The sequence below is a fragment of the Danio rerio genome, chromosome 25 (assembly GCF_049306965.1).
Source record: "Danio rerio strain Tuebingen ecotype United States chromosome 25, GRCz12tu, whole genome shotgun sequence".
Taxonomy (NCBI): domain Eukaryota; kingdom Metazoa; phylum Chordata; class Actinopteri; order Cypriniformes; family Danionidae; genus Danio; species Danio rerio.
The window spans coordinates 33,685,001-33,935,000 of NC_133200.1; the positions used below are offsets into that span (position 1 = coordinate 33,685,001).

The 250,000-nt window shown below is 36.0% G+C and overlaps 6 protein-coding genes and 2 long non-coding RNA genes across 21 annotated transcripts in view; 5 read left to right on the top strand and 3 right to left on the bottom strand.

Annotated features, from left to right (window-relative positions):
- The window catches only part of tnni2a.4 (troponin I type 2a (skeletal, fast), tandem duplicate 4), an 11,311-nt gene extending 6,608 nt beyond the window's left edge, over positions 1-4,703 (top strand). The window contains exons 5-7 of one of the 2 annotated variants that reach the window (NM_001009901.2): positions 181-270; positions 363-539; positions 4,445-4,703. In NM_001009901.2, coding sequence (NP_001009901.2) covers positions 181-270; positions 363-539; positions 4,445-4,534 — 357 coding nt within the window. In that variant the 3' untranslated portion in view covers positions 4,535-4,703. The remainder of the gene's footprint in view (positions 1-180; positions 271-362; positions 540-4,444) is intronic. The other variant, XM_005163149.6, reaches the window with a different exon arrangement.
- Positions 4,704-34,995: 30,292 nt separating this feature from the next.
- LOC141381012 (uncharacterized) lies at positions 34,996-38,609 on the top strand. The gene is made up of 3 exons (XR_012400493.1): positions 34,996-37,978; positions 38,054-38,180; positions 38,521-38,609. It is a non-coding gene; the product is annotated as an uncharacterized lncRNA (long non-coding RNA).
- Positions 38,610-42,768: 4,159 nt separating this feature from the next.
- lsp1a (lymphocyte specific protein 1 a) lies at positions 42,769-113,366 on the top strand. Of its 5 annotated transcripts, none has more exons than XR_012400494.1 (14): positions 42,769-42,922; positions 62,285-62,431; positions 73,095-73,458; positions 73,547-73,686; positions 76,160-76,421; positions 80,851-80,991; positions 91,178-91,221; positions 93,854-93,935; positions 94,540-94,680; positions 100,494-100,592; positions 104,872-104,964; positions 105,074-105,182; positions 111,663-112,378; positions 113,027-113,366. XR_012400494.1 is itself a non-coding variant. In XM_003201460.7 (13 exons), the coding sequence occupies exons 1-13, from the start codon at positions 42,864-42,866 to the stop codon at positions 111,686-111,688; spliced, it is 1,707 nt and encodes a 568-aa protein (XP_003201508.2). In that variant the 5' UTR covers positions 42,769-42,863; the 3' UTR covers positions 111,689-113,366. The 5 variants fall into 5 exon arrangements, 3 of the variants coding, with proteins under 3 accessions (XP_003201508.2, XP_068073652.1, XP_073799387.1); XR_012400495.1 differs by having other exon boundaries at positions 76,163-76,421; XM_003201460.7 differs by having other exon boundaries at positions 111,663-113,366.
- Positions 107,756-115,182, bottom strand: prr33 (proline rich 33). The gene is made up of 3 exons (XM_005163153.5): positions 115,126-115,182; positions 114,813-114,857; positions 107,756-111,056 (listed from the first exon to the last, which is right to left on the bottom strand). The coding sequence occupies exon 3, from the start codon at positions 111,039-111,041 to the stop codon at positions 108,045-108,047; it is 2,997 nt and encodes a 998-aa protein (XP_005163210.1). The 5' UTR covers positions 111,042-111,056; positions 114,813-114,857; positions 115,126-115,182; the 3' UTR covers positions 107,756-108,044.
- A 6,572-nt stretch (positions 115,183-121,754) lies between these two features.
- Positions 121,755-137,306, top strand: tnnt3a (troponin T type 3a (skeletal, fast)). Of its 6 annotated transcripts, none has more exons than XM_073942290.1 (13): positions 121,755-121,889; positions 124,004-124,185; positions 128,302-128,341; positions 128,460-128,476; positions 131,488-131,506; positions 131,587-131,632; positions 131,729-131,845; positions 135,081-135,158; positions 135,244-135,357; positions 135,541-135,653; positions 135,729-135,819; positions 135,907-135,947; positions 136,914-137,306. In XM_073942290.1, exons 2-13 carry the CDS (start codon positions 124,050-124,052, stop codon positions 136,948-136,950), a joined length of 849 nt encoding a protein of 282 aa, XP_073798391.1. In that variant the 5' UTR covers positions 121,755-121,889; positions 124,004-124,049; the 3' UTR covers positions 136,951-137,306.
- Positions 137,307-140,101: 2,795 nt separating this feature from the next.
- Positions 140,102-142,308, bottom strand: myod1 (myogenic differentiation 1). Its single transcript, NM_131262.2, is given in 3 exon segments — positions 140,102-141,071; positions 141,254-141,332; positions 141,620-142,308. Coding segments are annotated over 3 exon segments (828 nt in total). The 5' UTR covers positions 142,130-142,308; the 3' UTR covers positions 140,102-140,832.
- Positions 142,309-143,698: 1,390 nt separating this feature from the next.
- zgc:172145 lies at positions 143,699-152,537 on the bottom strand. Of its 2 annotated transcripts, none has more exons than XM_021470499.3 (3): positions 152,154-152,537; positions 150,800-150,886; positions 143,699-146,056 (listed from the first exon to the last, which is right to left on the bottom strand). In XM_021470499.3, exons 1-3 carry the CDS (start codon positions 152,319-152,321, stop codon positions 145,763-145,765), a joined length of 549 nt encoding a protein of 182 aa, XP_021326174.1. In that variant the 5' UTR covers positions 152,322-152,537; the 3' UTR covers positions 143,699-145,762.
- LOC141381013 (uncharacterized) lies at positions 151,967-224,495 on the top strand. 3 transcript variants are annotated; one of them, XR_012400497.1, is made up of 5 exons: positions 151,967-152,285; positions 155,896-155,999; positions 216,701-216,741; positions 217,128-217,225; positions 221,574-222,714. It is a non-coding gene; the product is annotated as an uncharacterized lncRNA (long non-coding RNA). The 3 variants fall into 3 exon arrangements; XR_012400498.1 differs by lacking the exon at positions 217,128-217,225 and having other exon boundaries at positions 221,574-222,715; XR_012400496.1 differs by lacking the exons at positions 216,701-216,741; positions 217,128-217,225 and having other exon boundaries at positions 221,574-224,495.
- Positions 224,496-250,000: the final 25,505 nt, after the last annotated feature.

Consider the following 250,000-nt stretch of genomic DNA (forward strand, 5'->3'; position numbering starts at 1 on the left):
TAGTAGTACTTACAGGAGAAGTTTGAGAACAAACATCTGACAATGGTCTTGATCACAACATCTAATCAGTGTGTTTTTGTATGGTAACCAAATTATAAGCTGAATACTTTACTCTGGTCAATTAAATGATTTGAAGCAGTGCACGCCTGAGGTCTAATGTGTTTTGTGTTGTACTTCCAGGATTTGTGCAAAAAGCTGCACCAACAGATTGACAAGGTTGATGAGGAGAGATATGACATGGAGGCCAAGGTTGCCAAGGCAGACAAGGAGGTGCAGTAGATCCATTTCTAGGTGTCCCCAGCCATGAATTATTATAAATGAATATCTCTGAGCTCCATTTTAATCGTGTAATATGTCTCTAGATTGAGGATCTGAAGATCAAGGTCATCGACCTGAAGGGCAAGTTCAAGAAGCCTGCACTGAAGAAAGTGCGCATGTCTGCTGACGCTATGCTTCAGGCTCTGCTGGGCTCCAAACACAAGGTCTCCATGGATCTGAGGGCCAACCTCAAACAAGTCAAGAAGGAGGTCAAGGAGGAGGTGAGATATCAGATGTTACTTGGCCATGTTTTCCCCTTGGCATCAAGATGCGGTTTTGATCTGTTCATAAGCAAACAGGGCTAAACTCACAATGCTTAATGGGTTAATTCACCCCAAAATGAAAATTCTTTAATTAATTATCCTAATAATCATCGTAATGTCTTTCTAATCCTCTGAGAGCTCATCTCAGTTCTTGTTCAGAAAACAAATGAAGATATTAGATGAAACCTGAGAGACCACTCATCCTCCACAGCAGAGATGCCCAAACTAGGGCCAAAGTTGGGCCATGGTAACCTTTGATTTGGCCCGCCATCCCATCTGAGTACAGAGGAGGAATGATGGGGATGGTTTAGAGATTGTCATTTCAAATATAATGTAACTGAAGCAAACTGAAATGAAAATTTGAATTAAATGTAATTTAATAAGATTTACTGTGAATGTACATACTGTCACCAACTGACTTTGGTCAAGGCGGATTCTGCTTGACTAGTGTATTCAGCATTGACCTCCACTGTGTTATAAATGTGACTGTTTATGTTATTATTGCAATAAGTTATCATTTTAAAAGTTATACTGCATTACTTAATATGATTTAAAGTAATGTTTTTATTTACTTGTAAATCTTATTAAATAAATTAAGAAATTGCCCATGGCAAATTTAATGTAATACAGTTTGGCATATTTACTTACGGCCTATGGCTCTCAGTGATTTTTGGCCCTTAATATGAAAAAGTTTGGGCACCCCTGCTCTATAGACAGGAATGGTCTCAGTCGATTGACAAGGAAGAGACAATGTCTTGGCGAACAAAAACGTTTTGCTATTTTTTTATCACACTATTTTTAATGTCCTTTTAGTGTTGTATAATTACGATTACTGTTATGACAATATTTTTGGTTCTTTTTCTAAATTTTGAATATCTCTGGGCTGTTGCTGTCTCTCAGCTCTCAGATTTCATTGAAAATGTCTTAATTTTTAATGTGAACAAAGGTGTCGATTGATTAGAAAGATTTTTGGTGGAGTAACTCTTTCAACTCCTTCCAAATGGTCACAAACAGATTTTTGAAATGTGTTCGACCTGTCAACCCTCGTTTTTTTTTTTTTTTTTTTTTGGGTATCCTCCTGTATTTTACAGTTCTATCTTGCTATCATCCAGTAAAGGTATTTACCTGTATTTCGCCATTCTTTCTCTGAAGGGTGGCAATAAACATTACAGAGCCGCTCCTCCCTATATGCAACCTATACCTCCGAACCACCAGGGGTTGCCCCTTTCTCTTAAATGTGAATCTGTTCTGCACTTTCATTGTATTTAGTCACGAAAACACTTTGAAATAAATATAAAAAAGGCAGGATTCCCTTTCCTTTTTATTACAGGTGCTACCCCCCCCCCTTATGCAATCCTCAAAACAGTCATACACTGAAAACCCCAATAAGTTGACTGAACGAAAGTAATTGAGTAACAAAGTCTCCCAAAACTTGCATATTTAAGTTTATTTAACTTGCCGGTTTGGTAGATTATACTCAAATTGTTCAGTTTAGTTAGTGTTTCTGTGTGTGTAAGTACATACCATGAATAAAATGTTTAAAAGAAAAATAAGTAGTCATTTATTTTCTATTATAGTGAATAATTATACATAAAGCCTTGTTTTCTGATAAAAAAAAATACCTCCAGTAAAAGGTTGCACATATAAAAATTTTACAGTCAAGAATACATTAAAAACAACCTATTTTTTTCACAGTATTATTTGTGATTTTGAGCTCACTACACTTGAAATCTCAAGTTTATGCACTTTCATTGTATATAAGTAAATTAAATGAACCAAAATGCTAAATTTTAAGTAATGTTCAGTCAACTTAACTTGATTGTTTAAGTAAAGACAACATTAGGGTTTACAGTGTATAGCAGTGCGTGACTGTCAGCTGATGCACTTCATAGTTATAAGTAGACGCTGTTTGCCAAACAGATTCTGTACACCCAATTTGAAGTGAAAGTCTGGGTTTTGAGTGCGTGTTTGAACAGACATATACACATAATTAATAATAGTAACATCTAAAGATATCGATCTTGGTGGGTTTTTTCAAACCCGACTAATTTTGTCCTAATAAAAAGTTAGGAAAGCTTTTATTATAACATCAGATCTGTACATTTTAAAAGTGACACCTCCGTTATTTAATGTAATCAAGTGAAAACTCCACATAAATGAGATTCATTCATTGCTCTTTAATCAGAATGTTTAAGTTATACAGTGAAGATTAATGAGATTTGATAACTTGATTCTATTTCTTTATAATAGCTATTAGTTTTAAAACGATTAACTGTTTGCTAATTTATTTGCTGCTTATGTGTACTATTTATTCTTTCTTTTGTTGATGATAATATGAGAACATATTACTGACCGTTTACCTGTTTATTTACAGCTCCACAAGAACATATTGGTCACACTTTACAATAAGGTTCATTAGTTAATGTTAATTAATGCATTTACTAACATGAACAAACAATGAACAATACATCTACTACAGTATTTATTCATGTTAGTTAACGTTAGTTAAAGAAAATACAGTAGTTCATTGTTAGTTCATGTTAACTCATGTTGCATTAACTAATGTTAACAAGCATGGACTTGGATGTTAATAATGCATAAGTAAATGTTCAATTATGATTAATAAAATGCTGTACATCTGTTAGTAAATGCATTAACTAATGAACCTTATTGTAAAGTGTTACCAACATATTTAGTAATTTGGGGATTTTTTTAGGGTGGGGGATATCTCTTATTATATTGGGCATATCCTTTATTTGTGCCTCCCAATGTTGACAGGTATGGTTCAAACAGCCACTAAAGACCATTTTGGGGTGCGATGTTGAAGCACACATGTGATTTACAATTTGCTGTGGGAAATAGTGTTTGGTTTGAAGGCTAACATACAAAACAAGACACAAAAGAATGAAAACAAAAGGTGAAGAGAATGCAGTTCTGATTCTAAGAGAAATCCTCAGCGTTTGGCATAGTTTTGTAGCTATCAAAGCAGAATTGACCATATATCCATCTATCTTTCTACTTTTTTACCTTCACATTCATACGTAAGCTGCATAAGCTTATTTCACATTATTGGATTGAAAGCCCAAACATACCATACCAGCCTGATCTCACGAGAAAACGTAAGTATTTTACGTTTTGGCAGTTAAGTGGCTAATTCGTACGAATTCGTACGAGTTCAGTCGTAAGAAATTGTACGATTTTAAAAAGGAGGCATGGCACCTAACCCCACCCCTAAACCCAACCGTCATTGGGGGATGAGCAAATCGTACTAAAATGTACGAATTAGATCGTACGAATTTGTACGAATTAGCCACTAAATGAAAAAGTTACGTGAGATTGTATTGACCATACCCATAAACCATCCACTCAAAGAAATGAACAAACCTACAATGAAAGTGTAAATAACGTCTCCCTCATCTACTTGTCATCCAACTGGCAAAAGAAAGCTCACCGAAAACTGAAAATTGTGTCATTATTTGACTCCAAACATTTGTTCCAAACCAGTTTTAGTTTTTTTTAGGAAGTCTTTTTGATGAATTTTGGAAACTACTGACCATTGACTACCATTATTTTTCCTACCATGGAAGACATTGTTTACCAGTTTCCAACATTCATCAATATAACTTCTTTAGTGTTAATAATGTAGTTCTTTAGTGTTCAACAGAATTAAAAAATCTCAAACTGATTTTAAACAAGTCAATGGTGAGTAAATGATTACAGAACTTTCACTTTTGGGTGAACTATCCCTTTAATATCAGGTGTCAACAGGGCTCTTGTGGCCCAAGTTGACTGTATTTGACCCTTAATTCATCTTCGTCAGTGCTCTGTACTCATGTGTGATATCTTTTTTCCTCTCTCCACAGTCTGTAGAACAGGTCGGCGACTGGCGTAAGAACATTGAGGATAAGGCTGGTATGGACGGCAGGAAGAAGATGTTTGAGTCCGAGGCTTAAGATGTTTTATGTATTTTTTCCTCACATATATGTCTTCAGATTTCTCTGCCAAACATCTTTCTGTCCTGTAAACCTCCCGTTCCAATAAAAAGTATTTTCCCTGGACCATTTTGCACATTGTACATTGTCTCAGTGTTAAACAGCATGGCATTAAAGATTAGTGTATACATATATATTTGCCTTTGTGTTTTTGCTAGAGCTCTAAAACTATTAGCAAGAACATTGTCATTCAAAAGGGCTTAAACTGATTTTTTGATGCTTTTAAAACAAATCTCTGCTGCTCACCAAGGCCGTTTTGATTTGATAAAAACGTAACATTCTGAAATATTATTACAATTAAAATGTCATTAATTTGTGACGTGGCAAAGCTGAATTTTATTTATCATCACTCAGGTTACAGCATAGCATTTTCACTCAGAAAGCATTCAGATACACTGTAAAAAGAAGACTTTATTTAAGAAAAAAGTACAATTTGCATAATTATAAAAATTATGTTGTCAACCTAAACCTTTTTAACTCAAACTTTTGCTTTTAAAGCATTGAGTTTACTTACTTTAAGTAACTATTTACTTTTTACAATGTATGCTGATGTGATACTTAATGAACATTTCTTCTTATTATTATTAAAAATAATTTTGCAGCTTCATATTTTGTTTAATCTTGAAAGATTCATTTGAAATCGTTAGCATTAAAAGGCTTCGTTGCTTTTAATTTTAATTATTAATGGCTGAACAAAAATGTATTTATTTAAAGATGTAAAAAAAAAAATCTGTAATTTTATGGTTTATTTCCAGCAGCTGCGGTGGCGGAAAAAATACAACGTAAAATAAGGGCTGTTAAATTACAAAAATTTACTGTAAAATAATAGACATTAAATTACAGAAATTTTATGTAAAATAACAGGCATTAATTACAGAAATTTACTGTAAAATAATGGACAATAAATTACAGAAATTTACTGTAAAATAACGGACATTAAATTACAGAAATTGACTGTAAAATAATGGACATTAAATTACAGAAATTGAGTGTTAAATAACAGCAATTAAATTACAGAAATTTACCTTAAAAAAGGACATTAAATTACAGACATTTACTGTAAAATAACAGACAATAAATTACAGAAATTTACTGTAAAATAACACAATAAATTACAGAAATTTACTGTAAAATAACGGACAAAAAATAAATTTCTTTAAACTTAAATTTACTTGAATTTAAATTTCTGGTAAATTTCTGTAATTCAACCTCTGTTATTTTACAGTATAATTCTGCAATTTAATGGCCGTTATTTTGCGTTTTTTTTCTATTCCCCAGCTGATGGAGGTAAACCATAAAACTACGGATTTTTTTTTACAGTGTACTTAAACAACTTTTGCGGGGTAAAGAAACTGTAAACAAACACTGACAAAACAGATTTAAAATAAGTTTTTGCAACATGTATATGCATTTGATGACAGTTCCTCAAAGACATAAAGGAACTTTTTTAATGTATTTTTATATACAGAAAAAATACGAAATTATTACAATTAGTAATGTATACTGAACAGTCATAATATCATACGGCAATACTGTTGTACACTTTATATGAAACTAAATGGTTTATTTATGTGTTATACAGTATTTCCGTGCTTGCTGTAGAGCACGGTAAGACTTGTATAATTTATTTGTAAGACTTGTAATAAGTTATTTTTAGTTTAGGTTTTGTAACCATATGTTGAGATAATACATACAAAAAATGTATGTCTAAAATGAATTATTACAGAATTATTAGCCCCCTGTTTATTTTATCCTCAATTCCTGTTTAATGGAGAGAATATTTGTCCAACACATTTCTTAACATAATAGTTTTAATAACTCATTTCTAATAAATGATTTATTTTACCTTTGCCATGATGACAGTAAATAATATTTGACTAGATATTTTTCAAGACACTTCTATACAGCTTAAAGTGACATTTAAAAGCTTAACTAGGTTATTTAGGTTAACTATAGGTTAGGGAAATTAGGCAGTTCTATGAAGGTGGTTTGTTCTGTAGACTTTTAAAAAATATATAGCTTAAAGGGGCTAATAATTTTGACTTTAAAATGATGTTTAAAAAATTAAAAAACAGCTTTTAATCTACCTGAAATAAAACAAATAAGACTTTCTCCAGAAGAAAAAATATTATCAGACATATTGTGAAAACTTCCTTGCTCTGTTAAACATCATTTGTGAAATATTTAAAAAAGAAAAAAAAATTCAAAGGGGGCAAAATATTCTTAATTCAACTGTATATGCACCTCAATTTTGCCTATATGTGGCATATACAGTATATATGTTTCATATATGCGCATGTATCCTCATATAGGTTCCTTCCATGTGGGTAATACACAACGTGACAAAAGTCTTGTCGTCGATCCCAATTGTAAGAGCAACAAATAACTTGACTTCTCGTTGATAATTTTGAAAAAGGTTGATTTTTTAGATGTATCATCTACTGAACTGCATCCCAATCATCACACATACTGCAGAAGACCTATTGGAACCCGCATGGACCCAAGACTTTTGTCAGGTATTGTAGATACTTTTGCATGTGCTGTGTTTTTGACACCATACAACATATTTTTGTTAACTTAAAACAAAAAGAATAACAGAGTCCTAAAACAAGTTTTGTTCCCTTACAGTAACCAAGAAAAGAGATCATATCTCCCCTGTCCTCCCCTCATTGCACTGGCTTCCTATAAAATTCAGAGGTAATTATACAATCCTTCTTTTCACTTATGAAGCATTTCACAATTCTGCCCCGGCCTATGTCAGTGAACTTATTAGGCCTTATCAGGGCCGGAGTGGAACTCCTTTTTAGCTCTGGAGTTTCAAGCCTTAGACCGGCCCACCTCAGTCGACGACTATATTAATATAACGTTAATTCCAATTCAGTTTCTAAAGGCTGATTTATACTTCTGCGTCAAACGCCGGCGTATGCTACGGCGCTGACGCATAGCCCTTCGCCGTGGCCGTCGGCGTCACTGACGTGCACCTCTTAAAAAATGTAACTACACGTCGCAACGACGCGTAGCGTAAGCTCTGTCATTGGTCGGCTTGGTAGCGTTGGCGAGTCTGGGCGGGACCGAGAGCCGCGCGAATGGCGCGAGCGATTGTTTACAAGTGTGGAGTCCCGTGAAGGAGCTCCGAATGGAAAGTTTTGTTTTGTGTTTACCTCATAGTTAAAGTTGTTGCTCGTCCGCCGGTTCCTGCCTCAAAATGAGCGAGTTTGAGCCACTTGTACATCCCGGAAGTGTTCAGGAAAAGCAAAAAAGCAGCGAAGAAACTCGACACAGAGGAACATTTACACCTCACTGCCAACTAGCGTTTCGGAAGTGTTAATGCAGACCAACAGAGACAGCGCGCAGAAGTAAAAATGCACAGCCACGCGCGTTGCATGCGCCGTGGGTTACACCGGTCATCTGACGCAGAAGAATAAGGGCTTAATGACACTAAAGCCTGATTTATACTTCTGCATCAGGTGACCGGCGTAAAAAAGTATAATGGTTTTCATAAATATGAGAACACTAATTCTTTATAGATATCCAGTCCTTTGTAACGGTCGTCACAAAAAAAAAAATAATAATAATAACAACATGTACCCCTACATGAGTAACCGAAACAGTATTATATGTCTTAACACTAAAAATGAAAAAATATATTTTACTCCGGAGTGATTCGAACTCGGATCGGCGGCGTGAAATGCAATGTGCTAACCACTAGACCAAGATTGCACTGTTAAGGTAATGAGTTCGGGATAAAGAATAAGTATTGCACTGTTATCTGCTGCTTTTGTTGCGTACTGTTTTTCTTCCCTTTTTAGATTTCTGATCAAGTTATGTCAGATTTATTAATGTTGTGAATCATCTGATTTTCATTGAGAAGGTGTAATATTTATTAATATTAATTAATATTCACTAAGGTGCCGCTGTTTGGGGTGGAATGATAGTAACATCATTATTAACCTGCGGGCTGCATTTTGCTCACGGGGCTGCGAGAAAATAAATAAAAAGAGCGGGGCTGCGGCAAAATAATGAATAAAAATAGTGTTGCTATGGTCAGTTTAATAAATAAATGAAAAAACTGCTGAGAGTGCAAGCAGCTAGGGACAAAAATACGCGGACCGGCCAAAAAACGGACCGGCCCACCGGGAATTCTCCTGATCAGCCAATCCGGTCCTGGGCCTATACAGCTTGTAGACTGTTAAGATCCCATGACTAGTTTCTTTTGTCTGTCCCTCGTTTTTGCTGCAAATCAAAAGGTGATCAGGCTTTTTTTTGCAGCCGCAAGGCTCTGGAACAGTCTCCCTCTGAATATTAGGATTTCTCCCTCATTGAATGCTTTTTAATCTAACTTCAAGACTTATTTTTACTCTCTTAGCTTTGAGTGACGCATGCGTGTTATTTTTTTATTTGTATTTTAGTAATACTTTTTATACTTGTATATTTCCTTATATTTTTCATACCAGTTTTTATTTTCGAGTTTATTTTATTGTATTTGGATCAACCACGGATGTGTAAACTTGTGCTCTATAAATAAAGTTCGCTTGCCTTACTGAATTAATCTCTCTTAATATTTGGCATGGCTTTTTATTTTTCATCCAAGCTGCTCTGACACAATCTACATCGTAAAGGTGTTATAGAAAGAAATATGACTTGCCTAAAAGCCTAATTACAAATACTTCATCTCAGTCACCACAGCTGTTCTTCCTAACAAACACACTTGGTCTGACCCTTTCATTTTTCAAAAAAGACAACGCAGAACTCTCACTGCGAGACCCTCAAGCATCTCAAGTTTGCACTTTCGCAGCCAGCCCACCAAACATCTCCTGTTTCTGGATCCAGAGCTCTCATCGCCTCCATGTAAGGTCAGGGCTTGTGTGGTCTCTCCATGTTCAGGGTCCCTCTTGGGTTTCTCCAAGGAGCTCAAGTGTTGAACTGACTCGCTAAATATATCTCCTGACCCCAACACAACACATGCAAGAAGATGCCGAACTATGTTGAGGGCACATAATTTCCACAGGCACTTAGACAGGCACCCTGAAACCCAATGCGAGGGTTATAACATTTGGGAAATCTGCCATCATGAGATCCGGTGTCCATTGGGAGCCGTTTAGGAGATTGAGTTGCAGTTAAAACAGGCTTTTCAACATGTTATTGGTAATGTCAACATTTATTTATTTTATCACATCAGGATAATGCATTAAGAGTTAAATGCAAACAGTATGAATGGTAAAAGTTTTAAAGCGGTCTTATGACATTATTAAGTCAGGTATGTCATGGTCTCAGTCACACAAAGTTATGAGAAACAGCTGCCTTTAAGACAACATGCCTGCAGCCAGGGGGGGTTCGGGTGGTTTGAACGAGCCACCCCCCACAGCCAAAAGGTCCAGAATTTGTCATTTTAATTATTTTATGTAATTTAAAAATATATAAAATATTTATTATATAATTAATATATTTATATTTAATATATATTGTACTAAAGTGTAATTTTAAATAACTCTGGCCACTAATTTGAATCCCATACAGCCTCAATGCCACAATAATGTGACGCGAGTCACTTAACATAACCCACTGACTGAGTGGTAACATTTGAATCTTTGATGCGACATCCATACTGAGTAACGCTGTGGGTTGAAAAGAGCAAGAAGGCAGAAAAGGCAGGCAGCGGCATCATTGTTGCAAAGTATTGAACACATGTTCAAAAAGACTGCCAAATGTTACTTACTTCCTAACAGATAAAAATCTGTCCCTATCCATGAGGTTCTAGACCAGGGTTCACCAATCTTGGTCCTGGAGGGGCAGTGTTTAACTCCAACTTGCCTCAACACACCTGCCTGGATGTTTCAAGTAGGGGAGACCGGGTATAGTTGAAACACAAGGAGAGTTGTAACACTACACTGTAAAAAAAAAAAACCTAATTTTACAGAAAATATCCCTACATTTTTTACAGTAATTTTTTGTCATTTAAAATTATATGTAGAACTTAGTAAAATGACAAACAATCTCTCTAAATTCACAGTTTGACTTTCATTTTAGGTACTTTATCATTAAAGACAAATTACTGACATTATTGTTTTTTAAACAGGGAAATACAATATTATTTATACAGTATTTTTTCTGTTATTTTAAATTATATTTAAAAATCCGTAAAAATTACAAACAATATCTGTAAATTAACAGCTTGACTGTTATATGTACTGACAAATTACAGCAATTTGTCTGTTTTATACAATAAAACTGCCGTATTATTTACACAGTGTTTTTTCCTGTTTTTTATGAAGTACATTTAAAGTTATTAAATTAAAGTAATAAATTGTAATTACTTGCTCTGTAAAAAAAAATTATATTAAAAAATCATTTTAAAAAAAAGTCAAATGACTGGCAGCTACGGCTGCCAAACAAAAACCATAAAATTATGGTAAAATTTCTTTGTTGAAATAAAGTGCAAAAAAAATAAATCTACAGATATTTTCATTCAAATGTTTACAGAAAAACACTGTTATTTTACAGACTTTTCCTAGATTATTGCGATCAAATTTGTTCAATAAAGTTACACACTAAGTGCGCTCACATCCACCTGTTCTGGATTCCGCTGATTGCACACACACACACAGTCGGAGGATTATGAACTGATTACATGCACTTTAAAAGCAGCATAGACCATTTGCTTAGTGTTATTATACTGCTACTGTGAACATTATGAAGCGTTTCTCTTCTTTTGCCTTGCTTTGTTTGTTAATTGTTTACGTTGCTGCTAGGACTGACCATTTGCCTGTTATTTCTCCATGACTCTGGATTCCCTGCATAATGTTACATCTGTTTGCCCCGTGTTGACTGTTGTTTGCCTGACCATCTCTGTGTAATAAACCTGCATATGGATCTGCACTCATTTGTCAACGCCCCCTTCACGTTACAGTTCCATTTCATTTAAGATCTGTAACTGAATCATTCCATAAAACTTAAACCTCTACATGTTTTACATAAACACTATTCAATAAAATGTAACAACTGTAATTTTAAAGTTGTGAGAATTTTAATCAGTTGTATCTCGTTTGTTTTTTCCAAATTTTTTTGATCCAAAATAAAACTGTTAAATTACGATCATGAGCATGTCTTGGCATTTTATTTAAGGTGTCTAATCGTAATGATTTAGGGAAAATTCTTTTAAATAACATTGTTTTCTCTTGAACTTTTAGTGCAGTCACTTTATTGATGGTGTTTGATCATAATAATCTAGGAGAAGTCTGTATAATAACAGTGTTTCTTTGTAAAACTCTTAGTGTGTAACTTGATTGAACGGATTTGATCGTAATAATCTAGGAAAAGTCTGTAAAATAACAGTGTTTTTCTGTAAACATTTGAATGAAAATATCTGTAGATCTATTATTTTTTGCACTTTATATCAACAAAGCCATTTTACCGTAATTTTATGGTTTTTGTTTGGCAGCCGTAGCTGCCAGTCATTTGACCTTTTTTTAAGATTTGTTTTTCTTACAGTGTACCAGTTTCACGAATCAGGCATAAGATAGGGGTCATGTAACATTTCCAGTTTCCTCAGGCATCCTTAACAATCACACATGGAGATTTTCCAGTCAGTCTTGCTGTAACGACGGGGAGATGACACTCTTAACAGAAGGTAGAATCCAAATGCAGGTTTTAATCGTTGTCAGGCAAGCAATGGTCAACAGGTATAAACTGATATATATATATAGGCAGTCCAGAATCATAATCATTACACAGGCGAGAGGTCAAAAAGGCAGGCGACAGGCAGGGAGAACAAGAGTAAAAAGCTAAGTCGAAAACACAGGAAAACAAGACAGGATAAACGCGTTGTAATGTCATTTATACAGTGAACAAGACTCTGCAACGTGTGTGGAAAAGAGGGGTTTAAATAATCATTGTTTAATAATAAAAAATAATCATTGTGTGAGTGGCTTCAGCTGTGAGAGTTTAATCAGTCTGGATCAATGACTGTAAAAAATATGGACGATGCGACAGCCCTTTTTCCCATTGAACGCCTTGAGGGCAAAATGCCTGCTTGACGGGCACAAACTGTCGCAAAAGACTGCTGAAATTGGAGCCAGACATGCGCAGAAGGATTGTCTGATGGAGCCAGAGGAGGAGCCGCGAAAATGAGCAGAGTCGAGCTTCCAATCAAACGCTTTATGTAAAATCAACTACGCCCCCCGAACTTCTCAGCATGCGTTTGCTGTCATATCAACACAAATGGATGTAATAACGTTAACAAATATGAGGGTTTTATATATTCAATCGCGCCAGCTCCAGGCCGCATCGCATAACTTACTCGCGGCGTCGCGGGCTGATTCCGGCTCGCATGCGGCAGCGCCTGCTCGCTCGGCCGCCGCATCTGGCTCGATTGACTCGGGCTGGAATTGGGTAGTGAGTCCAGGCATCCGGAGTAGGTCCAGCAGAGGTAACATTAGTCAGTCTGAGTTTTAAGAGATAAGTCTCCGGCAGGCGAGAATCTAACCGGAACTGTGTTTTGCTATCTGGGTGGCTAGGCGTGTATCAGCAAACTAATAAAGCCCGAAAAAAGCCCTGAACTTAGCGAATAAACAGTGTTCCACCAGGATCATGTATGTCAGAAACTATAGTTTACTGCTGAACTCATTTTGTCATGGTAAAATAACACAGAAATCGAATAATAACATTTCAGTCTACTTCAGTCTCCTGCCGAAGCTCAGACGCCGCGCTTTGAGAAACTGTCAATCACAGCTCTCAATCACGATGACACGCCCAGCATTAAATTACTGCTAAAAACAAACTGTTTACAAAAATGAAGATCTGCACCTATTTCAGCACAATAACCAGTGCCTTAATCGACCAGAACTATCTTTCGGGACATTTTATTGCAAGTGTAATATTTTTTTTTATTTGGGCTCAAGTCTCCTTCATTAACACGGAGGAGGCGGGCTTTATGACTTGTACTGCAGCCAGCCCCCAGGGGGCGATCTAACGGCCGAAACCTTCACTCAAACGTAGGCTTGCGGTACACTTGGTCTGGATCTTGAACCGGTGGTGTGTGTGTGTGGCCTGACTGGGTGTTGTAGTCCATAACATGGCAGATATGTAGTTCAAGGAGTGTGAATGTTTACCAGCGACCTCTGGGGGTTAGCGATCGCTGGTAATCATGACACTTGCAATCTCTCTAGAAGCTACAACAGAAAATCAAAATCTGAGGTAAGAAAGTAAAAATAAACAGCAAGATAATATTTAGTTTAGTACAGTACCTCTACCATTGTAGAAGATGTTATATGAGTTATATCAGGTCAAACTGTCGTTTCTGTAGAAAAGAATGGTGTATCAACCTCCTGCTAATTTCAAAGCGCCATGCTAATACAGCTACATAGCTAAACAATAGATGACAGTGGCGGAGTAGGTTGAAACACGCGTTTTGAAAGTATACAAACACACACACATACATATGAACTTGCACGTACGCACATGGACACACAAACGCACATGTGCATGCTTAAACACACACAAGATGCACGTACACTTGCAATATTCACATTTATTGTCGTTTATTTACAGTAAAACTGTTGTTGTGGCATATCACTTGTAGTACGCTTAGTTTTTGTGCATTTTGTTTACCAGTTACAACTTACCCCAGTATGTGTTACAACCAACCCAGTAGTGGGGTAGCTTGTAACAAACGACCACTTTGTATTTGTCATCATCTCACACAGTCTGTGATAGTTTAAGAAATTTAAATAGTTGACATGTGTAGGAGACAAATGTGGGTACTTTGCCTAAAAGTTTCAGTCATGTAGCAAAAAAAAGGTAGTTTTAGGTGCTAAAGAAAAATTGTTTTACAATCATCCCCGGTCTCCCCTATACGTAAGACCTTGATTAGCTTGCCCAGGTGTGTTTGATCAGGGTTGGAGCTAAAATCTGCAGGACATCGGCCCTCCAGGAACAAGTTTGGTGACCACTGTTCTAGGCTAACTGGCCACATTATTTTTTAAATAACTGTCGGACGAAGGCTTTAATGGCAAGCAGAGTCCTCAGCCGCACTTCACAGAAAAAGGCGTTAATCCTGTCACGTCGGTGTTTTTGAGGCTGTTTGGTCACTTCATTCGTTTTATTCTTACCCGAAATAAATCCGATCGCTCAAACCACTTCAGAAGGTGATCTGGGATGCATTCCAGATGAAACTGTACAGGTCTAATCAGTTTTTAGACACAATTAATATAAACAAACCAAATTATGACCTGGAGAAAATCTGACCTGCGCCTGAAACACCTGTAGGTGCGCTTTTACAGTCAAAATTCTATACAAAACATGTTTGCTATAAGCATAAAACATGTGCTCTAACTTTTCAGGCCTGTAGCCAGGGGGGTTCTGGTGGCTCGGAAGACCCACCCATCACTGACAAAGGTCAAGAATTTGTCCCCGACAAGAGCTCATTTGTCCTATTTTGACTGCTATGCCATCATAAATAATGAAAATAATCCCTCGAAAAAAGGCTTTAAGACCAAACGGATCCTCTGTCGGCTGTTGCTTCGACTATAATCTGATGTAGGAGAAGTCTTCTGTCACCACTGTATTGTTTATAAACAGATGAAACATTTTATAGGTAAGTTTTATTCTAAATCTTGGACTTTATTCCTAAAATAAAAATGAGCAATAAAAAGGTGTGAAGCACCAGATGCAGACCATGTTAAATTAATTTGAGTATATTGTGGGTATTGTCGATGTCCAGGAGTTTTTATAGTTTTTTTTTTTTTTACCAAAAAGACTAGAAAAATTCAGAAGAATTCATTATTATTGTATCATTATCATTATTATTATTATTATTATTATGTTTTAATTATTATTATTTTTTTATTATTATAATGGTGAAAAAGTGACTGAGAACAGTTAAATGTCCTGGCCAGTTTGTTTTTTGTTCTAATAAATGACAGTAGGCTACAGTTTTTTTTTTTTACTTTAAAACTTTAACAGATTGCCATTCGTCCTAATGATATATGATAAAATTAGTATGTAAAAAAAAAAAAACAGTCTTGTTTTAATTTTTCTTTACTGCACATTTTTAGGAAATAATTTTATTACATCAAAAAGTGTGGTTATCATGACATCTGACTTGCTAATCCAGCAAAAAAGAAAAAGAAAAGTACTGCTTAAAATGTCACTAATAGTATTTAAATCTCATAGTTAAATGGAAACTGAAGCGTGTAACTGCAAAAAGGTCCACTTTTTGAGAAAAAAAGAACCAGCCCCTTCAGCAGACTGGCTACGGGCCTGACTTGCTGAGGACAATAAGATATATACAGTACAATAATGGTAGATTTAATAATGATTCTTTTGAAGATATTCAGGCGAGGCAGTGGCGCAGTAGGTAGTGCTGTCACCTCACAGCTAGAAGGTTGCTAGGTCGCTGGTTCGAACCTCGGCTCAGTTGGAGTTTTTGTGTGGAGTTTGCATGTTCTCCCTGCCTTCGCATGGGTTTCCTCCGGGTACTCCGGTTTCCCCCACAGTCCAAAGACATAATAAATTCAAGTCATATAAATGAGAATAGGGCGTCATGTTGATGCAGTGGGCAGCACGATCGCCTCACAGCAAAAAGGTCACTGCTTCGAGCCTCTGCTGGGACAGTTGGCATTTTTGTGTGGAGTTTGCATGTTCTTCCCGTGTTCTTGTAGGTTTTCTTTGAGAGCTCTAGTTTCTCCCTCAAGTCCAAAGACATGTGCTTTAGGTGAGTTGGATAGGCTAAATTGTCCATACTATATGTGTGTGACTGAGAGTGTATGGGTGTTTCCCAGTGATGGGTTGCAGCTGGAAGGGCATTTACTGCGTAAAACATATTCTGGATAAGTTGGTGGTTCATTCCGCTGTGGCGACCCCAGATTAATAAAGGGACTAAGCTAAAAAGAAAATGAGTGAATAAATGAGGGTAAATGACACCTTGATGTTCAAAAGCATGTCAAAACGGCAAATCCATTTGACGTCAGTACCTTGAAATGTGAAGTCATTCTTATTCATTTTATTTGAATTGATTATATTTAGCAAGAGAGCAGATGAGCAGCAGCGCTGGTGTTGACTGAAGCTTTTACTGAACTGCTGTCTGTCTAATTCACTCTGCTGGTCAACTCTACCACCATCTGGTCATTCATAACACTTACAGTACATTAGATTAGAAAAAAATGAATGCATAATCATGTTCTACGGGTTTCACAAACAATTTAAACACCCCTGCCCTAGCCATTCTTCCAACAGCCGACATTAGTTCATTGCAATCCATTGTCATAAAAAATTAATCAGGCAAATGCATTTTTATCTGCAACCAAATCCAAAATATGTTTGTTCATTCCTGAATGTGCCATCACGCAGGGCATGAGAATGTCACCTTGTGTCTTGCTTTTGGATTCTGCACTCGCTGGGAATCAAAAAATGGATCTTGTGTTCCCAAGGAAAGCGGGATTGTGATTACATCAGCACGACAGGAATGTGCCTGGGTCTCGTCTGCTGTTTGTGTATTTGACCATTAGAGGGCAGATGAAGTCAAACATTTGTTTCTTACAGGAATAGAAAGCCTACACCAGAATAGAACAGACGACTTATTCTATACATTAGTAAAGTGATATGGTGAAAACTGGTGGCAGCGGCAATTGTTAGTAAATGGGATTGAAAAAAGTTCAGTATTTTGACATCCTTTCTATTTTTTTCTTTCGATTTTATTTGTTGCTGGTAGCTGTTGGTTGAAACAATTTGGAAACCCTTTTTGTCTTTGTTATATTAGCAATACACTGTTTAAGAAAAAAAAAAGTATAAATGCTAATATACAGTATAACTCTAAAGTTGTACTGTATGGCTGTGAGGTGAAATTAAGTATGAAATAAGAATTGACAAATAATTAAAAATAAAATAAAATAAATAAAATAATAATAAATAAACTACATTAACCATTTTATTAACAAATAAATAAGAGAGCTTCAAACATTTATTATACATTTTTCTTTCTTTCTTTTTTTGCACAGAAAAACAAATAGGCTTGTTTCCTCAGACTTAATCTCACACTATAAATATATGTACTGTATGGTTTAAACTGGGCCATCAAAGATTTATAAACACTTGAGGGCATTCAGAGAGGGTCTGAGAAAAGAATGATGGGATTGAGATGTCATGGGACATTTAAAAAAAGGTTTTTAGTTTTTTTATAGGAATATTAGGAAGTTGTATGGTGGGAATTCAAGTATTGTTTTTCTTGCCTAAAGTGGTCAAACACTTAGAACTGTCAACAGAATATAACCTTTTCAAAAGGTACACTTTGTAGATTTAAAAATGTACACTTAAAATTTCAATATGAACCTTTTAGAAATATGTACATTTTTAAACTTTGTTTCGGACATTGCATTTTTTTCAATGAGACCAGCAAATATTTATTTTAAATATGCTTTAAATTATGTTCTAGAACAAAATATACACTGTTAAAATGTCAAGACAACAAATATTTTTATGCCGTTACTTATTTTAATTGTTAATCAGGTTTCAACTAAATTTAACTTAATATTTTAGTCAGTTCAATTGATATACGTTGAAATGACTAGAAAAGTTATTTTGATTTAACTAAAAAATGTAAAGGCAATAATAATATTTTTTACAGTGTAAACAAGTGCACATATGCTACGTAGCAGCTTTGCAAAAATAAAACACATATTTTTCATGAAAACTTGTAGATCTTTCAATAAACATACACAGTCTCTTGAATTCACAAGCTCTCTTCTACTCATTGAATTCCGCAACGCAGGCTCATTCTGAAAATGTACCTCTATATACATTTCTGGAGTCCCAGAAGCTACATTTTTATTTTATTTTTTGTAGTTTTTGTTTTCGCAAATCCACCAGAGGCCGCTGTGTGTGCTTTTTCAGATCTCAAATTTCTCTTGCGAGTGCCATTCGTGTCTGCTGTTCTCACTTAAATCCACTAGAGGCCGCTGACGACTGACTGACTTACTGACTGACCGACTGACCAACTGACCATGCCTTTCCACCCACCCCTTCTCTAAACCCAATCAATAATATTCTAAAAAGCAACGATTGATCCCATGTCTGCCGACGTACACTGTAAAAAAATGCATAATGTTACGGTTAAACGTAAAATAACGGCTGGTTAATTATAAAAATATACTGTAAAATCCCAGATATTAAATTACAGAAATTTACCAGAAATTTTAATTTAAGGAAGTTTCTGTAATTTAATATCCGTTATTTTACAATGAATTTCTATAATTTACCGGCTGTTATTTTACGTGTTTTAAAATTACGGATATTTTTTACAGCCTATGCGTTGAGCTACCAGACAACAAAAGCCGACTATACGGAATTAAGCGATCAGCTAAGTAAGAAAAGGAATGGCATCACACCTATAGCGTTTGCTTTAAAGACGAAATGCAGCTATACGTACCTCTGGCTACATAATTCGTGATCCCCAAAAATGTATATAGCGTTACATTTTTAGAATAAGCTTATGTTGGAATTCTGTCAAGCTAAATTGGACTAAAATTCTCTTTCTGAATTACCTAATTTCCTAAACACACTCTAATATAATATATATATATATATATGTATTGTTCAAACTACTTATTTAAAATAAGCTGAATCAACATAATTCTTGAGATTTCATTGGGACAACTTAATTTTTTTACGTTCAATCCACATAAATTAGTCAAAAGTGTTAAGTTAACTTAATCGATTTGTGTTGGGCCAACATTAATGTATTGTGTGCAACCCTGCATTTTTTATAGTGCAGATTTGGCTTTGATCAGCAGGTTGTAAACATCCACCGACGTCAGCCCCGTTTGCACATTTGTAAGAATTGAACCACATGGCATGTGATTGCCCTATTAGAAACGAGGTCTCACCTCTGCGCTGTTATCTCAGTCTACAGGAATGTGCTGCGCGCTGTTCCTATTCCCAAAACACAGCGGGGTTAACAACCTCTGGAAAGTGAATTCCTCATACTGGGGACAGATTAATGGGGCATTAGTCTGTCAGTACATGATGCTTTGCTTTTGTGTTGCAGAGCTGCATGTTATAGAAGTGCTAGAAGTTACCATGTACTACAGCTGATGAGAAAGCAACCTAATGTAATCATAATACAACATTTTATTTTGTTTCTTGAGATAATTGAGAGGCAGGTAAGTTGAACTGAATCATAATAAAAGTAAAATAACCAATTTCATTTTTAATTAGTCCACTCCCACTTCAGGCCTCACTTTATATTAGGTGGCCTTAACTAATATGTACACTCAAAGAACATACATATATATATATATATATATATATATATATATATATATATATATATATATATATATATATATATATATATATATATATATATATATATAATTTTTTTTACTTGTTCAAACTACAGTTTTTGAGATTTCATTAGGACAACTTAATTTTTTTATGTTCTATCCACATAAATTTGTTTAAATTGTGAAGTTAACTTTTTAGTGTTGGGGCATCATTAATGAATTGTGTGGAACCCTGCCTTTTTTACAGTGTAATTAAACTAATAATAAAGTAATAATCCATTACAACGTGCTTAATGTGTAAATACATGTTTTTAAATTGTACTTCTGACTGATTGCCTGCATTTTATTACATCTGTATGTACTTACATACTTACGCAGTTGACCATCCCATACAGCTTAACCAACCCTTAAACCTACCCATACCACCAAGTGAAGTTTATTTATAAACTAATTTCGAGAGGGTCACGTGTCTATGATTGACACGGCTGGCCCTGAGTCAAGCTAATATACAAACCACCAATCAGACGATTCCAAACTCAGTATAAATAACCATAGCATCTTACCTTTAGTCATCTTCGTCTTGAAGAACCCCCCCTTCCACCCCCTCTCCTCCTCTTTTTCCTCTATAGGTCAGCAAGGTCTCCTGATGGCCTCCGGTTCGGGCATTTCTGTGTGGAGTTCATGTTCTCCCCGTGCACGCGTGGGCTTTCTCCGGGTCTTTCGGTTTCCTCGCACAATCCAAAACATGAGACATAAGTAAAATGACTAAACGAAACCAGCACCATGGTCAAATTCCACCAGCAACACACCCTCATAGCAATCCTTAAGCAGCAGGAGGGGAGTTTGAGCTCAGGTAGATCTCGAAAACTCCCCTCCTGCTGCTTAAGGATTGCTATGAGGGTGTGTTGCTGGTGGAATTTGACCATGGTGCTGGTTGCAAACGGGAGGGAGCCCCGGGCTCGAGGATCTCATGAGCTCAGGGCTCTCTCTTAGGACAGCATGCCAACTAGCTCATTACCAATCATCAGTTTGTGTGAACTCTTGAAACTTGTTTTTAACCTTACCCGAATCCCACCCCAAGAGCACCAGAAGTGTTCTGCAAAATATTATGAAGACATTAAATACATTTTATTTACATTTTGATGTAAGTACATAGTAGTTAAAGCCACTTAATATATAGTGGCACTGTAAAGTCTGTCCATTGTGGTTGGCTACCACTGTTACATAAATTAAAAGGCATGCAGCCCCACCCTTAATAAGTGTTAAAGCAGTCTTATAAGCATATTATTGTTCACTTTCAAAGGAATATTTGCTGTTAATTTACTCATACACATGCTACACAATAAGAAGGGGACTTTTTCCTCAGTAAAACATCAAAAAAGATTTATACATACATACATACATACATACACACACACACACACACACACACACACACACACACACATATGTGTATATATATATATATATATATATATATATATATATATATATATATTAGCTCTGTCAAAATTAACACGTTAACGCATGCAATTAATTTGAAATAATTAACGCGTTAAAAAAAATTAACGCAATTAACACAGTTTTTTTATTTTTTCTGTTGTGGCCAGGGGCAGACGCCGGGCAGTTTCCCGCTGTTTCGACGTACTTTTTGGGCCGGGCTGATCGTCTTCTTATGATCTGATCGGCCCATAAAACACTTAGCAGACTGTCATGTTTTTCTGCCTCAGTGATTGACGGTGCTGTGAGCTGTCTGTCACGCTCTGAAAGTAAGATGTTTCTTTTTTCGGAAAGAGCGGCCGTGTGACATAATCTGCAGCCCATTGGTTCTTTTCTTTATTGACATTGGGCTGACCCAATCACAAACTTCCACTGGAATAGCCAAAATTACCAGTTTCAGTCTTTTAAATGCGATTAATCACGATTTTTTAAAAGTGCGATTAATTAGTTAATTTTTTTTTATCGATTGACAGCACTAATATATATATATATAAATATATATATATATATATATATATATATATATATATATATATATATATATATACATATATATATATATATATATATAAATATATATATATATATATATATATATATATATATATATATATATATATATATATATATATATATTATAGGCAGTATATTAGGCAAGTGATTGTATAATGATGGTTTGTATTGTAAACTATCGAAAAAAATATATAGCTTAAAGGGGCTTTTAATTTTGAGCTTAAAATATATTAAAAAAAAAAATCTGCTTTTATTCTAGCCAAAATCAAACAAATAAGACTTTTTTTCCAGAAGAAAAAATATTATCAGACATACTGTGAAAATTTCCTTCCTCTGTTAAACATCATTTGGGAAATATTTAAAAGAAGAAAAAAAAAAAAATCAACAGAGGGCTAATAATTCTGACTTCAATTGTATGTATTTAAATGAAAGCAAAAATAATTCTAATGGAACAAATTCACGGTTTAAGATTTTCCTGTTACTCAATCAAAACTCACTTTTAGACATGTCTGATGGTCACTAACTTAAAACGAGCCAGTATATCAACATATGTGATTAGATGGTGAACACATGGCTTTTGACACCAAGCTGTGTTACGCTTGGAGTCTTTAATGAGATTGCAGCTCATGTTGATGGCGCAGTCTTTGGTTTTCACTCCATTTTAAAAGGCTATAAAATTGTCCTGTAGCTTTGTCTAAACAAGCTGGAATTTATGGAAAAAATAAAGAACAATTCTGTGAAATTTGTCATGATATTGGCTCACAAAATGTGAATATAAAGTCTGTGATACACTTTAGAAAGGACATATATATATATATATATATATATATATATATATATATATATATATATATATATATATATATATATATATATATATATATATATATATACACCACCTGGTTTTATTGGATTTTTTTGTTTTTGCTCTTAGATAATGTGTTTCTGTTAGTACAGCATATTATTTACAGTAAATAACTGAACTGAATTATTCTGCCTCATTTGTTTCATTAACAGTTTTATTGATCACTAAGATATGATTGACTTGGATTTAAGTTGCTTTGATTTAAAAATGAAAACTGCACAAATAGCTGCGATGTAGCTAAGCTTTTTTTGCCAAGTAGCTTTTAGCTTAGCTTAGTTGATGGAAACAGGTATAGCTTTTAGTGAAGTTAAGCTACATTTTAATTAGCATATAGCTTAGCTCTTCCTTTTTCACGTGGCTTGCCCAACACTGTTAATTTGTTTAGGTAGTTTTTTTTTTTTTTTGTTGTTTTTTTGTTAAACTGTAATTAAAGAAACCAAAACACACAGTTGTTTCTTTTAATGCCTTTTAATGATTTAAATTATGTTCTAGAACAAAACACACACTGTAAAAATGTCAAGACAACAAAACATTTTATGTCACTTTACCTTATTTTAATATGTTAATCAGATTTCAACTCATATGCTTGCAATTTTGCTAAATAAAATGCATATTTTTTCATAGACCACATAGATCTTTCAATGAACACATCGAATCTCCTGATTTTACACGCTCTCTTCTACTGATTGAATTATGTCAAGCTAAATTGGAGATATTTTTTAAAAAGCTTTTAGAGCTCTGAAAACTGGATTCCATTATAAGTATTTTGTATTTTAAAAATCATAATTGCACTTACATTAATCTATAGTATTTAATATAATTATTCAGTTGTTTAGGTCGTTTTTTGTTCATCTTCAATTAAAGAAACCACATCACACAGTTGTTTCTTTTAATGCCTGCTGCGAAACATGTATCTCAACAATGAATTTACCATTGATATGCATTCATTCATTTTCTTGTTGGCTTAGTCCCTTTATTAATCCGGGGTCGCCACAGTGGAATGAACCGCTAACTCATCCAGCACGTTTTTGCGCAGCAGATGCCCTTCCAGCTGCAACCCATCTCTGGGAAACACCCACACACACGCATTCACACACACACTCATACACTACCCACAATTAAGCTTACTCAATTTACCTGTACCTCATGTCTTTGGACTGTGGGGAAAACCACCCGAATGCAGGAAGAACATGCAAACTCCATACAGAAACGCCAACTGATGTTGTTTTTCTTATTAAAAAATGTACATTTAGAAACTATTGTAAATAAACTGACATTTTTGGTTAGCCACATTCATTAATAATGCACATTTAATCATGGCAATCATACCTAAACATGAAAAACCTGCATTAGAAACTGAACAGTTGTTGCTAGATCATCAACTTCAACACTTTGCAGGGCAGTGCCACAAATCTATCTGACCTTGGAATTTATGGCAGGACCTGGACCTGTGTGCAATGGAAAGCGTAATATACGCTTCAGAGTCAGCTGTTACCCTGAAGACCTCAATTCCCATCTCATCAGCCCAGAGAATATTTTCCTCCTGCTCTCAGGGTCTCATAAAAGCCATTTGTCAAACTCCAGGGGGGCTGCCATTAGCCTCTCTCAAAGAAACTTCCATCCAGCCGTGCTATCATTAAGACTGATAGCGTCCTGCTGAGATGTTTGCTCTTGCGTCAGGAAGTCTTATCTCAGTACTCAGTGATCTTAATCTGAATTTCTGCAATCTGTAAGGCTTGTTTCCCTTCTTGTATAAGTTTTCGGTGGTCCGATCTGTAGTGGTCAGCTATGTATTAACTTTTCCACTTGGTGTTTAAAGTAAATTAAATGTGTCTTGTGTGACTACTTGTGTTTGGATTTCAACCTTTCATGCTCTACATCAGATTTGCAATGCAAGTATTGAACAAACAAATGACTGAACACAAGTTCTGTTGAATGAATGAGCCCATGTTATGTGGCTTGAGTAAATGGAAAAGTAAGCGAATTACAAGACTATGGATGGCAGCTGCAATTAGGATTGTAACCGGTGTGTTTTTATACAATACATATAAGCATGAATACTTGTTTTGGTGCACTTTTCTTTCTTTTTACATTCTCGATTATGAGTTAGGATAGTTTCAGAAGAGTTTATAGTCTTTTGGAGCTGCTATAAATGCAACAAGGGCATTTATTCTATTAATGTAACACCTCTGGAAGTGATTGAAACTGATCAATCTCAAAATATATTAGGGTGCACTCACACTATGCTATCTGAACTGTGCCCAGTGTGAGTGTTCTGAATTGGGCCCAGGCGCAGTTTAGTTGGACGGCCCAAGAGGTGTGCCAAAGCTCTGTTCGGTTGGGCTTTGGCTCGGTGCGCTTGTAGTGTGAGTGCAAAACACGCCTGAGCCTGAAACTAAAGATGTGATGTCAATATTAAGGGACTGTTTCATGTGGATTTATTAATCATTCTTACTTTTCAATGAACGCGAACTGTCATAGTTTATTAAAGATGCAAACCCCTCAATGCACGTCAGCTGCACCTACAGCAAAATGATAATTTACGAGCGTCAAAAGTTGTGGATCTGTTCGGCAAAATATCTGACTGCGTGTCAAATGACTAAAACGATATAACTAAAGCAATCTCCACTGTCCTGAGCGAGAGCGCTTCTCTTCCTGTTGAACTGAACAGTCGCATCATCGATAACGTAAGCAAGCTCAGATTTAGAAGCTAAAAGCAGTGTGAGTGCAGGCCGTCGGGGAGAGGGGAGGGGTGCAATTGCTCTTCGGCATGGTTCAAGGCAACTGTACTTTTTCTCCTCTGTTTCATTTAATAACGATTGAGTGCAGGCCTTCCATATTATTGATTGAAGAGTTCACACTTAGCTAATGATTGATAATTAAGCTTGTTTGGCATGCTGTCCCGGGAGAGAGCCCTGAGCTTATGAGATCCTCGAGCACTGGGCTTCCCAGGTAGGTCATGATGAACTCCCTCCAGCTTATTTCTAGCTAAATGACGGATATGAATGACTGAGGAGATGTGCACTCGCTAAGAGCTTTGGTATTGTATCCATTTTGTGTGTTCACCCTGCTGAAAAATCCAGCTTAAACCAGCCTAGGATGGTTGGCTGGTTTTAGCTGGTCGACCAGCCTGGTTTTAGAAGGGTTTTGGCCACTTCCAGGCTGGTTTCCCAGCCTGATCTCACGAGAAAACGTAAGTAAACGGCTAATTCCTACGAATTCGTATGAGTTCAGTCGTACGAAATTGTGCGAATTTAAAAAGGAGGCGTGGCACCTAACCCCACCCCTAAACCCAACCGTCATTGGGGGATGAGCAAGTCGTACCTAATTGTACAAATTAGATCGTACGAATTCATACGAATTAGTCACTAAATCAAAAAGTTACGAATTGCCGTGAGATTGTGTTGGGTTTCCAGCTCTTTCCAGCCTGTTCTTAGCTAGTCAGGCTGGAAAGTGACCAGCTAAAACCATCTAAATCCAGCATGACCATCCTGGTTTAAGCTGGACATAGCTGGTTTTGGCTGGGCTCCCAGCCTGGATAGGCTGGTCAGGCTGGTTTTAGCTGGTCATCTCCCAGCCTGACCAGCTAAAACCAGGCAGGAAATGGCTGGAAACCAGCCTGGAAGTGGCCAAAACCCCTCTAAAACCAGCCAAGTTAACCAGCTAAAACCAGCCAACCATCCTAGGCTGGTTTAAACTGGATTTTTTCAGCAGGGCAATTTACCTAGATTGCATGTTTTTGGACTTTGGGAGGAAACCCGAGAACCCGGGGAAAACCCCTACAAGCATGGGGAGAATAAGCAAACTTCGCACAGAAATGTCGCTTATCTGGAAAGTAGGGGTAGTAGGGGTGGGTAGGAGGGGGTCTTCAGGATGAAGATATTGAGATAAGAAAACTCTGGTTATTTATTGAGAGTTAGGAACCGTCTGATTGGAGAATCAATCATAAGCTGAAGTGGGAACCGCTGAGAACAACCATAAGCATTGATGATCCTTTCGAAATTTATAAATAAACTTCACTTCGTTTTACAAAACAGCCTAATTCTTCAATGTTGTTCTTGGTGACTTTGGTTGGTGATCTTGGTTGTTCTGCTTGTGTCACGATCACCAGCGATTCACTCCTGGCAGATTGCTGGTGAACTCATATCTCACTAACAAACTACAATTCCCATCATGCCGTTTTACACACACAGGTTGCTGTTCACCACTGAATACTCACACACATCTGAATCCCATCACCACTAATCATCTGGTCTACTTTGCTGTCACTGTTTGTTGTATCAAGTGTTTCAAGTTCTTTGTTTTGCTTGCCGTATTTTGTACCAAAGCCTTGTCTTTTTGTTGAATGCTTTTTCGCCACCAGTACTCACCTTACGCCTATTTGATAACTACGTTTTGGATGACCTGTATGTTTCTGTTTTGCTCCCGTATTGACCACTGCCTGCCTGTACAACTAATCTCATTAAACTGCACTTGGATCTTTTCTCGCTTTGCACTCATGACAGCTTGTGCATAGCTATGTCGTTGCTAGGACAATCTTGGTGGTTGCTAGGTAGTTACTCATTGGCTGAAGTAAAAGTAACTACTTTATATGTGGTTTAGTGCGTTTGAGAGGGCAGAACTGTGCAAGTGGGAGACAACAGGAATGTGGGCAGTGTCTTGAAGCGCTCGCTGTGTGTGAGTGAGGGAGTGCTAGACTCTGCATTCCCATAGTGAGTCATAGGTCAGCCCATAGATGACAGAGCCTATTTTCTCTGATCATTAGCATTTTCTTTTCATCTGTGGGTCAAAACATAAAAGGAGCAAGTTTAAGAGAGATTTTTTTTTTTTGGTGCACCCTTCAAACCCAAACCACTACTTGTTCAAATATGCAATGCTCCATGTCAGTTCTATGTAATATTTTTTAAGACCACATGTGCGTTGTTGCACTGCTTGAATGATATTTTATTGCACTGCATCCAATTTGGATGCTCTCTACATTCTCCTAGGGATAGTTTGTGGATTAGACTCTGGCCGGTCTTCTGTTTGGAGTTATATGTTGGAGCTGGAGACAAATGACTGCAAGTGCTGAAGTCTCCAGCACCCCCTAGTAAGATTATAAGACAAAATGGTTTATAAGTGTCTGAGCACTGACATTCTTTAATGGCCCTACAATCAGTCATCATGCTAAAGATGGGCTTGTGAGAAAACATGCCCTTGTGCTGTTGCATCAACTTAAAGGGTCATGATACACCAAAACACATTTTTTGAAATGTTGACATATATATATACAGTATATATATATATATATATATACAGTATATATATATGATATATATATATATCATGCTGCTAAAAACACTGTTAGGACACGTATATTTCACAAAAAAAGTGAAAACTGGTTGTTTTTGCGTTATTTTGAGCAAATCCGTTCTTCCGGTTTGAAAAGAAATCCAGAAGCTACGTCATGACAATTAGATCCTTGTGTAAATTTCAGCGAGGAGACTGGATGTCTGTACCGGCGGGTACAACTTGACGTCTTTGAAATGTCATCATTTATTCAAGAGATAGACTTGTTTTGAACCTATCAGCACACTCTATTGTGTATGAGGTGCAAATTCATTGATATGCAGCTTCGAAGACTTGCCTGTTTCAATGTTCAGACTGCAGAGGGACGCCACGTTGTGTTGCCAACTGTTATTAAAACAAATGGTAGAAGAAGAATTGTTCGGAGACGTGGGTCGTCGGTGTTGCGTTTATAAATGTACCTTAACTAAGCTTTTTTTTCCATTTCCCCAATATGAGAGCACAGCTGGACTCACATTTGTGGATTACAGTGGTCTGCTAACATGCGACAACAATATGTTTGTAATATGTTTTTTACCCGAGATGTTTTTATGTTTTTTTTTCGCATCTGGAAATGGTGAAATCCGGATTTGCTACTCGTCTCTTTCTAAAAAAGATGCTGCTCCAGTTGGTGTTGATTGTCCTGTCTCTACGGATTTGGTAAGTGCGTGATCAGTGTTCTTTGTTTATGTTTATTCAGAGGCCAAGTTAGTTTGTGTTGTCAGCAGTACTCTTTCAGTTTTAAGAGACACCTTAGTCAAAATCATTTAGCTACCAAGTTTACAGTACGTTAATATCACTACAATATTATGGACATTAAAGGTCCGCGGCTCTCCAAATGTAAACATGTAAACACCTTACAACTATTACCGTCATGCAGGATTTTTGACACATTTTGTGAAAGAATAGACTATACACACAGCTTTTTGATGCTATTCTCTGCACGTACCGAGAAATGCAGAGGGTTTTTTCTTTCTTTCATATGGCATGCGGTCAGGGCCGGAGCAAGCTGAACTGCCGCTCTAGTCAGAGGACGATCACGCCGCCCTCAACCCCAATGTGAAAACGAAAGTGAATGGTTATAAAAATGAAGTGAGGTGTCGCGGACCTTTATTCTGCCGCCCTATGCGCGGATATAACTAAGGACGCATGGGTGCTGAGGGAGGGAGGGAGGTGTCGCTGACGCTGCCCTCTCTATTCTGCCGCCCTTTGCGCGGAAATAACTGAGGACGCGCGGGTGTCGCAGACCACTATTCTGCCGCTCTATGCGCGGATATAACTGAGGACGCGCGGGTGCTGAGGGAGAGAGGGAGGTGTCGCTGACGCTGCCCTCTCTATTCTGCCGCCCTATGCGCGGAAATAACTGAGGAAGCGCGGGTGCTGAGGGAGGGAGGGAGGTGTCGCAGACGCTGCTCTCTCTATTCTGCCACCCTATGCGCGGAAATAACAAAGGACTCGCGGGTGCTGAGGGAGAGAGGGAGGTGTGGCTGACGCTGCCCTCTCTATTCTGTCGCCTATGCGCGAATATATCTGAGGACGCGGGTAGTGAGGGAGGTGTCGCGGACCTCACATCCAATATCTCGTTTCTCACGGGGGGCATGCATGAAATGTTCCTGAATGAAAGTGTCAAACTGCAGTTAAAGTCAATAAATTAATAATTTGGCAAATAATTCAATAATTTGATGTCCATGTAAACGTAGTCACTGTCTATCTTACCTTTGTTTGTTTTGTCCCTGTGAAAATCAGCACGTGCTCGTAATAAAACTCCTATTTTCATGCAAACCCTTCCATCATTGGCCACCCAACACTCCCTCCTAAACAAAGCTGGACTCACCCACTTTCCTGACTTTCCTGGACTTCCTCTGTTTGAAACTAAGCATAGACACATCTGAGAATTATATCGGCAGTGAAACACTCATTAAGAGCACATCACTCTTGTGAACATGCACCCTATACTGACACTGAGGAGAATAAACTGTTACATAAAGTTATTTTTGTTTCTTGATATCTTGATTTGTATCTTGATATTTTGATTTAACTACTGAAAGCATATGGTCTGTTTAGAGGATTGTATTTTTCTGTCTGTGGAGAATGTTGAAGCTCTCATACTTTATTTCAAATATATTAATTTGTGTTCTAAAGATGAATAAAGATCTCAGGGAATTGGCATGAGATGAGGGTGAGTTAATTTTTACCATCACTTTTATTTTTGGGGGAATTAACCCTTTATACCCAATATCATGAGTCATTTTAGTTTCTGTTTTGGCTGAAATGCTAAATCAGAACTGCTGCAGCACACAGTAGTAATTATTCTCTAAATGAATCAGCATGTTTAATGAAAATTGCTGAATGAATGATTTTATGAATCACTCATACAGACAGTCACTTATTTCCTAAATGAATCAGCGTGTTTACATGTGTGAGTATGATTCAGGTGTCTCATTCATACAGACATGCACTTGTTGCAACATATTTGTGCTATGATGTAAGCTGCAGAAGGAGGAGACACCAATTTGAACTAAATACAAATGTCATATGTTGTTGAAAATGGTACGCTGTGTATACAGTACTACAGGAAATGCAAATTTGACCTCATGCACATGAGTGTTATGTTTAGTCTATAGGTATGTGTAAATTCTTGACAACTGTTGGACAAAAGAACAGTCACAAAGAGTTGCAAAGTGACAGAATACATGAACACAATGAACACAAATATTTTAATAATCAATTCTGAAATAGTTCATCAGCCAATCAGTAATCTGCCGATCATTCAATGCATTTAGGCATGTAGACATGGTCAAGGTGAACTGGTCATCAGAATGGGGAAGAAAGGTGCTTTAAGTGACTTTGAATGGGGCATGGTTGTCGGTGCCAGACGGGCTGGTCTGAGTAATTCAGTAACTGCTAATCTCCTGGGATTTTGACACACAATCATCTCTAAGGTTTATAGAGAATGGTCTGAAAAAGAGAAAATATGCAGTGAGCGGCAGCTCTGAGGGCACAAATGCCCAGTTGATGTCAGAGGTCTGAGGAGAATGGCCAGACTGGTTCAAGAGGATAGTAAGGCAACAGTAACTCAAATAACCACTCGTTACAACCAAGGTATGCAGAAGAGCATCTCTGAACACACAACATGTCCAACCTTGAGGCAGATGGGCTACAGCAGCAGAAGACCACACCGGGTGCCACTTCTGTCAGCTAAGAACAGGAAACTGAGGCTGCAATTCACACAGGCTCACCAAAATTGGACAATAGAAGATTGGAGAAACTTTGCCTGGTCTGATGAGTCTCGATTTCTGCTGCGACATTCGGATGGTAGGGTCAGATTATGGCGTCACAATATGAAAGCATGGGTTCATCCTACCTTTTATCAATGTTTCAGGCTGGTGGTGGTGGTGTAATGGTGTGGGGGATATTTTCTTGACACACTTTGGGTCCATTAGTTCCAGTTGAGCATCATGTCAACGCCACAGCCTACCTGAGTATTGTTGATGACCATGTCCATCTCTTTATGACCAGTGTACTCATCTTCTGATGGCTACTTACAGCAGGATAAAATGCATGTCATAAAGCGTGAATCTTCTCGGACTGGATCTTTGAACATGATCTCTAAGAAATATTTCCAGTACCTTGTTGATTCTATGCCACAAAGGATTAAGGCAGTTCTGAATGAAAAAGGGGTCCAACCTGGTGCTAGTAAGGTGTACCTAATAAAGAGACTGTTTTTATACTTTAGCTTTATTTACATATGAAACATTAAAGAATCCAAAAGTTTTCAGATTACTTTTATAGGTGGAACATGTTGCTGAACACTTTTTTCGAATCCCTCTCAACTCTTCTACAGGTCCATATGGGCACAGATTTACACTTTTCAATTGTATTATGGAACCTTTATCTCTATTTTGACAACTTTTGGTGTTTAACAAAGTGGCTTTTATTGACATTTTTTGTAATTCGAAATTTTTTATTTAATTTTTTGGTTTAATTTTTATACATATTGTTAATAATGTAATATTTTAAGATTTGAACTATACTAAAAACTTGAACTAAAATTATTGAGGCAGAAAAAAAAACATGAATAAATCATTCTAAAACAATTGTGAATCCCATAAAACGGGCAACTGTTAATAAACAATAAATTCCTTCCATTATTATATTTTTTACACCAACAAGCAAATTTAAGGACCGAGACTAACAGACTATAATTAACAGTAGTCATATTTTTCTAAACACTCTGACACAATCTCCAACATAATACTCTACTATCAAAAGTTTAAGAAACAGTACATGAAAAGTCTAGTATGTTCAAATTTACAGTATTTATAATACAGTGGGAAAAGCATGCACAGAGTTCCTGAAGTCTGCACAGATTGAACATTATCTCACAGGTGTGGAGTTGTGAATGACAGTGAAGCAATGAAACTGACACTGCAAGTCAAATGTAGTACATATTCAGACAGTTTTCTGGCCTTCTTTTATCAAAGTGATTTCATGTTTGGCATGACATGACTCATGTTTATGAGTCTGTGAGTTGTGCTGTCATTAGCACAGCTGTACTGCTTCGAGACAGTATTGACATGTTTGCCAAGATATGGGAAAATATCCTGGAACCTTTCGTAACTTTTGTTGAAGTCTTTTAGGTCTTTTAGTTTAAGCCACTACAGTAGAAGTGCAAATATAGTATATAATACTGACATAAAAACTAAAAATAACAGAAAAAAAGATGTTATCGTAAGTTCCAGATTGGTCTCATGTGCTTTTCAGACTTCTCAGACAAAAGTTTAATCATTGAAGCAATCCAAAATAAAGGTTTTCTTGCCAATGAGGAGTTCTCTCACAGTTTTAAACATGGATTCTTGTGACAGCATGTACTGTTTAAATGAAGATCGGTTAGTGATGATATGCTTTGACTTGCAGTCACTTTCTGGTATCAGATGATTCACACTGAACACTGACACTGTCATGGTCTAGACTGGAGTTTCCCAATCTGTTTTGTCTTATTGACACAAACTCCTTCTCTGGCACCAAACATGAAACTGTTTATTGTACTACTGATAAAGGAATAGTTCATTCAAAAATGAAAATTCTGCCATCGTTTACTCACTCTTTAATTTTTTTTTTTAGACCTATTTGAGTTGTTTTCTTTTAAACACAAAATAAGGAATAATGGTATCTGTCACCCATGGACTTCCACTTATTTATTTATTTTTCTTACTGTAAAGGCTGATGACCAACACAGCATTCTTCAGAATATCTTCGGTCCCACTTTATATTAAGTGGCCTTATCTAAAATGTACTTACATAGGAACTAATAGTTTGTTACAATGTACTTATTGTGTAAGTTTACTGTGTACTTATGCTTGATTAAATACATGTATGTAATTACATCTGTAACTAACTTTTGTAACTACACTTGTAAATAAACTGTTGACCATCCATTACACCTTAACCCACCCTTAAACCTACCCATGCCACCAAACCTGTCCATAACCCAACCTCTATCCCAACTCAAAAGCACCACAAGTGTTTTTAAATACATTATAAACACAGTAAGTACATTGCATTTATTTATTTATTTATGTAAGTACATAGTAGTTAAGGACACTTAATATAAAGTGGGACCATATCTTTTTTTGTGTTCAGCAGAAGAAACTCGTAAACGTCTAAAACCACATGAGGGAGACTGAATTATTTTTTGGGTGAACGATCGTTTTGACAAAACTGAAATAAACATGAATCAATATTAAAAAAATGTAAACTTGATTATTAAATTACTAACACTAAAAAGTAATGATAAATTGGACTGTAAAATTTCCTAAAAATGACAAGGAGTGAGAAAAAATACAATAAAAAATGTAATCACTATATTAGCAATATTAACATTAACACTAGAAATATAGATGAATGGATAGACCGACAGATGAACAGATCTGAAATAGTTTTGTAATTATTTCTTTGCAGGGATGGGAAATAATAAAGTACAAATACTTTGTTACTGTACTTAAGTTCTGTTATCAGTACTTTACTTCACTACTTATTTTTCTGACAACTCTTAACTTTTACTCCTTACATTTTTATGCAACTATCTGTACTTTCTTACATTTTTAAACCAGGCTTTCGCTTTCATGTGTTTGGTTTCGTAGTATATTTACAGTTGAAGTCAGAATTATATTTCCCAAATGATGTTTAACAGAGCAAGGAAATTTTCACAGTATGCCTAATAATATTTTTTTCTCTGAAGAAAGTCTTATTTGTTTTATTTCAGCTAGAATAAAAGCAGTTTTTCATTTTTAAACACCATTTTAAGGTCAAAATTATTAGCCCTTTTAAGCGATTTATTTTTTTGATAGTCTACAGAACAAATCCTTATATAATAACTTGCCTAATTACCCAAACCTGCCTAGTTAACCTCATTAACCTAGTTAAGCCTTTAAATGTCACTTTAAGCTGTATAGAAGTATCTTGAAAAATATCTAGCAAAATATTATTTACTGTCATCATGACAAAGATAAAACAAATCAGTTATTAGAAAGGAGTTATTAAAACTTTTATGTTTAGAAATGTGTAGAAAAAAAATCTTCTTTTCGTTAAGCAGAAATTGGGGGAAAAATAAACAGGGGGGTTAATTTATTTATTTTTTTATGGCGCAAAATGAACACCTTTTTGATTCAGTAAATCTTTTTTTTTTTTTTCATAATGAAGCAGCTTTAGCCAAATGCCTCAAATAGTAAAGTATATTAAGTATTTATTACAGCAAAAGAAAAACAAATGTTTTGGACAAAATTAAATGTTAATTGAATATGTTTATTATTTGTTTAATTATAAAGGCCTCAATTTTTTTTTCTAGTGTGTATGAACGGACATTAATGGCAGTTGTTGTTCTTCAACTACAAGCAGCAAAACTACATGCTGAACGCTGTGAGTTTGATGATACTCCGATTTTTGTGCGTTGTTGGTTTGCAATATTGCAGTGTCATGTTGCTTGGCTACTTTCCAGCTTGAAATTAGCATCAACTTTTACATCAAACTCAGAAACGTATGTTATTTTGTATAAATGTATTGAAGTGATGTGAGGTCTATAGTTATCAGCGTGAAACTAAAACAGGAAGAAGTAAAGGATACTTTTTACTTAAGTACATTTTTGAAGCTGCACTTCTTTACTTTTACGTGAGTACAAAAGTGTAGTCAGTGCTTCAACTTTTACACGAGTATCTGTACTTCTACTTGAGTAAAGCATGTGTGTACTTTTGCCATCTCTGTCCCTTTGGTACAAAATAGAAGCACAACCTTACCAAAAGTCCCAAACAGTCGACTACATACAGTATACTCCATGATACAAACTGAAACAGAAACTTCAGACAGTGTAACTGAGGGAGTTTAATTCTTCCAGAAATTCCCCTTCCTGTGTGTGGGCCTGTGGGACAGCATTCAAGTGAGAGCTGGACTTGTGAAACAAGGCTCAATAAAGTGCTGAGGACTGCAAGTGCTGAGTGTCGGTATTGTCCGGAAAGAGACCTAAACACGAGTTTACCATAGTAACCAGATTAACAAGGCTGATGCTTCAGTAGACTGAGACAGTGTTTACAAGTGTGAATGTGCCTGTGTGTGGCGTAAAGTAAGAGAGAGTGCAGTGATAGTCATATAAAAATCTGCTTTATGTTGTGACTTAAGGTGCGAGTTTCACATTTAAATGTTTACCGTATGATTTAAAAGTAATACAATGTCAGTTTAATATGTAGAGAAGACTGCAAATATGCAATTTGTAGGTTGATTTCCTGAAAAGTGCAAACACTGCGTCTCTGTAGTGGTTACAAAACAGTACTCTGTTTACTTGAGAGACCCAGAACAACACTGGAAAAACAAATCACCTTGGGAGATGTGCCATTTGTTGTCATGACATGACGGATCTAAATTTCTTAGATCTTTTGACACATAAAAGGTGGTATTTACTGCTGAAGCATGCTAAGTTTCGGGCCTTAAATATTTAAAAAGCAAAAACAAATCCTCGCAACTGTTTTACCTTATCAGCTTTACTTTCTCAAGCAACCAGCAGTGATAGTTCGGTCAGGCCACATAGGCATAGTGCTCATCTAACTATCAGCTCTCATCATTAGCTTTCTACTGTTATCGCAGATACATATACATATGTGGCATAAAAACTGCTGGCAACCTTCCCTCCACTTTTATAAGTTCAAATCTGTCTCTCAATTCAGACTACCAAGCCCTCAAGTTCTAGCTGTAGCTTTAACAGACCTCATGGCTGAAGGACAGATCCTCTCAGCAAGCAAAGCCATCCTAGGATTAATCACCAAGTCTCTAGTAAGTAAGTAATGTGTATTTATATAGTGCATTTATTGTGTCATACACTCAAAGTGCTTCACAATTATGAGGGCGGGGTCTCTCCACACCACCACCAGTGTGCAGCGTCCACTTGGATGATGTGACGGCAGCCACAAGACAACGACGCATATGCTAGCTATAGTTGGAGTGGAGAGACAGTGATAAAGCCAGTTTAGTGGATGGGGATGATTGGGAGGATATGATGGGTAAGGGCCAATGGAGAGAGTTTGGCCAGGACAGCAGGGTTACACCACTACTCTTTATATTCATTTTATTTTTAATGAGTCAGGACCTCTGTTTAATGTCTCATTCAATACACAGTGCTCCCTGACAGTATAGTGTCCCCTTCACTTTACTGGGGCATTAGGACTCACCCAAACCGCAGGTTAAGCTCCCCCCTGCTGGCTTCACTAACACCACTTCCAACAGCAACCTAGTTTTCCTCTGCGGTTTCCCATCCAAGTTCCAACCAGGCTCAGCCCTTCTTAGCTTCAGTGAGTAACCGGTCTTAGGCTGCAGAGTGATATAGCTGTAACAATATGATCGTATCATATGGATATGTGATAGAAAATATGATCATATCACCCCAATTTTATCCTCCCTACACTGGGTGCCTGTTAAGTTTCGTATGGATTTTAAAATATTACTTCTTACCTATAAAGCTTTAAATAATCTAGCTCCTGGTTATCTAACCAACCTTCTGTCTCCCTACTATTCAACGCGCTCTTTAAGATCTCAAAACTCAGGGCTTCTGGTAGTACCAAGAACAACAAAGTCCACTAAAAGAGGTTGAGCCTTCTCATTTATGGCTCCTGAACTCTGGAATAGCCTTCCTGATAATGTCCGAGGCTCAGACACACTCTCGCAGATCAAAACAAGATTAAAGACCTATCTTTTTAGTAAAGCATATACCCAATGCATCACAAAACGGTATGATGCATGAATGTATTTTACGCAGGTTTTTGCATCTCGTCTATATACACTACGAACAGCAGCATTGCTAATTATTCTCTTTATTTTCTATTTCCACCTGGGGATACTCATCCCGAGGCCCCCAGAGACTATGCAGTGCCATTGATGCGATCCAAGATCCACGACAAGATGATCCCAAGGTTCCCATAATCCTGGACCAGGCCGTATCCTGAGAAGCTTCTGTGGTGGTCATGGAGGAGTGGAGAGCATGAGACTGATTCCTGTGACGCTCCAGGGACAGACAAGTCTTGCTGAAGTCCAGCTTTTCCAGCCTCCGGCGCCTAGACTACAGCTCTGGACAAGACGTTTGGCCATAGGAGAAATGGTCGTACCCAACTGAGCCTGGTGTCTCTCAAGGTTTTTTAATTCTTCACTTTCCCCAATTGGTAAAGTTTTTTCCTCGCCGCTGTCGCCACTGGCATGGTTCGGGATCTGTAGAGCTGCGCATCAATGGATTTGCTCTTCAGTGTTCGGGCTCTCAGCAGTGAATATTAAACAACACTGAACTGAACTTAAACTCTGGAAACTGGACTGATACTGTTTCAATTTACTATGATCGTCTATCTGAAGCTGCTTTGACACAATCTACATTGTAAAAGCGCTTTAGAAATAAAGGTGAATTGAATTTAATTGAACTGACAATATGTATAATACAACCCAGTCTTATTCCTATCTCCTGTATTTGCCTAGCTTATGGTTCTGGGGGGTTAAACCAGAACTGTTGCTGAGATTCCGAAGTGCACCTCCAATGGACGCTACACTATCCCAGGATGCCACATGAGAGAATTCATGAATGGGAGTAAAGCAACCGACGCAGGTAGGTCATGTGATAATGACAAAGGATGGATGTAGTACATCCAAATTCCATTCACACTACTCACATTCATACTATATAGAACATGCTTTTCTAATGATCATGTAGTACATTCAAATACCTACTCGAGTAGTAGGCAATTTCAGATGCCAACTGTCTGAACCATGTGACCTTAGTGACATCCCACAGATGGTAGAGTGATAACTTTAGCTCATTCAATTAGCTAAATAACATGTCAGATAGCTGATTAAAGTAGATTAGTTCACAAAAAGATTAGAATTCTTTTATTAATTACTCACATTCTCGGCCCGTAGCACTCTGACAACTGTTGCTGTTTATGCAGGATGGGGGAGCACTCGGATTTCATCTCAAATACCTTAATTTGTGTTCAGAGGATGAACGAAGGTCTCAGGGGATTGGAACAACATGAGGGTGAGTAAATATTGACAGAATTTTTTGGGGGAACTAACCCCATAATATCAGATTATTGCTGTTGTTATGGTCAATGCTAAAACAAGAACTCAACCATTGTGGAGATGTCATGTTTCGCTTGAAATTGGAATTAAGATTTAGTTTGAACATGTGCAAAACAGGTTTTTTTTTTTTAAGGTTATTAGCTGCAGATAAAGGCAGTATCAGCATTTGCTCTGTTGTAACCATCAGGTAAGTGATCAGCCTTAAACTCACTCAACTGGTTTTCACCATGTGTGTTGAAAAAATAAAGAACGGGATCATAAACACAGATAGCCAACTATTCCATATCTCAGAAAGGAGCCAAAATGGAGGCACAGTAGAAGGCAAAATGATTAGCCTTCATGTGAAATTTTAATGAATATTAAAATATTTCCTATTTGCTGCTTGCAAATTTTCAAAAAAAGACAGTGGATATGTGTCCTGGGGGTTTGATGAGTCAACTGTACAATTCAGTTTGTTTCAGGACAAAAGGACATTGAGATCTCAGTCTCAAACACCAAAGGAAGCACCCAGACTTTCATGAGCGATAGATGCATCCCAGGCTCATTCTAAAAACGTACCGATATATACTTTTCTGGGGAGCACCGAATACATCCCATTTGACCGACTGACTGACTGACTGGCTGACTGACCGATCAACTAACCCACCCTCCTCCTTCAATATACCGAACCAATAGTGTATTCAAAAGCACCGACCCGACCACCTGTATCCCTAAACCCAACCAATAGTTTTAAAAAGCAATCGAGAAAAAACACATTCTCACCCTGTTATTTGCTTGTTTATTTTATTTTTTGGCTTCTGTTGTTGTCTTACCTGCTTTCTGGAACTGTTCTTCGCCAGACTCAAACCCCAGTGTTGTGGTCAACCCCTCTCTGCATCTCCAGTTCACCAATGAACATGGTGAGCAACTGGACAAACTGGTAAGAGCCGGAAAGCCGTCTATATGGAGGTAAGCGGTCAGCTGGTAAGCATGAAACGGAACTGCATCATACCACCCCGTAGCATTCATTTTAAAGATGAAGGGCAGCCATACATAGTTCTGGCTAAATAATTTGCACTTTCCAGAAATGTATATAGGGCTACATTTTCAGAACAACCCTACTGTATGTTAGACAGATCCAAAAGCAAATGTCTGTCAAAGAAATTATGTAATAGCATGAAACAGAACACATGAAGAAAGGGAGGTGTAAAAAGGTATGGAAAGCCCAGACTGCAGCTGTAATTTCTCACTAGTTAGAAAGTTTTAGGAAACCAAAATAAATCTGCTAGAATGGCCAATAGAAAATAAGAACTAAAGATGAGAATTCATAAATGAAACTGACCAACATAGACACATTCTGAAAACATAGCCCTATATACGTTTCTGGAGATTGCAAATTATGTAGCCAGAGCTATTTATGGCTGCATTTCATTTTTAAAATGAATGTTATAAAGCTGTTCCTTTTCACGCTTACCAGCTGACCACTTACAGTACCTCCTCATTGATGGTTTTCCCTCTGTAACCAGTTTGTCCCGTTAGCTCGCCATGTGCACCGTTGGACTTAAGACACAGAGCGGAGTTGACCACGACGACGGGGTTTGAGTCTGGTGAAGAACGGTTCCAGAAAGCAGGTAAGACAAAAACAAATGCCAAAATATATTTTAAAAAGCAAATAACAGGGTGAGAATGTGGTAAAATCTGAAAATGTGGTAAAAAAAATCTGATGAGTGCTTTTCTTTTTCTGAATTGCTTTTTAAATTGTTGGTTAGGCTTAGAGAAATGGGTGGGCGGGTCAATCAATACAATTGGTTGTGTTTAGGGAAGGAGGAGGGTGGGTCATTCGATTGGTCAGTCAGTTATTCAGTCAAACAGTCAGCTGACAGCAGCCTCTGGTGGATTTACTCAAGAACAGCAGGTGCGAATGGCACTCGTAAAAGAAATTTGACATCTCAAAAAGCGCACACAGCGGCTTCTGGTGGATAAGCGAAAACAAAAACTGCAAAAAAGACGTAGCTCCTGGGGTGTATTTGGCGGTCTCCAGAAATGTATATAGAGGTACGTTTTCAGAATAGTCCTGGGTTGAAACTGACAGAGCCACAAGATTAGAAGCAATGCATGTAACTCCATTGTCCATACAAGAGGCATCTTAAGCTGTGATTACAAAACTGCCTTTCATAAAAAAAAAGTAATTTTCAGTAGTTCAGTATGTTCTCCTTTAGTCTTTAAAACGCAATCTAATGGCAATTTGTAACTTTTTGATTTAGTGGCTTATACGTATAAACTCATACGTTCTAATTTGTACATTTTAGTACGATTAGCAAAGGGTGTCACGATTTCGATTTTTAATCGAAATCAATCGAAATTTATGCTCAATTTCGATTATCGAATCAAAAAATAGAATCGTCGATGCTGCCACGCCCCCATTTCACGTCAGCTTGGCTAGCCAAGTGGGAAAAAAACAGGCTTGTTGAAGTGCTTGTTAAACTGCAGAAGCAGGAGACCCGTCGACAGAACTTAAACCCTCTCCTCTTTCAATGAAGTCGCCGGTGTGTAAGCATTTTGGATTTCCAGTGAGTTATGTTGACAACGTTCGTGTTGTCGACAAAAAAAAAAAAACCCTGTTTTGCAAGCTCTGCTATGTACGTATTACGTACTGTTCGTTCGATAGAAAAGTACACACTCTGGCCCGGTTTACACTGTCTTTGTTTTTATATGGCATTTTAGAACGACAACAATTTGACATTCAAAGTGGCGTGTAGCATTTCTGAGCAGCTCTTCTTCCTCACTACCTCTGAAAATGCACATCACGTGACCACACAGACGCATACACAGCCATGCGCTCGAGACAGCAGGTCCAGGCAGTCAGAGGACAGCTTCAATCTTTAACTCACTTGTACTTAGTCATTTTAGCGCACACCTCAGATACTGTTGGCTGGTTCCTGTTGGTTGTGCGTCTTTTTTTACCGCCATTATAACGACACAGATCACTGCCTATTCACGAGTCCCGCAGAAAAAAGTGATTAACAGGTGGTCATTATGTGTGTGTCTTGCCTTTATTCATTTACTGTATGATTTGTTTATGGGTAAAACAAAGACCATGCAGGTCAGGTAGTTTAAACGGTAGGCTACAAATAATTAATTGGTCATTAATTAATTAATTATTCATAATCGAAAATCGAATCGAATCGTGCCTTTAGAATCGAAAATGTAATCGAATCGAGGATTTGGAGGATCGTGACACCATCACGATTAGCTCATCATCCAATGACGGTTAGGGTTAGGGGTGGGGTTGTGTGCCACGTCTCTTTTTAAAATCGTACATTTTCGTTTGACTGAACTGTACGAATTTATACGTATTAAGCATTCAACTGACAAAATGTAAAATACTTATGTTTTCTCGTGAGATCAGGCTGATCTTACCATTGTTATTACACATACCAAATTTTTTCAAAGTTTTTTTATTTTTTGTTTGTTTGTATGTTTGGATTTTTACCAAAATCTTGGTCAATTTTATGTCAGCGGCTTCTTTAGAAATATATTTACAATATATCTTAAATATAAAAAAACTTTCAGCATTTTGTGTGTTTGGAAGTTTGACACAACTCAATTTCCTGCAGCTGTTGAATCCATCCTTCATCTTTCTGAAATCGTGTGCTTAAGTACTTCTTATTATCAATGTTTAAACAATTGTGCTGTTATTATGTGGAAACTGTGATACATTCTTATTTGAGGTTTTGTTTTTAATATAATCAAAAGTTAAAGAGACTAACATTTATTTGAGATGGAAACTAAAAACCAAAGTTTATTTGTAAGCACATCAGAAAGCTTCTGCACTCATGTAAACAGAATAAAAGAAAGGCTCTGGGTTTTCTACGTCTTTAGGGGGTCTGGATTCATAGCATGGGGTGAGGGGTATCAGCTTACATTTTCCCCAGGGACGGCCACATGACCCTGGAAAAGAGGGAAAAGGAGGGGGAAATGATGTTAGGTTATGCTCTGAGCTCTTTCAATGAGAACCACATGCAGCAAAGAGAAAAAAAAAACACTCACACACACACCCAGAGGGAGGAGAGGAGAGGAGGAGGAGACAGTGTGTGTTTGTGAGAGCAGCCTGAGTGCCGCGTGGATCTCTCCTCAAAAGCTCAGCAGCACAGGAAAGAGCGGGAGTGTTTCTGAAACTGATTCACTGGATACAAAACTTGCCAGAATTCATCTCGGGGAAGAAAGAACAATGTCAAGTGCTATCATGAGACGAAGCTCTAGCAAGCAAGGTTTGCAGAATCTCCTGAGGTGAGGACTTTGTGTTTCAGACTTTCACATTGAATGCTTTGAGGTTTACAGCTGGGATCTCAGGTGTGCCCATCATAGGCACAATTGTTCTTGAGCAAGTGTTGATGTCAGTTTTGTGGGTGATGATGCAACATAGGTTGTTCCTTTAACAAATGAGCGAATAATGTTAATATTTTATGTGCTACATATGGGATTACAGCATATTTTTCAATATTGTGTTCTTCAGGAACCTATAATCCTTTGTTATAGTATGGGAAGACAATATCCATTTGTGTGGTGAATATACAGTTAAAAAGTCAGAAATTATTAATAAATATGGTCAAATCAAACTTTTATTTTCTAAAAATAAACTGCAATAATATTCAATAATTGATGATCACTATTTTTTGTGGTTGTATTTTAAATATACACAAGAACGAAACTTTATGACTTAGGTATTTTAACTAATAATCACATTATTATTATTATTGTTATTTTTATTACATATTTATGTTTATTTATTTTCCCAATTAATCAAATTGATCAATGTCTTTATTTTTTAATAATATCATAGTCTTGTTTAGTTTTTCAGCTTATTTTATAGGCATAAGTACTGCCTATATTAAACATGTTTATTAATTAATATGTTTGAAAATACAGTTGAAGTCAGAATTATTAGCCTCCTGAATTATTCACCCCCCTGTTTAATACTTTTCCCCAATGTCTGTTTATCATAGAGACAATTTTCTCAACACATTTCTAAACAAAATAGTTTTAATAACTAATTTCTAATAACTGATTTATTTTATCTTTGTCATGATGACAGTACGTAATATTTTACAATATTTTATAATACAGCTTAAAGTGACATTTAAAGGCTTAACTAGGGTAATTAGGTTTAATTGGCAGGTTAGGGTGATTAGGCAAGTTATTGTATAACGATGGTTTGTTCTGAAGACTATCGAAAAATATATAGCTTAAAGGGGCTAATAATTTTGTCCCTAAAATGGTGTTTAAAAAATTAAAAACTGCTTTTATTCTAGCCCAAATAAAATAAATAAGACTTTCTCCAGAAGAAATAAATATTATCAGACATACTGTGAAAATTCCCTTTCTCTGTTAAACATCATTTATGAAATAGAAAAAAAATAAATTCAAAGGGGGTTAATAATTCTGACTTTAACTATATGTAAATATTTTAATACTGTTGAACATATCTATTTATCAATCTATCTGTTTATGTAATAACATTCTAATAACATTGTGTTTTTTTTTTTAATAAATTGGCAAATAAACAAGTTAAGAACACTATAAAACGCTTTTTTTAGAGGTCTTGTCTTGTTTTTAGTCCAAATATCCAAATATTCTAAAACCAACCTGCATTTTCTAGTTGTCTTGAAGTGTTTTTCTTTAAAACAAGCTAAATAATCTGAAAATGGGTTAAGAAAAAGATTGTAATTTTAATTGCGAAAACAAGATTATTTAGCGTAGTCCATTGTGAGATTAATTTGCGTGTTTTAAAAAAAACACATTTAATTTTAGCATATCACTTCTGTAAACAGCTTGTCTAGAATATGCTTCATGATTTAAGACTTTACATAATTATTCCAGAAACAAGACACAAACACTGAATAAGAAAATAATTTTTGAAGTGAAGTAAATAGAACAAATACCTAAATACTTAAGCACGTTTATTACAGCGCACCAGTTTGTCATACCTTCACAGCCTGATGTCTCTATAGAGAAATGCGTGATGTGTAGTTTACTATGACTTTAATAAGCTGGAATGTTGTCAGGGCTCCAGATGAGGGTTTATTGTTTCTTCCAGAGGTGCTGCGGGTTTGTGGATGGATGAGAAGGGAGGAAGGGATGGTTGAGTCCACTGTAATTAAAGATGTGACCTGCTGACCTTCATTGGCATTGATATGAACGGTTATCTTCAAATCAACTGTAATTAAAAATGTTTACTGTAAACAGCCAGACTGCCATTTCACAATGTACCAATTCAAATATTATATTGCTACCTGTCTGTTTTTTCAACAAACATGTAGGTGTGCATTCGTTTTTGTTTTTCCTGAAACATTTTAACTCCTTATTTTGTAACACTCATTGTTTACAGCGTTACAAAACCCATTTCAAATAACGTGTGATAAGTAACAGATAACTTTTGTCAATTAACTAGTAAAGTTTAACGCATTACTGAGTTTCTTCCGTAAGCAGATAGATTTTTTAAATAAATAATGTGGTGAATTATATTATCTACACTGTAAAATACTGTTACAGTATATATATATATATATATATATATATATATATATATATATATATATATATATATATATATATATATATATATAGTTGAAGTCAAAATTATTAGCCCCCCTGTTTATTTTTTTCTCCAATTTCTTTTTAATGAAAAGAAGATTTTTTTTCAGCACATTTCTAAATATAATAATTTTAATAACTCATCTCTAATAACTGATTTATTTTATCTTTGCCATGATGACAGTAAATAATATTTGACTAGATATTTTTCAAGACACTTCAATACAGCTTCAAGTGACATTTAAAGGCTTAACTAGGTTAATTAGGTCAACTAGGCAGGTTAGGGTAATTAGGCAAGTTATTGTATAATGATGGTTTGTACTGCAGATTATTGAAAAAAAAATTAGCTTAAAGGGGCTAATAATTTCAACCCAGGCTCATTCTGGAAATGTAGTCCTGTGGACGTTTCTGGAGACCGCGAAATAAGTCCCGGAAGGTACGTATTTTTGCAGTTTTTGTTTTCGCGAATTCACGAGAGGCCGCTGTTTGCGCTTTGTCATATCTCAAATTTCTCTCACGAGTGCTGTTCGCACCTGCTGTTCTTGTGTGAACCCACCAGAGACTGCTGTCGAGTGACTCTCTATCTGACTGACTGAATGACAGAATGAATGACTGACTCACCGGCTGACCAATCGATTGACCCAACCTCCTTCTTCTCTAAACCCAACCAATTTTATCAATTGACCCGCCCACCCACTTACTTCCCTAAACCCAACCACTGATTTACAAAAGCTGTCTAGAAAAAGAAAAGTACCACGTTTACCACGATTTCGGATTTTACCACATTCTCACAATATTATTCAAATAAATTTTTTTTGGATTCTGTTTTTGTCTTACTTGATTTCTGGAAACGCCCTTCCTTGGACTTGAACCCCATCGTCGTCATTGTGGTCAACTCCTCTCTTCATCTCAAGTCCGCCGACGTACAACGAGCTAACAGGACAAACTGCTTGCGGCAGGAAAGTCCTCCACACGGAGGACTACGCCCTGTAGCATTCGTTTAAAAAATAAAATGTAGCCATACGTACGTCCGGCTACATAATTTACGATCTGCAGAAACATCCATAGGACTACATTTTCAGAATGTGCCTGTGTTGCAACGAATAATGTTGTCCTTGGTGTTTAAAAAACTGCTTATATCCTAGCCAAAATAAAACAAATAAGACTTTCTCCAGAAAAATCAGACATACTGTGGAAATTTCCTTGCTCTGTTCAACATCATTTGGGAAATATTTTAAAAAGAAAACCTAATTCAAAGGGGGGCGAATAATTCTGACTTCAACTGTATGTAAATTGACAGTTTTAGATATTTTGTGATTCATGTTTTTTCTTCACTTATTTAGGCTTTTGAGTTGCGTTATGGGATCTTGATCTTTCATTCAACACTTTTTAATCTTGAAAAGTTAAAAAAAAGTAACATTTATGAACATTTTTAATAGTTTGAAGTGATGTATTGTCTGGGTTGGTGGTGTATACTACACTGCAAAAACATGGTAATTAGCTGCCAGTGCAATGTAAAAGAAATCTGTAACTTTACAGTTTATTTCCAGCACCTGCGGGTGCCAGAAAAAAAAGTAAAATAATGGCCGTTAAATTACAGAAATGTACCCTAAAATAACAGATATGAAATTACATAAATTTCCTTCAATTTAAATTTCTGGTAAATTTCTGTAATTTAACATCCGTCATTTTACGGTAAAGTAAAATAGTATTGGGTTCTTAAAAGCAATGATTTAAGGTGAATCTGCTCTTCTTTGTCAAACACAAACAGGTTGGATTATTGTCTGACAGGATTTACTTCCCCTAAGCTTCTCACACTCAGCAAGGTGCTTTCTCCATTAACGGCTTACATTCTCCAAAAACCGATGTGTGGTTTTCTGAAACACGTTCCGGAAATGTCAGTTACAGCACTCTGCTTTGTATACACATGTCTCAATATTTTAGAAACCATTATAACCTTTACTGTTCACACATTATGTCAAACTGACAGTCGTTCCTCCTGAAGTCATTGCACCTAACTGTCTTAGAGATGTAGACATTCTAAAGATTTCTGGCTGTTGTTTTTAACTACCACAAAGCATTTTTCTCTTGTTGTGGGGAAAGCCATGACCCCCTAATCCATGGACTTTGCACGATCTGCTCTTCTATTTACGATAGTCTGATAAGGGCTGCTGGAATGCAGGGGTTTAGACATTTGACTGAAAGGGGGAATAAACTTTACCGGCTCTGTTTTTTGAAGGTTTCAGGCAGGAGTAGAATAAACACAGAGAGCACTGTGTTACGTTTAGTTAAGCATTAGGGTCTTACACAGGGGTGTGGGGTAAGATGTGCTACCGATGTTACCCTTTAGGCAATGAGAAATGAGAGAGATTTAAAATTAGAGTTAATCTGTGATATTAACAACTAAAAATAAACAACTACTAATAGACAATCACTTTACAACACAAATCCAGCTATTCTGTTGACCATTGTTAAGACGTTTTTTCATGGTTCCATTATTACACATATTGTTCTTTATAATGCCATTCTCTCATTCATTTTTTATTTTCGGCTTAGTCCCTTGATTAATTAAGGGCTGCCACAGCAGAATGAACCGCCAACTTATCCAGCATATGTTTTTACGCAATGGATGCCCTTCCAGCCGCAACCCAACACTGGGAAACACCAATATACTCACGAGAATGGGGAAACATGCAAACTCCAGACAGAAATGCCCAGCCAGGGCTCGAACCAGCAACCTTCTTGCTGTGAGACGATTATGCTATTCATATTTTCCAAAATAATTTTCCAAAATATATAAATCTTTTATAATAATACCCAAAGTAAATAGTTTTGCATTTAAGGGAAATGATCATGTAATTAAAAAAAACTATATAATAATTTATCACAAGTTGTTAGTAGGGTAGCACAGTGGCTCAGTGGTTCCCACAGAGGCCTTAAAGCCACGATGTCTCTCGTTCGAGTCCCAGCTGTGCCGGATGGCATTTCTGTGTGGAGTTTGCATGTTCCCCTCGTGTTGGCGTGGGTTTTTTCAGGGTTCTCCAGTTACCCACACAGTCCAAACACATGCACTACAGGTGAATTGAATAAACTAAATTGGCCATAGTGTACATGTGTGATTGTGAGAGTGTATGAGTGTTTCCCCGTACTGGGTTGTGGCTGGAAGGATATCCACTGCGTGAAACATGTGCTGGAATAGTTGGTGTTTCATTCCGCTGTGATAAATAAGGGACTAAGCAGGGGGAAAATTAATGATGAATGAGTAATTGTTGGTAGTTTAGCAGGTTATCTACATTTATGGAATATATTTTTAAACACTGGTTAATCTTTGACATTGAATATTGATATTTCACCAAGTTGTTAACAAAAAGGGAAGAATTAAAAGACACGACTCTGTAATAATAAAGAAAAGTTTTTTATTGATTGATTTTTTTTGTACATACAACAATTCTGACATCTCCACTCAGTCCATGAAAATAAAAACGTGAAATGGTGCATGCTACACATGTTGTATTTCACAAAAATTAGATTTTTTTGTTGTTGTTGTTTATACAGCAGTTTGAAATCTGCTTTCAAATGTGTATTTTTAGACTCTTAAATTTGTGAATGAATGGCCAAAATGCATTGAAATGCTAATTGTGTAGTAGTAGTTGTTGGGTTAAAGGAATAGCTCATACCAAAATAAAAGAATATGAAGTGTTTAGATGCAAAAACCTCTAAATGCCGTCTGAAATTTTGCTCTAAATTGTGCATTTTTATCAAGCTTCTGTGTGTATATGCAGTAACATCACTTTTATGGCAAAGAATAAGTCCTTTTCCTGGTCTTTAAAGTAAAACATCTTAACATAAATAAAGGGGGATGAAAATAATGTTCATTTTTGATAGAAAATTGCAGATGGCACTTACAGGTTTTTGCATCTGAACTCTTCATATACAGTTGAAACCTGAAGTTTACACACACTGTATAAAAAGGCACATGACCATTAAAAAAAAAAAGTCAGATGTTAATATGACTTAACTTTTTCTCTTTTAGGTAAGTTAGGATGATCAAATTTGTTTCTGTTACGCTTAATAGCAGAATAATAAGAGAGAGATTTTCTTGAACTTTTCTTGAAAGTCAAGTTTACAAACAATAAGATTATTCTGCCTCTGGAAAAGCTCAGATGATGGTGTCAAGGTTTTGGAAGTTTCTGATTGGCTAATTGACTGCATTTGAGTTAATTGGAGGCACAACTGTAGAATAGTAATTAAGGAAAACCTCAAACACACTGCTTCCTTGTGTGACAACATAGGGAAATTAAGAAGCCAGAATCAACAACAAAACAAGATTACAATTTGCTAAATTACACTGGGAAAAAGACTCATTTTTGGAGACATGTCCTGTGCTCTGATTAAACTAAGATTGAACTGTTTGGCCATAATGACCAGTGTTACTGTACATTTGGAGAACAAAGGGGAAAGCTTACAAGCCTACGAACACAATCCCAACTGTGAAGTATGGGGGCGGCAGCATCATGTTGTGGGGCTGTTTTGCTGCAGGAGGGACTGGTCCACTTCACAGCATAAATGGTATCATGAAGAAAGAACATCATGTAGAAATACTGAAGCAACATCTCAAGACATCAGCCAGGAAATTTAAATTTGGCCACTAATGGGTCTTTCAAACAGACCATGACCCTAAGCATGCTGCCGAATTAGTTAAAATGTGCTTTAAGGACAACAGAGGGAATGTTTTGGAGTGGCCATCACAAAGCCCTGATCTCAATCCTATAAAAAATCTACAAATCTGAATTAGTTACACCAATTATGTCAGGAGGAATGGGCCAACATTCCTTCAAACTATTCTGAGAAGCTTGTGGAAGAAAAACATTTGACCAAACTTATACAGTTTAAAAGCAAAGCTAAAATAATACCAAGGAAATGTATGTTAACCTTTGACTGTCTTAAAAATTAATAAACAAATCTAAAATAATTCTTAATAATTTCATTATTCTGTCATTTAGCAAATGTAAATCATTTAGGTAAGCCTAACGGACCTAAAATAGTAAACGATTGGTATCATTTACCATCAGACATTTAAAAAAAAAATGGTTATGTTTCTTTTTTAAAGTGTATGTAAACTGTTGATTTGAACTGTATACTTGCTATATTGTTGTGTGTTGAATTCAAAAGAAGAGATGCTAAAGAATATTGGAAATAGTCACTATTGACATCCATACTATAGGAAAAACAAATTTTGTATTCAACAGAAGAAAGAAACTCAAACATGTGACAAGACTGAGATAATGACAGAATTTACATTTTGGGTGAACTAATGAATTGAATGTACTGTATATCCTAGTCATTTGACAAAACCTTACCCCACTGTCCAGGGTAAAAAAAAACATTAGTTTTCCCAAGGTGTTTTGAGGAATGTTGGTTTATCTGGAACGTATGCGCACAGCAATTTAAGAAGCATTTCCTTTTGAAGTGTGCTAAGAAATAAATACCATCTTTCAAATGACATAATTACAGATGTCATAATTCATAACTGCGCACTTTCCACATCTCTGATTAGTGCTTTGAAATGACTTCAGTCATTCAGGGATCACTGGGGAAACATGTGTGAGGACCACACACTGACAGCAGGAAGATACTAACATGCCTGGGAAAATATCTCTTTAAATCTGTGCTGATGACATCATCTGACTCACAGAGTCAATAAAGCTCACAGCTGCCCATACACCCCTCAGTGCAAGATAGAAAATGAGAGGGGAGGAAATTACAGCATCTATCATTCAGATCCCAAACAGCAGGATTAGTTGTCCTGTAAACAAACAAAGCAGGGATTTGCTTCCTTGTAAATGAGAACAAAAGGGATCATTTAGATGGTTTCAATTAAGAACGAGTTGTTCTTTTGTTTAATAAAGAGGATCAGAAAACGGTAAAGTTGAGAACAATGTGGTACAGTACAGCAGGAACTTCTTGCTCTTGAGGTTTAAGCATGAGGTGGAAAAACTGAAGACATTTAAATGGACTTAGTCAGTTTGTCATTACAGCTGGCTTCAGCTAGTATTTTTCTTTATTATTTTAAATACTGGAAGTTTAAATCACATACCATTTCTCTTGACATCTTTCCATGATTTAGAAAATTTGTTAAATAGGATTCATTTCAGTAAATTGTGCTGACTTGCTCCCAAGGCTGTTTATATTGAAGTTGATATGTTGGTGTTTCCTAACATCTAATTTTTACCAAGTGGGTCATTAGCCCAATGCTCAACCCCCAACCTGTAGGACCAGGATATACGTACAAACACTACAGGCAATTTAGCTTACCCAATTCACCTACAGTGCATGTTCACCTACAGGGAAACAAACTCCACACAGAAATTCCAACCGAACCAGCTGGGGCTTAAACCAGTGACCTTTTTGCTGTGGGGTGACAGCGCTACCCACTGCGCCACCGTGCCGCCCCAGAAAATTGTACACATACTTTATAATTTAGCAATCCATTTAAGGTTTCTTCAGTGTTCTCATTTGTGATGTAACGTGAAGTAAAGAGGAAAGAGACGCACTCAAAAAAATATTTAGGCCTAACAAATAAGATTTATGTCTGAATTGCAAATATTCCATGCATTTGAATACGTCTAACATACTTGAACATAAAACACTTGATATTTGTTAGTTAAACATTTATGTGGTAGTATCAGTAAATCCAGTGTGTTTTAAATGCTTTTTATTCATTTATCTATTGTGCGGAGTATGGAGATGTCTAAATTTTGCCTCGCATATTGAGTAAACTGATGACTTATGGATTTTTATACAGCTAGATATATTTATACTACATTCATTTTTTAATTGATTAGATCTAAAAGTATTCGATTTAAACAGATTTAGATCGATTCTAAAGAATCTACATTTAAAAACAAGCTTACAAATTAAATAGAATCATATGATGATACATTTTTTTGTGATTCATTTTTTTTGAGTGTATCATGCTCAGTTTATAAAAGACACATCATGCACAATCCCATCTAACAGAGAACATTCAAACATTCATTCCTTAAAAGTGTAAATGTTAGCATGTAACATTATTAAAATAATTTTGAAACATTCTTGTAACGTTGATAAAACTTTTTGGAAAAAATTCAATTATATATATATATATATATATATATATATATATATATATATATATATATATATATATATATATATATATATATATATATATATATTCACAAAACACAATTTTGTAAATATTAATATAAAAATATAAAATGAATTAAATGTTATAAAGATGTTTTGAATAATGTTTTTATAACCAAATCAAAACATTGTTTAAAAAAACTGGACATTTAAAAATAAATAAAATAAAATAAAATAAAATAAAATGAATAAATAAATAAATTATTAAGAACATAACTTAATGGGAACATTAATAACAAGGAACATTTTACAGCCTAAAAAAAGCCTAAAAAGGGCATAAATAAATATAAAATTTGATTGTGTCAACATGTAATTTAGGTCAATGTTTCAACAAGCCCAGCAGCCAATACAATCACTGTATTTAAGATTAAATTTACATAAGCAACATAAGTATACATTGGGATATTGTGTACATACAAACATTAGATGCCATGTTTACTTATGAAAGATAACATGTATAATTACCGACATAAACATATGCAAGCATATGCCTTTCAAGAAAATCACCACCTCAAAAAGGTCAGACTTCATAAACTGCATGTCTAGGGTACAGTAAACAAACTAAAATAACGAAAAGCTGCCACTCTAACACAGACAAACCATGTGTGTTGGCATGATTGTAATATACACAATATAATATTAATTAATTTAGTTAATTACCTTACTTGCAAAACAACTAATTATTCATTTATTTTCCTTCCGCTTATTCTCTGTTTCAGAGGTCGCCACAGTGTAATAAACTGTCAGCTATTCCAGCATATGGTTTAGACAGTGGATGCCCTTCAACCCAGTACTGAGAAACACCCATACACTCTCATTCCCATACACAGACACACTCACACACTACAGCCAATTTAGTTTATTCAATTTACCTATAACATATCTCTTTTATTACATTCACATCGCCACAAATAATCAACGGCAACTAAAAAGTGAACAAATTCAAGTTGCTTTGTTGCTTGTGTAAACAGGCCTTAAAAATATAGTTCACCTAAAATCAAAACACGGTCCATCATTTACTCACCCTCATGCTGTTTCAAACCTGTATTACAGTCTTTTTTTTCTATACAGCATGAAATAGTCCTTCATTCAATACACAAAACACTCAAAAATACAACAATAACACTACAGAATATGCATCTGTTATGTCCTGCAGAAGAATGAAACCCATACACCCATATTTACATATAGGGCCCGTTTCCACTGAAAGGTACAACACGGTACAGTATGGGTCACCTTTATCAAGCTTGCGTTTCCACTGCCAAAAGGGTACCCTTTTGGTGGGTGTGGTGTACGAGAGAAAGTTTCAGACGACGTCATTTTTATTGAGGAAATGCCTTCAGTAAAGTCGTATGGGTTGTTCACACTTCTCACAAAACAGAGGCTTAAAATAAAAATGCAGTGCTTTATTGGAAACATAGCATTAATTTGGTCAGTTAGAGTCTATGGGTCCTATATCATACACCCGGCCAGCCTGATCTCACAAGGAAACCTAAGTATTTCACATTGTGTCCATTTAGTGGCTAATTCGTATGATTTTAAAAAGGGGGCATGGCACCCAACTACACCCCTAACCCCAACCATCATTAGGTGATGAGTAAATGGTACTAAATTGTACGAATTTGATCGTACAAATTCATATGAATTAGCCACTAAATTAAAAAGTTACGAATTGCCGAAATCACAAAACAGAGGCTTAATAAACATAAATACTTCATTACTAACTTTCTATGAACATGATCTGATTATAACAGATGAGCAATGATGCGAAATAGCCTACTGTTACATTTGGGAGTGTATAAAATAAATAATTAAATGCAACATATATGAACACGTTCAGACCCATATACAGTCTTCAAAATGTTACCAATTACAGAAAAAACTACACACAGCATACATTTAGGCCTTATTTGGGTTTAAAAACACCACAAAATATAGCCCACAGTCAGAGCAAACTGACTTCAATCTTCAGCAGCACATAGCCTCTTGTTAGAGAGTAAATCTGTCATTCCGAGTTCGTAATAGTCCAAAAGGTGATGATAATAGTTAAACAGGGATATTTGTTCATGTTTTAGGTTGCAGAAGCATCATTTGCTGCTTTTTTCCCCGACTTCCTTAATTTTTCACTTCTGACAGGATCGGGTGTCAGAAGCGCTTTATTTATTAATTTAACTAATTAATATTTATTAATTATGCGCACGTTATTAATATGAGCGCAAAAAGTGTGTTATTTCAAAATATAGATGCGCTGCAAGCTCTCTGGAGAACGCGAAACCGCTCGCGCTTTAGACGAGCTCGCAAAACAACAACAGGACACTGCAGATTTTGTTCTTCTTGGCTTTGTGGCTGTTCGTCAAGACGACGACAAGGTTCGTTTGAGCTTGGGTCGACCCTGGCTTGTTATAGGATGCATATAGTATTACGGTGTAATGTCTCGGCTGTGTTTTTAAAAATGGCACTTCCTTTGTTTTCATTTTTCTGCTTCTGCGTGTAACGTATCTCTGTAAACCAATAGCGTTCAGCTGCGCGTCTAGCTCCGTCTTATGGTACCCTTTGGGCCAGTTGGTACCCTTTGCAAAGGGTGACCAAAACGTGGTACAGTGTGGTTCACTTTAAGGTACCTTTTGAAAGTGGAAACGGCCATAAAAGCGGACCGAACCGTACCGTACTGTACCACTCAGTAGAAACAGGCAAATAAATATCGAATGCTCGAAGACAATTAATCTTTTTTGACCAGTTTCACTTATAATAATTATAATATATAATATATAATTATAATAATTATAATAATTAAAGGCATAATTCTCTCAAAAATGAAAATTCTTTCTTCCGTTGAACACAAAGTGAAGTTTATTTATAAACTAATTTCAAGATGATCACATGCTTTTGATTGAACACAGCTGGTCTTGAATTAGCCAATTCATGATTCATCAATCAGACGATTCCTAAGTCACTATAAATACCCTAAGTTCCATATAACAGCCATCTTCATTTTGAAGAATCCCCTCCTCCACCCCTACTCCTCCTCCTTTCCTAGTTAGCACTGTTGCCTCACAGCAAGAAAGTCACTGGTTCTAGTCATTACCAAGCTAGCCGAAGTTTCTGTGTGGAGTTACATGTTCTCCCCATGGTCACGTAGGTTTCCCCCGGGTCCCCCGGTTTCCTCCCACTGCCAAAAACATGCAACTTAAGTTATTGACTAATCCAAATTGGCACCATAGACATGCTCCTAGTAAGTAGTTATCTCTTAAGAGCATTACTATCTGTGTATTAGCTACTACAGCAGGGGAGTTTCGAGATCTACCTGAGCTCAAACTCCCCTCTTACCTTTCAAACGGGAAGGGCTCAAGGCTCTCTCCCGGGACAGCATGCCAATAAGCATAATCAATCATCAGCTAAGTGTGAACTCTTGAAACAAAATTTAAAAAACGGATAAATGCTGATGTCTAGCATAGATTGACTCCCACAGTATTTATTTTCTAATGTGGAAGTCAATGGATGACTATAACCAAAATTCTTCCAAATATCTTCATTTGTGTTTAAGAAAATAAAGAAAATCACACATAGGTTTAAATTTCACACAATGGAGAATAAATGATGAGGTCATTTTCGTTTTTGGGTGAATTATCCCTTTTAGGTTAAGAGCTAGAAAGGGAAACACCGGCCAGAGGTCAACTTCCATGTGACCCATTTGTGACTGACCCACATAGGTCAGACTGTGCTCTGCAAGTCCAGACTTGGCTGAGGTAATTTAGGACAAGCAACAATAGCGAAAAAAACATTTCCCAATCCGTCAAACCCTCCAAATCCTTTCTGCCCCAGGGCACCAGTCTGTGGAAGTTTAGTCAACACATTGTCAGGGGAGGTGATACACGCTGAACATAAGCCAGACATTTTTTTTTTCTCTCAGTCTCCCTCTTTATTATTTCCATTCAATTCAGAAATGGGTCTGAGAACCATTTTGTCAGTCTGCTTTTGAAAATCTGTTTTCACTTCTAAAATTCTTGGAAGACGGTATTTCCAGGCATGAGGAGGGAAAAAAAGAAAAGCAGGCTACACAATCAGAATGATAGTGGTAAATAAATCAGATCTTGAATGACATCATTGGCAGGACTGACATCATTCGAGTGGCTCCTGCCAAAAAAATGAAGTAATCCTGACTGAGTGATTAACAGCCTATAATAATCAGAGTCACGGGAACTGTGTGTGACACATCGGATTCTACCATGAGCTGTTCATGAAACTAGAGCTGGTCTGGTCTTTATACTGTATTTGGGTTATGAATACAAACCTGTTTGTTCATTAAAACCCCGGTGTTTCTGCATCTGGAGAACCGCAGATAGCTCCTGCCAAGATGTAATTCAAAACATGATGAGATGATATCGCTGTTCAATAACACTTTACAGTAAGGTTCCATTAGTTAAAGTTACTTACATGAACAAACAATGAACATTATATTTATTACAGTCTTTAGTCTTTCTTGTCAACAGTGCATTAACTAATGTCATCACACAGTTGTCTATAATACTCAATTCTGATTGCTTAGCCACAACATTCACAGGAAACTTCAAATCAGCTTGACTGGCAATGAATACGCTAACATGTATAAACTTACACCACATTCAAAAGTATCCGCTTGTCTGTCAAGTCGCTGTTTCTGACAGTTTGGCTCAGTCATGTGAATAAATAATATGTGAATGGGAATTATTTTCATAATGTTTTGATTTATAACCTTTAACATTTTTAGTGCAGTGCTTTATTGGAAACATAGCATTAATTTGGTTAGTTAGAGTCTATGGGTCCTATATCATACACCCGGCCAGCCTGATCTCACGAGGAAACCAAAGTATTTCACGTTGTGTCAGTTTAGTGGCTAATTCCTATAATTATAAAAAGGGGGCATGGCACCCAACTACACTCCAAACCATCATGAGGTGATGAGTAAATGGTACTAAATTGTACGAATTTGATCGTACAAATTCATACGAATTAGCCACTAAATTAAAAAGTTACGAATTGCCGTGAGATTGCATTGACCCGGCGCAATAAGGCGCAAGATGTGTTTTCAGACCAGCAATGCTGTAATTTTTACATTTTGCGCCACATTGTTTAAATAACAAATCCATTTGCGGCGTTTTTTAGAGTGATTATTGTGATGATTGTGTTTGGATATATTGCATTTTATTATTATTGTTAATTTATTCGTTTGCTGGAAATTAGAACTATAGTTATAGTTATAGTTTTGAAACAAATCTTTGCGCTTCACAAGCAAAATTAAATATGTATGGATGTCTTCAGTGAAGTGCGTACAACACCCTTTCCTTATTCACAAAAGTAAAGGAGTGAAGTGTAAAAGTAAAGTAAAGAGGCCGAATGTGGAAGGCTCATTCTTTATTCTCGCACTGCACATAATCTGTTTAACTGTTTTCTAGCTAGTAAAGCGTTCAGTTTTTTTCATATACCAAGTTTGCCATGTAAATAGCAAATGCACCACGGAAAGGAATGGGAGATAAGACTCTAAATGGTTTAATGCAGGTTATGCTCAAAACACATCCTTAACTCATTAAGAGAATAAGTACAACTGTTAGACCATGCGCTGCGGCAAAACAGAAATTTCCTCAAATTTAAATTTCTGGTAAATTTTTGTATTTTAATATCTTTTTTTTTACGGTATATTTCTGTAATTTAACAGACGCTATTTTACTTTTTTTTTTTTTTTTCAACACCCTAGCTGCCGGAAACCGTAAAATTACTGTTTTTTTTTTTTGTTTTGTTTTTTACAGTGCATTTACTTTATTCTTATCCCAGTTACTCAGCCACTAGCTTTCACGTGTTTTGGGAGAAGTTGATGAATTCAAAAGATGTTAATCCAGCAGCTGTAATCTCTCCAGTGCAGCACATACTATCACAGTGACATCCATCAGCTGTCATAGATAAAACTACTGTTATCATTATTAAAATGATTGAACTGCAAAATACATGTTCTTACACACATCTGAGAATTGGAATATCAGATATTTCACAATATAATCAATATGAGCCGATAATATTGAACAAGGGGTTGCGCAATCTGTTTGCACACACAGATATACCAGGACGTATCAGATTGGTAGAATGTTACTGTCATTTTGACCCTCTCAACCCCACATACATTCAAATTTCCATAGGCATAGCCATGCCACTTTCTGACATCATTAGGCCTGGAAAACATCTCTTGGTAGTCCAAATGAGCCATTAATTGTGGTTTTAAAAAAGAGATTAAAATATTCTAATATATAATATATATTATAATATATAATATAATATATCTATTCTCAGATTAGAGAAGACTTTTTTTGTAGATCTTTTCTATTCCTAAACATTCACACACTACACCCTAACAATGAAAAAGTGACAAAGCTTAATAGGACCGCTTTAAGGCAATATTCATCTGTCAATATGGTTTTATGGCTAGTCGTAAAGCCATTGCAGCAGCCTGTGACCTCAGCTCTAATCTGGCCTGAAATTCTTGCGAGGGTCATTGGTGACCTGTGTTCACCCTTAATTCTTCACCCAAATAGTATTTACTCAACCTCATGTCCTTCCAGACATGTGATGCTCTTTCCTCCACAGAACACAAAAGAAGATTTTTTGAAGATTTTCTTTGGAGATTAACAACACTGAGCCATTGATCTCCATTGTAAAGGGGTCAAAGGTGAAAAGGTGTTTACAAGCATTAAAACAAATTCTTAAACAGCTTAAATTTGATTTATTTTTATTTCTGACTACTGTTATTTCAATGACAAATGTCGTGAGGGCAGTATTACAAGTCAATCGCATTTATGTAATAGCCTATGAGCATGCAATTCTCTTTGCTTGCGCGCCGATATCCTCTGTTTGTGCTCAACACTTCTTGCACGCCCGCTGAAATATACGCTACTCAAGCGCAGATCTTCTTGTGCGCTCTCAAATAAATGTTGCTGAACTATGATTTAGTGTGTTTATGTAACAAGTATGTCTCCAACATTCATTAGGTTTGCTAGGAATATTTATGAATGTCTCCATTAGACCTACAGAGTTGCATTAATGTGTCCTGAAGTAGAGTGAAACGGCTATACGTTGTGTTTGCTGGCCTCACGCATCATGCACCTGTCAGTCAGTCAGTCAGTAAGCACGTAACCTTAAAGGGTTAAACAAGTGACGCACACCACTACTACGGTTACAGAAAAATTGACACTGTTTTAATTCACTTACCTTTTAATAAGTTTTGGTGTGATTATCACCAGCTATTAAAAAAAAAAAAAAACGACTGAATGTTTTGAATGAAAAGCTGTATGAATGTAGCGGAAACCATGTGACTAACTGATTAAATAATGACTTCTATAAAAATACCCATGAATTTCATCGGATGTATAGAACCAGAAACATTTGATGACATTAAGGGCCCTATCATACAGTGCACCCGGCGCAAGATGTGAATAGTGCAATTTATTTCTATTTTCAGACCAGCGCACATTTTGCGCCACGTTGTTTAAATAGTAAATCCATTTGCGCTACTTTGTGGACTCATGGGTGTACTGGTCTTTAAAAGAGGTGTTAAGGCGCATTGTTGGCACGTTGCTATTTTGAGGAACTGAAATAGACTGCACCCTTGACCATTGAACTAAAATATCAGTTATGCGCCTATGTAGGTTTAAATGCTTACACATTGCTTAATACACACAGGATGTACAGCAATACCCAAATATCTTTACATATGAAAAATTAAAGGATGAAAATGTAAAAATATATATATATAATTTTCAACATAAATATAAAAACCACTGCCTAAAAGGCTTTTTTCAGTTTATTCATGACAGTTTGCATTTGTGTAATGTTATTATTATCAGCAGTATTATTTATTATGTGCATATTTATATTTATTTATATTTGTTTTAATATTAACAAATTTAGATTTGTCCACCTGACGTATGCATTACCTTATGGGGCATAAGAATAGGACGTGTGTTCAGATATAAATCAGTTTTTTGACCACACTTCATTGTTATTGTTCATTTATTCGTTTGTTGAAAATTAGAACTGAATTTAGAAATAGTTTTGAAGCAAATCTTAACAAATGAAATTAAATGTCTTCAGTGGAGTGCGTACAACACTGTTTGCTTATCCATTAAAGTAAAAGAGTAAATTAATGCGTGAAAGTAAAGAGAAAGTAAAGAGGCCGATTTGAGGAGGCTTGTTCTTTACCCTCGCGCTGCAGAATGTCTGTTTAACTATCTTCTCGCTGTTGAAACCCTTAGTTACTTACAAAGTCCACCATGTAAATGCGCCATGACTTGGCGCAACTGACTCGTAAAGGGAATGTGAGACGAGACTCTGATTGGTTTAATGCAGGTTATGCTTAAAACACACCCATAACTCAAAAGGAGAGTGAGCACAACCCTTTTAGACCATGCGCCACGGGGCAAACAGTATTTTCCATCTTTAAAAAGTGGATTCGGACATGCTCTGAATGCTTTCGTGCCATGCGCTTTAGACTTTGCACCTAGATCATTAAAATAGAGCCCTTAATGACTTATTTTATGGAACATGGTGCAACCCCAAAATAACAATTAATTATAATTTTAAGCCATAATACTTTGCTGCCTTGTTTCAAATCACTATTTTACTCATTTGTTTGTAAAATAAATGATAAAATACATTTTAATCAATTTACACGATCATACACTGAATGTCAATTGATCATTATTTAATCCATATTCATTCTTTTAAACAAAGGGTTTTTAAAATATAAACACTTTTTTTTAAGATTTAATATGCCTTATTTTGGCGAGGCAGTGGCGCAGTAGGTAGTGCTGTCGCCTCACAGCAAGAAGGTCACTGGGTCGCTGGTTTGAACCTCAGCTCAGTTGGCGTTTCTGTGTGGAGTTTGCATGTTCTCCCTGCCTTCGCGTGGGTTTCCTCCGGGTGCTCCGGTTTCCCGGTACAGGTGAATTGGGTAGGCTAAATTGTCCGTAATGTATGAGTGTGTGTGGATGTTTCCCAGAGATGGGTTGCGGCTGGAATGGCATCCGCTGCATAAAAACTTGCTGGATAAGTTGGTGGTTCATTCCGCTGTGGTGACCCTGGATTAATAAAGAGACTAAGCCAACAAGAAATATGACTTATTTGTGTACAAATGTACTTTATTTGACATGAACACCAAAATACAGCTTAATATATCACATCTTTCACTCACTGACTGCAACCTGCCACTGGTATTGTTTTAAGACGTCTCCTTTGTGTTTCACAGGTAAAAAAAAAGGAGTAAAAATACCATAGAATACTTATTTTTGGAAGAGAGTGAGATTTCAATGCTATCTTGACCATTGAACTAGAAATCTGGTCACCATACTATGGCAACATTTGTCCTAAAATTACTATCCTAATCAAATTTTAGCTGGTAACTGAAATTCTTTTTTGTATGGGTGCAAACGATTTATATGGGCTGATTTTAAATTATATAATTACAAATATAAATTATAAATATAATTATAATAATGCAAATTGTTTGCAACCACTTACATAAAAAAAGTAAATCCAATTAATCTTTTTTCAGTGTAGGATAAAGAGTGTGTTTGTTCTGTAAACAGGCTAGATAAACACAGAATGTGCATTGTATCCAGCCTCTTTTGGTTGAGAACTTGCGGTGTCGAATGCCAGAGCAGATGTTATGCCGGCTCCAAATCTCAAGCAAGGGACTAAACAAAGCATTGCAAGAGATTTCTTTAAGAGCTCCATGCATCATAGTCAACTGCTCTCCTCTGGGCTAAGGGTCATTCATCATTCCACATGGGTCAAGAAAGAAAAATGGTTGTCTTGTGGTGTAACACGGGTCTCATTCTATTCCTGCAGAGTAACGGCTCAGCGAAGTATCGAAGATGCTGAGGAGATTGAGAGAGAAAGGCGCCGTCGGGCCCGGGAGGCTTTCCGAAATCAGCACAGCCTGTCTGGATCTGCTGGATCCCCTCAGGACAGCGCGAACCCACCTGAGGCCAGCCTGTAAGTGTGGACGTCATTCTGTTCGACACACTTCACCTGGTATTTGTTAGGCTTGTTTTGTAGCCTGGCAGATTTCCATTTGAAATATTGGCTTGCAGTGTGTCTGGTTCTCATTGAAGTTTATTCTGCCCAAGAGCTGTCCAGTTAGGCAGATGGAGATTGTCTGACTGACATGTAAAGCAACTGACTGGAGTTTGTTACAATTTTTGGATCAAATAATGAACAACTGAGAGAAGATTCTTCCAAGACATTTTTAAACAGAACAAACTAATTTCTTTGTTTTCTGGCACGATGACAGTGCATGATGTTTTACTAGTTATTTTGCAAGGTACTACTATTAAGTTTAAAGTGCAATTTAAAGGATTTAATTAGGTGAACTACGCAAATTAGGTTAATTAGTCAAGTCATTAGACAACATTGGTTTGGTCTGCAGCCAACAGGGAATTTTTTTTTTTTTAAGGAGCTAATAATATTAAACATAAAAGCATTGCATATATATATATATATATATATATATATATATATATATATATATATATATATATATATATATATATATAGCATATAAAGCATACCGAACCGTGACACCACTGTGTCGTATAGAACCGAACCGTGATTTTTGTGAACCGTTACACCCCTACTATATATATATATATATATATATATATATAGTAGGGGTGTAATGGTTCACAAAAATCACAAAAATCGTTCTATACGACACAGTGGTGTCACGGTTCGGTATGCTTTCGATACAGCGCTAAAAAAGAAAAAAAGATTAAGATTATTATTCGTTTGCATGCATCCAAGCGTCTCCCGAAACTTCCGGGAGACTTGGGATATCTGGGATTATATTAACGTTACTAGCCAGTTTGCGAGCTAGTGTAGCGCGTACCTGACTGGACTTGTGTTTGGAGGTGGGCGGGTGTGGTGATATGTGAACAGGTTATTGAGATTGGCTGTTTTGTGTGGGGGTCCAGGGTTGCTGGAGCAACGTGGGCGGAGCCAGCACGAGCAGGCTGACACAGGAGGCAGCAAGATTGCTAATGAGTGCATTCTTTAATAAAGTGATATTCTGAGTTCAAAAGCGATGGTCTACTGTTTAACATGACAGCAGGAAAGGCAGCATGTTTTCTGCCACGTCATTTGGGATGCCATGTTGAGCGTTGTTGCACTGAAAACATAAAATTTTGTACTTATTCTCTATTATCTATTTAGATGGTAGTCTGAAACGAATCATTCAGTTCGTGATGCGTACCGAACCAAAAGTCTCATACCGAACTGTTCAATACGAATACCTGTATTGTTACACCCTTTAGATACTATAATATATATTAATATATATATATATATATATATATATATATATATATATATATATATATATATATATATATATATATATTAAGGGTGTAACAATACTGCTGGAGGGCTAATAACTTTAATAATAATACTAATAATAATAATAATAATTATTATTATTATTATTATTATTATTATTATTTATGGGCCATGAAACCTCCGTCTCAGCAGTGTGTTTTCACACCTCTAGTTTGAGAAAGTGAGGAAATTGGATGAGTCCAGCTCTGTATAGGTGGGAGTGTTGGAGGAGGGAATGAAAGAGGGAAGGGTTTTGTCATGATCACCGGCAATCTAGAGGCTGCAGATCACTTAAGGACTACAAATCAGCCATTTATGGTTTACATATTCAGTCATGCCACACACACACACACACACACACACACACACACACACACACACACACACACACACTTGTTCCAAGTCTCCACTGATTAGACTCCCACAGCTGATGCTGCTTCCGGACTGATTACTGCACTACATGAACAGCACAGAAACACTCACTGGTGCTGAGTCTTGTTTTCTGTTATGTGACATTACTATGCGTTTTCCTTTGTCTTGCTTTACTGTGTTTTTGATCCTTGCCTTGTTTATTTGTTTAATCCTGTTTGCTGCCTGTCTCTGACCATTTGCCTGCCTTTTGACTACGACTCTGGATTGCACTTATACATCTGTTTGCTCCTGTATTGACCACTGCTTGCCTGACCATTCTAATAATCCTGCATGTGGATCCGCACCACTGTTGTCAGTGTCACATCCCTGGTTACAGGTTTGCATTAAAATGGGAGTTTTAGGTTCGAGCATGCGTTGATTTTCACAGAGGCAAAACAAACACAGATGCAGGGGAGAAAGACAGTAACTATGTTTACATGGACATCAGTAATCAAACTATTTGCCAACTTCTTAATTTGTCATTTTTAACCGCAGTTCAGCCCTTTCACTTTAATTCAGGAACATTTCATTGGTGTCCCCCAGGACAAATGAGATATTGGATGCGAGGAACTGCTGGAAGAGTGTAGTTTTAATGGAATGTTTGATACCGCATGGCGAATGGAAGAACAAAACCCTCCGCATGTCTCGATAACTTAGATGCACTTGGTAAATAGCATCAGAAAGCCATCCATGTATAGACTATCCTATCACAAAATGCGGCAAAAATTGTACACAATGGTAGTTCTTTAAGGTGTTTACATGTTTACTCGTAGAGTAGCATTTATATTGGATCTTTCAGTACATAATATTGTAGTGATATTAACATACTGTAAACTTAGTAACTAAATCATTTTGACTTGGTTATGTCTTAAAAAACTGAAAGAGTAATGCTGACAACAGAAACTACCTCTGCCATCTTAATTAACAAGCAAAGACCACTGATCGCACACTTACCAAATCTATAGAGACAGAACAATCAACACCAACTGGAGTCGCGTGTTTTTTAACAGAAGGCTATCGGCAAATCCGAATTTTACCATTTCCGGATGCGAAAAGCTTTCAAATAAAAAAAATGTTCCGTACAAACATATTTCTGTCACGTGTTATAAGACCACTGTAGTCCACACGTGAGTCCAGCTGCGCTCTCATGGCAGGAAATTGAAAACAAAAGTTTCCTTGCAGCACATTTTATTATCTTCTTCCACTTGTTTTAATTACAGTTGGCAACAACGCGGCGTCACATGCGCCAGAATAGTTGGCTGTGCATTCTGCTGTGGCGACCATTGATAAATACGGCATACCTGTCAAACCTCCCGTTTTTCCCAGGATTCTCTCGTATTCAACAGTTCTATCCCGCTATGATCCCGTAAAGGTATTTTCCGTATTTTTCCCGTATTTTCAGTCTTTCTCTGGAGGGTGGCGAATAAACCGCAAGTGGCCGCCCCTTGCTCTTAAATCTGAGTTTGTACTGTGCTTTCGCTTTGTTTAGGCAGGAAAACACTTTGAAATAAACATAAAAACGGCATGATTCCTTTCCTTTTCATTACAAGTGTCGTCTCCCGTTCATATGCAATCCTCAAAACAGTCATATAGAGGTGCATGACTGTCAGCTGACGTGCTCCATATTGATAAACAGACGCTGTTTCCCAAATGGATTCTGTACTCTTGATTAGAAGCAGAGCAAAAGTCTGGGTTTTGGGTGCTTGTTTAAACAGACATATACACATAATTATTAATATCTAAAGATGTTGATCTTAGTGAGTTTTTTTTTTTTCAAACACAAGTAATTTCGTCCTAAATGAGCATAAACAGTTAGGAAAGCAGTCGAATGCTTTCATTTCAATGTTAGATGTGTGCATTTTTAAAGTGAGACCTGTTATTTAATGTAATCAAACGAAAACAAATCTAAATAAATAATTCATTTGTTGCTCTTTAATCAGAATGTGTAGGTTATACAGTGAAGAAACGGCTAATGAGATTTGATTCTATTTCATTATAATAGCTATTAATTTTAATAAGTTGAACTGTTTGCTAATTTATTTGCTGCTGATGTATACTATTTATTTTTTCTTTTGTAAATAATAATAATAACAATAATAATAATAATAATATTTATTACTGACCATTTAACTGTTCATTTACAATGAAACAGTTCCAAGTGAGCATATTTAGTAATCTGGGGATTTTTTAAAGGGGGGTCAAGGGAATCTCTTATTATGTTGGGCATATCCCTTATTTTCACATACCAATGTTGACAGGTATGAAATAAGGGACAAAGCTGAAGGAAAATGAATAAATAATAAAGGGGCAATACAGCACCACTGATTTAAAAGTTGGGGTTTGGGAAAAGTTTAGATTAGTTTTCGTTTTCTGTCAACGAATCGCACACGTGCATAGGTACAGTGGCGTAGCTGTTCTCTCATCATGACCTAATCTCTGAAGAATTTACAGCAGGCACGCTTTTGGAACAGCATTCATGTCATATACCACACGATACGTCTTTACTTTTTCTCTGAGAAACATTTTACATGTGTGAAGATAAACACAGCTGTTTGAGTCAACCTGTTTAACCAAAAATAGGCTGTCCAGAGCCGCTTTGTAATTATCTTTGATCAGAGAAGATTTAGAGGCTCACTCTTGGCTTAGAGACGCATGAATCATTTTCCAGACTTTTTAGGTCAGTTTAACATGAAAAGAGGTTTTTCGGTAATGCCAGTGCAAGAGTTTTAAAACTCTTTTCCGCTGGATTATATTGACCGATTGTTGATGTTCAGTCGTTACACTGAAAATCTGCTTTAATAATCTTGAGGAATGTGCTTTGCATTCCTTTCCGGCAGCTCCTGGGCAGATGAAATAGATTTTAATTCAAGGCTTTGCAATGAATAGAAAATAAAGAGATGTGGCTGTGAAAACACTTCCTTTTATCTCTATTTTAGGCTACTCATTCAATGCAGGTGTGTGTGTTTAAACCTTCTGCGAACCCTTTGTATAATCTCTTACACAAATTTACCCTAGTAACCATACTATGAATGGGTCAGATACTGAACACTCTTATCTAATGTAAACAAAAATACATTAAAACAGCAATGCATACATACAATGGCATCATAGCAAACATATGTGTACATTTGGAAATGGGCTCACACTTTGTTTCAATGTACATTTCACGCTATAAACAAACTGTTAACTAAGGGTATTACCTCACTAAACTACTATTTAGTTGCTTATTAATATTCAATTCAATTCATCTTTATTTGTATAGCACTTTTGCAATGTAGATTGTGTCAAAGCAGCTTCACATTGATTATAGTGAATGGAAACAGTGTCAGTTCAGTTTTCAGAGTTTAGATAGTTTCAGTTCAGTTCAGTGTGGTTTAATATTCACTACTGAGAGTCCAAACACTGAAGAGCAATCCATCGATGTGCAGCTCTACAAGTCCCGAACTATGCAAGCCAGTGGCAACAGCGGCGAGGAAAAAACTTCACCAATTGGCAAAAGTGGAGGATAAAAACCTAGAGAGAAACCAGGCTCTGTTGGGCACGACCATTTCTCCTTTGGCCAAACGTCTTATGCAGAGCTGCATTCTAGGTGCCGTAGGCTGTAGAACGCAGGACATCAGCGAAGACTCGGCTGTCAATGGAGTCCCACAGGAATCAGACGCATGCTCTCGACTCCTCCATGACCACCACAGCAGCTGCTCGGGATACTGTCTGGTCTGGGAATGTAGAAACCCTGGGATCATCTCTTCAGAGGTCTTAAATGGCATAAGTTGCACTGCATATACTCTGGGGGCCCCAGGTTGAAGTAGAAAATAAAGAGAATAATTAGCGTAGCTGCTATTCATAGTGTGTATAAACGAGATGCATGGAGCACATTCATGCATCATACCCCCATGTGATGCACTGAGTGTATGCTTTACAGAAAAGATAAATCTTTAATTTGTGTGTCTGAGCCTCGGACATTATCAGGAAGGCTATTCCCGAGTTTAGGAGCCATCAATGAGAAGGCTCAACCTCCTTTACTTGACTTTGCTATTAATATGAAGTAATGTAGTAGTTATGTTTTGGTTTTGGGCAGGATTAGAAATTTAGAGTTAGATCATACTTTATAAGTGCTAGAACAGTTAATATCTTAATAAGATAAGACTAGTCTTTTTTGAAACTGAAAATATTGAAAAATTTATATTCTACACAAGGAATAAAAAAAATGCATGCATTCTCCCAAAGGTAATGTTGTTGATTTATAGACTAATTGAATTACTTTTGTTAAAATTAAAGTGCCCCTATTATGGGTTTTCGAAATGACCTTCTATGCAGTGTGTAACACAGCATTAAGTTAATGAAAAAATCCTGCTGAAGTTTAAATCTAAAAGTGCTTCATGTTTAACATTGATTCTTTAATGAAATAGTTGACTCAGAGTCGAATAAATTAATTGTGTTGGGTTCAAATATTTTGCCTGAATGAGTTAATGTTGGAACAGTACATCACCAAATATGTAGTACTGGATCCGGTAAAACGCGAACGAGCCTTTCCCTTCAGACAAGGTGATCACGAGACTGACACGAACACGAATGTTTGATACCGCATGACGAATGAAAGAACAAAACCCTCCGCATGTCTCGATAACTTAGATGCACTTGGTAAATAGCGTCAGAAAGCCATCCATGTATAGACTATCCTATCACAAAATGCGGCAAAAATTGTACACAATGGTAGTTCTTTAAGGTGTTTACATGTTTACTCGTAGAGTAGCATTTATATTGGATCTTTCAGTACATAATATTGTAGTGATATTAACATACTGTAAACTTAGTAACTAAATCATTTTGACTTGGTTATGTCTTAAAAAACTGAAAGAGTAATGCTGACAACAGAAACTACCTCTGCCATCTTAATTAACAAGCAAAGACCACTGATCGCACACTTACCAAATCTGTAGAGACAGAACAATCAACACCAACTGGAGTCGCGTGTTTTTTAACAGAAGGCTATCGGCAAATCCGAATTTTACCATTTCCGGATGCGAAAAGCTTTCAAATAAAAAAAATGTTCCGTACAAACATATTTCTGTCACGTGTTATAAGACCACTGTAGTCCACACGTGAGTCCAGCTGCGCTCTCATGGCAGGAAATTGAAAACAAAAGTTTCCTTGCAGCACATTTTATTATCTTCTTCCACTTGTTTTAATTACAGTTGGCAACAACGTGGCGTCACATGCGCCAGAATAGTTGGCTGTGCATTCTGCTGTGGCGACCATTGATAAATACGGCATACCTGTCAAACCTCCCGTTTTTCCCAGGATTCTCTCGTATTCAACAGTTCTATCCCGCTATGATCCCATAAAGGTATTTTTCCATATTTTTCCCGTATTTTCAGTCTTTCTCCGAAGGGTGGCACATACACCGCAAGTGGCCGCCCCTTGCTCTTAAATCTGAGTCTGTACTGTGCTTTCGCTTTGTTTAGGCAAGAAAACACTTTGAAATAAACGTAAAAACGGCACGATTCCTTTCCTTTTCATTACAAGTGTCGTCTCCCGTTCATATGCAATCCTCAAAACAGTCATATAGAGGTTCAAAGTCTGGGTTTTGGGTGCGTGTTTAAACAGACATATACACATAATTATTAATATTAATATCTAAAGATGTTGATTTTAGTGAGTTTTTTTTTTCAAACACGAGTAATTTCGTCCTAAATGAGCATAAACAGTTAGGAAAGCAGTCGAATGCTTTCATTTCAATGTTAGATGTGTGCATTTTTAAAGTGAGACCTGTTATTTAATGTAATCAAACGAAAAAAATCTAAATAAATAATTCATTTGTTGCTCTTTAATCAGAATGTGTAGGTTATACAGTGAAGAAACGGCTAATGAGATTTGATTCTATTTCATTATAATAGCTATTAATTTTAATAAGTTGAACTGTTTGCTAATTTATTTGCTGCTTTGTTTTGACACGAACATGACGATTACTGACAGATGGAGATTCTGCTGCGGGGAATAAAGGGTTAAAGTTCATTTTCACAACAACACCACAGTATAGCCAACCGTGTGCTGTATTTGTTCAATCTGATGATTGATACAATAACCTATTAAAGGAAGGAGCCGCAGAGACTATGATGTGTGGGACTTTGTTGTTAAGACAATTAGGTAAAAATAAATAGATATTTTAAGACAAAGAATGTGTTTTTTTGACCGTTTTGAAGAGCCCCAAAACCAAAATATGACATTTATAATGCAAAATAGGGGCTCTTTAAAATCCAAATCCAAGTAAAATTGTACTTTGGACTTAATAATACAAAATTAAATACATATAATGTTAGGCTACACTGTAAAAAATTGTGGGTTCCACAAAATTCCTTCATGTTGTCACAACACAAATCTATTTAGTTAAATTAATCGTTTTTACAAAATTAAGTCAATTGAACATAAAACAATCAAGCTGCCCCCCCCCCCCCCAAAAAAAAATTAAAAAAATGAAGATTTTTGTTGTTTTAGTGTCTTGTTGTTTTACAAAAGTAGTTTGGACAAACAGAAAAAGACATTTATAAGTGTATGCTATTGTGTATGTTATTTTATTAAAATACTACTAACTAGTGCTTCAAACATGTTTCTTGTCAATACTGAAATCTGGTTGCCCCTGTAAGCAAACGAAAACAACAACAAACAAGTGCGCATCAGATCCTCACACTCAAACATCTGTTTCCAGAGGAGCGTGTTTGAAGTCGGCCTCTGGTGTTAATAGGCTGGCACAGGCACTTCAGCACATAGTTCCTTTCAGCAAAGTAACACCATCACAGGTGCGTGGGCCCATGCGCTGCTTTCACCAACTCCAGCTCTTTATACCTGACTGACTGTTAACTTGCCATGGATGTAATCATACTGCTCTCTGCTCTCGTGCTTGTAAAAAGATCCAATGTCTCACATAAATCTGAGCCAAAACCACAAAACCAGTCGTAAGGGTCAGTTTCTGGAAATTGAAATATATGCATAATCTGGAAGATGAATAAATTATAAAAATAAAAGTGACTCGTATCCGATCGTCTGCATTTACACAGCACACAGCAAAGGTGCAATAACCAGGAAAAAAAAGAGCAGGCTCATTTTGAAAATGTAGTCCCGCGGACGTTTCTGGAGACCGCGGAATACGTCCTGGGAGGTACGTACGGTTGCAGTTTTTGTTTTTGCGAATCCGGGAGAGGCCGCCGTGTGCGCTTTTTCTCATCACAAATGCTTCTCACGAGTGCAGTTCGCGCCCGCACTGTTCTTGCGTGAACCCACCAGAGGCCGCTGTCTGACTGACCGGGAGATTGACAGCACGACTGGCCAATCGACTGACCCGCCCTCCTCCTTCCCTAAACCCAACCAATTTTACCGATTGACCCGCCCGCCCACTCACTTCCCTAAACCTGACCAACAATTTACAACAATTGCCCTTTATTTATTTATTTTTTTTACAGCGTTTTCACCACATTCTCACCCTGTTATGAAACTCGTTCACTTAATTTTTGGGATTCTGTTTTTGTCTTACCTGATTTCTGGAACCGCTCTTCCCCGGACTTGAAACCGATCATCGTGGTCAATTCCTTTCTGCATCTCAAGTCTACCGACGTACACAATGAGCTAAGTGGACAAACGGGTTGCAGCGGGAAAGCCCTCCACACGGAGATAAGCGGTCGGCTGGCAAGCACGAAAGGGAACAGCGTCACACCGCCCCGTAGTGTTCGCTTGAAAAAAATAAGTGCAGCCATACGTACCTCCCGCGACGTATTCCGCTGTCTCCAGAAACGTCCGCGGGACTACGTTTTCAAAATGAGATTGTGTTGTCTTTTCTCTATTCTTGTAATCTGTGCGCAACTTTTGACAAGCTGTTTTACTATATTTTATGACAGAAAGGTTCTCATTTGTCCATCTTCTTTTGATATATAGGCTTTTTAAACCTTTAGGCATCTTAATGTGACGTCCATGGCGTGATTTATGCACGTGATGTAGCTATGCACTAGTTTTATATTAGTTTATATTGGTTACATGGCGGACATTGCGCTCTCTCGCTCTTTTTAACATGCTTAAATACCTGTGCTACATGACAATATAAAAGCTGTTTAAGTCCTCGTGTATGAGATTTAAGGTTTGGGACTCTGCTGAAGTCTGTTCTGAAATGAAAGTGTCAGACTTGACATCATTTGCTATTGTTTTTTAATGAAAATCCGATCTGCTTACACTGCTGACACGAGAACACAGATCCGATTCATATCGGATATATTTCCACATATGAACAAGGCCTGAATCTGATTTGAGTAAATCGGAATCCATGTGATTTGTTCCTGCTTACACGTACATGGGCCATATCCGATCTGTGCCACATGGGAGAAAAAAACTGGAATTGGGTCACTTGAACAGTGCAGTGTAAATGCAGCCTTAAAGAAATACTTCAGTCATGGTGTCGTCTTCCTCCAGCGTGCAAAACTAACTCCAACATTGATATAGGATTTTAAAAAGTTTTGATTCAGCATGTTTTTACCACTCTCTCTCTCTCTCTCTCTCTCTCATGAAGGCGCAGCACGTGTACGCACAAAGGGCGGATCTGCGAGTGAACTGTGCATTAGTTCAAATCTGCATTTGCTGACAGACAGTTTGAGCTACCTATCGGAGTTATGGGAGACGCCGGCCTGACGCTATTTTAATTGGCAGAACATTTTTTAGTTTTATGCCTTACCCAGAATCTAAAAATACACACAAATACATTTAGATTATTTACTTAGTCATTACTACTAGACAGTGAAGAGACTTTCAACCAGCACAACAACAAAATGTTTCTGTAGACAATCACCTACTGCACCTTTAATAACTCTGCTAATAAGTGTGCTGTTTCTTTCAGCTTCGAAAGTGAATTAAAACCCAGCAGTCCCGTTGCTCTGGATGAGGATGAAGGTTTTAGTGACTGGACCCAGAAGCTGGAACGGAGAACACGGCTCAAAATGGAAGAGACGGCCAATGGAGAGAAGTTGCAAGAAGAGAAGAAAAATGTAAACACAAGACCGAAACAAATAGAGAAGAGCAGTTTCACAAGTTCTGTAGAGCATCATCAAACTCAGGACAGAGAAGGAGAGGATAAACGTTCAGACAGTATCACTAAGAAACCAATGGAGATCAGTGAGAGGCTGTACTCTCAGAGAGCAGAAGAACGGCTTGATCACAGCAAAAGAAGACAACCAGAAATAAAACCACCAACGGAGAATAAGGTGTCAGAAGCATTACAGTAGTAGTAATAATTATTTCAGTTTTACAGTGCATTATGCAGCATGTCTAAATCAATGCAATCCCTTACAGGCTAAAGAGGAGAGGAAAGAGGTGAAGGTTTCATACACATCCAAAGTCTTCCTACAGCAAGAGAGGATTCCTAATGGGAAAGCAGAGGCAGCGCCAGAGGAAGTGACACCAAATCCAGTGAAAACCAAAAGATCACCTAGGTAACTAGAATATTTTTTTGTTTTGTTATATATATATATATATATATATATATATATATATATATATATATATATATATATATATATATATATATATATATATATATGAGCAATATCACACGAGTAGATGCGATAGGCGTAAGGCATTGCCTCAAGACTCCAGGCTGAGCCAGGTGATATTGTGATATTGTGTTTATACAACAGTTTGACGGCATAATCATGTGTATAAAAAAGAAAATCAAACACAGAGACTCTCAAAATCCTTTTTTTAAAGGAACTATTTTCTTCCGTCATTTATTTATATCTGCAGCTGACGTAAGAACAGCAGAAACCAATGCTAATCCACCAACGTCCAAATAGGTCTTTTTAGACCCATTTGAATGATTCTCTAGCGTAATGTCTGGAGTGATGAAAAAACAGGTGATTTTGCTGACATTTTAAGATTATAAGGCTGAACGGCATGAGGTGCCATCATTCACTGTTGCAATCGGAAGATCACAATAATTAACCCCGAAAAAGCCAAAGCAGCGCATACTCTGTGGCTTCACAACAATGAAAAAAGTGTCAAACTCATTACAGATGAGGAGAAACACATGCAGAAACATCAAGAACCAGATTACCGTTGTGTTTGTGATAAGGAAAAATGCTATACACATGCGGGCATTTCTTCTTTCTTTCTGTTTATTGAACTAGTCTGCAGTAATGAAAACAGAAGAGTCATTAGAAACAGATGGCCAACTCTATTTTACTATAGTATAAATACAGCACTACAACATACAAAAGAGAGAAATTGACTTAGAAAGTCACTTACCATTTTTATAATGATTTGATCAGCTGAAGTTTAAAATGACACTGGGTTTTTCAACCTCTAAGGACTTATTATGCGGTTTCTGGTCAGCATCTTTGGTCTGCTCAATGACAGGCTAATACCCGCAGATACGCTGTCTCTCAGAAAAATAAGCACTATCCTTATAAATAAACTGCATAGTCGCAATTCTAAACAACTTCCTTCTTGACTAAAAAAGCCTCAAAAGTACATTTTGTTGTCCAACAGCAGCAATATTTGTCAAACTCTAGAGTGTCCTCTGCTTGTTGCTGCATGTGGGCAGTAATGCACAATAGTAAAATAATGCACAATAGTAAAGGGTGAAGAGGCCGGACAAGAGCTGTTATTTGCAGAATGTCGCACAGCTATCAGCTAATCAGATTCGAGGACCAGAAAGAAATTGCAGTATATATATATATATATATATATATATATATATATATATATATATATATATATATATATATATATATATATATATATATAAATATATAAATATATGTATGTATGTATGTATGTATGTATGTATTTCCCACACTGTATCTGTTCACTAAGGCTGCAGTTATTTAATTTATACAATATAGTAAAAAACTGATTATTAAACAAGATTATAAAACGTTATTACAAAAAAAACAAATGTTAATAGCATATTTGTTTTATTATATTTGACAATATAACCATAATATTAACTATGTTTTTCTACTCAAAACCCTTCTATTTTCTTGTATTTTCTTTATAAGGTAAGAGAGAGAAAAGTACACTGTAATAATAATCTTTAATTTTACGGTTTATTAAAACGAATTACAGAAATCTACCATAAAATAATGTACATTAAACTACAGAAATTTCCTTAAATTTAAATTTCTGGTACATTTCTGTAATTCAACCTCTGTTATTTTACAGTAAATTTCTGTAATTTTAACTGTAATTTTCTGTAATTTTTTGTATGAATGGTGTAGTAAATAGCAATAAACTAACAAAGAAATGAACAAATCTTTACATATTTTTTAAATGCATAGAATAACTGCACAAGTCAATTTAGAGTCCTGCATTTAAATATTTTTAATTTTAATACATGTCAGAACATATTTCCTATCTTTGACTGTTATTAAAATGGCATTTGAACAGAAATAGAAATTCAATAAAAATACCGCTTTATTTGATTAAAAACCACTTAAACTTTACCAACCCTGTGAGTTATTTTAGGGGGGAAAATAACAGTATAGAATCTGGTCCGTTTAAATTTAGACGCTTATGTCATTCGTGTTATAGACATGACCTCATGCTGAAGCTGCCAAAAAAATTATTTGCCAGGAAGCTTTCTAAAGGGCTATTAAGGGAGTTAGTCAATATCTGGTCTTGTATATCCAGACTTTTAACTAATACCATAAGACTTGGCTCACCCTAATGCTTATTCTGGCCAAGACTTACCCACTTTAACAAAATGAGACATTTGATGAACATCTAAAGCTACCAACCACTGACATTTGGTCTTAGGAGGTTAGGTTAGGATACTATGTTAATAATTAATTGTGTGGAAAAAAATAATCTCTTCAAATAAGCAAACACCAAATGTATGACTGATCAGAACATCAGTGCAAACGTAAAACGTACATGACTAACGTCAATCTTATTACTATTCTACAGCAGAATCGTTGATACCAATCAGGTCTTCGAGACTAAGAAGGACACACATGCCGTCCTGGAGACAGAGCTGAAGCTGGAGAAGATTAGACGTAGCCATCAGGAAAAGGAGAATCAGGAAATGGAGAATCTACGACAGCGCCAAGCCGAGGCTGAGCTAGAGCTGGAGGAACTGAAGAAGAAGAGAGAGGAACGGCGCAAAACCCGTGAAGAAGAAGAGCGGAGGAGAGAGGAAGAGGAACAGCTGAAGCAGACCAAAAAAGAGGTGGCTGAGATAAACAGAAATACTAGCCTATTCTATTTTGATTGTGGAAAAAAATAAACGTTCAGTACTAGTACACTGTAAACCCAATTGTGTAATCAAACCAATGAAACAAGAAACAAAATGAAAGGTGAACTTGGATTGAGTAGAAGCAGGTTTTGAGGAAAATAAGTGCTGAAATTGAGGATAAGGGTCTGGCCGCAGAGATGAACTTGCATCTTCAGGCTTGCACTCTCGGGCTTGCATGCTCAGGCACCCACGCTTCCTATGCAAGTGACACCTGCACCTGTCATGTCACTTGGAATCAACACAAATAAACTAAAAGTAAGTTTCCAGATCGTTTGCATTGCCAGTGAAGACGTTGTCAAATAATTCTAAGTAGACTACTTACGTACAGTAGTACAACATGACAGCCCGCACCCCACCCCCCGAAAAGCAGTTAGTATGTTTACTGTATGATTATTTGCTGTGATGTAAGCAGGCTACTATTAACATTCATCCCAGCAAAGCTTATTATTTATATCAACTGAATATCAGTCTAAATATACACAACACAAGGTATTCTTCCACAGTTTTTCAGTTATAAAAAAACACCAGGCAAATTTGAGGTCTTAGTTTTTATTTTAAACATTACATGGAGTTGTAGTATTACAACTAACAGATTAACAATACGGACCAACAGCAATGATTCTAGACTTGGGAAACTACTCTTTATAACTATTCTCGATAAGTTAGCATGTCTGCGCAGGAGTGCACTAATATGAAATCACAGTTGCAGCGCAGCTTCAACAGTCTCTACAGCAGGGGTCACCAACCCTGTTCCTGGAGAGCTACCTTCCTGCAGAATTCAGTCCCAACCCTGATCAAACAATTAATAGTACCTGAAGCATTCATTCATTCATTTTCTTGTCGGCTTAGTCCCTTTATTAATCCGGAGTCGCCACAGCGGAATGAACCGCCAACTTATCCAGCAAGTTTTTACACAGCGGATGCCCTTCCAGGCGCAACCCATCTCTGGGAAACATCCACACACACATTCACACACACACTCATACACTATGGACAATTTAGCCTACCCAATCCACCTGTACCGCATGTCTTTGGACTATGGGGGAAACCGGAGCACCTGGAGGAAACCCACGCGAAGGCAGGGAGAACATGCAAACTCCACACAGAAACGCCAACTGAGCCGAGGTTCGTACCAGCAACCTTCTTGCTGTGAGGCGACAGCTCTACCTACTGCGCCACTGCCTCGCCCTGTACCTAAAGCAGCACTTGATAATTACAAACAGGTGTGTTTGGTCAGGGTTGCAACTGAAATCTGCAGGAAGGTAGCTCTCCAGGAACAGGGTTGGTGACCCCTGCTCTACATGATCCCAGCCCAGTTTTATGGGTCCTCCAAACATAATGTCGAGATCGATAAGGGAACGTCTCGACTCGCTTAACGGAAAAAAAGCGGCAAAGATGATGTGTAACTTTACTGCAGAGCTGTTTTAAGGCAAGCATTCATGGTTCATTACGATTTGTTTACGTAACTATAGCAACTGTGGCGCCCGTCGCCGTATGTTGCCAGACACCGCAATGAAACGCTTAGGGTGCTTTCACATCTGTAAATCGATTCAGTTGTTCTGAAACAGAGATTACAATTGTTACATTGTTGCTCTTTGCTCTTGGAGCAGTTCGCTTTCACACTGCAAAGTTTTTAATCGGACCAAAAGAGCTAAAACAAGTCACGTGCGAGTTAACTCTCCTCACGTTGGTCAGAGTGTCAGGGTTTATTTTGCAGCGTCCCGCTCAGCTGTCAGGAGAGGTGGTGGTTTGGTGGTAATTGACAAGGTGTGCGCAACGTGTCTGAGGAGAGATGCGGTGGGGATGGGTGAGAAGGGTGCGCGACGATGCCTATTTGAGGACCGGGAGGGAGACGCGACATTACCGGGAGATCATCACTTTTTTGCGGGCATCCGGAAACTCGCAAAACTTCCCTAAATAATTAATTCTCTCATCATATAGTCGTATGCCTATTACATATCCATAAAACACTGTGATATAACCGCGCTCGGATCGGATCGCTTTCTCACTGCAATCGAACTGCTCCAGGGTTTGTTTCAATCGAGCCGAGACCTTCTCACTCAGGCGGTCTCGGAGCTATTACTTTGGTGTGGAACAGAGCGCGATTACCCTGTTCACAACGAACCGCGCTAACTGGGCAAACGAGACACGTTCAGAAACAAAAGTGTAGGTTTGAAAGCACCCTTAGAAAAAAAAAACACTTGAGTAAAGGTGACAGATAAAAAGTTTGTTGCAACGATCTTAATGAAATCCATTACCTCAGAGATTTTTCCGTCTCAGAGACACCCTTAAGTTAAATTACCGAAGGACTTTCATGCAAGCAGTCACAGATGGTGATTGTAAATTACATCACTTGCAGAAGAAGCGCGGTTGCCTGAGCATGCAAGTCCAGGCCTGCAAGCCTGGAGGTGCAAGTGCATATCTGCAGCCAGACTCTATTGAAATGAAGTGTTATTTTGCCTGTGTGTACTTAACAGGAAGACATAAAATAGTCTGTAAGTTTGTTTTTAGTGGGATTTACAGAGGTTGTGGTTCTGCTGAAATGTGTTGGCCTACCATCATAGTGGAAGAAGAGTAAAGCCTGTGGTTTAGTTGAGAATGGGTTAAAAAACAAACTTTAAATGGGACCTATTATGCAAAAATCACTCTACAAGTGGCTTAATCACAGTTGTGTGGCAACAATGTGTAAATTTAGCTAGCAAGCCAGTACAAACACTTGGATTGACATTCTCCTTCTGTACATGTCATCGAAGAGGGAAGCCTCGCCAATTAGTGACAATTCTCTCACGTTAGCATAGACAGCCCTGAGGGAGAAGCACTATTGAAGTTTTGAATCTGCCGCTATGCTGACACATAGGAAGTTGTAGCTTCACCGTCTTTTTGAAAAGAGGGCTGAGCACAATCTCATTTGAATGTAAAGCGACAGTCACAAAAATGACCTAATTCACCCTCCATTATCAGTGGTTATCAGCTGATAGATATGGGCCAGTAGGGGGCCTTCTGCACCTACTAGTAGGGTCAGAAGGCTGTTATCATCTATCCATATAGTTAATCAGCTATATCAGACTCCAGATCTGTTTTTACATTACTGGGATGGTTGGGTTTTAGCGTTGGGGTAGGGGTAGACATTAATTAAATACAAATATGGGAATAATGTTTAATAAATATTATATAAATAATTCTTGCTAATTTCTGGCTGCATCTATAGCTGATTAACCATCTGGATGGATGATAACAGCCTTCTGAGCCTACCAGTAGGTGCAGAAGGTCCCTACTGGCCCATATTTGATAACCACAGATAACGCCCATTTAATCCAGTGATAACATTCGAATCGGCTGCCTAATTTTAAACAAAGCCTAAAAGGGGTCAAACAGTTTTAAAAAATTGTGTGATATTTTGAATTAAAATGTCATATACACACTGTAGGGACATCAGAGAATTATTTTACACCTTGTAAAAAAGGACATAATATGTCCCCTTTAAGACTTGTATAAATTCCATGATTCATGTTACTAATTATGTTGTAAAAATGTATAAAAAGGTGTCTGATAGTTAAATTCACAAAAACACTTAATGATAAAGAATGTAGTTTATGTGACGTTAAAGCACACAAACATCCCAAAATAGTTTATTTAATAAACTTTTTAATGAACGTTATGATGAGTATGTTTGGGCCAGTAGCCATGGAAAATCATTGTTAGAGACACCTAAAACACTGTTGTAGTACAAAATAAAATCAAGTTCTACATTTGCACGCCACTGGCTTGCTTGGTTCAGGATCTGAAAAGCTATTTATTGATGAATTTGATCTTCAGTGTTTGGACTCTCAGTAATGACTTCAAACCACACTGAACTGAGCTAAACTGAACTGAACTGAACTTAAACACTAAAAACTGAACTACCCTGATCCAGTTACTGTGACCGTTTATGTGAAGCTGCTTTGACGCAATCTACATTGAAAAAGCGCCATACAAATAAAGCTGAATTGAATTGAATTTAAAAAATGACATTTGCTTTTTGTTCAAACTAATTTAAAATAAGCTGAAACAACACAATTTTTGCCTTTCTTGGGGACAACTGTTTAATATTCAATCCACTTAAATTTGTAAAAAACTAATGTTAACTTAATTCCTTTATGTTGTCCCCACACAAATCAATTGTGTGGAACCCAGCATCTTTTACAGTGTATTAACTTAAAAAAAAATTGTTAGTTTACTCACATGTTTTGATGCAACATTCTTCCACAAACATAATTAGCCTAATGTAAGTAATCATATTCAACTTATCAGGGTTTACAGTGTAGAACATTATTTAAAGAATAGCAACTTCCAACTGTAAAAGCATCGTATGTCATCAATACAGGAGGACAAAAGACAGATGAAGGAGGACATCGAGAGGAGGAGGATGGAAGCAGTGGAGAAAAGAATGAAAAATATCAACGTCTCTCCCACTGATGGTGATGATCCATTTAATCCGCTGAACCCCATGAGTCCAACATTCAAGGTAACTGTATATCTTTGCACAAGTATTCTCGATCTTTCCCTGAATAGAATTTGATTGTTACAGCAATGATATCAGATAATAATTCAATTGTTCATATGGACATTTCAATCTAAATAATAAGGAATAGATAGCCTGTATTTGATCTTGGAGGACCAAGGGCCTGTACCATGAAGTTAGATTAACTGGCTAGCCAGTTAAGTTTAATTTTAGACTGCACCAACCTCAAAAGTCTTAACTAAAAAAACTGATTGCATTCGTAAAACGTATTTTAATGACATGAAACTTTACACTTCCACAGCCATATCACCCTGCAGCCCAAGACCGGTTACTCACTAAAGCTAAGCAGGGCTGAGCCTGGTTAGTACCTGGATGGGAGACCACTAGGGAACACTAGGTTGCTGTTGGAAGTGGTGTTAGTGAGGCCAGCAGGGGGCGCTCAACCTGAGGTCTAAGTGAGTCCTAATGCCCCAGTAAAAGTGAAGGGGACACTACACTGTCAGTGGGCGCCGTCTTTCGGATGAGACGTTAAACCGAGGTCCTGACTCTCTGTGGTCATTAAAAATCCCATGGCACTTCTCGTGAAAGAGTAGGGGTGTAACCCCGGTGTCCTGGCCAAAGTCCCTCTATCGGCCCATACGATCATGGCCTCCCAATCATCCCCGTCCACTGAATTGGCTCTATCACTGTCTCTCCACTCCACCAATAGCTGGTGTGTGGTGAGCGCACTGGCGCCGTTGTCCTGTGGCAGCCGTCGCATCATCCAAGTGGATGCTGCACACTGGTGGTGGTGTGGAGAGACCCCCCCTCATGATTGTGAAGCGCTTTGGGTGTATGGCCATACACAATAAATGCGCTATATAAATACACATTACATTACATTACATTACATTACATAAGGTATTCAAACAACACAATGCACAAATGCAAATGTAAAATCTATTATACTCTGTTGTAAGTGCATAGCAAAACATTTATTTTTCACAGATTTTGAACGATTATGACAATAATGAATAATCCCATTCTGTCTTTCAGAACACAAGCCCCAATTTATTTTGTAAGTTGCTCATGCTTGTCGTGCTGTGATCATGCCCACATATTTTCAGTGTAAATGATAAGTGGTTGAACACGTTTTGAGTCAAGTTTCATGCATGCATATTCATGTGATGGTAAAAAAAGGATTACAGGAATATTGCAAGTTTTAAATCAATGTTCTGTACCACAGAAAAGTATTATGACTCTTGTTTTTCTAAGAACTAACATATTAAAGGGATTGTTGACTCCCAACATACAAATGATGTTAATTATTCACCCTCAGGCCCCGAGACCTTCATTTTTCTTGGAAACACAAATTAAGATGTTTTAGATGAAATCTGAGAGCTCCCTCATCCTCCATAGAGAGTAAAGTTCCTAACTCTTGCAAAGTCCAGAAAGGTACCAAAAAAAATTCTCAAAACAGGCCATGTGTCTTCAGTCGTTCAACTGGAATATTATTAAGCTACATGAACTGTGTTGGTGGTAATGCATTACAAGTAATATGAGGTATGTGATAATATTACATTTCTAGGTAACGAGTAAAGTAAAGCATTACTTTTAAAAAATTAAGTAATATTACTTGACTTACTTTTTAGATTAATTAATTAGCTTTTAAAAAAATAAAGTACTGAATTAAATTAAAGTAGTCACAATGAAAAAGAGATTGTCTCAATGGACAGTGATTTTACTAAAGACAAATAGTACAAAATTAGCAAACACATTGCTTTAAACTTTCAATATATACGGCATGTATAGCTCTAGGGTCACGAAGTTCTCAGATAACATTATCCTACATTTTTTATGTATTTTCTTAAAGGTAAATGCAGGTTATGCAGTGTGTTGTTAATTGCAGAACTCCTCTATTAAAGAAATAGACGAAAAAACAAGCTCTGAAAGAAATCAAGCCTCAGCCAGATAATAAAAAGTAACTCGAAAGTAACGAAGCACATTACTTACTATAAGAAGTAACTAAGTAACGTAACTAGTTACTTTTTGCGGAGTAACTCAATATTGTAATGCATTACCTTCAAATGAAACTTTCCCCAACACTGGACGCGAATACCTTTTCATGCACATTAAACAAAATTAATAACTATATTCAAATAAAGAATTCATCTGTTCTATGACCGTGTAAACACATTATAACGCATGCATTCAGATATTCTGTGATTGGTTTCAGGCCTTTTCAGATATAAATCAGATATGTGACAATGTGAATATCATCTAAACAGGCAGATCGAATTTTCATTGTGTTTTGTACGTCATTAAACCTTCTACAATGTGGTACTTTTCTCCGGTTTAATGACGTAGAAGGAAGACCGTGTGTGGAGACGCCGACGCGGTAAACAACAACAGAGAAAACATGGAGGAGGAAAGTGGTCAGTCACCACAATTTGCTCCCACTAGATCTGAGATCTCTCTCGTACCCACAAATTCCTCTAAATGGTGGAGGACACCATATATACTGTAGGTGCAAGCTGCGATGGCGGCCCTTTCACTCCTCCTCAAAATCATTCTAAAGTTAGGCGAACTTCGCATATTTCGCACAGCTAAAAGCAAGACAATTTCCTCCATCGTGGCTAGTGTGGCGCAGACACTGCAACTCGCCTTTACACATGCACAACACCATAAATTGTATGCCAAGTGTAAACACATTAATCACATATGGGTCACAATTAAAAGTACATGTAAACGGACAGGCAACAAAATCAGATATAGTCAACAAATCAGAATTGGGCATCAAGACCTGACAGTGTAAACAGGGCCTTAAGGCTGATTTATACTTCTGCGTCAAGCGCACGTGTATGCTACGGTGCTAACGCATAGCCCTACGCCGTGGCCGTCGGCGTTGCTGACATGCACCTCTCAAAAAATTTAACTACACTTCGCAACGACGCGTAGCGCAAGCTCTGTGATTGGTCGACTTGGTAGCGCTGATGATTCTGGGCGGGACCGAGAGCCGCGAGAGTGGCGCGAGCCCAATGGAGCGATTGTTTACAAGTGTGGAGTCCCGCGAAGGAGCTCCTGATGGAAAGTTTTGTTTTGTGTTTACCTCATAGTTAAAGTTGTTGGACGTCCGCCAGGTCCTGCCTCAAAATGAGCAAGTTTGAGCCACTTGTACATCCCGGAAGCATTCAGAAAGAACAAAACACAGGCGAAGAAACTTGACACAGAGACACATTAGCACCTCACTGCCCAGTAGCATTTTGGAAGTGTTAATGCAGACCAACAGAGACAGCGCGCAGAAGTATAAATGCACAGCTACGCGCGTTGCATGCTCCATTGGTTACGCCGGTCACCTGACGCAGAAGTATAAACCAGGCTTTAGACTCTTGTCTGCGATATGTGAGCATGTGCCCTATACTGACACTGAGGAGAAGAAACTGTTAAATAAAGTCATAATTTTTGGCTATTGTGCACATAAAAGTAGTCTCATAGCTTAAATATATTCTGATTGTACCACTTAAGACATGTGGACTGTTTTGAGGATGTTTTAGGTATTTGTCTAAACGAGTCAAGAACCTCGTTGTCTATGGAGGATGAGGGAGCTCTCATCATTTCACATACAATATTTCATTTGTGTTCTGAAGATGAACAGAGGACTCAGGGTTTGGAACGACATGAGGTTGAGTAATTAATTATTATAACATTATTTTAATTTATGGGTGAACTAAAACTTTATACATATCACATTTTATCTCACTACAGAACTTGAAATATTCCTTTATTTATGTACTTATTAATTTTGTACATTTTCTTAAAGGCCATTTTCATGTTTTATACATCTTTTGTTTAACTATTAGAACTGTGTGACATTTTTGTTGCTGTGTGTCTGAAACCTATCAGTGTTTTTACATGTGCACTTATTGAGTAAGTAAGAGCAGAGTTTGTGATTTGTTTTGTACTGTATTTACTGCATGTTCCACACCTATTGTCTTTAACAGTTACATTAACACATACTATTATTAACTTACACTTAATGACTTGCAGGACACGGTGGCTCAGTAATTAGCACTGTCACCTCACAGCAAGAAGGTCACTGGTTTGAGTCCAGGCTGGGCCATTTGGCATTTCTGTGTAGAGACTGATGAATGTTCTCCCCATGTTAGTGTGGGTTTTCCCCACAGTCCAAAGACATGTGCTATAGGTGAACTGTGTAAACAATGTTGTGTAAACTGGTGTTGGCCAGTACTGGGTTGCAGCTGGAAGGGCACCTGTTGTGTAAATACAGGGCGGTAAATACAGGGACTAAGCTGAAGCAAAATTAATGGATGAACCTACTGACATTTATGCAAACAGACAAATTGTGACAAGGAGAGTGGGATTAAGAGCTAGGGGAATTGCAGGAGTGTTAATGAAAGACAAACACCTCTCTTTCCTTTCTTTTCATGGAAACTTTCAGTTTCTAGAAATATTCTGACAGTATGGACACAACTGACTTTATCAAATCCTTAAATTAATGTAAAACATAATTCAGAGATTGCATAATTTTTATTTTCATGACGTTCTGCAATGATTCCGGATTTGCATTAGTTATTCATTGATGAACTATCAGTCTTAAAGCTGTCGAACAATATGGAAACACCCCAAGGGGGACCTACAGTACTATGCAAAAAATTACTATATATCGTGTGGCAACAGTGTGTAAATATATCCGGCTTTTAATAGTAAAATATATATATATATATATATATATATATATATATATATATATATATATATATATATATATATATATATATATATATGTGTGTGTTTTTTTTTGTCAGCATACTTTATAAAAACAGTCAAAAACACTAAAAGCCCCGCCCATTAGTGACGATTTCTTCCTCATTAGCTTAAAGAGCCCTGTGTGAAAAGCAACTGTCAGCCATTCGAGTTTTCACATCGTCCCTGCTGAAGAGAGCCTTAGGCCCCGTTTACACTAATGCGTTTTCATTTTAAAATGCATACGTTTTGCTACGATTACATAATTCGTCCACACCTCGCTGGAGTTCTCGAGCACCATAAACGGAGTGTTTTGAAAATGCTGGAGAAGCTGTTTTCATTCTGAAATGCTGCTGCTCCGTCTCAGTGTGGATGAGAAAAAACGGAGACATCTGAAAACGGAGGCGGGACTGCTGAGATTCGCTACCTGATTGGAGCTTTTGTGTCATTGCCTTCGTCACTGTATCCTTCCCTTATTCATCAAGCCTCTATCACATGACTATAACACATGACTTTAACGCTACCGGAAGACAGTACTGTGAACAACAACATAGGCACAGAAATGGGAGCGTTGTTTGCACTATTGTCTGTTTTAGGCGCCATAGTGCAGTTATTCAATTGTTACGGTTAGTAACAACTCTACCTTGTCGTCTGTCCACAAAAAGACCTCTCTTGCTTTCTTTGCCATCGCGTTTAATGTTCAACCGGCATTTGTTGACTAACAATAACTAAATGCAGAGCGAGACACATGCTTTCTGTTTATACTAGAACGTGCATGCCCAGAGTGCGCGAATGGTCACGTGATATACGTTTTTGGTGGCGTAGTGTGGACGGAGATATGTTCAGAGATGCTAGGTAAAATGCTAGTGAGGACGCGGCTCGTTTTTTATCTTAAACGCCAATTTAAAACTAAAACCCACTAGTGTAAACGGGGCCTTAATAGATTAGAAGTGTGAAGTTTTAGGTTGCACAAATGAACACTATTTTTTATATCTTCTTCTAAGCCATTTATATTTTACATTTTCAGTTTTTCATAGAAACAACTTTAGTCTTGTTTTGAATCTGCCACTATGCTGACATGTGGGTGTTTTAAGCTCTGTTTTTTTTTTAAAAAGAGCACAATCTCATTTAAATTTAAAGTAACAGTCACCAAAATGGCACAATTTAGGTAAAAAAGGGGCAGTTTCAAAGAGTTATTAAAATATTTGTGGGGTATTTTGAGATGAAACTTCTCATATACACTCTAGGAACATCAGAGACTTATTTTACATGGACAAAATGGCATAATTGGTCCCCTATAATGGTAGAATTTATAACCAGAAGAGCCTGCACAACAAACAAACAAACAAACAAACAAACCCTTAATCTAAACTACACCACGGAATAATAAACTTGTGGCATGGCAACTACTAAGAAACCAACCAAACATTTGAACACTCTGGGAACTACCCAGTATTAGGGCAATCAGATTTGTGCAGAAAAAAAAACAAGTTCTGCAGACTTTTTATTGTCTAAAGAGGATCAGTCTCTAGTTAGATCTTACCAACATAAATAGAGCGAATTTACTCAGCCCCTCAGTGGCTCAGTCTAAACACAAACTATAGGTCAAGAATCTAGAGCTGGAATTTATAGCTCTCACATTGTACAAAACTTACATCTGAGAAAAGAAAACACAAGTACTATAACAATATGAGACGTTTCAAACATCACAAGAACTTGAAAAAGAAAGTGACTGTATCTGAACATCCTAAACCTTTATGGAAGCTCTTGAGGACAAAGCAGATTTACACATCTTCATCTCAAACAACAGGATGTGTTTATTCTTGGTCATTGTGCAATATCTCACAAGAGTTCAAGAGTATTCCAAAAACAGTTTTAAGAAGTTGGGTCACACTTTATTTTAAGCTACAGCTTTATTTTCTCACTATTAACAAACCATTAGCTATTACTTTTAGCTCAGCAGACTCTTAAATATCTGCTTATAAATGGTTAGTAAGCAAGTAGTTGGAAAAGCAATTAGATGACTATGAAAAGTGAGTAAACATTTAGCGTTTAAAGTGATTAGCTGACTTTAAAAAAAGAGTAAACCTGTTGCCTTAAAGCACAGGTGTCAAACTCTTATCCAAAAGGGCCGCAGCTCTGCACAGTTTAGTTCCAACCCTAATTAAACACACCTGATCAAACTATTTGAGTCCTTCAGGCTTGTTTGAAACCTACAGGTAAGTGTGTTGGAGCAGGGTTGGAACTAAACTGTGCAGGAATTGAGTTTGACACCACTGCCTTAAAGGCTCATGACACCCCCCGCTTTCATTTCAGGTCTATCTCAGAATATTTTCAAAAGATACGTTATAATGGGCGTGGAGCTCCGCGAGCAGAGGCAGGAGTGGGCGTGGTCAGCAAAGGAGAAGGAGGGGAGCGAACAACTGTTTTCAGTTAGCTTACAAAATGAGACACCAACCGTGAGGAGACGCATGATTTTATAGTTTACAAAGTTAAAATGCAAAGAAATAAACAGTAATTTAATGCCCTGCTACATTTGTTATTCGTAATTTCATATACAGATAACCACAATTTATATCATTATAAAGATAATCGTGTTCATATAAACACTATAAATGAGGACTTTTTCCTCAATCCCCTGGTCTGAATGCAGACTCAGTGCAGCAGGTCTCTTGTCCTGTCTATTTTAATCATTAGCCCTGCTGGTAATCTGGAGGATTTAGGTGAACACAGCAGCACGGTGATGTGTCTAAATGTGAATGAACTCCTGATAAAAGACAAAGTCCGCCTTTCTCCAAATTCTCGTACTGCTCTCCCTACAAAAATGCTTGCTGCACACAAACAGCTTTGCTCTATCGGCCCAGACAGCATCGCGGGGAAAAACATGCAACAAACCCCGTGGATCATGGAAACAAACACATATGATGCTTCATGAACAGCTAAATACTGTGTGCCGTGAGTGGATATGAATAATAATGAGAAACCGACGCGTCATCTTTGTACTTGTGGTATTGCGCTACTTCGCCGATTTTGATCCCATCCCATTTTAAACCAGAAAGCTGAAATTAGCTGACAAAAGCTCAAAATTATCCAGTTTTCCCCACAATTGCAGCTAACAGGTGCTAACATTGTCTTAACCAATGCTCGACTCACACACAAATCTGTTAAAATCTCAAGGTTTCGTGAACCTTTAAAAAGATAAAGTAAGTTAACTATGTGCATAATTATAAAAAAATGCTGTCAATTTAACAGTTCAAAGTTATAATGGGTTTATTCGCTTTTTTAGTAAGGGATCACTTTGTACAGTGTATTGAGTAGGATTAGGCGTGTAGAATAAAATTACTTTATAAGAATTATATAAAAATCTGAATTACATAAACTAAAGCACTTCCAGGGCGATGCAGTGGCGCAGTAGGTAGTGCTGTCAAATAGGTCTCTAGGTTGCTGGTTCGAACCTCGGCTCGGCTCAGTTGGTATTTCTGTGTGGAGTTTGCATGTTCTCCCTGCATTCGCATGGGTTTCTTCCGGGTGCTCCCGTTTCCCCCACAGTCCAAAGACATGCGGTACAGGTGAATTGGGTAAGCTAAATTGTCCGTAATGTGTATGAGTGTGTGTATGAATGAGTGTGTGCGTTTCCCAGAAATGGGTTGTGGCTGGAAGGGCATCCGCTGCGCAAAACCTTCTGGATAAGTTGGGGGTTCATTCTGCTGTGGCAACTCCGGATTAATAAAGGGACTAAGCCGACAAGAAAATGAATGAATGAATGAAAGCGTTTCCAAAAGTTTATTATTATTTTGTCTGTATTTTGTCTATATGTGTATGCATGCTATGGTAACATATTATATCCACCCCAAATATATAATCTAGTAAAAAAACAAGTAGAAAAAAAATTCAGTAAGAAAAAAATATGGAAGTCAATGGTGGCAGGTTTTCACCTTTTTTTGGAAAAGAAAAAAATCTTAAACAGGTTTGAGGTTTCGAGGTTTGAGGGTGAGTAAATTACAGTAAGACAGAATTTTCCGTTTTCTATCCCTTTAAGGTGATCCTAGATGTAAGAGCTAATAATAATAGACTGAACAAAAAAATACACCAGCATGATACTTTTTCACTGGAATTCAAATTTACTAGATGAGCTTTTTGAGGTTTGTGTTTTGGGGACCATAACCTTTCCAGCGCTTGCACAGGATTGATGGACAGTTGAAAGTACATTCTGAGTAGGCAGAGGTTAAAAAGTCAGCAGGTTTCAACATCAACACAAGGGATCCTTTTGTGTGCCTGGAACAGAAGCCTGTTAACATGTACACTGTCAGTCTGAGGATGTGAGAAAAGACAGGAATGGAACAAACATGTGGATCAAATGTACAAATCCTAAAGGACTTGTTTATTTTTAGTCTAATGTCCACACTGTAAACAATTATATGATCAATTAGTCATGACAGCATATGTTTTTAGTTCATTGTAACTTATTAAACTAAGTTAGGCCGGCAGCTAGCTCTCTGCAACTCTCACATGGTCACTCACTGAAGCTAAGCAAGGCTGCGCCCGGTTAGTACCTGGATGGGAGACCACATGGGAAAGCTAGGTTGCTGCCTGAAGTGGTGTTAGTGAGGGCAGCAGGGGGCGCCCAACCTGCGGTCTGTGTGGGTCCTAATACCCCAGTATAGTGACGGGGACTCTATACTGCTCAGTGAGCGCCGTCTTTCGGATGATACGTTTAACCGAGGTCCTACCTCTCTGTGGCTGTTAAATCTCAGGATGTCCTTCGAAAAAGAGTAGGGTTTTCACCCTGGCATCCTGGCCAAATTTACCCACTGGCCTTTGTCCATGGCCTCCTAACCCTCCCCATTCATAATCGGCTTCATCATTCTGTCTCCTCTCCACCAATGTGCGGTCATGCGCAAAATGGCTGCTGTCACGTCAGGTGGATGCTGCACACTGGTGGTGGACGAGGAGATCCCCCCCCCACCCCATTGTGTAAAGCGCTTTGATTGCTCAGAAAAGCACTAGATAAATGTAAGGGATTTATTAGTATTATTGTTATTATTACTATTAATCATATTCTAACTTCATTTTATAAGTTATGTAAGTGGTTTTATTTGGATGGATTTGGATTTGTTTGATTCAGCTGTAAAATTTAGGGCAGCCAGGATTTGTTAATATTTTTTTACAGTGTTATGATGTATTTGGAGTGGGTTAAATGAAATGCACTGCAGTCAACTATTTATAATTGTGATCACAATAACTTCATAATACTTAGACATTTTTCTCTTATTTTAATTTTACACTGCTTCAATTCTGTACTTAAAGATCCAGCCACAGAGGTTCAATGGAGCAGGAAATTGTAGCTAAAACACATTGTAATAAAAATATGAAATTGCTGAGCTTTGTTTTCGAACATTTTGTTAATATTTGTTATATTTACAGTATTTTCTTGTTTACATTCCAGATAACTGAAAGGACAGAATCCCTGAATCGCTCTTTAAAGAAGAGGTGGGTTCATTCAGCAACATAAAACACTAATAAAGCACAGTGAACGAGCATGTGTGAAATCTGTTTGACATTCTTGGCCTCTGAGACTTTGTTGTACATTAAATGGCAGATTCTTGATAAAAACTTGAAAGTATTCTGGCAAAAAGGCTGTTGTCTAAAAGTAAATATTGACATAGGTGGAATGGGTCGTTGTAATACTTTGTTAATCCATCACCTTGTCAGCTATGATTTATGGGTCAACAAACTTTAACCAGATGTGGAGTATATACTTTTACTGCTTTCTTACTGTCTAGTGAGATATTGCTGTGGATTAAAATAAGACTTATCACCATATTCAAACAAAAAGCTCAGGACACAATTAATTATTAGTATTTTCAATATTTTATTTTACTATATATCATATATTCATACGTACTGTATTCAAATGTAAGAATAAACATGCTTTTATATTATGAAAATCACAGTTTGATGTGTTTTATGTAATTAGTTTTTATTTTAATATATTTTTATATTCAGTTTTTGTAGAAGTCACAGCATGTCGTACTAAGTGAAGTTTATTTATAAACTAATTTTGAGAGGATCACATGCTTATGATTGCTTGCAGCCGGTCCCGCATTATATTAATTTATAGGGATGTAACGGTATCAGAATTTCACGGTACGATAATACCTCGGTATGAATGTCACGGTACGGTATTTATTGAATCATTTACAGGAAAAAACAAAACTTATGAAAATACTCCAAAAAAGTGCCAAAAGTGTCAATGACATACAAATTAGTCATCTATCTGTAAGCTTTGAAACAGGAACTTCAATTTTAATTACAAAAAAATATTAAACCATGTAAAAAAAATAAAGTTTTAATTCAGTATTGTTGAAAACTCATCACATTCAACATTTAATCACTCACTCACTCACTTAGATAGAGATGGGTTTTAAGGAAAATTATCATATAAATATAATCTGGTAAAAGCTGGTATCTCTGGGTATTCACAATGTCCCCTGCAACAGAAAAAAACCCTCTCATTTGGGACTGAGGTTTCTGGGACAAGAGAGATATGACTTGGCCCAGGTTGACAGCAGTGGGTAACGTTGTGCATTGTCTTTCCCCGACTTGAGAGGACAAACCATGAGTCTCATGTCTGCATCAATCTGAACAGTGTGCTGACAACACCGCTATTCAGTACGCGCGCGACAACACAGCTGATAAGAACTCGCGCGACAACACCGCTATTCAGTACGCGTGCGGCGACAACACAGCTGATAAGAACTCACGCGACAACACCGCTATTCAGTACGCGTGCGGCGACAACAAAGCTGATAAGAACTCACGCGACAACACCGCTATTCAGTACGCGCGCGACAACACCGCTATTCAGTATGCGTGCGGCGACAACACAGCTGATAAGAACTTGCGCGACAACACCGCTATTCAGTACGCGCACGACAACACAGCTGATAAGAACTTGCGCGACAACACCGCTATTCAGTACGCGCGCGACAACACCGCTATTCAGTATGCGCGCGGCGACAACACAGCTGATAAGAACTCGCGCGACAACACCGCTATTCAGTATGCGCGCGGCGACAACACAGCTGATAAGAACTCGCGCGACAACACCGCTATTCAGTACGCGCGCGACAACACCGCTATTCAGTATGCGCGCGGCGACAACACAGCTGATAAGAACTCGCGCGACAACACCGCTATTCAGTACGCGCACGACAACACAGCTGATAAGAACTCGCGCGACAACACCGCTATTCAGTACGCGCGCGGCGACAACACCCGCTTTAGAGTTTTCCAGCTCTTTTTCATCCCCACTTCTAGCAGCACACTCCATTTCCGCATTACTGGATCTGTAGGGACAACAGACCGCAAGGGATGATGGTCAAGCATGGGCTGATGGGAATTGTAGTTTTCGCTACCTCCCATTCGCTTCATTCGCCTGAGCAAATTTTCTCAGAAGACCTATAGTTTTACAGAGTCATGCGACTACGGTAATATCGAAAAAAATTAATATTGCAGTATGACGGTATTTACAAAACCGTTACATCCCTATTAATTTATGATTCACCAATCAGACGATTCTTAAGCCACTATAAATACCCTAAGTTTCATATAACAGCCATTTTCGTTTTGAAGAATCCCCCCTTCCACCCCTGCTCCTCCTCCTTTCCTAGATGGGTGACACGGTAGCCCAGTGGTTAGCACTTTTGCCTCACAGCAAGAACATCACTGGTTTCTGTGCAGAGTTTACACGTTCTCCCCATACTCACTTGGGTTTCCCCCGGGTTCCCCGGTTTCCTCCCATCTAAAAACATGCAACTTATCCAAATTGACACCATAGACATGCTCCTAATAAGTAGTTATCTCATAAGAGCAATCCCTATCTGTTCATTAGCTACTACAGCAGGGGAGTTTCGAGATCTACCTGAGCTCAAACTCCCCTCTCGCCTTGCAAACAGGAGGGAGCCCCGAGCTCGAGGTCCTTATGAGCTCAGGGCTCTCTCCCGAGACAGCATACCGAACAAGCTTTACAATCAATCATCAGCTAAGTGTGAACTCTTAAATTTTATTTTAAATACTGAAAGTGATGTCCAATAAGCAAAATGATTTGTTTTGAAAACAGCAACAGCTTCAAGAAGACCCAGAGACCTGTACTGCTGCCCAAGATTGATGACAAGCTGGAACAATACACACATGCCATTGAGGTTCAGTTTCATCTTGCTACTTGTTGTGCTTTTATGTGTTAGTACTGTATATACATGTAGAGTGAAAATATGCACAGCACAGTAAAATGTAATTAGTTAATTTAGTCAAATTAATTTAGCTACTTAGAGGAGGGAATAAACCTGTTGCTTTAAAAGTGACTAATTACATTTTCTTTAAAACATTAGTAGACATGTTATAACTTGGAACTGTTGAAGAAGTCATCAGTTGGGAATTTTACACAAGTACAAGTTAATTTACTTTGGTTACATTCTCGATGGTAGAGTAATTAAGCACACTTTTTGCCCTGTGAAATGTTAAAACAAACCGGTCAACTTGACCAGGAACACTAAAGTAAGGGGCGGGATGTGAACACGACATAAGGGTTAAGTATCAAACGCTTTGTTTAAGAATAATCTTTAAAACTTCAAGTTTTATTTAAAGCTTTCAGGTCTGTCCCTGCCAGCAGTCAGATTAGATGGTTTATGTAGAGTTATTACATTTTTCATTACTGCCTCCAGAGACATTCTCTTGTTATAGTCGCAGCATTTTCTTGAAAACAATGTATTCCTCTGATTCACTGATCCTGATCATCAAATGTTTCAGATCTCTTCTAAAGAAGCAAAGACGCTTAAGTCAGCAGCAGTGGACATGCCCTGTGTCTCCGCTCCGGTGGCCTCCAAAAAAACTCTGTTTGAAGGAGGAGAAGTCTGGAGTCAAACCAGCCTAAAGGGAATGCCTTCTAAGGTCAGAAATCAGAGATGGTCATTTTTGACCCACACCCACAGTGAAACCTTTGTCTTCATTCACTTAACTTTGTGTTCTGGGAGTCATTTATTGGTCATTTTTGTAGATAGTTTAAAGATCCAAGCATTATAAAAGTGGACTATTTGGGGTATTATTGGGACAACGAAGTGCTAAAAATATATGAACAATCCCTGTTGATGCAGACCCAATGATCTGACAATATTAATATATCATGAATGCAGTTAGTCTGCAAGTGTTGACATCTTTCACAAATTTTTCCCAAAATCAATCATGTTTTTGCTGTTTCTACAAACACAATAATAAAAAAGTTTGCATTTACATTTTTTGCCTCTAAAAATGTTGTCTATATGTATCAAAATTGACTAAGACATTGACTATCTTTAGTTGAAAACTGGTGAAATGTCGACGTATGCTGTATTTTCAACGCAATCTCACAGAATGTGTAACTTGTTGATTTAGTGGCTAATTCCTATGAATTCGTATGATCTAATTCGTACAATAGAATGGAGTAACTATGACTTCACCTTCTAGGCTAATCGGCTGCTAGCATACAAACTGGTTCCCTCGATAAAATCCCTATAGTATTTTCCCATAGGCTTTTCGAAGATTGCTAATAATAAGCTCTGTGTTCAAACACTGTTCATTACACTTACACGTTTTGTCCAGCCGGATAATCCTCACACGAAAATACAACTTTGAGCTCTTTTGGATGTTAAATGCAAACACAAGAATTGAAAAGCTAACATTAGGCTATAAACGGACTACAGTGACTTCAGGGCGCTCGCCTGTTACGTCAGCACCACCCTGCTACAGACGACTTATCTAGCTTATTTTGAAAAATATGGTCCATGACAAAGATTTAGGGCCCTATCATACACCCAGCGCAGTGTGGCGTAAGGCGCGGCGCAATAGTCTTTTGGTAGTTTCAGCTTGGCGCAAGAGTCGTTTTGAGGCGTTGTGCTACGCTGTTTAAATAGCAAATGCATTAGCGCTCAATTTTGCGCCCATAGGCTTTCTGGTCTAAAAAGGAAGGCGTTCTGAGGCGGACCGCTGGTGCGTTGCTATTTAGAGAAACTATAATAGATTTTTCATTAGACCAAAACTAACCAGGTCTAAACTCCGGCGCAGAGTTGCGCCTCACCTACGCACTGCTTAATACGCACAAGAGAGCAATAGGCAAATATCTTTACAAATGAAAAAAAAAAATATTAAGGATATATATAGGATATAATAAGAATAGATATAGGATATAAATATAAAGGATTAAAATATTACAAAACATATTATTCTAGCCTACATAAATATGAAAAATCACTGCTTTTATGTCTTCTTCATCTCGGGAGGCTTTTACAGTTCATTCATAACAATTTGCTTTTGTATAATGTTATTATTATTAGCAGTATTATTTAATATATCCATATTTATATTTGTTTTATTAAAAACAAGCTTAGATTTGCCTACCTGTCCACATGGCAGGTGTATTTGGAAATAACTCAGTATTTTGACCTAACTTGGTCATTATTGTTCATTTATTCATTTGCTAGAAATTAGAACTGAATTTAGAAATAGTTTTGAAACAAATCTTTGCACTTAACAAACGAAATTAATTATTTATTGACTAATTGATGTCTGTGCGTAAAGGTTTCCCTATCCAAGAGCGAATGTGAAAGTAGATCCATTATCTTTCATTCTCACGCAGAAGATGCTCTGTTTAACAGTTTTCTGTTAAAAAAACTGTCCTGCGTGTTGCGCTCTGCGCATGGACCGTCAAAATAGAGCCCTTAATCTCTCCGTTTATTATATTATAATCCATGCTATATATTATAAACAAATAAATACGCAAAACACATAGACCTGCGTGCCTTTTAGATCGGTTTTATGTAGGAAATACATTTTGTTTTGCTTTATGGTTGTTGTAAAGTTTTAAAACTGTATGTATAAATGTGCCTACATAGTATTATCATGAGACATATTGGTAACACTTTACAATAAGGTTCATTAGTTAATGAATTTACTAACATGAACTAATCATGAAAAACACATGTACAGCATTTATTAATCATAATTGAACATTTACTAATGCATTATTAGCATCCAAGTCCATGCTTGTTAACATTAGTTAATGCACCATGAGTTAACATGAACTAACAATGAACTACTGTATTTTCTTTAACTAACGTTAACTAACATGAACAAACACTGTAGTAAATGTATTGTTCATTGTTTGTTCATGTTAGTAAATGCATTAATTGACATTAACTAATGAACCTTATTGTAAAGTGTGACCGACATATTTAAATAAGTGTATCTCTCACGTGCACACAGCCCGCTTACCTTAACAGACGACAGAAATGAGGCGTGAGGGACAAGTTTATATGCCTGCAAGTTCCATCATGGACACAGAACAACATTCAATATTCTTTTTAGGTCACGAAACACAGCGAAAAGCAGCCCATACAGTCACGTTTGCTATACATTTTATGGAGGAGTGTAAATATTGCAGTTGTGATGTGTTCAGATGAGGAAAAAAAACAACAAAAAATCACTTGATCATGCTAAAATGACAGTTAATATGTATTTTTACCCATTTATTCACACGTTTGCATTACAGAGAGCATGAAAGACAGAATGCACTGGGAAGCAGTTTCTACATAAAACCGTTTAATTAAAATAAGCGATCAACAAATGAATCTGTCTTGAGAGTCTTTACAGTTGAAGGCATTATCTACACACAATATGAATTCCCAATTAGAAAAATACTACAAACTATAAAATATTATTCATGAAAATACTTAAATAACAGACAAATCCAAATGCCCAACGCAAGCTCGAGACCACTTCAGCTCGATGACGTATAATGTGTCAGACCCCGGCTGTAGTGCCATTTAGCAACTTGATAGCAATTGTCTTTTTAAAGAAGCATAGCCGATTTAAAAATCAAGAGTGAAATGTAACTGATGTGTTTGTAGAACAAAACGTAAAAGTATCTTGAGGTTGTATAAGTCATGGACTTTATTTAAGCGATTTAACTGAAATCCCATTCAAAATACCTATTGACTTTGGGACGAGGGAACCGGAACTGCTAAAATGCTAACTCGCTTCTGAGTTTTTGCATACAGATTGACGTCATAGTTACTCCACTCTTTTTACTACGATTTGCTCATCACCAAATGATGGTTGGGGTTAGGGGTGGGGTTGGGTGCCACGCCTCCATTTTAATATCGTACATTTCGTATGACTGAACTCGTATGAATTCCTACGAATTAGCCACTAAACTGACAAAACGTAAAATACTTACATTTCCTCGTTAGATCAGGCTGGTATTTTAAGCCTGAACCGAAGTTAATGGGTCTGAAACATGTCAAACAAATAAGAAATCCTTCATGCATGCTTCTAAGCATTATGAAGGAAAACAGTGATGTCAGGGCACTATTATTACTCTGAATGAGTATCAGATTGTGCAAGCATGGAGGTCACGAGGCGGCCCCAGTGTTAGCAGCGTGAGATAGGTCATGTAGTCATGTAGTGTGGAACAACATCTGTTCTTTACACTTTCTCATTCAAACACGCTCACACTATCAGTTTGCCTGACACGTTTAAAGATCCATCAGTTGAACGCTATTGAGTAAGAATTCTTGGGAGATATCAGCCAGATCAATCATGGCTTTGTGAATTCTGCCTGATCACATATACAGTAAAGCAAGAACCTAAACATACCAAAAACAAATTCTATTGTTCTACACTGAAAACCCTAATAAGCTGAATGAACGAAAGTAATTGAGTAAACTGCCTCAAGTCTCCCAAAACTTGCATATTTAAGTTTATTTAACTTGCCAGTTTGGTAGATTATACTGAAATTGTTCAGTTCAGTGTGTGTGTCTCTGTGTGTAAGTCATTCATTCATTTTCTTGTCGGCTTAGTCCCTTTATTAATCCGGGGTTGTCACAGCGGAATGAACCGCCAACTTATCCAGCAAGTTTTTACACAGCGGATGCCCTTCCAGCCCTTCCCATCTCTCGGAAACATCCACACACACACTCATACACTACGAACAATTTAGCCTACCCAGTTCACCTGTACCGCATGTCTTTGGACTGTGGGGGAAACCCAGCTTGATCTCACGAGAAAACGTAAGTATTTTACGTTTTGGCAGTTTAGTGGCTAATTCGTACGAGTTCAGTCGTAAGAAAATGTACGATTTTAAAAAGGAGGCGTGGCACCTAACCCCACCCCTAAACCCAACCGTCATTGGGGGATACGCAAATCGTACTAAAATGTACGAATTAGATCGTACGAATTTGTACGAATTAGCCACTAAATGAAAAAGTTACGAATTGCCGTGAGATTGTGTTGGGGAAACCAGACAACCCGGAGTACTCTCCACACAGAACCGCCAACTGAGCCGAGGATCGAACCAGCAACCCAGCGACATTCTTGCTCTGAGGCGAACGTGCTACCCACTGCGCCACTGCGTCGCCCTGTGTATAATTATATACTATGAAAAAAATATTTAAAAAAAAAACACGTATCCTTTTCTTCCCTTTATGGTGAATAATTATACATGAAGCCTTGTTTTCTGATTTAAAAAAGACCTTGCACTAAAGGTTGCACATATTCGAATTTTAGAGTCAAGACTGCACTGAAAACCCTAATGTTGTCTTAAACAATTAAGTAAAGTTGACTGAACATTACTTAAAATTTTGCATTTTGTTCCTGTCACCTAAAATATGAGTTATTGTAACTTATGTACCATGAAAATGCATAAACTTAAGATTTCAAGTGTAATGAGCTCAAAATCACAGCTAACCCTTTGAAAAAATAGGTCATTTTCACAAATGTAGTCTTGACTGTAAAATTCTAATATGTGCAACCTTTTAAGTACAAGGTCTTTTTTAAATCAGAAAACAAGGCTTCATGTATAATTATTCATCATAATTATTTTTTTTTAACTTAAGGAAAAGACCATACTCCAACAGCTAAGACGTTTTGTTTTGTTTTGTTTTGTTTTGTTTCGTTTTGAGAAAATTCTTAAAGATATTGGGGGTTTCTTGACTTTATTTTGGGTACATTATTGTTTAATTCAACATATTTTCAACTAAGAAATAAAATAAATATGCATAGAAAAAAAAACCTGGTCACTGATTCAGAGTAAAAAAATAAATAAATAAAACTGAGTGCGTTGAAATATGTTAATCTACTTTTGCGTTAATTTAACAACTTGCAGATGATTTAGGAATTAAACTTCTTAATGATGGTATCCAAAACATCAAATCTTATTTAGACAGCACACCAATACATTTTCCAAAGATTCAGTTATCTGGACAATAAAGACGTCCTTAGGCTGAGCTTAAAATGCAAAGTTTCCCAACTAACAAACAGTTTGAAGTACACTGAAAACCTTTATAAGTTGATTGAACTAAATGAATTGAGTAAACTTGTTGATTCAATTCAATTAAGTAATTGAGTCTCCCAAAAACTTATAATTTAATAATTTAGTTTATTTAACTTGCTGGTTTAATAAAGTACTAAGATTGATGTGCAGTTCACCAAACTAAGTACTCTTTTCAAAGGAAATAATTGTGATTTTGAGCTCAGAACACTCTCACAATCTTAAGTTTATGCATTTTCATGGTACATAAGTTAAATGAACTCATATTTTAGGTGACAGGACAAAAATGCAAAGTTTTAAGTAATGTTTGGTCAACTTAACTTGACTGTTTAAGTAAAGACAACATTAGGGTTTACAGTGTACATGTGTGTTCATTTATTTATGTTTGGATTTATATTTTTAGGATGCCGACTGTGTGAAAGTAGGTGTAGCAAACCTGATCAACCATTGGGTGAAAGGAAGCCCGGAAGGTGGGAACAGACACTCCCCTTCTGCACCATCTGTAAGTCTATTAATGAACATGCAATGATTGAATAGTAGCCAAAGAGCTGGCCAGAGATGAGCCCCCTTGAATTATTCGCCCCCCTGTTTATTTTTTTCCCCAATTTCTTTTTAACGGAGAGAAGATTTCTTCAGCACATTTCTAAACAAACGTTTTTAATAACTCATTTCTAATAGTTGATTTATTTTATCTTTGCAATGATGACAGTAAAAAATATTTACATTGACATTTAAAGGCTTAACTGCGTTAATTAGGTTAACTAGGCAGGTTATGGTAATTAGGAAATTAATTGTAAAATGATGCTTTGTTCTGTAGACTGTCGAAAAAATATATAGCTTAAAGGGGCTGATAATTTTGACCCTAAAATGGCTTCTAAAAAATTAAAAAACTGCTTTTATTCTAGTTGAAATAAAAGAAAAAAGACTTTCTCCAAAGGAAAAAATACTATCAGAAATACTGTGAAAATTTCCTTGCTCTGTTAAACATCATTTGGGAAATATTAAAAAAAAAATCAATGGGGGGAGAATAATTCTGACTTAAACTGTGTGTATTAGTAGTATGTAGGTATATTATTATTATTATTATTATTATTAATAATAATAATATTATTATTATTCATGTATTTAAATATAGTTGAAAACATATACACTGTGAAATCACCAAATGGTTAATGTAATGTGCCACCTTGTGGCTGAATGATCTACTGCAACTTTCCTTTTCATTTTCGCAAAATCCAGTTCATCAATCACTATGCCCTATAAACTGCAGTGTTCTGTGATGTGGGTATGTGGTTTACAATGTTGGCGGTTAAGGTCTAAAGAAAAAAAAAAAACCCTCAGTTCATTATTTCCAGATGTAAGGAACATTGTTTCTATCAAACGTAAGCGTTTTTAAGAGAAAACATTGCCTGTGTCTGTTTTTAGGAAAATCATTGGGCTGCGTGATTGCATATCTTTGAATCACTTATTGAATGATTCTACATACCTTTAAAATTAGGTAAAGTTAATCGTGACAAGCCTCTGGTTTATGTCGAACAAATCTTACAAAATCATTTACTCGCTCTCATGTTGTTTGAGATTCAGTCTCAAAAAGAGTGCTTCTATAGACTGTCCTGCTTTCTTAAAAGCTTTTAAGATGAACAAAAAAATACATAAAATAGCATTAAAATAACCCAGATGAGTTGTGTGATGTATTTAATATATTCTAAAGTCATATGATTGCTTTGTTTGAGAAACAAAGATTGTACTGCTATTCATGTAAAATCTCAGTATCAGCTTTATCATTTGTTTTGTTTATTTTAGTTTTCTGAAATAATCTGTAATGCCCAAATCGTAAAGTAATCATTCTTTTGACTTAAATCAGACTGCTCTGCTTCTTATACGTTGAACTCATTTTAAACTGTAATAAATTCCCAGAATCTCACAACAATTTTTCACAATAAATTACATTACTTTATAGGATTTAACTGTTAAATTGTAGGTATTCAGAATTTTTTTGTTAAATTAAGGCTGGCATCATGATTACAGCGTTAGTTATAGGAATTCGAACACTATTAATAATTTATTCAACATAGAAATTAAAACACAATAACTTTAATGCTAGTACAGGCACTTTTTTGATATTTAAAAATATGTACAGAATTATGAAGCACCTCACAGTAATTTACTGTTAATTTACATACAGTACCTTACTGTTAAAGTTTTGCAATTATTATCCAGTAATTTACTGTAAATTTAAGGTCAAATATTTTACAGTGTAAGTGAACTAATAAAGGGTTTGTCTACCCCGAAATGAAAATCTTCGGTAACACTTTATAATAACTACACACTATAAATTATTTATTAAGCATTAGCTAATAGTGAATTCATTATCTGTTAATCATTAACTCTACATTAATAAGCGTTAGTAAGCAGTTTATAACTGCAGCTACAAATGCTCTATTCTTGACTTATAACCACATTTAAAATGTGCTTAATAATTGTATTTTCATACTTTGAAAATGATTTATTTTTCATTACTAAATTAAGTATCGCATAATTTACAAACCAGTTGTATTTAAGAGTAGTTGAGGGTTTTTAGGATCATTCAGAAATCAACATTTATTTGTCTTATTATTCAGGCATTTATTAATGGTTACTATGTATGTTAATAAATGCTTTATCAACTCAACTTCACCTAGTTTTGTGACCTGATCTAAAGTGAGGACTATTCATGCTTTATAAATCCACTATAAATGACAAATAAAGGCTCAGTTAAACTCTAAACAGGAAAAGTGACGTTATTCATTCCTATTTATTTAAAGATACACAGATGAAACTGTACTACAAATGAAAACTAAATCTTTGCAACCTTACCTAAAATAAAATCACTGTAGAGGTTAAACATTGCATCTTATTATATTGTTAAATTATTATATTGTTTTTGTTGCTTTATGTTGTATTTTGACACTCCTGTTATTTGGCAGTGTTTAACTTTTACAGTAATTTGACTTTTTAGAAAAGATTGCAAAGATTATTGTTTATTTGATTAGGATTTATAAAGCATAAATAGTCCTCACTTTAGATTGGGTCACAAAAGTGCATGAAGTTGAGTTAATAAAGCATTTGTTGACATATTAGTTGACTATTAGTATAGGCCTGAATAATAAGATATATAAATGTTGATTTCAATAGTTTATTAATTATTTACTAACTCATTCTGAATTATCCTAAAAACCCTTAACTACTCTTAAATACAACTGGTTTGTAAATTGTGAGATACTTAATTTAGTAATGAAAAATAAATCATTAAAGGGCCATGACACCCCCCACTTTCGGTTAAAGTCTACTTCAGATTTTTTTCAAAAGATGCATGATTAAGGGCGTGGAGCTCCGCGAGCATCGGGCAGGAGTGGGCGTGGCCAGCAGGGGAGAACGTGAGCCAATGAAGCTAGCTCACAAAATGAGACAAACCGTGAGGAGACGCATGACTTTATAGTTTACAAAGTTAAAATGCAAAGAAATGAACAGTGATTTAATGCCCTGCTACATTTGTTATTCGTAATTTCATATACACATAACCACAATTTATATCATTATAAAGATAATTGTGTTCATGTAAACCCTATAAATGAGGACTTCTCCCTCAATCCCCGTATCCAGCAGACTCAGTGCAGCAGGTCTCCTGACCTGTCTACTTTAACTGTTGGCCCTGCTGGTAATATAGAGGATTAGGCAAACACAGCAGCACGGCGATGTGTCTGAATGTGAACGAACTCCTGATAAAAGACAGCGTCCGCCATTCTCTAATTCTCATGCTGCTCTCCCGACAAAAATGCTAGCAGCACACACACAGCTTTGCTGATCGGCCCTGACAAGATCGCGGGGGAAAACATGCAACAAACCCCGTGGATCATGGAAACAAACGCATATGAGCCTTCATGAACGGCTAAATACTGTGTGGCCGTGCCGTGGGTCCGTGACGTGTCTCACAGCTCGGGCTTGACTCTGGCAGGTCTCATGAATAATGAAGCAGCCGGCTCTTTTCATAGGATAAGAAAACTCCGCTACGAATAATAATGAGAAACCGACGCGTCATCATTGCACTTGCAGTACTGCGCTACGTCGCCGATTTTGATACCGCCCCAAAAATCATTTTAAACCCGGAAGCTGAAATTAGCTGACAAAAGCTCAAAATTATCCAGTTTTCCCCACAATTAAAGCTGACAGGTGCTAACATTGTCTTAACTGATGCTCAACACACACAAATCTGTTAATATAAAATAAAAAGTTCTCCAGGGTGTCCTGAACCTTTAACTATGAAAATACAATTATTAAGCACATTAAATAGGTGCTAATAAGTCAAGAATACAGAATTTGTAGCTTCAGTTATGAACTGCTTACTAACGTTTATTAATGTAGAGTTAACGGTTAACAAATAATGAATTCACTAGATGCTACTGCTTAATAAATGTTTCATAGTGTGTAGTTATTATAAAGTGTTACCAAATCTTCTTAATGTTTACTGACCCTCAAATTGCTCCAAACCTTTTTGAATTTATTTATTCTGTTAAAAGGAGATATTCTGGAAAAAAAGCTGAAAACCTGTAACAAAACAGTTTTGTATTGACGTCAGTGTTTAGAGGTTTTTCAGCAATCTTCAAAACATATTTTGTTTTTAATAGAACAAAGAAAGACAGGTAGGTTTGGAACAAGTTTAAAGGGTTATGATACATCATGTGTTGAGTGATGGACGTAGACTTGGGAGATTTTCAAGCATGTTTTCTTATGTCCATTTCCAGGATGTTAAATCTGGAGGTGTTATGCGGAAAAAGAACATGTGGGAAATTATTGGAGAAGGTTCTGCAGCTGAGAGATCGGGTCTGGGAGGAAAGGTGAATATTCTGGCGTCATCATTTTTAAAACACATATTGATAAACATATAGGGGAATGATGAATGCATTGCTTAACACCACCTCCACTGTTCTTTCTCCTACCTTTTAGGGATCCTCCTTGGGTAAACGGTACAAGTTTGTTGTGACAGGCCATGGGAAATACGAAAAAATTCCCACTGATGATGATCACTACAGTGCTTACCCAAATGGAAAATCAAGTAAGATCCTTTCTTCTATTGTACATAATGTACTACATTTTTAAACCTTTTTCTATTAAACATTAACAGGTATTTCAGTTTGTGCTTGTAATATTTACATGAATAAATCAGCTTGATCTCACGAGAAAACGTAAGTATTTTACGTTTTGGCAGTTTAGTGGCTAATTCGTACGAATTCGTACGAGTTCAGTCGTAAGAAAATGTACGATTTTAAAAAGGAGGCGTGGTGCCTAACCCCACCCCAAAACCCAACCGTCATTGGGGGATACGCAAATCGTACTAAAATGTACGAATTAGATCGTACGAATTTGTACGAATTAGCCACTAAATGAAAAAGTTACGAATTGCCGTGAGATTGTGTTGGAATAAATACACAGTCTAAAATAAAATGCTTAACAAAAAAAGCAGTGAGTTTTATGTATACATGCTAACAATTTGTTACCAAATTTTATAGCAGGCTAGCTAAGACTATATTTATAATACTAAATATTTAAATATATAAAGTGACGTTATCCATCGCCTCACAAGTTCAAGCTTTGTTCCCTGATAGGCCTAAAAAGATTTTAAACTCAACTAATTCATTTAACTGTATACACTGTAAGAAGTAATTAGTTGATTTTACTTTAAAAAGTGAGTAAACACGTTGCCTTAAAACTAGTAAATGAAGTAAATTAAGTAAATGAGCTATTATAAAACTTAAGTTAAATCAACATAACAGTTCCAAGTTACAATGGATTTGAAGTCTGCAAGTTTTAGGCCTCTGACACTATTTTTAAAGCACGCTGTACTGTGTATCTCAAACCACAGCAAGTTGCTAACACAATGCAAATATATCCATTCAGTTAATGTCATATGAATAATATAAATAAATAATCATATTGTCACTCAGAAGCCTCTGGTTTATGTCGAACAAATCTTCCAAATTAATTGTTTCGCCCTCATGTTGTTTGAGATTCAGTCTCAAAAAGAGTTCTTCTATAGACTGTCCTGCTTTCTTTTGTATTTATTTTTCTATTTACAGTACTTAACAGTTAATAGAGACCAGAGCTTTTAAGATAAAAAAAAAATAAATACATAAAATAGCATTAAAACAATCCAGATGAGTTCTGTGGTGTATTTAATATATTCTAAAGTCATATGATTGCTTTGTTTGAGAAACAAAATTTTATTCACCATTCATGTAAAATCTCAGTATCAGATGTATCATTCGTTTTGTTTATTACACTTTTCTGAAATAATCTATAATGCCCAATTTGTAAGGTAATCATTATTTTGACTTGAATCAGACTGCTCTGGTTATTATACGTTGAACTCATTTTAAACTGTTATAAATTCCCAAATTTTCACAACAGGTTACTGTCATTTTTCACATTAAATTACATTAGTGTCACTTTACGGCATTTAACTGTTAAATTTTACGTATTAAGATTTTTTTGTGAAATTAAGGCAGGCATCATGATTACAGCAAGTTACTGTAAAAAATGGCTATAACTTTTCCACATTAGGTATAGGAATTCAAACACTATTAATAATTTATTCAACATAGAAATAAAAATAAAAACTGTAATGCTATTTCCGACACTTTTTTGATATTTAAAAATATTTACAAATCATGAAGTACCTCACAGTAATTTACTGTTATATTTACATACAGTACCTTTCTGTGAAAGTTTTGCAATGATTAACCAGTATTTAACTGTAAATTTAAGGTCAAATATAAAAGAAAATAATGATATTGTCACTCAGAACAAGTGTTTTATTAGAAAAAATATATATAAAATAACATTTAATCTAGTACAGGGAACTTATAATGCAAAGCATTATACACATCACTGTCAGGAAAGAAAAAAAGATATTTTCATTCTGACAGTTTCTGCAACAAAAGACAAACATGCCAAAAGGCCAAGGCTAAAATTGAACATTACCTAAGCCTGAAATGAGAACATGCATGTGTTGACAATCAGCAGTCACTGTCATTCATCTAATCACATCAAAGCGATGGAAATGGAAAACCAAGTTTAGGGCTTCATCAGTAAAAGCTGTTTGTCAACAATGAGCACCATGTTTGCAGTCTGCAGAATGCGCCATGCCTTGCTCAGTACTAATAAGGCAAAGCATAAATTTTAATTCTTATCATACTTACTGTTTACATGTCTTTCTTATACCGTCTCTTTATTCTTTCTTATCTGGTTTCACTTGCTCGGCCACACTCAGTTGTTCCTACACCCTTCATTCATGTAATTATATGGATTATTCTCAAAATATCTACATTTTATCATCATTTTAGGCTGTAAGCATTTTAAAATACTGGCTGTAGATTTATTTTTTTCAGTGAAAATTTTGTATTTCATTATATAAAAAAAAACAAAAGGCAACCTGATATTATGGATACCTAAAAACACCAGATATTGGACATTTTCATAGCCAAAAATACTCTCTCTGTATTTTGTCTAGTGGCAGCTTGAGTCCGTGTAGTTCTTTACACTGAATTGTCTTTCTTTTTAAGTATTTAATTATTGTTTATAAATATCAATACATAACATGCTTATAAAAAAATGGCAAGATCTGAAATCCTTAAGCAAAATGTCTTTAATTTAAAACTTTCAAAAAAAAATTGCTTTATTTTTTATTCTTTTGAGTAACTAATTAAATGCCAATTGGCAACTGGGCAATTGCTTCAATAGTACAAATTAGTTATTGTGCATTTGAAAAGTGTTTATTTAGTTCACTTGCCAACTGATCTGTTATAAAGTTATAAAAGTGTAAGCTAGAAGTAAAGAATTGGATTGGATTATAAACAGAACTCTACCGATGAATTGAAAACTAACAACAAGTATTCATGTTATTCGTCAAGTCAGTGGTTTAACCACTGAAGCCTTTAGCTGTTCTATTAAAGTCTTTGGGTTCTTCATCTTTATTTTTGCGGCCTATAAGTCCCATTTCAAAAACTGTTGCAATCTTTGTTGCTGGTCGTGAAGCTGCTTCTCTCAGTCGTCTGGCATCAAACCGTGGGCTATACAGGAGAACAGGCAAGCGATGTGCAAATGTGGGAATCTCTTTTGGTGTCTTTTGTTCTGCCTCCATAATCTTTTGCTCCTCGGTTTTACTTGCTTCTATTTGTTGCATTATGTTCTCTTCGGTTGAGAACATTTGAAAGAGGACAGCATCCCACATTTTCGTTGCTCTAGGGGGGTCTTTACTGTCCTGGCTCTCACTAAGCTTAGCCTTGTCTTCAGGCTTATTTTGCATTTGCTTTTCATTTTGATCAGTGGTGGCAGGGACATCTTTCTCTGACCCAGGCTCTGTCTCTGGAAACTTGGGCTCCTCTACATCAACCACCATATGTTTCTTAAGACGAGACCAGCCACTGAGCTTTGACTTCATTCCTTTTGGTTTCTGCATCACCTTCAAGAGAGACTCTGCAGGTAAAGAGGATGCTTCATCTTTCTCTTTCTTTTCCACTGCAGGCTTGATCTCTTCTTGGGGACTAGCTTTTGTGTCTACTTTGTCAACCTTCTCAGGTTGAGCATCCTTTGTTTCAATGTCCTTTTGGTCTTTTGGTTCAGCCAAAGGCTTAACCACATCTTTAACCTCAACCTTTTCGGGAGGTTTTTCAGAAGAAGCAGATGTAAGTTTCTGCTTCTTAATTCTCTCTAACAGAGACATTTTTGCCTCTGTTGGCTTCTCTGATTCTTTGGTTGGTTTGGCATTTACTTTACCTTCCGACACTTTTGAAAGTGCTGGCTTGTCCACATCTTGGTCAGACAACACCACAGCCTTACTTTCAGTTTTAGTAGTTTCCTTCACAGTTGGAAGGGCTGGTGTCATTTGGGAAAGTCTGGGAGACCCATAGGTTGGAGTTCTTACCCTCGGAGTCACAGTACTCACTGCCACTGCTTTTGCTTCGGATGATGGCGTGTCAGCTACAGATACCACAATAGTTGGGATTTTAACATCAGCCTTTTTTGTTTTTAACTCTGGCACAGGTTGCTTAGGAATGTCCCCCAAAGTGTTAGAAATGTCTAGAAGTGAAGACACCTCAGTGATTTTATGTTTGACAACATCAGTCTGAGGTGGCTGGACTTGTTGTTTTTCAGAGTTTTTATTAGGTGTGGTCACATTTTCATCTGGTTGAGGTACTACTGGTACTTGTTTGGGAAGGTGAGTTGCTTCTGCACTTGGTTGAACAGTTGGTGTAGAAATGCTAAAGCTGGGCGAGAAGCTCTTTATTCCTCCATGGGCTGCATATTCAGCAGGTGTCAATCCATAATAGGCTGGTTTGGATTTAGGTGCTGTTGGTGTTTTGGGTCTTTGACCTGCAAACGGAGGGACTTTAGATAATGGTCGTTGATACTCAACTGAAGAGAAATGACTTTGCGTGGGTTCAATGTTGAGTGTTGTTGGAGTTTCCTGCTTTGGACGCTCATTTCCATTAAGGTTTGGGCTTTCCTGTATTTGATTCTTCGGCTTAGATGACTCAAGTTTTGGCAGGTTTTCTGAAAGGGCCTTATCCAGTTTTTCTTTTAAGGGTTCAACTGATTTGGCATCTATGTCCCCGTTTTGATAAATTTCTGAATGACTGGTTCCATTAACCTGAGTTGAAACTTTAATAATTTCATCACGTGGACCAGTCACACTTGAAGTTGGTGTTTTGGATCTTCTGCCCTCCATATGCACAGGAGATACAGCAAATAAAAGTGGATTTGGTCGTGAAATTTCAATCACAGATACTCTAACACGTGACACATGATCTGAGGGTGTCTTGGGTCGCCCCATGGGCGTTCTTATTGAGATCAAGTCATATGTTGGTGTCTTTACTCTTACTGGTGTTGTAATCCCTTTCGGCTCAAGTGTTGAAGTTGTACCCTGTTTTGCATCAAGTGTCTCTGTTCCATTTTGTGTAATACCTGAAGCAGAAGTACTGACTCTTTTCATTTCAGAAGATGGAATCGTCTCTTTCTTAATTTCAGAAGTTTGAGTTGGAGTTGTCTTAATTTCAGAAGTTTGAGTTGGAGTTGTCTTAATTTCAGAAGTTGGAGTTGGAGCTTTCTTAATTTCAGAAGTTGGGGTTGCAATCCGCTTGATTTCGAAAGTAGGTGTTGTAGCCTTTTTGATTTCCCTGGTTGGCGTTCGGTCTCGAATTTCAGATGTTGGTGTCACTATTCTTCTAACCTCAAATGTTGGTGTTGGGCCTCTCAGTAACTCGGCAGTAGGTGTTTTACTCCTTGTTGTTGATGTATAAGGTATTTGTAAAAGTACTGACTTAGCAGTGTAATTGGTGATTTGAGGGACTTCAAACAACGGTTTTGCTGCTCTAGGAACATTTGGCTGAGGGCTTGGAGTTTTAGAGGTAATTACATGTGTCATAAGAGCTGAGCCGACTTCTGCTCTTTGTGAAATTTGAAGAACGGTGATTGGAGCTGTAATATGTATGTCAATTCCTGGCGAGGCTGTGTATGTGGTGTGGCCAGGAGCCACATGTGGTTGTGGCGAAAATCTTGTTGTCTGGCCAAAAGTGAATCCTCTGTGATGAGGATAAGGAGACGATACATGCTGATATAGTGGTCGGACGTTGAAGCGTGGGTGTACCGTGCTAATATAGAAAGGTGTCTCTGGAGTCTTAGGAGGAGTTGAGTGATCGCTGTGCTCCAGGTCAGGGCTTGCTTCATTTACTGGAGAGAGGCTTGAGCGGAAGGGCGCCGATGGTTGTAAGACTTGGGCAGCAGCTTTTTTCTTTGCTGTTTTTTTTTGTAGTTTCTGGAGCCGGACATTTTCTTTTCCAGGTTTGGGAAGCAAAGGTGGTGGGTACTGCTGGGAAAGCAGGCCTGCCTGGGCAGCCTTACCGATATTGACAGCCATTAAATCTTCAGCCTCCTGAAACAAATAATAATAACAGACATTATGTATTTTGAACATGACAATAATGACTGACATACAGTTGGAGTCAGAATTATTAGCCACCTTTTATTTTTAATTTTTTGCCAAATGATGTTGAACAGATCAAGGAAATTGTCACAGTATGTCTGATAATATTTTTTGCTTTTTTTATTTCGGCAAGAATAAAAGCTGTTTTTAATTTTTTAAACATCATTCTTAGGTCAAAATTATTAGCCCCTTTAAGATATTTTTTGATAGTCTACAGAACAAACCATCATTATACAATAAGTTGCGTAATAAGTACCTTAACCTGCCTAGTTAACCTGATTAACCTAGTTAAGCCTTTAAATGTCACTTTAAGCTGTACAGAAGTGTCCTGAAAAATATCTAGTCAAAGATTATGTAATTATCATGGCAAAGTTAAAATAAATCAGTTATCAGAAATTAGTTATTAAAACTATTATGTTTAGGAATGTGTTGAGAAAATCTCCCCTTGTTAAACAAATTGGGGAAAAAATAAACAGGGGCTAATAATTCTGACTTTAACTGTATATCTGCAAAAACAAATGTGTACACTAATATTGTTTCCCCCCTCTTTTTTAGGTGATTTATCCAACGATGACTTGTGAAGAATTGAATACATCAAAACCATGATTCACAAAGAACATACATTACCATATAGATTCAATCAATTAAGGAAGAAACAATTGCATTGCATTGTATTTGTATTTCTGTCTTTGATTTCTGATGAAAAAAACAGGATGTATTCTTTTGTTTGTCTCATTTACAATGTAAAAAAAACAAACTTATTGTCAGATATCTGATCAAATTACACAGAATATAAACTTGTGGTTTCTCTTTTTCTCAGAATATTTTTTTTTTGTGCCAATATGTTCATATTTAACGATATATGTTAGTTTGAGCTGAATGTGAATATCAAAAAGATAAAGCAATTTTTGTCATGTTTTTATTTTGAATACCTATGCCATGGGTGTCAAATTTAGTTCCTGGAGGGCCGCAGATTTAGTTCCAACCCTATCAAACACAGCTGATCCGAAAAATCGAGGTGTTCAAGAGAGTCACAAACACCTTCATTAGTTGGATCAGCTGTGTTTGATCAGGGCTGGAGCAAAACAGTGCAGAGTTGTGGCCCTCTAGGAATTGAGTTTGAGACCATTGACCTATTTTTATACTTTGACCATTTGTTTTTACATTTATATAGACTTGGATACAATTTAATAGTTGATGAATAGTAGAACATGCCAAAACATTAGAAATCCATGCGTCTGATTCTGACAACTGAGGCTAATTCTGAAAACGTAGTCCTGTGGATGTTTCTGGAGACCACGAAAAACGGTGCGTATTTTTGCAGTGTTTGTTTTTGCGAATCCGCAAGAGGCCGCTGTGTGCACTTTTTCGGATCTCAAATGTCTCTCGTGAGTGCCGTTTGCTCCCATGCTGTTCTTGCATAAGCCCACCAGAGGCCACAGTCGACCGACTGAATGATTGACTGGTCGACCGGCCAATCGACTGACCCACCCTCCTCCTTCCCTAAATCAAACCAATTTAACCGACTGACCCGCCCACCCACTTACTTTCCTAAACCCAACCGACGGTTTACAAAAGCCGCCCAGAAAAAGAAATGCCCTGGTCTCATTTTTTACCACGTTTTCGGATTTTACCACATTTTCACCCTGTTATTTACTTGTTAATTTTATTTTTTGAATTGTGTTTTTATGAACCGCTCTTCCCTGGACTCGAATCCGGCCGTTGTCGTCAACTCCCCAAGTCCGCCAACGTACGCGACGAGCTAACTGGACAAACTGGCTGCAGTGGGAAAGTCCTCCACACAGAGGTAATCTGTCAGCCGGTAAGCACGAAAAGGAACAACGTCATACCGACCCGTTGGCTGCATGTCATTAAAAAAATGAAATGCAGCCTTCGTCTATATAATTCGCGGTCTCTAGAAACGTCCACGGGACTTCAGAATGAGCCTGTGTTGGATTCTGGTCATTCTTGCATTGTATTGTAAGTCATTATCGATCTTTGTTTTGACTTGTGCTGTTATATAATTGTATTTCCTCTGCTCTTGTTCTTTATTGTATTGTGTAATCAGCCACACTTTTTGTTTTTTCAAGAAAACACTGGAATTAGTCCATTTATCATATTTATATTATTAATATAAACCTTTTTTGTCCATTTAAAAGCTTTTTCTACAGATCCGTACTGAGAATGGTTATAATAAGAATGTGATTATAGCCCACTGCCGCTTGTTATTTTCAATAAATTTGATATTTTTTATGATTATTTTTATTGACTTTTGTCTGTGTGTGTGCGTGTGTGACATGTTGAAATGCAGTAAATTTCTTCAACACGTCTAGAGTGGCTCCTTGGCCTAATTTTAGGGTGAAAGCAAATGAGCAGGTCACCTGCTCCAAGCCACAGAGTGTGGTGCCACTCTCCACCCTCACTGTAAACCAATGCCAAGTGATCTGGAGGCAGCCGCTGCTTTAAACATAGGCAGGGCAACTACATTAAATTGCATAATAAATCACTGGAAATTTACTACCAATCAGATTCAATGGTGTCTGTTGACGCACAAGCATAGATCACATATCACAGAGCTGTTTATCATTTATTTTATTGTATTGGTTTGAAGTTATACGTTTAGTAATCTATCCAGCTATAAAAAAAATATTATAATATTTATAATATTAATAATATTATATGTAATATTATATAGATAGTAACTATCTTATTTCTGGATTATTAAACATCCGAAACACTCATAAACCTGGCGCATTTATGAAATTATACAGATACAAAACATGCGAATACATGATGTTATATGAATCAAAACAAAAATAAGCATAGACTTGATTAATTTTAGCGACTTCTGCTTCATGAGTAAATGCATCTTCTTTCAGCAGTCTTTAAATATTCAACTTCTAAACTGTGAAAAATACTTTTCTTAGATTTTTTTGTCTTGTTTCTAGTCAAAATATCTAGAAATTCTTTAATCAAGAAGAATTTTGAAGACAAGAAAAACATACTGTCTTGTTTTAAGAAATATTATGCAAAATTGAGGTTAGTTTTTCCTTGAAACAAGCTAAATAATCTGCTAATGGGGTAAGAAAAATAATCTTATGTCAAAAGGAAAAACATTATTATTTTGCTTACCCCTTTGGCAGATTATTTAGCTTGTTTTAAGGAGAAACTGATTAAATTTTGGCATAATATTTCTGAAAACAACACATTGTGTTTTGCTTGTCTGAAAAAAGCTTCTTGACATAAGAATTCTTAAATATTTGGACTAGAAACGAGACAAAAAATGTAATTAAGAAAAGCATTTTTTGCAGTAAACAAATTAAATGCAATGCAAATACTTGCTTACAGTGTTAAATGCTAAGCAAACCGAATGATTCTGTATCTGTATAGGACACAATGTGTTTTCAATAGTGTAAATGTAGGCCACCTGTAGGAACTTGTAAAAGAAACCTCCAGCCCAGAGTGACACACAGAACCATATGAGAGGAGGTCCTCCTTTTAAGGCACTGGTAGGCTGGGCAGTTTGGAGAATTTCCAAGATACAAGTTCAAAAGAGGAAAGGGCAAGAATAGCAAAGCAGTAAAATCATGCGCAGCATAATTGCTTCTTAGCAACCACCTGGTAAAAAGGGCATTGTACATGTAATGACATATTCTTTATGCTGTATTCTGCCTTCATGTGTAAAAACAAAGATAACTAACTTACCACCAGATAACAGAAGACCGTTGAAGACACTTCAGACAGGATCCCCTATAAACATAAACATGCATGATTCATTTTGCATTTCATTCATCATCATACAGAAATACGTACATAAAGTAAACGTTAAATGTAGTAAGAGCATTATATTTCCCTCCCTGTAACAAAAGCCTCCAAAGACTCACGTTAGCTTGCAACAAACTGCTAACCCTTTCCCCAAGAGACAGACATTGTACGCGCACCCAAATTAGGCGTTTTTATAATAATAACCAGACAGAAATATCACACTTTAAGCAGTGTTTTGTAGTGGTTTTTATACCTGTGTGTCTGCTGTTCAGGGGTGTCCGGCGGCTGCCTGCTTGTCCCAGCTTAGACTGTCAGAACGGGAGACTCATGTTGAGTTCAACTATTCCCCCTTCCTTCAAATGGAAGGCACGGGCTCCATAGCAGTCCAAAAATAAAACCCTGAGTCTGTTACTCAGAATGCACACTGAGTGGTGACGGTGTAGAGGGAACCGTCACCGAAGCAGGGGGGATCCAGGTCATCTTAGATATGCCCCCCTTCCCCCATGGGACCAAATGCACACCCTTATTTCCACAATCTACAAGGACAGCGCTCTCTACAGTCAAGAAGAAGCAGCATTCATAGTCAAAGAACTTTTTTTTTTACATTTTTTTTTACATCACAGGTAAAACAAGCACAGAAAGGAATGAGCTGTCAGAACTGATAGGTCATTTTTTATATAAAATAATATGTACACTGAAAACCCAAAAAGCTAAGGTAACTCACACTATTTGAGGAAAGCAATTGCAACGAACCATTTAAGTTCAAAAGCTAATCCTATTGAGTACTGTGAACTTAATCCATTTGAGTAAATGAAGCAATCTGAGCACAGTAAAACCCAATAAATGAAGAGAACTCAAACCAACTGAGTTTTGTAAAACCCAATTAGTTGAGGCAACTCAAATCGTTTGAGGAAACTGATTGCTACAAACCATTTGAGTTAAAAAGCGAATCTATTTGAGTACTTCAAACTTACTCCATTTAAGTTGGAGTAATGAGGTATTTAATTAACTCATTGCCTTCAACACTGAGTTCAAAACTCTTTTCAAATGAGTAGAAGCAACTTTCAGTCAATTTAAAGTTAACTACACTAATTTCATTTAATAAAGTTGACTATTGAGTTTTACAGTGTAGCCCTCTCTTAGAATAACCTAATATGTGAGTGCATTCATTTTAACAATGCAATCCACTTATTTTTGTATTCAAGCTTAGCTAAAACGTAAACATGTTAATCGAAATATTAATGGAAGCCTCAAAGAATAACAGCTGGAATAAAAAGCCAGACTGACTTGATTTCTTCAATGAGCTAGTACAAAAACACAGGCGTTAGTTCACTGGATAAAACAAGCTGACATTGACATTAGTTTCAGGAGTTCACACTTAGCTGATGATTGATTATAATGCTGTGTGTAACAACATCTTTAGTTGACTTAAGTGAGTGAAATAAGTGAGTAAACCTCCGTTTTCAGATGTCTCCGTTTTCCTCAACCACACTGGGACGGAGCAGCAGCGTTTGAGGATGAAAACGGCCTCTTCAGCGTTTCCAAAAAGCTCTGTTTTCGGAGCTCGAATATTTCGGCGTAGTGTGGACGGATGTCGTAACCGTAGCAAAACTTATGCATTTTAAAACGAAAACGCATTAGTGTAAACGGGGACTAAAGTACACTTTTTATTTTTACATCTGCTCCAAGGCCTGCGACAACTTCCTCCTGAGCTGTTTCCTTAACTCTTTATTTTACAAATTATGCAGATCATTTTCTCACCACTGGCATCCTTGGATTTTAACTTGTGGAGCTGCGCATTGATAGATTTCTAAACCACACTGAACTGAACTGAACTGAACTCTAAAAACTGGACAGAAACAGTTTCAATTTGCTAGAACTGCTATATTAAGCTGTTTTGACACAATCTACATTGTAAAAGCGCTATAGAAATAAACATGAATTGAATTAAATTAAAACTGTATGCTTCTCAAGTTCTTATAAGGAGTGCCATTCAAGTCTTTTTAGGTACTCTACTGTATGTCAGAAGAAAATCGCCTGTGATATCATGTCATTTTGTTTTTGATTATCAGCATGATGTAGGTCTAAAGTTATAATAATATTTATAGAATACAGTTATAATTATATTTATACATAATAAAGGGATTGTGCAACTTAAGCAAAACTAATAATTTTTTTTTTGAAGTTCATGCCCAAATAAATATTTGTTGCATGTTTTTAATTGTTCAAGTTCATTTGATTGACTATATAACATCTTTAAACTATGTTTTGATGTTTCACCGTTGAGTTAAACGTTTTACATTTTTTAAGGGTCTCTGCTACATTGCTTTTTATTATTTAAATGTGCAGTACGTGAGTTTGACACCCAGTGGTTGAACTAGGTATTGCACTCCTGCATCAAAACAAACAGAAGCCCGGGTTTCCAGGGGTCCGTTCTTCGTACGTGGATTACTCAGTTAGCTGGATTTGGATATTGACGATTTGACACGATCCAGGATCGTTTCGTTCTTCAAAGCTGATCCGAGAGTTGTTGTCATGGCAACAGATCTGCTAGGTCAAACCTGATCGGGAGCAGGTTCAAATCATATAAACAGGATTAGATCGGCTCAGTTCAAGCAAAGATAATACAGAAAGTATGTTCTGAATTCTGATATTTTCTTACAGTAAAAGTTATATACACTTGGGAAAATAGTAAATATTTTCTAACTATATATATAAAAGTTATAGTTATTAATAAAATAAATAAAGTTATACATATTAATAAAACGTATGCAATCTGCACCCTCAAAATGAAAATACAAAGACTGCCACCTGGTGGTGCAAAGAGAAAACTTATTGATATGAACTTTTTAGATCGCTTTAGTACAAATTGTGTATAATAGAAATGCACAATATGTGACTTTTTTTAAAAGCAATAATACATTTATGCAGTCATAAACATGTTTTGATAGTTAATATGCCAGTGATGCTTCACAAAAGTTGCAGACGCCTTTACCAATATCAAAATGCTTTTGTAAACAACCAGTTATTCTTTACACTGATTAAAAAACTGTACTATAATAAAGAAAATATTTTCTAAATGAAGAACTAAATACATTGATTTGCATTGAAATACATGATGAATACTCTTGTCTTGACAAATGAAAGTGTAAAGCCTGCAGCTCACAACAAATGTGAAGTTACTGCATGTCATATTTAACAAGCCGTTTACTGCTAATTTGATGTAATTTAGCTCACATGGATAATTGAATATTAATCAGATGATGTCATTACGCTGCTGTGCCGTCAGCCAATCGTTGCATTGCTGATCATGATTTCGAGGATCGATAGATCTGTCCTTAACAACAAACGCAGCGATCTCAGATCAGTTCATCCAGACATTCTAATCTGATTCGCGAACTTGTTTGGAGAACCAAATTAGCGAGAGATCAGTTATCAAGATTAAAAGATCCAGGATCTGCCAAATCATCTTAGATCATTTAAGCGAGGTACGAAGAACGGACCCCAGGGGCCTGTTCCAGAAAGCAGGTTATGTGACATACCCGGGTAAGTTTGAGAGTAAGGATAACCTCAGCTTTGGTACCAAAATCGGAGGTAACTTCTGGGTATGTTAAGTAGCTATAGCAACTTACTCTCTGAAGATAACCTGCTCCGGAGCATGTCGTTTGTTTCAGAGAGTTTACTGAGCATTGCGTGCTCTTTTGATGAGAATATTTATGGATGTAGAAGCACAGATACAAGTTTTTTTTTCGTTGTGAGAGGGTTATAAGTGCATAGTTTTTTTCATAACCAAATTTATAATGTATATTTTCAAAAGAATTGTTAATCTTTTTAACAAACCTTTTGAAATCAAATGTGACAAACCGCAGGTCTGCGCATACCATAGAAAACATTCAGTGCAGCTCTTTGTATATGTAGGGCCTTTAAAGGGTCACGAAACACCAAAACACATTTTTTGAGCTGTTGACAGTCGTATATGTGTCCCACACTGCTAAAAACACTATTAGGACACCTATATTTCACTAAAAAGTGTAAATTGGTTGTTTTTGCGTTATTTCAAGCAAATTTGTACTTCCTGTTTGAAACGAATTTTTGAAGCTGCGTCACGGTCATGACATAATAGCGTGTATTCCAGCGTGCAGACTGGGCGTCTGTGCCTGAGTGAGTCTTATTACGTCTTACAGTGTGATGCATTAATGCATGAGTAAGGCTTGGGTCAAACCAATTAGCGCGCTCTATTGTGCAACTTCATTAATATTCATTATTGTCACCGTGTTTACACCACAAAGACGCCATGTTGTGTTGGCAAAACAAGCGTGAAGTGTTGCTTTTATAGTTTGCTGCTGTTAAGTTTCGTTTTCATTTTCTCTCTGTGAGAGCTTATCTGGATCACGTGTGGATTAACAGTGTACGCGACGCGCGACAACAATAACTTACGTGTCTAAGGAGGATTATTGTTTACCTGAGAGCTGTTCTCATCTGCAAACGCTGAAATTTGGATTTGCTTGTAGTATTCTGTTCATAAAGACGCGGCTCTAGTTGCTGGTGATTGTTCTGTCTCTACAGATTTGGTAAGTGAGCGACCAGCGCTCTTTGTTTATTCAGTTTGTTCGTATCGAATTAAGTTAACTATTGCACTGAGTGCAGAAATGTTAGCACCGCATTTTGTGACCGGAATAACACACGCGGCTTTCTGACACTACCTGCCGTGTGCATCTAAGTTTCCGGGAAATGCAGAGTTTTTTTTTCTCTCATTCGCCGTGCGGTATCAAACATTGCATGAAAAATACACGCTTAGAGCAGTTCCTCAAATCAAATATCTTGTTTGTCGCGAGGGGCATGAATGAATTCCCTGAATGAAAGAGCCAAACTGCAGTTAAAGTCCACCATTTAATAATTCAGCAAATAATTCGACTACAGATGTCCATGTAGGTTAAACACCATCACTTTCTCCTGTCTGTGTGTGTGTGTATTTTGACTCTGAAACTCGCGCGTGCCCAAATAGACACTCCCACACCATCCCACTTTAGTTCCTCCGACACTCCCCCCTAAACAGAGCTGGACACGCCCACTTTTCTGACTTTTTCCAAAGTAGAGGTGTGAAAACACCCTGCTGAAACGAGGGGGTTTCATGGCCCTTTAAGGCAACTGTACAATGTGGCAATGTAGCGTGTAGGACCATCTGTACTGTACAGTATGCCTGGCACTGAACTGTTTTTTACACTTTTGTACAGTTCCTTGGTCATAAATCACTGCGTATCATTACACAGCTGATTCAGAGCACGACAATAGTGTAGTGGACAGTTCGTCATTAATGAACAAAGGAGCGCGGAGCGAGTTCGAATTTCACTTACAGATGTGTTTTTCTCTCTTTCTGCACCGCTCACATTTTTCTGTATAATATTATAAGAAGTGGCAGCTTTGTCTTTTGTAGGAAAATATATCCATAATTTAAGATGTAGGATTTCGTCCATATGTATACATTCACACACACACCTACATTTTTTTATATAATTTTTTTTCAGGGTTTCCAAATGCTATTGTGTGCAATAATTGCAGCCGGTTTTAAAGCTGCATCAGTCACTAAAGGACAGTAATAATATGAAAACTGTCCATAGTATAAATGTGCAGGTACAACCAAATTTTCTGTCCTTAATCTTTTGGTTTCAACTATTAAACTCATTATTGCTTCCACTTACCAGCTTGTGATGACCCCACATGTTGAGGCTAAATAGCTGATTTTCAGGAAGTAATGATTCAATTGTATAACACAAATATAGTAAAAAAACTGTAAAGGAATTGTTGCTTTACACAATGTTTATTTTTATTATATTTGTATAATATAATGAATCATTTTCGGGCACTACATTGTTACTTGCTGGAGGACAAAAGATACCATTTTCTGCCTTAGACGATGACACCCTACTTGCAGCCTGACCCAGAGGAAATCTCAGTGACCCAAGCAGACAAAAGAGATGGAAGAGTGCTAAAAATATATAATTTGTCAAAAAAAACTGTTTAATCAAATAGTTTGGTCTGTTCATTTCTTCATTTCCTGAAATAAAATGAATGATTTTTTACACTGCTTTATACACGCACCTTTCAATGTACAACATATTTTTCATATACATTTCTCGCCTTAAGGTGATGCTCATGTGACTTTATTTATCTTTGAAGATGGCCCTTACACAGCTACCTTAGAATTTAAATATATATATATATATATATATATATATATATATATATATATATATATATATATATATATAAAAGATTTTGTGATCCAAGAGTAAAATTCAATTATGGAAAAGTGCAGAAAATTCTTACACTGCTTGTTAGTTGAGGCAGAAGGAACTTCGTCTGCATGCAAAATAAAAAGCATAAAAAGAACCTAAAGCTACCTGATAACAATCTCTTACAACAGTGACAAATTGTGTAGTTTAAGTCAAAAACTCAATCATGAGCCTTTATTATAGGACACAGCAGCTCCTCTAACTGGTGGCCCACAGCAGTTAGACAGGCCTCTTTTTATTAGCTGCATGACAAAAAGAATATTCTAGAGTGTTAAATACAGAGCTCCAGTAATTAAATATTACCTTTTAGGGTAATGTTTTTGTGTTTAATTACTTTGGACAGAGTTCTAGCTCCAGAAAGATTACAATTTCTATAAGCCTTATTAGTCAATACACATTTGTATTGTGGCCTTAAGAAATTGACAAGAAAAATAAATGCATGAATGGTTACACAACATACTCAAAAAGGATGTTAAAGGGAAGTTAAATTTTTCTTTACAATAAAATGGAGGTTGGCATGTGTTTAATGAGCTAACAAACTTTCTTATTTATTTTTTTCTTTTCTATTTATTATCCTATATTTCTTTCCATCGTTGAAGCAGGTGTGTAATGTCTGTGATTAAAACCTCCAGCTCTGCCTCTGTAAAGTGCATTGCCCTTTTTTTCTCACCGTGACTTTCTATGGTGACTCGTGAATTCGGCGATCTACTGAAAATGCCTTCAGGTATGTGACGTGCACGCGCATTAACCCGCGGTTATCTTCAGGAGGTTGATTTAACTAACTCTTATCACCTGTTTTGGAACCACCATACTCGCGGTAAGCAGGTTTTGGGTAAATCAACCGAGAGTTCGAGGTTTAGCAGACGGTAAGTTGACACAGCTTTCTGGAATTCCCCCCAGATTGAGGACAGGAGCCAGTGATATAAACCGTGTTCTAAATAAAAGCATCTGCACCTGATAGAAGGAATATCTTCCATATTAAAACGAGTTTTGTTCTCACCAACACCTTCAACAACGGCTTCTATTTCTCACAGCTGCACAACAGAAAACTATGACAATGATCACGTAAACCTCATGTGCCTTAGTGTTAAATGCTAACAATCTGAAATTGAATGCCAGTTTACATGACATTTATTTCCATACTGAAAGCAGCAGCAGATAGTTCACATCAGACCTTGAAAGTGAACTTTAGAATTAAACACGTAATTCAGCATCTACAATTAATCATGTTAATATGTATTGAATAGAAACCTTACCATATCGTGGTGAGTGCATATTTTGTGCTTCTGAATGGCTGTATTTCAATTTCTGTCGTGTTTCTTGTGGTGCAAACAGACAATTTTATCACGGCGTATCTCGTCATGAAGCTTGTTGTCAGGACACGACGTTACATTGTAACCTGCTCACCTAATGTTTACGTTCGTTATTTATATAATTTGCTAATTAATAACCTCACTCAGATCTGAATCTTTCTCATTTTGGAGTCTGATACTGTCCACCAGAGGTCGCATTTCGGTCATGTGGATGCATACTTTCAGAGCTTTTTTGAAAGAAAGAAAGAAAGAAAGAAAGAAAGAAAGAAAGAAAGAAAGAAAGACGTGATTTTCCACCAAGTCAACCCGGAGTGCTAAATTATAATTTGCTGAATCTGCATTATGCAGGTTAAAAGAACATAAAAAAAGTCAGTGTTCCAGCACAGCGTTAAAACATTTTTAAGCAGAATATCTGACTTCAGCATTGTTTTACAGATAAACCAGAATGTTCACTTATGTTTCTTAAATTTCTGCAAACATATGATGGTATTTTTATGCTTTAGAAGAGTGAAAAGCTTACATGCAGCACCTTTAACTTTATTTTGCTAATCAACATTAACTGTGTGCGTCAGCAGGCAGTTTTTGTGATGTTCATTATTTAATATAGGCTCTCTCAAAACACACAGACACACACAAGTTGCACTTCCAGTGTGAATTATATATATATATATATATATATATATATATATATATATAATTTATTTATTTATTTTTTTTAATTACTTGTTAACTCTAAGTACTTTTTATATATGGCTTGGCTTTTGTGCCTTTATAAAATAGGAGTTGGTAAATATATTCAAGGGCATGCACAGATGGGTAGCATTCTGATTGTATGTTGTGGACTGCTCTGGCCCAAAATGACAAGGCCGATTTTTACCATCCCTAAAGTTATAAGTAAATTAAACGCTCATAATTATATATACAGTATATATATATATATATATATATATATATATATATATATATATATATATATATATATATATATATATATATATAAAGTTACATCAATAGGATTACTCACGTTTTTAAGTAAATTCAACTAGTTGCTTTTAAGACACTTTTTTTTACTAAATGTAAATTACTAGTTTATACAGTGTGGGGGTAACACATGTAAAATCAATTATTTTAACTACAAAATCAAAGCTATCTTGAATTTCGGAATTCATTTAACTGAATAAAGTAATGACAAATAAGTGATAATTGCAATAATAGCATGCAAATATATCTGTATGGCACACCAGTTATTACTAGCAATGGTTGTAATTTCATATCACAGAAAAGTTTGTAACGCAACCCTTGTGGACTTAGGAGCAAGCCCTGTGGGACACCCCAGACCTCATCTGAAGCATCTATCCATTATACTTTAAAACAACACCAAAGCCAAGTCAATAACACTTAAGTTCAACTCCTTCGGAAAATGTTTTAATTGTGCCTACGTAGTACCACAACAAATATAGCAACAGTGCAACAAACTTTCACCTCTGCTGCATTTCTTCAAACCCTCATACATCTCCTTATTCAGTGCCCGTGGACAAGATCTGAACCTTCCCTTTTTAACCCTTCCCACTATGGAATCTCCACCAATGGGACTTTTCCGTGGATCAAGTGTCACTATAACAGAAAGACTTTTTCATGCGTGCATGTTTGCTGAACTTTACAGCCAGTCTCCACCAACAGGGAGCTCACTTCCTTCAGCTTTCCGAGGTAAGGGTAAAAGAGGGCATGAGTGAGGGAGATGAAATGACAGGGATGATTGTGCAAATTTGTCAGTTTGTTGATTTAGGGAATTTCTAAGAATTAACATTCAAACTCATCAGATTTTAAACAAACTTGTGGAATTCACTCAGCCTAATGGATAAAGATGCATCAAAAGCATAATATCATAATTTATGCATTGAATAAAGTCGGATGCAGGGCTGAGCAACATAGCAAAACACTATTTTGATGGTCCATTTGAGTATTTGACTGTCTGCTTAATATCTGCTGATACTGCTTCTTCAACAGACATTTAACTGACTATAAGAAAGAATAAGAAGGCATGTAGATGCAATTTAACTTAATTAAACAAACGGACCGTCAAAATAAAGTGTGATCTAAACGGATCACAAAATAAGTCATCTCATGTCCTGATAATGGTGTATATCTCAATACAGCATCATTACTTTAAATTAACTCAATTATGGTTTATACTGACCAAGTGTAAAGGACTATGTCTTTTTTTATTTTACATTTTAAAGTACATACTCAAAATTTTACTAATTTCCTGTGTGATTATATTTCGCGGTTTATTTTAAACTTCAATGTTGGCAAAATGTAAAAATGTAAAATAATTATTTTTCAAAAACTAATGATTACAGGTCCATCATAACAATGAAAAGTAAAGCAAAAAAAGTAAAATCCAAAATGTGAACTGTACTTTCAAGATTGCAACTTTCCCACAGTGCTGTTGTTCGTGCTTCTGTCTGAATCCCTGTAATGACGTGCATAATTGTGCTCTTTTAAATTATGAAAAAGAATTATTGTAAACAATGTTTTTTAGTCACACCACAAAATAAGCATAATAAGGGTAAGATCATAATAGGAAAGTATATACTTTACACTGTAAAAAAATCTGTAATTTTACGGTTTATTTCCGGCAGCAGGAGTGCTGGAAATAAACCATTAAATAACAGCCGTTAAATTACAGAAATTTACCGTAAATTAACAAAAGCTGAATTACAGAAATTTACCAGAAATTTAATTTAGGGAAATTTCTGTAATTTAATGTCTGTTATTTTACAGTAAATTTCTATAATTTAACAGCTGTTTTTTTACGTTGTTTATCCGGCACCCCAGCTACCGGAAATAAACCATAAAATTGCGGATTTGTTTTACAGTGTATATTTCATCCAATTTATTAAGTCATAATGCACATCCCTGGATGCTGTTTAAAGTAAATGTATTTTACATGTATTGAAATGTACTTTTATCAAAAGTTGAATGAATGACATAATCTATTCAGTTCTGTGTCCAAATATAGAAAGGAAAAAACTTGAGCTGGACCTTGGAAACTAGATCCTGAACAATGTTTAGGTCTATTATGTGCAGCTGTCTTATTATTTTTGACCTGAGATGCTTGTGGGGATCGCTCACATTTATTAATTAGTAACCCTTATTTAACAGTTGATTGATTCTTTTATTTTTAAACCAATCGGTCCGGCTAATTGTTTCAGGATTAGACGTATTTTTTTTCTGCAAATAACAGTAGGTTTTAACTTTTAACAAAGACACATAAAACATCATATATTTTCAAAGTATATATAATATGTTTATACATGCCTTTATACAGAAAATCGTCTAAAAGAAAGTTTGTCTATCAGGCAAAGTGGGAAACAACTGGCCACATAAACTGGAGAATGCACACTTTACTCCTGTGTCAGCAAGTTCACAGGTCAACTAATAATAAAATGTTGTTAATGCTTTGACAAAATGACTGTATAAAAACACTGAAAAATCATATAAATCATAAAAATCACATATATAAATATGAATGTTCTGGCATACTATCAACTTAACTTTGGACTGAATATTTTTATTTTAAATTCCTAGACAAAAGCCACACACTACCAAAAAAATGCTTTTCTTGTGTAGACTTCTTGCTTAGTTGCTAGTTCAAATATCTAATAATTACTAAATTAAGAAGCATTTTCTAACAGGCAAAAATAATATTTTAAATATTTTGAAAGAAATAATAAGTCAAAATTAAGTGAGTTTTTCCCTAAACCAAGCAAAACAATCTTATGTCAAAAGGAAAAGCAAGATAATTTTGCTTTCCTCATTGGCAGATTAGTTTGCTTGTTTTAAGGAAAACTTACTTAATTTTGGCATATTATTTCTTAAAACAAGACTATATGTTTTGCTTGTCTAGAAAATTCTTCTTAATTTAATAATTTTTTGTTATTTGAACTAGTAACTAGGCAAAAAATCTGCTCAAGAAAAACGTTTTTTGCAGTTTATCCTGAACAATGTTTAGGTCTATTATGTGCAGCTGTCTTATTATTTTTGACCTGGGATGCTTGTGGGGATCGCTCACATTCATCTTCTAATTAGTAACCATAATTTAATAGTTGATTGATTCTTTTATTTTTAATCCAGTCCTGTAAATTGTTTCAGGATTAGATGCACATATATTTTATTTTCGGCAATAGATCAATACATTTTAGTAGTAATATGTCATAATATGTTTATACAAGCCTTTATCCAGAAAATCTTCTAAAAGAAAGTTTGTCTATCAGGCAAAGTGGGAAACAAATGGCCACATAAACGGGAGAATGCACACTTTACTCCTGTGTCAGCAAGTTCACAGGTCAACTAATAATAAAATGTTGTTAATGCTTTGACAAAATGGCTGGGGAAAAACACAGATAAATCATAGGAGAAGACCATAAACAAAAATAAATATAGATAATAAATGTTCTGGTATACCATCAACTTAACTTTAGACAGAATATTTGCATTTTATATTCCAAGAGAATAAGCCCCACACTGCAAAAATGCTGTAGATTATGTGAGTAGATTCTTTTGTAGATTATTTTTGTCTAGTTACTAGTTCTTAAATCAAGAAACATTTTCTAGACCAGGGGTGGCCAAACTTTTTCACATGAAGGGCCAAAAAACAATACCAAAAGGTAAATATATACAGTATATCAAACTATAGTTGATTAAAGTTGTCATGTGTATTTTTCAAATTTATTTCATAATATTTCAAAATAAATAGAAAGCATTACTTTATATTAACTAATGCACTGACTTTTTAAATTATAACGTAATGCAATAAAACATAAACAATTACGACTATAACACAGTGGAGTTCAACGCTTAATACACTAGTCAAGCAGAATCTGCCCTTGACTTGATTTGCTCACCAAAGTCTCTGCATTGTCCTCTATCCACCCACATTTAGGCACAATATGATTCATTTATGCCATTTAATTGAAATATTTAATTTCAGTTAGCTTTTAACAATAAAACAAACAAATGATTACATTAAATTTGAGTTGAAAATCTCAGACATCCCCATTATTTTGCCTCTTAGATGGGATGGCGGGCCAAATCAAAGGTTACCATGCACTCTCAGAAATAAAAAGGAAGCTGTTACTTGGGCGGTACCTTTTTAAAGGATTCATACTTTGGCCTGGGGGCCCTAGTTTCGGGATCACTGTTCTAGATAAACCAAAAATGATAATAATATTTAAAATATTGAAATATATGTTAAATATGTGAAATATAATAATAGGTCAAAATTAATTTTCCTTTAAACGGTGGAGTAAACAAAATGATCTTACAGTTGAAGTCAGAATTATTAGCCCCCTTTAAATTATTAGCGCCCCCCCCCCCCCCCCCCCCCCCGCCATTTCTGTTTATTGGAGAGAATTTTTTCAACAATAATTTTGACCTTGAAATGAGGTATGAAAAATTAAAAACTGCTTTTAATTCAGCCAAAATAAAACAAATAAGACGTTCTCCAGAAGAAAAAATATTATCAGACATACTGTGAAAACGTCCTTGCTCTGTTAGACATGATTTGGAAAATAATTAAAAAAGAAGAAGAAATTCAAAGGGGGGCTAATAATTCTGACTGGGGTATTTTGCTTACCCCATTGGCAGATTATTTTGCTTAATTTTTAATGAATTTTAACAAGGCAGAACCTCTACGTGAGAAAAGCATTTTTTGTGGTGCAGTTAGCCAACATTAAAGGGTCAGTGGTGCAGGGGAGGATATACAGTATTGTAATGATTATTATAATGACAATGTTTTGTGCATTATTCTTTTATTTTTAGTCTCAAAGTCCACTTTCAACATGTCAGACACAGAGGACATGTACGTATTAGAACATTTCTTAGTTATAAAACATAATTCTGCATGAACTGCATCATAATAAGTGCACAAACAGTGTATCATGAAGTCTTATTAATTTGTTTTGCTTTTTTTTTTACAGTGAGCAGCATTTCGAGGGTGAGTAATTTTTCTCCAGTAGAATCTTATTTTTATTTAGGTAATGCAAATATTTGTTATGTCAGTATCAGTTCTCCCTATTCGTTGTTCATTCTTCATTGTATTGCATGGCGTTGTGCAATCTGTGGTTTTATTACCCATAAGTTAAATTGAAAGGCATTTGCTTTGCATATAGGATACAGTACGACTATTTACACTTTTTTAAAAATGTTTATTTAAAACACACGGTTGGTTAAATTTTTAAATACAGTTTGGCAATTTGCATATAGCATACAATATGCAGATACCCATTTTTTTAAACGTTTATTTAAAGCACACAATTGGTTAAATATTTAATTGCATTTTGCAAATTGATGGTTAATTAGAAAAAATATATACAAGCCTCTTTCAGGTCCTCAGCCAGGAGTTTAGAGCCACTAGAGTCACTTCCAAGAAGAAAACAAGATGATTTAAATAATGCAAACAAATTTTAAAACAAGTTAATGATTTAAGCACACATCATGGGTTATTTCAATTGGTTACTTCAGGGGTTTTCAAACTTTTTAGCCCGCGACCACTAAAATAACAACTCCAGTGACTCAGAGGTGGTTATAAGGTGGTTATAAGGTGGTTATGAGCAATATTATAAGCAAATAATGCACACAATGGTGCACACACACCAATAGGAACTATACAAACATAAGGATATTGACAACACAAAAAAGTGCAACAGTCTTACAACCATATATATATATATTTTTTTTTTAATCATTATTAATTTGTTTAATTTAATATCAACCTCACTTAATGAGAACCGTGAGCATATTTTATAGCACCAGACTATTCTTGATTTAATTTTGGAGACTTGGAGCCACTTGGAGATCATCCTCCTTGTTCAGTCGTGGCCTTTATTTTTAATGTATGTGAGTGCCATAAAGGTGTCAAAGTTTAATATTGTACTGCAAAATCAATCTGCTGCAACTAACGCTATTGCTGTGATGTTAATCTAGCATAATAACCCCAGGGGTCGCAATCAAATGAAAAAAATTTGAAAGGCTGATGACTTTTGATTTGCATGTTTTTTTTTTTGTTTTTTTTTATGTTACTATTAAATTTTAATTATATATTAAATATATTATAAGTTGAAAACTATTTTTATATTCTGAAGGTAATGGATAAAATATGATAAGTCTAATAGTTTAATAAAATATATGAGATTTTTGGAAATTAACAAGCGACCCCCCTTATTGTCTCTTGACTCTCACTTTGAGAACCACTGGGTTACTTCATTAACCAAGGATCTACCTGTTTTGGAAAATCTTGAAATGTGAGAAGTTTTTTTTTTTTTTTTTGGAGACCAGAAAATAATTCATTTCAAATGTTACAATGAATACAGTCTTTTCTAGAAGGTCTACCAATAATAATAATAATAATAATAATAATAATAATAATAAAGTATAAATAATATAAATTATATAAATAATATATATATATATATATATATATATATATATATATATATATATATATATATATATATATATATAATCATAAATCATTAATTATTAGCAAATAATTAATTGAGCAATAATTAAAACAAACAATAAAACGTGCTTTCTATTACAAAAAAAATATCATAAATATCCCCATTATAAAGGAGGGCCAAAAACTAAACTTGATTGAGGGTGGTGGGCCGGATTTCATAATTTATTTTATTATTTAAAAATAACTAGAAAACTTTGCTTTATATTATAATATAATATAATATTATATTATATTATATTATATCATATTATATTATATTATATTATATTATATTATATTATATTATAACAATTATATTAACCAATGTAGTACATTAACTCATATGTTTATTACAATAAACTTCTTACAGCAAAAAGACAATCCCATTTATAACAGAATGGAGTTACATTAGTCAAGCTACTCCTGTTTTTTGCCTTGATTCGCTCGCCAATGTCTTCTGCATTGTTCTTTATCCGTTAACTGACAGTCTTTTAAAAATCTGATTCATTTACAGCATTTAATGGAAACATTTATTTATATAGCTTATAGCTTAGGAATAAAAAAAAACAAACAAAAGAAAGTTACTTTAAATTAGAAATTACGATCTCTGTTGAATTCATTCGCACCAACCCCTCCCCATCATTCTCATGCGGGATGGTGGGCCAAATCTAAGGTTACCATGGGCCCAAGTTTGGACATCTCTGCCATGGTACAATAGTTAATAATAATGAAGGAAAGTGTGTTGAATACAGATTTTTGCTTATTAAAAAGTAGTCTGCTGTCTCCTCCTAGTGGACAACATCTACTATTTCACCCAAGGGCGGCAAATTGGAGCAAGAGTGCAATAAGAACTGCAGTGATTGGCTTGAAGCTGTATTTATTAGATATACTTGTGAGAATGCTATCCACAAATCAGACTGACTTAAGTATTGTTTAAATTGGTTTATTCAATCGAAATGAATCCTCATTGTTTAGGAGAAGCTGCTGTTCAAAACATCTGAAAAATAATCTGCACTATAGCAGAAACTAGTGCTGTTACAATACTGTAACTTATATTTTCTATAAGAGACCATCAAACATATTGATATTCGTTCACCGTGTTAATATTTGGTATACCATTTTTTAAAGCACAGGAAAATATTTAACATTATGGGCATAAGTGTAACAAAACTGATCTTTTTTTTTCTGTGATCATTTGTACACTGTAAAAAATGCAGGCTTCCACACAATTAATTCATGTTGTCCTAACACAAATCGAATTAGTTAACTTAACACTTTTAATAAAATTATGTCGATTGAACATAAAAAAAAATTAATTTGTCCCAATGAAATCTCAAGATTTGTGTTGATTCAGTTTATTTAAAATTAGTAGTTTGTACAAGTAAAAATATATATTTTATTTTGAGTGTATGTTAAACGCAAGTAAATCTTTGAAATGTTTAAACACTGGGGTGTTAATTAATTAACATTGACTTCCCAATAACATCTCATTTTTACTTCCAATACAGAAGAGAAGCCAAAGTTCAAGTAAGCCTTATGAATTAAATATATTGAATAAAATGATTTTATTTCAAGACATTTTGCTCACTGTGATTAATTCACTACAGGCCAACAGCACCTAAAATCCCAGATGGTGAGAAAGTGGACTTTGATGTAAGAGTTTCTTTATCTTTAAAACGTTACACTCCTAGAACAGCCAAGTATTAGTCGAAAAAATAATTCGATTGTTCCCTGTGTGTCTGAATGCAGGACATTCAGAAGAAACGTCACAACAAGGATACACTTGAGCTGCAGTGCCTCATCGATGCTCACTTTGAGCACAGGCAGAAGGAGGAGGAGGAACTCATCGCTCTCAGGGAGAGAATTGTGAGTGAATGTCACCAAGCCAATTCAGTAACACTAGAAGTGTTAATAAACCCGTTAGTGTCATTAAACCTTTATAATGATGACATGACTGTGAATGAGAATGTATGCACACTTATGACAACTATCATTAAGTGTCATTTGGCTCACCCAACTCACCTATAGCGCATGTCTTTGGACTTGTGGGGGAAACCCCTAAGGAAACCCACTCCAACATGAAGAGTAAACTCCACATAGAAATGCCAACTGACCAAGCCGGGGCTCGAACCAGCAACCTTCTTGCTGTGAGGCGAATGTGCTACCCACTGCGCCACCGTGACACCCTCACTCAGTCATTTTAAACGAAAAGATGACATTGTTTGTTATGACAACTTGACATAAACAAGTGTACCACAACCTGTTTTTGTCTGTCAATGACAACTTGACATTAACAAGACAGCATAACTGGTCATTAATCTGTCATAATCATGACTGTCATGAAGCCATTATACACTCACCAGCCACTTTATTAGGTACACCTTACTAGTACTGGGCTGGACCTCCTTTTGCATTTAGAACTGCCTTAATCTTTTGTGGCATAGATTTAACAAGGTACTGGAAATATTCCTCAGAGATTTTGCTCCATATTGACATGATAGCATCACGTAGTTGCTGCAGATTTGTCAGCTGCACATCCATAATGCGGAAAAACGGTCCACCGCATACCAAAGGTGCTCTACTGGATTGAGATCTGGTGACTGTGGAGGCCAATTGAGTACAGTGAACTCATTGTCATGTTGAAGGAACCAGTTATCCTCCTATCCCACAGAACTGCCGCTCACTGGATATTTTCTCTTTTTCCAACCATTCTCTGTAAACCCTAGAGATGGTTGTGCGTGAAAATCCCAGAAGATCAGCAGTTTCTGAAATACTCAGAACAGCCCATCTGGCACCATCAACCATGCCACATTGATTCAAAGTCACTTAAATCACCTTTCGTCCCCATTCTGATGCTCGGTTTGAACTGCAGCCGATCATCTTGACCATGTCTACATGCCTAAATGCATTAAGTTGCTGCCATGTGATTGGCGGATTCGAAATTTGAGAAGCAAGCACAACAAGCAGCTGAACAGGTACCTAATAAAGTGGCCGGTAAGTGTAAATAGGAATTTCATAATAGCTTACTTAATATTTTTGGACCTCAACTACAGTGATATAAGCTGATTTTGTCATTAAAGTATGATTAAATGTTAAAGATGCTGTTAAATATTATTTGACAAAGTAATATAATGAGACATTTTAATAACAAGCAGTTTTAATAACAATAACAAATGCAGTTTGTTCCACTGAAAATGTAATCAGATCATTCATTCATTCATTTTCTTGTCGGCTTAGTATCTTTATTAATCCGGGGTCGCCACAGTGGAATGAACCGCCAACTTATCTAGCAAGTTTTTAAGCAGCAGATGCCCTTACAGCAGCAACCCATCCCTGGGAAAGTAATCAGATCAAATAAATATGTATAACTATCTTTTAAAACTACTTCCCAGGTGTTGTTTTATGAAGAGAAGAATTTCTCACTCAGGTTTTAGTCAACAGGTTTGATAACTAATTTCTGATAACCTTTTTTATTTTTTTATTTTATCTATGACCAGTGGTGGAAAGAGTACTGAAGAACTCAAGTGAAAGTACCATTACTTGCCTAAAGATTTAGTGCAAGAAGAGTAAAAGTATCTATTGTAAATATTACTCAAAGTATGAGTAAAATGTAGATGTTTTAAAAGTACTAAAGAGTAGTGAGGATTAAGCTGATGCATTTACATATAATTTGTGGATGTGTGTAAACGTAATATTCTGTAGTACATTTAGTTAATGGCCAGCAGGCACACAATGTCAGACATTAATATTAGGTTAGATTTAGGTTGTGACGTCAGGTGACCAAAATTCAATGTCTAGCCAGCGTCAAAGGACAACGTTATTTTGATGTCAAATGACATTGATATTTGGTTGATTTTAGGTTGTTAGAATGCAACCAAAATCCAACGTTGAGGCAACATCTTAAACCAAAATCATATTGATGTCAAAAAACTGACATTTATTCGACAGGTATGACAAACAAAATCCAACGTCTGATAGACGTCACAGTGGTAACGTCAACACAACGTTGATATTTGGTTGTTTTTTTTGGTTGAACGTTGGACATTGATGTCTCCATGATGTTAGGGTACAACGTCAATCTGACGTCATGTTGACTTCTTATGCCTGATGGGGGTTTAAGGCCATTTTGGTCAACATACAGTAAACATTCGCCATCTTGTCATCAGTGACATGCATCTAAACAGTCTCTGGGTCAATGCGTGTAAAGATTTTGGACATCTTCTTGGACACTTTTAATGCTACCAAAGTGTTTGCTGCAAATATAAATCTCCCATATCTTGAGGTAGTTCATTATGATGCAATTTATCTTCTATGTGCGATTTGATTGGACAGGAATCACAGGACTGATTTTTATAATCCTCACTAAGTAAATTACAATTTCTGAGAAAAACTACTCAATAACAGTAATTTGAGTATTTGTAATTAGTTACTTTACACCACTGTCTATGACATGGTGACAGTGCACAATCTTTTTTCTACTTAGTTTGCAGGATATTGTATTCAGCTTAAAGTGCAATTTAAAAACCCTAAAAATGGTTCTTTTGTAGCATTGCTAAGAACCCTCTTTTTAGAGCCTGATCCTCACACTAAGAGGTTATATTATGATTATAATCATATTATTGTAGATATAATAGGGTTATAATATGATATAATATAATAGATTATAATATAATAGGTTATAATATGATATAATGGTCCCACTTTATATTAAGTGGCCTTAACTAACATGTACTTACACAGGAGTTAAGTTTGTTACAATGTACTTATTGTGTAAATACATGTATGTACATGTATGATTGATTAAAAACATGTATGTAATTACATCTGTAATTAACTTTTGTAACTACATTTGTAAATACACTGTTGAACACCCCTTACACCTTAACCCACCCTTAAACCTACTCATGCCACCAAACCTGTCCATAACCCAACCTCTATCCCAACTCAAAAGCACCACAAGTGTTCTCAAATACATTATAAACACAGTAAGTACATTGTATTGATTTTTCTCATGTAAGTACATAGTAGTTAAGGACACTTAATATAAAGTGGGACCGATATGATATATAATTTAAACGTAAATGATAATATGTCCGAACAGGAAAAGCGCAGATCTGAGAGGGCAGAGCAGCAGAGGATCCGAACTGAGCAGGAGAAGGAGCGCCATGCGAGACGTGAGGTATGGAACACTGCCTTCTGAATCTAGCAAATGTACATAGGCTAATCTAGAAATACAGTGATGCAGTGTCTTGATGGCTTCACAGGAAGAGAGGCTGAGGAAGGAGGAGGCAGATGCTAAGAAGAAGGCAGAGGAAGACGCCAAGAAAAAATCAGCTCTGTCCAGTATGGGCTCCAACTACAGCAGCTACCTGCAGAAGGTGAGCTCTGTTTAAACCTCACAGGGACGTGCGCCATGACTAATTTTATAAATGCTTAAACTGAAATTTTGTTAATATCTGGCTTTTTTTAATTAGTAAATTACTGGTATTTGACACCAGCAATAGCATTAGTCGATTAGCCTTCTGTAGATGACTGATGCCAGAGTCTCAATTGTATTTCAGGCTGACTCCAAGAAAGGTGGAAAGAAACAGACAGAAAGAGAGAAGAAGAAAAAGATCCTGGCTGAGAGACGCAAACAACTCAATATCGACCATCTCAATGAGGACAAACTGAGGTGAGTTTTACTGCTGATAAAGTAGCTAGGTAAACTATCAGGAAAGGTCTTATGTCTTTGTGTCATCAACTTCAGGGACAAAGCACAAGAGTTGTACGAGTGGATAAAGACTCTGGAATCTGAGAAATTTGAACACATGGAGAGGCTGAAGAGACAGAAGTACGAGGTAAGAAAACATGATAGAAAAGAGGACATTAAAATATGCAGTCTCTTAAAGTGTCAGTGGCTTTAATTCAACAACAATGTTCATCAGGTTACTACACTGCGCAGGAGAGTGGAGGAGCTCAGCAAATTGTAAGTTTCATGGATGCCAAAGCGCCCTCTGTTGTGCATGGCCTGAATGTGTTGGATTCAGTGTAGGGGTCTCATCATGTATAAATGGGGTGTATGCACGTTTTCACCTCCATTTTGTGATCTATAAATCATCATTTGATTTGTAAATAAATGTAAATTTATTCTAGCATATCAGTATCATACAATGAATACCTTCTCTAGATATCAATTTGCATATTAAGCATAAAAAACACACAAGACTATTACTTATTTAAGTCAAACAAATAATAATAATAATAATTTAAAACCTAGTGTGATTTTTATGACTATATATATATATATATAAATATATGCTGCTGTGTTTGTAGCAGCCATCAGATATTATGACAGTAATTCAAGCCTGTTTGAATAACCTACGGTGCTCAGCATATATAAGCACACGCCTCACAAATCTATTTTTTAAATCCATATTTTTGCTATACAATATTATATTTGCGCATAGGCTATACATTAGATTAGTCAGTAGTGAAGCCAAATCTAAAGCTTATCTAACAAAATAACTTACCATAACGGTCCAAAAACTAGTACACCCAATTTTTATGTTATAGAAAAATATTAAATACAAACTTTAAAGGAGGAAAAATCAAGAGAAGCAATAAATAAATAAATAAAAAATTAGTTGAAATTTTGTAGGTTGTAATTTTTTTTTGCAATATTTAGCGTGAATTTAATTGTGTTATTTTTCAATTTCTAAATTAGTTTGGTGACTAAAATATTTTTGTAATCGATTTATCTGTTTAATACATCTGTTTTGTTTAAACGCACCAAAATAGCCTACATCGCCTATATTCACTGAGAAACGATTAAAATATTCATTTTCAAAATGGGGTGTATTCAATATGCTAAGCACGGTATGTGCATGCCATGGTGTGAAGTAGGTAGAAATGAAGTTAGTTCACTTTTTTATTTTTAACTCTTGCACTGCAGCAGCAAGAAGGGCGCCGCCGCTCGTCGCAGAAAGTAAGTGCATCGCCCCGCAGGCCAAAACCACCAGAGTGATGAAGGATACCTCTGTGCTGACTACACAACCCGACATTGATCAACCCACTCTTTCTCATCTTCAACCAGTTCCTTTATATGCCATGTAAATAAAGTGTGAAAGCCTTACGATCATTAACCATGGTTTTATTATTGTAAAAAACGACGGGCTGATTAGCCTACCATTTGTATAATCAGAGGTTTGCTAAACAATAGTGTGACATCATGTTTTATTTATGGTTACCATACTTTAACTACAATAACTTTTTTTTAACCATAGTTAGTTTTCATTAGGGACTTTTCTTCATAACTCAAAGTCAATAAACCTTTTTTTTGTTTTTAGATGTTGTCTTTCCCCTTTTCTTTCTAATTCCAACACCAATGCACCATATTCCATGCACTGTATGTTAATATGTGTTGATGCTGCATCGAGAATAGGTTTAGAAAATCTCGACGACAGGGGCGCCCCCAAGGGGTGGCCAGGGGTGGCCACGGCCACCCCTCGGTAAACTCTGGCCACCCCTGTGGCCACCCCAATATAATTTTGCTGTTGACATTAAATGTACTTATAAATCCCAAATGTTTAAATAAATAAAATGCAGCCACTAAATTATTGTTGGTGTTACAGACGTAGCTGATTCATTGTCTCTCACCCTTAGTGCTGGTTTAATGGTGAATGCTGGTGAAAGCAAACTGACGCATGCGCGCAGAAAACAATTCCCGCGCGCCTTACGCACTCCTGTGTGAATCCCGGTTGGTTGTTTGCATGCACGCCGACAAAATACGCGCCGCTCATGCGCCGTGAAACGAAGTAACAGCCTTTTGTTCAGAGGTGAAAGTCGACTAAAGTTTATATAATATGATGATGATGATGATGATGTTACTTTCACTAAGCATGCCTTTAAAGCAGAAAGGAGGGATAATGAGTCAGGGAGGTAAGACTTCATAACATGAGTTCTCAGCCATGATCTGGTCTAAGACCACAGATAATTCTATAATACATTTTTTGTTTTCTTTAGAATTGTCATAATTAATTTTCATGCAAAAGTTTTCTTAAGTGATCTTGGCATATCACCCCAGTTGTTGTTTTCCAGTAATATTTAGGACTGATTTCTGTTATTTATTCAGAATAATAATTGTATATAAATAATAATAAAATAAATATAAATAAATTGTTATATTTATTGAATAACAAATCTAACAATTCAAGGGAGGTGTGGTGTATAGGGTGGTTCGCCCAGGGTGTCATTTAAACTAGAACCGCCACTACCCTCTCCGATCGTCGTTGACAGTACGCACATTCAATAGACAGCAATGGCTATTTAATATTTACCTTAAGGTCCAGTATATCAATAGAAGAAGCTGCATTAATAAAATGGCTCAAAAAGTAATATGGATAAAATGATATTATTAGGTATAGTGAGTGTGTATATAGTAATCCCTTTTGTTCAGTTTGTTCATTTGTTTGGGTTATTAATAAACTCATTATTCTTTCATTCATTTTCTTTTCGGCTTAGTCCCTTTATTAATCCAGGGTCGCCACAGTGGAATAAACCGCCAACTTATCCAGCACATTTTTACACAGTGGATGCCCTTCCAGCTGCAACCCATCACTGGGAAAAATAAACTCATTAATCTTCATTAATTGTAGACATGGCATATACCGTATGATATACAATAAAAGCATGTAAAGTTATTTATACAGTATATATATCGAGAAGATTCTCTCTCTCTCTCTCTCTCTCTCTCTCTCTCTCTCTTAATTGTGTAAAATTGTGTTGCTGCATCAACTTGCGTCTTCTTTTGAATATATTTTTTAAATATTTAATAGTCTGATCATTGAGGGTATAGGCTAAGTTGTGTGGGTTAGAACAGCAAAATAAACAAATTAATAATAATAATTAATAAATAAAAAACAGGCAAATATAGTTAGGCTACTTTGTTTTCCCAAGTCAGTGACAGTGTTATAATGCGTAAAGCTCACTACACAAGATGGTGCTATTGGCTTAATATCGTAAGTCTTGCAATGTATTAAAATGTATTATTTGTCCAAGTGGCATGGAAGGGTTTTCATAAAATAATCGATAAATGAACAATTTTCATTAAAATCATAATTCATTTTTGTCTAAAATCCTACGCGACATTTTATAAGTATAGACTAATGAAGGTAGCATTATGAACCTGAAGGTTTTTGCATGCAATACAATACAATTCTATTAATTGCACATAATGGATTTCTCAAAAGAACTTTAAGATTCTACATTAAAAATAGTAGTAAACCTTTCAAAAGTCTGAATTGAATGAACAGACTTGTAAAGGCAATCCATGGGTGTTAAAACTTTTTCCATCTAAATTTAAAAAGGGCACTTTCTAAAAAGAAAGATTTTTACACCATCCTATTATTATTATCATTATTATTATTATCATCATCATCAAAATCTGTATATGCATCCGTAAAGAACCTTTAGATCTAAATCTGTGAGAACTTTCAATAAAAAAAAGTTTCTTTATAATGAAAGTGGTAATATTTATATTTTGCAAATGTTCATAAACCTCATAGAATTGTTTTTAAAATGGCTCTGCTATTTTATCACAGCGAAAACATACGTTTGGTACTTTAGTTAGTGCAATATAAAGGTCTGTATATTTGAATTAAACATATTCATGCTGCTTGACGCGTAATCATTTTATGAAAATGGTTAAGCATCGAAATGTAAAAAAGAGAGACCAAGCATTTCATTTTCTTTGAAAATGCCTATTCCCTTCAGTTCAACATAAATAAAAATCTATTACACCTTTTTGTGTTGTAATAAAAGGCTAGTTGATTAAATTATTTTGATTCAGATGCAATAATAATCAAACAAATACTGAGGAGCATTAAATTGTTCTTGCAACTCGAATGGTTTCAGAACAACATGTAAACGATTATAATCTTATTTTTCAATTGCGTACTTTTTTTTTATTGTGATATCACTTTTAGCTACAACCTCGTGAAATAAGGTATAAATAAATCTAAATTGTACAGGCCTGTTTATTGTGTAACGCTAAACCGATTTGATTTCAACAAATTGATATATCACGTGTACAGTAGGCTAAATGTTTATACATCCAATAAATCACAACAAATCACATAGATATTCCAGTATAAATAGTTGTTTTTATTTATCCGTCATTCACTCGTTTAAGAAGTATAAATATAAAGTTTAACACAAGACACAACAAACTAGTGTTTCAAACAGGCATCATTAAATACAATAATATGTTTGTTCGTTTTCGTCGCTTTAACAAAACAGATCTTATTTACACATATACAAAAATGGTCCTACTATTCGTATCTGGATTACGATTTTTTCCGTAAATAATTAGGAAAATAAAAGGTGATGGTGACAGAAAATATATTCACAAAGGGAAAAAAATATGGTCACATTTTCACGTGGATATAACAATATAAATAAGCTTAGTTAAGAAACTCACTTCTGCTGATCTGCTGAGTCTTTTCTCATATTGGAATTACATTTTCCACCGCATAAAGAAAGAAAGAAAGAAAGAAAGAAAGAAAGAAAGAAAGAAAGAAAGAAAGAAAGAAAGAAAAAAAGAAAGAAAGAAAGAAAGAAAGAAAGAAAGAAAGAAAGAAAAAAAGAATTAGTCTATGAAAGAAAGAAAGAAAGAAAGAAAGAAAGAAAGAAAGAAAGAAAGAAAGAAAGAAAGAAAGAAAGAAAGAAAGAAAGAAAGAAAGCATTCTTTCCTAGTTTCCAGCAGTGGATCAAAAGTCTTTCTTTTGTCGTTAAAGGTCGGATTCGCCTTTTTCTGCTGAAAGTTTCTTCATTCAGATTGTCTTTTTCAATTTGTTTTGAAATGTTGCAGAATTTTAAAGCACTTGATAAATGGTTTCCTGAGCCTGCTGTTGAGGGCAGCTGGTCGGGGACGGTGCGGTGGTTCCGGTGTCACTCAGGACAGATCCCTCATGCGGAGAACACGGGCTCTCTTCGTGCCCCTCCGGTACTGACAGCACGGGACATGCAGGAGTCTCTGTGGAAATTCGCTCCACGATGCTGGACAGACAATCCAAACTCGACACCACTGAGTTTTTATTATTCCGTGCGTCAGCTAGAAAAAACAAACAAACAGAAAGATTTTTATTTTTTTAACTCAAATAAAATTAGTCTATGAGAATTTAGAAACATAATAGTTTACTTTTAAACTCAATCCAAAAGAATAGTTTAACTTTGCATAACAGTTAAACATTTTTTCAGCCAACTTATTTTATTTTATTTTTCGAGCAAACTTACCATTTGGTGTGTCATTGAAGTAAGAGCTGTCATAGCTGTTCCGTCTTCTCGTCTGACACGTTGGGCCCATAAAATCCATCTGGGAAACGAAAAGACACTTTAATCTATATTTATATTGAAAAGAAAATTAAATCAGCAAACACAAGAGATAAAATATTTACAAGCGATCTTTAATTATTCCCATCTTTCTCTTAAATGTTGAAAAATAATGTTGCTGAATTATCCTAAATTACAAAATCAGTGCAAAAAAACAAGTCCAAGTTTATTTGTCCAAGTAAACACTAAACGACTTATGGCTTAGCGACATCACAATTATACTGTAGCTATAGTATGTAAAAGCCTCAGTATATAAAATAAGTTTCTCACCATGCCATCAGAGCAGTTGGATCTCGGACTGGAAGCATCAGAGTCTCCACTGTAATGTTCCAGAACGGGATAGTAGTTATCCTCTTGACTTCTGAGAAGAGCCTGCAGAGACTCGATATAACTAATGGCGTTTCTCAGAATCTCCACTTTGGGCAGCCTCTGGTTCGGGTTGGTGGACGTGCATCTCTTGAGGGTCTCGAAAGCGTCGTTGACCTTGCTCAGTCGCCTCCTCTCCCTCATGGTGGCGGCTTTGCGACGGTCAGCATTGGTAGTTTTTCTCTTGCAAGCTTTGCATGCCCACAGTAGGCACCTGCCGGCCTGATGATGCCCACTGGGCGCCCTCACGTGCTCGTCCTCGATGTGGTGATGCTCGTCGGGTTTGAGCAGGCTCACGTGAACAAGCCTGGGGTCCAAGTCTTCAAAGAAGTGCATGTCGTTGGTGTTGAAGCAAGGGTCGTCGTAGAAGTCATCAGCTGATGGGATGGGGAAGGGGATATCCGACAACTCCATCTTTTTTGTGTTAAAGTTTAAAAAGCAAGAAATGTACTTGAATGTTTCCAAAGTAGTAAATTTGTAAAAAAAATAAAAACCAAAATTAGGAATAGTAAGACAAAGTCCTTCAGATCCCGAAATAACGTACGTTTCAAAACTACAGTCTAAAATTCGCAGGACCTCGGAGGGTTTCTTTGCATGTACCCCTCAGGTACTTGTTGCTGGTAAGAGATCAGGGCCTGATAATAAACACACCAGCTTGTCGGGGGAGGTCCTACAGATGACAGACTGACCAATGAACATGTGCGATAACAAGGGGGCGTGATTTTGACAGCATGATGCTAATGATTGTGTTATAAAAATGTAAGAATGATAAATTCCCTTAGAAATAATAGAAGTTTTATTTGCTTGTATACCAAATTAACATTTAGGCCTACTTGTTTATTTTCCATCAAATTTCAACTTTACAAATAAATTCAAGCATGAGCTTTGCTTTTAACTTTGCTTGTTAATGGAAAAAACAACCAATTGGTTTCTAATTTCTAATTAATACATTTTCTAATTGTATAATTTACTAGTGCTGAATTTGATAAGTCTAATATATTTGTAACAGAAATAATACGAGAATGCAAACATTTAAAATGTTGTTTTAATTATTATTAGTTTTGTTTTTATTGTTTTATGGATGTTTTTCCCTCATAGCGCGGCATTGAAAATGTCAAACAAATGTGAGCAATAATTAGCTACTTTTAAATACACACGCACATTCACACGTTTAAAAATTCAGAATAACATTATGCATGCTTTTCAGTTCATGGTGTTCAAAATGTACAGATAAAGATTGCTTGATCAATTTAGGTATGAAATATTTTAATGAAACACTGAAGGAAAACTACATTAAGCCAACATTAAACGTATATAATTTAGTAAAGAAATCGCAATTACATTTCAATTTTATTTTCCAACAATCTCAGAAAAAACATGAGCTGTCACAGTACATTTTCAAAAGGTACAAATTTGCACTTGAAGGCTTTATAATGGTATCTCATGGGTGCGTTTTAAGTACATTTGCGTACTAATATGCCCCATTTGAGGTACCATTGTGGATTCTTTGGGCACAAGTATGTATCTTTTGCAAAGGTACTGCCCCAGTGACAGCTCCTGTACCTTTATTTCTGAGAGTGAATGGACACTTTATGATTAATGTATTTGGTTATTTACCACGATCAGTCTATCAGGTAAAGAAAATGTATTTAAGAATTTATTCTTAATGCGGCCAACTTTATTTAGCCTTCTTTACACTGGCTGCTTGACAGTCTCAATAACAGTCCAACAAAAGGGGGCGTTAAAGAGCCAGATGAAATTACTATTTTGTTCAAAAGCCCCAAATACGTCTTTAGCCAGAATCCATGCTGCTGAAGTTGGATCAGCAAAATGTTTTATATAATAAAAAATACATTTAAATATGTATTGAATAACAACTACAGCAAAGTAATAATTGAAAAACCGACACAATTATATAAAAAATAAAATTCCCTGTTTCATTTTATAGTGTTAAAAAAAACAGGGTTAATAGAAAATACAAAATGGCATGTAAACATGTTTATTAAAACCGGTGCAGAATAAAATCAGTCACACAATACAGTTAATACACCCTATCTCGAAAATGAATATTTTTATCAATTTCACAGTAAATACTGGCAATGTATTTTGGTGCATTTAAACAAAACAAAATGTATTAAACAGATTTATTTATTAAAATAGCATTTTAGTCACCAAATATATTTAGAAATTAAAATAAAATACAATTAAATTCAAGCAAATTATTGCAAAAAAGGTACAACCAACTCATTATTTATTTATTAATTTTTTTTTTTTATTTTAGCTTCACCTGATTTTTCCTCTTTTCTAAATTTGTATTTAATATTTTTCTAGGTCACAATTTGTTTTGATTGTCTGTTTGTTGAATATATGTTACATTGCATCTACATGTCAACTGATTCTCAATAGATTAGCAGTAGACTGTTAGGTTTAGGGTTAGTATAAGTTGACATGTACTTGCAACGTTTCTTATAGTCAGTTAAATGTCTGTTGAAGAAGCAGTATCAACATATTAAGCAGTCAACTAATCCTTAAATGGACCATCAAAATAAAGTGTTATCTTTTTCTATAACATAAATTTGAGTGTACTAGTTTTTGGACCATTATCATAAGTTATTTTGTTAAATAAAGTCTAGATTTGGCTTCAGCACTGACTAATCTAATGTATATGCACAAATATAATATTATATTAATATTAAAATATAGCTTCTTATTAAAAATATGAATTTAAAAGATAGATTTGTGAGGGGTGTACTTATATATGCTGAGCACTGTATGTAAATATAACAATTAAATTTAAACTTTAATTTGACTTTCGATTACGAAAGGCACAGTAACTTTATTAGCATTAAAAAGTGCCATTTAAATAGTATTTACATTTGGAGGGACTTGTTACATAGGTCAAAACAAGATGTGCCATTTTGGTGCGCACATGAAATGATTATTTATATATTTTATTTATACAGCTTTAGTACAAATTAAAGTGTTTACTTTAAAGGGACATGTTCCAAAGTTGTCTGACTGTTTGCTTTTGAACACAAATGAAGATATTTTGAAGAAACATTGAAACTTGTAACAACTGACTTCAACAGTATTTGTACAACAAAATAGCGTGTTCATTAAAGAAAGAAACCCATAAATGTTTGGAACCACTTAAGGGGGAGCAATTAGTGAGTCAATTAAAATTAATTAACTATCCCTTTAATTAATGCAAAACTTTAGCAAAAATGCATCTTGTGAGAATTGGGTAAAGCATACTGATATGAAGGATAGAGGCAAAAATAGATCAAATTTGCAAATTAATCATTAATTGGGGTCAGTGCTATGACACATTATAAAATAAAGGAGTCATTTAAATGTCATGAAATTAGTTCAGTTGTAAATATACATGAAAATACGATATGGTACAGTTGAAATCAGAATTATTGCCCCCCCCCTTTGATTTTATTTTTTCCAAATGATGTTTAACAGATCAAGGGAATTGTTACAGTATGTCTGATAATATTATTTCTTCTAGAAAAAGCCTTATTTGTTTTATTTCGGATATAAAAAGTTAAGTTTTTAAAACAATTTTAAGGTCTCAATTGTCAGCCCCTTTAAGCTATATATTTTTTCAATAGTCTACAGAATAAACCATCGTTAAACAATAACTTGCCTAGTTAACCTAATTAAGCCTTTAAATGTCACTTTAAGCTGTATAAAAGAGTCTTGAAAAATGTCTAGTCAAATATTATGTACTGTCATCACGGCAAAAATAAAATAAATCAGCTATTAAAGATGAGTTATTAAAACTATTATGTTTAGAAATGTGTGGAAAATTTCTTCTCTCCGTTAAACAGAAATTGAGGAAAAAATTATTCTAATAATTCAGGAGGGCTAATAATTCTGACTTCAACTTTATATGAACTACTGTTACATATCAGTCAGTGTCTTCTGTAAATATACGGGAAAATATAGTAGACACTTTTAAATACTTTTCAAGTAATAATAAATTGGTTCTCAAGCTGTTCATTGGATATATACTGTAATGCTTTCTAAATGAACACAAGTCTAAGCAATCGTCAGGTTCTCTTGTAGCTGGTCGATGAGGAACTCGCCAAAGCCAGCAGCGCTGTCATCGGTGCAGCCCACTCTGCGAGCGTTGGTCAAGAGGTCGCCTACGAGCTTGACCTTTTGGACGAGGGGTTCAATGAACTGACTTTTGATTACACTGGCAGTGTGTGGATCGTCGTGCTCATGAGCCAGATGATTAATCTCCAGCATGACACTCATCTCCTCCTTCCACTGGTTAAGCATGATCTCCAGAGCAGGGAGGACAGCACACACCTGTTCAGTGCCGGGCCTCTGTGCACAAACACACAATTCATCAACCTAATGTTATCAGTTCAAAAAAAAAAAACAGCTGCTTGGTAAAAATGTACAATAAACAAACACAATAAATGCAAGTGTTACATAATGTGCAGTTGAAGTCAGAATTGTTAGCCCTCCTGAATTATTAGCCCTCCCTGTATATGTTTTCCCCCAATTTCTGTTTAACAAAGATTTTCTCAACAAATTTCTAAATATAATAGTTTTAATAACTCATTTCTAATAACTGATTTCTTTAATCTTTGCCATGATGATGGTACCTAATATTTTAGATACTAGTATTGATATTTAGTGCATTTTAAAGACTTAACTAGGTTAATTAGGTTAACTTCTGCAGTTTTGTTCTGTAGACAATCGAAACAAAATATTGCTTGAGAGGGCTAATAATATTGACCTTAAAATGGGTTTTTAAAAAATTAAAAACTGCTTTTGTTCCAGCCAAATAAAACATATAACATTTTCTCTAGATGAAAAATATTATCGGAAATCCTGTTAAAATATCTTTGCTCCATTAAATATCACTTGAGAAATATTTTTTAAAAAGAACAAATATTTCACAAGAGGGGTAATAATTTTGACATCAACTGTTTAAAGGCAGGGCGAAGCAGTGGTGCAGTAGGTAGTGCTGTTGCCTCACAGCAAGAAGCTCACTGGTTCGATCCTTGGCTCAGTTGGCGTTTCTTGGTAGAGTAAATTGTCCATAGTGTATGAGTGTGTGTGAATGAGTGTTTGTGGATGTTTCCCAGAGATGGGTTGCGACTGGAAGGGCATCCGCTGCGTAAAAAAACATGCTGGATAAGTTGGCGGTTCATTCCGCTGTGGTGACCCCAGATTAATAAAGGGACTAAGCCCTTGAAAATGAATGAATTAATGTTTAAGGGTGCTTTCACACCTACACTTTTGTTTCGGAACGTGTCTCGTTTGCCTAGTTAGCGCGGTTCGTTTGGCATATGTGAACAGGGCAATCGCGCTCTGTTCCGCGCCAAAGTAATCGCTCCGAGATCGCTTGAATGAGGTGGTCTCGGCTCGATTGGAACAAATCCTTGAGCGGTTTGATTGCAGTGAGAAAGCGATCCGATCCGAGCGCGGTTATATCACAGTGTTTTATGGATATGTAAGAGGCTTACGGCGATATAATGAGAGAATTATGAGTATGGCGGGAAATTTCACGAGTCTCCGGATGCCCGCAAACGAGTGATGATCTCCCGGTAATCTCGCGTCTCCCTTCCGCTCCTCAAATAGGCATCGTCGCGCACCCTTCTCACCCCCTCCCCAAGAAACTTTGCAGTGTGAAAGCTAACCGCTCCAAGAGCAGAGCAACAATGTAACATTTGTAATCTCTGTTTCGGAACAACTGAATCGATTCACAGGTGTGAAAGCACCCTAAAGGCATAATTTACCTAAAATAAATAAATAAATAAATAAATTAACAAATGATAATAATTTTCTCATCATCATTTACTCTTTTAAACCTTTTTTCTTTCTTCTGCTGAACACAAAAATATATTTAAAGGTCTAGTGAAATTACAACAACTTTTTTTTTTTAGATGTTATTATCAGTATTTTAATCTTAAAGGCTGGTTTATACTGCTGCGTTGAGTAATTGGAGTGACTCACGGCAACTGTCTTGCGCGTAGTCGTGCAATAATACTTCTGCATGCTGTTACACTGCAATAACACTTCTAAAACACTAGCTGGCTTAAGGTTTTTATGTTCCTCTGTGTAGAGCTTTTTCATGGTTTTTGTTTTGTACGCTACCTTAATGTAGAAGTAACTAAAGCTCGCAGTTAAACAGACCAACTGCAGAAGCAATGTGTAATCGTTTTCGGACCTGGATAGGCGAATAACTAACTCAAAGACTTTAGACCAGCTTTTAGTTGGTCAATGGCGTGGTCTATTTCAGTTCCTCAAAATAGGAATGTCATAACAATATGCCTTAACACACCTCTTTTATAGACCAGCACACCCATGAGTCCACAAAGTGGCACAAATTGATTTGCTTAAACAACGTGGTGCAAAACATGAAAATTACTGTTGCGCTGGTCTGAAAATAGCAACAAATCGGGTCAAACACATTTTGCCAGGTGTATGATAGGGCCCTAAATTTCCATTATCATATCTGAATTTCACATCCGGAGGCTTCTTTAACACTTCAATATACAGTGATACGAACATAAACAATGAAAAGATTTTAAATAATCTAATTTAAACAAGTGTTTTTTGCCAAGAATGTTTAGCATTAATTTGGGGATTTATAAAAATGAATGTTTAGGAAAACATTTTTAGGGAAAACAAGTCATTAGAAGGATTCTAAAATGTCAGCGGTTACATGTGAAATAAAGAAGTGTACTTTTTTATTCATCATCATTTTCAACAAAAAAAAAAAAAAAAAGGTATTACTTCATTTTCATTCTAAATATGTTTTTACTTATTCTAATTATATTTGAAATATATAATTTAATATAGCACATTTTTTTATTTTTGAAAAGGAATTCAATTTCATTCCATATACATATATATATTTTATTATATTAATTTTTTTTTTTTATTCCTAAAAGAATTTGTTTTAAAAAAAAATCTACCAAATGAGATATTCAAATAAACTTTACCTTGGTAAACGGTTGCATTTTGCATGCATATCTTGCATTTATATTGTATTTGAATGGATTAACATAATTTTATTAAATTGTTTTTTTCTCAAAAGCTTCTAAATGAATACATTTGTAAAGTTAAATAAAATTTATAAATTAAGCTCACTTTAACAAAAACAGCACACAGTTGTTTCCAATGGGGCACAGGCATCCTCCATGTTGGATGACCGGATAACAAGGTGTTCAAAATCGCTGCTGATGGACCCTCACCAGCCTCAGTTCAGATCAATTTTACACGAGTCATAAAATTGGGGAAGGGTGGAAAGTAAAAAAAAAAAAGCCCAGAAAGATGAGAAAACTGAAGAGAAGAGTGTAAAGTGACAGCAGTACGGGTGCCATGGAATCCATCTGGAACTACAATTAATGCACTGTCCTTCCGCCTTCACATTAATCTCCCCAATTTTCCGGAACTCATGGAAACGTATACCCTAACACGCATTAAAGGGGAGATTTCTGCAAAGCCCCCCACTGGTTTATCCCAACCTTTCTCTGCCCACCATCCCCCTATGGAGTGCTGCCCCATACAGACAGTAGAATATGGACTTCTTCAGTTTTTTGGCAAACAAGTCTCTAGTTTTTAACAATGTTTTAATGGGGTCACAGTTTTTACTATTTGGTAAATTTGAAATTGTTATCAAATATTAACAAATTACTAAATCCCTTGATGAAAAAATGAACAATATAGGAAACTCATACCAACTCATATTACTATAATAAAACATATAATAAAATGTCAATGTCAATTTTATTTATATAGCACTAATTAACACAACCAGAGCTTGACCAATGTGCTGCAACATATATATATATATATATATATATATATATATATATATATATATATATATATATATATATATATATATATATATATATATATATATATATATATATATATATATATACACACACACACATATATACATACACACACATATATATATATATATATATATATATATATATATATATATATATATATATATATATATATATACATACACACACACATATATATACACACACACACACACACACACACACACACACCATTATAGCTAAAATAGACAATTTTCACTGATAAAATGCCAAATCAAAGAAGTAACTTTTCAACCTAGACTTAAAAAAGACAGGGATGAAACAGATCTGATACAAAGGGGCAGAGCATTCCACAACCGAGCACCATCTACTGCGAAGGAACGATCACCTCTGCATTTCAGCCTCGACTTAGGTTAAATGACCAAAGAGACAGACCAGGCTGATGCTCAATTAACGTGTCTGAAGAGATAAGAAGGTGCCAGGCCATTTAGAGACTTAAAAACCAAGAGAAGTATTTAAAAGTGACTCGATAGTGCACAGGCAGCCAGTGCAAAGAGCGTAAAACTGGTGTAATGTGGTCATGTTTCTTGGTACCTGTTAAAAGCCTCGCAGCAGCATTTTGAACTAACTGTAACCAGGATAAGGTTTTCTGACTAATCCCAAAGAATAGTGAGTTTCAACAGTCCAATAATGGTAATAAAAGCATGGATTACTTTTTCAAAACTTTTTCTAGATTTGACAGTTTTTAAAAGTCGAAGCTGAGAGAAGCAGGATTTGACCAATGCATTTATCTGTTTGTCAAAGCTCAAGCCATCATCCAGAATAACACCCAGATTTTTTAACCAGGGCTTCATAGACAAACTTATATATATATATATATATATATATATATATATATATATATATATATATATATATATATGTATGTATATATATATATATTTATTTATATTTATATATATATATATATACACACACATATATATATACACATTTACACACACACATATATATATATATATATATACATATATATATATATATATATATATATATATATATATATATATATATATATATATATACACATATACATATATATATATATATATATATATATATATATATATATATATATATATATATATATATATATATATATATATATATATGTTCTGAGAAATGGAGCCATAATTTTAAAAACTGCATATAACCATAAAAAAAAAAATAAAAAAAAAAGGTGAATTACCTGAATGTTCTTATTGCAGTACTTTCCTCCTCGCTGTGACAGGTATTGGAGCATCACTTCGGCACGTTCTTGCTCTTTCACTGATTCCTGATGAAAATATGCAGCCACTCTGGGTAAAGCCAAATTACTCTGCTCAAAAATTCTGCCCTAAAACAAGCAAGATGGATTTAGATTGATTTGAAATGATTTGATTTAGATCCGATAATGTTTTTATGATTTAACCAACTGTAAAAACAACAACAAAACAAAAGAGTGAGATGATCCAGCAAACCACAGTTTCCCTTGTGGTTTTCTCTGTAAGAAAAGACGTGCTTGTTTACTTTCTCAAAAAGAAAAAAAAAGAAGAAAAAACAGTTATGTGTTTATTATTTATTATAATTTTAATATTATTTGTATTATTAGTATGTATATACTGCACTTAAATACAAATTCAATTTTGGCCATGTAACAAAACAAAAAGCATTTCTGTTGTCAAATCTAAGTAATGTGGGTATAACTAGCATGCTCTCAAGACAAGCAACAAAGATTACCTATTTAGATGCTCATGAGTGCCCTGCTGAAAAATCCAGCTTAAACCAGCCTAAGCTGGTTGGCTGGTTTTAGCTGATCGACCAGGCTGGTTTTAGAGGGGTTTTGGCCACTTCCAGGCTGGTTTCCAGCCATTTCCAGCCTGGCCTTAGCTGGTCAGGCTGGGAGATAACCAGCTAAAACCAGCTTGACCAGCCTAGCCAAGCTGGGAGTCCAGCCAAAACCAGCTATATCCAGCTTAAGCCAGGCTGGTCAAGCTGGTTTTAGCTGAATTTGGCTGGTCATTTTCCAGCCTAACCAGCCTGGAAATGGCCAAAACCCCTCTAAAACCAGGCTGGTCGACCAGCTAAAACCAGCCAACCAGCCTAGGCTGGTTTAAGCTGGATTTTTCTGTAGGGTGTATAAACAGATGTGAAAAATTTGATAAAAATGTCTCAGAAGTCATTTAATTGTTAATTTGTTGAACATTTTCCAAACTTATAAAAAACAAACAATTCAAAGTTTTGCTTTCTTTTAACTTGCTGCATTATACATATTTAAAGATAACACTTAATCTCATACATTCACTTTGTAATTGCATTATGTTCGTATAGTCATAAAACAGTGTTGGTAATGACAGGAAACACGATGACGATGGTTGACTCTGGGTGGGAGTTACTGCAATAGACACAACTACTGAAGTTTTAAACGCAGTTAACTTAGAACACAAAAATGCTATAGACTTTTATCCTTATAAAAGCAATGCTGCAAATGTAAACAGTATAATAATATCTACACTGATAAATGGTGTGTCATAAAAGTTTGCAACATGTTTAAATGCTTTTACCAGCGCTTCCAGTTTGTAGGAGACCTCCAGAAGTAAAGTGGAAACTCCACACAGACTTTCTTCCACAACTCTCGGGAAATTCTGTTTCACCTGACTCTCAGCAGAAGAGACGTGTGTTTTGCAAAGAAGAAGGCAAGTTTTAATTCGCTTAACTCTCGGTTCCGACATGTTTTCACTGCAAGGACATTAATGATGAACGACGGTGTCCTCGGTGAATTCAGACGTGCCGTTTATCCTCACATGACATAATATGTCGCATTTCCGTATTGTGAAGAAATAAATGTGATACAGATGAAGGAAATTCTTTAAAGGTTGTCGACTGCTGAAAGTTCTTGGAGGACGAATTCACGCGAGCGTTTCCCGTTCATTCTGTCAAGTTCATCCGGTATTATGTGGGTGGATGCAGTGGAGCTACTGTATAACGTGCTTTAGTATATACTTGGCTTACTATATCAATGTTTATCAATATTTATACCAAATTGAGAACCCTATCTATCTATCTATCTATCTATCTATCTATCTATCTATCTATCTATCTATCTATCTATCTATCTATCTATCTATCTATCTATCTATCTATCTATCTCTGTCTGTCTGTCTGTATGCTTGTCTGTCTGTCTGTCTGTCTGTCTGTCTGTACGTCTGTCTGTCTGTCTGTCTGTCTGTCTATCTATCTATCTGTCTATCTATCTATCTATCTATCTATCTATCTATCTATCTATCTATCTATCTATCTATCTATCTATCTATCTATCTATCTATCTATCTATCTATCTATCTATCTATCTATCTATCTATCTGACTAATTGATTTCAGCTGCCTGGCATTGTAAAAACGAAGTAAACAATAATGAATGTAGCTACTATATGATGATGAAAATATAGTATTTGTAAAATAAACACTTTTAAAAAAGTGTTATTACAGTTTTTCTCAGTCACTTTGGTGCGTTTCTCACAACACCAGTGCATTTTTGCACAACAGTTAATGCATTTCTCAAAACAATTAGTACAAACTGCAAAACCTAGCTGATAAACTGCAAAAGCGTGTCACAAGCTCAAAATGGATAGTTCATTGCTCAAAAGCAGGTATTCATTTCAATCAAAGTGTCAGTATCATCAAAATAAAAAGTCCTGACACCGTTGTTTATGAACAAGATAGTCAAATGGCTTTGTCATGTTTTTATTATGACAGTTCACTCTATACAATTTTTATTTGAGTACAAGACACTGAATATGTATGTTTCACATTTTTACTGCATTTGCTCTTTGCAATTCTAATTTATTCACAGCATTGTGCAAAACAATAAACACACCCTCATTTACAACAAGCATAAACTTCCTTTGGGTAAAGCTGTGCACAACTGTAAACTATATTGCAGAACATATTAACACGGAACCTACAATATACATAGGTCTGTAAATCACTCATGAAACTGTAAAATTTTTAAGACATTTTTAGGAAAATAAAGATTAAATTTTTTTATAAAATTTGCTAGAACGATTTTGACAACTACTTTAACATTTTTGTATGTAATGACTCAAGTAATGAAATGAGGACGATCAGTTTTATATGGGATGACTATTCAGCATTTACAAGCTTAGTTAATTTTGACTGACATGACATAAGCAAATGATAATGTTATAAATAGCAGAGAGTTGTATGAAAACAGTTGACGCATGTCCAAAAGCATCTGCAATTTGTTGGAAGGAATGACAAACTGATATTAGGATGTGCACAAATGACTAATTGTTTTGAGAAATGCATTAACTGTTGTGCAAATATAAATAGTGTTGTGAGAAATGCATCAAAGCGACTGAGAAAAACTGTAATAATTATGCAGACTTGATTGCATTTATCCAATTTGAACAATATTTCCAAACGAAATAAGCCACATACACTTTAGTGTGCCATAAACTTTAGTCAGGAACTATGTTTAGCAGTAGCCTAGACTTTAACAATGTTTCAAAGACAACCTGTTGCTTAAAAATGTTCCTATGATTAACTTATTCCCTTTAACATTTTTTATTATTGTATTGCATCATTTAATTGTCTTCAGAATCTCATTTTAAAGCATGCTAAACTGTCTTCATCACTGGTTTTCAAAAATTTAAGTTGGATTTCTGGTCTAAACAGCTTTTCTTTGCTTTTAAAGCCCCTCAGAAAACCATATTACCAGGCTGTAAAGCAGCCCAAGCAGGTTAGTCAAAGCTAGCGTTGTTTATGTTTTGACCATATATGGATCTGACATTGAGACTCATGACAGCTGAAATATCTCATTAAAATATTAAAGTAGGGCACAGTGGGTAGCACAATCGCCTCACAGCAAGGTCACTGGTTCGAGCCTCGGCTGGGTCAGTTGGCAGTTCTGTGTGAAGTTTGCATGTTCTCCCCATGTTCGCGTGGGCTTCCTCCGGGTTTTCCGGTTTTGCCCACAGGCCAATCACATGCGCTATAGGTGAATTGAATAAACTAAATTGGCCATAGTGTATGAGTGTGTATGAATGTTTCCCCAGTGATAGGTTGCAGTTGGAAGAGCATCCGCTGCGTAAAACATATGCTGGATAAGTTGGTGGTTTATACCGCTGTGGCGACCCCAGATTAATAAAGGGACTAAACCAAAAAGAAAATGAATGAATGAAAATTAAAGTATTCTGTATTTTCAGTATTTATTTGTGATGATTACCTGTAATAAATTTCATCTGTAAACTTTTAATTGTTATGCATATTCACTAGATAAAATGGTCTCATTTTGACAATGTTTTGTTCAAAATTAAATTTTTTAGTGAAGTATATTGTGAAAGAATATCAACATTATGATGCCATAAATGTACATATATAATCTATCTGGGAAATTGACAATCAAACCATTACAGCACATTTGTTGCCATTAAATAACACCAAATACCAATTTTGACAACTCATCTGAAATGATTCCCAACTTGAATGAAAGTTAAAAAAATAATCCTTTCATTTTATTATTTTGCATAAAAAGTAAGTTGGAAACCTTGCATTTTAAAATCAAAATCAAAATTAGCAATTTTATTCTCAAAGGACATATTAATATTTACAATAATTAAAAACTAATAAAAATTAAGTAAAGCCTATGTGAAGTATATACAGAAAACCTTTTAAGCATTTGTTTTAGAGGTCTAAAAATGTCAAATTTGAAAAAGTAGTTTCAAAGTAGGGCGAAGCAGTGGTGCAGTAGGTAGTGCTGTCACGTCACAGCAAGAAGGTTGCTGGGTTACTGGTTAGAGCCTTGGCTCAGTTGGCGTTTCTGTGTGGATGTTCTCCTTGCGTTCTCGTGGGTTTCCTCCGGGTGCTCCGGTTTCCCCCACAGTCCAAAGACATGCGGTACAGGTGAATTGGGTAGGCTAAATTGTTCGTACTGTATGAATGTGAATGAGTGTGTGTGGATGTTTCGCAGAGATGGATTGCGGCTGGAAGGGCATCCGCTGCGTAAAAACTTGCTGGATAAGTTGGCGGTTCATTCCGCTGTGGCGACCGCAGAATAATAAAAGGACTAAGCCGACAAGAAAATGAATGAATGAATGAGTTTCAAAGTACAATTTTTTGTGAAACAATGAAAACAGTGAGCAGTGTTTGTAGAGTCTTCTGACAAAAAAATGACTAAACTGTGAAGGGTTATTTAACAATGAATCAACTTGTACGCCCTTTGAATTGAACACACTTCTTTCAAAATGGAATCATGTAAGAATATTGTGTGACATTCACTTCGCAGGGCACTTACGACCGAATGGAACAAACTTCTGAAGCGGTAAGAGGAACAAGGATTGCCAGGACCAGGATTGAGAATGACTGGACTACAGGATCGTATCTTCACAGGTACTTATTGTTTCTTTACAAATTGATATCACCAACTACTGGCCTGGCATGCATATTGCACCATTATTTGTTTTCATGGATCTATGTGAACAGAGGTAATTTTATTTACAATTTTGTCTGTATGTGAAACTTTTCCAAAAAAATATCTAAGACATATTTTATTGATTATGTTTAAGTAGATTACTAGTCAACACACACAGAATATGCGCCTGCAGAAGTCCACAGAAAACTTTTCAAAGGTTTTTGAACCCATCATTCAAAATCTACTTATATAAATGTGCACTGTAAAAATTAAATGACAAAAATCATGACAACAAACAATGTTTTGATATTCATTCATTCATTTTCTTTTCGGCTTAGACCCTTTTTTTTAATCTGGGGTCGCCACAGCGAATTGAACCATCGATTTATCCAGCATATGTTTTACACAGCGGATGCCCTTCCAACACTGGGAAACACCCATACACTCTTGCATTCACACACATACACTACAGCCAATTTAGCGTATTAAATCTCTATAGCGCATGTCTTTGGGGGAAACCGGAGCACCCAGTGGAAACACACGCTTGCAAACTCCACACAGAAATGCCAACTGACCCACTCGGGACCCAAACCAGTGACATTCTTGCTGTGAGGCAATCGTTCTACCCACCGCGCCACCTTGACAACAATTGTTTTTTAGCTATACAAGGTTTACTGAAGTTTGTCCTGCGCGCTTGCGGTTCTTTTTTAGTTACTTCTTTGGTTTGGTGCGTTAATCTGATCGTTACTATTATTCAAAATAAGGTAATGATTCGCACTCAATTGCTTCATACTGTTTTTATTTTTACTTTTTCTTAAATTTTTTTTTTTGGATAAAGGTATTTTTTCGAGAGGTTGATGTACTGTAATGAAAAAGAAAATGTTGATAAACTTGATGATATTTGATGTGCTGTTTTGTTATGTAATGTTACTGAAAGTAAATGTATTTTGCAAGTAATTGACCATGATATTGTAACAAAAAGGAGAGGTCTGAAACTTGATGTTTGATGTGCTGTTTTCTTGCGAGATTATGTTTTGGAAGGAAAAGGTATTTTTCGAGTAATTGATCATGATATATTGTAGTGTAAATTGTTAAAATATAATGATAATTGATCTGATGTTTTCCTATGTAGTAATGGTTTTTGAATGTAAGTTTTTTTCGTATGTCTTGCAAATCGTTTTTGAATATGCAGGTAAATGTCTCCTGTATAATTGGTTATAAGAGTAGAGATGAATGTAAGATTTGTTATTTTTAATCTTTGGATAATTGTTAAATGTAAAAAACTTTTAATGTCAACTGTTAGAAATTTTTTTGTATTGATGTACACCTGATTAGTGATGGTGGTTGATGCACTTTATCTCTGTGGAGTGAGGTCGGAAATGGGAAGAATGTTTATTGTCATTGCTGGGAAGATTATAAGTTATTGTGTGATTAATTGATAATGAAATGAGAGTGACGGTTTAACTAATTGCACATTGTGATTGACTATGGAATAAAAGGGTGGAGTTGGAGAATGTATCACACACTGAGGAAGGCTTTGTGCCGAAACGTCTGTTTGTCTGTTATCACCCGTAAAATGTAAGAAAAAGTAAAAATAAAAAACAGTATGAAGCAATTGAGTGCGAATCATTACCTTATTTTGAGCTATACAAGGTTTAACTTAATATTTTTAGTCAGTTTGACTAACGTAAGTTGAGATGACTAGAAAACTTCATTAAATATTTAAGGCAGCAATATTTTTTAGAGCGTGTGTATTATGTAAAAAATACTTATTAATTTTTATATTAATTTCAGTAAATATATGACTCATGCAAATGTTGAGATAATTTATGTACATTATCATTTGTACAGTAATAGTGTCTTTAGTCATCTATTAGTGGATGTATTATACACGAGTCCTTCTGTTGCTTCAGTTTGCATTTAAAACCTTAAATAGCAATAGTAAAATATTATTTTAGTTTTATGTTTTAAGTTTTCAGCGACGCCGTGGCGCAGTAGGTAGTGCTGTCGCCTCACAGCAAGAAGATTGCTGGTTCGAGCCTCAGCTGGGTCAGTTGGCGTTTCTGTGTGGAGTTTGCATGTTCTCCCCGTGTTCGCGTGAGTTTCCTCCAGGTGATCCGGTTTCCCCCACAAGTCCAAAGATAGGCACTATAGGTGAATTGGGTAAGCTAAAATTGTCCGTAGTGTATGTATTTGTATGGGTGTTTTCCAGTGATGGATTGGATCTGCTGCATAAAACATATGCTGTATAAGTTGGCAGTTCATTCCGCTGTGGCGACCCCAGATTCAAAAAGGAATAAGCCAGAAAGAAAATGAATGAATGAATGTTTTAGTAGATTATTCAATGTAATCTCACGGCAATTCGTAACTTTTTAATTTAGTGGCTAATTCGTATGAATTCGTACAGTCTAATTCCTACAATTTAGTACGATTTGCTCATCACCCAATGACGAGGTTAGGGGTGGGGTTTGGTGCCAAAATCATACATTTTCGTACGACTGAACTGGTATGAGTTAGCCACTAAACTGACAAAACTTAAAATACTTACGTTTCCTTGTGAGATCAGGCTGGATTATAAGTCAATCCACACAGAATGTGCATCTGCAGAAGTCCACAGAAACCCATCATTCAAAATCTATTTACTTGATATGACCTAAAGTCATGACAACAATTGTTTTGAGGTTACTTTAACTTATTTTAATAAGTTAACCAGATTTCAACTCATTTTGTTTAGCTATACAAGGTTTAACCTAATATTTTTAGTCAGTTTGACTAACGTAAGTTAAGATGACTAGAAATTTTCATTTGACATATCTAAATAATTTAAGGCATGTGTATATTGTGTAAATATATATGTACTTATTTTTATAATCATTTTTTTAAAGATTATTGAATATTATGCAAATGTTGAGAGGATTTATGTATAGTATTATTTAAACAGTAATAGTTTATTTTGTCGTCTATTAGTGGATGTTTTACCCAAGAGTCCTTCTATTTTTGCATTTTAAACCTTAAACAGCTATAATAAGATTTTATTTTTATTAGATTTCAGCTCCTACATTCTCAAAATCATTCCACATAAACCTGCAGATTCTTTACAAAAAATCTGCACAGGCATAGTGAAAGATAGTCCTTGATGATTAGTTATGCAGTTGCACCCTCAATTAGACTTTTTCGTCTATCGATTATGATTACAGTTTTTCTCAGTTGCTTTGGTGCATTTCTCTCAACACTATTTATATTTGCACAACAGTTAATGCATTTCTCAAAACAATTAGTCAATTGTGCACACCCTAGTAGCAGTTTCTCATTCCTTCCAACAAATTGCAGATGCTTTTGGACATGCATCAATTGCTTTCATACAAGTCTCTGCTATTTGTAACATTATCATCTGCTTATGTCATGTCAGTCAAAATGAACTAAACTTGTAAATGCTGAAGAGTCATTCCATATAAAACTAAAAGTCCTCATTTCATTACTTCAGTCATTACATACAAAAATTTTGAACTAGTTGTCAAATCTGTCAAGCTAATTTTTTAAACAAATTTAAATCTTTATTTTCCTGAAAATGTCTTTAAAATTAAACAATTGCAATATTGTTTACAGTTGTGCACAGTCTAAAGGGAGTTTATGTTTGTAAATAAGGCTGTATTTATTCTTTTGCACAAGGCTGTGAGTAAATTAGGATTGCAAAGAGCAAATGCAGTAAAAATGTGAAACATACATATTCAGTGTCTTGTACTCAGATACCTCACTAAATGCAGTGATGTCTAACTTTGCTGTAGTTTTCAAATGGCTGTGCTAATAGTATACAGTGCTGTCTTGAGCCCTTTCAGGAAGTGTCACCAAAATCTGACTTTTTTGCATTGAAAAAATGTCCAGAGTGAACTGTCATAATGAAAACATGACTAAGCCATTTGACTATCTTGTTCATAAACAACGGTGTCAGGACTTTTCATCTTGACAACACTGACACTTTGATTGACATCAATACTTGCTTTTGAGGAATGAACTATCCATTTTGAGCATGTGACACACTTTTGCAGTTTATCAGCTAGGTTTTGCTGTTTGTACTAATTGTTTTGAGAAATGCATTAACTGTTGTGCAGAAATGCACTGGTGTTGTGAGAAACGCACCAAAGCGACTGAGAAAAACTGTAATTACCATCACCTCTTTTTATGGTCATAATATCTGCCATTAGTCTAAAAATACATTTGACTCATATGTAATTTGCAGAAAACTGTATTTGTTCCCTCTTAAATGAAGTAGCTTTGTTTTTCAAAACTAAAATAGTCGTTCTCATTCAATTCTTCAGTGATTTGGTTGTCTTTTGCAGTCTTTATTGCGTCCCCCCTGCCCTCTCCCTGGTGGACTCGTATCTTGTTTCATCAGTGGCCCGTGTCATTGCACCCTCCTCAGTGCGAATGACTGACATGAGGGACTGGGCGATCCCCAGGGGCCAGTTGGGTCTGGTTGGAAGAAAGGGGAACACTCAGTGTACATTGAGCATTGGGTCAACAGGACCTGCACTCTTGACTTGACCTCTGCACCTCTCAGACACATATACAATGACCTGAGCTAAACTTAAGTGTAACAAATTGCAGACCCACTCTAGGGGAATGGACCCGGATCAGGCTAAATTTCAGTTTGGAATTTGGAGTTTGGAATTAAGATTGTAAGTGTGATCCACATTTCTGGGTCCTCATAGGTCACAGCCTGTGGCCCTTGTGCAGCGTGGTGGGGATGTGTTTATGCGTGAAGATAACGATGCAACAGAGCTGTCATACATTTGGGCAGCTTGCTGTAGACCTCCTTCAAGGATACCACCTGCCTTTTGTCCATGTTTTGTCTTTGTCTGTGAGTTTCTTAGTGCAGCTGTCCAAAAACACTCAAGACTTGGTCCTGCTCCTTGTTTCACCTGAAATATCCTCCAAACATTTATCAAATGTTGGTTTGTCTTCTTGAATTACAGTTGTTTAAATCCATTTTAAGATTTAATATTGAGATTGATTATTATTTAATCTATTTATGTCTTGTTTTAGGTTTCAGGTTATATTATATATAGATTGGGGGGTGGTACTTTTTATTCATTTATTTATTATTTTTGAAGTCTATGACTCATAACTCTCATCAAAGCTTATTGTTGAAAAATTATTGCAAATTGAATGTGTGTGTGTGTGTGTGTGTGTGTGTGTGTGTGTGTGTGTGTGTGTGTGTATATATATATATATATATATATATATATATATATATATATATATATATATATATATATATATATATATATATATATATATATATATATATATATATATGAAGAGATCCAATGCAAATCCCTCTAAATCCATCAGACCTCTTTTCTTGTAAATGAGCATTTTCTATCAGGCTCCTATAATTAGGTTTAGAAGTTTCATTTTATATGTAATGACAAGGTTATTAGCTAGTAAATAAAATCTTTTTTTTTTTTTTCAAAAATGTCACTTTAGACAATTCTTTGTTTTTTATCAAGGTAGATTTTCTTTTGCGTCAAAACCAGCTAAATCCACTTGTGCTTTTTTTTATTTGCAAAAACCTCTAAATCCGCCTCTTGGGGTAAGACCGTGTAATTATTGAATGCATGTTACATTTCCGATTGTACATTGTGTTTTCTTTTTCTTATAATGCGTTATAATGAGTTTTGAGGTAAGAGACATTTTCATTTGCTATTCACTAACAGTCGGACATGCTTATCCAGTTTATAAAACTCCATCTTTTAAAACTGAAATCGAAAGCAGAATAAAACAGTCCCCTTATAAAAGTCGGCATATCCAGCCTGATCTCACGAGAAAAAGTAAGTATTTTCGTTTTGGCAGCTTAGTGGCTAATTCGTACGAATTCGTACGAGTTCAGTCGTAAGAAAATGTACGGTTTTAAAAAGGAGGTGTGGCACCTAACCCCACCCCTAAACCCAACCGTCATTGGGGGATACGCAAATCGTACTAAAATGTACGAATTAGATCGTATGAATTTGTACGAATTAGCCACTAAATGAAAAAGTTATATATATATATATATATATATATATATATGTATATATATATATATATATATATATATATATATATATATATATATATATATATATATATATATATATATATATATATATATATATTTATATCCGAACCTGTAAATGCCATTACTCCAAATACATTTATTTTGCTGATTTGGTGATCAAGAGAAAATAAATTTATTTTTATTAGTGTTGAAAACAGATGCACTTCTTAATTTTTTTTCTTGAAACTTTTTTAAAGATATTTTGTGATTGGAATGTACAAAATGACAAATAACAAAATTTATGTTTTAAGACTATGAATCTTAATTAATTAATGTATCTTTGATGAATGACATATTTTTTTATAAAATAAAATTTATAGATGTTGACCTCAATTGTTTTAAAGTTTGTTATATATTAGCATCCTTTAAAAATAAATGCAATTATATTAATGACATTTCATTTGTGAACTTTATCAATCATTCATTTTCTTTTCGGCTTAGTCCCTTTATTGATCAAGGGTCGTACAGCAGAATGAACCACCAACTTATCCAGCATATGTTTTACACATCGGATCCCAGCGGAAAACACCCATACATTCTTATTGATGCGCATATACTACAGACAATTTAGGTTATCTAACTCACCTATAGCGCATGTCTTTGAACTTGTGGGGGAAACCAGAGCACCCAGAAGAAACCCACGCAAACACGAGGAGCACATGCAAACTCCACACAGAAATGCCAGCTGAACAGTCTAAATAAATGAATTATTCTTTCAGTGCAATAACAAGAATTCGGGCTCAGATTTCCTGATCAATATACCTTCTTAAATTTCTTTCTATTGCTTCTCATTTGAAAGATAATCTATTTTTTTATGTCGAGCATATGCTGACAAATTCTGTTCTGATGCATGTTGGTGATGGGACGAGAGGTTTCCACACCTGCTTTGGGTTGTAAAGATGGTGACCTGGCCTGACGAGACATTTTAACAACAACCCTGACTCTATGTTTGGACAGGCCCAGCGCTAGATTACATTACCAACGGATTACACAATGGACAATGAATGGACAGAGGGTTCTGTTGGACATGTGGGCTCAACCATGTTGCAGCATTACAGGGATTATACTTCCCCCAAAAACAGATTTATGAATATGTCACCCAGGAGTCAGTCGTAGACGCTGTTTGTCTTGCCTGACTTCAACTCTGTCGGCTTAAAGGGACAAGGCTTCTAGCTGCAGTGTCTGGCCTGGTGGAAGACTTGCAGTATTGTCTTTACTTATTGATAGTCTAGGGTGGCTAATACTGGCTAGACATCTCCCCCTTCATGTTATCCAAATGCAGCAGAGGCTTAACTGTTTAACCCAAAGGGAGATCATTTTCTTTCTGAGCAGGAGACAATTCATGCATCCTTTAATGAGCAGTTGTGTATTGGTTTAGCATAATCAAAGCTTTCCGTATGCTCGTGTGCTTAATTATCCAGCAGTTGCCATCATTTTGTGTTTATCTTTACCCATAGAAGAAAACATAAGTTAAAAAAAAAGAAAAAAAGTTTTGACTTCTGGTGTGAAATAGCCCTGCAATCCGGCTTGTCACAGCAATTATGGGATGAACTTTCCTTTAGATCTTTGGAGGATCTATCCATATGGGCCATTACGCCAGCATGTGAATCCAATCCCATTTATCAATTACAGTCTAAATTGTTAAAGGATATAGTCTCCTATTTCTAATACATTCTTAAAATCACTCAAGTGTTTTATTTCAGATTAATGAGGGTGGCTGCTCCTTTATAGTTTACCAACTCATTTCTGGAGCTATTTTTGTGGTTGTTGATCCTGGGCATCAGGGAGTGTGCGTGGAAATTCATACCACGTCAGCGCTGGAATGTGGCCTTTCGCTTTTAATGCCCATCTCTCATCGTATGACTCAAAATATAAGAAGTAACTCCTGCTCATCTGAGACTTGGGAATTTATCACAGTGCCTTGGCACTTGTTTTTAACAGAGAAGACGCATTAACACCTTGGACGTTATTTGTATTTATAGTTGTATTTAGTCACCGACTATATCCGAAATGAACAGCACAACAGTGCATTTTTGCTTCCATAAAACTATCTAAATATGGCCTGAATTTAAACAGACAAGTTAAATTTAGCAATGTTTAACTTAATTTGTTTGTTTAAATTCTGCCCAAATAATTTGTTTGCAAACAAAAAAAGTATGTAAATCTAATGAATTGTCTTTGAATATTTTTTTTTTCAGTGTGGAAATGAAAATTTGTCTGCTTTTTGCGTGTGTAAGCTTAATATTTATGTTCTGTTCAGCAAGAAGATCGCTGGTTCAAACCCTGGCTGGGTCAAATGGCATTTCTATGTGGAGGTTGCATGTTCTTCCTGTGTTCGGGTGGGTTTCCTCCGGGTGCTCTACTTTCCCTCACAGTCCAAAGACATGCGCTGTAGGTGAATTGAATAAGCTAAATTGGCCGTAGTGTATGTGTGTGAATGCAAGAGTGTATGGGTGTTTCCCCGTGCTGGGTTGCGGATGAAAGGGCACCTGCTAGGTAATAACAAATGCTAAATAAGTTGGTGGTTTATTCTGCTGTTGCGACCCCTGATTAATAAAGGGACTACGCTGAAAAGAAAATGAATGAATGAATGAATGGTATCATTGTTTGTATTTGGTTCCTGCATTTCCTGTTTGATTTTAGATCTTGCTCTCTTTGTTATTTTTGCTAATGTGTTTCTATGGTTAAACAACTAATTGATTATGTTGACCTGTGCCTTGCTTGGATCCTTATATAGCCATATATTTAAGTTTGGTCAGTTTGTTTCCTCCAATTATTTTACAGTGGCAATTCTTTTACATCTTAAGTTGAGTTGTGGAGTGAGTTGTTTTATTAAGTCTTGCGTTTTTGTCCGTCTTCTGTTTTGGTAAATAAAGTAAATCAGCTTGAGTTGGGATCCTGTGCTCCTGTTAGCCTACTAGCAAAGTGCTTCAGTTTACTGGTGTCCGCTGGCTCACTCCACTTAAATACAGATGAAAACTTTATGACTGAATTATTTGAAACAATATATTCACTTTAGATACGTAAATTTAGGGGTGGGGGGTCACTTGAGGATCTTGTCGAGTCTTACATTTTAATAAATACGACTACTACTAATAATAATAACACTAATTTCTTTCATTTTGTAGCACTTTTCTAGTTAATCAAAGCACCTTACACAAAATTGGGGGGAGGGGGGGGGGGGGGTGGGGGGGATAATCTTCTAATCTACCACCATTGTGCAGCATTCACCTGGATGACCCGACGACAGCCATATTGCCCCAGACCGCACATCACACATCAGCTGATTGGTGGAGAGGAGACAGAGTGATGAAACCAATAATGATATGGGGATGGTTAAGAGGCCATGATGGCCAGAGGTCCTCCGTGCCAGGTCTCCTGTACAGTACAGAATGCGTTCAGCTTTCCAAATTTAAATAAATATACGATCGCTAGCAGTGTGACTCTAAAGAGTTGTACTGTATGTGTGCAAGTTTTCTCCCCACAATGTCGACGAAACGTTCTTTAGGCCGCCATTATGGAATAAATCAACCCAGGCTCATTCTGAGAATGTAGTCTCGTGGACATTCCTGGAGACCGCGAAATATGTCCCGGGATTAACGTAATTTTACAGTTTTTTTTTTTTGCAAATCTACGAGAGGTCGCTGTGTGCGCTTTTTTGTATCACAGATGTCTCTTGAAGTGCCATTTGCGCACATGCTGTTCTTGCGTAAATCCACCAGAGGCCGCTGTCGACCGAGCGTCTGTCTGACTGAATAATTGACTGAGTGACCGGCCAATCGACTGACCCACCCTACTCCTTCCCTAAACCAAACCAATTTTACCAATTGACCCGCCCAACGCTTACTTCCCTAATCCCAACTAATGATTTACAAAAGCCGTATAGGAAAAGAAAAGCCCTCGTCTGATATTTACCATGTTTTCAGATTTTACCACATTCTCACCCTGTTATTCACTCGTTCATTTCATTTTTTTGGATTCTGGTTTTGTTTTACCTGATTTCTGGAACCGCTTTTATCCAGACTCGAACCCAGTTGTCGTCAGCGTGGTCAACTCCTCTCTGTGTGTGAAGTTTGCCGACGTACACAACGAGCTAACTGGACAAACTGGTTGCAGCAGGGAAGCCCTTCACACGGAGGTAAGCAGTCAGCCGCTAAGTGCCAAAAGGAACGGCGTCATACCGCCCCGTAGCGTTCGCTTAAAAAATTAAATGCAGATATACTTACCTCCAGCTACATAATTCGCGGTCTCCAAAAATGTCCATGGGACTACGCTTTCAGAATGAGCCTGTGTTGGAATAAATAAATGAAGATCAAATGGTTTTGATCTTTGGTTTCTATACATCTCTGGACTTATTTTTCAACAAATTTTGAACTTTGAAAGTGTTAAAACAAGAGAGAAAGTGTGAAAACGTTAATGCCTCTCTGAGAAAAGTGTATAAAGTGTGTATTGAAAGGTTTTACAGCCTTAAAATATCTATAATAATTGTTAAAAATAAAGCTGACTACTTTGCGGGTTATTTTTAGAACTTAACTCCCACGAATAACGAGGGACAACTGTATATGTTTTTGTAAATATATTTTGTCAGTAATTCCATTGATAGGATGAACACTGCTTGAAGCTGCCAATGTTAGTAACATTCACTGTGCTGGCTAGTTTCACAAAGCAACACGACTCTTATCAGGCGATCAAACTAAGAGCATCTGAAAGCATACTTTGCATTTATTGTTCAAAACAAATGTACAAATTGCCAATGCTAAGTATGATGAACTACGAAGGGTCGCTCTTCACATTCGACAGTTCTTGACAGAGTAGTGGAGGCAGGCCCTAGCTTACAAGCACAGCTGGTGAATACATCAATGGGCCTTAGCTTTTATCGGGGCCAGCAGCTGTCTATAAACAATACCCAGTAACGTCACCCGCACAACTCGGCCCAACCTGGCAGCTCACTAATTGCCATCTAAACAGGGTGGAAAGAAGGGCAAAGAAAAATACAATGATGGATCATAACACTCGAAAGCTAATCCTTCGGTCGGCACGCTCTTTCAAAGCTGGCATTTGACACCGTCCCTAAAGTCATCCCCAGTGGAAAGACTGTGTTATGGGAGCCTTTACTGTTGTGTAAGGGGGTTTCGGAGTGTGCGTCTCAACTAGTGGCTGTCGTTTGTAGTGCTGGTAAAGGTGTAGTTAAAAGCACAGTGAGTCAGATGGATGCCGTCTTGTTGACGACCAACGTGCGTTATGGGGATTTAATACGTGTGCGCACACTCTGTCCAGGCGTAGTTGTTCTAGACACAATGATTAAGCCAAAAGCTTTGTGGAATGTTGGACCCTCATTAAAGAGATAAATATAGAGTTGTTCATTTCAGTGTGTGTAATCAAACCCTCCATGTTGTGTGCTTTAAGTTAAGGAATGACAAATGGCGATGGTAGATGATCAAATGCTTGGCTGTTTTCAGCTTTATCAGCTACTCCCATACTAACCCTTTAATAAAAAAGGTGCAGAGATTACAATTGGCCAGTACCCTAAGTGAAGTTTATTCATAAACTAATTTCGAGAGGATCACGTGCTTGTGATTTACCACAGCCGGTCTCGCATTAACTAATCATGATCTCCCTATCATATGATTCCTAAGTTACTATAAATAACCACAGTTTTCAGTCCATCTTTATCTTCTGGAAGAAACCCTCCCTTCTCTTCCTTTTTCATAGATGAGCGGCACGGCGGCCCAGTGGTTAGCACTGTTTGCCCCACAGCAAGAACACTGCCCGCCCTAATCCTCGCTAGGCTGGTGGGTGTTTCTGTGCAGAGTTTGTAGATTCTCCCCGTGTCCGCGTGGGTTTACCCCGGGTCCTTCGGTTTCTTTCCACCATCCAAAGATATACATAATTCATAACAGATTAAGCAATTCAGGCACTTGTCTAGCTCCCTTCCTCCTCAAGTGTTTTCCTTAGCTACTGCAGCCGGGGAGTTTGGGATCTACCTGAGCTCAAGCTCCCCTTTCGCTCTACGAATGGGAGGGAGCCCTGGGCTCGAGGATAGATATACTGCCAGTGATAGATATACTGCCAGAGTGGTGGTGTAAATGCAATCAGGAAAATGGCACTTTATGAAAAGGTAGTTCTTGAAGAACTGCCTTATTGGCTAGTTCCTATAATGTAATTCCAGTAACAACTCAAAATACAAAAGACAAAATATGTGCAAAAGACAAATATGATATTCAAGATACTTAGATCATTCTTTCAATTAAAATCTACTGGATTTTTTTGCCCATTTGATTGGATATCAGGTAAAAAAAAAAAATACACTTTATTACTTAAAAATGAATGTCACATAGTTTCTCATAAAGCCACGTGATTTGACGTATAATTCATCTCTGTGGCATAAACGAATTTGTTTTAGGCTTGGGTTCCTGGTTTCAGGACACTGTAAAAAATGCTGGGTTCCACACAATTCCTTCATGTTGTCCCAACCGAAATGGACTAAGTTAACGTAATCGTTTTAACAAATTGAAGTGGATTGAGCATAAAACAATTAAGTTGTTCCCCAAAAAAAATCTTACTTTCCTTTTTTGACTTTTGTTTGAAAGCTTTAGTGGCACTGTAACTGTCCAAGGTACTGTTGTACGAGTTAAATTATAGCCTATATAGGCTATGGACCAATAAACAAGTCAAATTAGTGAATAAATAAAATAAATATGGTTTCTTAAATGTCGGTATTGTTTTTACTCAAAAATAAATAAATAATACAATGTTTTCTAAAAATAAAATGAGCAATTTTCACAATTTTTTTTATGATTCATTAAATATAAGTTGGACATTTATGGGGCCATGTAACATGTTTCTGTGTTTTTTTTTTCTTTCTCTGTTATCTTTAATATATACTGGGTAGGTACGCAAAATATTTTCTTAAATGTCAAGCAGGAATTTGTCTATAGCTTTAATTACGAAGACATTAAAATATAAAAAAAACGTAAAATAAAATGATAAAAATACAAAGATAAAAAGAGCAGAATTTTGCTAAATTCTAAAACAATATTCGTTTTTATTTCACTTGATGCATTCGTTATTTAATGTATGAATACTGAAATAACAGCCATCGGAAGGGGGCGGGGCGGTGCTGGATTTGTGAGTACCTTGGAATAAAATCCTGCAGGCGCCCCTGGAACAATGTTCTCTAACTATGTTATGTTCTTGAACCCCTAATCCCTATATATTCTAACACAAATGCTTGCCCTAACAAGTTTCACTAATAAAATTAACTTAAATTCAAATTTGCATCTCTCACAGAACCAACAGAGACATAAAACTAATACGTTTGTTGATCTAAACAAACAACAATAAGAGCATAAGAATCCCTGGTGACATCTTTGTTTAGGATGTTGGAGGTGCTGCACGAACACTTACACCATTCATTTGGCTGCAAAGTTGCTAGAAGGCTCCAGCTCTCTGACATTGGGTAGAATGTGAGTCATGGTTAATGTTGTGGAGGCATGAGCTGGCCCAGGCTGGGGAGCAATGTTTGGGGAGGTAGAGCTCTGGAAATGTAGCCCTGATCAGAGACTCAGATTTCAGTAGAGATTCTCTGAATAGTGATGATGACGCCTGTACCATATGAAAGTCATCTCATCCTCATAGCTGTTCCACTGACGTCCATTGTGGAGCTTTAAGCCGCCCACTTCCTACTCATGAACTTCACTATACCTTGCTCATTAGTGACCATGTAGCCACGGCTTAAAATTCTAAAGGTCTTTCCAAATTTTTTTAATAATCAACATTGGTAAAGACAGCTTTCACATGCTTTACTCTGTGTTAATAATTATTTGCGAGTGATCAAACATGTTTCTTGTGCCCATTCGACTTAAAATTAAATAAACAACAGAGATGATAGATAATGGTCAGATTAAAAGTGTATGAGCTATCATAGTGTGACTGTATGGATTTTTTAGGTGGCCAAGGGCAGGGAGTTGGAGGAAGGGCAATTCAGTAGGACTTAAAATGGAAACTCAACTCTGAGATACAAGAATGAAACTGAATACTTTAAGAGTCTGTGATCTGAATAGCTAGTATTGGTGGTTGGGAACAGGGTCCAAAAGTTCCCCTACTTGACTCTGTGTGTGTGTGTCCCTGTGTGTCAGAATCCCTGTTGTTCTATGCCCAATCTTTGGCACCCCTGTAAACATGCGCTTTGAAGAGGAGCCCTATAAAAACACCACTAGTGGTCATCAACGTACACCTTCAGTTTAGCCCACCCACAGGCAAGTTCTGCCGGGAACTGAATAGGGTACTGATTTTGCTGAGTTCCTATTCACATTTCAGAAAAAAAGAGTCCAAGTTGTTGATGATGTGATTCAGCGTTAGTCAATGTGCATGAGTTACGTCAGTGATCTAGTCTCAGGTTTAGTTTCTGGCTTGAGAGAATATGGTTATGATGGCATCTGAAATTAGATACAACAAGACAAGATGGAGTTTGTTTCATATACACATTCATGAGCACTCCAAACACTTTCTAATATTTTAATGTGCGTTATGTTACATTACAGGTTAGTTGCGAGGTCTACATTTTAGCGCATGGTACGTGTGAAAGAGACAGGGGTCTCTCTGTGTGGTCCTTCACCACTCAACAGCCCTGGAGTCCTCCAAATCTCTTCATACCAGCTCAAATATGAAACCCAGGGGGTCACATCTTATCTTACAGTTATGTTATATCAATAAATTGCTGATATATGGATCACAAAGCAAGAGGAATATTATTGTTTTAATGTTTACTCATTATTAGTTTCTTTAACTTCATATGTGACAATTCTGAAAGTGTTACAGTAGTTATACTTATTATTTAAGCATCATGCTGATTGTTAATTGATATCCAGAATATTGTTTATTACAAAATATTCTATAGCATCATTATATTCCCCAACATTATGTGATTCTGAGTGGTGGATACTAGCAGTTGTAAAAAAAAAAGTCAAAGAAACAAAAGTGTCACTGCATCCATTTTGGATGCCTTTGCATTTGCATTCGTGACGTGTAATTATTAGCTCCCTGTTTGTTTATTTTTTTTTTTCCATCTTCTGTTTAACGGAGAGTTTATTTTTTCAACACATTTCCAAATATAATAGTTTTAATAACTCATTTCTAATACCTGATTTATTTTATCTTTGCCATGATGACAGTAAATAATATTTGACATAAATTTGATATTTTCAAGACACTTCTATACAGCTTAAAGTGACATTTAAAGGCTTAACTAGGTTACTTAGGTGAACTAGGCAGGTTAGGGTAATTAGGCAAGTTATTATATAACGATGGTTTGTTCTGTACACTGTCTATATATATATATATATATATATATATATATATATATATATATATATATATATATATATATATATATATATATATATATATATATATATATATATATATATATATATATACAGCTAATAAGGGGCTAATACTTTTGTCTTTAAAATGGTGTTAAAAAAATTCAAAACTGCTTTTATTCTACCCGAAATAAAACAAATAAGACTTTCTCCAGAAGAAAACAATATTATCAGACATACTGTGAAAATTTCCTTGCTCTGTTAAATATCATTTGGGAAATATTAAAAAAAAGAAAAAATTAAAGGAGGCTAATAAATCTGACTTAAACTGTACTTTATGATATGTTGCCATATGGCAACAATGTCCAACAATGGGTCTACCTTAGAAATGTCTAATTTAAAACTTTCCTTATATTTAATCATTTTGTTGTTTAAAAATGTTTTAATTGATGTTACAGTATTATGAGCTTTAACACATAACTTGTAAATTACACCTTATGCATACTGTTATTCCAACAGATTTCATTTATTCCTTTCTTTTTTACTGAATATTATTGAAAACAAACTTAATATTGTGTTTTCATGTATACAACATACAGTAGGTATACATATTTCCTCCAGTAAATATTGTAACAAATAAATAACAAGTCTATTATATCCACACTGTAAAAAAAAATCAGTAATTTTACAGTTTATGTTTTAAAAAAAGCGCAAAATAACGCTGTTAAATTACAGAAATGTACTGTAAAATAACGGATATTAAATTACAGAAATTTACCAAAAATTAAAATTAAATATTTTAAATTATTTTACAGTAAATTTCTTTAATTTAATATTCGTTATTTTATAGTGTATTTCTGCAATTTAATGTCCATTATTTCACAGTAAATTTCTGTAATTTAATATCCGTAATTTTAAAGTAAATTTCTTTAATGTAATATCTGTTATTTTATAGTGTATTTATGGAATTTAACGGCCGTTATTTTACTTTTTTCCGGTATCCAGCTGCTGGAAATAGACTGTGAAATTACAGATTTTTTTTACAGTGCAGATGCATCAAAATAATGCACTAGCTAACAATGTTTATACATTATACTATATATACTACTATGTCTGTCTTATCTCCCTCTGAGCTAACTTACTTGACTTGTCTCCATCACTGCTCTCATCAAATGTCCAATCTGTATCATTCTCATGGTCACTAAAACCCTTCTCATCCTCACTTTCATCTGCAGGAAGAGCCAGTTCTGTCCTTTTCTTCTTTCACTCACCGTATAACATGGTTGCTAATACACTGTTCTCTGTATTTATATCGAATCAAAAGTATTGTCATTAAAATTAGATTTTATCCATAATGCAAATACAATTAACAAGCGGCTAATCCACATTATATTACTAGCATTATTGTTGTTATTGTTACAACTTAAAAAATCACAGTTGACCTTGCTAGCTAGCTAAGCTATTGCAATATTGCATGTTCCACTATTGCATGGTGCCATTTGGCAACTCATACATTTGATCGATTTACAAAAAACAAATTTAATAAAAAAAATTTTGAGTTGTGAATATATCATCATAACGTACTGGAGGTGGTGTCTCAGATTTAACATGAGCTGATCCTTTGGTTTTAATGATGTTTTCACTTGCATTAAGCAGTCACTCACAATAAACGCCAGTCTTTCAGAAATCGCATCACAGAAAAACACTGCTAGCCATGTGACTTAATCAAAGCACATCATTGGCTAAACTAAGGTCTTCTCTTTCCAACAAAAAAAGTAGAACTTTGGTCTTAAAGAAACAGTGGCGGGGAAATTAACATACATATCATGTTGCCATATGGCAACACCATGCTGTTGAGGGTTAATAAGATGAATCTGCATAGAAGACACAATAACACATGACTGTTCCAAGAGTCTCCAGTAAGAGGAAAGAACAGAGCAGCTCAAGCTTTCCTTATCACTTTTCTCCTGTGGTACATTTGCAGCAGTATTGGCCCTCTGCTGGGGACACTGTCCACCCTTCAACAGTCTGACCAAGATCACAGCATTACAATCTTTTCATAGTGTCTTCTCTTTGATCTCCCTGTGTTAGCTTGTGTCCCACGGTGAGAGTCCCGGGGAACACACACAGAGGCTCTACCCTGCGACAACAGGACATTAAAACGTAACCCCAGAGTTTGAGACCTGGATGGTGATAGGGTGACAGGTGTGAAAACCAGCCTGAAGACACACCGACTTCTGCCAAATTTAGCTACTGGAGGCCAGGAATGAGCAGGAGATGGCCCAGGGTGATGACTCTGTTGTGCTTAGGCGCCGTCACCTACATGACTTTGTTGCTTTTGTCTTGGTGGTCCGTTTTGCAACATTTTTTGTCACATGCAAATGGTGGCAGGGTTTGAGATGCATGGTGGCCCAAATGTAGCCTTTAGGTGACGTTAGGAATGTGTGTTACTACCAATCCCACTCAGCAAGACTCACACCTTTGCGTGTCTTAATCGTGTGTCAGTGCACTGGAATGCAATGAATGGTGTCAAATGAGTCATTTACTGTATTTAGTGATGTATTTTGCTGGAGAACTCTAGGAAATGCTTGTAGAGTCACTCAGACTTGCAAGGATTTTTAATAATGTCATCTGAAAATGGGCTGAGTCCTCCTTAAAGATAGTTGGCACTTTTGGTTTTAAAAGGTTAATGTATAAAATTAACGCGCTGACGCTAAATGGATGTCATATGCTCACTGAGAAGGGATAGTGTGAAACAGAAGGTGCTTCTTGCTAATTACACTAATTTACAGTAATTAGTGAGGTGGGCATATCTCTCCTCCTCTGGCTTGTTTACTGCCTGTCACTAATCGCATGGAAGGAAGACTATCTTACCTGACACCTACCGTTTGAGAAAGCTGGGATGGAGGTCTTTGATAGCATTTGGTACAACTTGTTAACACTGGGTGTGTCCTTAAAATAAGAGTTGGTTATCAGTAGAGGTTAAACTTTATATAAATAAGGGGGGTGCTTTTGTTCAGAAATGCATTTTAGCACTGTTTGATTTTATACATTTGTCTGTATTAGATCAAATAAAGTAGCACAGATTTATTATTTGATTACTTTTATACAATATGCATACATTTCTGTTATCAGGGCCGGATTAAGAACACATTGGGCCCTGGGGCTATAGCAAATCCAAGGGCCCCCCTTTTAATTATTATTTTTTACCTCACAAAAGTAAATATTTTATATATATATATATATATATATATATATATATATATATATATATATATATATATATATATATATATATATATATATATATATATATATATATATATATATATATATATATATATATATATATATATATATATTGTTGTTATAATTTACTCCTTAATATTATCATCTAATTTTACACCATTTTATTTATATTTGATTATTATATATTTATTATAGATTTTTCTATTTTATAAAAAAATGCCTGCAAGTATACAAAACCAAGTAATGACATAACATGAACTTTAACCTTTTAAACAGGCTGGAAAAATCCGCAAAACTGATACTCATTTGCAATACTTCCTAAATTAGTGCTTTATAATAAATACTTTAAATAGGGGTTTACCTTAAAAAAAGGTTCTTTAGAACTTAAGCTGACCATAAATGCCTAATGATATAATATCTTTAATATCCATGCCTCTAATATCCAAAATAGCTTATTGTCTTCTTCTGAGTTGCAGAAGGCTAGCATCCTTATTTTATTTTACTTATTTGTTTAAGTACGGCTGCAGTTTTTGTTTTCGCGAATCCGCGAGAGGCCGCTGTTGCGCGCTTTTTCGCACCTCAGATGCCTTTCTGTTCTCGCGTGAACGCCCGGAGGCCGCTGTCTGACTGACCGGATGATTGACTGCTCGACCGGCCAATCGGCCGACTCGCCCTCCTCCTTCCCCGAACCCAACCAATTTTACCGATCGACCCGCCTGCCCGCTCGCTTCCCTAAACCCGAGCAACAGTTCACAAAAGCCGTCCAAAAAAATAAAAGCCCTGATTTTTTTTTATTCCACCGCGTTTTCGGATTTCGCTGCTTTCTCACCCTGTCACAAAACTCATTCACTTAATTTTTGGGATTCTGTTTTCGTCTTACCTGATTGCTGGAACTGCTCTTCCCCGGACTCGAAACCGGTCGCCGTGGTCGACCCCTCTCTGCATCTCGAGCCTGCCGACGTACACGCTGAGCTGAGTGGACAAAGGGGTTGTAGCGGGTAAGCCCTCCACAAGGAGGTAAGGCAAGCGCGAAACGGAACGGCGTCACACCGCCCCGCACCGTTCGCTTGAAAAAAAATTAACGCGGCTGTACGTACCCCCTGGGACGTATTCCGCTGTCTCCAGAAACGTCCGCGGGACTACGTTTTCAGAATGAGCTTGGGTTGCAAAAAGCGTACACAGTGGCTCTAGTGAATTGCAAAAAATAAATGTAGCTCCTAAAGCCTTACTTATACTTCTGCGTCGAGTGATTGGCGTGACCCATGGCGCCTGCCTTGCACGTTGTCACGCATTTATACTTCTGAGCGTTGTGTGTTTCGTTCTGCAATAACACTACCAGAATGCTAGATGGCAGTAGGTTTTTACGTTCTTCTGTGATAAGTTTATTCGCTGGTGTTTTGTTTTTTCTGAATGGTACCTTAATGTACAAGTGGCTCAAACTCGCTCATTTTGAGGCAGGAACCGGCAACAACCGTGCAACAACTTTAATCATAAGGTAAACACAAAACAAAACTTTCCATCTGGAGCTCCTCCGCAGGACTCGACACTTGTAAACACTCACTCCAAAAAGTTCGTGTGTCTCTCGGGCCTGCCCACACTCGTCAGGGATACCAAGCTGACCAATCACAGAGCTTGCGCTATCTGTCGTTGTGACGTGTAATTACATTTTTTGAGAGGTGCGCATCAGCGTTGGCGATCGCCAGGACGAGGGCTATGCGACCACGCGAAGGTTGTGCCGGAGCATGCACATGCGCTTGAGGTATAAAACAGCCTCAAGATGTATTAGGTGCTCTCCATAAATGTATATAGAGGTACATTTTCAGAATGAGCCTGGGTTGATTACATTTCAACTTCATCTTCTAAGGCGCAAGTAATTTATTATATAATTAAGGCCCACAGATTTCAGCAAATTAAATTTGTTTTCTTTCTAATATTTTTATACGAGTTTATCAGTAAATGACACTTTTGTGTTCTTAAACTCAAAAGATGGAAACTGTGCTTTATTTGCAAATGTTTCATGCTTTATTCTAGATTTGCGCAGACATCTTTAAATGGACACATAGCTAATAATAAGCGTCTGGCAGCATCACACTATTTTAAGTATGTACTGATTGCAAACCTACTTTTCTCCTCATTCACCTTTACTTAAGGTACAGACATTTACATCTTGTTTTCCTGCTATTACTTTACTACTCAAATAATTTAATGCTAATCTGAAGCGTGGCTGTGACAAAAGCTCTGGAATGTGCATGGTGTGGACAGTTATGAGTCTACCTTGGTGTTTATAGCCAGAGAGATGTAGTTCCCTCCTAATGCTAGGTGTCGAGACCCCTGTAATACTGCTAGCTTAGGTTACATGAGCTAGCAGGGTGAACTTCACAATAGCCAGTGAGCGCCTTCAGGTTTGAGGTTGTAAAACCTAAAAATGTACGTTGGGTGCTTAACATTGTCATTACATTCATATTCTGACTAAAGACTGATTTAGGGTTTGCATAATATTGCTCTGGAAACTATTTTATGTTGTGAATCACAATGGCACTTTTAGGTATTGAATACTGTTAATGCTAACTAATAAAGTGGATTATTTTAAAGTAATAACACAGCTACTACAGAGCAATCAGGAATAATTCTGTACTGTCAACACAATAAAGAATAATTATCTGCCTTTATCAAATTATGCAAAATGATTTAGTTTTATATGTGTTTACAAAGGCTAGGGTGTGAATAAGCCATCAGCATTTTCTAAATAAAATGATTAAAAAGTAATTTCCACAACAGTATCCTATCAAACACTGTACGATTTTAGATGTAATGCAACTTGAACTAGTTTTCCTTTCATGTGTGAATGTGCACTTCTGAACACTATTGCAAGACAAATGTGAGGGGGTCTCAGGGGGTCTTAGGCCTTAGTTTTTTTTTTTTTTTTTTTACACTGGAATAAATGTGCTCTTAGTTGTTGAAAACATGACAGTACCTGAATCTAAACTGAATGTATGATCTGTGGCATCATCAAGGTGCATTTTAAAGGATTAATTCAACCAAACATCTGGGATTTAATCCCCACAGTTTAATGTCAAATCTATATTACTTTGGTTAAAGCCCCTATTATGCATTTTAAAAAGTCATATTTTGGTTTTGGGGTCTCCAACAACAACAGAACACTTTCATTGACTAATAATATGCATTTCTTTTTACCTAATTATCCCAGCAACGCCCATATGATTCGTTCAGCGATTCATTTGTTCCCAAACCCCTCATTAGCGCGATGCTTATCTGCGTTGATTGGTTCAGTTACACAGTTTATTGTGATTGGTCTACTGCGTTCAGTGTGAGACAGAGAGAAATTCCCAGTACGGCTTTTCAACAAGTAGTCCCAATGCAGGAGTGCATTAAAGCAATGCAGTTTAACACCAACATATAGCTTTATTCTTGACCCCTGCACATGTGTACGAAAAGCTGATGGTGGCCATAGCAACGACAAATGGCAGTGGATCGCGAGCTCACAAACGCATTAAAATTCATAAACAAAGCAGCACGCGTTGCGTTTTTAACGTGTTTTAGACGCGATATGACAATAAAAATCGTTAACCAGATACAGTACAAGCGGTTACAAGTAACAAAACAAAATTAAATACATAATTTGCAAGCTAGAGAAAACGAGGCAACCATTTCAATTTGCACTTACTTACACTTGTGAAATGGAGGAAGGAACTGAACTGAACTGTGTACTATGAAGTTCCTGTCAAGCTCTAACAAAGACCCATACATCAATAGTCTTTTCTGATCCTTCCTTTAACAAACGGCCGATGAATTTCCCGTTGTAAGCATGTAGATTGCTGAAGCACTCTTCAGAAAAATGACAGGAACACTGCACAAGGCTGGGGCTATAATGCTGAGATATTTTTGCATCAATACACTTCAACCTCTGACTCTTCACAGCCTCATCTTTCGGTAGGGAAAGTAACACTAACTTTACCCTACACTTCAGAGCACAGCGTCTTCGCAACATGATTCAGCTGGGATCCGCCACAGTGTTTGTCTTCTTTTTTTTTCTACAGTGTTTGTGGGCGGGGCTGGGGGGTTAAATTTTCCCAGAACTGTGCATGCAACAAATAGGCGAAGCTTGACATGGCTGAAGATTTGTCACCAAAATGATTTATTTGAAGCACTATGAGTCGACTCCTTTATAGATGAATCAATAACTTTAAACACCGTGCACTTTCAGATTTAAGCCTTAGCTGGATATTTTACTTTTCTTAGAGCTGTGATACACACTTGCTGGAAGGACGTTTTCAAAAACCCATAATAGGGGCTCTTTAATCTATTGTAAAATGAATGCATATTAAACATAACCATATGAATCACGCTGTTTAATCTAAGTGTTTTAAAGTGTTACAATTGTACAATGTACTGGGACTGATATAAACCTCAGGGTTTTCATTAGTGAAAAAACACTGGAATTTGGGTTTAACCAGCATTCTAAGTGGTTTTGAGACCACTTTTTTTACGTTTGCTTTATTTTTATAAATTTGCATTATATAGCAAAAATGCTATTAGAACTACTTTTTCTGAATAAAAAGTTCCAAAATATACACAAATTTAAATAAATATTCTTTCATTTATTTTCTTGTCGGCTTAGTCCCTTTATTAATCCGGGGTCACCTCGGCAGAATGAACCGCCAACTTATCCAGCACGATTTTACGCGTCGGATGCCCTTCCAGCCACAACCCATCTCTGGGAAACATCCACACACACTCATTCACACTCATACACTACAGACAATTTAGCCTACCCAGTTCACCTGTGCCGCATGTCTTTGGACTAGGGGAAACCTGAGCACCTGTAGGAAACCCACGCAAACGCAGGGAGAACGTGCAAACTCCACACAGAAACCCAACTGACCAAGCCGAGGTTCAAATCTGCGACCTTCTTGCTGTGAGGCGACAGCACTACCTACTGCGCCACTGCGTCGCCCTTAAATAAATATATAATACATAAAATTATACAATATATTAATACAACATTTTGAAAAAATAACAGATATAATCTTATAATTCCAAAGTGACAAAAGGTTTTAATTTTAATTAACTAAAATCATTGTTTGAAACAACATACTGTATATACCTCTTGACATACTTGTCTCTTGTGTATGTTGACAGACCTTTGGGTAAACTATCCAGCTGTTACTTTACTTCATAGAGTTTACAGTTGTTGATTTTATTTATTTTCTAGTTTTTTAGACAGTATCCCTGTTTCAACATGACAGAAAAGGTTGGGCACAAATGCTGTATAGGTCATGCATTATATGATAGCTTGAATATGGTTCCTTTGGTATGCTGATATCTAATATCCTCACATCCAAAATGCTAGTTTGGCAACCCTCTCAGCTACGCCATCCCGTCGTAATTCTCTTTTTTGTCAGTGCTGCCATTACTGAAAACCTTGGCGTGCGTGTGCAACATTATGGACCTTGTCCTATCAGCACTTCACTGTCTGCCAAATCTCTCCCCAACTGGCTTCAGTCAAACAGAGCAAAACAATCTGAAAGCAAGTTGTACATTAAAGAGCTGAACTCTGGAGGCACTGTTGAGGTTCCAAGAGATGATATAGGAGCTTTTGTACAAACAAATGGGGGAAATAGCTATTAAAATAATGGGATACCCACCCTAAATAGAACATGCAATGATTGGCCTAACTTTTGAAGGGATTCTGAGCTTGGTCACACTGTAAAAAAAAAAAAAAATCGTAAAAAAAAGGTAAAATGAATGGCAGTTACGGCTGCCAAACAAAAAACATAAAATTACGATAAAATTTCTTTGTTTAAATAAAGTGCAAAAAATAATAAATATACAGATATTTCCATTAAAATATTTACAGAAAAACACTGTTATTTTACAGACTTTTCCTAGATTATTACAATCAAATCCATTTAATAAAGTAACACAGTAAGAGTTTTACAGAGAAACACTGTTATTTTACAGACTTTTTTTTTCTTTTTTTTTTTTACAATTAAACGCCTTTAATAAAATGCCAAGACATGCTCTTGCTCATAATTTAACAGTTTTATTTTGGATCAAAAAAGTTTGGAAAAAACATCAAACAAGATACAACTAATTAAAATTCTCACAACTATAACATTACATTTTATTGAATAGTATTACTTTAAAACATGCAGAGGTTTAAGTTGTATGAAATGATTCAGTTCCAAATCTTAAATGAAATGGAACTGTAACGTGGAGGGGACCCTGACAAAGAAGTGCAGATTCATATGCAGGTGTATTACACAGAGATGGTCAGGCAAACAAGTCAACTCAGGGGCAAACTGCAAACAGATGTATGCAGTGAATCCAGAGTCATGGTCAATTAACAAGCAAATGATCAGTCCTGGCAGCAAACAACGTAAACAATTAACAAACAAAGCAAGGCAAAAGAAGAGAAACGCTTCAGAATGTTCACAGTAGCAGTATAACAAGACTTAGCAATTGGTGCGTGCGTCTGTGCTGCTTTTAAAGTGCATGTAATCAGTTCATAACAGTCCTCCGACTGTGTGTGTGCAATCAGCGGAATCTGAAACAGATGTATGTGAGCGCTCTTAGTGTGTTACTTTATTAAATGGATTTGATCGTAATAATCTAGGAAAAGTCTGTAAAATAACAGTGTTTCTCTGTAAACATTTGAATGAAAATATCTGTAGATTTATTATTTTTTGCACTTTTTTCCAACAAAGAAATTTTACCATAATTTTATGGCTTTTGTTTGGTCAGCCGTAGCTGCCAGACATTTGACCTTTTTTTTTACGATTTTAAATTTTTTTTTACAGAGCAAGTAATTACAATTTATTACTTCATTTTACGTAATTTTAAATGTACTTAAAAAACAGGAAAAACACTGTAAATAATAAGTCAATTTTTTTGTAAAAAAAAAAGACAAATGGCTGTAATTTGTCATTACTTATATAGTACATAAAATAACAGTCACGCCGTTAATTTACAGATAATGTTTGTAATTTTTACGAATTTTTGAATATAATTTAAAATAACAGAAAAAATACTGTATTAATAATACTGTAATTTCCCTGTATAAAAAACACAAATGTCAGTAATTTGTCTTTAAAGGGTCACGAAACACCAAAACACATTTTTTGAGCTGTTGACAGTCGTATATGTGTCCCACACTGCTAAAAACACTATAAGGACACTTATATTTCACTAAAAAGTGTAAATTGGTTGTTTTTGCGTTATTTCAAGCAAATTCGTACTTCCGGTTTGAAACGAATTTTTGAAGCTGCGTCACGGCCATGACATAATAGCGTTGTATTCCAGCGTGCAGACTGGACTTCTGTGCCAGAGTGTGTCTTATTACGTCTTACAGTGTGATGCATTAATGCATGAGTAAGGCTTGGTTCAAACCAATCAGCGCGCTCTATTGTGCAACTTCCTTAATATTCATTAGTGTCACCGTGTTTACGCCACAGAGACGCCACGTTGTGTTGGCAAAACAAGCGTGAAGTGTTGCTTTTATAGTTTGCTGCCATTAAGATTCGTTTTCATTTTCTCTCTGTGAGAGCTCAGCTATATCACGTGTGGATTACAGTGTACGCGACGCTCGACAACAATAACTTACGTGTCTAAGGAGGATTATTGTTTACCTGAGAGCTGTTCTCATCTGCAAACGCTGAAATCCGGATTCGCTTGTAACGTTAGTCTTCTCTTCATAAAGACGCGGCTCTAGTTGCTGGTGATTGTCCTGTCTCTACAGATTTGGTAAGTGAGCGACCAGTGCTCTTTGTTTATTCAGTTTGTTCGTATTGAATTAAGTTAACTATTGCACTGAGTGCAAACATAGCACCGCATTTTGTGACCGGAATAACACACGTGGCTTTTTGACGCTACCTGCCGTGTGCATCTAAGTTTCCGGGAAATGCAGAGTTTTTTTTTCTCTCATTCGCCGTGCGGTATCAAACATTGCATGAAAAATACACGCTTAGAGCAGCTCCTCGAATCAAATATCGCGTTTGTCGCGAGGGGCATGAATGAATTCCCTGAATGAAAGAGCCAAACTGCAGTTAAAGTCCAACATTTAATAATTTGGCAAATAATTCGACTACAGATGTCCATGTAGGTTAAACACCATCACTTTCTCATGTGTGTGTATTTTCACTGAAACTCGCGCGTGCTCAAATAGACACTCCCACACCATGCCTCTTTTCTTTCTCCGACACTCCCCCCTAAACAGAGCTGGACACGCCCACTTTTCTGACTTTTTCCAAAGTAGAGGTGTGAAAACACCCTGCTGAAACGAGGGGGTTTTATGGCCCTTTAATAATAAAGTACCTAAAATGAAGTCAAACGGTTAATTTAGAGAGATTGTTTGTCATTTTAATAAGTTTTGAATATAATGTGAAATGGCAAAAAATTACTGTAAAAAATTTAAGGATATTTTCTGTAAATTATTTTTTTTTTTACAGTGCAGAACTTAGCTTTTTTCCTGACCGTGCCCTTTAGATTCTATAACGCTCCCTTCATTCTCGTTGACTGCCATGTTGAGTGTCTCCTCTGCAGAGCTCTCCTCTTTCAAAGCACCTTCTTCTTCCCAAACAAGGTTTTATTAAAGTGAAGCAGTTTGAAAACGTAAACGCAGTGGGCCGCATTTGGTTAGATCGAATGTCTGGCGGCATTGGGAACATTTATAAGTTCTTGTTTTTATTGGTCATTTCATGCCCATGCCAGGTGCAGGTGTAGCCCTCCAGATCTGCATCCATTCCCTAGTGCCGGGTCTCGTAACAAGCTGTGCCCTCATGTACCGAGGCATACACTGATTGTTTTCCGCACCGCAGGCTTTAAAGAACTGTGGAGTGTAATCCTCACTCCTACTGCCTTATGAAACATTAAATGTTTCTTTAAGCACCAGTGGCGCCATCCAGCCTGTTCTGCACTTAATGCGGGCACGATGCCAGCCTCAGGGTGGGGGGTCTGCACCGCTGGCACTGAGTTTGGAAAATAGGAATGCGTTCTGCCGGGAGAGGGAGGAATGTCAACGAAGTGGCGATCAGGTCCAAACGATGAGAGATGTTGAGGAGCTGTGGTCATAGCCCTCCGCAACCCTCGTCCCAGTAGGATTCAGACACAAAGAGAAAAGCTTTGATGCCACAGAAGTGATATGGCTGTATTCGTTTTTGTTTAGACAGAGACCCAATGCTTGATCTACATGAAACTTATTAATCACCCTGAAATTATTGTTTACTGGTAGTGTTTCTGTGAAACGCAAATCAAAACATAGTTGTTACACTTTAGAAAAGGCAGTTGTTGTTTTTTCAAACTCCCTCTTGTCACTGCGAAGATAACTCATTAGACAGGGGGTATAGCTTGTACCCCTGGGGTGCTAGGACGTCCCAAATTTGTCCCTATTGACTTTACATTGCACATTGACTCCCATTCATTACATTTACTCCCATTATAAATGTCACATGTCAATCACATTACATAGCAGTGTCATACAGACTCGGGGGTGGGCTTGTTTGACTCAAGCAACCAACCGGCGTCCCAATATGATAATGAAGCTCTCAAGCTACACCCCCCAAACCGTTTAAAGACCCTTAATAACTGCCCCATTGACTTAACATGGGGTGGGACGTCCCACTGCAGATCCCATTGACTTCAATTATAAAGGTCCCACATCTATAACATAACATAGGAGTGTCATAGAGACATGGGGGTGGGCTCAATTGACTCAGACAACCAATGAGCATGTCAATATGACAATGTAGCTCACAAGCCACGCCCCCAAACTGATCCCTTACACTCCCTTTATAACTAGCATACATGCATATTTTTGTTTAGCAGTGTCCTATTGACTTGGTGGTTGGCTCATTTGACTCAGACAACCAATGAACATCTCAATATGCTTATGAAGCTCACAGGCCGCGCCCTCAAACTGATCCCGTAGACTGCCATAATGACTGGCCTACATGCATATCTTTGCATAGCTGTGTCCTAGAGAGTTGGGGATTGGCTCATTTGACTTCAATTAAGAGACGACTCTTTTCTGACATTGATGAAATTTTAAGCCCTAAAATGAGTTACGGGACTTCTGGTCTCCCAAAACTAAAATATAAGAAGATGATCAGAGAAAGTTTAAAAATGAGGAGTTACACTACTTTTCTTTGACTTTCGTCTTTATCGGGAACAACAAAACAATTTGTCCCATAATCCAGCATTATCCAATTTATGATTCACCAATTAGACGATTTCTAAGACACTATAAATACCCTAAGCTTCATATAACAGCTATCTTCGTTTTGAAGAATCCCCCCTTCCACCCCTACTTCTCCTCCTTTCCTAGATGGGTGACATGGTGGCTCAGTGGTTAGCACTGGTGCCTCACAGTAAAAATGTCACTGGTTCTAGTCCTTACCAAGCCAGCCGACGTTTCTGTGCAGAGTTTACACGTTTTCCCCATACTCACGTGGGTTTCCCCCAGGTTCCCCGGTTTCCTCCGAGCATCCAAAAACATGCAACTTATCCAAATTGGCACCATAGACATGCTCCTAGTAAGTAGTTATCTCTTAAGAGCAATAACTGTCTGTTCATTATCTACTACAGCAGGGAAGTTTTCGAGATCTACTTGAGCTCAAACTCCCATCTCGCCTTGCATGCAGGGGGGTTCATGGCCCTTTAAAATCATTTAGAATGCAGATAGAGCCTGATAAATCCAATATACACACAAACCCATTCAGCATATATCTGAAAAAGCCACTACTTTTAAAACTATGCATTTTTCTCACTTTCTTTTGTCAAAAAGTGTTGCATTTTTTTATGAAACCTATCTTCAAGTAAATGAAATCTGGTTCACAAAGCTTGGCACAACACTTCTCAGTGGCTTAAAGAGTTAACCACTCTTGCGGAGTGGCACGGAAAGGCTCTGTGAGGTGTTGACAGTGGACGTTCTGCAAGGGTCCTTGCCATGCCCAATTCCATCCTCCACGCTACATTCACATGGCCCATTAACATGCGATCACCTCCTGCCCATATGCTCCTACAGTGAGCTCTCAAAGGCAGAAAGCTTACCATAGCCTATATCTACTTTATCTCTCACAGCTATAAATTTCAATGCATGTATTAGGCAAATTCCTATGGTTCAGTCCTTGTAACATTTTTTTCTCTTCTTAGTTTAGGCTAACATGACTTAAAATAAAATAAATAAATGCTGTAAACTCTACCCCAAGTTAAATATATAACATCAAAATTCTATACAAGTTTAATTAAAGCTTCATTATTACACAGAGTTACTGTGATGGTTGCCGTTACATGGAGTTAATTAACTTGAAACACAAGCCATGCTCAAGCTTAGGACTAAACATGCTGAACCTTGCCTTTCTCACAGTCTCATACCGGATAACAATGGCGTGTAGTTAAACCCCAATGTGTTTTACAGCTTTGGATTGCCCTGTCTGGCAGGATAAACACCATCGGGTATCAGATTTAATATCAACCTGTATATCTGCATGCACAGTGCTCCTAAAGAGCGTGGTAAAGCGCTTTTGCCCCATGTACGGTGGAATGTGAGCGAGTGTGAATAATCGCGCCACATCCAGGTGTATTTAGTCTGGGTGGCAGACAGAGTTGTAAATTGGTTGGTCTGGGCTTTGGGTTATAGTTGTGTTGCAGTAATGCCCCTGAAAGTCAGAAACAAATATCTAGATGTGACATGTTTTGGAATTCAAGGGGGTAGAAAATGTTTTTGAAGAGTTTTAAGATGGTGTTCACAATTTCTGAATTGATTGTCTTGTCATTTTTTTCAGGTTTGCAAACACTTTCTGACACATTTAAGAGGATTTTGTCAAGGTCTTGTAAATGTGCTAGCCTCAAAATTAAATCTTGGGAAAATGCAAAACACAATAGTGACTACATTTAAATTTTATTACTTGTCCACAAAACAATGCCTGTATTTGAGAGGGTTAAACCAACTTGGATTTATTTCTCATGTAGATTTACCAAAACACAGTGGGCCCTATCATACACTCGGCGCAGTGTGGCGCAAGGCGCAGCGCAATAGTCTTTTGGTAGTTTCAGCTTGGCGCAAGAGTCGTTTTGAGGCGTTGCGCTACGCTGTTTAAATAGCAAATGCATTAGCGCTCATTTGTGCGCCCATAGGCGTTCTGGTCTAAAAAGGAAGGCGTTCTGAGGCGGACCGCTGGCGCGTTGCTATTTTGAGAAACCATAATAGATTTTTCATTAGACCAAAACAAACCCGGTCTAAACTCCGGCGCAGAGTTGCGCCTCGCTTACACACTGCTTAATACGCACAAGAGAGCAATAGGCAAATATCTTTACATATGAAAAAATTTAAATATTAAGGATATATATAGGATATAATAAGAATAGATATAGGATATAAATATAAATGATTAAAATATTACAAAACATGTTATTTTCTAGCCTACATAAATATGAAAAATCACTGCTTTTATGTCTTCTTCATCTCAGGAGGCTTTTTCAGTTCATTCATAACAGATTGCTTTTGTATAATGTTATTATTATTAGCAGTATTATTTATTATATCCATATTTATATTTGTTTTATTAAAAACAAGCTTAGATTTGCCCACCTGTCAGGTTTTAGACCATATGGGGCACAGCATGTGTTTTAGGATATAACTCAGGTTTTTGACCACACTTGGTCATTATTGTTCATTTATTCGTTTGCTAGAAATTAGAACTGAATTTAGAAATAGTTTTGTTATTATTAATTAATTATTTATTGGCTAATTGATGTCTGTGCGTAAAGGTTTCCCTATCCAAGAGCGAATGTAAAAGTAGTTCCATTATCTCTCATTCTCATGCTGTAGATGCTCTGTTTTACAGTTTTCTGTTTAAAAAACTGTCAACTGTTAACTGTTTGCTTGTGAAATGCTAATTTTTTCCACTTAGACTTACTTTGCGTCCTGTAAATAGCGAATGCGCTCTTGGCGCGACGCAGCTGGCTCTTAAAGGGAATGGGAGATGAGACTCTAATTGGTTTATTCTCAAAACACACCTATAACTCACTAAGAAAATAAACTCAACCCTGTTAGCCCATGCGCCTTGGCGCAAAGCGCATTTTCCCGTCTGTAAATTAGCAAAAATGCGTTCTGACACACCCTGAAAGCGTTTGCGCCCTGCGTTTTGCGCTCTGCGCATGGACCATCAAAATAGAGCCCAGTGTGTAACTTGATGTTATTGATAAGACGTGAAGGTATTCTCTTCCTCTATGTATTGTTATATTAGTATGGTTCTATTATTCCACTGTAATGTAATGCCATTATGTAATGGCTTTTCAACTCTCTGATTCATTGCTTTCTCACGAGTTTGCTCAGAATTAGTCCACCACATTGCGTTCTTCTGCAAACAAATCTTTGACCCTAATTAGTGTTTCGATGGGTTGCCTTTTCTGTGGGACCAGCGCTTCCAACTTCTTCCCAATTGCAATGACTTGAGAAGTCCCGACATCTCTTCCCCTCTGATCTAAGCTCAGCTAATTAAGTTGCATGCTTTTGCAGACAAACAAAAGAAGCTGATCCCAGATCTGTGTTCGCAGTCAAAAAATGAAAGGAAGCCCAGGAAGGGACATGTTCCAACATGCTGTTCCCGCCTGGGTGTTAATCACATTGGACTGTCCCCACCCTGGCCTGGCCCTACAGGGGGTCTATAGAGGGGAGGCCATTAGATTAACTTTCCATACGAGTGACAGGGTTTCCCCCAAGCTCTTGTCTGTTTATGTTAGTTTTAGTTAGTTCTTTTGTCATTGCAGCCATCAACACTCTTATAATACGCAGACACTGGTGGACAGTTTTTATTTCACGGTTATATGGGTGCACTAATATGCACTAATTCCGGTCCATTTATTAAGCATTAATTGATGGTTAATTTGTTCACAATTAGGCATTAGTTAAAAACAAAAGCACTAGTAGTTAATGGTCAACCTAACGTTTTAAGGGTCCCAAAATATGCATTAGCTTAGTTAAACTTGTAAATCATGATCAACTTGTTCACAATTATGCATCGGTTAAGCATGAGCAAACACATAATTCATGATCAACTGAGCATAAAGGCATTTTAACCATTATTTTAAATTTGATAAGTCACATGTTATTTCTTAGATTCATCGTGTAAGTTAACTGAACAACAAGCTAGTAATTATGTTAAATTACTGCTGGTTTGCAAATGTATATGGCCTAAATTGTGTAATAAACAGTTTAACCTCATGTCCTAAAGTTAAAGTTATATCCACGTCAATAATGGCACTTGAATCATATTTAAGTTTATTGATTAGAACTAGCTAGTTGCTAATTACGGCTAAAATGCCAGTAGTACAGTACTAATAAAGGCAAATTGACCCCCTAATCTAAAGTGAAAGTTGTTTCCACATGAATCATGGCACTAATTGAAAGATATTCAAGTCTATTTACTGAAACAAGCTAATGATTAAGGCTAGCATGTCATTAATACACCACTAATAAAGGCAATTTGACCCCCTATATATATATATATATATATATATATATATATATATATATATATATATATATATATATATATATATATATATATATATATATATATATATATATATATATATATATATATATATATATATATATATATATATATATATATACTAGGTAAATATGAGATGAAGATTCACATTAAAAGATAAATTACAAATTAATAATTATTTCTAATTATGTTAGCATTATTGCAGTAGTATTTTGTTGTTGTCATTATTAATAATAATGACATTAATATTATTATTGGTGTTACTATTATTTTTGTTGTTGTTGTTAGGGTTAAAAATACTGCAGCCTTGTTTTTTTTAGGTTAACTCAACTTAAAGTAATAAGTTGCCAGAAGCTTTTCTGGGTGAACTTGCAAAGTTTTATGAAGAGAATTTAGATTTAGATTAAGTAAACGTGCTAAATGTAGTTGTACAGATATTTGTAGTGATTTTGGCCGAACCAATAAAAACAAACAAACAAGTAATTTAAAAGTTGGATTTTTAAGCAGTGCAACAGTCCCTTCCCCTCAGAACTGAGCTCAGCTAATCGAGTTGCATGCTTTAGCAATCAAACAATTAATTTTATTAACATTTTTAATAGTTTAAAGGAATATATTGTGCAGTCTGGTGTTGTATATTATAGTGCAAAAACGTTGTAATAAACTGTTTGATATCTGTTAATTTACATACATATTTCTATGTATATTATTACTTTATTATACATTATTATAACTTCAAAGTACTAAAATGTCAATAAGCGTCACTTTGTTAAACTGTAGAAATGAATTTTCAACATCAAAATTTGACAGAACAGAGATCAAGGTTCCATAATGCAATTCGCAACCATAAATAAATGGCAAACACTCAGGTATCACAAAACACAAAAGCTGTTAATTGAAGATATAAAACTATTATGATTATATAGTGTTCATAAAATGTTGACACAATTTTTAACACAATTTATATCTATTTTATGTTGCATGCTAATCTATTTTTCAGCACATATATCTTAACTTTTTTCTTATTTAATTTATATTTTGTTATTTTCATTTTACAATTTAACTATTATTAGTGTGGTAATCAGAGTATGGAAACTTTTGGTAATACTATTTTCTTGCAAAATAAGCATTTATATAAGTGATTAAAATTGGGACACTACAGTTTTACTATGGTAATATTTTGATAGGGTATTTGTACTTACTCAAGTATATGATTAGTCGGTACACTTACTCATCATTTAAACTGTATAAATCATCCTTTATGTTTTATGCATTGATAAACTTTTGAATCTTCTGGCTTGAATTGATGTTTTCAAGCACAAATCCTCCCTTCACCCTTGACCTGATGACTATTGTGCTTTGTTGTTTGCTGGATGATCGCAATGACCTTCCTGCACAGGTTACTCTCAAACAGGAAAAGTGAACAGGTGGTCTGAACTCTGACTGTCCATCTGTAAAACACATACAAACCACGACATGCAGAAAAGAAATTTTGCAGTTATAGCACTGTCAGTTTAATGTGTTCATTTAGCTCAGTTCATTTAAGGACTGAAGGTGTATGTGATTTTTGTTTTAAAGTTAAACAATGTTTAATTTAATTATGCATCTTCAAAAATGGCAAGTTGCAACAGTAATTATATAATATAAAATTCCATATCATCTTATTTATTTATTTATTTATTTATTTATTTATTTATTTATTTATTTATTGATTGATTGATTGATTGATTGATTGATTGATTGATTGATTGATGTATGTATGTATGAATGTATGTATGTGTTTTTTTATTTTTATTTATTTATTTATTTATGTATTTATTTATTTATTTATTTATTTATTTATTTATTTATTTCTGTATTTTTTATTAATTAATTTATTTATTTATTTATTTATGTATTTCTTTTTTTCTGTCTTTCTTTATTTATTTATGTATTTATTTATGTATCTATTTAATTATTTATTTATGTATTTATTCTGTTTTTTTATTTTTGCATTTCATTTATTTATTTATTTATTTATGCGAATATTTATATATTTATTTATTTATGCGAATATTTATATATTTATTTATTTATGTATGTATGTATGTATGTATGTATGTATGTATGTATGTATGTATGTATGTATGTATGTATGTATTTATTTATTTATTTATTTATTTATTTATTTATTTATTTATTTATTTATGCGAATATTTATATATTTATTTATTTATTTATGTATGTATGTATGTATGTATGTATGTATGTATGTATTTATTTATTTATTTATTTATTTATTTATTTATTTATTTATTTATTTATTTATTTATGCGAATATTTATATATTTATTTATTTATGTATGTATGTATGTATGTATGTACAGTATGTATGTATGTATGTATGTATGTATGTATGTATGTATGTATGTATGTATTTATATATTTATTTATTTATTCATTTATAAAATGTTTTTGGTTAGTGTTTTATGCATTTAAAAATTATCAATTGAGAACCATGTATTCTGAAAGAATGCGGTTTTATTTGCTTGTATTCAGAATTTGAAAATAACCATAATGTAAATAATTCATAACATTCGTTATGTATGCTTTAAATAATATTAATTAATTTATTTTATTAATCATTTATTTTATTAATTAATACTGTTACTTGTATGGATACTTTACCTATTTAATAATGTGTGAATTCCATTAAAACAGACAAAAGTCATTGTCCTAAAATAAAAAAAAACAAAAAAAAAACAAAATACCTTCTATTTTGTCATTTGCATTAAATTAAATTAAAATAAATTACATTTAATTTAGTCTGTTTTATACAGATAATGCAGAAACAAGTAGTTTATGGGACATTTTAGGACTCAATTCTGTTTTATTTATTAAGTCTATTTGTTTTAAATCCTTACAATGGATAGAATATATTGCTTAACACTACACTATATTTGTTTTGTCTGGCCAATAGTAACTCCACATTTTGTAAACTCCAACTGTGGTCAAATTTTTTCTGGCTAAAGCACTCAGATGGGACTTATCGTGGCACATTAAACGTTTCTTTCATAGCGCACATCAGACAAGCCTTACTCATTAATCTCAATAGAAATGACGAGACACATGCCAAGATGGCAAAAATGAATTGTTATTAATTATTCATTGATTATGTTTAGTCTTTGCCTGACAAGGGTCTAGTTAACAGGTGGACTTCATAGAGGGGGTTGAGGGTATGAAATTGGCACTGGCTGCCTCTAAATTACACTTCAGCTTCCTGTGCCTCGACCTCCAGGTCCCCAACCTACAACTGCAATGTATTTCGTGTGACTAACAGCTGTAATTCTCCAATTATCATGCTGTGTTGTCCAACTGGGCTGCAGTTTCAGTTACCAGGAGACTGCAGACAGGAGCTGGGCCTCAATCGCCTGGGGATGAGGGGTTTAAGGTGGGCTTGTGCACTGGCCATTTGTTGTACACATTCGAAATGTTTATTAGCGACTGCGATTAAGACAACTGATACAAAGCGATAGTAGCCCACATTGACTTTCATTGTATGGATTTCTTAGTGTAGAAAGTGGAATTGTTGTTTACATGCACCACTTTTCGTCAATTCAAACAAATCCATTTTCATATGAATGGGATCATATGATTTACATAAATTAAACATTAACTCAGGGCAATGCAGTCGTGCTGTTGGTTAGTGCTGTCACCTCACAGCCAGAAGGTCGCTGGTTCGAGCCTCAGCTGGGTCAGTTGGCGTTTCTGTGTGGAGTTTGCATCTTCTCCCACGTTCCGTGGGTTTCCTCCTGGGTGCTCCAGTTTCCCCCACAGTCCAAAGACATGCGGTACATGTGAATTGGGTAGGCTAAATTGTCAGTAGTGTATGAGTGTAAATAAGTGTGTATGGATGTTTCCCAGAGATGGGTTGCAGGTGAAAGGGCATCTGCTGCGTAAAAACGTGCTGGATAAGTTGGCGGTTCATTCCGCTGTGGCGACGCCGGATTAATAAAGGGACTAAACCGAAAAGAAAATAAATGAATGAATGAATTCCAAAAGGCAGTTGACTGTGTAAAGCCACATAAAACAACACAAAAATACGATGTATATGCCGAGTTCAGTGACTAATCAGCCGGAATCAGCTGGGTGGATGCAGAGTGTTTTTAGATGAAAATCCCATTATCATTTTTATCCAGATTAGTGTAGACATACCCAATATTAGCTCAACTTTGGCATGATCATTTTTACACTGTGGTGTTGTGGTGATTTGCAAACAACAATTAATGTTTTTATTGCAAGAATCTGGCATTTAAGTGACGGCGATCAGCGAGACCTAGCTGTCACTCAAGAGGCCACGCCCTTAATTATGCAGACCTAATAAAAAGGAAATGGATCAGAAAAATGTACCCCCCTCACAGTTGTCACGAAGGGTAATATTAGCTATATGAACCAAAATCATTCTTTGTACCAGGCTGTAAACTCCTTTTTATGCTGTAGAGTTGGCCATTTTAACAGTGGGCTCAATAGAAATTTCGATGAATTGCAGTTTCAGTTACTTCCGTATTGGCTTACGAGGGAGAGCGGGAGGTTGCTGCTTGGTCTTAATACAAGTGCAGCGCAGAGACGAACGTGTTTTCAGTCATTTAAAGGGGACCTATTACATCCCTTTTTACAAAATGTAAATTAAGTCCCTGTTGTCCCTAGGCTGTATGTTAAAGGGTCACGAAACACCAAAACACATTTTTTGAGCTGTTGACAGTCGTATCTGTGTCCCACACTGCTAAAAACACTATTAGGACACCTATATTTCACTAAAAAGTGTAAATTGGTTGTTTTTGCGTTATTTCAAGCAAATTCGTACTTCTGGTTTGAAACTAATTTTTGAAGCTGCGTCACGGTCATGACATAATAGCGTGTATTCCAGCGTGCAGACTGGGCGTCTGTGCCTGAGTGAGTCTTATTACGTCTTACAGTGTGATGCATTAATGCATGAGTAAGGCTTGGTTCAAACCAATCACCGCGCTCTATTGTGCAACTTCATTAATATTCATTACTGTCACAGTGTTTAGACGACACAGACGCCACGTTGTATTGGCAAAACAAGCGTGAAGTGTTGCTTTTATAGTTTGCTGCAGTTAAGTTTCGTTTTCATTTTCTCTCTGTGAGAGCTCAGACTCACGTGTGGATTAACAGTGTACGCGACGCTCGACAACAATAACTTACGTGTCTAAGGAGGATTATTGTTTACCTGAGAGCTGTTCTCACCTGCAAACGCTGAGATCCGGATTCGCTTGTAGTCTCCTCTTAATAAAGACGCGGCTCTAGTTGCTGGTGATTTTCCTGTCTCTACAGATTTGGTAAGTGTGCGACCAGTGCTCTTTGTGTATTCAGTTTGTTCGTATCGAACTAACTATTGCACCGAGTGTAAACATGTTAGCACTACAACCAAACTTTAACCTTGTGTAGGATTTTCACCGCATTTTGTGACCGGAATAACACACGCGACTTTCTGACGCTACCTGCCGAGTGCATCTAAGTTTCCGGGAAATGCAGAGGTTTTTTTTCTCTCATTCGCCGTGCGGTATCAAACATTGCATGAAAAATACACGCTTAGATATCAAATATCTCGTTTGTCGCGGGGACATGAATGAATTCTCTGAATGAAAGAGCCAAACTGCAGTTAAAGTCCACCATTTAATAATTTAGCAAATAATTCAACTACAGATGCCCATGTAAACACAGTCGCGTGCCCAAATAGAAAACTTTAAGTTTTAGCTCAAAATACCCCACAAATGTTTTATAACTCTTTGAAGCTGCTCCTTTTAGGCTTTGTTGCTAATTGTGCCATTTTGGTGACTGTCACTTTAAATTCAAAACTATTGAAAATGATAGTGAGGATGCAGAGTGTTTTTAGATGAAAATCCCATTATCATTTTTATCCAGATTACTGTAGACATACCCAATATTAGCTCAACTTTGGCATGATCATTTTTACACCGTGGTGTTGTGGTGATTTGCAAACAACAATTAATGTTTTTATTGCAAGAATCTGCCATTTAATCTTGTATAGTCTGCAACAGTGCATAACACATTTTTGAATCCCTCATGATGAGTTCTGTTACATCTAGAAACATTTCTGTTCACTGCTTTCAAATAAGACGTTCTGTACACTGCTTTCAAATAAGAAGTAAAATTGAAATAAGGCTGCTAGGTGAAACTATGCAACATGACAGCAGTACTTTTTCACAGAGCCTTACCACACTTTATTAGCGTGTCATTTTACATTCTTGATTTTTTGCAGGTCAGTTGTTCAGCCTTGTACATCACTCTTGTTGTAAAAGATAGCAATCGATTATTGGTTGGGACTCTGGAAGTTTGACAAATTTCCAAATCTCAACAAGTATTTAGGAGTTAGCGTCTCTTAATCTGACACAGTGGCTAAAGAAATAATGTGTAGTCTGAACTCGACATTATATGTCTAACTGGATTACAGAGCATGAACGTGACAAAATCATGGTCATATACATGTTTTTTCTCCCTCTCACCTTCAACTATACACAGCTCACTCACTCCGGCCCCTTGGGACAGTGTGAACGGTGACATTACACAGCTTTCACTCTAATTAACCAGTGACTTTCCCCAAGAAATCAATCTGAGTCAGTCTACCTCCAAACAGAAAAAAGCTAAAGATCCTCTTAGCTATCAACAGTGAGGACCAGAGAGGTGAAAACGCACTGGATGAAAACACCATTTAAACGCTCCGTCTGGCTACTCCATTTTAAAAAGCACGCTTTCAACACTTGTGAGAAAGTGTGAGAAAAATGTTACCTTCTGTGGCACAAGACGCATTATAAATTGTCCCAAGAGCGTGTTATAGTGTGATGAAGCCCAAACCCTTATTGCTTGTGCTTGAGATTCTGGTGATAATCACTGAGCCAGTGTGTGAGCAACATGATGCAGCTTTTGCTTAGACTCCATTGGTGGATTCTTAATTTACTGTAACTTTCACATTCCTGCATGGTTATTAGCAACAACAAAAGCCACAAAACTAAAAATATTTTTGTTTCTTGATGTGCAAGTTAACAATTGTTTTTAGCTGAACTTGATTTACTTAAGAAGACTGAAACAGAAACATTACTAAAAACTGAACATATAACAAAATTTCTAAAACTTTAACAAGAATTAAAATAAAAGCATTTAATATTATTTTTTTAAAGTTCAAATTTTCAGTCATTAAATAAACAAGTTTGATAGAACAAATATGACATCATGTAAACATTAAACATTGTTTATAATAATAATTATTATTATTCTAATAGTAATAATGATAATAACTATTATTATTATTATTACTATGATTATTGTTATCATTATTATTATTATTATTATATTATTATCATTATTATTATTATTATTATTGTTGTTGTTAATATTATTATTATTTTCTAGCTATATATGTTTTTAATTGTTGTAGTTGTAGTGTAGTGTTGCGTACCTTTTTAATTAGGGACCGAGCATCAAAACGGTGCGTAGGCCGTATTGGAATTGCTCTGTTTATTATTATTATTATTATTATTATTATTATTATTATTATTATTATTATTATTATTATTATTAATATTATTAGGGACTGAGCAGTGAAACGGTGCATAGACCCTATTGGAATTTCTCTGTTTATTATTATTATTATTATTATTATTATTATTATTATTATTATTATTATTATTATTAGGGACCGAGCACTGAAACGGTCTGTAGACCCTATTGGAATTGCTCCGTTTATTATTATTATTATTATTATTATTATTATTATTATTATTATTATTATTAGGGACCGAGCACTGAAACAGTGCGTAGACGCTTTTGGAATTGCTCCATTTATTATTATTATTGTTAGGGACCGAGCACCGGAACGATGCGTAATCCCTATTGGAATGGCTCCAATTATTATTATTATTATTACTATTTTCTAGCTAAAAATGTTTTTTAATTGTTTTAGTTAAGAATGTAGTGTTGCATATAATTTTAATTCAAATTGTTATTTTGTAAAATTGTGCAAAAAGAAAATATAATTTAATTGTACTTATATAAAGCTAACCTTTAAAATTCTTTAATAATCTGGCCAACATTTTCTTCCAGACTTAAAAAAAATTGCTTCAAAATGTAATTTTCAACTCTGTAATTTGTAAACTAAAATTATATCAGATACCATATATATATATATATATATCTATGTCAAATATATATTTACATATTTTATTCATAAAAGCACTGTGAAATAATCACTGAAGAATCAGTTTATATACAACGTTCAACCTTTCCTAACCAGTTGATTCCAGCTTACATCAAGACTCTCGCTGGTCCAGTTGGCTTTTAAAAAACGAGGAGATTCCTGTTCAACTCGCCTCAGGTTTCTCAGGGCATCAGGGTCAAGTTGGCCTTCCCATCCAGCAGTTTGATTGATAGTGATGTACCAAAATAAGAACAGTCAAGTCATACTCACATAACACACATATCAGCAGCTGAGAAAGCCAGTGAGGGGTGGAATAAGGGCTGCAGGGTCAGCCGTCCGGTCAGAAACTAGACAGGGATCAATCTTTATAATCATTCTAATCTTCTGCTAGTAAATAGACTGGCATCAACAAGCTCCAGGGTCAGAAAGAAAACAGCTTCAAAATAAAAAAATAATAAAACAATAAATAAATAATAGTAATTGCATTTTGCTTTAAAAAGCTTTATGATTTTTTGTATTGTTAGATAATTTTGCATTAAGTACCTGTTTTTGATTGATTGATTGATTGATTGATTGATTGATTGATTGATTGATTGATTGATTGATTGATTGATTGATTGATTGATTGATTGATTGATTGATTGATTGATTGATTGATTGATTGATTGATTGATTGATTGATTGATTGATGGGAGAACATGCAACCACACAGAAATTCCAACTGACCCAGACAAGGCTCAAACCAGCAACTTTCTTGCTGTGAGGCCACAGCACTACCTACTGCGCCACTGTGTCACCCTAAGTGCTTCTGCCTCATTTATAAAATGTTCCACACAAACCGTTCTAAATTTGTTCTAAGATCATTTTGCAAAAGTCAATAAGTGCAACTCAGAGAAACTCTCTTCCAGATGTGACATCTTGAGATGCTGTCAGATCTCCACCTTGTGAATGTTCCCTATAATAGTTATAAAAGAGCACACGCCAATATCAACATTAATATGCTTAAAAATAGAAAGATTCTAAAATTGAGGTCCTGCTGGCCCAACACAATCTCACGGCAATTCGTAACTTTTTCATTTAGTGGCTAATTCGTATGAATTCGTACGATCTAATTCGTACAATTTAGTACAATTTGCTTATCCCCCAATGACGGTTGGGGTTAGGGGTGGGGTCAGGTGCCACGCCTCCTTTTAAAAATCATACCATTTCGTACGACTGAACTCGTACGAATTCGTACGAATTAGCCACTAAACTGGCAAAACTTACGTTTTCTCATGAGATCAGGCTGGCTGGGCAGAGGCTTCACATATAACATTATAAAAACATTATAGAAATAAAAGTTGGACATTTCATATCATTAAAAATAATTATGGCCACTGGTCTAAAAAAAAGGAACATAACTTTTTTTATTTTATTTACAGTTTACTAATGCTGATTTGTTATTTATTTTGTTTAAAAATAACTGGTGTAAATGACAAGAACAAAGTTAAAAGATGATGTCTCATTTTCACAGAAGCTGTTAAAAGCTGTTAAAAGCAGCTCTGCTGCTATTTTTTGATTTCCGCCTGGATTTTGCTTACCCAAATTTTAAAGCTTCCCAAATCCACATGCAGAGGTGTAAATGCAAAAATTTGGTATCATTTTAAAGAAAATCCTTTTTTCATAAAACACTATTGAAAGTGTTTAAAATAACTGTATATGTTTTCTGTGTTATAATTAACACCTAAAAAATGTTTAAAAAAATAATAAAATTTCAACTAAATTTTTTTTTTCACCTCAATTTTTTTTCAGAAGTTTTGTGTGGTCTAGCATGCTGTAATTAATTTTGGTGGTTCCTGCACATGTCTGTAATCATAGGAAAAATGAAAAATGTCTCTACCATAATCTATGCAAAAGTTATTGTATTCCAGCTGATGAGAGGTGCTGTACAAGCCACAGGGATGATCATTGTTTTCATATTTCACGATTCTTTTGTTTGATCAAACATAATTCGCTGTGTTTGGACCATGTTAAACAAATAAAAGGATTACTTATGCACATCACCTCAAAAACAGAGGAGAATGACCCTGAAGCGCACAGCCTAGGTAAGAGATGACAGCTGTCTGTGCTATCTGGGGCTGCTTATTGATCATAAATGTATTGTTTTCACTTCTGTGCCATGGAAACACCGCGATTCATTCGACAACTGTTTGATATGTGTATATAATTCAGTAAAAAGAATGCTAGAACCATATGAGCACTGGCAAGAGCTTTCATTTGAGCTATAACTTGTACATGTGGTTTGAACTATATGAAAATGAACCAATGTAAAATACCCAGCTCGGGTATCCAAAATACTGTGTATTTAAGTGTAAATAACTTGTACAGTAGAATAAAAATCAAAGTGATGCATATGTGCATAAAATATAGATTCTGCACTTTCAAACGAATCCACTTACGGGGATCTGGTGCAATGCTTGTCCTTTAAATCTTAAAATCTTAAAGTCGATGACTCCACGGACCCAGTACTGGGTCCGCAAAGTTAACTGGTCAAGACTTGTTGATTTACACATTGATAAAAAAAAAAAACTGCACTGCACAGTTAATCTCTAACACTGCATTTTTGCTGTTTATGAGGAATTTGGTGCACGGACACCTCTTTTATTAGATGTTAAAGTAGCTAAATATGAAAAAATATGTAGGCGGCAAGGTGGCTCACAGCCTCACAGCAAGAAGGCCGCTGGTTCAAGTCATGGCTGGGCCAGTGTACATTTCTGTGTGGAGTTTGCATGTTCTCCCAATGTTAGTGAGGGTCTCCCAAAAGACGTGGTACAGGTGAATTGGTTAAACAAAATTGGTGTATGAGGGTGTGTGAATGCGAAAGTGTATGGGTGTTTCCCAGTACTGGGTTGCTGCTTGAAGGGCATCCGTTGCCTATAAAACATATGCAGGAATAGTTGGCAGTTCATTCCGCTGTGGTGACTACAGATAAATAAAGGACTTAGTCGAAGGAAAAATGAATGAATGAATGAATTAATGAATGAAAAAGTGTGTTTAAGACATAAATATGAACCTTGCAGTGGATTTAAGCATACACACACACACACACTTTCAGATCAAATATAAGGATACACACACTTTATAAACAAGGCCCCTGGTGTTGTTAACAAGGAATTCAATGTCACTTTTTGTCCAAGAATCAGCATACATCAAATTAACTGTGGTGATATCGGCCTGATGTTGTTTAGGCTGAAAATTCTTCAAAACTGTATTGTATTGTACTTTTTTTGCTTTAGCTTAAATAATTTGACTGTGGATATTGAATTTTGAGCTTAGACGTCCTCCATTTTCTTTAGCTTTTCTGTTTATCTTTGGGTAAGCCTAGTCATTCCGTGATTTAGGTGTGGAAATGGATATGCCAAGATGATTCCAGCCAATATTTACTCAACTGCTGTGTCCTAACCCTAATGTCTGATTCTTGACATGATCCGTGTTAATGCTGACAAATGATCCTCAGACCAGGAAGTTGGACAAGCGCTGAACAGGCAGAAAGACTATATGAAATCTATGGGCTATCAATTTCTAACTTATTTACTTTAAGTTGAACTGTCAAACAGCACCAGACATGTTGCATCTGAATTTTTTAAATAGTTTTTAAAATAGAAACAACAGATCTAGTTCTCCATTGTAAAATTATTTTAAAAGCAGATGAAAATGAGTTAAAGGAGCATTTTCTTACGAAAAATGCCAAATTAGATATTTAGCAAAATGTCTTGGCTGCACTATTCCATATAATGGGTGTGGTGTAAAAGACTTACATTTTTAAGCTCCACAAATGAAAGTTTGAATTTATTCAACATTTATTTTCCTTATTTTTCTATGTAGTGCTTGTTATAAACAATGTATATGTGTACTTTATTGTTTTGTCAAAATTCAAATAAGCTGTGTATAGACTATCCTGTCAAAAAAAAGCAGTGAAAGCCCTACAGGACGGTAATAGTTTGATAAAGGTGTTTACATGTTTACACTAGGAAAGCAGCATTTACAGAGGATCTTTCAGTCCATAATATTGTAGTGATATTAACATACTGTAAACTTAGTAACTAGTAACTTAGTAGTCATTTTGACTAAGGTCTGTCTTTAAAAACTGAAAGAATACTGCTGATGATACGAACTAACTTTGCCATCTGAATAAACAAACAAAGACCACTGATCACACACTTACCAAATCTGTAGAGACAGGACAATCAACACCAACTTGATCCGTGTCTTTTTTAAAAGGAGACGAGTGGCAAATCCGGATTTCACCATTCCCAGATGCGAAAAAAGCTCTTTGGGTAAAAAATGTTCCTTACAAATGTATTTCTGTCGTGTGCACAGCTTTCACATGTGAGTCCAGCTGCGCTCTCATAGCAGGAACTGAAAACAAAACCTTCGTTGCAGCACATTTACAAACGCAACACTGATGACCCATGCCTTCATAATAACAATTCTTCTTCTTCCACTTGTTTTTGCAACACAACATGGTGTCTCTCTGCCGTCTGAACACTGTAACAGGTAAAAACAGTCTTCGAAGCTATCCTGCATATCAATGACGTTGCACATCATACAGCGCACTGATTGGTTTGAACCAAGCATTTCTCATGATGAATGAAAGGTGCACACACATTTAGTCTCCACGCTGGAATACACACAAGGATCTAATCGTCGTGACGTAGCTTCAAAATTTCTTTTCCATTCGGAAGGTTGAATTTGCTCTCAATAACGCCAAAAAACAACCAATTTAAACACCAATAGTGTTTATAGCATATGACTGTCAACATCTTAAATAATGTGTTTTGGTGTTTCGTAACCCTTAACACTAGGGGCTCTATTTTGACGATCAATGCGCAAAGTGCAAATCGCAGGGCGCAAACGTATTCAGGCCGTGTCAGAATCCACTTTTGCTAATATAAGTACAGAAAAATCCACTTTGGGCGGTGGCGCATGGTCTAAAACGGTTGAGCTTATTCTCTTAATGAGTTATAGGTGTGTTTTGAGAATAAATCAATCAGAGTTTAATCTCCCATTTCCTTTAAGAGTCAGTTGTGTCGCGCCATAGCGCATTTGCTATTTAAATGACGGACTTTGTAAGTGGAAAAACTGAATGCTTCACTAGAGAGAAAACAGAAAACTTTCACTTTCGTGGATATAGGGAAACCTTGTACGCACAAACATCAATTATTCATTCATTCATTTTCTTGTCGGCTTAGTCCCTTTATTAATCCAGGGTCGCCACAGCAGAATGAACCTCCAACTTATCCAGCAAGTTTTTACGCAGCGGATGCCCTTCCAGCCTCAACCCATCTCAGGGAAACATCCACACACACATTCACACACACACTCAAACACTATGGACAATTTAGCCTTCCCAATTCACCTGTACCGCATGTCTTTGGACTGTGGGGTAAACCGGAGCACCCGGAGGAAACCCACGCGAAGGCAGGGAGAACATGCAAACTCCACGCAGAAACGCCAACTGAGCCGAGGTTCGAACCAGCAACCTTCTTGCTGTGAGGCGACAGCACTACCTACTGCGCCACTGCCTCACCCTCACAAACATCAATTAGTCTATAAATAATTAGTTTTGTTTGTTAAGCGCAAATATTTGTTTCAAAACTATTTCTAAATTCAGTTCTAATTTCCAGCAAACGAATAAATGAACAATATTAACGAAGTGTATTCAAAAACCTGAGTTATATATCCAAATACACATGCTGTGCCCCATATGGTCTAAAACCTGACAGGTGGGCAAATCTAAGCTTGTTTTTAATAAAACAAATATAAATATGGATATAATAAATAATACTGCTAATAATAATCACATTATACAAAAGAAAATTGTCATGAATGAACTGAAAAAGCCTCCCGAGATGAAGAAGACATGAAAGTTTGGTTTTTATATTTATGTAGGCTAGAAAATAATATGTTTTGTAATATTTGAATCCTTTATATGTATATCTTATATATATTCTTATTATATCATATATATATATATCCTTAATATTTTAATTATTTTTCATATAAAAAGATATTTGCGTCTCGCTCCACATCTTGTGTGCATTAAGCAGTGTGTAAGCGAGGCACATAACTAATGCGCTCTGCGCCGGACTTTAGACCACCTTTGTTCTGGTCTAAAGAACAGTCTATTATAGTGTCTCAAAATAGCAATGCGCCTCAACACACCTTCTTTTTTAGATCAGAACACCTCTGGGCGCACATATGAGCGCAAATGCATTTGCTATTTAAACAACGGGGCGCAAAACCTCAAAATGACTCTTGCGCCAAGCTAAGCTAGCAAACAACAATTGCATCGTGCCTCACGCCACATTGTGTCGAGTGTATGATAGGGCCCTATGGGTTCTTAACAGACAGTCCTCCTCATTGAGTTTAATTAGACTGTATGCTTCAACATTCTGCTAAATTGTTTTTAAAATAGCACGAGGGTGTGTACAGTGACCGATCAACGATCAGTTTAAAGCCTTATTTCATTAGGCCACACCTTCCTAAATGGTTATTCTGCTTAGAAACAAGCAGAAATTAATTTGATCCTGTTTATTGGTAATGCGGATCTGTTAATGTCCGTATTATATTTGAATCCTCTCTTGCTCAGTCAAGTTTTTTCAGCTGTTGTGGATTTCATAAAGATTTTCATGGCCTAAATTTAAAACTACAATTAACGAGCGTAATAGCCAGTGCTCTGAAGTATCACATCTCATATAGATGAATATGGAGATTAATTAATGCTGTTATTGAGCTCTTTGATGTGCAGGAATAGCACTGGGAAGTACGTAACTGTAAAGCCAGTTTCGAAATTGCTGTGAAATACATTAAAGCTACAGATTTGTTCTGGTTTACGGCTTCAGATCTTGTCATGCTGGTTAGGGTGAGGTCACATCCAGCATGCCGAAGAGGATCTGAAGCCAAAACTACAGTCTGTTTAGCATCTCTGCATGATGCACGCATTACATGCTTAAATGTGCTGGCCATCAAACACTTGGACTGTGAGTTGCACTTTATTCTGACCTGAGATCAGTTTCGCAGTGGGTAAAGAGGGTTGTTTGGGTGGAAGTTGGTTTTACTTTAGGTCAGTGTGCATTATGGGACCTTGATCTCTGCTCTGTCGAGTTTAACAAAGTAACTTTTATTAAAATTTTAGTAGTTTGAATTAATATCATGTACAGTGCTCAGCATAATTGAGTACACCCCATTTTGAAAATGAATATTGATATTCATTTCACAGTGAATATAGGCAATGTATTTTGGTGGATTTAAACAAAACAGATTTATTAAACAGATACATTTATTAAAATTATATTTCAGTCACCAAACATTTAGAAATTGAAACATAAAACAATTAAATTCAAGCAAAATATTGCAAAAAAAATTACAACCTACAAAATTTCTACTTAATTTTCATCCTTTTTTTTTTTTTGCTTCTCTTGATTCTCTTTTTAAAATGTGTATTTAATATTTTTTATAACATATAAATTTGACTGTACTTGTTTTTGGACCATTATCATAAGTTATTTTGTTTGATAAGCTCTCAATTTGGCTTCAGTAATGACTAATCTAATGTATATGCAAAAATATAATATTGTATAGCTACCTAATAAAAATACAAATTTAAAAGATAGATTTGTGAGGGTGTACATATACGCTGAGCACTTTATAAGAAATAATATATAGAAAAATAAGTCTGTAAAATAACAGAAAATGTACTGGCAGTTTATTACAAGGTTTTTGTATCAGAATACACAACACTAACACAGACATTATATTACTTTAACCTATTAAAATGCTAATAAAACTCAAAGTTAAAAGTTGTTGGAAGAAAGTTCAAGATCACATAATGCAATTCAAAAGCAAAAGTAAACAAAACAAAATATTTTAAATTAGGAAATAATCACATGAATCACAAAATATGGAAAACTGCTCATTTATGGATATTTTGCATTGCACTTTAAATTAAATTTAAATGGTTTTGGTTTAGTCAAAATAAAAACAAAAAATATACATCTAATGACAAAACATTCACTTGACATATCACTAAAATAAAAATTCTGTTTAAGGTTTAAAATACTTAAATCAATCAGACTAAAAACTGAATACCATATCTATTGCTTAAAAAAATATACACGAAAACAACAAAAAGGGAATTTTCACAAGCATAATCATCTCAAAATGTAATAATTTGTTGAGGGATTTTTACAACTCAGGCTGATTTTGAAAACGTACCGCTATATACATTACTGGAGCGTGCCAAATATGTCCCAGGAGCTACGTTCACTTTTTAGCGAATCCACCAGAGGCCGCTGTGTATGCTTTTTGAGATCTCAAATTTCTGTTGTTCATGTGTAAATCCACCAGAGGCCGCTGTCAACTGATTGATTGACTGACTTTCTTCCTACCCTAAAACCAACCAATAGTGTTTTCAAATAGACCGATTGACCCACCGACCCACTTCCCCAAACCCAATCGACAGTTTTGAAAAGCAATCCAGGAAAAGAAAAGCTCCCTGATTTTTACCACATTTTTAGATTTTACCACATTCTCACCCTGTTATTTACTTATTAATTTTATTTTTTTGGCCTGTTTTTGTCTTACCTGCATTCGGGAACCATTCTTTTCTGACTCAAGCCTCATCATCGTCGTCAACTCCTCTCAAGTCCGCCGACGTACATGGCGAGCTACTGGACTAACTGGTAACAGCAGGAAAGCCATATATACAGTTGAAACCAGACGATTACATACACTCAAAAAAAGCATGAAACTAAACTAAACTAAAACTAAACTACATTTGCTAAACGCCAAAATAATGAGAGAATTAATTTTATTCATTTCTAGACAGTCAAAAGTTTACACACATTTCCTTGGTATTTTTGTAGCTTTGCTTTTAAACTTTATAACTTTGGTCAAATGTTTTGGGTATCCTTCCACAAGCTTCTCACAATAGTTTGAAAAAAAATGGCCCATTCCTCCTGACAGAATTGGTGTAACTGAGTCAGATTTGTAGGCTGTCCTGCTCGCACAAGCTTTTTCATCTCTGCCCACAAATTTTTTATAGGATTGACATCAGGGCTTTGTGATGGCCACTCCAAAACATTCACTCTGTCGTCCTAAAAACACATTTTAACTAATTTGGCTGTGTGCTTGGGGTCATGGTCTGTTTGGAAGACACATTTGTGGCCAAGTTTAAATTTCCTGGCTGATGTCTTGAGATGTTGCTTCAGTATTTCTAAATAATGTTCTTTCTTCATGATGCCATCTATGCTGTGAAGTGGAACATCCCCTTCTGCAACAAAACAGCTCCACAACATGATGCTGCCGCCCCCATACTTCACAGTTGGGATGGTGTTCCTAGGCTTGTAAGCTTTCCCCTTTGTCCTCCAAATGTAACACTGGTTATTACGGCCAAACAGTTTAATCTTAGTTCCATCAGACCACAGGACATGTCTCCAGAAATGATTCTGTTTCCCAGTAATTGTAATTTAGCAAATTATAATCTGGCTTTGTTGTTGATTCTGGCTTGTGGATTTTCCCATGTCACACAAGGAAGCAGTGTGTTAGAGGTTTTCCTTAAATACTGTTCTACAGTTGTGCCTCCAATTAACTCAAAATGTTGTCCATTTGCCAATCAGAAACTTCCAAAACCTTGACACCATCATCTGAGCTTTTTCAGAGGCATCATAATCTTATTGTATGAAAACTTGACTTTCAAGAAAAGTTATAACAATTTCTCAAAAGCTCTCTCTCATTATTTTACTATTAAGCAGAACAGAAACAAATTTGATAATCCTAACTTACCTAAAAGAGACTAAATTTAGTCACATTAGCATCTGACTTTTTTTAAATGGTTATGTGCCTTTTTATACAGTGTGTGTAAACTTCTGGTTTCAACTGTATGTAGGTAAGAGGTCAGCTGTTAAGTGCAAAATAAATGGTGTCACACGGCCTTGTAGCATTAATTTTAAAGACGAAATGCAGCCATACTTACCTCTGGCTACATAATTCGCGCTCTTCAGAAAAGTATATAGGGGTACGTTTACAGAATGAGCCTATATTGGATATTTAATAGTTAATGGAGCCAGTGAAATGGTTATTTCTTTAATCTATGATTACAAGGACTTCATTTTCAAAAACAAGTACCTTAAGATATTAACAATCATTAAGTTTAAGACATATACTGTAGCTAATCCTATGATGAATATGGCTAATGCAGTACAAACATATTATTTTCTGTTTATTCCAGCATAATTTGCCATGGTGGCCTCCACCGCTTCATAGTCCCCGTTCATCCTGCATCATTAGTTTCAAATTTCTCAGTTCTGCTGCCTTAATGGACTAGCAATCTAAGCAAACGCTCCCTGTGATGTTGGAGATGGACCAGATGGAGCGGCTAAAGTGCTCCTGTACGACCCTGTTCTTGAAAACCTCCGTATTGAGCGTATAGTGACAGAGTCTGTCATAGGCCTGTCAACGCTGACAGTGAGCTAATTGCACAAATCATCAGAAACACATACAGCAAGAGGGAGGAGAGACGCCATGACCTCCTGCAAATGGATCTGGGATTTGCCCTCTGGAATATCAACAAATATGTTTTTTCACGAGATGAAAGGACACAACTGTAGCGTTTTAGGCCGTGTGGGTTTCTCAAATGCCAATTCCAACTTTATCAAAAAGGAAGCTTTTACTTCAGTGAGACAGAGCAAGATTTAATGCTAAGCTAGAGGTTTGTGCTACCCCACTACCGTGTTGTTTACTAAAGCTATTTGAACTAGACTGATTTTTACAGCAGTTTTACTCTAGTAAAGCATACTCTGTTCAGTTTATTTAGTGTTTTCCAAGCAGTTATAAAGGCTTGTGATGGTAAATAAGGCTGCTTGATGTTTTCTGTTGCTGTTAAAATTAAAAGCAGAATTTTACTGGATATTACTGTATATTAAAGGGCACCTAGGTTACCCCTTTTTTTAGATTTAATATTATATATGTCTTTTGCATCTCTAGAATGTGTATATAAAGTTTCAGCTCAAAACACCCATCAGATTTTTCATTATACCTTTTACAAGATGCTGTTTTATACTGATTTCCAGCAGGGGGTGGTTTTGTCGTACTGCGCCTTTAAGACGAGTCTTTCCCGCCTACTGTTTCTACATGCCTTCCCGCATGCTTTAATCTCCTCCCACAGCTGCGTCAGACAACAGACAGACTTAAAGGAAGAAGGTCTCACGTAGCGTTTGTGAGAAATACTACAGTAAGAACTCATCTTTACTAATCAGTATTGTAAAGTTGCATTAATGAGTCACACACAATATCGTTACAAAGTTCACAAACAGAGCATCTACTGCGTGAGAATGAGAGATAAAGGATCTACTTTCACATTCGCTCTTGGATAGGGAAACCTTTACGCACAGACATCAATTAGTCTATAAATAATTAATTTTGTTTGTTAAGCGCAAATATTCGTTTCTAAACTATTTCTAAATTCAGTTCTAATATCCAGCAAATGAATAAATGAACAATAATAACAAAATGTGCTCAAAAACCTGAGTTATATCCTAAAACACATGCTGTGCCCCATATGGTCTAAAACCTGACAGGTGGGCAAATCTAAGCTTGTCTTTAATAAAACAAATATAAATATGGATATAATAAATAATACTGCTAATAATAATAACATTATACAAAAGCAAATTGTTATGAATGAACTGAAAAAGCCTCCTGAGATGAAGAAGACATAAAAGCAGTGATTTTTCATATTTATGTAGGCTAGAAAATAATATGTTTTGTAATATTTTAATCCTTTATATTTAAATCCTATATCTATTCTTATTATATCCTATATATATCCTTAATATTTATTTTTTTTTCATATGTAAAGATATTTGCCTATTGCTCTCTTGTGTGTATTAAGCAGTGTGTAAGCGAGGCGCAACTCTGAGCCGGAGTTTAGACCGGGTTTGTTTAGTCAATAGCACTGCGCCAGTAGTGCGCCTCAGAACGCCTTCCTGTTTAGACCAGAACGCCTTTGGGCGTACATATGTGCGCTAATGCATTTGCCATTTAAACAGCGTAGCGCAACACCTCAGAACGACTCTTGCGCCAAGCTGAAACTACCAAAAGACTATTGCGCCGCGCCTTGCGCCACACTGCGCCGGGTGTATGATAGGGCCCTTGATGTTTGTGTTCACATATTTTTTTCCAATGTTAAATAGATATTTCTAACGTGTCTTTTGAAACAGATTTTATATAAAAAAAACATTTATCAGATCAGTAATCAGAAACATTTGCTGTGTGCTTTGTACAGCAAATGTTTTCCAGACCAAACCCTCTTTAAAACACATCTTGCAGACCTACAAGTGCTATCTAGCATGGCTGCTATAGCAGATACGCAGCCCTCAGATTTCCACTTGCTTTTCTCAGCTTTTAAGCAAAGCTCGAGGAGATCAAAAGACCATGGAAGTCCTCACAGATCATCATTGCCTCTCCTGCTGTCAAAATAGTGTGTTAAAGTCGACCTCCACAAAAAGGAGCTTGTCCTGTGGGTGTGTGAGAGGTGGCAGGTCACTTCCTCAGAGGTGTACAGGGGACAGATGTCGTGCACTCTCTTTCCTGTCACATGGCCAGTCCATTTCTGTGGTCTGTGCTGTCCCTACACCTGATTCTAACATTAGGATGTGTTCCCACGCTTCACCCTCCCCCTGTTTTGTAAATGACCCCAATCAGGCACTTTTAGGGTCTGTGAAAGTGGGCTCTGATAAGTGACTTGTCATTGAGGGTATTTTCACTTGTTGTCTTTGCTAGGACAAGCTAAAGATAATGAACATTGCTTTTTATGTATTTCAGTGACACTATTTAAATGTTCAATTGATTGTCTTGATTATTTCAATTGCATATGTGAAACAGACAGTGTGATATTCAGCAACAAATAAAATCAGTAACTAAAATGTTCATTATATATATATATATATATATATATATATATATATATATATATATATATATATATATATATATATATATATACATACATATATATATATATACACACATATATATATATACACATATATATATTTATAAATATATAGAAAATAAAAGAAAAAAAAACATATATATATACATACATATATATATATACACACATATATATATATACACATATATATATTTATAAATATATGTATGTGTATGTATATATATATGTTTTTTTTTCTTTTTTAATTATTTCCTAAATGATTTTTATCAGAGCAAGGAAATTTTCACAGTATGTCTGATAATAATTTTTCTTCTGGATAAAGTCTTATTTGTTTAATTTTGGCTAGAATAATTTTAGAATAATAATAGTTTTTAATTTTTTAAACACCATTTTAAGGTGAAAATTACTAATTTTTTCACAGATTATCTACAAACCTTCGTTATATAATAACTTGCCTAATTACCCTAACCTGCCGAGTTATTAAAACTATTATGTTTAGAAATGTGTTGAAAAAATATTTTCTCCGTTAAACAGAAATTGGGGGAAAATTAAACAGGGGGGCTTATAATTCAACTGTACTACAACTGTAAATACCAGTAAAATTTTTATCACTTATTTATAAGACATCTTCAATAGGACATGTTTAAATTTTAAAATGGAAATATTATTTAAAGCATTTTGTTGCTGTTACACATATGCAGCTATTGTCATTTTATATACTGTAACTGCACTCTCAGAAATAAAGGTATGCGAGCTGTCACTGGGGTGGTACATTTTTAAAAGGTACACATTTGTACTTAATGGGTCCATATTAGTACCTCAAAAGTATTCATTAGTGCCTAAAAATTTTAGGAGGAACACTTTTGTACTTTAAGTACTCTTATGTACCCTTGAGGCACTAATATGTACCTTTGGGGTACAAATTTGTACTTTTTGAAAAGGTACCACCCCAGTGACAGCTTGCGTACCTTTATTTCTGAGAGTGTATAATCTGCAAATCCAGAGGATCTAAGAACTAGAAGTAGCCTCTTATGTTTTCCATAGCTATATTTACTGCATATTCATATTTTATTACACTCTCAGAAAAACATGGTACAATGTTGTACCAAAGAAGGTACAAACCCATGTCACTGGGACATTACATTTTTATGTAACAGAATTGTAGAATATGGACATGAACGGACATGATTTGCACCATGGGAAGCCAAAATGTACCTTTGGTTTTTAAAACCTGCAGATCCTATAATGTACCTTCATCAAAGGTACAAATCAGATCCATGAAGGTACCACTACAGTGACAAGACACTCAGTACCTTAACAGTGTCAAATGTGTTCCTTTAAGAACTATTTAAAGACATGCTGCTATATCCAAAAAAGTTTATTTTTGTGTAAATAAACATTTTCCATTGACAATAAAGAATAAAAAAAATACTTTGACAAATCAAAAGATCTATTTTTTTTTTGCTAAACATTTCACAACACTTTTCAAAAAAATTGTTAAATACAATATAAAACTCCAATTTTCACACAATACCTCTGTAATCACTTAAAAGTTCATTTAATGTAGTACATTTTAAAATAGAAATAGAATTATGCAAAAGTATTGTAGTGAGATATGCACAATGTTTTACAATAGTAGATTAGTTTTACAATACTAAAGTGTCTGCATGAACACTTGGCATATGCAGGACTTTTGGCAGCTCACGTGCGCAAGTGGAAAGCAAACGGCAAAAGGTGCAGATATCAATAATGAAACCATATTTATCAGAAAATGCTTATCAAATGCCTTAAATGTTTAGTTTACAATATCTATAGTTTTGTTTTACCCTTTGTTTTGTATTATAGAACTTAATTCATGTTTATGAGTTTCTTTAAATGTGCTTGTAAATGATGATTCATGTTGTAATTTGGAAATTATTCATAAAATCTTTGCCTTTCCAGTCATATTTATTTTCATAGATATTGCAATAACGGAAGAGTTGTCTAACACTTTTTATAAGAACAGTTGTGTACCTTCATTTCAATTGTACCATAAAATGCACAGAACAGGATAATAAGAGGTCTTTTCTGTACCATATAAGGTACAACTTTTACAAAGGTACAACACTGTTCCTTAAGGAACATTATTTGTACCACTGTGTACCTGTTTTTTGAGCATGTAAAAAAAAAATATGTTAAATACAATTTTTTTCAGTGAAAGTCTAATTCTGTAATAATAATTATTTCTAAATGAGAAACATGTCACCTTTGCATAATGGAGTATAATAATAACAATAATATTAATAATTAGAAGAAGAAGAGTATGTACATTATAAACCCTCCTCGTTCAGTTTACTTCACTTCTTTAAGTTTAAGTCTAAATGTTTGCTTTTTTTCATCTTTTGGTAATATTAATTCTGTTTGTTATTATAAATGTAATGGGCAGCATGGTGGCGCAGTGAGTATCACTATCACCTCACAGCAAGAAGGTCGCTGGTTTGATCCTCGGCTGGGTCAGTTGGCATTTCTGTGTGGAGTTTGCATTTTCTCCCTGTGGGTTTCCTCTGGGTGCTCCGGTTTCCAAAGTCTAAAGACATGTGCTATAGGTGAATTGGGTTAGCTAAATTGTCTGTAGTGTATGTGTGTGAATGAGTGTTTGGGTGTTTCCCAGTGATGGGTTGCAGCTGGAAGGGCATCCGCCGCGTAATACATGTGCTGGATAAGTTGGCGGTTCATTCCACTGTGGCGACCCTTCATAAATAAAGGGACTGAGTCAAAAAGAAAGTGAATGAATTAAAAATGTATTAATTTAATTTCTGTGTTTTTCCTCCATTCCTCATGATGAATAATGACTTCTTATTTTTAATATAGAGCTCTACCCACATGTAGTATCTGGAAGAAACCCTCATAGAAGACTTATGAGAAATATTAGACAATGCTCAATACAGATGATATGTTTTTATTTTTCATGTGCAATGCAGAGCTGTATTGCTAAGATTTATGCCATTTTTCAGGCTGTAAGTCTCAAGCAGCTGCTGTTATAGTCACGGAAATTAGAGACAACACTGTATGAAACAATGAGCGCAGTGAGAGTCGGAAAGAGCAGCGTCTGTGGACACCATCAGCTCTGAGTGCGGGAGAAAAGTGCCCCGGTCGTTTAGGCAGGTGCAGCCGCAGGACCTGCTGCTTGGGTGATCACACATTCGATCTGTTCCCTGGATTATTCGGCCTCATGGAATTAAGCTCTGGATTTCATGTCAGAATGATGGTGGAAATGCATTTTGATTGTTTTTAATTAATGGTTTGTTTTAAGGGGGTTTCCTGCTAAAGATCCCCCAAACTATCATTACAAGGGACCTCAACTTAGGAAGACATCTGTGTATTTTTTATACATACAAATTAATTTACATGAAAAAAATAAACATATTTGTGTTTAAAGTTAACAAAATGTTTGCCATTCAGCTGTCCTTTTAATTGAAGCACTAAAAAATAAATAGAATATATGGGAAATGTTTTCAGTTAATTTTCAAGATTATTTAACATCTTTTATTAAGATTATTTAACTTTTTCCAGATCTACTACTACTACTAATAATAATAATAATAATAATAATTTTCCGAGAGATGGTTTGCGGCTGGAAGGTCATCCGCTGCGTAAAAACTTGCTGGATAAGTTGGCGGTTAATTCCGCTGTGGCAACCATGGAATAATAAAGGGACTAAGCCGACAAGAAAATGAATGAATGAATAATAATAATTATTATAATAATAATAATAATTTTAATAATAATAATAAAAATTGAAGCTGCAAGCAGCGATGAAAGGGACCTCGCACCTGGGTTCAATGCCACCCGGTGGCCTTAGGATGACAGAGAACAGTGGACAAAAATAATTTAAGCTGATATACTAAAAAAAAAAAATCATCAATTTATGCCAAAGTTTCTTCTGTCAGTAGGTGGCGCTATGACTGTTACTAAATAATGGGATGTTGATGTCTTCAGGAGAGGAATCTCATAGAACCTGTGAATTTTCAGGCAGATCAGACATTGTGTTTAGAGGTACTTTCTCTTCTATGGCAATACACTGAAATTTGTCAGTCCACCACGGACAAGCCTCTTCGACAAAAACTCTACTGCACAATTTCACATCATAAAGGCCTTTGAATTAAACTGACAAAACTTGGATGCGATCTGATAAAACGTCTAGAAGGAGTTTGTTACAGTGTAAAACATGTCATTTCCTGTTGCCAGCAGGTGGCGCTACTGTAACTGGATATTGGGATGGAAACATGTTCAGGTCATGACTCTTATCAAGCATGTGAATTTTGAGGCAGATCGGAAAATGCATGCCTGAGTTAAAACAACTTCCTGTTTCGTGGCGAATTGTCAAAGTTTGAGAGGCCGCCACGGACACGCCCTACGATGAATACTCTAGATCTTCTCAATTCAACATCGCCAAGGCTGTTAGCGATGTTAAGACTTTTTTGTAGGTATTGGCCACTCGATCAAAAGTGCATAGGTGGCGCTGTTGAGTCATTATGCATTGTCCACTTCCGAAACCTAGAACAAACGTATATTTTCGCCACTTTTGCTGCGTGCGCAAATTTTTGTTAATTAATTAATATTTTTACAGTACTTTGACCGTTGGGTTTAGGGTTGGGGTGGAGGTAGGTGTTACAAAAATACAATTTATTGGGTAATTTAATAGATAGCATAAATAATACTCGGTACAGCTACTGTTTGTACTTTACTGTGATGATTGGGTTTAGGGTTGGGGTGGGGGTAGGCGTTAAAAAATACAATAAATGGGAAATTTAATAAATAAAATAAATAATTCTCGCTAACCTCCGGCTGCAACTAAATCTGATCTAGCAACAACCCTTAAAAATGCAATTCATTCTAGAGGAAAAGAAGAAGAAGAAACGAAGCAATTCAAAATGGCCCCCAAAAAAGAAATGCTGTATATGTTACAATAATAACACTGTACAGTATCCCATTAATTACAAACCTGAATTTAAATAGATTGAAATGAATTAAATCAAGACAATTGCTGCTTTCAATTTTACCTTCAATACATTTATGCATTAATACATTACATTTCATATCAAAACATACATTTATTAACACACTGTTAATACATTCAGGTTTTGTGAGATAACGATCAGTTTTGTGCAAGAAAATATAGTCAACATGCGAAGTGGATCAAAAATGCTTTTGCTTTGTTTAAATCATCCTTAAGTTTGGGTGTTCTTCAATAGATTTAAGAAAACTTTGATGAAAGGTTTTGATCCATTTCAAATATTGACTACTTTGTACTATCCGCTGCAGTCGGGGCAAGCACTATATTCCAGCCTGATCTCACGAGAAAACGTAAGTATTTTACGTTTTGCCAGTTAAGTGGCTAATTCGTACGAATTCGTACGAGTTCAGTCGTACGAAATGGTACGATTTTAAAAAGGAGGCGTGGCACATGACCCCACCTCTAACCCCAACCGTCATTGGGGGATAAGCAAATCGTACTAAATTGTACGAATTAGATCGTACGAATTCATTCGAATTAGCCACTAAATGAAAAAGTTACGAATTGCCAAGAGATTGTGTTGTATATTCTGATTGTATTATCCTCTTAAATACTGAAGAGCAGTTTGAGCCTTGCTGGTTTACTTGTTTCTTTGAGCTCTTGATGTTAACAAAGATTTGAGTGTTTATTGATGTAAAATAATTTAATTAATTAATTAATTAAAAATGTGTCGACCTTGATTTACTGCAGCATTAAGATGGATAGTCATTTATTATTATACATAATATATATTACTATTAATACTGTTAATATTTATAATAACAAACATGATTGTGTTCCTCACAAATACATTTTCCTATTTCATAAATTATTGGATCTCATCTTATTTATTTTCTTATTTAAATTCCTTTTTTTCACTCATGTGTCTTTTGGTTGTTGATAACGGATTATTTTGTGCAGTTATCAGGTAATCTAAGAATTTTCTTCAAGTGGTATTAGAATTGTTTGATTGCTTTTCTTTCAGATATGATATTTCACCTCAAGTCTAAACGTTTAACTAGTTGTGTATTATTTTTTTTCATGTATGTGTACTGAAAGTTCTTGTGCTGATTTTGAAAATGTGTACAGACTGCCCTGGAGGATCATATTATAGAGAAATCTCATAATTGTTTGTCTGTTGATGCAAATACCTCAGGAGAGAGGTTTATGAGTGTAAAGCACACACATAATATGGTTGTTATACTGACACTTTAATTATTTTTTTCTAACAGACAAGGATGCTGAAAATTTGTCTTTCTGCTGCCCCCATCAGGTCTGGAGCATTTATGCAGTTCATGTGATTTCATAGCTGATATATGCTGTTATTATTTGTCATAAAACTGTATTATCTATACAATAATCTGTAATATCTATATCATTTTACAATGCAGTAAGGCCAGATTTCTTTTTCTTCAGAAAAAAACTAAAAACAAAGAAAACTTAAGTGGATGTTGCATATTTTCACCCCAAAATACTTGCCAAGTGCTTCCAAACCTTTATGAGTTCCTTTATTCTGTTTTAAAATAAGATATTTCTGAAGAAAGCTGAACACATGTAAACACTGACTTCCATAGAAGAGAATCAAATTTAAATTCAATTTGTCACACACAGTTATACACTGTATAGTATAATTCATTCATTCATTTTCCTTCTGCCTAGTCCCTTTATTCAGCAGGGTCGCCACAGTGGAATGAACCACCACCTTTGAGCATATGCTTTACACAGCGGATGCCCTTCCAGCTGCAACCCAGTACTGGGTAACACCCATACACTCTCACATGCACACACATAGACTATGGCCGACTTAGTTTATTCAATTCACCTTTAGCGATACCCATACAATTTAGTTTATTCAATTTACCTAAAGCGATACCCATACAATTGAGTTTTTTTCAATTCACCTATTACAGTTTTTCTAGTTTGCTTTGACCTGGTTAAAGAAACTAGGTTCCTATTCATTTTCATTATCACTATCCCAGCAGAGCAGAGGACAGGTCTTGCAAATGTGTAAACCCTTTCTCATTGGGTAGACACATTTTCCCCACCATTTTTCCAAACAGTTAACACAGATGTCATGCAAGCAGTCCAAACTCCATTGTTTTAGTTTTGGTAACCAAACAGAATCCATCTATTCCTAACTATTAAAAACTACCAACATCAGTATGAAATCACTGAAGCAGCGGTTTGACACTCCTTTACACAAATCTTCAATTAGCCATCATTCTGCAAACCTTATATAAACGATGAAAGGTCTGTGTTGTTCTGTGCCAGCATTGATGGAGGAGGTCAATATGGCCTATGCTCCCAATAGTTTTGACTGTATATTAGTTTACTTGTGTTTTCTCTAATATTTACAGTATTTTATTACTTTTGTCTGTTTTATTTTATATACAGTATTTCAGTTGTCAGCCACAGTTTGAAAAATGTCATGAATTCAATATATATACAATCAAAGCACATCTTATTCTTGATCCAATTCTTTGCAAAAAGGCGAATTTGACAGCCCAAATAGAGACAACAAATGCCATTGGCTATAAGCTACAATGGCAAGCAATGGTGGTGCATTTTGAGTTCTGTATTTTGTATTTTGTTGTGCATTGTGTAATGATTAATTGAAAGAGCTCATATACTTGTTTGCAAGTTGTGTTGTTTGAAGGTAAATCTAGCTTTTGTTGCATATGTTAAATGTTTTGACACGATATGTGCCTTTTGCAAGCAAAATGTGTCATTTTGACCATGAGTGCCGCTGTTTAGGCCTGTGTGTTAACTGTTTTGAAAATGTGGAGTTTCAGTTGACAACTGCATCCAAGCAATGGAGAAAAACTGTAATTTCTTTATTAAGATTTTATTAATGTTTACTTTAGGGAAGCTCCTGAGAAAAATTTGTTATATCTCTAATCTTTCGTAATAAATATAAAATTCTGCCCGCGGGACCCGACCACATTTCTGCGGCGCAGGAATAAATTTCAGAATAAAGCATGGGAGCGGTTGGTAACGGGTTTAATTTGGGACGGGAGCGGACCGTCTAGCAATATCGCTCCCGGCTCCCGAGCGAGCACGCGTATGTATGTGTGCAAATGAAATAGCTGTGCTTAGCTTGTTTGTTGCTGTGTATGTGTGTGTGTGCATGCGCAAATGAGAGGTGTTTGTGTGCGTGCGCGAATGAGAGAGAGAGAGAGCTTTGCCTGTGTGTATGCTTGGTGCTTATGTGTGTGTGTCTGTTTATACAGACAGCTTGTTATAGGCTGTCTGGATTCTGTATAGCTGGGTGGTTTTCAGTTTTGTTCTCCCCCCGCTCTTTAGCGGGATCGGGCGCAGCGGGTAGAATACGGAGCGGGTCGGGCAGCGGGACAACAAATGCTGAATGTAAGCGGGAGCGGTCGGGTTCTGGCTAAAACCCAGATCTCTACTTCCCACCTCCAGTCGCAATGGCTTCTGGGACTTCTATAGCGAGTTCAAAGCTCAGGTCTGCATCCATGCGTCCTCGTTATCAAGAAGACATCCAGGAAATTTCACAAGTCCTATGTTCTTGCGATCTTGAGTATTAGAACTGAATTTTGGCAGTTCATGGTGACATTACACGAGGACACAAGGACGCAAGATCACTAAAGAATGCACTTTGAGAAACAGCCAGGGAGAACATGCAAACGGCTCACAGAAACACCAACTGGCCCAGCTGAGGCTCAAACCAGCAACCTTCTTCACTCGCATTTTTCCCAGGAGCCTCCTGTATTTCAGACCCGTCTTCTGTTTTGTGCACAACAATAACGAAAACAACAAGCATTCATCAATTGTGGAGCATAACATAACCATGATCATTATATTATATGCATCAGCCAACATCTATCAATCCAGAAAGCCAGAAATCATCAACATCAAGTCTGTGATTTCAATGTGATTTCAAAACGGCCAACACCATGAGGGTCTCCTCATTTAGAATAAAAACCTTTTTGCACGTTTTTACATTTATTTTTTAAACTGTGAATATCTGCCTGTAATTATATCCCCCTCAGTGGTATTATTAGTCTGTGGATATGAAGTCCCATCTAAGCAAATGACAAATATAGCAAACTATGCCATCTGAGTTGGAGGAGTTGACAGAAACTTCCCGGACCACCCGTTGACAAGATGAGAATAGATAAAATATAGACTGTATTCTCATAGGAGGAAGTGTCGAGATGTATATTTGTATATTTGCGCCGGCTGAAGCTCTACTTCAGTGTGCGGCGGGGTTTGGAATGGTGTTTACTGTCCACGGCCAACTGCCCCCTCCGATTCAGCTCCAGTTGATCGTGTTCAGACCCATAAGCCTCCTCTCCAACCCGGCTCCCCCTGCTCGGACCCAGTGCTCATTGGCCGCTAGTGTCGTCACAGAGACAACAGCTGTCTCCAGGATGAAGAAGCTACATTTGGGGTGCCAGCCAGTCTGCCTGCCTGCAATTGGAGAATCCCAGAGTCCCTCATGGCCTCCACGCCACACACTGACTTAAAGCCAGCCATCACAAATACGTAACAGCGCCCTCTATGGGCTTTACAGCACATCTACACCTCTAGAGGAGTTGTTTACTGCTTACCTCATTTTTATACTTTAATATCAATTAAAATAATTATGTATATACAAAATCTGTCTACAGATATTTATATAATGGAAAGCATATGAAGAGTTTAGTTGCAAAGATGTCTGAAATTTTCCTCTAAAATGAGCATTTTCCTGTGCGCATGTTCAGTAACATCACTTTTATGGCAAAAGTAAAGTTATTTTCTTAGTTTTTAAAGTGAAATATCTCAACATAAACAAAGGAGGCGGAGAAAAATGTTCATTTTCTATGGAAATTTCAGACGGCACTTAGAGATTTTTGCATCTGAACTCTACATATATTACTGTACTAACATATGGTATTGTTGTAATGACTGTTGATTAGTAGCATGTTAATAATATTCATTTAAAAAATCCAAACATGAGCTTTTAATTTGTTCCTTGAGATTTGCATAGCAGTATCTGGTCAAACATATAAAATTATCTACAATTATAATATCATGCATTGTATATTCTAAGGATAAATATGAGCATTTAGTGGTTCATGACAACATCTGCTTAGGTATATACACAATTCAACAGCTATTACATAGAACACACTGTAAAAAAAATCTGTAAATTTTACGGTTTATTTCTGGCAGTAAAATACAGTAAAAAATGCAACCTTTAAATTACACAAATTGATTGTAAAATAACAGATATTACATTACAGAAATTTACTGTGAAATAACGGACATTAAATTACAATAATTTTCTGTAAAATAGCAGACATTAAATTACAGAAATGTACGGTAAAATAATGGACAATAAATTACAGAAATGTACTGTAAAATAACGAACATGAAATTACAGAAATTTATTGTAAAGTAACGGCCGTCAAATTACAGAAATTTATCATAAAATAATGGACATTAAATTACAGAAATTTACCGTAAAATAACGAACATTAAATTACCGAAATGTACTGTAATATTACAGACATTACATTACAGAAATTTACTGTTAAATAACTAACATTAAATTACAGAAATTTACTGTAAAATGATGGACATTAAATTACAGAAATGTACTGTAATATAACAGATATTACATTACAGAAATTGACGGTAAAATAACGGACATTAAGAAATTTACTTAAAGTTAATTTTCTGGTAAATTTCTGTAATTCAATCTCTGTTATTTTACTGTACATTTCTGTTATTTAATGTCCGTTAAATTAAGCTGGGGTGCCAAAAAAAAAAAAAAAAACACGTAAAATTACGGATTGTGTAAGTTAACAGTTATTATTGTGATATGTGTATATATCATATAATACTAAATGTGCTAAATATGAGCATTTAATTCTGGTTTTAGTTTTACAACACAATTTGGTCAGGAGATATGTTGCTGCTTTAAATCAAGTGTGTTAACACAAGCATATTATAATAACATATGCAGTTTTTGCATTCACACCGATTCCAATCAAATTAATGTCCATGGTTGCTTTTGTAAGATTCTTAAAAAGTTTAGTTTCACTTTAAAAGTCACTGTGTGTTTGTGTGTGCATCAACTGTATGTGTGTCGTACAGTGCAGCAGTTGAGCTGTCCTCCACGCTCGCACCTGCTGCCCACCCAGCACACACGGGTCCGGCCGGCTGCTAAGGCAACACTATAAGAGCTGGTGCCGTTTCACAAGGGGCATTAGCTGTCCGAAACCAATGGAAACTGCTACCGTGGCCTGGACTGGACGTCCCACACTGATGGATGGATGATAACATGGATGTATGAATGATTTACAGGATGCAGAAGAAAGAAAATGAGAGGAAATTCAACTAATGAAGTAATAGCCTGTTTGTAGAGCCAAGGGATCATCAGGGACTTGGTCTGAAAGTGTCTTTTAGATATGCCTGTATGCGGTTCTGTTTAATGCCTAATACTGTCACAATAATATAAATGAGATGCTTGCTTATCTTTTAGTCACCTTTGCATACCTTTGAGTTTGTTTTTTTTAACTAAAATATTCTATCTAACACATATACTTCTCCTAAGCAAGCAATATAAGCCAATGTCAGCCATTAACATTTCTAAGATTGATTCATTTATGCTCCAGTTTATTAATGCTTCAGTCAGTCAAACTTACCAGTGCAACAGGAAAGTCCAGAGAAGTTTTTCTAAACTCCCGAGGACACCATGTCCGAGTACAGTAGTGCTTCAGTATCTCTTTTCTTTTGGCTCTCGTTGATTGACAGTCAGGGCAGGTGTGGGCCATCCTGAGTCAGTTCCAGAAGCCCCTGCACGTCCCACCTGTTCTCTGCATGCTCCCCTTGGCCCTTGACCTGATGACCAACTTTTTATCCCCCTCAACCCGGTGGCAACTGTGGCCCAGGGGCCGGATGGCTTTCATAAATAATCGCTGGTCTAAACAGACAGTGTGAGCCCACCAGCGCTACAGTCTCTACTTTTGACCTCCTACTGCTCCTCTCACTCATTTAGCTCATTTCATTGTTTTTCTCACTGGTCTAAATTATGATATACAGGCATTAATACGTAATAGCATGTAATAGTATAGTAATAACAGTCTAAGGCCATTGGGTGTGGTTTTATCTGTCACTAAATGTATTACTCAAGGAAAGCAATTATCTTGTCAACTGATTAGCTTGTTTTTCTTAAGAAAATATAGTCATTGGGTCTCATTTTTATGTGTATCACCAAATTAAAGGCCTACACTGTGAAAAAAATCTGTAATTTTATGATTTATTTCCGGCAGCTGGGGTGTGTGGGGTGTTAATGTAATGTCTGTTATTTTATGGTAAATTTATGTAATTTAATGTCCATTATTTTATGATAAATTTCTGTGATTTAATGTCCGTCATTTTGCGGTAAATTTCTGTAATTTAATGTCCGTTATTTTACAGTAAATTTCTGTAATTTAATGTCCGTTATTTTACAGTAAATTTCTGTAATTTAATGTCCATTATTTTACAGTAAATTTCTGTAATTTAATGTCCATTATTTTACAGTAAATTTCTGTAATGTAATGTTCGTTATTTTACTGTAAATTTTTGTTTTTTAATGTCCATTATTTTACAGTAAATTTCTGTAATGTAATGTTCGTTATTTTACAGTAAATTTCTGTAGTTTAATGTCCATTATTTTACAGTAAATTTCTGTAATGTAATGTTCGTTATTTTACAGTATATTTCTGTAATGTAATGTTCGTTATTTTACAGTAAATTTCTGTATTTTAATGTCCATTATTTGACAGTAAATTTCTGTAATGTAATGTTCGTTATTTTACAGTAAATTTCTGTAATGTAATGTTCGTTATTTTACAGTAAATTTCTGTATTTTAATGTCCATTATTTGACAGTAAATTTCTGTAATGTAATGTTCGTTATTTTACAGTAAATTTCTGTAATGTAATGTTCGTTATTTTACAGTAAATTTCTGTAATGTAATGTTCGTTATTTTTCAGTAAATTTCTGTAATTTAATGACTGTTATTTTACCGTAAATTTCTGTTTTTAATGTCCGTTATTTTATGGTAAATTTCTGTAATGTGATGTCTGTTATTTTACAGTAAATTTCCGTAATGTAACGTTTGTTATTTTACAGTACGTTTCCATGATTTAATGTCCGAAATTTTACATAAAATGTCTGTAATTTAATGTCCGTTATTTTACAGTAAATTTCTGTAATGTAATGTTCATTCTTTTACAGTATGTTTCCGTAATTGAATGTCCATTCATTTCATTAAATTTCTGTATTTTAATGTCCGTTATTTTACAGAAAATTTCTGTAATGTAATGTTTGTTCTTTTACAGTAAATTTCTATAATTTAATGTCCGTTATTTTACGGTAACTGTCTGTAATTTAATGTCCGTTTTTTTACAGGAAATTTCTGTAATTTAATGTCCGTTATTATACAGTAAATTTCTGTAATTTCATGTTCGTTATTTTACAGTAAATTTCTGTAATTTCATGTTCGTTATTTTACAGTAAATTTCTGTAATTTAATGTCCGTTATTTTAAAGTAAATTTCTGTAATGTAATGTTCATTATACAGTAAATTTCTGTAACTTAATGTCTGTTATTTTACAGTAAATTTCTGTAATGTAATGTTCATTATTTTACCATAAATTTCTGTAATTTAATGCCTGTTATTTTACAGTAAATAAAAAATATATATTCTCATTACTTTTTAACACATCTATAGTTATGAGGTGGCACAGAGTTAGACCTCATTCTTAACTTCACACAAAGTTGATGACGACAACATTGCCATAGCAAATCATGATATATGTAAACTTGGGATTGCCTGCTGGGTTTTTTAAGTTGAGGTGCTATTTGTTTGTTTTTATATTAGATTTTTTTTATATTAACTGTTGCACTAAAGTCCAAACGTAAAGCATTTATGTTATTTATTACTTGATTGTTCAAGCTACCTCACAGAAGTGCTCTGTTTGATAACAGAGTTGTTGAATGTTATATTAGGGTGAATTCAAATAAAAATGAGCATTGTGGATCTGGTTCTTATTATGTATAAAGTATCGGTCCGGTTTTGGTATCAGTAGATACTCAAAATCAAATGACTCTGACTCAGACTCGAGGGCAAAAACACCTGATCAGGACATCCCTTGCTAAAACCAATTGCTATAATATAGTGTTGACGTTTAGAACCATTTCTAGCATGCTATCGTCACTCAGAGCTAAAGTATGATCTTACTTCACCATGTCCCTGGATAAAGGCTAGACAATCATAAACAGCAATGTGAAGCGAATAATAGTAGGCTGAGCCATAGATGTACCATTTGATGGTGGGCTCAATATCTTCTGAGGACTAAACTGGAAAGAATGTGTCCGTTGAGTACGCTGCCCCGCTCACCATGCAAAATCAAGTGAGGTAATCCACACTTTCATTAGTTATGACTCTATGCCTGAAGTATGAGGATAGTCATGACTACTACATGAGAGGAAAACAAGATTTGGGTGGCTTTTAGAAAGCATCCATTACTAAACGTGTGTAGTGGAGTTTCAGATTTAATAAGATAAATAACTAAGAATGGAACAAAATTGACCTGACAGAAATCGTTCAACAATGAGTTAATCGGTCTGTGTTGGCCTGTGAGTCAACCATACAAACATTCTGTTCCTCCAGTGGCAAACACTCAAGGATTAACCAAACTCTCGTTAAAAAAGTTGTGTGAAATGATGGTGGACGTGAAAATAACTTGTGTGTGTGTGTGTGTGTATGCGTGTGTTCCCAATATAGATGCTGAAAGCTGAGACTTGCTGCATGGAGTGTCATAGATGTGTTTACAGCAGTATTCTGACAGCTTGTGTTGCTACGACACAATATCAGATGTTTGAATATACGCTTTATTGATTATTATAATCATAAAGACATTAACTGTCCTTCCCAAATTAGTAGTTTAAAATTAAGATTTGCTGTTACTTTACTTTCTCCCATTATGTACAGTTGAAGTCAGAATTATTAGCCCCCCTATTTATTTATTTTTTCCTAATTTCTGTTTAACTGAAATAAGATTTTCTTCAGCACATTTCTAAACATTATAGTTTTAATAACAAATTTTTCAACAATTGATTTATTTTATCTTTGCCATGATGACAGAAAATAATATTTGACTAGATATTTTTAAAGACACTTCTATACAGCTTAAAGTGACATTTAAAGGCTTCAACTAGGCAGGTTAGGGTAATTAGGCAAGTTATTGTATAACGATGGTTTGTTCTGTAGACTATCAAAAATTAAATTAGCTAAAGGGGCTAATAATTTTGTCCTTAAAATAGTGCTTAAAAAATTAAAAAATTGTTCTGAATTAAAAATTCCTTGCTCTATTAAACATAATTTCGGAAATATTTTTTTTTTTTAAATCAAAGGGGGCTAATAATTTTGACTTCAACTGTATATGAGTCAAAAGAGAAAAACAAAGAGAATATTAAAAGGCCAAGAGCCTTTAGTGATTCATTGAATGCAAGTCAGCATCATTATTAGCTTTAATCATGCATGTGCATTCCTTCACATTATGCACACAAGGTAGGTGCTCAAAAAAAAGAAGCTGTTACATTTACAGTTACAAAACAGTTGCTGTTCCACAGTGATTTCCAGTTATTTTAAAAGATATCCAAGCAGTTGGAAATTGAACGTTAAAGTAATAAATGCTTTTATTGAAAAGGGTGCATTGAACTGATCAAATGTTCAAATGCATGCTATTCTTTTCAGCTTTCTATTCAACGCAGATTTGCAAAAGAGCATCACACAATTTGTCCACATTTTATTCATGCATTCATTTTCTTGTCGGCTTAATCCCTTTATTATTCCAGGGTCGCCACAGCGGAATGATCTGCTAACTTATCCAGCACTTTTTGATGCAGCGGATGCCCTTCCAGCCGCAACCCATCTCTGGGAAACAACACACACACACACACACACACACACATACACATGCACTACGGACAATTTAGCCTACCCAATTCACCTGAACCGCATGTCTTTGGACTGTCTTTGGATGCATGTCTTTGGACGCAGGGAGAACATGCAAACTCCACACAGAAATTCCAACTGAGCTGAGGTTCGAACCAGCGACTCAGCATCCTTCTTGCTGTGAGGCGACAGCACTACCTACTTTGCCACTGCATAGCCTGTCCACATTTTAATATACAGTAAATGCTTCTTGGGCATTAAAGGCTCTATTTTAATGATCTAGGTGCAAAGTCTAAGCGCAGGGCGCAAATGCATTAAGGGCGTGTCCGAATCCACTTTTGCCATCTCCCATTTCCTTTAAGAGTCAGTTGCGTCATGCCTTGGCACATTACATGGTGGACTTTGTAAGTGGAAAAACTGAACCCTTCACTCAAGAGAAAACAGTTAAACAGAGCATCTGCAGCACAAGGATAAAGAATGAGCCTCCTCCAATCAGCCTTTCACTTTCTCTTCCTCTCTTTCGTGGATATTTCGTTTGTTAAGCGCAAAGATTTGTTTTTAAACTATTTCTAAATCAGTTCTAATTTCTAGCAAACGAATAAATAAACATGTTATATTCAAACACTCATGCTATGCCTCATATGGTCCAAAACCCAACAGGTGGACAAATCTAAGCTTGTTTTTAATAAAACAAATTTAAATATGCATATAGTAAACAATACTAATTATAATTATAGCATTATACAAAAGCAAGTTGTTGTGAATAAACTGAATTTATTCAGTTTATTCACTGAATAAATGAATACACCCCCCCCCCCACACACACACACACACACGCAGAGATGAGGTGAGATGACTGTAATAAATTTTGGTATATTTTAATCATTTAATTATTTTTCATTTGTAAAGATATTTATGTATTGCTGTACATTCTGCGTGTATTAAGCATTGTGTTAGTGAGCTGCACAACTAACCCGCTCTGCGCTGGACTTTAGGGACTCTATCATACACCTGGCGCAATAAGGCACAAGACATGTTTCACCGACGGGTTGCTATTTTCAGCCCAACGCAACCTTAGTTTTCCATTTTCCCGCCACATTGTTCAAATAGCAAATCCATTAGCGCCACTTTGTGGACTTATTGGTGTTTCGGTTTAGAAAAGAGGTGTGGTAAATTCTCATTCTTTATCTTGTTTTCTCGCTAATGAAGTGTTCAGTTCTTTTACTCACAGAGTCTACATGTAAATAGCAAATGGGCTCTGGCAGGACACAACTGACTCTTAAGGGAATGGAAGATGAGACTCTAATTGGTTTATTCTCAAAACACACCTATAACTCAGTAGAGAGAATTAGCACAACCCTGTTAGATCATGTGCCGCGGCGCAGAGGGGATTTTTTCATCCTTAAAATTACAAAAGTGGATTCGGACATGACCTTAATGCTTTTATGTCTTGCGCTATAGACGTTGTGCCTAGATTGTTAAAAAAGAGCCCTAGACCTACTTTCAGCTGGTTTATTAAAGTCTATTTTAGTTCCTTAAAATAGCAACGTGCCAGCAATGCACCTTAACACACTTCTTTTCTAGATCAAAACACCCATCAGTAAAACAAAGTGGCACAAATGGATTTGCTATTTAAATGATGTGGCGGAAAACGGGAAAATTAAGGTTGGGGCAAACCCAGCCTGATCTCACGAGGAAACATAAGTATTTTACGTTTTGTCAGTTTAGTGGCTAATTCGTACGATTTCGTACGAGTTCAGTCGTACAAAAATGTTTGATTTTAAAAAGGAGGCGTGGCACTCAACCCCACCATCATTGGGTGATGAGAAAATCGTAATAAATTGTACGAATTAGATAGTATGAATTCATACAAATTAGCCACTAAATCAAAGAGTTACGAATTGCTGTGAGATTGCGTTGGCACCTTATTGTGTCCTGTACATGATAAAAACTAAACTAAATCAGCATATTAGAATGATTCGTAAAGGATCATGTGACACTGATGTCTTGAATATTTGAACCTGAATATTATCCTTTGCCGTATAAATGAAATAGAAATATATACTGTATACAAAGGAAGATACTCCTTTTCAGTTATGTCCAATGGCCTGGAATTTGTGAAATTGTCACCTCTCAATTACCACAGTGTAAAGCCAGGGCTAATTGCAGTTGTATTTGGCTTTAGCAAAACTATCAACAACACTGTTTTGATCAGGAAACAGGATTAAAGGATTGGAAAGGAATGTTGTCTCTGATTAGCGCTTGACGTGAAGTGAAGGTGTTCATATGACGAAAAAAGGAAGAAACCTTTTGGATTCAAGGAAACATCTTTCACTGCGTCACAGCATTTAGAGTTGCGTGCTGCACGACAAGCTGCAAATCATTGCATTAGCAGCATGCAAGTGTTGAGTGCACGCATGTGCATGTGAGAATATAGGAACAACCACACGTGTGCGCACAAGCACACATACTCCAGCCACTACACACTGAACCTCTCAAGATGTCTTTCCTCAAAAAACTGTCAACAGCCACTAGTGGATTCGGTTCGACATCTGCAACATCTCAGACATCACTGTTTTTACCCCCCCTTTTCACTCTCTGTCTCTTTTGCCCAGTGGTGCTCAAACAGGCCTACCCAGCTTTTGTTTCAAAAAGCTGATGAAATTGTCCCATGGTCTACAGCTGGTCCTCTGGACTTGACTTTGAAATCAGAGCTGGCCGTGGAGATGTTTGCATACCGCTTGTAGGCAGTGAGTGGGTTCAAGAGACCACGTTAATTAACCGGCAGGATTGTGCTGGTTTATCAACAGACCTCCCATTTCAGCCTCATGGCTTAGAAGATAGCAGGACCATGTACATAACAGTACATAATTTAGTAGGACATATACACAGAACTGACCAAAAGACAACGGCAATAATGAGGAGATAACATGCTTAAAGGGTCACGAAACACCAAAACACATTTTTTGAGCTGTTGACAGTCGTATATGTGTCCCACACTGCTAAAAACACTATTAGGACACTTATATTTCACTAAAAAGTGTAAATTGGTTGTTTTTGCGTTATTTCAAGCAAATTCGTACTTCCGGTTTGAAACGAATTTTTGAAGCTGCGTCACGGTCATGACATAATAGCCTGTATTCCAGCGTGCAGACTGGGCGTCTGTGCCAGAGTGAGTCTTATTACGTCTTACAGTGTGTTGCGTTAATGCATGAGTAAGGCTTGGTTCAAACCAATCAGCGCGCTCTATTGTGCAACTTCATTAATATTCATTACTGTCAGAGTGTAGACGGCAGAGACGCCACGTTGTGTTGGCAAAACAAGCGTGAAGTGTTGCTTTTATAGTTTGCTGCAGTTAAGTTTTGTTTTCATTTTCTCTCTGTGAGAGCTCAGACTCACGCGTGGATTAACAGTGTACGCGACGCTCGACAACAATAACTTACGTGTCTAAGGAGGATTATTGTTTACCTGAGAGCTGTTCTCATCTGCAAACGCTGAGATCTGGATTCGCTTGTTGTCTCCTCTAAATAAAGACGCGGCTCTAGTTGCTGTGGATTGTCCTGTCTCTACAGATTTGGTAAGTGAGCGACCAGTGCTCTTTGTTTATTCAGTTCGTATTTTATTCGTATCAAACAAACTATTGCACCGAGTGTAAACAAGTTAGCACTAACAGTTACAACCAAACTATAACATCGTGTTGGATTTTGTGACCGGAATAACACACGCAGGCTTTCTGGCGCTACCTGCCGTGTGCATCTAAGTTTCCGGGAAATGCTGAGTTTTTTTTCTCTCATTCGCCGTGCGGTATCAAACATTGCATGAAAAATACACGCTTAGAGCAGCTCCTCGAATCAAATATCACGTTTGTCGGGAGGGGCATGAATGAATTCCCTGAATGAAAGAGCCAAACTGCAGTTAAAGTCCACCATTTAATAATTTGGCAAATAATTCGACAACAGATGTCCATGTAAACACAGTCACATTGTCCGCTGTGATTGTGTGTTTGGACTCTGAAATTCAGCGCACCCAAATAGACACTCCCTCACCAAGCCTCTTTTCTTCCTCCGACACTCCCCCCTAAACAGAGCTGGACACGCCCACTTTTCTGACTTTTTCCAAAGTAGAGGTGTGAAAACACCCTGCTGAAACGAGGGGGTTTCGTGGCCCTTTAAAGTATATTATTTGTATTAATTATAAGCTCTAAAATTATTATTATTATTGCCTGCATGTCTGTGGAAGTATCACTACTGAGATGTGGGATTGCTCCTGACAGCTTTCCAACTGTTTGTCAAACTTTCTGACTACCTTTTCCAGGTCACTATAAAGATGTTCTAGGTCAGGGGTGGCCAACCCTGTTCCTGGAGAGCCACCTTCCTGCTGATTTCAGTTGCAACCCATATCAAACACACCTGCCTGTAATTATCACGTGGTGTTCAGGTCCTAATTAATTGGTTCAGGTGTGTTTGATATGGGTTGCAATTGAAATCTGCAGGAAGGTGGCTCTCCAGGAACAGGGTTGGCCACCCCTGTTCTAGGTGGTTGTTAGTGTCACCGACTCGGTCCCAGTCATTCCCCTCGCTGGCCAGCAGAGGTCATCATCACCGGACTTCTAAACATTACGTCATCCACTTACACTGACAGCATGCACACCTGCAGCTCATCCAGTTGATGACACACTCACACATATAAGCAGCACTCTTACACTCACTCATTGCGAAGTCTCGTTCTGCCCTGGCCAACACTACTGAGCGTTTCTCATTCTTGCCTGCTTTCCCGTTGTGACCTTGCTTCGATTACTGACCCAGTCCTGCCTGCCGCCTGCTTTGTACCTTTGCCTGAACCCCGACTCTGATCCTTGCTGCCTGCCTTGAACTCTAGCCTGCTTACCGACTCTGATACAAGCCGCCTGCCTCTGACCCATGCCTGCATACTCATCCTGTGTTTACCTGCCGCCAGCCCAACGACGATATACAACTGTGTTTGATGTGAGTTCGCACACGCACAACATCTGTGCGCTATTTGTTATTAAACTGTGTTTAATAAAAATACTCCAAATGGATCCCTCTGTGTCACCCACTTCGTTACAGTTAGGTTGTTTGACCGATTGCCAAGGCAATTCCTTGCCTTGATCTCATGGTTGGTTGCTAGTTGTTCCAGGCCCAAGTATACTTTTAATATTCAAAGCATCGTTTTTAACAAAATCAGGTTAAAATCATGTTTGAATTAATGAATTTGCTTGCAAAAACAAGCTTTATATATATTGATACCATATTATTGTTGATACATAATAGGTGTGCTCTGAGATTCCACTTTACAGCATTTGACTTGGAAATCTTTTCAGTGCACAGTCCGTCCAAGTCAGATGTCTGTGAGGGAATAGAAAAACAGAGGAGCTGCCATATAATGATAATTTGAGCAAAAAATTATACTTATTTATTCGTAAAACTTCTGTATAAAGTACAACAATTAAATGTGCAGAGCTTGTGCAAACATCCACATCAATAATGCTGAATGCTTTCTTAACTGCTGTTTTATTCACAACTGTATTCTTAGTCATTTATTAAAGTGCTAATGGAAAACACAAAGCAAATTTTTAACATATCTAAACACAACAATTTGGGCATCGTTGAGATTACTGTATTAAATTTTCAACTTCTTTTGACCCCTTAATAAATAATGAAAAATAACTTTGGTGTGAGTATACTGTGACCTAACGTACCTTCAGGGATCTGAAAACCTAATTGCAATGTAGCTGTAGATTCACTGATGAGAAAACAACAACTAAACATTCTGTCTCTATGATTGGATGGCAAACCAAAAAAGTGTAATGTTCTTGCTCTCTCACACAAAATACAGATCAGTTTAGTTCTGAAAAAAAAAAAGATTAAACTTTTAGATTGGTTTGATTTGAATTTGGAGAAAATATGGACCAAATCATGGTAATTTTCTCAAACCAGAAATTCTTTCATTCATTTTCTTGTCGGCTTAGTTCCTTTATTAATCCGGGGTCGCCACAGCGGAATGAACCGCCAACTTATCAAGCACGCTTTTACGCAGTGGATGATCATTCAGTCGCAACCCATCTCTGGGAAACATCCACACACACTCATTCACACTCATCCACTACGGACAATTTAGCCTACCAAATTTACCTGTACTGCATGTCTTTGAACTGTGGGGGAAACCGGAGAACATGCAAACTCCACACAGGAATGCCAACTGATCCAGCCGAGGCTCGAACCAGCAACCTTCATGCTGTGAGGCGACAGCACTACCTACTTCACCACCGTGTCACCCTACATTATATAGGTGGGCATAAAACATCTTTAATCTAGATTAATCTCACTTTAATCTTAGAATTAACCTAGATTAAAATGGCTCATTTGAATTCTGCCGAAGGCATTCAGAATATGTTTGCCACCCAAATAAAGACTAAAAGTAAGTCTTTGAGAACGGGTTTCTCAAGCCAGGTGGCGCATTAGACCAGGGGCTTATCTCCTGTTTCCAAAATGCATCACAAACTGCTTGAGAAACTGCTCTACTATGAAAATTGGTAATGAAAATAAATTATGTTCAATAAGATGTGCTTGTGTTTACTAACTGTTTATTCAGTTAAACATGGATTTTGAACTGTAGGACTACATAAGCTCCAAACAGCGATCACCTTAATCTGACTAAAGTCATAACTGAACTAAACAGAAATGAATTAGGCCATGTGGAGGATGCAGATATTAGTGGCATTATTGAAGTAAACACCACAATCAAAGTATTACTGTCATGTAGGACTTTTCACCAGATTTTCTGACAAGATTTACACATGCGGCTGTCAGTAAAGGACCCCACACACACACACACACACATCGTGAAATGCGGAAGTTTTTTTCTTTCCATTTGGCGTGCGTTATTACATTTCAAAACACTCTCACCAGTCCTTACTCCTTTTTTGCGTCTAATTATATTATTATCTATTAAGGATACTGATGATTAATAAGATTACTGATGTCCATGTAAGTGTAGTGAGTAGTGTCATCGACAGTTAAAGTGAAAAATCCAGAAGGGCATCCTGCTGATTTGATTCAGAAGGACACTTTTTTGTCTGACGGCTTACCGGTTTGACTTTCATTCACAGTCATTCATTTTAAAAAGCACCAGGTCCATTTGATTCGTATATGTTTTACTCCCAGAAACTCTACAGGTGCCTAATAGTTAGATGTGGAGTTAACATTAATCAGATTCACTCTAGTAACCTGTATCTATGTTAGCACATCACGTTTGATGTGGTAATATTTACAGTAGGAATACACACAGGTTCGAAGACTCGTTCTCGCCACCTACAGTGCAGGTCGGCCAGGTATACATCTGCGCTAAAATATCAAGGTGAAAGTCATCATAGCTTGCGTAGAATAGACCCAGCTTCCAACCCACTTTTGATAATAGATTAACGATGATATTTTTTTTTAGTGCACATTAAGAGTCAAAGCCGATAACAACCCACCACTAATTATATTATATTAATTATATTATATTACCTAGGATGTTATATTATATGTTATATAGGCCTAGCATGTGCTGTGACGGTTTTTTTTTTCTACTGTGGTTGCTTAACTCAGATTAGCACAAGTACACACGTTGGCTAATGTTAAGTAGTAAAACTTGTTGCCTAAAAAAATCTGTTGAACTCTTAAACTACCTTAACAAGTACCTCAAAAACACTTCAATAGTCTTCTAATCTTCTTCTAGTACGTCACATTAACTCATTGTTTTCAACAGTCAGCACATTCACACTCACATTATTAGCTCGTTAGCATGTGGGAGAAAGAGTGTATTGGTCAACAGAACAATTGTAAGTCGATTTCTGAAGGTGTGTTATTGATGTGCAAGGACTTATTTAAGTTTAGCACCTTAAATTTTAAAAGTTAAGTGTGTATTTCGCAGTCCTAGTCTAATAGGATAAGCGTAGCATTTGACAGCTCGTAGCCTTTCAAGCACTGTGGGACAGACAGACCAGGTGCCCATCTCACTCGATCCCTCCATGCAGTTGTTATTCAACTAGAATCACTGGTATTAGATGGACACAAAACTAATCGATATCAAAACTCTATAAAAGATAATGCTACGAGGCAAATCCCCATGCTAGTGCTCAGATTTCACACGTTCTTAGTAATCTAGGGATTTTCTGCTCTTCCAAAGCAGTCAGTGTTCCCTCTTCAAAGCATCAGAAGTCCAAACCTCCTCCAAAGTTCCCAGTTCCACCTATTGCTTTAGTGCTAATGCCTCTCGATGTCATTGTCTGGAGCATTAAATCGAATAAAACGCGATTTGCTTTTAATCTCATGGTGAGGCCCTTTGTTTTAGGGCTTCTGAATAAAAAAGCATCAATAAATCCTGTTGGCAAACAGGCCGTCTAACATGGAAAAGTGATCCCGGACTGGAATTACAAAGGGAATTGGGAGATTAAGCAAAGGATGTGAACGTAATGACTTTAAAGCAGTTAATCCTGCGCATCTGGGGCCAGCAATTGTTTGATATTTATAGTTGATCATCAATCTTAATTGGTTTGTTATTCTTTATGAATTGAATATGAACGTGAGGGCCGCCTTGTTTTGCTTTCATTCATGTGCGGTAGGGCTAGAAGGAAATGTGGAGGAGCCTTTGAGAGACATTCAGACCAGACTCTTTAAGCTGAAAGAAAAGCAACAGCCATGCACTCTGTGTCTATGACTTAGACAGGATTAGACTTATTAAATTTGAGTAGCTTTCTCACACCACACAGCTCCTCTCCCTTCATCTTTCTTGATCCTATCAAATCAACATCATATTTGGCTCACAGTCAATATTGAATATGTTAGTCTAATATATTTAATTAAAGCTTCCAAATCAGGCTAAATAAAAAAATAATGTGCTGAAATACTGTGTAATCATTTGAAAATGTAGTCACTTTTCACAAATCATACCATATTGCCATAATTGCTGGCTTTATAGTTTGTTTTGTAAAGGTTTCCAGCTAACCAAAGATGCATTTATTTGAAGAAACGGTAACACTTTGCTTTAAATACAAATTCCCACTTATTAAATACTTATTTATTAAACTTATTACCTGCCTATTATCAAGATAGTGGCTGTACTTAAAAATTATTCTACATGATCTTATTCTACGGGTCATTATCCTCATAAAGTGATGACTTAGACAGGATTAGACTTAATAAATTTGAGTAGCTTTCTCACACCACACAGCTCCTCTCCCTTCATCTTTCTTGATCCTATCAAATCAACATCATATTTGGCTCACAGTCAGTATTCAATATTTTAGTTCAATATATTTGATTAAGACTTCGAAATCAGGCTAAATATTAAAATTTTTTTTTTTTGACATTTCGACATTCTTAAAAAAAAGTTTGAGATTTTTGATTTAACCACATAGTTGTTGTATTAACTAGGCTGTAGAAAATTAATGTTGGTCAAGTTATAAATAATTTGCAAGCAGACAAACCTCAAATTGTGTCAACCCTGTTATGGACAAATTAAAAGTAGTATACTTTCATTGCAGTGTGAGTATGAATTGTACATTTTCAAAACGTAATGTGTCCCTTTACCAGCCCAACTTTATAGATTATGGAAAAGGTCTATTTATATTTTTGAAATAATAGACAAAACTTATTAAATTTATTTCCCAATAAAATATGCAATTGTTGCACGTTCTTTTCAAAATAAAACCAAAGATCTAAAATATTTTTTCAAACAATATTAACAGGCCTTATTGGTTAATTAAGAAATCACACAAGATGTTTTGCTGAGGTTATAAACTTGTTTATTTCCATGAATGTTGAACATGAAAATGGAAAACAAGATGACATGGTGGACATTGGCATGACAGGGTAGATAAAGGCTTTAATTAGTGAACTGATTTAAAAAAAAAAAAACAAGAAATATTAAAGGGTTGATATGAAAGGGTTTTAAAAATTTTCAAGAGTTCAACTTTTGTTTTCATTAACTACTGCAAACCACTGAGCCACCATGTCACCTCTTCTGTTGTCAATTAGGTTTTATCAATATGCATATTAATGGGAAAATAAACAATTATTGTCCTTCAAATTAAACTAAATTTGCTAATGAGTGTAAATCTTTACATTGTACTGGAGGAGTTGAATGCAACTCAAGTTAAACACCAAACCTCTGCTGCTATTTTGGGATTACCCAAACTTAAAAGCTTCCCAAATCCATATGCAGAGGTGTATTTGCAAAAAATTGGTATCATTTTAAAGAAAAGCTTTTGAATTTTCATAAAACACTATTGAAAGTGTTTAAAATAACTGTATATGTTGTCTGTGTTATAATTAACACCTAAAAAAGGCACTTTTTGTATTTAATTTTTATAAACTTAAATTTAAAAGTGTACCTTTTAGGTTCTGTGTGGTCTAGCGTGCTGTAATTAATTTTGGTGGTTCCTGCACATGTCTGTAATCATAGGAAAAAAGAAAAATGTCTCTACCATAATCTATGCAAAAGTTATTGTATTTCAACTGATGAGAGGTGCTGTACAAGCCACAGGGATTGATTATTGTTTTCATATTTCACTATTCTTTTGTTTAATCAAACATAATTCACTGTGTTTTGACCACGTCAGACATATAAAAGGATTACTGATGCACATCGCCTCAAAAACAGGAGAAATGGCCCTGAAGCGCACAGCATAAGGTAAGGATTAATGTAACGGAGGCCAACTAGTGTGTGCTGTGCAGGTAAACCTCACTCCTCTGACCTCTAAAGGTGCTTTGGCGACAGTTGCTAGAGGTCCTGGTCTTTAGCCTCCTTGTTAGAGCAACTGACTCCCATGCGGAAAGTGGCCGGTTCGATTCCAGCTCAAAGCGGGTAGGGCGGTGTAGGGCCAGCAGGGTTACACTTAGTGATCATAAATGTATTGTTTTCACTTCTGCGCCATGGAAACACCGCGATTCATACGACAACAGTTTGATATGTGAATATAATTCAGTAAAAAGAATGCTGGAACCGTATGCGCAACGGCAAGAGCTTTCATTTGAGCTATAACTTGTACATGTGTCATGTGAAAAATATGAAAATGAACCACTGTAAAATACCCAGCTCGGGTGTCCAAAAGATTGTGAATTTAAGTGTAAATAACCTTTGTACAGTAGAATAAATACCAAAGTGATGCATATGTGCTTAAAATATAGATTCTACACTTTCAAACGAAACCACTTAAGGGGGTCTGGTGCAATGCTTGTTGTTTAAATCTTAAAGCGGTCCCGGGTCCGCAGAGTTTAACTGGTTAATAATACAGTTTTTTTTTTTGCTTCAGAATAAGGTAAATAATTAGATAACAGATGTCCACATAAATGTACAAATACTTAGGGCTGTATTTGTATTTCAAAATGTCAATGAGCTTCATTATATGGACATTAAAAGGAGATCCTTTATGTAGACTGAGACAGATATTGCCAAAAGTTTTGTATTGTCCACTCATGTATTGGATCTACTGGTGTGGTAGTTGTAGTGTTGTGACATAAAAATATTAACTAATTAACCATAAAATATTAAATACATAAATAAATTTTATTAATTAATATTTTACTATGACAGGGTGGACATGTTAATTCAGTTTCAAACATAATATGAGGAAAAATATAACATAAGTGTAGATAGTTACTGTGTGCACATCAAGTGTCCTCTGAAGAAAGGCAAAACGGGCATGGGAATGCCAAAGAGTACATCAGAGGGTTTCTTAAAGGGGCATTTACCATATCATGACAGGGTGGACAGCGATTTCAAAGACAATGCAAAATGACTAATAATATTATACAAAATAAGTTATTAAAATGACTTATTTCATCAAATAACTTGCTAAAAACAATAGTAATATTTTAAAACCTTTTTAATTTTTCTAAATTACCTTCTTTTTAGACTCACTGAAGTTGGCTGAGCAGTGTGTGGGATATGACAAAATCACATCCAATCAATGAAAGAGTGTGACAAAAATTGACAAACACATATTTCAAAACACTTATAATTCTACCCGCATGTGTGTAAAGGTTTAAACAACTATATTAAAACATCAGAATTTAATTATTTTGCACTATGATCATAAAGGACTGATTCAGTCTTGCAAAGGCACTTTATAGTTATAATGACCCCTACATCCCTAAATCAACACAATACCAACTGTAAGTCTTAGTTAATGAGTTGTTAGTAAAGAGAATAGTCCCTTAAAATTACAAGTGACTACAGAATAAACCTGTGAAGTATTATTAAAAATAAAAATAAGTGTCTTCAGAATATATTTTATATTCCTGCAATGAATTCTCAACAGATGTTACTCTAATTGAAGGATGTCTCGTGTTATTATTATATGTCAATAAATAAAGAGTTTTTTTATTTAATCTAACTGCATTTTTATTTATTTACATGTAATGACTTTTTTAATGAAATAATTTATTCCGTTTTTAAGGACATGTCACGTTATGTCTGTGTATGTGCGTCTTACGTCATTTACCCGGAAACGAAGCTACTAAAAGGCATGCACCTTTTGCCTACTTATTTGATGGATGGCTTTATGACTCTATTCTCGTCCTCTGCGTCAGTGAGAAATTAGCCAGTCAAGAGCCAAGTAAGTGACTCCACTCTTTCTTTCTGTCCTCTCACGTTTTTCTGTCTCTATTTTTCATGTCAGTAGCAGAGTTGGTGTCTCACAAATCAACATTCATTCACAAATCAAGTTGAAAATTTGATGCAATAATTCTTCTGTATAATTAGAAATTTTTAAATGTAAAAATATATGTGCCATAAAACACTTAATAAACTGTACATTACATTTAATAAACGATTAAATGCAACTTCAAAGCCAAAGAGACAAACATTAAGAACTCTCCACCAGGGGGCGTTTTATCATCTCTTCTCCCGGAATCATTAGTCATTTACATTTAGTGCCTTTTTTTAATTTAAAATGAGCTGTCTAATAATCCGACATTATTTTTTTTAATTGTAATATATTCTTGTGTTTTTTCTTATTTTAGCACTATAGCCGTCCTGTGAAATATTTATTATTTTTCAAATATTTCTCAAGCGATATTTGATGGAACAAGGCAATTGTCACATTATTTCTGATCATATTTATCCTTCTGGAGTAAGTCTTATTTGTTTTATTTTGGTTGGATTAAAACCAGCATTTAAAATTTTTAAAACAAATGTGTTGAGGTCACTATCATTAGCGCCTTTAAGCATTTTTTTCAGTTGTCTAAAGACCAAACTATTATGTTTAGAAATGTGTTGGAAAAAAGTTTACTTTGTAAACCTGAACTTGAGGGAAAAAATAGTCATTCATTCATTCATTCATTCATTCATTCATTCATTCATTCATTCATTCATTCATTCAGCTTAGTTCCTGATTCATAAGGGGCTGCCAAGGGAGAATAAACTTCTAGGAAAAAAATATAGAAGAATAAAAAATTTACAGGAGGACTAATAATTAAATAATATATTATTATATAATATAATAAAATAGAATATAATATACGCTATATATACCACAACATATTTTTTTTTGATTGCTAGAAAGATCAATTGCTGCAATCTTTTGTAACATTATAGATTTTTCTTTAAAAAAAAAGTCAAAAATTGTAAATCAATAAAGATGATTGTATTGCACATTTTTGTAAATCACCTACCTCTGTCTATTGAAAAATATAAAAAAGTATAAATGCTGGAATACATGTGTAGTTACACAGAGGGCAAGACGCGTTTGCCACGATGTGTTGCTATTTTCAGACCAACACAACCGCAGTTTTCCCTTTTTGCTCCACATTGTTTAATAAGCAAATACATTTGCACAACTTTATCAACTTATGGCTGTGTCGGTTTAGAAAGGAGGTGTGTTAAGGCGCAATATTGGCACGTTGCTATTTTGAGGAAGTAAAATAGACTGTGCAATAGATAAGCTGAAAGCAGGTTTAAAGTCCACTGCAGAGGGCATTAGTTGTGGGCCTTTAACCCGTACACAATGCTTGGATGTACAGCAATACACAATCATCTTTACAAATGATTAAAATATTACAAAAATTATTATTTTCTACATAAATATAAAAACGGGCGATGCAGTGGCGCAGTAGGTAGTGCTGTTGCCTCACAGCAAGAAGGTCGCTGGGTCATTGGTTCGAACCTCGGCTCAGTTGGTGTTTTTGTGTGGAGTTTGCATGTTCTCCCTGCCTTCGCGTGGGTTTCCTCCGGGTGCTCCGGTTTCCCCCACAGTCAAAAGACATGCGGTACAGGTGAATTGGGTTGGCTAAATTGTCCGTAGTGTATGAATGTGTGTGTGGATATTTCCCAGAGATGGGTTGCGGCTGGAAGGGCATTCGCTGCGTAAAAACTTGCTGGATAGTTTGGTGGTTCATTCCGCTGTGGCGACCCTGGATTAATAAAGGAACTAAGCCGACAAGAAAATGAAAGAATGAATATAAAAACGACTGCCCCTATTACTTCTTCATCTTGAGGGGCTTTTTTCAGTTCAATCACGACAATTTGCTTTGTATAATGTTATTATTATTAGCAGAATTATTATTTTATGCATATTTATACTTGTATTAATAAAAACAGAATGGAATGGGAGAAGAGACACTGATTGGTTTAATGCATGTTATGCTCAAACACACTCATAACTCATTAGAGAATAAGCACAACCCTGTTAGACCATGCGCCACGGTGCAAAGCATATTTTTCCGTCCTTAAAATAGCAACAGTGGAATCGGACACGCCCTTAGACTTTGCGCTTAGATTGTTAAAATAAAGCCCAAAGTGTCATTTAAAACTTGAATTAAACCCAATAATATACAATTAGTGCTAACTCATGCACTTTACAACCATCCAAATGTGTTTATCTTTTAAAAGGTCTCTGCTATATAAAGCAAATGAATGAAAATGAGGTCAAAGGTCATCTATCCTCAAGACACTTGCCTGTGGATGGCATGATGTTGTGTCCTGTTGTCGGCTGGCATGTCTGTCTCAGAAGCTGTTAATGCCCACTAAGACCAAAGCCATTCCTGGCATACATGGGTAAATGCCACAGACAGGGAGTGTAATCTTTCTGTCTGATGCATGTCTAGTATATCTATGATAAGCTTCAATATGCTGTGTGCAGTCAGTTTAAGCATTTTGAAAAGCTGATATGAACCCCAAAACGCTCTATAGCAGTGCTGCCTGTCAGTGCTCCAGGGTTTGGCCACGCATCATGTGACATGCCTTCGTCTCCATGCTTTTTGTCTACCGTAACATTTCTGAGGTTCTAGATGTTCATGGTATGCTTGCTACCTGCTTTCTAGCACTCTATGTTTGAGCCAGGCTGATAAATTCAGTATAAGAGTCGCATTAAGGAGGGAATGAACCCAGCAGCAGATCTGGGCAATGAGCACACTTCTGTTGCAGCTGCCTGATGCCCGAAGAACAAGCATTAAAATCTACACTGAGGGCCAGAGGTTTGCATATTCATGGATTACAGTATTACTTCATTGTTTCTAATTTATTTATTGGGGAGGGGGCATTAACTATACATTATTAACATCTTTTGAAAGCTGTTTGGACAGAACTGAGTGTTGGTGTGTATCCACTGTATTGGAGTGATATAAACACAATAAGTTTATTTATTTTTATTTTTCTGACAATAAAATAGGATCCAAATCCCTCCTATTTATTTATTTTTTTGAGGCCGATGTTGAAGTGCGGTTTCCCTGCCCTTCGAATCGATTGACAGCTGCATATTACCATGTGTTGGTAGTTAAGCGTATAATCATATCAACAAGACAGGATGTGCGCAAAGCAACTAGGATCTATTCGGCTTGTTGTGATCATCAATCCTCATCAAATGTGATCAAGTATGAGTTTTACAAGTTTAAAACGTTTTTAAAACAGTACGTTTGTAATAAATTACAGAGATTTTACTGTCTTCATCACAGCAGCCGCATAGTGTCAGTACAATTATAAAACACGCTTCAATCCCGGTTTGTGGACATTAAATCAGGTTTATTTTGTACACTAACATAACAGATATCCAAATAGTAGTGAATATTAATGTGTATCCTGTCACATTTGCCATGCAAAAACAATGCAAAGTTAAATTCATGCTCTGTGTGTGTGTGTGTCTTTGTGTGTGCGAGTACTTTTTATACCAACATTGTTTGTGACTCATCGCAGAAAGGCTTGAATTAACTCCACAACAAATACATCAAATAATCATTGGTGAAGTTCTTACTCTAGTATTTCTCACAAACGTTACCCAAGATCTGCTTCCTTCATGTATGTCACTGTACTGTTTATCTGACGCAGCTGAGGTGGAGATTGAGGCACACTCAGACAGGCACGTGGGAAATGTGGGTGGGGAGAACTGGCATTAAAGGCACAGGCCACCAAAACAGCTACGTGGCATTTTGCGAGACATAAAAGATTTATCTTAAATCTCGAAAAAGGGGTAAGCTAGGTGCCCCTTTAAATCAATTCATATTTTTTTTAAGGTTGAAATTGAAAAAATGTGAATATTAAAATGACTAAATCTTAAGTGTTGTTAAAATAAAAATGAGAAACTAAACAACAGGGCTAAACAAAGGAAACAAAAACTGATTATTAGCTAGCTCATTTGACCCAGTAGAAAAGAATTCTGGCCCAGATTTTGCATAAAGCTGGCATTCGTTGGCACTGGCATACAGCATGTGGGCCAAAAACAGCCCAGGCTTGACAGAGGTGGCACCGACTTTAAGGGGACACACAAGACTTGGGCCAGATATCAAATTTCTTATTTTGCCCAGATGTTAAAAATGTATATGTGGGCCAAGTAAGTTTGGCCTATCTTGACCCACTTTTAAAATACAATTCAATTATTTATCAAGTATAGAACAAGTTCTACCAATCAGGTCGCTTCGAGAAAAAGCACACCCATAGTGTGGGTTAATTAAATTCATTGCAGTCATGACACATCAACATATCTGGTTCAGTTCAGGCCCATTTATGGGTTATTACCTTGGTTGAGACTTGGCCCAGATATGGTCCATGTTTGGCCGTTGTATGGAAGCCAGACTTGGCTTAATCATGTACCGTAATTCACTGTGGGCATTTGTAAAAGCTGATTGTGTGGGTCAGATTTGAGCCAGAAAAAAATTGCCATGTAGGTTTGGCCTATCTTGATCCACTTTTAAAATACATTTAAATTATTTTTGAGAAAAGAAAAATTCTACCAATCAGGTCGCTTCGAATAAAAGCAGGGCCATAAAGCGAAATGCTTCATGGGTTTATCAATTTCATTGCAGTCCTGACACACCAACATATCTGACTTAATTCAGGCCCAGTTATGGGTTATTAACTTGGTTGAGATTTGGCCCAGATATGGTCCACGTTTGGCCCTTGTATGGAAGCCATACTTGGTCCAATCATGTATCGTAATTCACTGCAGCATGTGGGCAAAGCAAAAGCTGATTGTGTGGGCCAGATCTGGGCCAGAAAATTGTGCTATGTGTGGAGATACTAGTTATTTTAGAGTAAGTTTGAAATAAGTTCAAAATACTAAGAATTACCAAGCAAAATTATTGATAAAACACAATTAAAAAAAACATTGTAAAAACAGTTTTTCAAATGTATTTATTTTTTGTTATTATTATCATCGTCATTAGTAGTAGGAGTGGTTTAATTGTTTGTGTATTTATTTTTGCAAATATCATTAATTCAATTCATGAGTATTATCTAGTTCTGAGCTGCATCGCATGACATTTTACAACATTAAATCCCTTTGTCCTTTTGTGAAAAGTGATTTTTTTTTTTCCGGCAAAATTTTTTGTCTCAGTGGGTAGCACAAACACCTTACAGCAAGAAGGTCGCTGGTTCGAGCCCCAGCCGGGTCAGTTGGCATTTCTTTGTGGAGTTTGTGTGTTAGCGTGGGTTTCCTCCGGGTGCTCCAGTTTCCCCAACAAGTCCAAAGACATGTAGATGAATTGGGTAAGCTAAATTGTCCATAGTGTATGAGTGTGAATGAGTGTGTATGGATGTTTCCCAGTGATGGACTGCAGCTGGAAGGGCATCCGCTGCGTTCCCAAAAAAAGAAAATGAATGAATAAATGATTATGCTAAGCTATCCTACCTAAAAATACATTTGCAGGACCCCAGTAAAATATATAATAAGAAATTATTAAATTCTTGCTTATTGGGCATGAACAAGTGCCATATTTTCTGAGATGCCACTATGAGTGGGCAATATGTGTGCCAGCAGCCATGCAATAGATGGCCTTGACCTTTGGCAGCTCCAGCTATGAGCTGTCTTTGAGTAAGGCCATAATTATGAAAGCTGTTTAATCATACATCTCAAGGGAAATCGATGCAGCTTCTATGCGCGAAATCGCGAACCCACTCAGAAGACGCCACAACCCTGCGACCCCTTGAGCTCCACAATAATCCTTCACAGTTAATGCATCAACCCGGACGATGCACGCTCGCATCCGCCAGCAACCCCCTCCAACATGACACTCGCTTGCACATGTTCAGACGGACGCAGCACACACTCGCCGTACACGCACACTGTGGGGGATTTGCTCTTGGTCTTGCTTTTTTCACGAGGGCCATCTTGTTTTTAGGTTCGCTCCGTGACATTTGTTCTTGCAGCTGAACATGTGCAGCACAATTTTTTTCAGTTTCTTCCAGGACGGACAGCTGTGGTGCAAATTATACTTAATCCGTTTGCTTTGGGAGGATTAGGCTGGTACAGTGTGTGTGGAGTGGATGCAGGGGGTTCAAACTCCCCCATGGGTCATATTAACCCTACACAACCAAAAGTCCTCACGCAGCCCTTCTACTTTTCTTTTGACATGGACTTAGAAGTCGGCCATGAGTCATGGACTGACCATTAGGGAAAGAAACAAGTTTTTTGAGAGGCTAATTGTCGGAGAGCCCATTCATAATAACAAAGAATGTTGCTTGTGTATAAAGACTGGTTCTGTTACAGGAAATTGCATCATTTCATCTTTTCTCACATTATTATCTTTTTATCCCCAGGATTTTTTCTTTTCTGAAATGTTAAAGCATTGGGTTCTGAAGCATTGGAATTGAAACTGACTGCATCCTTCAGGAAGTTCAGTTGGAAAAACTGGAAGTGAACTAGAATGTAGTGTAGACATTCTTTTGACATATATATGTATATATATATATATGTATATATATATATATATATATATATATATATATATATATATATATATATATATATATATATATATATATATATATATATATTGATAGCGCTTCACTTTTTCCACATTTTTTATGTTACAGCTTTATTCCGAAATGGATTAAATTCATTTACTAAAAATTTGCAAAGCTCAATACTTTGTTGATGCACCTTTGGCCTCAAGGGAATTTTGGCCCATTCCTCTTTGCAGTACCTCTAAAGCTATATCAGGTTGGATGGGAAGCGACAGTGATTTTCAGATCTCTCCAGAGATGTTTAATAGGATTTAGGTCTGGGCTCTGGCTGGGCCACTCAAGGACATTCACCGAGTTGTTGTAAAGTCACTCCATTGATATTTTGGCGGTGTGCTTTGGGTCATTGTCCTGCTGGAAGATCAACCGTTGCCTTAGTCTGAGGTCAAGAGCAATCTGAAGCAGGTTTTCATTCAGGATGTCTGTACATTACTGCATTCATCTTTCCCTCCATCCTGACTAGTCTTTCAGTTGTTTCAGTTTCTTTCAGATAAAAAACACCCCACCACCAAGCTTCACTGTAGGGATGGTATTAGCTTGGTGATGAGCGGTGCCTGGTTTTCTCCAAAGGTAACACCTGGCATTCACTCCAAAGAGGTCCATTTTTTTAATCTTATCAGACTAGAGAATTTTGTTTCAGATGCCTTTTGGCATTTCCAGGCAGGTTGTTATGTGCCCTTCACGAAGGAATGGCTTCCGTCTGGCCACGCTACAATACAGGCCTGATTGGTGGATTGCTGCACAGATGGTTGTCCTTCTGTAAGGTTCTCCTCTCTCCACAAAAGAATGCTGGAGCTCAAAAGTCCTGGTGGTTCCAAACATCTTCTACTTACGGATGTTGAAGGGCACTGTGCTTATTGGAACTTTCAGAGCAGCAGAATTTTTCTGTAACCTTCCCCAGCCTTGTGGCTTGAGACAATCCTGTCTCAGAGTTCTACAGATAATTCCTTTGTCTTCATGCTTGGTTTGTGCTTTGACATGCACTGTCAACCCTGGGATCTTATATAGACAGGTGTATGCCTTTTCAAATCATGTCCAATCAACTGAATTGACCACAGGTGAACTCCAATTAAGCTGCTGAATCACTTCAAGAATGATCAGTGGAAACAGGATGTACCTGAGCTCAATTTAGAGCTTCACGGCAAAGGCTGTGAATACTGATGTACATGTGTTTTTTCAGGTTTTATTATTTTTAATAAAATTGCAACAATTTCAAAAAACAAATTCATATTGTCATTATGGGATATTGTGTGTAGAATGTTGAGGAAAGAAATGAATTTAATCCATTTTGGAATAAGGCTGTAACATGGGAAAAGTGAAGCGCTGTCAATAATTTCCGGATGCAATGTGTATATATATATATATATATATATATATATATATATATATATAATTCAAGAGGTTCAAGAAACCAACTTGAAAAGCTATTTGCAATAACATATGGGAGACGGTGTTCCCTGCAAGCATGCTTTTCACAACATTGCGTAAGTGTTTAATTCTTTTAATTGCATTTTCAATCCATTATTCTATAAATTTGGTTAAAGTTTGAAATTAATGCAGTCTAAAATATATTTTCACATTTTATTCCCATATGATTTTAAACTCGGTGACACTTTATTTTGATAGTCCATTTGAGTATTAGTAGACTGTCTGCTTAATATCTGTTGATACTGCTTCTTCAACAGACATTGAACTGACTATAAGAAACTTAGCAAGTGCAGTACGTCAATTTATACTAACCCTAAACCCAATCTAACAGTCTACTTGTAATCTAATGAGAATTAGTAGGCATGTAGATGTAATGCAACTAAAATTCGGACCATCAAAACAAAGTGTGACCAAATAAAGTGTGTGACACTCTTTATAATTTTTTTAAAGCATTTGCTTATCTTCAAAAGATGGCTGCCACCATGTGAGTAACTAGGACTATAGGTGTTTGTAACGAGATTTGTAATTTTTTTTTTTTTTTGTATAGTTGTCAAGTTGAAGACATGACGGTGGTGTAATTTATTTATAGACTATGTTTGGCTTTTTACTTCTGATGATGATATTCAAAATGTTTCATTATGAGTTAAATAAAATGTGAATAATATTTGTTGGTCAATAGGTGGAGTTTATTTATAAACTAATTTCGAAAGGATTATATGCTTATGATTGATCTCTGCTGGTCCCGCATTAGCTCATGATTGATTCACCAATCAGATGATTCCTAACTCACTATAAATAGAGTTTTTTAATCTAAGTATCTTCATCATGAAGATCCCCCCCTACCCATCCTTACTCCCCCTCATTTCCAGACGGGCGACACGGCGGCCCAGTGGATAGCACTGTTGCCTCAAAGCAAGAATGTCTCTGGTTAAAGTACCTATTAAACCAGTTGACATTTCTGTGTGAAGTTTGCTCGTTCTTCCCCAGGTGCTCTGGTTTCCTCCCACAGTCCAAACACACGCAATCGAAGTAAATTTAACATACCAAATTGTTAACCTCTTAGCACACATACCTATAACCGTCATTAGCCAGAAATAAGTCAGGAGAGTTCATCAAGATCTACCTAAGCTCAAACTCCCCTCTCGCCCTACAAACGGGAGGGAGCCCACGGCTCGAGGAGCTCATAAACTCAGGTTTCTCTCCCGGGCCAGCTTTCCAAACAAGCTTTATTGTCAATTATCAGCTAATATATATATATATATGTGAACTCTTGAAACATATTTTCAGGGATGAAATTAATGTCAATCTATCAAAATCAAAAAATATATTTATATATATACTGTTCTATAAAAATATACTGTTTGTCTTTAAGTTGAATTCTAATTTGAGTTTTATTCAGATCTCATCAAACAGTTGTAATAAAAATAAATTGATTTAATGTTAAAGGATTAGTTCCATTTTATCGTCCTCTTCTTCCTTATTTATTATTATTATTATTATTTCTTGGTTAGCTATTCCCTTTAATGAGGAAGTATACTTGGAAGTCTCTACAGATTGTGTTTATCCCTGGAAGAAACTCCGGCACATGTCAGAACATCCATGTCTCATGTTTGGATGAGCACTTTGAAGTACTGCCTTTCAGCAATGGCATCAAGCATGGCATGGGGCTCAAAATTTTCTCTGCTTCTATCATGGACTTGAATCATTTTAACACAGAGAATATATTGATTTTCACAGGAAGATGTTAAACCCCCTTGAAAATCGTGTAGGTAACTGGAGCCCTCGCAGCAGAGCGGAGGGATTTCGGCTGCACTGAAAGACTTTTGTGTGCACATGTTGCTCCCTTCGCACTTGGAATCTGCGTGCCGTGGCAATCGTGTGGTCCTTTACTAGCTATTCTCTCTCAACTGATGTTGAGCCATGAGTTAGCGTGATGAATGCTGCCTGGTTTTTTTATCGACAGCTGCAGCAGGTGAATGCCAAATTTTCACTATGACTTCACCTTGCCTCCAATGCTCGATTTTAAATTGAAACTATGAGACAGTGATTCTAGTTAGGCTGCCAAAGCCAACATTTTCAAGAAATAATTCATACAAAAAGTTAAACAGTTTGTCATCATTTAGTCACCTTAACTACCAGATTTTTTTTTTTTTTTTTTTTTTTGTGAAACACAAGAAAAGATATTTAGAATAAGGTTCATGTTGCTTATTCACTCTATATGAACTAAAAATACAGAAATGAAAAAAATTTGGAAGTAGTCTGTGATTTTTGCACAAAATGCAAGCTGGGTAATAACATTTACCTTCATTTCGGCTAGACAATAATCAGTGGTGGAAAGAGTACAGAAAAATCATACTCCAGTAAAAGAAGCATTACTTGCCCAAAAATGTAGTGCGAGTAAAAGTGTCTGTTGTAAACATTAATCAAAGTATAAGTAAAAAGTAGTCCTTAAAATACTCAAGAGTAGTGAGTAGTGAGTATTACACTGTGAAAAGCTGATGCATTTACATGCAGTTTGTGCAGGGATGTGTAAACGTAACATTCTGTAGTGCAATTAGTAATCTTCCTATATTTGTTTGTTCCTTTCAACCTTTCCTCCATAGTTTGTTTGTTCTGTCCTTCCTTCATTCATTCGTTTGTTCGTTCCTTCTTTCATTTGTTTGGTCCTTTTTTTTTTCCTACCTTAATTTGTTCGCTCATTCATATTTTTGTTCCTTTCTTCATTAGGTCCTTTGTTCATTCGTTCCTTCCTTTCTTAGTTTGTTCAGTTCTTCCTTGAATTCTTACTTCATTCATTTGGTCCTTTCTTTGTTCGTTCGATCGTTTGTTTGTTTATTAGTATATATTCTTGTTCCTTTCTTCATTAGGTCCTTTGTTCTGTCCTTCCTTCATTCATTTGACTCTTCCT

Coding starts and splice junctions, on each gene's coding strand:
- prr33 (XM_005163153.5), bottom strand. CDS start 111,041: ATGGCTGTCAATATCGGTAAGGCTGCCCAGGCAGGCCTGCTTTCCCAG.
- zgc:172145 (XM_021470499.3), bottom strand. CDS start 152,321: ATGTCGGAACCGAGAGTTAAGCGAATTAAAACTTGCCTTCTTCTTTGC. Junction 150,887..152,153: donor CCTACAAACTGGAAGCGCTG/GTAAAAGCATTT, acceptor TATTTTCATCAG/GAATCAGTGAAAGAGCAAGA. Junction 146,057..150,799: donor ACTGCAATAAGAACATTCAG/GTAATTCACCTT, acceptor GTTTGTGCACAG/AGGCCCGGCACTGAACAGGT.
- lsp1a (XM_003201460.7), top strand. CDS start 42,864: ATGTCAAGTGCTATCATGAGACGAAGCTCTAGCAAGCAAGGTTTGCAG. Junction 73,687..76,159: donor AAAACCAAAAGATCACCTAG/GTAACTAGAATA, acceptor ACTATTCTACAG/CAGAATCGTTGATACCAATC. Junction 94,681..100,493: donor TAAAGGGAATGCCTTCTAAG/GTCAGAAATCAG, acceptor TTATATTTTTAG/GATGCCGACTGTGTGAAAGT.
- tnnt3a (XM_073942290.1), top strand. CDS start 124,050: ATGGAATCTCCACCAATGGGACTTTTCCGTGGATCAAGTGTCACTATA. Junction 131,633..131,728: donor GTGAGAAAGTGGACTTTGAT/GTAAGAGTTTCT, acceptor GTCTGAATGCAG/GACATTCAGAAGAAACGTCA. Junction 135,159..135,243: donor AGCGCCATGCGAGACGTGAG/GTATGGAACACT, acceptor ATGGCTTCACAG/GAAGAGAGGCTGAGGAAGGA.